Source organism: Saccopteryx leptura, chromosome 3 (genome assembly GCF_036850995.1).
Source record: "Saccopteryx leptura isolate mSacLep1 chromosome 3, mSacLep1_pri_phased_curated, whole genome shotgun sequence".
Classification (NCBI taxonomy): domain Eukaryota; kingdom Metazoa; phylum Chordata; class Mammalia; order Chiroptera; family Emballonuridae; genus Saccopteryx; species Saccopteryx leptura.
In genome coordinates this window covers 344,799,650-345,088,007 of record NC_089505.1, presented here as the reverse complement: position 1 = coordinate 345,088,007, position 288,358 = coordinate 344,799,650, and the positions used below count along the sequence as shown (strand labels likewise).

Below are 288,358 nucleotides of genomic sequence, written 5' to 3'. Positions count from 1 at the left end.
TAATGGTGGAAATAAAAATAGGAGCAAATACACTAATGATTTCAGATGTTTTTCTTTTTACTTCCAGTGGTCAGTAAAACAGCTGGACAGCATACAAAATTACTGACTTCCAAATTCACAATGTTCTGAACTTGTGTTGTTTGCCAGCCTACTGTTGATCCCCACATATGAGCACTGTTTTCCAGCTGGTCAGTGTGTAGACAAAGGAAGGGATACTGATAAAATCAAATATGCTCAAGCATTTTGAAGAGGTCAGTTGAGAAGTAAACCCTTTTGGTTCTAGAAATACTGCTAACACAGGAGCAATTGAAATCCTATATCAGACTTGCTTCAGCAATAAAGGTCAGTAAAATACTGAGCAGTGAAGACCATCAGTAAGAAAAGTAATCAAGGTCAGGGCCAAACTGTTAGAATGAAATGTTTAAAACTTGTATTGAGTCATTAATTAGACTTTGAAAATAGCCTGCTGTTAAACTACTTTGTATATTTTTCATGAATAATTTATTCCCTGCATTTTTAATTCAGAGATCAAGCCATTCTCTAGAAAAGTGTTAACTTCCTGGAGTGATAGCACAAACACTGTTATGTTTTGTTAATTTTTCATCTCATGGATTTAATAAACTGTTTGTTAGAATCTATAAGAAATAACTAATCTAAGGCCATTTCCTATTTTGGTTCTAAAACTGTGACTCTTGTGCTGACTTCCATTTAGTTTGATGAGATTGGGAGAACAATACCAGACTGATTAATTTTGTTTTTAAGTGTTGTAAAGACAATTGAGCTGTGAGGAGAAGTTGACATTTTGAACTGGCAAACAGCTTGGGTACTTAGGCACAATTCCAGGTAAATACGTATAGTTAGGTTTGTATATGTTAGTCTGATTGCTTAAAGGTATACATCTAAGGTCAGTGTTAGCAGCTGTTTGAGGACCAGGGGCATGGCTTATGTGCAGAATGGCATGGGGGAAAAATTGGAGCCCAGAAAGGCACTCCTACTTAGGACCTGAAATCTGGCAGCTTTCTTGTGGAAATAGAATGCCGTTGGGTTGCATTTACTTGTGGACTTTTTTTTCTTCTCCATTGCCCTCAGCACAGTAACCATGATTTCATTTTTGTCCTTCCCAAACAGGCATTAATAGTACATATTCAGATACCCACTCTCATTACCCATTTGCTTATTCAGATCCACAGGTGATGTTTGGGAAATATTAAAAGCAGCAGTCTAGCAGAGGGCATTGCTATCATTTGCTCTGGCTTCTGCTAGGGGGTATATAGCTTTTCACTTCATTTTAAGACAAATGGTCTGCATAGAGAGGAGCAGACCTCTCTATGTCTTTATTCAGTTGTCTAATCAGGTCAGAGCTGTCGGTCCATCTGTGAATCAACCACTTAGTGTTTCTCCACTCCTAGCCTCAGATTTGCACCTTGAACCTTTGCCAACTGTTTCCTAAGTGCATGCCATTGGATGTGAGGGAGACCAGAAAAGAGTGCACATAGATCAGCTTAAAATCATCACAACTTTTCAAAACAAAACAAACAGCTTAAAGCATGAATCCCATAATGACAGATCAGAAGCTTTATCTTTGTATATTCAAGGTCAGCACATTGGTGCTGTATGTGCTGCTGTCAGTATAAACACTACACTGATATAGGGAAAGAACTTAAGATGCTGTGACAAATGAGTATTGGAACTTTTTGTTACTTTTACTTAAAAAATCAAATTTCTTCTGCTAAGTTAGTATAAGCAGTCCCAGAAAACACTGGGCAGAAGTGGATGGTTTTGTTGATTGAGAAATGGTCCAGAGCTCTACATGATCAGCATGTCTCTTGTTTTAATAGAATCTATTAAATAGATGACATAATTGGAGAACATTCTTGGTTATCTGGCTGTAACTCTTGCCTTGGGACTTGGGGTCTTGTTCTTTTAAGACTTGTAGGACTCAAATGAGGTTTCACTAACAATCAGTAACATGTCTCTTATTTGCTTTATATTTCCTCTTAACATTCACCTGGAATCATTTAGATTATTTCAAATAAGTCTCAAAACAACCTTGTAATGGAAGTTGGACATTATTCTTCAGGCTTACTATATGATCATATGGCAATTTTTCTTGTCTGACCATTGGTGTGACTTAAGGAACTCTGGGAGGAACAGTTGACTTTAAAAGTACATATATATTATATATAGTGTCCCATATTGACAGAATAATTTCTTTCAGAAGCTACTATGTTCTCTTAGAAAACAATGAACATTTGGGTGAAACAGCATTCGTCAAGTTAAAAAAAACAAACAGATTGCTCCCTTCTAGAGCTTCTGAGGAAAAGTGGAAAAACTCCCTTTGGCATATCTCTGGATATTTGAATAGACAGCAAGGAAGAACTGGAGCTTGCTTTTCTTTCTTTTTTTTTTTCTCAGCTAAATTATCCTAAGAACACTCTTCTCCAACATAGGAATGCCAGTGGAATAAGAGATGGTAACACAAGATGCATCAGGAGACTCGAGGTTTTGTGTGTTTGAAACTTATATTCTACTATAATGACTAAATTGTAGAGAAGCAAAACTAATGTATGTTTTTTTTAATTTACCCAATGTTTTTTTGGTTCTGTCTTCTAGGAGCAGACAAACTTCTTTTGTTACTTGTTTATTTGTTTGTTTGTAAGAGTTCACTCTTAAATTTTTATAAAACAATATATAAGACAAGGAAAATTAAAGTTATACTATATTGGAACAATAAATATATTTCCTCAAAATAGAAATGCCAAAGGCATATAAAGGTATAAAATGGTATGCAGCATTTTTTTCCACGTAATTTAAGTTGGTAAGACTTTTTTTGTCTTTCAACTTTTAATTTCACTATCAACAAAAGTGAAGTAAATATACTGATTATCAACTGAATACTAGATGAGGTCTCAGTATTTAAAAGAACATAGGTCTCTTATAAACTTGCTTTTGATTTTAATTCAAGAATAATTATACTGGGTTCTTAAGTCTGACTGGACAAAAAACATGTGGTTGTGTGTTTTGGCTTATGTTCTTCCAGATTTTTCAGTGATGGTCAGGAAACCAGCAAAGGAAATTTAGATTGAAAGGCCTTTCTGTAGGAGAGTCTAATCACTAAGAATAATTCCAACACCTATTGGTTACTTTAACTTTCTGAAGACTGATGTATATATACATGCCAATGAGTTTAAAGTGCTGCAGAATAGGGATTTGGAATTCTAAAGAATAAACTTGGAACAGATACCTGAACAATACTGTGCCTCTTTCCAGCTCCACTGCTGTTACCAGAAAAAGATTTGGGTAAGTAAAAATGAAATTAGTAAAAATATAATGTATAACATGGTATTTTTTTCAAATGTTTGTGTTTATAGCTTTCCCCTGAGAGCAGAGTTAACATTGTAAACCATAGCTTTAATGTATATTATTACCATAAAGGAAAAGAATATGTATATGTGCACACACAGGCACACACTCACACTTGTAGAGAAGTCTAGATTTTAGTATCAAACAGAGATGTGGGTATTGTGCAATCAACAAAACACTGTTGTGCAATAATTAAAGAATTTTTAAACTGAAGATTAAATTGGAATGTTGTTATAAACATAAGGGAAATGGACAACATTTTTTTCTTGTATCAAAAGAAAAGTCATTTCTAAAAATAAGCACCCTCTTTGTGATGACCCTTTAAAATACTTTTAAGTAGTCCCATTCACAGATGAGCTTTTGGGTCTCAGCACTCTGCTGTAAGTGGTTTGTGCTTTGAGCCTGCAGCCTTTAATCAGGTGTGTATCCAGAAGAAAGCATTGACTTGGCGATGTCACCGGCCAGACTCTGCATCTGTCTGAAAGTGGCCTGAATGTGGCATGACTAAAACTTGCTGCTGGGTCCTGAAAAGGTTCCTCTGGTGTGTGAATTTACAGAAATATTGATTGGTTAAAGCTGTTTTCCGTTGCTAAACTATTTTATAAAATCGAGGCAAAGTCAGAAAGAACTTCCTAAAGTTACCAAATTTAAAAATCACCTTGATTTTTTTAAAATGGAAAGTAATATTTTTCTTCCATGTTTTATTTTACTTTCCCAGAAATGAGAATGGAGTACAAGGAAGTATTGAGAAAGTTACCTCTAAGTGTTATAGACCATCAGTCAATTCTTTTGTAATGTGGAATTGATTTAGTGTAATCTGAATGTCCCAATTTTCTTTACTCAGAGTGTCTTGGATAGTACTTTCACAAATGCAGAAACCAAAGTTATGTTACTCTATTTTTCCACTTTCCACTCCCCCTCCAAACCATATTTTTTGTCACTATTGATTCTGTCACTTAGACACGAAACCACCATTTTCTTCCCTTTTGCTCCTACTGTCTAAAAAGTGTCTCCTGCCCTGGCCAGATACCTTGGTTGGTTAGAGCAGTGGTCCCCAGCCTTTTCGGGCCATGGACCGGTTTAATGACAGAAAATATTTTCACGGACAGGCCTTTAGGGTGGGATGGAAAAATGTATCACGTGACCAAGACAAGCGTCAAGAGTGAGTCTTAGATGGATGTAACAGAGGGAATCTGGTCATTTTTAAAAAATAAAACATCGTTCAGACAAATATAAATGAAATGGAAATAATGTAAGTTATTTATTCTTTCTCTGCGAACCGGTACCAAAGGGCCCATGGACCAGTACCAGTCCGCGGCCCGGGGGTTGGGGACCACTGGATTAGAGCATCATCCTGAAGCAAAGGGGTTGCTGGTTCAACCCCTAGTCAGGGCTCACACAGGAACAAATGTTCCTCTCCTGGCTCTCTCTCACTTCCTCTCTTTAAAATCAATAAAATAAACATTAAACAATATCTCCTAATTAATAACTTGATGGTTAAGAACTAGATTTGAATTCTTTGCCAGTTATCAATTTTGTGTTCTTGGGCAGGTTACTTTAACCTATGTAAAGATTGTTTTCAATACCTATTTTGTAGGTTAATATGACTAAATGAAAATGCACGTGAAGCGATTAATACAGGGCCTGCACTCAATACATACTAGCTACCACTCTTCCCTTCCTCCTTCCCCTTCGTGCCTACCTGGAATCCTCTGCCCACCCTCCTTTCCCTCCCTTCTCCCCTGCCTTTCTTCCTTTTCCTCCTCTTTGAGTGAGGTAAGCCATACAATGGTCCTTTTCATTGTTATAAAACTGCCTCCTCTCCATGAATCAAAAACACTCATTTTCTCCCTGGAAAACTGAATTTAGTTCATGGCTTGCCATGTCTCATATCTGTCCTTCACACTAAAAAGTTTGTATCCATCGACTCGAATTTGTTAGAGTACTTTTTTAAAATCAAATCATGCATTTGGCATTGGGAAATGAAATATGGCAAAAGCCACTGTTAACAATGATTATGCTTTTGCTTTCTGATCATATCCTGTCTTCATATAGTTAGTTGGCTGCCTTCATGTATAGACTTATTTTGAAGATATTTAAATGACTTTGAGAATGTATAAGAACTGTTTTACTTAAAAAGACTACCATGGCCTTGGCCGGTTGGCTCAGCAGTAGAGCGTCGGCCTAGCGTGCAGAGGACCCGGGTTCGATTCCTGGCCAGGGCACACAGGAGAAGCGCCCATTTGCTTCTCCACCCCTCCGCCGCACCTTCCTCTCTGTCTCTCTCTTCCCCTCTCGCAGCCAAGGCTCCATTGGAGCAAAGATGGCCCGGGCGCTGGGGATGGCTCCTTGGCCTCTGCCCCAGGTGCTAGAGTGGCTCTGGTCGCAACATGGCGACCCCCAGGATGGGCAGAGCATCGCCCCCTGGTGGACAGAGCGTCGCCCCATGGTGGGCGTGCCGGGTGGATCCCGGTCAGGCGCATGTGGAAGTCTGTCTGACTGTCTCTCCCTGTTTCCAGCTTCAGAAAAAAAATGAAAAAAAAAAAAGACTACCATGTACACTGTAACTTAAGTGCTGTAACATACATTATCCTATTTAATTCTTAGTAACCTATGAAATGTGTCCTGTTATTACCATCCATTTTACAGAGAAGGGAACAGAGTTATGCTTATGGTCATATATCTGTAAATAGTAGAGAAGGATTTGAACTCAGATGGTCTAATTCCAAAGCCTGTGCTTCTAAACACTAGTCTATACTATGTACCCTCTAACCAACCCCCCGCCCCATCTTCCCACCCCTGCTTCCAGGAATAATTAATTTAGTCAAGTGCATGCTCACCCTAGATTTTTCTGGGTACTTAGTTAAAATGAATAATTCCTGGAAATTCAATGTTTAAAATAAAAATAAATTTTTAATAAATAGTACTGAAAAATAAGTCCAAAAACAGATTTTACCATTGACTTTTCATCTTTTATCATGGCTAGTCAGTAAGGTTTTGTTATTCATTAATATTCTGAAAAAGGAAATGTATCTGAAGGATGGCACCTGAGTTGAAGAAACAAAATTATGCCCTATGAGAAATACATAGTTGAAGACCGGAGATAGTTAGCATTGAGAAGACTGGTGTGGAACGAAAACTTAATCAAGTATCTGAAGGGTTTGCATTGTAAGGATTAGATATGCTCTATGTGGCCTAAGAGGATAGCATTAGAACCATTTGCTGAAAGCAATTAGATGAGAGCTTTCTAACAATTAGAACTGGAAAGACCTTCCACAATGGCAGTTGAACTGTTTATATTCATCTAGCTCAGAGAGCTCACACTTGTAGGGAAAGGACAGGTAGCTTAGTTTTCTCAAGAATATCAGAGACCTTCAGCTGTGCTCACTGGGCCTCTAAAATGAGGCTGTAATAGGAAAAGAATGCCTTTTTTTAATAAAAAGATTATTAACACAGTATACACAAAAAAAATAGGATTTTATATGAGCAGAAATCTGCCCCTAATTCCACCATCCAGGGACAATAATTTGGTGTATTAATAGCATGTATCTTTTGATTATACAAATAATATCAGAAAATTTCAATACAGAAAAGCATAAAGGAAAAATATCAAAAGTAAAAGAGAAAAGTAAGAAACTAATTCCATAATCCCCTACATATTCACCACTTAATTTTGTTCTATTTTTCTTGAGCCTTTATTTTATTTAATTTATAATTTTTATTTTTTAATTTTTTTAATTCATTTTTTAGAGAGGAGAGAGAGAGACAGAATGGGAGAGAGAGAGGAGAGAGAAACAGAGGGAGAAGGTGGGGAGGAGCTGGAAGCATCAACTCCCATATGTGCCTTGACCAGGCAAGCCCAGGGTTTCGAACCGGCGACCTCAGCATTTCCAGGTCGACGCTTTATCCACTGCGCCACCACAGGTCAGGCCTAATTTATAATTTTTAATGGAACATACTTTACAGTTTTATAGGCCGTTTTTTCACAGTATTATATTATGGACATTACCCTATTAACATTTCAAATATGTAATTTTTAATGGAGATTTAAAGGCTCTATCTTATGAAGCCTATTTCCTATTCACAAATATTGAATAATTATGCAGTCTTGTTAGCATAGTGAAGACTGCAGTGAACATTTATATATTATTAACTATCTAAATGCTAATTGTGTTAGCAGGTAGGTTGGTTTCCTAGAAGTGGAATTAATTTCTAGGAGTGAAATTAATGTGTTCTGAGGTTAGATTTCTAGAAGTGGAGTTAATTTGTCTGATATGTCTGGCCAGATGGGCCTCTGAAAACCATATATTAATTTTCTTACCATCAGAGACTGACTTTTAACAGTTTAGTAAATTAAACTTGGTAGATTATATAGGCATTTTTATTTTAATTTGTATTTAAATAAAATCAATATTGACTTCATATGACTAATGGCCAATTATAATTTTTTAATACATTTTATATTTTTATCTATTTTCATTCATAGAAATATTTATATATCAAAGACATTAAAACTTTATGTCTGATGATTGTCTTTAAATGTATTTACATTTTTTTAACACTTAAAAGTTTTAATTTGTATATAACGCTAGGGAACAATTTTTTCTTTCATTTTCTGTTGCATGAGGTTTTAGAACTGTTTCTATATATTTCTACATCGCTGATTCCAAATCTGAAATCCGTTTTTTGGTGCATGCTCCAGTTTTTATGCAACTTTAATTTCTTTTTGTTACACTTAATGGAATGCATTGGTTTTTAAATTGGAGTTAAAGGGCAATGACTCTTGGATTGAACATAACCACAAGGCAATTAATGTTTTACAAACATCACTTTTTCATAATTGTAGTTGTTTTTTTTGTTTTTTTTTCCATTTTTCCAAAGCTGGAAACGGGAGGCAGTCAGACAGACTCCCGCATGCTCCCGACCGGGATCCACCCTGCATGCCCACCAGGGGGCGATGCTCTGCCCCTCTGGGGCATCTCTCTGTTGCATCCAGAGCCATTCTAGCACCTGAGGCAGAGGCCACAGAGCCATCCTCAGTGCCTGGGCCATCTTTGCTCCAATGGAGCCTCACTGCGGGTGGGGAAGAGAGAGACAGAGAGGAAGGAGAGGGGAGGAGTGGAGAAGCAGATGGGCGCTTCTCCTGTGTGCCCTGGCCGGGAATCGAACCCGGGACTCCCACACGCCAGGCCGACGCTCTACCGCTGAGCCAACCGGCCAGGGCCAGTTGTTTTTCAATGTAAAAAATTATCTGATAAAAACACCCTCTTATTTTGTTTTAAGATTGAATCATGGCTTCTTCGAGTAGGCATAAATGTAAGAATAGTCCTGACACCTTCTGGTTATATATGTGGCTGTTACACTTCAATGTCAAAGGCACAATATTTCATCATTTGTGACATGTGCATATATTGCCTATTTTCAAGTTCTCTTTGGCGATCAAGACAAGAATTGAGTTCCTCATATTGTGTGTCATAATTGTGAGGAAATGCTTCATGACTGGACAAAAGGAAAACAAAAGAATGCTTTTTGGTATCCCCATGGTTTGGCGTGGACCTAAGGACCATGGCCGTGACTGTTATTTCTGTCTGATTTAAACAAAGGGCACTGGCAAGAAAAAACGGCATATGATCGCATATCCTAATATTCCTTCAGCAATACGACCGATCCCACACTCTGAGACACTTCTGAGAAATTCCAGTTTTCAATGGTTTTATTTCTTCTAAGGACGAAGAAAGTGAACATGGTGATCAAGTGTATTTTGATAAGATGTATGAGGAAATGGTTGTAGAATCTGAAAGGTCTTCTAATGCCAAGCAGTCATTAACCTCTCAGCAGTTTAGCCAACCCAAATTGAATGACTTAGTAAGAATGACATAAAAAATTGTCCTCAACTTTCTGAAGTATGAGGAGCATAACTGGATCATTTATATGGATCTTAAAAAGGTAAATTTCCTGCTAGGACAACAGAGAGGTTTCATGAAGTATCCTTGCTTTCTGTGTTTGTGGGTCAGCCGAGCTCGGGAGAAACACTGGACACAGAAGGAGTGGCCGAAACGTGAAGCTCTGGAAGTAGGGATGCAAAATATTGTGAATGAACCTGTAGTTAATCGAGACAGGATCATTTTTCCCTCACTTCACATCAAACTTGGCTTAATGAAGCAGTTTGTTCAGGCTTTAAATAGAGAAAGTGAATGCTTTCAACATATTATTTCTGCTTTTCCTGCTTTGTCTTTCGAGAAGATAAAAGCAGGTGTATTCGATGGACCTCAAATTCGAACCCTCTAATGTGATGAAGAATTTGCCAGGAAGATGATTAAGGAGGAGAAAGCAGCATGGTAGTCTTTTGTGGCAGTTACAAAGAACTTCCTTGGCAACAAAACAGAAAACTATGAACTTCTGGTTCAAAGGATGCTATTGGCTTTCTGCGACATTAGATATAACATGAGCGTTAAGATTCACTTCCTGAACAGTCACCTTGATAAGTTTCCCGAAATAATTGGAGCTGTTAGTGATGAGCAGACTACTACTGGAGCATCAAATGAGATTGTCCTCAACAAGTACACAAACGCAAGAGCTACAAACACAAATTTTAGCCGGAATAGAATTTAAATAAGTTTTGCACATATTTTATGATTAAAATAAGTGTTTTAATATGTTCTATTTTGAAATTATAGACAAATTCTGATGCAATTATATTTTTAGTGTATTAGTGTATTTACTACATTATATAAATTATTATATTTTCACAAAGATGATGCCCAAGAAACATTCTACTTCATTATGCTAAACTAAATGTTGAAAATTTTACAATAAGATAAAAACCTAAAATCTTGAATTGCAAAAAAACTGTAGCTTACAGAGCAAAACTAATGTCAGATTTGAGATCAGCATGCTCGACTTAGGTAAGAACAAGTGTTTTTGTGAATGCAACAAAAATTTTGTTCCCCAGTATAATAAGACTTCTCAGATTTTGTGATTTTTTCCATTGCTATTTTTATGTCTTTACATCAATCCTTTTTCTGTTAGAAACTTTAATATCAGCTACAGTTAAATCCAAGAAGCAGAACCACTAGGAGATACACACGTGCGAGTGCACGCGCGCTCCCTTGCGCGCACACACACACTTGATGCTCTGCTATTGTAAGAGCTGGCTAAGCAGTGTCCACAAGCCTGCATTCTTTGTGTCTGATGCTGGAGCTAGAAGTCTAGCAGGCAAGCGGTTGGAAAGGAAAGATGGAGGTAAAGTGGGAAGAGTAAGGACGTGGTGGAAACAGAAGCTCAAACTGAGTCTCACAGTAATAGAGTGAACTGAGTTCCTGTGTTGTTGCTTCTGCTCTTTGTCATGTGTGTGTCTGCCTTTGGTCATGGTATCAAAGACACTCTGGCCCAAGAGTCAAAGCAACGGAAGGAAGACCCATGGGAAGCCAGAGCATTGAAGGCCTGGACACTGCATTATACCAGGAGACGAAACTAAGGTCAGTGATATGTGCATAGCCAAAAATGGCTGCTGCTTCACTTACTCTTCAACTCGCGCATAAGAATCTCTTTTGTCCACTGTTACGTGAAACAGAAAGTAATGTTGAGACATTACACAGCCACCCCACACCTACGTTTTTTCTAGTTTTGAGTTAAGTTGGGAAGAAATGTTTGCTTTGCAAAATTTGCCTATTTGTTCAGGAACATGATATGTTTTACATTTAAATCTGATTTTATATAAGAAAAAGTGCTATAATTTTGGCAAATGAGCTCTACAAAATTTCTATTAGAATTATTTTACATTTCTTGTTTCTAGAGCTGATGGAGTCATTCTTCCCATTTTTTTTTTTTTGTTGTTGTTTTTTTTACCTGATTGAAAAGAAAACTATTACTTTCAGGATATTTATCTTTTATTCTGCTACTTAGCTAAAAATTATTAATTTTAGAACTTTGTAAAGTTGATTTTCACTAGTTTTCTAAGTATATAATTGTGTTATCTACACAACTGTTATGCTATACAATCGCATTAATTTTATCACTTCATATTTATTTTGAAATATCCCCTAATCTTTGTGAGCAGTATACTTCTTTCCAACTATTTTTATTTCATCGCATTGTTCTGGAATTCCTGATTGATGTACTTTTAACCAATGGTGATGATAATGGACAACCTGCCAGTTTCTTGATTCTACCATATATATTTTTAATCTTGAACAGCTACTTGCATTTTTGCTTGTTCCTTGATTTCTAAAGTCAGGATCTGTATGGGAATGCCATTTGACATCTACTGACATCTATGGTATAATACATTAATACATTTTTCAAAAGTAAACTATCTGAATTTTTTTGGAATAAATCCTTCCTTGTCTTGGTGAAAGATTTATTTTTAATGTACTTTTGAAATGTGTTGCTTATACTTTATTATTTTAAAAATATTTTAAGTGAAAGAGGTTCATTTTTTTATCTGGTCTCAGTTTCATAGTTATGCCAATTTCATAAAATTCAATAGCTTTCCTATGGCAGTTTGTATAGCCTAAGAAATATCTAGTCTTTGAAAATATGAAAAACCTTGCCAGTAAAACTGGTGCCAAACATTTTCAGTTTTTTTAATTAACTTATTTGAGATAAAACATACATATGGTAAATTGCACAGACCTAAGGTATATACTTAATGAAATTTTAGACAAATGGCCTCACATATACACACATCTTCATAAACACTACCCAAATCAAAATATAAATCATTTCCAGTACCAGTCAAAACTGAAGCTAATCATTCTGATTTGAAAATAATTTTATTTCCATTTTTTTCTCTTGCGGGCCCTGTCAGTAGCTACTTGATCTTTGGCCACTGTATTAGTTTGATAGCACTGCCATGACAAATACAACAGACTGGGTGGCTTCAACAACATCTATTTATTTCTCACCACTCTGAAGTCTACAAACAAGGTGTCAGCTGATTTGGTTTCTTCTAAGGCCCTTTTCTTGACAGGCAGATAGCCTCCTTACTGTGTCTTCACATGGCCTTTCCATTGTAGGTGCGTCCCTGCTGTATCCCTGGGGCCAAATTTCTTCCTTGCGTCAGATCAAATCGGTGCCCACCCTAAGTGCCTTATTTTAATTTAACCACTTCTTACAGGCTTTATCTCTAAATGAAGTCCCATTCTGAGGTACTGGGGGTTGGGGCTTCAACATACATATTAGGAAAGAGCAGGGACACAACTCAGCCCATATCCGCCACACAGCCATTTCTAACACCTTTCCTTTATTTGGGGAGTTTCTCACTTCAGGAGTCCACACTTTTAGAAACTAGAATACAGAGCCTCATTTTTCAAGCATGTGCCAGTGCTTCTGCAAACTCCTACGATTATACTGCATAACTTTGGAAGATGACATAAACTCCAATGACTGATTCCGCACAGAGTTTTGCTGTCTTCCAACTTCTCCAATACTGTATATGACACAGGACCATTATTTCCCATGATTATGAAACTACTATCACAAATAAGCAGTCCAGAAATCCATTCCAATGCAGATGGGAGAAGGGCCATGCAACTTTCAGAGACAATCTGGTGACAAAGTCCACTGCCCAGTGTGTGCACGGCTGTGTGCCCTGTGACTGCTGAAGGGGCAGTTCTACAGGAACCATCTGGCAGAGTAACGGGCATCATTTCTGTCTGCCTATTCTCCAGGATGGGATAGCTGGTCCCAACAAGTTCCGTGACTACGTAATAATACTTTACAAAATTATTTTTTTTGCCTGAACTTTTTAGAATGGATTCTTTTGCTTGCAGCTAAGAACCCTACTGGATACATTAGTTTACTCGGGATTTCTGCTTCTTAGAAAAGAAAAATTGAAGGATTTCTTGGTGTACATTGGTAAAACATAGTACATATCCAAACAAGAGGATATGAAAACGAATATGTGCAGCTTTAAAGCAGTAATAAAACAGGTTTTTATGTTCTTAACACCTAGGCTGAGAAATAGACCAGTGTCAGCCCAGATGTCTGTGTTCCTGTCATTTGTACATCTGATGTTTGCATTAACCATGCCCTGGCTCTTCTTTAAAGTGTTTACTACCAACATGTACATCAGTGAAGATACACTGTTAGCCTGTGACTATTTGTGAGATTTATATACAATAATTGTGAAAATTATACAGTACGAGTGAATCATACTGTATGTATTTTTCTATGGCTGGTTTCCTTTGCTAGAGATTATTTTTGAGATTTGTCCACATGGAAGCACTTAGCAAAAGCTTACTCATTACACTCTGTATTATGACCCGTTGTGTAAATGTCCCACAATTTATCCATTTCACCAATGATGGGCATTTAAATTATTTTTAAGTTTTTACTATTTGCAATTCCATATAACAATTTTTAGCCTGACCAGGCGGTGGTGCAATGGATAGAGTGTCAGACTGGGATGCAGAGGACCCAGGTTCAAAACCCCGAGGTCGCCAGCTTGACTGCAGGCTCATCTGGTTTGAGCAAGGCTCACCAGCTTGAGCCCAAGGTCACTCACTGGCTTGAGCAAGGGGGTCACTCTGTCTGCTGTAGCCCTCCCCCTCCCCGTCAAAGCACATATGAAAAAGCAGTCAATGAACAACTAAGGTGCCGCAGCGAAGAATTGATGCTTCTCATTTCTCTCCCTTCCTGTCTGTCTGTCCCTCTCTCAATTTCTGTCACACACACAAAAAAATTATACATATCTTCTGGGCCATATATACAAGAAGTACCCTTAGGGTTTACCTAGTAGAGATTATAATGGTTATTGTCTTTTTCTATATTCACATTGACTTGGTAATACCAAAATTTTTCTTAAGCTATTTTACTAGTTTTTAATTCTAACAACAGTGGATGAAAGTTCTTTTGTTCTGCATTCTAATTAGCACTTAGTACTGTTAGACATTTAAATATATAACAGTCTAGTGGATATAAAGGTTATCTGACTTTGACTTTAATTTGCATTTTCCTGATTTATCAGTTAGGTTGAATATATTGTATGTGTATTTTTGTTTCTGCTCCTGTAAAAGTCATTTATTTCTCCATTTTTCTATTGGGTTATCTTTTTAAATTGAAGGATAATATTTTTTATTTTTGGTTGATATATGATATTTTTGTTATACATCTTGCAGATACCTTTTTCTTCTGCATGGAATCTTTCAATAAATACAAGGTCTTAATTTTAGCTGAGTCATATTTAATAATCAATTCCTTTGATTTGTGCTTTTTGCATTTTGTTTAAGAAATTCTTTTGTACCATGAAGTCATACAAATATTCTCCTATATTGTTTTCTAAAAATTTTATAGTTTTGCCTATTATATGTGGCTTTGGTGTTCATCTGAAATGAGTTTTGTGTATGGTGTGAGGTATGGGTGCTCTCACTCTACCTCTGTCACATAGCAAATGACTGATAGAAAGGTGTTTGTTTCTAACGTCTTTATTCTATTGTCATTCTTGTATTGATATCTGACTTAATCACATCATAGTCAAAAGAATAAGGGTTGTGATTCCAAAATTTAAAACATTTTTAATTGAACTTACTGGGGTGGCATTGGTTAATAAAAGTATATAAGTTTCAGATGTACAATTCTATTATACATCCTCTGTACATTGTATTGTGTGTTCACTACCACAAGTAAAGTCCCTTACATCACCATTTTTTGGTTATTTTTAATAAATGCTTAATATGTGTATGATTTAAAAAAAGTGCATTTTACCACTGCTGGGTGCATTCTCTAAACCAAGATTAAGTAAATATTATTAATTGTGTTATTCAAATTGTCTAAATCCTTAATATTTTTTCTAAATCTGCCAATTATTGAAAGAGGTATGTTAAAATCTTCCACTATTAGGGAAGAATTGCTTTTCTTCTTTTCGAAGTCTGTTAATTGTTGCTTTATATGTTTTGAAGCCATATTAGAAGTATACAAGTCTAGAAGTATTAGCATCCTCGTCAGTATGCAGTGAACCTCTTCATTTTATTTCTTTAACATTTTTATTTTAATTATGCCTTTTGTCACACAACCTATCATGTCTGATATTAATACAATGACCCAGTTTTCTGTTGGTCACTCTTTCCTGCTATTCTTTTTCAGTTTTTTTCCTTTTAAACTTTTTATAGTCATGCTTTGTTTTGTTTTGTTTTTTAAATTACTAAGTGAGAAGTGGGTAAGCAGAGAGACAGACTATGTATGGCATGTGCCCTGACTGGGATCCTTCCGGCCAGCCCACTACATTGGGATGCTCTGCCCTTATGGGGTGTTTCTCTGTTGCTCAGCAACCAAACTATTTTAGCACCTGAGGTAAGGCCAGGGAGCCCTCCTCAGCACTAGGGGCCAACTTGCTCAGACTGAGCCATGGTTGCGGGAGGAGAAGAGATAGAGAAAGGAGGGGTGAATGGGGAGAAAGAGATGGTCTCTTCTCCTGTGTGCCCTGACTGGGAATCAAACCAACAACATCCATATACTGGGCTGATGCTCTACCACTGAGCCTACTGACCAGGGCCATAGTTATGTTTTAAATGTAGTTTTTTTTTTCTTAAATATATTCTGATTATTTTTGCCTTTCACTTGACTCATTTAGTTCATTAAGGTTATTTTAATTACTATGTAGATATAATTACTATAAATATATATATATATGTTTTAATATATAAATGCCTTTTTATAGAAATAATATATATTTTAATTATAATACATATATTTGTTTTTTACTAACATTTTGTGCTTTCTTTTTGGTCTATCTTTTCTATGTTTCTATCTGCTTTCTTGACTGCTTTCTATAGGTGCTATTTTTCTCTACTATTTTGGACCATATATATCAAATAATAATTTGCCATATATAAGAAATGTTATCCCAAGGATTTTCCTAGAAATGTTATTATATATGTTACATTTTCAAGATCTAGATTTAATAGAAATATGTATTATCCTTCTGAACAATACACAATCCTTAGCACAGTTGATGCCAGTCATCTGCTCCTCATTTATACCTTATTGTCATGTATTTTAATTCTAACTTATTTTTTTATTTCAATCAAAAAAGACATTGTTCTATACCATTAATATTTCATTGAATTTATCCATGTGGCCCATTCCTTGTACTTTTACCTTTCCATCACAGATTCTATTCCGTGTGCCAAAAAGGATATATTTTGGAATTTCATTGTGGTATTTTATTGGTAGCAGACTTCACTGTTTTTCCTTCTCTAAAGGCATTTTTGTTTCACCTTGATTGATAATGAGTTTTTGGTTATGCTCTTTCTGGCTGCAGAATTCCGATAGTTTCTTTCTCTTAGCAAAATTGAACATATAATATCATAGGCTTATGGCTTCCAAGGTTACTATTAAAAAGTCTGTTGTTAATCTAACTTTTGATACTTTGAAGATCACTTTTTTCTCTTGGGCTTCCTTGAAGAGCTTTGTCTTTGGTGTTCTGTAGTTTCATTATGGTGTTTAGGTATGATATTTTCTTATTTGGGGTCACTCATGAGATTGCAGTCCTATGTTTGCTGGAGCTGTCGTTATCTGAAGGCTTCAGGGGTGCTTGAAGATCCCTTACCAAGGTGGCAAATGGGTGCTGGCTGTCAGCGAACACCTTAGTTCCTCTCTACATGGATTACTGCACAGGGTTCTTAAGTGTCCTCATGACATAACGGTCATGTTCAACTCTTTTTTTATTATGAACGTAGGACAGATGACTGTTAATCTCTTCTCATGTCAGAGCCAAACTGGAAGTGCTGGCTTTGTCTTTTGATCTTTAATTTGAAATTTTACTGACCTGTGGTGGTGCAGTGGATAAAGCGTCGACCTGGAAATGCTGAGGTCACCGGTTCGAAACCCTGGGCTTGCCTGGTCAAGGCACAAATGGGAGTTGATGCTTCCAGCTCCTCCCCACCTTCTCTCTCTCTGTCTCTTTCTCCTCTCTCTCTCTCCCTTTCTCTCTCCTCTCTAAAATGAATGAATAAAAAAGAAAAAAAGCAAAATGTCATTTTGCCTGACCTATGGTGGTGCAGTGGATAAAGTGTCAACCCGGAAATGCTGAGGTCGCCGGTTTGAAACCCTGGGCTTGCCTGGTCAAGGCACATATGGGAGTTGATGCTTCCAGCTCCTCCCCCCTGTCTCTCTCTCCTTTCTCTTTCTCTCTCTCTCTCCTCTCTAGAATGAATAAATAAAAAAAATTGTTTAAAAAAAAAAGAAATTTTATCTATTCTGTTTTGGATTTTTTAAAGATTTTACTTATTGATTTAGAAAAAGGAGAAAGAGAGAGAGAAAGGGGGTGAGGAGCAGGAAGCATCAACTTGTAGTTGCTTCTCGTATGTACCTTGATGAGGCAAGCCTGGGGTTTCAAACTGTTGACCTCAGCATTCCAGAGCCTGACACTTTATCCACTGTGCCACCACAGGTGAGGCTCTGTTTTGGATTTTAAGATCCTTATTTTTATTTGTGTGAGAAAAAGGGACAGACAGACAGGAAGGGAGAGAGAGATGAGAAGTTATCAACTCATAGTTACGGCACCTTAGTTGTTCATTGGTAGCTTTCTGATATGTGCCTTGACTGGGGGGCTCCAGCTGAGCCAGTGACCTCTTTCTCAAGCCAATGACCTTGGGCTCAAGCCAGCCACCTTTTGGCTCAAGCCAGCAACCGTGGGATCATGTCTATGACCCCACACTCAAGCCGGAGACCCTGTGCTCAAGTTGCAAGCCTGCACTCAAGCCAGATGAGCCTGCACTCAAGCCAGCAACCTCAGAGTTTTGAACCTGGGTCCTCAGTATCAGAGGCTGATGTTCTATCCACTGCGCCACTGCCTGGTCATGCAAGATCTTATTTTTCTTTATCATGTTTAGCAGCACACTATGGTGTTTTTATAATGCAATAACTTTCTATCATCTGAGCAAGTTAAGTTCTTTTTATTTTTAAAGTTTTCTTCTCTTTGCTTTGTCTCTATGTTTCTGAGGGGTGATTTTCATTCCTTTTTAAAATGTTATTTGCCATATAAATGCCAAGTGAAACTGGGAATGTGTAAAATTTCCTTAGCAAAAAGAGAAGGTATTCTAGCCCTGGAAAGTCCAATATTTAATAGGTAGAAAAGGAAACATGTTGTTTTTATAACTGTTATGAACTTTGACTATATTCCACAAACTATGATTCACTAGGAGTAACACTTTTAATTTGGAAAGAGCTGAGTTTCTTTTGTTTAAATTTTTATTATTAATTTATAAATATATTGTTCTGCAATTTAAAAATTAGCCTGTTGCAATTTCTTTTTGTGTAACGTATTTATATGTTTTTTGGCCCAGTGGAGGTTAGTATATTAATTTTATGTAGATGTTTTAAGAATTATGTGAAATGTTTGCCAAATGGATCATTAATTCGTTAATTAATTTTTCAGATCTTTATGTTCTTATTTTTTTCTATTTGATATGACAGAATTTAGAGTGGAATGTTGAAATTTTTTATCAAAATGTATTTCTAAATATTTCACATATATTTTAATGGTTCTTTTTACATTTTAGTGCTGTGTAATTTGATACTGACTTTTATACAGTTGTACTGGTTTCTACAATGTATTATTATATATATACATGACTATATCTTTTTTCCACTTACATGTTTTCCTCCTCAAATTCTCTTTTTATAATATTAATCCTTGGACACCTGTTTGGGCTTACCTAATACATTAAAGGTATTTGTTAATTTTAAACTAATCTGTTATTTTTAAGTTTGTCTTATCTGAAAAATTTGGCTTTTATTTATACCTCATCTAATAGTCGTTATCTTCAAATTAAGACAGTTCAGTCCTAGTTCTATGTATGTTTTTGTTATTTTTATGTATATTTTTATATAGTTGAATACATACTGCATACATAATTTTTTTTAATTTTATTTATTTATTTATTTTTTACAGAGACAGAGAGTAAGTCAGAGAGAGGGATAGACAGGGATGGAGAGAGATGAGAAGCATCAATCATTAGTTTTTCATTGCACGTTGCAACACCTTAGTTGTTCATTGATTGCTTTCTCATATGTGCCTTGACCGCGGGCCTTCAGCAGACCGAGTAACCCCTTGCTGGAGCCAGCGACCTTGGGTTCAAGCTGGTGGGCTTTTGCTCAAACCAGATGAGCTCGCGCTCAAGCTGGAGACCTTGGGGTCTCGAACCTGGGTCCTCCGCATCCCAGTCTGACGCTCTATCCACTGCACCACCACCTGGTCAGGCTGCATACATAAATTTTATTGCATACTTCTGATTTTGCAGTGTGACACAACAGTTTTCCTTGTCAAAAATCTTTTCATAATTATGGTGAAGGATGTTACTGTACTGTAATTTTGCCATAATTTTCCTATTGTGTATTATGTTGTAATTGTTTCAAGTAATGTTTCAGTGAACTCTGTGTTTTGATTTAGAGTGAATTCTCAGAAGTGGAATTAATGAGTCAAAGTATATGAACATTTACAATATGGCTTTTGATATATAATTTCACTTTTTATGAAATTTATTCTATCAGTGACTGAGACTGAATTTAAACAAGTATACTAAAGCTTATAAACCCCAAATTATCATTCCCCCTTAAAGTAGATATTCTGCATAGACAAGTGCCTATGTAACATACTACAAGTACTGAAATGACTCTTTATGGATTCCTTCAAAGTCTAAACCATAACTTTTTAGTGATTTTCATGTAGTTATCTTAATTTTTTAGAGTAGACTTCAATTTTAGAAATAGAAATCATTCAAATTTATGTCTTACAAGTTAGAAGGAAGAATAAACTAGATAACATTGCCTTTAATGAAAGTCTTAGTATATATCTAACTGACTAATGCGGGATTTTGATCCACGCAGGTCTGATCGCTAGCCCTGTTTTGATATTTTTGCTTCCTTATCTTTCAAATCTCTTTCAAATGAATCCACTGCCTCATCTACCTCACCGCTGATTGTTTAGTCTCTTTTTCATTTTTGTTAATATAGTTTTCACTTTTTGACTGGTTCTTTTTTACGTTTTCTATCTCTTTGTTGAAGTTCTCACTAAGTTTCTCTACTCTTTCCCTAGGTTCATTGAGTATCCTTATAACCAGTATTTGTCTCCATTGGATTGTCTCCATTTTGTTTAGTTATTTTTCTAGAGATTTGATCTGTTCTTTCATTTGGGACATGTTTCTTTGCCTTATCATTTTGGCTGCCTCTCTGTGTTTGTTTCTCTGTACTAGGTAGAGCTGCCATATCTCCCAGGTTGGGTAGAGTGGCCTTCTATAGTAGGTGTCCTGTAGGGTCCAGTGACACAGCCTCCCCATCGCCTGAGCTGATTAGTCCAGGTGTGCCCCCCATGTGGGCTGTGTACACCATCCTACTGTAGTGGGGCCTTGATTGCTCGGCATGTCAGTGTAAGGAATATACCCCAGGCCAATGGACTGTGAGAACAGGCTGTGACCACTGTGGAGAATCAGCTACATAGAGGTTGGTCCCATCAAGCAGACCAGAAGGGCTCTGGTGTCTGCAGAGACTACCTGTTGATTGTGTCACTTGTGGAGGTGAGTGAGTGGTGCTCCAGTGTAGTCTGAGGCTGGCCGCCCAGTGCCCTGGCTCTATGGCCTCCTAGGAGGTAGAGGCCAGGGTCAGTCACCATTTGTGCTCTACTGAGGGTTACTCAACATGAACTACAAAGCAATCTGCAGATGGCTGCTCTTTGGACTGGACATAGCCAGGGAGAGGCCAAGCTGCAAACCAAAGCCAGTTGTTGCAAGTACCAGGACTAGGCCACTTAGCAAGAGGTGCAGGGCATGCCAAGGTTAGATGATGCTTGTTTGAGAGATTTTAGGAAAGTCTGAAGCATGGGTCAAAACAGGCCATTTATATGGGGAAAAACCACAGTTTGGGTGGGCTCACAAGTTGGTGAGGGGTGGGGTGTCAGGGAATCACCAGGGCAGGGTAAACAGTATGAGCCAGGTTGATGGAGACTCAGACATGGTGCCCACCATTTAAAGGGGGAGAGTTCAGAAAAGAAGCAATGGCCTCTGCCAGCACTTCTGTCTGGCAGAAAGCTGCCCCTCCAATTCTGCAGTCCTAATGCCAGACAATTCACGTCCTGTATGTTTCTGGTGCCTTTTACCTTGCTGCCCCAGCGCTGGAGCTCAGACCAGCTGAGTTCAGGGAAGTCTGTGCGCAGGCCACAGCAGCCCTTCATCTCACTCAGCCTCTATCTCTGCCGGTTTTTACCGCCTGAAGTTAGGGAGACTGCCCTTCCTGGAACTGAAACCTGGGGATGGGGGCATGCTTGCGGCTGGGTCCTCAGGTTACCTCTGCCTCTGAGATGTGCCTCCCAATTTTTAACCACCACATGTGGGGATGGGACTAGCCAGCTCTGCATCGCGTTCTTCCTACCACCAGTCTTGGTGTGGGTTATTTTCTATATCCTTAGTTGTAAGACTACTTTTCAGCTACATTTAAGGTAATTGTGAATGATAGTTATTTTTTAGTTTAGTTGTTATTTAGATGTAGTTATGGGAGGATTTGAGTACCACATTTACCTATGTAGCCATCTCAATGACCGGAACCCCCCTCCCCCCCGCCACTGCGTTTGATTATTATGCTGCTAAGAGTCTAGCTTTCTTCTTTCACTTACTCCTTTAAGCATATAAGTAATGGTACTTTTAGAAACTCCATGTTGTTACTTGATAGTGCTTGTGTGCACCACCTTTTGACAGTGCCATTACTTTAAAAGCAGAAGGCATTGATTGCTTTTATCTCTCAACTGCTATGCATTTAGTGTTGGTCTCATTTAGTACTCGCTCTAATGAATGTTTGATTTTATATTGATAGCTTTGACTCAAACTCATTTTAGGTAGGTGACACTATAATATATCATCTAAACTGGAATATATGATTGCCCTAACTTCATGTAGTGTTTTAGAGAGGGGTTTTACAGGGAAGCATACAGGTACTTTGGGGATTTTTAAAATGTGATAAGAGAATAGGAAAGTGAATCTGATTTTAGAAGACTTCAAGGTAGATTTCAATTTGTGAAAAAAACTTTATTAAAGTAGAAAGTGAACATTTGATACATATATATTTCTTAGGGCCTCTTTTATTTTACCATCTTTATTAAGTCAGGTTTTGATCATTATAGCCATAGCATAAAATACAGATTAATCCTCTTGATACAGATGATGTAGTATAGAGTTTTACACCTGAAACCTGTATAATTGTATTAACCAATGTCATCCAATAAAGTTAATAAATTCTTTTTAAAAATCCTTTTGCGTCTAATTTAGTGGCAGAATTGCTTTAAAAATTATGGAAATAGCAGTAATTCGTCCTAGACTTACAGAAATAACTTAGTCATAAATTTTGAAACCTCCAGAAAGAAGATGTGCATTGGGCATTTTCCAACTCATTTCTCTTGGCATTTAGCATACTGGGGTAAAAAGCATCTGAATTTTAATAGCTTAGAGTGTTGAGTAATTTCTTGAGCCCTATTTTGTTTTTCTCAAGTCAGCGTGAGTGTGTGAATCAATCATCAGTTTTAAAGGACATCTGGAAAACAGTTAATATCATCTCAAAATTTTCATAATTTTATTTTAAATTCAGGATCACATGAACTATGTATAGTAACTTCTTTTGATTAGGAAAATTAATAATTAAGATGCTTAATATATTACTTTGAAAACGGTCAATAACCATTTGAAATATAAACATTTACAAAGATGTCTTTTTTTTTTTTTTTTTACAGAGACAGAGAGAGAGTCAGAGAGAGGGATAGATAGGGACAGACAGACAAGAATGGGGAAAGATGAGATGCATCAATCATTCATTTTTTGTTGTGACACCTTAGTTCAGGGGTCCCCAAACTTTTTACACAGGGGGCCAGTTCACTGTCCCTCAAACCGTTGGAGGGCCGGACTATAAAAAAAACTATGAACAGGCCCTGGCCGGTTGGCTCAGCGGTAGAGCGTCGGCCTGGCGTGCGGGGGACCTGGGTTCAATTCCCGGCCAGGGCACATAGGAGAAGCGCCCATTTGCTTCTCCACCCCCCCCCTCCTTCCTCTCTGTCTCTCTCTTCCCCTCCCGCAGCCAAGGCTCCATTGGAGCAAAGATGGCCCGGGTGCTGGGGATGGCTCCTTGGCCTCTGCCCCAGGCACTAGAGTGGCTCTGGTCGCCCTGGTGGGCAGAGTGTTGCCCCTGGTGGGCGTGCCGGGTGGATCCCGGTCGGGCGCATGCGGGAGTCTGTCTGACTGTCTCTCCCCGTTTCCAGCTTCAGAAAAATACAAACAAACAAACAAACAAACAAAAAAAAAAAACAAAAAACTATGAACAAATCCCTATGCACACTGCACATATCTTATTTTAAAGTAAAAAACAAAACGGGAACAAATACAATATTTAAAATAAAGAACAAGTAAATTGAAATCAACAAACTGACCAGTATTTCAATGGGAACTATGGGCCTGCTTTTGGCTAATGTGATGGTCACTGTCCGGTTCCATATTTGTCACTGCTAGCCGTAACAAGTGATGTGACATGCTTCCGGAGCTGTTACATGTGCGTCCTGCGTCACTGGAAGTAGTACTGTACGTGAGCGATGCTGCGCTTTGTGGCGCCACCACATACAGTACTCCACATACAGTACTCACTGACCACCAATGAAAGAGGTGCCCTTTCCGGAAGTGCAGCAGGGGCCGAATAAATGGCCTCAGGGGGCCACATGCGGCTTGCGGGCTGTAGTTTGGGGACCTCTGCCTTAGTTGTTCATTGATTGCTTTCTCATATGTGCCTTGACCGCGGGGCCTTCACCAGACCGAGAAACCCCTTGCTCGAGCCAGTGACCTTGGGTCCAAGCTGGTGAGCTTTGCTCAAGCCAGATGAGCACGCGCTCAAGCTGGTGGCCTTGGGGTCTCAAACCTGGGTCCTCCCCAGCCCAGTCCGATGCTCTATTCACTGCGCCACCACCTGGTCAGGCACAATGATGTCTTTAGAAAGGATGAAAACGCATCATTTATGTTGGGCAAATGAGTGTAAAATTTGTGTTTTTTGAGTTTGCTCACTTTTATTGTTAGAAAATGGCGCTGGGCAGAGCCAGGTATGTGATCTGTGAAATTGCAAATTACCTTCCTGCTTAGGAAGGGCCGTTGTCTTGCTAATGTTTGCTAGAGGAGAGGTTTTCGAACCAGAAAGTTAGGAGAGAAGAAGAGGGATGCCAAGTTTGCAGAATTTGTGCAGAGAGAAGGGGAAGGTACGCAGATGAGGAACCAGAGTGATGGCCTTTGTGAGCTCTGCTGAGACTGCTGGGGCCTTTGATTCTAGGAAAAACTGGAGAAAATTCTCCTGGTTGTGGAACCAGAGAATGTGTCAATGACTTTGGGAGCCCTGTGTGTTTGCTCGTCGGCCAGTACAAGTCTTGAATAAAGGAACGGCCCATTTTTTGGCTCCACTGTTTCTTTACCGTCTGCCCGAATCCAATGGGAACCTACATGTGAATGGCCTTGATGGCCAGGACTACTGGCTCTACCATTTACTAACTTAAAGTGACTATTGAGTTTTCCAGAGAAAGTTTGTTCTTATGATTAAATGACTTTTAAGTTAACATAGTAAAATGATGCCATAGGTGATGAGAGTGGCAAATCATGAAAGCTCTATTTAAACGTAAATCTGTCTTTAATTTGCTGCTTCTTAGTAATAATGAGTACCTTTTTTTTTCTGAGAGAAAGGGAGACAGACAGGAAAGGAGAACATCAACAGGAAGTTGAGAAACATCAACTCATAGTTGCATCGCTTTAGTTATTCATTGATTGCTTTTTCATATGTGCCCTGACCAGGGTGTGGAGGGGTGCTCCAGTGACCCTTTGCTCAAGCCAGTGACCTTGGGCTTCAACCCAGTGACTGTGGGAACATTTTGATGATCCCATGCTCAAGCCAGCGACCCCACGGTCAAGCCAGATGAGTCCACGCTCAAGCCAGTGACCTCAGGATTTTAAACCTTGGGCCTCAGTGTCCCAGGTCGATGCTCTATCCACTGCACCACCACTGATCAGGCAGTAGTGATTACCTTCTACGACGTAGATTGGGATTTCTTCAAGACTCAACAACAACTATTAATATCAATATATTTGGGGATTTGCATTTAAAATGTATCCAGTTTGTATACATCATTCTAATGATTTAGTAATCATTAAAGAAATTGAATTTATATGTTAAATGCCTTCCAACATAGAAAATTAGTACCAGTGGCAAGTGATACAAAACATTAAGGAAGAAGTAAAATGAATTCCACACAAACTGTTTTCAGAAGATAGGAAAGGAAGACACTTCCCAACTCTTTTTATGAGGACAGCATTATTCTGATACCAACACTAGACAAAGATATTATAATAAAAGAACCCAATAGACTAAAATTCCTCATAGACACGATGACAATAATTCTCAACAGTACATGATCAAATACAGCAACATAGAAAAAAAATAATACGTTGTGACCAAATGGGGCTTAACCCAGGAAAGTAAGGCCGGTTTGGCAGTCAATATAATTCACAATATTAACAGATTAAAGAAAAGCCCATGATTCTCTTAATAAGTACAGAAAAAGGACTTGAAAACACTCAGCAATCATTCATGGTAAAAATTCACAGCAAATGAGGAATGGAAGAAAACTTCTTTAACTTGATAAAGGGCATTAAAAAACAAAACAAAACTACAGCTAACATCATAAATGGAAAAGACTGAATGTTTTTACCCTAAGGATAACTGCTCTCATCAGTCCTATTTAACATTGTTCTGGACTCGTTGCCAGTGCTATAAAATAAGGAAAAGAAACAGAATGCATGCAGGTTAGAAAGGAAAATGTAGTCTGACCTGTGGTGATGCAATGGATAAAGTGTTGACCTGCAACGCTGAGGTAATCGGTTCGAAACCCTGGCTTGCCTGGTCAAGGCACATATAGGAGTTGATGCTTCCTGTTCCTTCCCATCTTCTCTCTCTCTCTCTCTTTCTCTCTCTCTCTTTTTCCTCTCTAAAATGTGTAAATAAATTCTTTAATAAAGAAAAAAGACTAAGTGACCTCAGAAATTACCTTTCTTGAAAAAAAGAAAGGAAAAAACTTTTCCTTTAGATGAGTTTATTAGGGTTGTGGGATACATGGTCAAGACACACAAAAATATTTATTTATTTATTTATTTATTTATTTATTTATTTATTTCAGAGACAGAGTGAGAGTCAGAGAGAGGGATAGATAGGGACAGACAGGAACGAAGAGAGATTAGAAGCATTAATCATCGGTTTTTCACTGCAACACCTTAGTTGTTCATTGATTGCTTTCTCATATGTGCCTTGACCGTGGGTCTTCAGCCGACCGAGTAACCCCTTGCTCGAGCCAGAGACCTTGGGTCCAAGTTGGTGAGCTTTTGCTCAAACCAGATGAGTCTGCGCTCAAGCTGGCGAACTCGGGGTCTTGAACCTGGGTCCTTCCGCATCCTAGTCCGATGCTCTATCCACTGTGCCACCACCTGGTCAGGCGGAAATGGAAATAATTTAAAACAATTCATAACACTAAAAACAGAAACATTAGGTTTAAATCTAGCAAAATATATGTAGTATCTTTATGCTGCAAACTATAACATTTTACTGAAAGAAGTCAAAGATGATTAAACTAAATTAAGATATATACTGTGTATGGGTTGGAAAATTTAATATTACTAAGACATTAATTTTTTCCAAATTGATTTATTAATCTAAATTTGAGTAGGATATTTTATAAATATTGACATCCTGATTATAAAATGTATATGGAAAGGCAAAGGAGCTAGATCACCAAACATATGGAAAAAAAGAACAAAATTGGAGAATTAACATTACCTGATTTCCAGGCTTATTTTAAAGGTATAGTAATCAAAGGAGTGTGGTATTCATGAAAGGACTGGTACACAGATCAATGGAAGAGAATAGAGAGCCCAGAAATAGACCCACATATATATAGAGAGAGAGTAAATTGAGTTTGCCAATGCTGTGAAGACAACTCAATGGAAAAAAAAGAGTTTTTTCAACAAATCTTGCTGTAACAATTGAAATATGCAAAAATAATGAACTTGACCCATAACATCTGCTTTATATCAAGTTTACCTTAATATATATCACAGACATAAATTTAAATGGTAAAACTATGCACATTTTGGAAGGAAACAATAGAAAATCTTTATTACCTTAAATTAGGACAAGAATTTTTAGACACTACACTAAAACCATAATTTATAAAAGAAAAATGACACTGTTAAGAAATGAAAACACAAACCATAGACTAGAGAAAATATTTGGAACTCCTGTATCTGACAGAGACCTTGAATCCTGATATACAATGAAAACTCAAAAATAAGAAAACAATCTAATTTGATAGACAAAAGATTTGCCAAGTGTAGGGCCAGTAGCTGCGGCCTCCATCACAGCCGCCTGGCTCTTGCAGGTTCCCATTTAATTCGAGCAGATCATAGTAAGTCAACAGAGCCAAGAACTGGTGGGTCATCCTTTATTCATGCTCGCAACCAGCAGGTGAGAAAATACACACAGCGGGAAAACACTTCTCTTTCCATTCAGGGCTCCCAAAGCCACTGACTTTCTCTGCTTTTTTTCCTTGAATCAAAGGCCTCACTCAGTCCCCTCTGCATGCCTCTATCTTGCTCCCTGCCTCCTCTGCAACCACATGGCCTCTCTCCCCCAAAATGGCCTCCTAGTTCCTCCTTTTAAAACTTTCTGGAGCAAAAGCCCTCCCCCAGCACACATTAGCATAACCAAGCCCCTTCCCAAGCATGAAGGCAATCAGCTGCCCCATGTGGGCAGCGCCATTTCTAATAAAAGTGAGCAAAACCTAACAACACAAATTTCACAAACTTATTTGCCCAACACAAAGATACTATAGATTTCGCCAGAGAAGGTATAGGGATAGTAAAAATGCACATGAAAATATGCTCAACATCACTCATCAGAGTTATGCAAATTAAATCTACAATGTGATACCAGTAATAGATTATAATGGCTAAAATCAAACATTGTTCCATGTGTGTAGGAAGATGTGGAACAACCAAAACTGTTCTATTAAGCTGGTGATAATGCAGATTGTTACTTTGGAAACAGTTTTGCAGTTTGTTTTTTAAAATAAAAACACTTAAATTACAACCCTGCAATCCCACTCATAGACATTTAACTAAGTGAAATAAAAACCTAGGTCACAACCTGACTGGTAGTGGTGCAGTGGATAGAGCATCGACCTGGGATATTGAAGTCCCAGGTTTGAAACCCTGAGGTCACTGGCTTGAGTGTGGGCTCATTGGCTTGAGTTCACCAGTTTGAGTGCTGAGTCGCTGGCTTTAATGTAGGATTATGGATATGATCTCATGGTCTCTGGCTTGAAGCCCAAGGTCACTGCCTTGAGCAAGGGGTCACTGGGTCAGCATGAGCCACCAGGTCAAGGCACATATGAGATGCAATCAATGAACAACAAAAGAGATGTAACTACAAATTGATGCTTATCGTCATCTCTCTCCCTTCCTGTCTGTCTATCTCTCAAAACAAACAAACAAACAACAACAACAAAAAACTATGTTATATAAAAACCTTTATGTGAATATTATAACAGTTTTATTTCTAAGTGCCAAAACCTATAAATAATCTAAATGTCCATCAATTGGGGTTGTAGATAAACAAGCATTCATACAATGGAATATTGTTCATCAATAAAAAAGAATGAACTACTGATCCTTGCAACAACGTGAATTAATCTCAAATGCATTATGCTAAGTGAAAGAAGCTGGATTCAAAGTTCATATACCATGTGATTCCATTTATATGATGTCCTGTAAAAGATAAAACTAAATATAGAATGCCAGTCAGTGGAGGCAGGCTGAAGCTAGGGGGCTGCAGAGATTCCTCTCCATAACTGTGGAACTGGTTGTTCCAGTCCTGAGGGCACCTCGTCTGACTATTCCAGGAATGTTAGTTGCAAGATGGGCTGTTCCAGGAATGGTTTCTCCAAGTTAGGTTACTGCAGGTCTGGTTGTTCCACATTGAAAGGTCTCCAGCAGTGTTCACGAGGCATCCCTCATAGGAAGAGAGGCCCAGGTCCTCTGCGGTGGCTGAGCTCATCTGACTCACTCGGTTGCTATTCTTTCACCCATTGTATTTCTGCCACCTCTTACATTTCATCCTCTGGTTCTGGAACCAGGTCTTATTCTGTTTGTAGCTAAATTTGAGGATGTTGGAAAGTCCTTGCATCTGCTGTAGGCTTAGATATTTCTGTCTCTTAAATGTTTCATTGAGTACACGGAGCTGGGTCTGTGAGAAGATGGTTCTGATCTTTTGTTTCTTGACCTGGACTCTCTCCTCCTTTTTCACTGTACCGTTCTCTACAGAAGTCGGTTATCACGCTGGTACCGGTGGAAGAATCAGGGCTGTTCTGAATAAAGAGATTCATGGAGGAAGGAAGAGGAGAGAGAGTCTCTGTGTGGAGTGTCTCAGGTGACATTTGCAAGGATGCATACTTTTCCTCAGGCTCTGGTGAAGGTTCCTTAGAATTGAATGCTTTGGGGCAGGGCAGGCTTAGGGGTCAAGCTGAATCCACACTTATATTGTTGAGTTGAATGAGAGAGAGAAAAACCAAAGATCTTCTAGATTGTAAAAAAAGACCATGCTTAAGTATCTAGATAGAAGAGCTTAGAGAAATAGGAAGATCTCCAGATGTAAAAGTATCAGAGACGAGATGCAGTGAGTCACTTTTGCAATAACAGGAGCCAACTAGCCCAACTAGCAAAAGGTGAAAAATTTGGAGGCTCTCCCCTAGCTTTTAAATTAGAAATATAGTACTCATCATAATGAATCGCTGTGAGAGAATTAATGAGATCATGTAGGTGGCTGAATTCAATATTTGGCAGAATGAAGATACTCAACAAGTAATAGCTGTTACTATTAATGTTATTACTGTGATTATAACTTTGTAAATCAGCATGGAATAGCTAAACTGAATATGTTTAATTTTCTGCTACCCCTTTTATTCTAACACTCCCTATATAACTTTGGGCATATCACCTCATTTCCCTGGTCTTAGTTATCTCATCCATAAGAGGATAAGCACATATTATAGTATTGTTGTGAGGATTAATTAATATTTCTAAGCTCTTAGAACTCTGGTTTGCACATAGTAAATACACAATAGATATTAGCAAGTACTGCTACTACTACTACTACAATTATTGTTCTAACTCAACCAAGGATTAGTACATACTGAGCCCTAGTATGAGCCAGACATTGTTGGTTAAAAAAAAAAATTTGTGAGTCAGACTGAATATTAAACTGAATAGTATTGAGTCTAATTTCTCACTAGCAAGTACTCAAAGTATTAGATTAATTAATGAAGATATGCATTAGTAATTCAGAGAATGAACAGTAAACTCATAAGGAAAAACCAGCGAGAACAATATTGATTTTTTTTTGTTGTATTTTTCTGAAGTTGGAAACGGGGAGGCAGTCAGACAGACTCCCATATGTGCCCGACCGGGATCCACCTGGCATGCCCACCAGGGGGCGATACTCTGCCTATCTGGGGTGTTGCTCTGTTGCAACCAGAGCCATTCTAGCGCCTGAGGCAGAGGCCATGGAGCCCTCAGTGCCCGGGCCAACTTTGCTCCAATGGAGCCTTGGCTGTGGGAGGGGAAGAGAGAGACAGAGAGGAAGGAGAGGGGGAGGGGTGGAGAAGCAGATGGACGCTTCTCCTGTGTACCCTGGCCAAGAATCGAACCTGGGACTCCTGCATGCCAGGCCGACGCTCTACCACTGAGCCAATCGGCCAGGGCTAATATTGATATTTTGAGAGAATTAAATACATGAGAAGAAAAAAGAGTCTTCAAGACTGGGACAAAAGTGTGAAGGCAGAAGTGGAGCAAAGTGCTTATGGACAGTATAGTAATACAATAGATTACTATACAAAGAATCAAGTAATTACTGTATACCTATAGATCAATGAGGGTGAAACTCACAAACAACATGGGATGAAATAAGGAAGTCACAAAGATAAAAGCCATTGTTCCATTTATAGAAAATTCTAAGACAGGCAAAACAAAATCACATTGTTAAGTGATAAAACTATTAATAATGATTATCACAAATGTTAGAATTGTGGTTACAAGTTGGAAAGGAAAGTGAAGGTCTTCTGCGATGTGAATGTTCTTTCATTGCATAATGAGGTTTGTGTAAGAACTTGGGTGTTTGCTTTGCAATTGTTTTTTAATGTGAATACACATGATCTATACATTCTTTCTTATGGATGACATGTTTTACAATAAAAAGTAAAATCACTTAAAAATAAGAATGAATGAGCCTGACCAGGCAGTGGTGCAGTGGACAAAGCGTTGGCCTGAGATGCTGAGGACCCAGGTTTGAAACCCTGTGGTCACCACTTGAGTGCAGGCTTCTCTGGATTGAGCATGGGGTCGCTGGTTTGGGTGTAGGATCATAGACATAACCCCGTGGTCGTTGGCTTGAGCCCAAAGTTTGTTGGCGTGAAGCCCAAGATTGCTGGCTTGAGCCCATGGTTGCTGGCTTGAGCAAGCAATCACTGGCTCGGTTTGAGCCCCCGGGTCAAGGCAGGTTGAGAAGCAATCAATGAACAACTAAAGTGACACAACTATGAGTTGATGCTTCTCATCTCTCTCCATTCCTCTCTCTTTAAAAAAGGGGGGAAAAAAGTAAATGGGGTCCAGGAAGTCAGCAAGCCCAACCCTAGGATATTGTATATTGTGGAATAGCAGGAATTAAAGCAAATAAGGTGATATTTAATCCCTTTCTTTTTGAGTTCTAGGCAGCATCCTATTGGTTGTTTTTTTGCCTCCTGGATGCTTAAAAAAATCTCACTTTCCTCAGTATATAGAAACAAATAATGGAAGTCATCAAGCAGAGTCAAGAGGTCATGAGGGAGGGTATTGAAACCTGCAGCAGGAATGTTACCTCTGACACCTAGCTCGCTGTGCTCGGGTGTCAGGCACGAGCCAAGAGGGAGGTGTTGATAGACAGTTTCAATATTCAGGGCTTCCTCATTACAATCGAGTCCCTTATTCTAGTTGACAAATGACACCCCTCCGAAAGGGACGATAGAATTCATTCTGCTATCGAGGGTATGGTTAAAGTCGAGTCTGGTCAGTCCTCAGTGGGAAAATGGAAGAGATCAAGTGAGGATAAACCAGAGGAATGTACTTCTACTAGGAAGATCAGAAAGAGATATAGGCTGATATATGTGCAAGTTTAGACACTTGGAGTTTATCTCCTGTGTCCAAAATCTGCCCCAGACATTCCATTACTCATTACTCTTCCAAAAAAAAAATCCTGCTGTCAAGGAAACAAGATGCAAGTTGAATACATGGGAACTAAAATCAATGTTTAATATTCTATTTGGATGGCTCTAGAATTTATGCAGCAAAGAAAAGTTTCCTTCTGAGCCCTTTATTATAATGGCCAGCCAGCTAAGAGCTGTAGAGCTGGATGTTTGGAAGTATTTCTGTGTTATTTGGGTTCAATCAAAATCTCTCTCCCTCTCTCTCTCTCTCTCAGAAATTATTCTGGGAAGAAGGTAAATGACCAAGATTAAATAAGAGAAATTCTAAAATACTATAGCAGGTAAGTCTTTCCTTGTTATAATAATTACTTTATTGTTATTGTATATAAAGTGGTAGACACTTCACATGATCCCTCAACCACCTTGCAAAATTAGTATTTGTCTAGATAAGAAACCTGAGGCTCTATTAGTGTTAAATAACTTGACCAGGAACATATAGTGAAGTTAGGATGCCAGCTCAGTTCTATCTGAACACAAAGCAAAAGTGATAGGCAATAACTTGTTTCTTAAAAGCAGGAGGGGACTTTAAAAGGAACCTTATCAGAGCTGGTCAGAGAGGCAGAAGGATAGTTTCCAGAGGGTTTGCTATATCTAGGGGAAATCTTTCTAAACTAATGAAAGATGGGGAGGTGAGGCTATTTACTAGCATGTAAAAGGGAACTTCCTAAGGGAAAGGGGAGGGATGGAACCACTGAAAACCCTGGGAGAAAGTGAGAATGGGTCTCCAAATTGGAAAGATCGGAAAGACTCAACATAGTATATTTAAACATAGTCATCTAAGTCATCAATTATGTTTCTGCTTTTGCCTTTCTATTGCCTTTCTATTTACTGCTTGGGCAATCACTTCACCAAAGTGACAAATGCAAATTACGACGTGTCACAAGTGAATTGAAGTTAAAAAAATGTGTGAGACAACCTGGACCCATGATAGCCAAACCCATGGAAGGAGTGAAGATACCAGTGTCGAGCTATAGGTTTAATGTTTAGACATGTTCATTTCTTTCTTTTATAAGATAAAACTGTAAGTAGAAGTGCTAACATTTTCTTACTGCACCTCCCTGGACTATCTTGGCATCCTAGGGCACATATTCAAGGCACCTGGAGTCCTCTGGCCAGGAGATGCACCTTGAACGAAAGCTGAGTAATTCTAAGCCCAGTTCCAGGGACATATGCTGAATGGAGCACAGGAGTAGGCTGGCAGAATGGCAGCGCCAGCTGGAGACCTCTACCTCGGCAAAAAAGGTCAGCCAGGTTAAATACATCAAGAAAGGAATTCGGTTTAGAAATACTTCGGGGAGGGGGTGTGGTTAGGTGAGGGAGCTGCCTTATAGGTTCTGAACTACAGCTCTTGTGCAAAAATGCTCTCTAATTTTTAAACATAAAGAGACCTTTGTTTATCTGAGAGTGGCTTATGATGCACATCACACACTCAGATGCCTAAAGTGACCTCAAGTAAAGTAAGCTGGATATGTACGGACACTCAATCCTTTGGTTTTCTCATTTGGAAAAGAAATAGGCTTCTACTGCAAGGAACAGCTTGCATGTAGATACACAGCACGTGTGCCACTCGGTCTCCGTGGAGGGCAGCTCTCGGGAAGGACAGGGACGATGTGAACTGGGAAGGCCTCTGTCGTTTAAAGCACACAGTGGCTACTCTTTTCCAGCTGATTGTTGTAAGGTGGGATTTAAACCCAGTGTTTTAAAATTTCTTATTTTTCAAAAGAGACTAGAAATTCAACTTTTAAGTAAAAATCTCCTGATTAAAAAAAAAAAGACCATGTTAGGCTTGACTTTATAAGACATTATAATGGCCGAAGTATGCATTCAGCTGGACTCTGTCTCGCAGGCAACTGGTTTGCAACTGCGGACTTACTTTGGTGCAGGCCACTCGGGCTTGCAGATGGTTTTGTTCCCTAGCCACCAGGGATTCACAGGCTGTTCCTTCCTCGGGGAAGCCTTTCCTGGCCGGACTGGCTCTCCCTGCTCTACTTTCTTTAGGCCTCTGCCCTTTCTCTTGCACACTTTTTTTGGAATGTGACATGTTCGCTGTTTTTCTTTCCTGATAGACCAGGAGTAGTCAACCTTTTTATACCTACCGCCCACTTTTGTATCTCTGTTAGTAAAATTTTCTAACTGCCCACCGGTTCCACAGTAATGGTGATTTATAAAGTAGGGAAGTAACTTTACTTTATAAAATTTATAATGCAGAGTTACAGCAAGTTAAAGCATATAATAATAATTATCATACTTACCAAGTACCTTATGTGGGATTTTCGCTGTTTGGCAGAATAAATCTTTATAAAACAACTTATTATAGTTAAATCTATCTTTTTATTTATACAGTGTGTCCATAAAGTTATGATGCACTTTTGACCAGTCACAGGAAATCAACAAAAGATGACAGAAATGTGAAATCTGCACCAAATTAAAAAAAAAACTCTCCCAGTTTCATACCTATTCAGTGCAGTTCGATGTGGGCTCACACACAGATTTTTTAGGGCTCCTTAGGTAGCTATCCCGTATAGCCTCTACAGACTCGTCACTGACTGATGGCCTACCAGAACAGGGTTTCTCCACCAAACTGCCAGTTTCCTTCAACTGCTTATCCCACCGAGTAATGTTATTTCTATGTGGAGGCACTTCGTTATGAACGCACCAATATTCACGTTGTACTTTGGTCACGGATTCGAATTTAGCGAGCCACAGAACACACTGAACTTTCCTCTGTACCGTCCGCATCTCGACTGGCATGGCCGTGGGCTGCTTCGCTGTATACACGGTGTTACGTCATCACCTGCACATGCGCACATGCTGCCACATCATCCTACAGAAACTGGGTTGCTCCGCTACCGCCCACCATGAAAGCTGGAACGCCCACTAGTGGGCGGTAGGGAACAGGTTGACTACCACTGCTCTAGACTGTACATTCATAAAGAGGAGCCACTCCTATGTTGGTCATTGTCATTGGGTTCCCTAGAATTGGACTCTGGCTGATGGGGAGTTGTATGAAGGTGCACTGGAGAGTTCTCCTGGGAGCACTGGGTTCGTGAGGGCATGGGATTGGCCTGGGAGTGAGCAAGGGTGGACGGTTAGAGTGCTAACCTGGGACGTAGCTTATATGTAGTGTATAATAAATAATTTATGTATTAATGCTTTAACCTAAAGATATAGAAAATGGATGTTTATTTCAAGTTATAATAACTTCTGTATTCTTTTCTTTATATAAATGCTATTATTTAAACCAAAGCAATAAAGCTAGTCAGCAGGACAATTAGCAGCAATTAAGAGTAGGACTAATTTAAAAAATCATGTATGAGGAAGATTTAACAATATTTTGATAATATTCTTTTCCTCAGATGGAACAACTTATTTTAATTCCTGTAATCTCTTGATTTGATATTAAACAATTTTAACATCTTTTTTATGTCTGGGAACAAAGATATTCATCTTGTAGGCATATGTCTAAGGAGGCAATCTTCTTCTATTTCTATAAAGTCAATAATCTCATTAAGTGCTCTATATATTTTAAGGAACTTGAAAAGTGACCAATGTTTACATTTGGAAAGTTGTCTCAATATTATAGGTAAGCAAATCACATGCCCCTCTTTTTAATAGTGTTATGTACAAGTTGTGTAGCACATATAGCAAGTAACATCTTTTCATTTTCTTTGATAAGAAGTTTATGGACTGAAATTTTCTAAAACTTATATTTGCACAGTATATCTACTGAATACACAGGTAGATGAGCAAAGTCTAGTTCTATTTGGGCAAGTTATTAATGATCTGTATTTTTTGTACTTTCATTAAAATCTTCATAGGAATGATTTGAAGATCATTTTTTTAAATTAAAATACCTTAGAGACAGAGGAACATTCTTTTTTTTTTTTGCCATAATTTATCTCTTATACTATAGAAAGTATGATCATTGGTAAGATCTGACATAATCAGTTCCACGAAGGGACCAACACATCTGTTATTAAAATTCTCCCTTTTGTGTGGCCACAGGACAGTTAGATATAACCTGACTCAGCAACATAGAGCAAATGAGAGAGTGATATGATAATGTGTTTTATTTGGAATATCTGAACAATTCAATGGCCACAGCTTTCAACTGAGCACTGGTGTCATTTGGGAAGATGAGAAAAACTGTTGATTGATGTAGAAGCACTAACCGGTTTTATCCCTAACCGGTGAGAGTTGGTCTTCATACCTCCTTTCACCTGCCCTTGTCCTCCATGCCCTGCACCCATTTTCTTTTCGTGTTACATCAATATTGTACCAACAGCGTTTTGGTTTGGCCATGTGTCCAGTGTTTAACAAAGTGGTTCTAACAGTATGAAGGACTGAGCCTGGAGTTATAGCTTTTTCTTGGAGATGTTAACATTTTATCTCCAACTGCTTGAATGGGGTTTATTCTAATTCAAATTATTTTTATTGATTGATTTTTTATTTTAGAGAGAGGGAGGAATGGGGAGACCGACAGACAGACATTGATTTGTTGTTCCACTTATTTATGCATTCATTAGTTGATTCTTATATGTGCCCTCACCTGGGATTGAACTCGCAACCTTGACGTATGGGTACAACGCTCTAACCAGTTGAGCCACCCTGCCAGGGATGAATTCATTCTAATTTTTAGAAACCTGTTCAGTTTTCCTACATGTTGCATGAACAGGAAGCTGTACTAAAAGCAAAGCCCTGACAGGAAATTGCAGTGAGTCCTGTAGTTACTTAGAACAGCACAATGGAAATGAAAGCCACCTCCCTTCTGTTGCTCCATTTCTCCTTTTGGATGAGCAAATGGGAATCATCTTTAGGTCATTATGTATTCATTAAGGGGCTGTGACCTTAATCCATAAAGCCCTATAAACTTTATGCCTTGATTACCTTAAAGCCCTATAGTGTTCCAGACAATGAAAACTGCCTGACAGTGTGCCTGCTAACAGTTCACAATTTCAGTGGACCCACGACTGAGCCATCTGGTAAATAGGGCTTGCCACAGAAATTTCCCTTAAGGTGATCTGACCACGCCACACAGTTTGCCTGGAAATCTCTTCCAGAAATGCCATAGTTAGGCCAGTTTTTAGAAGTCTCCTTGAATTACTAGAAAATATAATAATTAACAACAACAGACTATAATTATTGATCCACTACAACAAAGTCTCCATGACAAAGTTACACATGTTTCTAAATAATGGTATTTAGGGATTTCCTGTTATTAAAAAGGAATGAATAAAGTTTAACTTCAATCAGGGGTATAAGGGAAAGAACAAATATATTTGGAGGATCTACTATGTGACAAAAATTGAGATGTTTTCTTATTTGACTCTCCCAACTCTATGATTAGATAGCATCATTCCTATTTTTAAAATGAGGAAACTAGCTTAGAGATGTTAAGTAGCATTTCCAAAGGCACATGGATAATAAGGGACAGACTTGGAGTTCAGACCCAAGTGTTCAGGCTCCAGATTCCAGGTCTCTCCACTCCGTTACCCTCTCTTCTGACCTGCCTACTCCCCACCGCAACTTGAGCTCCTTTATTCTTCATCCTCTTTACTTTTACTATAGTGTCTACCAGATTGTCATATTTTTTATCATTTCTTTTGATAACCTCTTCATTTCTTCTTTTAAGGACTATGTATTCATCCTATCTGGCTTCGTATTTATTCTCTTTTTTTCCTCATAGTCTTTTGTCTACATGTGACAAAAGAACAGGAAATAATTACATCAAGCTTCTCCCTTGCTCACAGTCCTTTAATGGGCTTACATCATAATTTAGAATATAATTCTCTCTTCTGATGGACGAGAGTGCCCTGTATGGTCTGGCCTCCACTTTCCTCTCTCATTGTCTCTCTCTCTCTTTTTCTGCTGCAGGTTTTCAGTATTTAATTTATTTATTTTAACTGGCAACAATTATTTATTATCATTATTCAATTTTATTACCATACATAATTGTATGTGATACATTTTTTAATAGAATTTATTGGGATGACATGGGTCCACAAAACCATTCAGTTTCAAGTGTATGACTCAACAAACCACCATCTCCCCGCTACATCGTGTGCTCCCCACCCCTAGCAGTGTCTCCTTCTGCCCCTATTTCCCCCACTGCCCACCTCCCCCTAGCTCCTTGTGCCTCTCGCTACTGCTCCCTAAGTTTCCCTCACTCTAGCCATGCTGGCTTTCTTGCAGGACCTTGCACTCCCAGCTGGTTCCTGCTTTTGTCCTTGCTGTTCCTTCACCTTTCCTCCAATTTTTTCTCACTCACTCCCTTAGTTCACTTAGATCTCTGATGAAATGTTTCATCTTGAGAAAGGTCTTCCTTGACTCTCATTTCCTAAAATAACTGCCAGCTTCCTACTTCCACAAATGCCTCAGGAATAACCAAGGTAATCTCAGCAAATTGTTTTTCTGGTCTCTGAGTTATTTCACATCTCTTATTTATTGCATGTTTTAGTTAAACTATTACTCTAGTAGTCGATCACATACTGCCTTTTATACTGCCTTATGATGTATTTTGTATTACTTAAATAAATTTTATACAAGTAGTTTGTGTGTTTCAGTTTCTATCTTGTTGATAAGCACCATAGTAGCAGCTTAAGCGTGATTGGTCCACTCTTGGTGTTTCCCCTAGCAACACAGTTTATTGATAACATGTATCAAGAAATTATAGATTTTTTTATATGATGATTGAGTTAATAACATTCTATTAAATACCTCCTACACACAAGACAACATTCCAAGTGCTTTTTTAGTATTATTTCTGTTATCCTTATGACTACAATCTGAAACTGGTAATTCTTATTCTCATCTTGCCAATAAAGAAACTTGGTTAGAAAGGAGAAGTGACTCACTTCATTGAGGTTATATACCTAAGAAAAGATGAATTGGGTCTTAAACATCAATAACTGACTTGAAAATAAATGTTCTTCCCACTAGAGACTATAAATTTGCAGTAAATCTTGTTAATATAATATATAGATTCATTCATAAAGCACAGTGACTCCCAAATCATGTGGAGCTGACTTGTTACTGTGGGGGAAGAGGAATGTACTGAGCAGAATATATCACTTTTGATCAGGGATCCCCAAACTACGGCCCGCGGGCCGCATGCGGCCCCCTGAGGCCAGTTATCCAGCCCCCACTGCACTTCCGGAAGGGGCACCTCTTTCATTGGTGGTTGGTGAGAGGAGCATAGTTCCCATTGAAAAACTGGTCAGTTTGTTGATTTAAATTTACTTGTTCTTTATTTTAAATATTGTATTTGTTCTCATTTTGTTTTTTTATTTTAAAATAAGATATGTGTAGTGTGCATAGGGATTTGTTCATAGTTTTTTTTATAGTCTGGCCCTCCAACGGTCTGAGGGACAGTGAACTGGCCCCCTGTGTAAAAAGTTTGGGGACCCCTGCTTTTGATCATTACCTTTATGGCATGTGCTTACAGGGTTATGTGAAGAAGAACTGGAAAGGCAATAGTATCTACTCAGAAGGAAGGCTTTTCAAAATGCAGAATAAATGGGCATGAACAGTAAAGTAACAATTTGGATCCAATTCTCATTATTTGGTTTCCACATTACTCGAGACCAAAGACTAACCAAGTTGCTTTTCCCTTTCCCTTCCCATGACCACTATTTCTAATCAGGCTTGAGGTGCAGGAAATGGGAACACTAATTAGAACTTACTGTGGTGCCTCAGAGAAAGAGACTCAGTCACTAGGTAACCACATTTTACTTCTCCACTGTTGTCCAAACCTTGCTTTATCCTCAACATCTTTGCAAGTGTGACATCGTGTAAGGTGCCTAGCAAAACCCAAATCTGGAATTCCTGCCTAAAAAGCACAAAGGATGGAAGAAGCACACAGCAGGCATTTGGTGATTTGGTGAAGCTTGACGTTTCATGAGATCTTGACGTTTGCTGTATTTTCTCATTCAAGCTGAATGTCCTGAATGCTATCATAAATCAGTGGCTCTCAAGTTTAATATACTGAAGGATCACAAAAGCATCCCCTACAGAGAAGAGCAGATTCTAGGGTCCTCATTGCCAGAGATTCTAGATGAGGAGGCCTTGGATAGAGTCTTAAGCAAGTATCTCCAGAGAATTCTGATAACACATTATCCACAGAGATGTGTCAGTGTGAAAAAAAAACACAAAAATCCTTTCCCTCTCAGATATTTTAACTCTGGAATTGTGCTTTATATCTTTGAATAATATATTATTTCCCACATGAGCAGAGAGGACAATTGAATATGCGATTGTGTTAATATTAGAGACCCAAATCCAAAATGATAACCAGCCAAGAGATTCCTCTTTTAATGATTTATTCAAGTCCTTTTTTTTTTTTTTTTGGTCTTCTAGGGCTTTTAATGCACAGTCCATCTTTTAAATTAGACATTAGCCAAGCGTTAGCTCACAATCTATATTACTAAGTACTAAAAGCTGGCCCAGCGTTCTGGCAAGAAGGATGAGCAGTGAACAGGCGGCCTGACAGCCAAAATGGTGTGAAGTGCTTAGATCACCTTTGGAGGAAGCTTGGCACAAATGCTAATCTCTATTTCCCAGAAGGTCCCTCCAGAGTCACGTGGTGAGGGCACCATCAGCAGACACACTGCGGGGGATTCCGATTGCTGTGATACACACAGGTTGCATCTTCTGGGGATTTTGTATTGCTTTCGTTACACTTAATTTCTCTAAATATTTATTGAAAAACTACATTAGACTCTATAGAGTTGTGTATGTCACAGTCTTTGCTTCTTTACCCCAGAGGCATAGAGAGAAGCAGACCTGCATGCTTTTAATCCCAACAGGACATGCAAAGCACTGCACAAGGACATGGACAAAGTGCTCAAGGCTTGAAGGTGGTGAAGACAGGGAGGACGAGATTTGAGTTAGGCCAGAGAGTCTAAGTAGCCTCTCACCAGTCATAGAATGGAGCCAAGGCCTTTCCATAGGGAAGAACTGCTTTAGGATAAAACAAAATAATTGAAACTCACATTTATTGAGAAGTTATTATTTGCTAGACACTATTATAAGCACTTGTGTTGGATCTCATTTAATTCTCAAAAGAGTCTATGTATTGGGTGCTGTTATTATCTTCAGTATATAGGTGAGGAGACCCAGCTGTGTGCATATGGGGAACACTCTGGGGGCAGGAGCAGATCAAGCAGTGGCAAATGGCATGGTGTGACCTGAGTCAACAGAGGAGGCATCAAGGTAGTTTGGGATCAGGCAAGGCAGTGCTTTCATTAGATGGTGATAAAGTGCCTTCATTACAGAAAGGGTTTGGTTTTGCTTTTTAAAAGTTGTTTCTTATTATAAAAGTGATGTCTATGCCTGATTTTAAAATCTACAAAAGTATATAATAAAAGGAATCGTTGGCATCCCACATCCTCAGTTGCACAGCCTCCCTCCCAGGAAGCAACCATGATCGTTAACTTCTTGTGTATCACTGCAGAAGTAGTCTGTGTATAAACATCTCCTTTCTTTGTCCTTTGTTGCACACACAGGAACGTACTGTACAAACCTTGCTTTGTAGCTTGAGATAGTTCCCTATCAGCACATTTGGCACATTTAGATCTACCTCGTTCTTTTCCAGGGCTCTATGTTTTCTAATTATGTGGTTGGACCATGGTTTATTTAACCAGTCCCCTAATGATAGACATTAAATGTGTTGCCAGTAAATGCACAATGATGATTTGAATATTCTTGTCATTGAAAATGTGCAAGCATTACTTACAGGAAGTACTCTTCAGGGTGGAATTTCTGTGCCTCTAGGAAGGAGTTGAGACAGGGAAACAGCATGGACAAGCTGGCTTCCTAGAGCCATCAGTCTGGCAGCTGTGAGGAGGGTGGAGTGAGGCAGGAACAACCAGGAGCAGGAGGACTGGTCAAGAGTCTCTTATCTTTCTCCAGGAGACAGAGAGCTGCTGAAACCCCACAGCAAGCAGGCTGAAGAAACAGTTTCTGAACAGAATCAGCTGAGAGAGAATCTGCTCTTTCCCCCTGTGCCTTTCTGGTTTCTACCAAATTCTCTCCAACAGACACCCAGAACCTGTGGTCAGAATGTCTCTGTCAACATAACCATCTTTATCTTGTAGGGTAAAGCTATATGTCTGTAGTTTTTGGAAATTAGTAACCACAGATAATTTTTTTTTTAATAATTTTATTTTTAATGGGGCGACATCAATAAATCAGGATACATATATTCAAAGATAACAAGTCCAGGTTATCTTGTCATTCACTTATGTTGCATACCAATTACCCAAAGTCAGATTGTCCTCTGTCACCTTCTATCTAGTTTTCTTTGTGCCCCTCCCCCTCCCCCTTTCCCTCTCCCTCTCCCCCCTCCCCCCTGTAACCACCACACTTTTATCAATGTCTCTTAGTTTCACTTTTATGTCCCACCTACGTATGGAATAATGCAGTTCCTGGTTTTTTCTGATTTACTTATTTCACTTTGTATAATGTTATCAAGATCCCACCATTTTGCTGTAAATGATCCGATGTCATCATTTCTTATGGCTGAGTAGTATTCCATAGTGTATATGTGCCACATCTTCTTTATCCAGTCATCTATTGAGGGGCTTTTTGGTTGTTTCCATGTCCTGGCCACTGTGAACAATGCTGCAATGAACATGGGGCTGCATGTGTCTTTACGTATCAATGTTTCTGAGTTTTTGGGTTTTAAAGAGCATTTTATGAATTTGACTCCAAAGGCAAGAGAAGTGAAGGCAAAAATTAATGAATGGGACTACATCAGACTAAGAAGTTTTTGCTCAGCAAGAGAAACTGATAACAAAATAAACAGACAGCCAACTAAGTGGGAAATGATATTTTCAAACAACAGCTCAGATAAGGGCCTAATATCCAAAATATACAAAGAACTCATAAAACTCAACAACAAACAAACAAACAATCCAATAAAAAATGGGAAGAGGGCATGAACAGACACTTCTCCCAGGAAGAAATACAAATGGCCAACAGATATATGAAAAGATGCTCATCTTCTTTAGTTATTAGAGAAATGCAAATCAAAACTTCAATGAGATACCACCTCACACCTGTTCGATTAGCTATTATCAACAAGACAGGTAATAGCAAATGTTGGAGAGGCTGTGGAGAAAAAGGAACCCTCATCCACTGTTGGTGGGACTGTAAAGTAGTACAACCATTATGGAAGAAAGTATGGTGGTTCCTCAAAAAAATGAAAATAGAATTACCTTATGACCCAGCAATCCCACAGATAATTTAATAAGCAGAGAGGAGGAAGTCCTTTCTAAAAGCAGGTTCCCAAAATGATGGTCGTGTTATCAGCGGTCAGGTGCGCTCCCAGTTCTATCAGAGGATGGTGGATAGAGCTGCGTACTGTCTCCTTTATTGCCATATTTCCCTCTTCTTTTCTCAAAGCAAGCTTGTTATCCTTTCCATTTGGGAGGTGGCTATGGTATCCTCATTAAGCCCTGTCATTTTTTGTCTAATTGTAATCTTAATTACCCCTGCCTTAAAAAGCTTAACCTACTTAAGGGAGACATAAACTAATCCTAGTTTGACAACACATACACTGCAGCTGGCATTAGGACCAACAGGATTTCCCTGGCATCTCTCACTGAGCAGCTTCGAGGGGAAAATGCAGAGAAGTGTAGGCTCACGGCAGCCAGCCTCTTCTCTGTCCGGTGCGTGGAGTTGGCTTAGGGAATGGACCCACTCACTCCAAGCCTGAGTGCCACACTCCACAGCACCTGTAGGCTTGGGCCGTCCAGCTTCATATGACACAGAAATGAAGAACTCTTTCTGCTGTGGGTGCAAGTCAATTAGAATTTGAGAAACATAAAACGAAAAGCCGGAAAGGACTGGTTGCCAGTCACACAGTGTGCCCTTTTGCCAAGCACGCCTGTCCCCGCTGACATGCGCGCTAATGTTTATTCGGTCTGGGAAGAAATGGCCCAGGTGGTGCGGCTCACACTGCTGTGGTTCAGGCGCAGCCGGCGCTGCACACCGCGCAGCCACGCAGGGTTTGGTCACAGGTAGTAAGACCGCTGATGATTTGGGGAAAATGTGGAATCCACATCTTGTTTGTCTTCTAGGCACATGATTTTCACAATAGCTCTGTGCCTTCCAACGCTTTCCTGGAGGAAAAAGAAAGATAAAGGAGATTTGTAACCGGCATCTTTTAGATCCCAGTACAGCAAGTGAACGAGCAGAGAAAGTGAATTCACTTCCTGCTTACATCCTAGAACAGTTCTCCAAGGCAGAACTTCTCAAACAGAGTAGATTCCAGTTTTGATAAAATATCCATCCCTTTAGCTCATAGGTAGCAGGACAGCGTCAAAGGTGCACGATGTGGAATAGATGGTGTCAGCGTGTACACTTGAAACCAGATGGTGTGGTGAACCTTGTCATCCCAATAAATAATGCATACATACTACATACATACATACATACATACATACATACATACATACATACATACATATGAGGGGTCTCATGCTGCCATATATATATTTTTTTTTTTGTATTTTTTCCGAAGCTAGAAACGGGGAGAGACAGTCAGACAGACTCTCGCATGAGCCCGACCGGGATCCACCAGGCATACCCACCAGGGGGCGATGCTCTGCCCCTCCGGGGCATCGCTCTGCCACAACCAGAGCCACTCTAGCGCCTGGGGCAGAGGCCAAGGAGCCATCCCCAGTGCCCGGGCCATCTTTGCTCCAATGGAGCCTCAGCTGCAGGAGGGGAAGAGAGAGACAGAGAGGAAGGAGAGGGGGAGGGGTGGAGAAGTAGATGGGCGCTTCTCCTGTGTGCCCTAGCCGGGAATCGAACCCGGGACCTCTGCACGCCAGGCCGACGCTCTACCACTGAGCCAACCGGCCATGGCCTCATGCTGCCATTTTTATGTAGCCCAACTCACTTTCAAATACAATCCTTATCTATGTATACCGAGATGTGAAATTTTGGGAGGCACTAAGAAATGCTGTCTTAGAGCCTAAGAGTTCCGAATTCTTGTATAGAAACACAAGATGGATGTCTACCTTTCTAAGCTGTGTGGGTGTATGTGTATATTTACACGGATAGGCACAGATGTATATTTGTGTCTGTGTCTATAGCTATCTCTATATCAGAGACGGTTGGGGAACTAAGCACTGTGGCTAGCAGCACAGCCTTTGGTTTGAAACTCAACTTCACCATTTTCTCACTGTATGACCTCGAGTAGGTCCTAACCCTCCCTGAACCTTAGTTTCCTGGGGGATAAATGCCCACCTCTGAGGATTATGACCTTGAGTGAGTTCCACTTCCTCATCTGTAAAATGGCTAATAATAGTACCTACCTCATAGGTTTGCTGTCAAGATGAATTGTTAATTCATGTGTTAATACATGTGTTCATGTAGCTAAATCACTTAGAACATTGTATGATACAGGGCAAAGTAGGAAACTGTGTTCTTGTATTAAATACTCATCATTATTATCATTCTTACCGAAGTATTTAGCACAAGGTCTTGTATACATGGTGGCTATCGGCATCAGCTTCTTGCTTTGGGTAAGAAAAATGTCTTTTTGTTCCCACCACAGAAACCCAAAATGTATGGAGTTCTGACACCATGGTAGCAACTTCTGAGAACGCGGGAGATTAGACTACTGTCTGGGTGTCTCTAACGTGCACAGTATAAGTCACCCTCATAACCTGGGAGATGAGCTCCAGTGTGGGGTTCTTGTCTAGTCAGAAGTTTTTCCTTTTTATCCCTTTCTCCCAGCCTCTTTTCATCACATTCCTGTTCTCATTAAAGCATTTATTCGTGAATTCTGCCAAAAAGGAAAGTGGGAATATTTGTGTTCCTTGGAGCCCCGGCCTGCCCCTCGCCGGATCACAGAGCCACTGCCAAGGCAGCGTTGCCTGGGGCGCCCTGGCTTCGTCTGAGCATTCCCGTCCGGCGGGCGAGGAGTCGCCAAACGCTGAGCCGGGCTCCAGTGCTTTACAAACAGAAGATTATGGAAAAATTGGGCTTTCCTATTGGAAGACAAAGAAGCAATCAAGACCAAGTCCAGCTCGGCACCCTTCAGGCCCAGCAGTCATGGGGGGTATATATATCGTGTACTGGCTGTGGCATGGCGAACGACCGTCTGTGGATCTCTCCTTGCTACCTGTCATCCCATCACAGGGGCCAGGAGGAAATGGGCAGAGAGCTGCCCCTAGGAGAGGAATAAAGTGGGAATCACCTCGGTTTACCTCTTTTCCCTCTGTGCATACTTGACAGGCAGGTACCTGGAAGAATGAGGGAACAAGTCAGAACTTGAACGTTCCATTCAGAGTCCAGTCAAAGCTCCCAGGACAGCAGCCTCCTCAAGGCACTGGGAGAGCTACACGGGATTAGAAGACCTTGAGCTGAAACCCTAGCTCTTCTTTGCAACTGAATGACCATGCTCACGTCATTATTTTTTCTAAGCCTTGGGACCACATCTGAAAGGTGGAATTAAAGACAGTTGCACACATAACATTGTGTCTGAATGAGTTAACATATGGGAAGAACTTGCAACAGTGGGGTATCACAGTTGCTTAATAAATAAATGGTAGCTGTTCTTATTCTATCATTGTAATCATTAACATTAAAGGCACTTATATACCGCTCTTCAGGGGGTCTGCCCACTGCCATTCCTGAGACAATTTTTTTTTCGTTTTTCATTCAGTTCTGCTGTATGCTCCCTGCTGGCCTTTCTTGACTCCATTTCCCCTTTGAATACCATGACTGATTTTGCTTTTGACCTGGATTTTACTTGTATCTACGAGTTCACTCTTTGTGGAAATCCCTGATCCCTGAGCTCTCCTCGGGCCACCCTTGTTAGGAGTGAGGTTGGGAGAAAACTCATAGTCTCAGATCTCTTCTCCTGCTCTGATCCCTCCCAAGCCTTTTCCTGCCACATCCAATCTCCCTGAAGAGTCTTACAATCTACAGATGCATTCATGGGGCTCTTGCTTGGGTCTGGAAGAGGAAAGCGATCTCTCCCCATAGAACGGTCCCTGGGAGGGAAGGTGAAAGGGAGGCTGTGTTACACAATGGGGTAGAATGCCGTGAAATCTTGCTGTCAGTAGGTGCTTATTGGCAGTTATTGTGGTTTCTGGTTTTGAAACTTCTGTGCAAAGTCAGCTATTGACAGTTTGGGTTGCTGTTTGTTGCAGGGGGATCATAATCCCAACCAAGTTCCCCCAAACCTCCTCCCTGGGATTGTTTCAAAGAAAAATGGAGAGAAGAGGGAATTTAGTATCTTCTCCCTCCAAAGCTTTAGTAGCTTCTCCAATTATCATTCTAGAAGGAGCTGTGACCTAGCATTTCATAAAATATCCCAAACAAAGCGTGTAAAAATAATTCTTTCTGGGCCAGAAAGAGGGATGACATCGGTGCTACAGGTAGAAATGCTGGCTTAGAGGAAATAAGTTTCAGTAGGAACAGTACCATCTTATTGACTGTGGATACAGGGACTCCGCAGGTCAAAATGCAGAAAGTGCGGTTCATCCTCTTAATTAGCGTGTGAAGAAGGCACCAGGATACTTAAAGAATGACTTTGCCATTCCAGGAGCCTAAGCCTTACAAATCTAGCAGACATCTTTGGTAGAAAATTTGGTTAGCTTTACAAATAAATAAAAAGGTCGAGTTTTCACTGAGGATGAGGACTCAATCGTTGAAGGCTGATGAATGAATACCTGGGCAGTACTCTTGAGTCTGTGTTCCAGACACCTCTCTTCCTTTGCTCCTGACACAGTTTCAAGTGATGTTATCCGTAAGTGCACTGAAATGGTTCAAGATATAATTATACCTGTCGTCTTGGTCCCACTGGAGTGACTCATTCTCTCCTACCCCTGTGTCTACTGAGTTCTTGACAAACTAAGGTCAATTCCTAGAATTAATTACCTAATAAGAGTCTATAAAAGTCAGTGTGTGCTAGGCATATTTGGGTGAAGAATTATAACTAAATTAATATTTGCTGTGTTGCTGAGTAGCAGTGAGGTCTATGACCCTGGACTGGAGGACATAGACTAATGCAATGAAAGAGATAAAAAGATTCTATCCTTCCAAAAACAATTTCCTATTCAACTTAAGTACCTGGACCTTGATGGCTAAGCTGAGGATGATATATAATTTTTTTCTGTCTTCCTCTTACTGAGGGATTTATTTATTTATTTATTTATTTATGGATTCGTTTATTTAACAAATGTTTATTGAGCACCTACCACGGTTCGAGGAACTCTTCCAGCTGGGAATGTAGCAGTGAACAAAACCAATTTTATGCTCTCGGGGACTTATATTCTGTTAGTGGGCAATAGACCAATAACCCAATGAATATATTATATAACGCCAGTGGTCATCCATCCCATGAAGAAAAATAAAGCAGGATACCTCGCAGACTTCTTTGGAAAGAAAACTCCTTGGGCAGAGAGAAAAATAAAGCATTAACGCTTGAGATATCACTTGTTCTTACAGTTTTTCCCACTTGCATGCCTTAAGACTCTCAAATGAGGTCAGTGGGTGCTCAGAAAAAATAACCACCTTTGTGCAGACATGGAGACATATGGACTGAAGGATCCCTGGCTAGAGGCTGGTTTCTCCTCCTGCCGACAGCACTCGCCCGAGAGGGGGCGCCAGGCAGAAATGGGCTTGTAGTGCTCAGCTTGATACACCCGATTTAGCTGTGCTTCTTTTTTTACTTTAAATCTGCATTATTTATTGCAGTGAAAAAACACATAACACAAATGGACTTTCTTAACAATTTTTAAGTGTACAGTACAATATTGTTAACTATAATACAATTGACCCTTGAACCATGAAGGGATTGGGGCACTAACCCCCCCCCCCAACACAGTAAAAAAAATCTGTGTACAATATTTGACTCTCTCAAAACTTTAGTTGTTCCTCGTATCTGTGGGAAATTGGTTCTAGGACCCCTTGTCCCCAGCAGACACCCAAATCTACGGATTCTCAAGTCCCCGGTATAAAATGGCATAAATCAATGCATGCAGTCAGCAACTGCATCCACAGCCTCCCAGCTGGGATCAGAAACCATACAGGTATTTATTTTTAAAAATCTGCAAATAAGTGGGCCTGCACTGTGCAAACCTGTGTTGTTCAGGATCAACTGAATATGCACATTGTTGGATGGCAGATCTCCAGAACTTTCCCATCTTGCATAACTGAAACTTTATACCTACTGAACAGCAACTCCCCTTTTCCCTCTCCCTCCAACCCTGGGCAACCACTCTATTTTCTGTTTCTATGAGTTTTGTTACATTAAGTACCTCATATAAGTGGAATCATACAGTATTTGTCCTTTTGTGACTGGCTTATTTCACTGAGCATAATGTCCTCAAGGCTCATTCATGTTGTAGGATATGACAAAAGTTCCTTCTTTTTAAAGGCTGAATAATATTTTATTGTAAGTATATTCACTTTCTTTATCCACTCATCCATTGAAGAACATTTGGTTGCTCAACATTTTTTACCTTTGTGGGTAGAGCTACCAGAACATGTGTGAGCAGCTATCTCTTCAAGATCCTGTTTTCAATTCTCTTGGAACCAATTTCATCCTTCTTGAACCACTATATAAAATGTGTAGACCCTTATGATTTTCAGAGGTTCTCTTCTTCCTCCAACTCCCATGACTTAGGCACCTGCTATCTCCCAGGGCACTGTGAGATAATAATAATGAAAGCTGCCCTGGCTGGTGGCACAGTGGATAGAGCATCATCCTGGAGCACTGAGGTTGCTGGCTTCATCCCCAAGATCTGACTCAAACCCTGGTCAGGACATGTATAAGAAGCAATCAATGAGTAAACAACTAAATGGAACAAGTTGATGCTTCTCTCTCTTACTCTCTCTCCCTTCCACCCCAATTCCCCCCTCTCTCTCAAAATCTATGGGGAAAAAATAATAAAAGCTAACACTTCTATGTGCTGGGCACTCTTTTATGCTAACCCTGGGACGTAGGTACTATCATTGTCATTCCCGGTTTTATCGAGGCAGGCAGATAACTAGCAAAAAGAGAATGAGATCTGGTACCAGGCAGTCTGATCCCAGAGGCTTGGCTTGTAACCATCACACTGAACTGTCTCTTCTTTGCCTTCCAAGTGTTCAGGGGATGGCAGGACAGGGCTGACAGACACGGAAATGACCACGTTCAAATAGTGCTGTAGTGTGGATGCTCAAACAATTTGCTTTGGAAACACGGAGCAAGAAGCACTGAACTCCACAAAGTTGGGCAAGATTTTTCCAGAGGTGGAGAGGTTTGGGTTGACCCTGACACATCAGTGGGAGGAAGCATGGAAGGCCTTTCCCAGGTAAAATAAATTCCATGTGTTTGCACACCTGTTATGTGCATACTTGTATTCAGTACCTGCTTGTTTAAGTGCTTCTCATGTGCTAGAACCTATTGTATTTTGTGTGTTATCTCTAACAAGGCACTGAAAGGCAGGTACAGTATAACAATCCTCATTTCTCAGATGATGAAACTGAGTTTCAGAGAGCCAAAGTACATTGCCTAAGACACACAGCCAAAGTCCAAATTCAGTGCGTTAGATTCCCAAGCCAGTGCCCTCACACTGCAAAGTATGAAGGGAAGACAGATGAAGTAGAAGTCAAACTCTTCACCCTAGGACTCCCTCCGCCCCCCCACCCCCGCCCCCCAGCTATTGCCCAGCAAAGGTGTGGCATGAACTGGTCCACTTTGGCCCACTGACTGATAAAACTGACTGGAGTACACAGCAGAAAAGGAAAGTTAAGAAAAAAGGGCAAAGTAGCAAGATCTTTCTTTATAGAGAAGAAAGCCGGCCCCCGCCTCCCCCGGCCCGGCGGTGCGGCACTGTGGTGCAGCGGGTGTTCGGTTGCCGCGAAGCCGCTGTTCTCCCGTTCTAAGGTTGCAGCGCTGGGCTCCGTTCACCTGACACTATTGAAAAGCGGAGCGAGTGAAACAGTGGCTTATCACAAAGCACCGGAGGTCTCTGTTTCTGGCTGGGTTCTACCGTGCACTTGGCATTCAGAAAGCACTTGTAGATGGACTGCCAAAATACCAACTTTTTTTTTTCTCTCTCTCTGTTTTTTTAAATCCAAGGTAGGGTCAGATTTTCTCTGCCTCCACCCCCTCGCCTTCCCCCAAGGTAGTAAGTAATCGCATCACAGGGAAACCTGAGCTCACTAGTTTTTTGCTGCCTGCTCCTATTTGCTGGAAACTACATTTGTTGGAGAAGACTCCGGAAGGAACTCGGTCCTGATTTATTGTCTCTTCCCTGAGTTTTGTTTTTGAGAATTCTATTGTGTTAGATCCCGGGTGGGATTTAGCTCTTGCTCTAAAGGGACTGAGATTAATAAAGGGCATGTTCTCACCCCTCCAAGCATTGTGATGTGGCAACTCCCAGAGGAGAATAGAGCAAGAACGGTTTGTTAAGTTGTTTGTGTTGTCCTCGTGGACCTTTAAATACTACCCTGACGCACCATGATGGGCGAACTCAGAGGTTCTGGGCTGTCTCTCCTCCCCTGAGCGTACAGCCCACCTCTGTCTCCTAACCCCTCACAATACAGTGCAAGATGCCCTTGACCCAAGAGAACAGAAAAGGAATCAGTGTGTTTTTCCTTCTATGACAGACACCCTTAGTGATGTGGGTGCCCTGTAAGTATGTTCCATGGAGGAGCTGGGATGTGGGAAAGGGCAGGTGATGGTGGAGATAGGGGCACAGGGCTGGGAAGAGTGAGAAAGAGAGTGCCTGGTCCACAGAGGGAAGACAAAGTTGGAGACATAACCAATAAAATCTTTTACAATTCTGGCTTGAGAAATCTGAATATGTTCAATATGTCCACACAGAGGAGGACCTTTCTCTGAACTAAAATGGCTGGGGAGCCTGACCTGTGGTGGCGCAGTGGATAAAGCATTGACCTGGAAACGCTGAGGTAGCCAGTTCGAAACCCTGGACTTGCCTGGTAAGGCACATATGGGAGTTGATGTTTCCTGCTCCTCCCCCCTTCTCTCTCTCTTTCTCTCTCCTCTCTAAAATGAATAAATAAAAAGAAATTAAAAAAAAAAAAAGAACTTAAAATGGCTGGGGAGCATTTTTGGTAGAACTTAAATCTGTTTTTACTTTGGTGTTGTAAGAGGAACCCAAACCTAGTGACATTTTCTCTTTTGTGAGACAATCACATAGCTGGGCACTTGTCAGCAGTGGTCCTAGGATGAGTTTCTTTTTGAACCACTCTGAGGGTTTGAGGAGAAAAACTTTTGTCCTTTCTCAAGTCCAGACACTGAATTTTGGCAGACATGAAGGAAAGAATATTTTTGACAAATATATGGAGAGATGAAACAGGATTTTAATTAGGAAAATAATTTAATTGCTTTTAAATAGCAAAATGCAAAGTTATAAGCAGTCGGGATTATATCATAATTTCTGAATGAATGGGGTATTTATGTCTATTCTTAGCAAGGGTGGACTTACTTCCTGAATTCTAATTTACCTGTTGTAGAGTACCTGTCATTCTTCAAACTTCTACTAATTTGGGGGTTAGAATAATCTGATACACGGTTATATCTAAATACTTCCAGAGAGGAGGAAAAATTGATGAAAATGCTGCCATATGTTTGTTTTTTGTTTTTTTAAGGAGAATCTGGAAAAGACCAAATAAATGATGAGAACTTGCCCCTCATGAACGCTGCTCATCATGATGCTTGAGCTAGAGAAGACAGCTTCCGTTTGAATAGGTTGAGACCTAGAGGAACATAAAGTGGAATCAATCCCTATGGACTTCGTTGATTTCCTGGTGAGATCCTGAGACACTGTAAGATCTCTGAGTTCAAGGGCAATGTCTCTCCTTCATAACTCTATCTAGGACACCTGATGAAGATTTGTTACCCACTAAGTACTCAATATGTAATTTTTGTGTAGACTGAATGTAAATAAAATGTAAAAGGAAATCTGTGACCTCTACTCTGTTACGTCCTGATGATTTAGCAGTGCATACAACAAAGTCCCTACCCCTGTGGAGCCTCCGTTCTCATACCATGCATGGTGCTAGTGTAAACAATTTTGTCAGATTATTTTGGTTGAGAAACTATTTTTTTTGGAGTGAATTGTACCAAATCAAATTAATTCCTTGATCAATTTTCTATAGAGTACAGTTAAATATTTCTAAAACTTCCATTTTTATTCTTATTTTATTTCTTTATTTTACTACTTTCATTGAGATATTTTGACTGTGAAAAATTTGCAACAAAATTTGATTAGCTGGCTACTCTTCTCTCTCTCTTTCTCTCTCTCTCTCTCTCTCTCTCTCTCTCTCTTTCTTTCTTTTTTTGGTCCATATCTAATATAGCGATTATAGCTTCTTCTAATTGTATTTTTTTTTGTATTTTCCAAAGCGAGAAGTGGGGAGCAGCAGACAGATTCCCGCATGTGCCCAACGGGGATCCACCCAGCATGCCCACGAGGGGGCGATGCTTGGCCTATCTGGGGCGTTGCTCTGCTGCAACTGGAATCATTCTAGCACCTGAAGTGGAGACCCTGGAGCCATCCTCATCACCTGGGGCCAACTTTGCTTGATGGAGCCTTGACTGCAGGAGGGGAAGAGAGAGATAGAGAGAAAGGAGAGGGGGAAAGGTGAAGAAGCAGATGGGTGCTTCTCCTGTGTGCTCTGATGGGGAATCAAACCCAGGGCATCCATACGCCAGACCAACGCTCTACCACTGAGCCAACTGGCCAAGGCCTAGTGTAATTTTTAATCTCCCTTTTGATTCCTGTATATACTAAGCCTAACTTTTCCAGGTCAGATTGAAAAGCTCACAATTTGGCTGTCACTAGTTTTATTTTATGTTGATTGATTCTATTATTTATTATAAATGTAATAAAAGATCACTCGTTTTTATATATGTCTTAACAAATTCTTGACATAGTGCAGGATGGCTCTACTGTCTGGAATTGGTTTCCCCATTGTTAACACACTTACTCTGATCACTTTGCACCCTCTGCTCTTTCTGTTGCAGAACAGAGCATTCTGTCCTGTTTCATGTCTAACTTTATCATGCCCACGACACTTTTGATACCTTAAGTTCTAGCCAAATGGACTTCCACTGAATATTGCTTAGCTTCTTGTTCTTTTCCATCTGGAGTGTTTTGACTTATGTAAGTTATACCAATCTCGCCTGACCTGTGGTGGCGCAGTGGGTAAAGCGTCGACCTGAGGTCGCCAGTTCAAAACCCTGGGCTTGCCCGATCAAGGCACATATGGGAGTTGATGCTTCCTGCTCCTCCCCCCTTTCTTTCTCTCTCTCTCTCCTCTAAAAAGAATAAATTTTTAAATAATAATAATAATTAAAAAAATTATACCAATCTCTTTAAGTCTCCACAAAGATGGTTCAGAATCTTTCAATCAGAGGTAATGTTTTAAACATCTTCAATGTCGCAGATATTGTTATATTATGTCATACTACATATTATATATCTACTATATATATTATAATATAATATACTTATGACCTTGTTTTTTCCCCATATTTATCTTGAAATTTTTTGAAGACAGTTATTGACAATTTATAGTTATTGACAATTATTAAAAAAATAAAGTTGCATTCCTCTTTGAATCACTATGACAGAAGGCTGAAGGGCTGATCAGTCTCATTCCTGTTGCTCCCCTCCTCTCACCAGTTCACCCACTGCTTGTTCCTGAGACAGCTTCATCCCAGCTGGAAGGGTCCTTTCCCTTCCTGCAGCTGTGCCCCATCTGTACCACACTGGGCTGTGGGAAACTAGGCACCAGATGTCCCTGGACCTAGATTTCTTGGTAACTCATACAACCAGCCTTCAGAGGCTTTGTCAGCTCCTAGTTGACTTGTGCTCCCTTGGGATTGGTCTGAGTCTCCACTGCCACTTTCCACAGAATACACACTTCTCTGTTCCACCCATTCAGGATGTTTAAAATAAACTCTTTAGTAAGTTTTTCCAAGAGACGTAAAAACCATCTTCTTCAAGCTGCTTCTGCCTTCTTCTCAGCAAAATTCACTTGTGTCAAGAAAATACTAAGGGCCTGGCTACCTTCTTGGAATGTTAGGGGAAAGGAAAAACATAAAGAATAAATATGTATTATTATTCTTGGGGGAAAAAAATCTACAAACAAAAGGCTGAAAGATTGGTCCTGAGATGTGAACATACATAAAAATGAAAGACAAGTCTGAACCTGTAATGAGCTTTTTAACAGTCTTGGCTCAAGAGATCAGACAACTCTAGAATAGGAAATAGGAGGAAATGCACACTGGCTAGTGAGGTACTCGGGATGTGACAGCTAGCAACAGCTAGAAATGTCAACAAGGAGAGAAAAAGCATCAGGAAGGCTTGGCAGAGAGGAGAGAGTAGAAGGCTTGGGACCCAGGGTTCGAACTGGCCTTTAGGAGACAGATGGGACCCAGGTAGGACTTCAGCTCTAGAGGAATGGGTTTTGGGTTGGGCTCACAACGGATGTTCAACAACAAAAAAAAAACACTATGAGAAGCTAGTTACTAGAGAGGAATTCAAATGTTAACTATGTTCAGAAGCAAAGCTGACTTCATTCTGGGTTGCTGAGTCACTGAGCTCTTTGCTTAGGGTTCTAGAATTGCAGGCTAATAGGAGGGAGGAAGATTGGTCCCCAAGCTGGGGGTGGGGTTAAGCTTCAGTCTGAAGCAGAAATCTGAGTTGCCCCAGGGATGGGGAGTGGAGGGAGGGAGAAGGAAAGGAAAGTGAGTCAGGCAGATCATTAAATCAGGCTTTTGGTACACAGTATTTGAAAAGGACACTGGCATAAAAATTAGTCTTCACACACTTCTCTACACATGGATGCCGTCAACACTTAACTTTAAAGATACTGACCAAAATAAAAATGGCCTGCTTTTTAAAAATCACCTTGTATATTTCCTTTTCAAAAGCTCAATTGCCACAATCCAAAGTAAAGAATGTCTCATATGTTGAAAATATAGGGACAATGTTATTTTAATAATGACTGTTAGTGAAGCCTGAAGAATGAGCAGCACGTTTTCTGGGGGTATTAGTGAGCATGTCATGGATGATTGCCAGTTGGTGAACCATTAGTCAGGAAACACTTGTGTTAGGGTAACTCTAAGACCTTCGGTTGTGCAACAACCATAATTGTTGCAGAGAAAGCACTTGAATGTTTTTCAGTGACTTCATAAGCAAATAGATCCAATCTCTTTCCACTTTAATCTATACCACATTCTGCAACCACAGAAAGCTTTCTCTTTTTTTTTAGCAAGTGAGAGAGGGAAAAAGAGAAAGAGAGCATGAGAGAGGGAAAGGGACAGACAGGCTGGAAGGGAGAGAGATGAGAAGCATCAATTGTGGTATCTTAGTTGATCATTGATTGCTTTCTCATATGTGCCTTAACCAGAGGGCCCCAGCAGAGCTAGTGACCCCTTGCTCAAGACAGTGACCTTGAGCTTGGACTCAAGCCAGTGACCTTGGATTCAAGCCAGTGATCACGAGTTCATATCTATGATTTCATGCTCAAGCCAGCAACCATGTGCTCAAGCAGGTGAGCCCACACTCAAGCCAGATGAACCCTCACTCAAGCTGGCCACCTCGGGGTTTCAAACCTGGGTCTTCAGCATCCCAGGCCAACTCTTTATCCACTGCACCACCTCCTGGTCAGGCCATAGAAAGCTTTCTTAAACTATTACTTAAATATGTTCTTTCTCTTACTTCAAAACTTCCAGTATATCCTTAATATGCGCCATGTCAAATCCAAAGCCTTCCTGTCAAATATGTCCACAACTTGAACTCACTCTGCCAATTCAGTTTTCTCTTCTCTTCTTGCCCCCAGGCAGTCTCAACCTTAATCTGTTCTCTGCATATGTCAGGCTTATCATTCAAATCCGCATTCCACTCCGGTGATGCTGTTTACGCCACTGCAGTCAACCCCTTCTGCCTGTTTTGGATATCCAACTTCTGCCATCTTTCAAGATCTAGCTCTTATTTCACTTCCTTCATGAAACCCTTTCCAAGAATTTTCTCCCTTCGTTCAATTCTCATATTGCAGAGACAAATGGTCATCTACCAGTCTCCCTTTCTTCTTTTTAGAATCCCAGCTCTTTTGGAGCATGAAGTGATACTATTCTGGCCAGTAAGATAGAAATACATTTCTAGGATAATTGCTTTCCCAATATAGACCTGGAACCCTCTTTTTCTCCTGGGTGCTTGTTTCTTCCTTCCCTCCCCCCAGCTTTATTGGTATATAATTGATATATAACATTTTTAAAGTTTAAGGTATACAATCTGAGGATTTATATATTCATATAGAAATAATTACCACAATAAGGTTACTAAACACATCTCTTACTTCACCTAGTTACCACTATTTTTTGTAGTGAGAACAGTTAAGATCTACTGTCTTAGCAATTTTCAAGTATAAAAATATGATGCACTCAACTACAATCCTCATGCTGTACCTTAAATCCCCAAAACTTATTCATTTTATAACTGGAAGTTTATTTCTTTGACCAACATCCCCCCATTTCCCCAGCCTCCCACCCCTGGTAACCACCAGAGTTTACTCTTTTTCTATGAGTTTTGTTCTTTTACATTCCACATGCAAGTGAGGTCATACAGTATTTGTCTTTCTGTGTCTGACCTATTTCACTGAGCATAATGCTCTCAATGTTTATCCATGTTGTTGCAAATGGCAGGAGTTCCTTCTTTCTCATGGCTGAGTAATATCCATTGTGTGTATGTATATACATACGTTTTCTTTATCCATTCATCTGTTGATAGACACTTTGGTTGTTTTCATGTCTTGGCTTGTGAATAATGCTGCGATGTGCAGGGAGTGCAGATTTCTCTTCTAGATAGTGGTTTATTTTCTTTGGTATATTCCCAGAAGTGGGTAGTTCTCTGCTTTTTTGTTCGTTTTACTTTATAATCCTGTTGCCTTTAATTTTTTTTAAATTAAAGTGTAGTTGGCATACAATAGTATATTAGTTTCAACATCGTGATTCAACATTACGATGTGATCACCACACTGAGTCTAGTGCACATCCGTCACCATGCCAACTTACTACAATATTATTGACTATAGTCCCTGCGCTATTCACTGCATCTCTGTAGCTTATTTATTTTATAACTAGAAGTTTGTGCCTCTTGTTCCCCTTTACCCTTTTCACATCCCCTTACACCCGGGGTCCCCAGACATTTTACACAGAGGGCCAGTTCACTGTCCCGCAGACCGTTGGAGGGCCGGACTATAAAAAAATACTATGAACAAATCCCTATGCACACTGCACATATCTTATTTTAAAGTAAAAAAAAAAACAAAAACAAAACGGGAACAAATACAATATTTAAAATAAAGAACAAGTAAATTTAAATCAACAAACTGACCAGTATTTCTTTTTTGTTGTTGTTGTTGTTGTTGTTGTTTTTTACAGAGACAGAGAGTGAGTCAGAGAGAGGGATAGACAGGGACAGACAGACAGGAACAAAGAGAGATGAGAAGCATCAATCATTAGTTTTTCATTGCGTGTTGCAACACCTTAGTTGTTCATTGATTGCTTTCTCATATGTGCCTTGACCGCGGGCCTTTAGCGGACTGAGTAACCCCTTGCTGGAGCCAGTGACCTTGGGTTCAAGCTGGTGGGCTTTTGCTCAAACCAGATGAGCTCAAGCTGGCGACCTCGGGGTCTTGAACCCAGGTTCTCTGCATCCCAGTCCGACGTTCTATCCACTGCGCCACCGCCTGGTCAGGAGTGACCAGTATTTCAATGGGAACTATGGGCCTGCTTTTGGCTAATGAGATGGTCAATGTGCTCTTCTCACTGACCACCAATGAAAGAGGTGCCCCTTCCGGAAGTGCGGAGGGGCGGATAAATGGCCTCAGGGGGCTGCATGCAGCCTGCAGGGTGGGCAGTAGTTTGGGGACCCCTTGCCTTACACTTTCCCTCTGGCAACCATCAGTTTGTTCCCTCTCACTGAGTCTGTTTTGTTATTTAATTGTTTGAGAAACCTCTATATTACTTCCCATAGTGGCAGCAACAATTTACATTCCTACCCCAGCGTCCCCTTTCCTCCACATTCTCACTAGCCCTGTCATCGCTTGTCTTTTCGATCATAGCCATTCTAAGGGGTATGACGTGATGTCTCATTGTGGTTTGGATTTGCATTTCCCTGATGCTTGTTACCTTTTCTTGTACCTGTAGGCCATTTGTATGTCTCCTTAGGAGAAATGTCTATTCAGGTCATTTGCCTAAGTTTTAATCAAATTATTATTACTATTTGCTATTGAGTTGTATAATTTTCTCATATATTTGGGATATTAACACCTTAGATACATGGTTTACAATATTTTCTCCCATTCCATAGGTTGTCCTTTTTATTTTTGTTTATTGTTTTATTTGCTGTGCAGAGTATTTTTTCCATTTGACGTAGTCCACTTTTTTTCTGTCTTTTTTTTTTTTTTTGCTTTTATTGTTTCTGCTTTAAATGTTATATCAAAAAAAATTGTAACTAAGACCAACATTTAGGAGCTTTTTTCTATATTTTCTTCTAGGAGTATTATGGTTTTACATATTACATTTAAATTTTAAATTTTTGTGAGTAGTGTAAGATAGGAGTCCAATTTTATTCATTTACATGTGAATATCTAGTTTTCCCAACATCATTTATTGAAGAGACAATTCTTTCCCCACTGAGTAATCTTAGCTGCCTTGTAAATTTTAGTTGGCTTAATATGCATGAGTTGATTTATTGGTTCTCCATTCTGTTTCACTGATCTATGTGTCTGTTTTTTCTGCCAACTGCCATACTATTTAATTAGTATAGCTTTGTATTATAGTTTCAAATCAAAAAGTGTGATGACTTTGTTCTTTCTTTTCAAGATTGCTTTGTTAGACTTTGCACTGATTCTATAGATAGTTTTGGGTAGTATAGACTTTTTAACAGTATTAAGTCTTCTAATCCATAAACAAGGCAATCTTTTAATCTATTTGTGTCTTTGCCAACTTCTTTCATCAATGTATTATAGTTTTCAGTGTGTAGATATTTCACCTCCTTGGTTAATTTATTTTTAAGTAATTTATTGTTTTGGATGCTATCAAATTAGATTATTTTTTCTTTTTTTCAGATAGTTTAATGATAGTGTATAAAAATACAACTGATTTTGGCACTGATTTTATATTCTACAACTTTACTGAATTCATTTATTAGTTCTAATAGTTTTTCAGCTTTAAGTATAACTGACAGAGTTGTAAGATAATTAAAGTGTACATTGTGATGTTTTGATGTGTTGTGAAAGGATTCTGCTAATATAGTTTATTAATACATCCATCACCTCAAATATTTATCTTTTCTGTGTGCATGAGATATCTTTTAAGTTCTGCTTTGTTAACAAATTTCAATTATACAATACAGTGTTATCAACTATAGTCACTATGTTATATATAGTAGATCCTGATACCTTGGTCATCTTATAGCTGAAAACTTGTAGTCTTTTACCAACCTTTTTCTATTTTCTTTATCCTCCAGCCCCTGGCAATTACTTTTCTATGCTAACAGTTTTACTTTATTTTATTTTTTGTAAATTCTTTAGTATTTTCTTTATATAAGGTCATGCCATCTGCAAACAGAAAATTTGAATGCCTTTTATTTCTTGCCTAATTGCTTTGGCTAGGACTTCTAGTATTACGTTGAATAAACGTGATGAGAGGGGCCACCCTTGTCTTGTTCCTGATCTTAGAGAAAAAGCTTTCATCCTTTCATGGGATTCTTATATGTGGCCTTATTATGTTTTTTTTCTTCAAACCAGATAAGCCCGTGCTCAAGCTGGCGACCTAGGGATCTCGAGCCTGGGTCCTCTGCATCCCAGTCTGACGCTCTATCCACTGCGCCACCACTTGGTCTATTATGTTGAGATACATTCCTTCTATACTCAGTATGTTGAGAATTTTTATTGTGAAAGGATGTCGAATTTTGTCAAATGCTTTTTTTGATTCTTTTGATATAATCATATAATTTAAAACTCCCACCCAGTTCTAGAAACAGTACTAGAGGTTTCAGGTAGAGCAGGTATCTTGTGTTTATGAGATGACCAAAGGAATGATGGAGAAGTAGATTGGGATATTGGTAACATCATAGTGCTACTGTACCAACCCTACAGTAGCCTGTCTGTAGCCAGATTTTTTTTTTCTTGTGTGAGAAAAATAACCTCCTCTTTAGGTAACTCACAGTAGATTAGTGGATGATATCTGCAGCTTAGTATAACCCCTATCTATATTACCCCTATATATTCAGAGTCAATATCATACCATAAATCAGTTATTTATTTTCTTATCTTTTTGTCTTTGCTAATTTCCTCTCTCCAATTAGATAGTTATCTTCTTGTGGATGGGTATGACCTTATATGTCTTTATCAATATTTTATCTCTATTCTTGGATACTGTTATAGGCATATAGTAAATGCAACTAACATTGATTGCATCAATGCTAACAGCATCAATTAGACAATTAGTATATAATAATGTATGTAAACCATGCATTCGACATAATAGACATAGTACAAGCTGGGGGAGTTTTACAGTAGTTTTATTGTGATACTAGAAATTAGATATTTGCATATGGGATTTTGATGTATTTGTTTAAAAATGTCATTAAGAGTCTTTTAATTACATTTCAGTGTTTAATTTTACTATATATCACTAATAAAAAAAATAGTTGTACTTTCAGCAGCCAGTGTTAAAATAAAATAATTAGATAATAGAGTCAGGCAACCTTACAAGACCTACTTAAACTATATCTTAGTATAGTACTTATTATAGGAAAATGATATAATACTATGAAAATACTCTTATAAGGCATTTCCAGTATAAATTAGAAAGGAATATTCTTTTATGAACTGTAGAATAAGCCATCCTTGCAATTGAGGAAGTCAAGAAACTGAAATACCTGGGTATTGGATGAATTATTTATATAATATTAAATTCACCAAGAGTGATGGAATAAGCGATGGTTAGGAAGCAGTATTGTCAGATGATTATGTGTTGTTATCAGATATTGCCATTGAAAATATTATTTTATTACAGTCTTGATTTCTCTTACCCAATAATTATTTAAAAATGTATTTTTAAATTTATTTATCATTTGAATTTTTAAAAAATTTAAGTACAGTTAGCATACAATATTATATTAGTTTCAGGTACAAAATAGTGATTTAACATTTATATACCTTATAAGGCAATTGCCACACTAAGTCTAGTAATTATCTGTCACTGTGTAAACATCATAATATTATTGATTATATTCCCAAATCCTTTTTCATCCAACCCCCAACTTCCTCTGCTCTGACATATAGCAATTTGATCTGTTTCTATGAGTCTGTATTTGTTTTGTTTTGCCTGTTAGTTTTTTAAAAATTTATTTTATTGATTTTAGAGAGATATAGAGAGAAAGAGAGAAAGGGAAGTAAGGAGAGAAAGAGGGAATGAGGGAGGGAAGATGGGAGGGAGAGAAAAATGATGATTTGTTGTTCCAATTATTTATATGTTTATTAGTTTATTCTTGTTGTGTACCGTGACAGGGGATTGAACCTGCAACTTTGGTGTATGGGGATGACACTCTAACCACCTGAGTTACCCAAACAGAGCTTTAAACTTTTGTCTCCTTTTCTTTTCTTTTTAATTTTTATTCATTTATGTATGTATGTATGTATGTATGTATGTATGTATGTATGTATTCAGTTTAGATAGGAGAAAGAGAGAGAGAGAGAAAGAGAGAGAGAGAGAGATTGAAGGGAGGAGGAGCAGGAAGCTTCAAATCCTATATGTGCCTTGACTAGGCAAGCCCAGGGTTTCAAACCGGCAACCTCAGTGTTCCAGGTCGACGCTTTATCTACTGTGCCACCCCAGGTCAGGTTTTTCTTCAGGTAAATTCCCAGAAGTGAATTTCTGGGTAGTATGGTAGATCTCTTTTTAGTTTTTAAGGGAACTCCAGATTGTTTTCATAATGGCTGTGCATTTTAGCAGTCCCACTGACAGGATGCAAGGGTTTTCTTTTCTCTGCATACTCACCAACACATGTTATTTTTAACTTTTTTTTTAAGCAAGAGAGAGAGACAGAGAGAGGGACAGGTAGGGACAGACAGGCATAAAGGGAGAGATGAAAATCATCAACTCTTCATTGCGGCATCTTAGTTGTTTGTTGATTGCTTTCTTAAATGTGCCTTGACCAGAGGGTTCCAGCTGAGTCAGTGACCCCTTGCTCCAGCCAGCAACCTTGGGTTTAAGCCAGCGACTTTGGGCTTCACAGCAGCAACCTTTGGACTCAAGCCAGCGACCAGAGGGTCATGTCTATGATCCCACACTCAAACCAATGACTCCATGCTCAAGCTGGTGAGCCCACACTTAAGCTGGGTACCTCGGGGTTTCGAACCTGGGTTCTCAGCATCCAAGGCTGATACTCTACCCACTGTACCACCACCTGGTCAAGCTGTTAATTTTTTGAGAGTAGCCATTCTGTTTGATGTGCAGTGATATCTCATTGTGGTTTTGATTTGCATTTCCCTGATGATTAATGATGTTGAGCATCTTTTCATGTTTAAACCATCAGTTTGTCTTCTTTATAGAAATATCTTTTCATGTCCTTTGCCCATTTTTTGACCTGATTGTTTATTTTTTGCTATTAGGTTGTATGTGTTCCTTATACATTTTGAATATCAACTCCATTATCAGATACATCTTTTGCAAATATATTCTTCCACTCAGTGGGTTGTCTTTTGTTTTGTTGATGGTTTTCCTTCTTCTGTGAAGAAGCTTTTTAGTTTGATGAAGCCCCATTTCTTATTTCTAACTCAATGATTTTATTTATTCTTTATTTTTTATTTTGAATTTTATTATATTTTCAGTATATAACATGTTCTGTTTGATTCCATTTTGTAGAACTTATCAAGTATTTGTGGCTTACTATTTGGTCAGTTTTTATCAGTGTTTTTGATTGCTGTTTGAAAAGACTTCATTTTTGACTTGGCGTTCTGGAGTTTCATATGTAGCTCAATACTTTGCTTTATTAATTATATTATTCAATGATGAGGACATCAAACCCATAGCTTACCTCATTTTGTGTTAAACTCAGAATAATCTGTGCATGCAATTATATAAGTAGCTTATTGTATTTGAATAAAATTTTGAATTTTAGCTAATTTGGAAGAGTAACCCTGTGATTCGAAGTTTAAAAGATTGAATCTAGGTTTATTAATTTAAGCTGAAAGTTGTTGAAAGAAGTTGCCTTAATTTTAAGACAACTGAAATACTTATAAGAATTTGAGATCTTCTCTCTCTTTCTAGATATTTACACAGATACACACACACAATTTATTAGACAAAAGAGTTGTATAAGCTCTGGAAAGGATTTGCGTAGTAGTACTGTATACCTGCCTGATTATACATTTGAAGTGCTTTAAAATAAAATATATTAATCTAAAATGAAGTTTTAAGTGCTTAGAAAAATTAATTAAGCCATAAATTAAATAGTTTAAGTGGAATTTAGTCTAGTCTACATTAGTTGACTGAACATCAATTGAAGAGTCTCCTGAAAATTATTGTGTGATTTTACATAAAATTTACTGGATTTATAGCTAAGATAAAATAATTTTTTATGTGGATTTAAAACCTTAAGGAAAACTTGAGTTTTAAATTGGGCAATTCATTATATTGAACATTTAAATCCTTTGTAATTTTTTTAAAAATTGCTTTTGGCGAGAGAAAAAGGGAGAGAGAGAGAGACAGGAACATCGAGCTGTTCCTGTATGTGCCCTGACCCAGAATCTATGTTCTCCAGTGTAGAACTGAGAACCTAAGGTGATGTATGATTGGCTTTTCTGCATGTACAATATGGTAGAGTGTAATATAGTAATTGCACTATAAAATGGATATATGTCAAATTCATTCATTCTGTTTTAGTGATGCCAGTTTATTCATGCAATAAGTTAGAAGAGAAAAATCATTTACTATCTTATGATTGTACTTACTACCAGGGAAAGCAATTCATAAGCATTTTATCTTGTTTTTGACATGACCATGGCTAAAAATCATGTAGTTTTGTTAAGAAAAATTGGTAAAATACAACTGTATTTGAAGTTGTTAGTTGTTCTCTGTCATTTTTTTACTTCTTTGGCTTAAAGAACAACAGGTGGAAGTTAAGGGATCTGTAAATGTAATGTCATAACTAAGTGAGCAAGGATCTCCTTAGGGTCTGCTTTAAAGCAAGTGTGGTTTAGTGGGAAGAGCAAGGACCCAGGGTCAGACAGATTTGCATTCACAATCTGGTTCAGCCACTGACTAGTGTGTAATTTTACGTAGGTTATTCAATCTTCCCAAGGCTGTTTCCTCATTTGGAAATGTGGTAATACTACCTACTAATTGTAAGAATTGAATTATTAAATTAGATAGCCAACCCCCACGAACATAGTGCCTACAACGTAAAACATGCTCAGTAAGCACCAACCGTCCCTTAAATATAGCTTATAATCTAGAGGATGTGATAGTTTCTGTCCTATGAATATGAACTCTTGACTTGATGATTTTCAACTATACAAAGAGCCTCCCCCCCAAATTGGCTGTAAATTATACACAGAATAATTCCCAAACATCTGAAAACCCTTCTATTCTGATGCCATCCCTCAGTCCTGGTCCATTTGGATACCTTATTTACATTTTAGGGTTTAAGGTGGGATGTCTCAAAGGGCAAATGACATACTTTTTTTTTTAAAGAGAAATTGAAATTCATCCCATCATTTTCTAGTGCCTACCAATCATGCCAGGTATTTTACCTTCTTGTACTGACATGTGAGAGACGAATACTCAAGTGAGGAGATAAGGGAGTAAAGGATAAGGGAGAAATCAGGATGATAGCAGTGAGAGCAACAAGGAGCACGATTTCTCCCCAACTTACGTTACGTTTGCCCACTCATGTATGCCACGTGTCCGAGAAGGTGGCCTGTGGAATTCACTTCTTGCCAGGTACAATTTGGTAGAATAATGGATTTAGTGACGTGAAGCAGCCAGCAAACACATCCAAGTCCTTCAACATGTGCAGTAATTAGCATACGTGATCAAAAGAGTGGGTCAGGGAGGGAGGAGCTGGCCATGGGAGATTAGAGGGAGGCCTGGACAGCAAGGTAGTTTTGACAATTGATTTTAAAAGCAACCCAATGACAGCCTGTCTGTTTACATTCAGCAAATTCCTACTCCCATATTAACTTAACATACGTTAGACTCCCTGGGTAGCTTGCAGGCTCCTAGAAGGCAGGAGCCATCTCTATTCCTCTCTGTACACCCATCTGCTAGCATAGGCTCTCCAGGAATACGTAAGGGAATTCACAAAAGTAAGTAGTCTGAGATTACTGAGCTGAAGGTGTCCTACAATCCTAAAAAGCTGAGACTGTGACTTCAATAAAATATTTTAAAAGGCTAACTCTGTTTACATGTCTAGAGAAATGTCACTCACTGTCACAAAGTCAAGGCCTACAGTCTTAATTTGGTGAACAAGGTGTATATGTATGTATGTATTTAAACATTTTAAGGTAGCTACACATGGAAATTGGGCCATGTCATAAAAATTTGGATTTGTATAGTTTTGTTGATAAGATTTTGACGGATACATCATTTCTTTTGAAAAAAAAAAAAAAAGATTTTGCTTTAGTCAATCAAATGCTAGAAAACATTTGGCCAGAACTAAGTAGTGACTGGCTTCACTGGATAGAACATGTAATCTGTAATTCACCATAGTCTCCATAAGAATCTATTCTCTTTATGATAAGACACATAAAAGCAGTATCCAATGGTGGTTTTATTTCCAACATTTTGACTAGAATGTCTTGTCTGACAGATACAAGCCTGGGCTCTGGAGGTCACCAGAAAGTCTTACGGAATTGAGATTGGCCTCTGAAGCTGATAAGAAGCCAGTGAAGAAAGAGCCTGTTACCTTGCTTGTTCACGGTTCATGTAAGTCTTCCAGGTAAGAAACGAAAGCTGCTCTCCTGAGAGATGGCAAGGAAGGGACCTCGAGACATTTTTCAGGACCTCAAGGACTTGGGAACCTCTAGGTACTGCAGGCAAAGCCCGATGGTAACCGCGGGGCTTGGCCTGGTCACCCGGAGGGGCTAGTTAAACCTCAGTCTAAAGATTCTCTTATGAGATTCCAGCAAAGCAGATTTAAAAAGCTTATATGATCAATTACTATCCTTGTTGTATTCATGCAAATAATCAGACCAAATTGAAACTGTACTTAATATAGTAAATAGTATCTTTGATATAAATGAGGGTGATCTCAGGGGGAAAATTATGTTAGAATAGAATCTCTAACACACGGTTGTACATATTCGAGTCTAGACCGAATCTTGAATTTTTCTAGTTTTCTTAAATATTTTGGCTACAATCCCTCTGTTTTATTTTTCTCTCATCCTATGACTTGAAATTAGTAAAAACAAAAATCTTTTTTTCCCTGAGCTTTTGCAATTGCAAACTACAGCCAAAGAATGTGCCGTAAACTTGAAAAATTGCCAACTTGACCAATCTGGGTGACTGGTGCTGTGTAAGCCATACAGAATATACCCGAACACCTGATGACATCACTGGAGACATTTAAACTACAGATAAGAAGGATCTATCGGATTTCCACTGCTTGCTTTCATTCCAGCAAAAGAAACACAAGGCCTCTACACCCTTTCCAACCAGTAAGTAAGGTTCTACTAAAGACCTGGAGAACACCAGGACCGGAGACTGCTTTACGAGTTTATTCTCACGAATACCACAGGTATTCTGGTCCATACTTGGAAGAATCTTTAATTAGGGCTACCTTTCCTGTGTTTAATTTTACTTTTCTTGCTCTACCTAAAGCTTTTAATTACCTGTTTTTCTTATATAGGTAAATGCATTTCTGCCCAACATATGCCTTTGAAAGATAAGCTTACTTTTAACTCACAAAATTTTGTTTACATCAGGCCTAAGTTTTTCACTCCCCTAGAAGATTTAAAGAAACTTCAATAGCTCCATAGAAATGGAGCCAGAATTGACAGTGGGGAATTGTAACTGGGAATAAATATGTTGTATTACCAATTAACTGATATGAATCTGATTATTTAAAAAATAGAGCTAAACAAGAATGTACTAACAAAGTAGGCTTATAAAAGAATTTCTGTTAAATGTCAAATTCAGTTTGTTGCTCTTATAACAATTCGACATCACCAGTTTAGTAATCAAAGTTATGTATTCTACAACAAACCAAAAGTATATCATCAATCCTACGCTGTCTCCTCTGGCCAAGATCTTGTTACAATTGAAAGGCCTGTTTCCTCTGGCTGAAGCACATCCAGAGTTAACATTAGAGCAAGAAGAATGAATATAAGCAGGAGCTACACGACTTCACCTCTCCCTGCTTCTCCTCACTCCTACACTCTGAGGTTTAAGTTCTGATTCTCACTTAAGGCCCAGAGAATAACTTCACTGCAGGGATATGTGGGCACCTGTTTCAGAAAACAGTAATTCTAGTTTATAAATTACTTGCTAGTTTCAGTTCCTCTAACAACCAAAGAAGCAGACTCCAACCTTCAGATATGTCAGCTCTGAGAGATTTCCTAGCCTTCAGTCAGTTATCTGAACAGACTGCGATGGCTTACAGTTAGTCTCCTCAGCAAAGAACTCTCAACTCCCTCCTTCTCCCTTGTTACAAAAATGCCTGTCTGCAATGACATATTAAGATGGGGTTTTTGTTTGTTTGTTTGTTTGTTTTGAGGACAGGAGTCCCTTCATTTCTTCAGGCTTATTGGCTCTTGAATAAACCTCTTTCCTCTACACCAGCTGCTGTTCCATGAATATTGATTGTTTGTTGGTAGGCAAACTTGTACTCAGTAACATACAACTCATTTATGTCACCTACTTGATCCCAATTAGCTGGTTGAGTTTGTGACCTCTGCACCGTGTGATGGTCTGGTTAAAAACAAAAAAGGCACACAAGGAAGAAAGGGATACTCCCTCCTCCTCCAAAACATTCTGTGAGAAGTTTGATTGGAGTTGATGGGATTGGAGGGAACACATACCTGCAAAACAGCTGCATTTAGGGCAAAGCTGATACGACTGTCTGTGCATGGAGAGATGGAGGAAAAGCAATGAAATATTCCAAATTCCATTTCATTAGGCTGCATAATGGTCTTTCGTGGTCAACAAAGACTAGTCTCTTGGCAGTCAGAGCTTTGCAATTAACTTGGTTTCTGAAAGGAGGAAGAGCAAACTGGAGGTGGGCTGAGATTGTCCCCAGTCCAAACTACCTCATAGAGCTCTCTGGTTCTTAGAAATCAGCCAAGTCAATTTACTTACATTTTGGCTTCCACTTTCAAAAACACATACATTGGATGGCACAATTTGTTATATTAGATTTACTATTTTATAGTGATGCAGCAAAGTGCAGGCCAAGTACCTTAGATACATGAGATTTATGGCCAGTGATTAATCTTGTAAAAATAATTAATTGCCACCAAAAAGATGGAAAAAACAGAGTTTTTCCCAAACAGGAAAGGAAATCTAACCCACTTATTTGATGGATGAGTATTTTCTTAAAAAGCAAACAAACAAAAACAAACAAACAGAAAACATTTGAAATCTAAAAAAAGAAAAGAAAAAAAAATCTCTTTCTGAACACCCAACAGTAAATATCTTCCAAAACCAAGTTGGTGGATATAGCTGACAAACTGAATTTGCCCTCTTACCTTAAGAATATTAGCAAATTGCAATGGGTGCTCTCCAGAAGAAATATGATACTCTCTCCCTAGGACTTTCTAGCAGGAATACAGCTTCGACACTTGGCAGGCTCTAACTGACACTCAAACTGGTCCAGTTTGAAAGATGAGGACTCAGGATGCAGTGGACAGCATATTTTTCTTATTATTTTTATGTGTATCTAGATTTTTGGGAAAAAAAATAGAAAAATGTTTCTGAAACTAAAACTCAAATGACTTATAAAAGCCATCCCTTGATTCCTTTCTCTCTAGCACTTACCTTCTTTTTTTTCCCCCCTGTGATTGGAAGAGAAAGGGGGAAAATGAAATTTTCTTCTTTAGGTATAGAGGAAAAGTAATTTACATGTTTTTGAGAGGGAGGACTGTGTAGCAGGTTGGCTACATCTATACATACTCACATACATCCTGGGTTGCTGCTAGTACTCCTGCTCATTATTCTCACCTTTTAAAGTGAAAACCCCACCTTGCTTATGGTCCATTGCTTTTTTTGTGGGGCGAGCTTTATATAAAAATTCTGGGGAGTCTTGCTTCACTGGTTTTTCGTGAAAGAAAACATTTCCTTTGCAGCTTGGAATTTAAAAATGCAACTATTGGAGTTGTTTTCCTTTTCCTTCCTCTAAAACCAAGAAACATATTTTTCTTTCTACACTGAGACTATTACTGAACTATCAGATGACCAGTTAGGTCCTGGAACCAAGATATTTATAGTCAGTAAATATTTTTATGGTGGTAGTGGTGAGAAAAGGGGTGGTCTTCACTATACACACAGACAGCCTTATAATTTTTTTTTAACATTTCAAAGTAAAGTCTATTTTTTTTCTGCAATTAGAGCAAAGCAATGTAAGTCTCTGCTGGAAGAATTTGGGGAGAGTCTCACTTATTACATTCTCAGACATTGTGAAGCTGCGACTTACATGAGTTATACAGGTCATGGACTGATTTTTGTGGTTCTCCTTCAGGTCCTACATAGCTATTGAGAAATAAAAAAGAAAAATTATGAACATAGATTAAATTATATTTCATACATGGTATTTTTTTCTGAGTCAGTTATATTTCAGAGCATGTAACCCTGGAAAAAAAGTAACTCAGGAGTTTGCTTTTAAAAAATAATTGGTGTTTTGTGCATCAAAGACAATGAAATGATGTATAAGTCAGCTCTGCTTCAGTAACAAATGATCTTTCCATGTCAATAACTTAGAACAACTAAAGTATCTGAGGGTCAGCTGTGGCTCTGCTGCATGTCTCCTCTTATTCTAGGACCCAGAATAAAGGAGTAGCTCTTATTAGAAACATGTCATTTTTGCACCTAAAGAAAAAAGAGCTAGATAAACTCACCGTGGCTCTTAAAGCTTCTGCTTAGAAGTGTTATGGTTCAGACATGCTATTGACCAAAGCAAACTGCATGGCCAAGACTGATGTCAATGGGGTAGGGAATTGTGTTTCTCCCACAGAAATCTCTGCAGGTTCCATGGCCATGGGTAAGATGAATATTTACTTCCCTTGTCCTTTCAAGTAGTTAATTGAAAACCACATACAATCTACCAGGATGATCAAGAAAAGTTTTCCATAAACCCATCACCAGTCTGTCCAGGCTGTTTCTAGTAGTCTCCATCTACCCCTGGAAATCGTGACTCTCTCTGCCATCAAGAACACACCCCAGTGCCTTCCTCCTGTTGTTTGATATGCACTCAGGATACTAAAAAATAAATTTGATTATTTTCACAAGCAGAGAAAATTTAGAAGGGTCAAAGTTCTAAAAGAAAATTGTAAAGTAGCCCACAACCAGAGATACACACAAGTATCATATTATGCGCTACTTCTAATGTTTTCTACTGGCTCTTATTCTTTGTCTTTCTCCTTCTGTCTTTCAACTTCACCCTTCCCCAAAATATATCATTTTTATTTATTATATCTGTCACTTTTCTTCCCTTTTTTTTAATTTCCAATTCCCTTTTCTCTTTTCACTTCATTAACTCATTCCTTTAATTAATCAGTATTGCTCCCTGAGTATCTAAGATACCAAGATAAAACAGATATGGTCCCTACCTCAACTTATGAAATAAGGAAGTCCTACTAAATCTGTCCAAAGCACTTTAAGACTCTGAAGTCCTTTGATTATTTGCTCCTCAGGGTATAGAGATTTGTAGGAAGATAAAGATATACAATGTTAGCTACAATACAAAGTAAATGTTTTAAGTGCCAGGAAAGAGTAATTGATAAGGTGTTATGGAAATTCAGTAGGAGGAGTTTATTTTTAGAATGGACAGGCAATAGATCAGTATTATATTTGGATTTTCTAGTCATTTCCTCCTTTAAAATTTTTGTTCCCCTTCCTTGACTGATCCTTTCTCCCTCTTTCAGACATTTTATCCTTGGTGACCAGCCCAGGGCTCTCACTACAGTTCCTATACACCAGGACTCTTCTGTTGGCAAGTTACAGAAACCTAGTTCAAAATGGTTTAAGTAATAAAGGGAATGTACTGCCTCATAAAATGGACAAATGTCAGGCTCAGGATCAAGGTATTTAAAGGATGTCATCAAGAATCTATTTCTATTTTTTGGCTTTGCCTTTCCTGGTGTTGGCTTTACACACAGGCAGTCTCCCTCCTCCTGTCACGATAGCCACCCGACTGACGGTTGACCTGTTTAGCAACCTCAGCAATCTCAGTTCTCTCAGGAGTTCCAGCAAAAGTTTGACTTTCTTTGGTCTGTGTTGGGAAACAGTCCCATTGCTGAGTCAATTACAGTAACTAGGGGAATGGAATGCTTCAATTGGTCAGGCTGGGGTCACCTTATCACTCTTGGAGCCTGGAGGAAGGTGAGACTTCCTTGTAAATGGACATAGTGTGTGTGTGTTTCCTTATTAAGAAAAAAATTAAATTGCTGTTTGAGTGGGAGAATGGAAAATAGACATGCAAAAATAACAGATATCTGCTACATAGTAAGCTCTTAATAATGCATTTTGATAGAAATAAAGCTGTTATTGATTTTATTCATTTTATAGGCATGCATGGATGCAGAGAATCCTTTTTCTTCCCCAAACTTTATTGATCTTAGCCTTTCCTCCCTATCTCACTAAATATCAATACTACTCCCCTGAAGATATTGTTAAGCTTGATTTTTTAAAAAGTTTTTATTTATTGATTTTTAGAGAGAGAGGAAGAGAGAGAGAGAGATATATCTGGTCAGGTTTTGTTTATTTCTTTAAATGCATTACAGCATAGTCATTTTGTAGTTTGTCTGGTTATACCAATATATGGAACCTTAGTGAGCCTGTTTAGGTTGTCCATTGTTTCTTGTCCACAGTGACTGTTTTGTGAATATGTGTGTAGTTATCTTTTATGTTGTGATGGCTATTGTATTTTAGCCCTGTAAGTAGTACGAATGTTTATGTATGCCCTCATGCCTCCTGACCATCCAGAGTACAATTGTACATGTATAAGGCAACATTTAAAAATGACAAATGTATGCTCCTCTTGTTTCCATAAATTGGTTATCAAACAAACATGATTTTAAGTCAATAAAACTATAACTGGTACTAATTTTATTTTTTGAAAAAACAAAAACAAAAACAACTCACTCCCAGGGGAGAGCGAGCATGAAAAAAAACTTACTACTCAAAAGGTTAAAAGCTATTTATAGAAATAATGTGAGTTCTGGATGAAGGTACTTTATTTGCAGGCAGGTTTTGAATTTGCTTCTGCCAGCACCTGTGGGCACTGTCAGTCCAGGATCACCTTAATTCCAATGTAGTGTCTCTAGAGCACCCAGGTGATATAACTCTGGTATGCATTCTGTAGAGAGGGCTGGTTTACAACTGAGCCACCTTGACTCGGGGGGTATTATAGCTGGTATACCAGCCAGCTTATTATAAGGAGGATCTCCTATTTAACTGAAAAAAAATTCAAATTCTTATGGCTTTTGTGCTCACATATTATCTTGGGTTCTTGTTTGGCCTGTTTTTCTTTACTATCTATCTTACTAGCTCTTTGTGGCCATAGGAAGAATGCTATTATAATCAGCATTTTTAATTGTTCTGAGTAGCAGACCTGGTTCAAATAATCTAGCGTGCCATTTCTGGGAACTGAAAGTGTTCTCTGAAAACCCTGGTCTATGCTCCACCATTCCTGACCCCTTTTCTTCTGCTATCCCTTCTCCCAGTTTTCTGCTTGTATTCTTTCATTGTACTCTGCTTGTGGGTAGGCTTCACCAAACTTGTGTTTCTCGATGTGACTTTATGGATCAACTTCTCAAAATCTTTGTTTACACATCTTTCTTTGTCTCTTGAGATAGATGAAGTGCGGTGCTTCTGATTTCTCGAAAATGCTGTCATCTTGCTCCCTTTGGACTATGGTATGTTTTCAGGATATCTTTCCAATCTTAACTTATTTCTACTACTATTTCTACTGTAATTTCTACTGGGAAATTACAGTATGACACAGGCAAGGGGTACCAAATATACAAGCAACGTTGTATGTTTAGAATTGTATTACATAACTGTTATTGATGTTTATAACTTACTTCTCCCTTAGAACTGAAATAGATAGGCTGCCTCCCAAAACCTTACTTGGTTTGTATAACAGTTAAAAACTTTTAAGTCTGACTTATGCAACTATTACTCGAGTCACCACAACAGAGAGTGATAGCCCTTTAACCAATCTCATACGGGAGCCAGTTCACATCTCCAGAGCTCCTTGAATAAAGAGGATCAGGTCTGTTTAGCAAGGACCCTCACTGTAAATCTTTCTCCTGGCCTCACTCAATAGGACCTGGGGCCATTGACTCAGATGACCGTGTTTTGGGGAAGAGGAAATAACCAGACTTTTGAAAACTACTATTAATTTCTTGACATCCAGAGTGTCAAAAGAATGGACTTGTGAAGATTAGTTAATTAATAGACTTTTGGCTTGGGCCTGTTTCCCAGTGTGTCCAGTGGATCACCAAATTCACACCATGGTTATTCCCTTGGTTCTGTAATGAATAGAGTAGATGTACTCAGCAACAAGAAGAGCCCTTAGACTGGTTTTCTGTTTATATTTTTGTATCCTTATGTATTATAATGTATGTATTGTTATTTTTGAATGTGTATATTGTATCAAAGTTAAAGCGGCTTACAAAGACTCATATAATATTGCCAAGTGGAATACCTTAGAAATGGGTGAGCCTGACTGATCAGGGCGCAGTGGACAAAGCCTTGACCCCGAACGCTGAGGTCACTGGTTGGAAACCCTGATGTTGCTGGCTCTGAGCACAGGCTCATCAGTTTAGGATTGCTGGCTTGAGCAGAGGAATCGTTCACATGATCCCAAAGGTCGCCAGCTTGAGCCCGAAGGTCACTGGCATGAAAAGCCCAAGGTTGCTGGCTTGAGCAAGGGCACAGCACCAGTCAAGGCACATAGGAGAAGCTAAATGTACAACTAAAATGAAAGCAAATGTGACTTGATGCTTCTTATCCTCTCTTTCCCTTCCTGTCTCTGTTTCACTCACTCTCTCTCTCTCAAAAAAACAATTTTTTAAAAAATCTATTATTTAAAAAAAAGAAATAGGTGAGTAAAATACAGCAAAAGGAAAAGAAGAGTGGAAGCATAAAATGCAACAAGAAATGAGGCTAGTAAAAAACCCTCCCTGTCTTGTATACTTGCTAATAACAAGTCACAAATTTGCTTTTGTGCAGTAACACAATTCTTACAATCATAAGTTAAAGACAAACCAACTGCTTGGCATACCTAATTTGGATACTAGCATTGAAAAAAGTGCTGGGGAGGGCATTTCCTGCTCTTGTGTCATTGTTCATCTCAATTAGCATCATGGTGAAAAAAAAATAGTCTCTCTTCACTTTAATGAAAGTTGAGGCTAATTCTTAAAATAGCTGAAGATCTTTATGTATCTCTTGTTATTAACTGGGTATAGTAATACTTCATTCCAGAAATCATATTCACACACAAAAAAGAATGGAAATGACACACATTACTTAGTGCTAAAGAGTTCAGAACACAGAAGATTAAATAAAGGAAGTAATTTTAAAACTTCACGTCAAATCTTGAGTTTTCTCTTATGAGCTGGTCTGAGGGGGACTTCCTTTAAACAGCCTCCTGGACCTCTTCCATGCAGATGCGGAGAGAAATGAGAAAGAGCCCTTATCACATCAGTCTACACAGGGGTCTCAAGTGTCAGAACACTGTATTAACATTTAGAGGAGTCAAATATTTACACATTTTTCAAATATTAAATAAGTGATTGTGATGAGGCTTTTAAAAACAACAAATTAGCCTGGATAAGAACTGGTCAGTGACCTTGTTGAAGATCTTTTATATTAATTAATTTAATTCTTTCATACAAAATATAACAAATGAACATAAGCTATCACATGCAACTAGCAAAATGAGCATTCAGCTTATATTTAACTGGAGAAAATTATATTACCAATATGACACAGTGGTAAAAATGCCATAATCTATTGCAAAGTAATTAATGGATAAATTCTAGACTAGGAAAGTGAGCACAACATCAACAAATTTCAACAATGAATAAGATTGTGGGAAACTTTAAATGAGAAAAAGTGAATGTCTGATAACAGAAAAGATGAGATTTCTAAATCAATTAGCTAATGAAAATGGGAGAGTCAAAGTCAAACAAATCTGTGAAGAAAAATATATAGGAAAGATTCAGAAAAATTAAAATCTATTCCAGGGTAGCTATGTTGTGCAGCCATAAAATCACTTATATCTAATGGGTTTTAACATTAAAAAAGTATGCAGAAACTGCCAAATGAAAATTTAAGAATACTGGCACGGGGAAGAGCTTTTATAAGTATGACACAAACACAGACACTATACAAAATAAGACTGACAAATTTAACTACATAAATATATTAAATTTTTTAACAGAGTAATATACATCAAAAACAAAGAGACAAGTGATAAACTTGGAAAAATATATAAAACTTAAACCACAAAAGCTGATATATATTTACATATGTATATTTTATAAAACATAAATGACAAAGAACATATAAAAATAAGTAACCAAAGTTTGTGCAAAAGGAAATATAACTTGCTCAAGTATATTAAAGACACACCATTTAAAAGAAATAAAAATGAAAACTACTGAGATACCATTTTTTTGCCTAGGTGTTTCAAGGATCAAAACATGCTGGTTGGTGTGTAGGGAGAAGGACACTTTCATACATAGTAATTTTAAAAAAAATTTTTTTATTTTTATTTATTTATTTTAGAGAGGAGAGGGAGAGACAGAGAGAGAGACAGAGACAGAGAGAGAAGGGGGGGAGGAGCTGGAAGCATCAACTCCCATATGTGCCCTGACCAGGCAAGCCCAGGGTTTTGAACCGGCAACCTCAGCATTTCCAGGTCGACGCTTCATCCACTGCACCACCACAGGTCAGGCTCATACATAGTAATTTGATAGAGCCTCTGTGCAAGGTAATTTTAAGAATAGACATGTGTGCACACACATACACCCAAGTGTTTGATCCAATTTTTCCACTTTCAGGAATTTCTAATGAAAATGGAAAATGACCCATGAAAAGGTTAATTGAAGCCTTGCTCATAACAGAAAATGAATACCATCTAAATATCTATAAGTAGGGAGCTGGATAAATAGAACCACACAATAAAATAATATGTGGAACAGGAAAGTTCTATATGAATTGATGCTGAATGAACTCTAAGATGCATTAAAAAAATTTGAGCTGCAGGTAAGTGAATACAGTGTTCTAGTTGATGTTTGCAAGACAACAAAATCACCTAAGGACTCACTTCTCAGAAGGTATCCCTGTCATCAAGCAACGCATAACTGTGTATATACACAAACATGCACATACACACACACACATTTTCTTGATAAACACAACATATCTCTGGAAGTATACTCAAAACCTGGAAGGTAATCAGGAATAACTGGTTGTCTCTGAGGAGAACTGGCTGGCTGGGGCAGAACCTTTTCCCTATATGTCCTTCATTAAAGATTGAATTTTAGCTGTATGCATGCACAAATTACAAGTCCAAAAAGTAAAGTACACAAGTTGCCTTCCATCTATATAACATCATCCCCCATCCCTGCCCTCAGTTAACCTTCTCTGTTACCCATGAGTGTTACGAAGTCTACCTCATCAGTATGCTTCTCTATAAACACACACCAGGCTCATATCTATTTACAAAGCCAGTTTAATGAAACCACTATCTAAACTCCATTTGAAGGAAAAAGTCCATTGAGCCTTCAAGATGGAGAAACTGTGAGCTCTGAGCCTCAACAACACATTCAGAGTTGAGAAATGAAAGGAGGCAGAAATACAGAATTAAAGTGAATAATTTAAAATCCACTAGGGTTGTATTTTTTTAGTCATGAGAACATTCCCGGCTTCTTGAAATCAGGAAGATTATTGAGTGAATGGCAAAATAAATAAATAAATAAATAAATCTGCATTATCAACAAATTAGCTCCAAAGAGATTAAGAACCTCAAGAATGAAGTGTGACAGATATTCGAGGATCAGTGATGGCCTTTAGAAAGCAGAGACAGACCAGGAGGAAGCACAAGAAAGGAATCAGGAATCCTCTTTCCTCCCAGAGCCCATCCTTATCTCATTAAGAACATTAACCAGTCTTCAACAGAAATGGTGCTGTTAAAATTCTTTTTTTTATTTTTTTATAAAATGATCTGGGAGTTCACTAAACCAAAAAGTATCTCTGGTTTTAAAAATGTCATCTGTAAAACCCAAATGATTAAAATTATTATGGAAGTAATCTTTGAAGACAGAAGGTTGAAAGTGGTTTGTAAATTTAATTTAAGGAGGACAGTAGCTAACACATTTTTCCTCATTGAAAATCCATCAGTGATGAGTTTGTCCTCACACTGGTTAGACTCCATAGCAAACTTCTTATTTTTTTAAAAGGGGTTTAACATGGCCTTCCTTGGACACAGACACAGATTTTTTTTTAAAGATTATATTTATTGATTTTACAGAGAGAAAGTGGTGGGAAATGAGAAGTATCAACTGATAATTGCTTTATTTTACTTAAGTTGTTCATTGCTTGTTTGTCGTATATGACTTAACTGGCCAAGCTTAGGGTTTCGAACCCACGACCTCAGCATTCCAGGTTGCTGCTTTGTCCACTGAGCCACCACAGGCGAGGTGCAAACTTCTTGATAGAAATAGAAAACTGATTGTCAACCAGAACATACTAGAGGTAAAAGAGATTTTGGTCTAATTTCCTAAAAATATTGTCAAGGAGCTGAGATCCAGAGAAATGCCCAAAGTGACCCAGCTTGGTTAATGATAGAGCTAGAACTACTTGGTCTTGTGTTTATTTTTACTTTTAAATATTTTTTAAAGACACTGATAACCACTGATATTGAATGGGTATTAAAGCTGTATGAAAAGACAGAGGGCTTATCTAGAGAATATTCTCCCATAGATTTCACTCCTTTAGAAGGGCATGTGTGAGAGTTGGGGGAAGTAGTGTTTATGATGATGGAAGGATATTCACTGGAAATTCAAGTCATCATGCTTGGGCCCCTGATTCCCTAAGCTGAAATGTTTTCAATGGCTTCCAACTTCTGTGATAAAAATCAGACTCTGAAGGCAGAGAAACATCCACTGTTTCTACAATATGTTTTGTCAACTCTGTGCCCTGTGGGCGTCTCAGGGCTGATTTTTCTTATCTAGGAAATGGGACCAGTGACCTCAACTTAGCTTTAATTGATTTTCAGGCATGCATAAAGGGAACAACTCTGAAATTGTTAGCACATAAATATCACTGTGTAATAGTGAGATTGGTAAAAAATAGTTATGAATAGGCAATAATGCAATCATTAATACACATGGCTATTCTAATATTCTTATTGTTACTGGATGATTGTCTCAAGTCACCAATTTCTGAACATCTTCTGAAACTGAAACATAGGAAAGAAAATGCTACCGTAATAACATAGTGTCTGTGGTTAGTCATATCTACAAACATTTGTACTTCTATGGTTAGCAGTATAAATTCTTATCTTTTGCCTAAGGAGTAAACACACTCATTCTTTTAGTGTGTTCTTACAGTGTGTTCTTACAGTGCAGGACAGCAGACTTCTCTTGGATGTAAGTAGGTAACATCAAGTGTATTTAATGTAACACTTTGTTAGAGTATCCCCCAAACCTAGGAGACTTTGAGGGTGGGGGTAAGGAGAAGGATTATGAATGAGAAATACTTCAAGGGAAGTGAACTTTTCTGTAAAGAAGCAAGGTCTCAGTTTCTTGAGTATTGCAAGCAAGGGATCACAGGTTTTTCTAAGTTTTCTGGAGGAGAAACTAAGTTAAGAAATATCACTTGTGGGGATAAGCAAAAGCTATTGGAAATATCCTTACTGAGGGCGCATTTTAATTTCAGCTGTGCTAACAGCTCTTCCTGTAAAACAAAGCTAAGGCGTAAATTAAAAAGTGGCCCGGGTGTGACAAGTTTCGGGATGAGGTTCAAGTTTAAACTCCGCTTGTCAGAAGCAGCGGCCCGGTCCGGGAGGTCGGGGAGGGAGGTCTGGGTCCCGGAGAAGCCATCAGTCAGTCAGATCCTCCTGTAGGAAGACTGGCGCTGAAGTTGGAAGCGACCCCAGAGCGCACGAGAGGACTCCTTAGGGGTGAAGTCAGCTGGGCTCCCGGGCCTCGCACGGTCAGGGGGCGTCCCATCCCGGCCACGTTTCAGTTTAGGCACCCACTCCAGGAAAGCCCGGAGAGGACGCGCTTGGGGTTAGGCTAGCAGGATTCTGTGAGTGCTCTTTAGGACCTCAGGGAAACCGAGAGTTTCTGGCTTTAGGACCCAGGAACTCCGAGGCAGCTTTGACCGAGATGCCGTGGACCACAGCACCACCTACTTATAGAAGCATCCCGAGCCTCAGCCCTGCTGCATCTCCGTCGGAAAGTGCGCTCGCCTCATCCCCTCGGCCTCCCGTGAGCGTTTTGTCTCCCTCAGCTTAGCTGTGAAGTAGCTGCGGAGAGAGCTCGGGAAACCGCCCAACTGGACAGGGACGCAGAGAGTGAGAGCGGGCGTGCCCCTCGCCAGAGGATCCCAGTTACCGGCGGGGACGCAGCATCCACCGCGCTCCTGCCAGGCGCCGCCAGCCCAGAGGACCCTCCAGGCACTTCGAACCCGCGGTGGCTGCCGGAATCCGGAGTTGCCAGGCGCTCCTGGCGGCGCTCGGCAAACTTTCCCCGAGCCCACGTGCTGGCGAGGCGCCTGGATTCCGGGACCCGGGATGGAGCGCCGCGCCTAGGCTCGCCGCACCGGCGGAGACGTAAGTGCTCACGGCTGGCGACCGCCGCGACCGCGGCGCTGGGGTGTCCCACCTTGGGACCAACGGGCGGAAGAGCGCTCCTTGCACTCCGCGCCCTGGGTGCCTCTGGAGCTCTCTCCTTTCCCTGCAGCGCCGCACACGCCCTTTCCCCCGGGTCGGAACTGGCAGCACCGCGAAGGTTGCTAGTTCACCGATTGTAATCACCTCCCTCTCCAGGTCGCCGACAGCTGAGCTCTCGGGGTTAGGCAGAGCCGTGGCTTCTGCCAGGCATGAGTTCGCTCCCCCACACCCTCCCCTTCATAAGTGGGGACGCACGGAGAGGCAGCTGCCTCCCCGGGGCTCTCTCCAACTCGCACCGATCCTGTTTCTCCTTCTGGTCTCTCAGGTTCAAGGCGGGGAGATGCTGACCGCGCGTAACTGACCAGTGCAGGCCCCCGGCTACGGGCGACTTTCCCCCTGCGTCTTCCCAGCAGCGGTCAGCGCCGGCTCCTCGGATGAGCCCTCCAGTTCCCTGACTTTGAGAGGCTGCTCTCCCCCGCCCGACCGCCCAGATGCAGTTTCGCCTCTTCTCCTTTGCCCTCATCATCCTGAACTGTATGGATTACAGCCACTGCCAAGGCAACCGATGGAGACGCAGTAAGCGAGGTGGGTCCTACTCCGCCGGAGGTGCGTGACGCGGGGGGCTGGTCGCGGCGCTCACTCACTCCCTGGCTCAGAGGGGGCAGGACAGTGCCCGCCAGCCCGCACTCGCTCCCCACTTTCCGGGCGCGGAACCCTGCAGATAGCTCTGTCTTTGCTGTCCTCAGAAGGTGCGGCGAACCGGAGCGAGACGCGCGGAGAGCCGGGTGAGCCCGGCGTTCGATGGGCGCCTGGGGCTAAGTGGTGTGGTCCGCGCCCTCGTTCGCTGCCGCCCTTCCACTCTGAATTCTTCTTTCAGTCTCATTTCTTACATCACCTGGCACTCAGTTTTCTTGTTCTGTTTTCTTTGTCTTTCTTTTTATTTTTTTGGCCGTCACCCCTTTAGCTAATCGGCATCTACCTTCCCCACGCACGTGCGCCCCAAACCGTGAGCCCAGAGCGCTTTGAACCCGGCCCTGCTAGCAGCCTGTGCGCGCGTGTGTAACCGAGAGGGCGCGGGAGAGCGTCTCGGAGGAGTACCAAGCTGAGACGGAGAACCCGCATTTCCAGGAAAGGGGCATCATTGATCTCTTTTTCTGGAACCTGCGACTAGATGAGTCACTGAACTTTCTGCATTGAGCAGTAACTCCGGAGCAGCTTCTCTGGGGAGCGCTCGCCTGCAGAGTGATGCTTTGGGGACAGGCCGGACTTTGTCCTCTCCATTTACTTCCCTCAGCAAAGCAGCTATTTCTGTGAGACGTTTCTGTTCGCAATGAAATTCACTTGAGGCTTTTTAACCGCTCCCTCCCTTTCCATCACTTGTGTGCGCTGCGGAAAAGGCGAGTGGAAGCCTCCAGAAAGGTTTCAGAGAGCAACCTTTCCTGCAGATTTCGTGCGCCAAGTTCTGACTCTGAGCCCTGCTGTGGCTGTAGCTAATCCAACTACGTTTTTCGGGAAGAGCCGCTAAACACAATTAAGTCTTCTGCGGGATTTAAACAACCCCCCGCGCCACCTCCTTTACACCTTGCATTACCCACTCAGGGAAGGTGCACAGCAGCCCCTCAGAACTATCTAGCAATTTGGGCATTTGCGCAGTTAGCGTTTGTGTTGAGGTGAACAGATCTTGAGTTTTCTGGGCTATAAACTTCTCACTCGACCTGTGATGTGATTTGTTTATAACTCGTTTTATGAAACCTCCAGCCCTGCATCCAGATTTTGGAGAGAGCTCTTCGCGCCCTAATTTTTCAGTTTTTTAGGAAGTCGTGGAGCTGTTCTTACCTCCCCACAGGGCTGGAATTTGGCCTGCCCAAGGGCAGAGCTCGAGGTAACGAGATAAATGAAGGTGGTGAGCAACTTCAGCAGCCTCTGTTCAATTGACACTGCAGGTCTGTGGTTTGTAAGGATATTCCCCCCCCACCCCACCCCTTTCTCTCTCGCTCTCTTTCTCTCTCATGTCTGACATTTGGAAAAATGCTTATTTTCAGAAATTATTTTGCATAAAAATACTAGGGAGAAATTTCTCCTAGAGGCCACAAAAGTTTGATATTGATATTAGTCTTGGAAACGTCCCTTTCTGTCTCCCTCCTCTCTACTCCTCCCAACTGGTTCCTTCCTCCACCCCAGTGTTTTCTTTCGAGGTATTATTTGGTTGAGTTGGCAATTTTTGATTACACTGTGGTCAACAGTGTTTAAAGAGGCTTTTCCTCCTCTTATAAGCAGAAGCTGCAGTCTAGTTGGTTGAAAAAACTCAAGTGCTTAGAGTTTGAGCAATATATCAAAAACCCATTGCCAAGTTCTTGTTAGCAGACTGTTTAATTCAGGGATGTCTTTCTGCCTGTCCGGTTGTGGTTAAGCAGGGGAGAATCAAGCATAATGTTTCAGCAGAACTTAATGTGGAGATGCTGTCTGGTTGAGAATGACATTACAGCACTCCTGCGGCCAGAAGCGATACTGCATGCTTTTCTCCCTGGTGCCATCTCTAACGCTCTGCCTATGCCTTCTTAGGTATCTGAGGCAAACCTATTTATTTCAAAGCTGCTTTAGCAAAATCTCATACTCTCTTCATCCCCTCTGTGCTCACATTTAGAAGCCAGTTCTAAAGCGTGCAATAGTAACTTTTGCTAAATCAACTTTTCAATTTAATAAAATTCAAATGCCTTCAAGGACATGTGAATTGGTAAAGTTGTAAAGAAAAAAAAAATTCTATCAGTGTTACCCTCCCCCCCTTTCTTAACAGATGTCCCCTCCCAAATCCCAAGTTTCTGGCTAAAATAACTGCGGTCCTTAAAAGTGACCACACTATCTGTGCCAACAAAGGGTGTACTGTGTTTTTAATTAAAAGTGGAACTACTTAAAGGGCTGGCCAGGCAGTGTAGGGTGATAGTAGCTATTCTGCTTTGCAAGGAAGCTTAAGAATTGCATTGTGAGAGTATTGAAATGAATAGAGATCTAACTCAGGTTGTGTGAATTGTTCCTCTTCACAAGCTTAAGCTGGTTTTAATTGATCTCATGTCCACTGATTGATCCTACATCAATTGTTGCGCATACCAAACAATTGGCTTTCCCAAAGGAGATTGATTTGAATTAGTTCCTTGGTGAATGCTTGACTACTAGCCAAGTCATGTCAGCAGTGACAGTTGACATTCTAGAGCCTATTGTGGTACAAACATTTCCCCCCTTTTCCCTTTGTTTTTGATAGCGGCAGTTAAATATTACTTTCCAGGAAGAAAAGTGATTAGTACCTTAAAAAAAAAAAAGGTGTCATGGCTCAGAAGATCAGTTCTATTCTTGGCTTTGTGCTATGATGTAGGCAGCAGCGATACCAGGATTGGTTAGGTTAATGCCTGGGATCTGATACTTTTTTATTTTTTTTTTTCATATTCCATCTGCAAATAATCAAACCTTCACTGTGGAGCATTCTCAGAACTTCTTTGGCATTATGTTTAGTCTGCTTTATGATCTCAGATGCGCTATAATATCATTTTCTTAATGAAATAAAATTCTTGGCAGAGATCAGATAATTTAGTCAGTTAAAATCATTGCATCCAGTCTGGAGTAGAGACCAAATATATCATTTAACTCTGTGTTTTATTTCAAAATAGAGCTAGAGGATTTAGAGAATAGAATGCTGACCTTCCTACTTTTGGACAGACCTTTGTATGGGGGCAGACCCTCATAAGCGACACCGACTAACCTTTCTTCCCCTTAGTTAGAAACAAATTCATAAAAAAGTGCATTTGATAAACACTGATAGAGTCTGGCAACAATACTTTTTAAAGTTAATTAGGCACAAACGCAATACTGAGAAGGAATATCTTGTTGAGGAGAGACACATGTCAGCATTTTGAAAAGCTGATTGACAACTCTTATGTTATCTACATATTAACCATCGTAATTCATTGGTCCCCTAACCCACCTCCCATTTCATGCATAGTCATTAGTAGCTACTGTTAACCCTACTGCCTGGATCTGCCTTGGGACCTCTCATGACTTATTTGTATGGTAAACTGGGATACTTGATTCATTTTATTTTATTTTTTTGGAATGGTTGTAAGCCACATTTTAGGCTGATTTACTAAAGAGTGGATAGACAAATCACAACTTTATTATAGTCACCTGGGGTTTCTTGAGCTTGGTACATAGTGACTTATTTTTTCTAAAAACATCTCTTTCATTCTATTTATATTCTCAGTCACATTTTAATCAGGGCTTTCTGAAAATTTCTTGATAAAACTTTTAGAAGTAGCCATGCCCCCAAACCTATAATTGGTGTTTCTGGTGGTCTGATGGTAGGGGGGACATGGTGTGACAAGTGCTTCCTTCTGTAGTCTTCTTACTGAAGTGTGGAACATCTCATTTTCCTGAGATTAGATTTGGCTTCTTCTGTGAAACTGAAGTATTTATCACAAACAGTGTGGTGTGTTTCTGGCAATTGAGGTTGGTAAAAAAAAACAAAACTCCAAAACAAAAAACAAAAGAACTTTTTCTCTTAAACTTTATAGGGCTAAATTAATTTGTATCTTTAAAACTTGAATGAGATTTGAAGATATTTGGTTTTATGAGTACTTTGAATGACGCTTATTCCTCACAGTATTCTTTCAAAATACAAAATGGCACATGGAACATATTAACCTGCACTTAAATGTAAAAGCTTCAAAATACATTTTGTATGCTTACTTTCTTTAAGTTCCAGAGTATTTCAGAAAAGCTGATGCGATGTTTAATTTTGCAACATAAACATGTTCTTTCTTTTATTTTGTTCTCTTTTGTTAATGGGCTGCTTTTTCTTCCAGCATAATTTTGACCTTTTCTGGCCAGTATTTTACCAGTGTACACAGGTCAGAAAGTTGCTGTCCCCCAACCAACATCTTACTTAGCTACTGGAATTTGGAAGTGATTCAGACTAGGTGACACTCCCCCAGCCCTCCATTTAATCCTGGCTTTCTTTAGCTGCTCTTAAAACCCAGCTTGGGTAGAATCCAATATTTGCTGAAATCACAAGTTGGAAGTGACACGTCTAACTCCTTGATGCAAAACTACCTCTTGATTTAGTCAGAGACTAACTGGACGGTTTATGGTTTGTCTAGTCTACTTTTTACTTCTTTCCTTCCAACCGACTGCCTTTTAATCCTTTTTTCCTTCCTGGAAATAAGTACTCTTTTCTTTCCTGAGGCCAGGAAATAGATGATAAACATCATTTGATACATCACTTGATAACCACTCTGCTGAAAGGAGGTGGTAAGCTCTGGGGTGAAGATGAAGTTGTAAACTTCCTATATTTTCCCCAGACTCTCACGATGTTCATTATTTTTTCCTATGATCTGCAGCAGTCAAGGACTGACCCTAGGTCAATACAGTGATCCATATCCATATTTATAAGTTTTCATTGTTTTAGCTGGATTAGAGATGGAGGGTGCTAATTAATACTAAAGTACACATGTTACAGATGGAACTATATATGTGATAGGGAATGTAGCTATACATGCATGTAGATATGTGTGAATTTTTAGGTGTGGGGTGTGTGTCGAGAAGAGGGGGTGGGGATGATACGACTATAAGGGATTGGGTTTTTGAAACTAAAAGGATTTTCACTGATCTTTCTCAGTTCTTGTTTTCTTTCCGTCTTTCTCTCAGGATGACAGACAGGACTGGACGGGGCAGGGGCAGGAAGAAGAGGAGAGGCAACGAGGAAGGAAAGACAGGACATTTCCAGTTTTTCCAAGGCCAACCCTCTTCTTCCTTCCTCTAGGACCTTTCTTTATCAGTCACCTGCTTTTCAAGCATGTTGCTGTCCCCAGTCCTAAAATTCTTAATTTTCTTCTTTCCCATGTTTTCCAGTCTCTTCCCACGAGGCGCCTCCCCCTCCTTCCCTTACTTAATAATTCTCTTTCATTCACATTTCGATCTGTCAGTCTGGCTTCTGCCTCCATCATTTTACTGAAAGTGTTGTCTTTATGGTCATCCATACCCCAAACTCACCTCCCGCTAACTCCATCGGCATCGGTCCAGCATCCGTTACTCCCTGCTCAGGAGATAAAAGAGAAAGGGGGTCTCTTTCCTTGGCTGGCGACTCCACTCTGTTGTTTTGCGTCCCCCATTCTGCCCGCTTCTCTCCATAGGTCCCCTCATTCGGAATAGGCATAGGCTAGTATTTCTTTATTTTCGCCCTTGGAATTTTACCCAGCCCCATACGCTGAGCTGTTCTTTCCATGTAGAGTCCTTCAACTCAAGCTCCAACTTTTTTTTTTTTTTTTTAATGAATGATTTTCTTTGAGCTTCAGAATATATTAACCTCTGACTTCCCAGCTACTGTCACATGGACTGATATTCTCTGCATCTTCATAAATGTATAGATATCCCATGTCATGCACACTCAACCTTGACAACTCATTTCCTCTTGAATACCCTCTCCCAAATACGTCTCTCTGCCTGTGTTCTTATTTTCTAGCTCCGACCCTCACTGAGTTCTCACCTCCCAGAATCCACTTCTTCCTCACTCCATTCTTGACAATGCTGCCACATTGACATTTTCTCACGCGCAGATCTGATCATGTTCCTTCTCTGCTGATAAACCCAAACTTCCCAGGCCTCCATATTGACTGCACAGGAGAGGCCAGCCTTTTTGCCCTGTATTCAGGGGTTCCCCACCATCTGACCACAGGTGTTTCTCGCTGCCTACCACCTCTGAAAGCACTGTATGCATAAGCTATACCCAATTACTTCATTTGCGACCGCACCATGTGTTCTCATGTTGATGAAGAGGTGGTAGTCCACACCTAAAATGTCACTGCCTCATGAAGCCTTTCTGGAATATTCTGCCATTTTTCTGAAGTCAAAATTAATTATTCCCTCAGTTTTTTCTTAGCTTTATTGCTACTCTGAAAGAATTCTTATTTTTGCTTTTATCCTGGTTATTTTTCCTTATTGTCTTATTATTATTAATATGTCTTATTATTGCTGTATTTTAAGATCCTGTATGGTAAAATATTTGGCATATCCATTTTAATACTCCCCAAACCAGGCCTAAAGAGGGGTTTCTCCACACATTGTGGCTGAACAAAAAGTCATTGACAGTGAGATTTTGTTGTTTGCCCTTAAAGTAATTTTGGTGACTTAATGAAAACATTTTTTTTTTTAAATTGAATGTCTTTGCACATAGTTGCACTTTGAGTGAGTGGTTAGATAATAGGATAAACTCATAGTTTAGTATTCTTCTTTAGAGGTTAAAGACAATAACAAAAATCCACTGAGGTATAAAAGCATCCCAGCCCAGTCTTTATTTTGAAGTCTCTCCTCATAACCTTTAGAATTTCATAGTATTAGTGCCTTTTTGTGTATCCATATGTGTGTTACATGCCGTTGAGTCGCTCCCACTCCTGACATCCCTGTGAATAAGTGGTGTCCCCAATGCCCTACCCTGCACAGCCCCACTCAGCTCCTATAGATGCATGCCTACAGCTTCTGTTATGTAGTCTTTTATCTACATGTTTATTATTTGAATGATAAAGTATCTCGAATGACAGGTGCGTTTGGGGCAAGGTAGGGTAAACTCTGTGGGGGTAACCTATATTTTAAAAACACTTCTGTTGGAGAAAGAATCAATAAGAGATTTTTTGTAGTCCCCAAATATTTTGCCCTTATAAATATTAGGGGAAAATAAAAGAGGTATTTATCTTCTTAAAAGGCAATCATATTAATACCAGATAAATTAGTGCAGAAAAATATTTAATCTGCATTTTTCTGAGAGAGAGAGAGAGAGAGAGAGAGAGAGAGAGAGGAGGGGAGAGAGATGAGAAGCATCAATTCTTTGTTGCAGTTCCTTAGTTGTTCATTGATTGCTTTCTCATATGTGCCTTGACCGGGGGGCCTCAGCTGAGCCAATGACTCCTTGCTCAAGCTAGAGACCTCGGGCTCAAGCCAGCGAGCATGAGGTCCTGTCTATGATCCTATACTTAAGCCAGCAACCCCATGCTCAAGCCAGCAACCTTCAGGTTTTGAGTCCTCAGCATCCCGGGTGTATTCTCTATCCACTGTATCACCTCCTGGTCAGGTTCAATCTGTATTTTTATGTTTATGAATTTAGTAGAAATTAGCTATGTAGAGATATCTGTGAAAGGCACAGTTGTGTGTGTGTAAGTGTGTGCATGTGTATTTTAGAACACGTTCTTCTGTAGGTGTGAGTAGACTACATAGTTTTCTGTGTTGCGCCTTCCAGGAGAGCACTGACATTTAATTATGCTTTGAAAGAACTGAGATGTATAAGAAAGATGAGCTGCTTACTGAAATTAATAATTTTAAAAATGAACAGTTAATTTGAAGAGACGTAGAACTAGAATTCTATCTTCCTAAATTTTGGGGGTTTTCTTGCACAGTTTCAACACAAATATTATTTTTTTAAAAAAGGAAAGAGCCTGACCTGTGGTGGTGCAATAGATAAAGTGTCGACCTGGAAACACTGAGGTCACTGGTTCGAAACCCTGGACTTGCCTGGTTAAGGCACATATGGGAGTTGATGCTTCCTGCACCTCCACCTTCTCTCTCTCTTTCTCTCTCTCCCCTCTCTAAAATGAATAAATAAAATCTTTTAAAAAAAAAAAGGAAAGAAATCACCTTTGTATCCATTCAAAAGTTCTTTGGTCCAGACTTTTTTATTCAGCCTTGGAACTAAGTACAATTTACAATTATACTAATAAAATAACTGATATTTAGTAACTGAAGGCTGGGAGGGTGGTGTAATTGAGGTGTATGACCATAAGTATGATCTGGTAAAATTTGCATATCAATATCGCTAAATTTTTTTAAAAATTATTTTTTATATAAATTCAAGGAACCTCTTTTATTCTGGTATTCCAGTAGCCAGAGCAAAATGTGTGTGTGTCTGTGGATGCATGCTCATGCAGGTTGTGTGTGTGTATATATATATTTATATATCTATCTATCTATCTATCTAGATAGTATTTTATGTAAACATACCCATGTTTATTTTAACCATCAGAATATGATGAAAATAACCAATCAAGATTAGAAGAAAGCTATTAAATATTTCACTTATGTTTTGTTTTCTGTATTTTTCTGAAGTGAGAAACGGGGAGGCAGAGAGACAGACTCCCTCATGTGCCTAACTGGATGCAGCCGACATGCCCACTAGGGGGCGATGCTCTGTTGCAACTGGAGCCATTCTAGCACCTGAGGCAGAGGCCATGGAGCCATCCTCAGTACCCGGGCCAACTTTGCTCCAATAGAGCCTTGGCTGTGGGAGGGGAAGAGAGAGAGAGAGAGAAAGAAGGAGGGGAGAGGTGGAGAAGCAGATGGGTGCTTCTCCTTTGTGCCCTGGCTGGGAATCGAACCAGAGACTTCCACATGCCGGGCCTACACTCAACCACTGAGTCAGCTGGCCAGAGCTAAATATTTATTATTATTTACTCTAGCATAGAGAAACTAATTATAGGTATCTTTCCCCCCTATGTAGTTGTTTTGGGAGAGCCTTTGCAATTTACTTAAAACCTTTCCATTTTCATCACCTGCTTGAGGATATTCAGTGCCCTTATAAAACAAGGTTAGGTTTGCTCAGCACAGCTCTTGCGAGGAAGCTTTCCTAACTTGGGGTCCAGAGGTGCAGGCAGGGTTTTGTGTCTCCTGAAATTAGAAGTAAAACCCTTTCTGCTGTTTTCTTTAGGGGGGTAGGGGAATAGAGAAAGGATCTAGAACTTTTACTGAATTATCAAAGTGGCCCATGGTTCGTTTCATTCCTTCAACAGGTTAAGAAGCATTGGTTTTAAAGAAATAGGAGGTAACCTTAATTTGCATGACGGCCAATGGCTGCTTCATGTTGACACAGAAGTTCTCTAAATTTATTTTCTGAGTGTGGTTTTCTAGCCATTTGCCATGTGTATACTTCGCAATCTAAGGACACATTGAAAGCACTATCCTGAGATTTATTTTAGTAAATACTTCCTTGGCTAATACTCCTTCCTCAAAGACAATAGTTGTTAAACTCTCCATTTCCCTAAAAAGTTTATAAAAGTACAAAATAAATAGACAGAATAAGGGGTCTGTTAAAACTTCTCATATGGTCTAATTTATATCTCATTAACAAAATTATAATATAGAGTTTTAGAAATCTCTGTTGCAACCTTCCAGCTGATGCCATATGGTGCTGGCATTGGTGTGACTTGTGTGTTTCACAATGCCAGTTCATAGACTGCTCAGAACCAGGCTGAGCACTATTCAGTTCTGGCCAAGTGGGCTTCCACTAGGTCCAAACTGCTGGGTCAGCCCAGTGAGTTTTTTCGGTAGTGAGGGCCTTGCCTCTTACCTGTTGCTCGAGGCGGCTTGCCACGCAGCCGCTCCGCAGTTGAAATGCTCAGACCGATAGAGGGCGCACTCTGCATTCTTTTCCTTGTGCTTTGTTCTCTGGAGCTCTGTAGGATCTGTGCTTACTTTGCTTTGCCCTGTAGGTCCAGGTGGCAAATCTGCTCTGCTTTCTCTGGTAAGAATGATGTCACCATCATCTTGATATCCTCACTGACAGTGAAAGAAAATAAACCAGTAAAGAGAGCTTTCAGTCTGACTGTGCATTTCAGGTGTTGGTCCCTAATCTTTTTTTAATAAGACTCTCTCATCAGAAGGCAAATTTGACCAATCTCTCAGTTTTAATATCTGGAAGGCAGATAGTAAAGCTAGAAATTGCATTAACTTGGAGATGGAGTCCAGCTTCTGTAGCCAATTAGAAAACATTAGTTTTTTTTAAAAAAGATTTTTTTCCCCCATAAAATGCATGCCTAAAAAATTAAGCAACTGATAAAATTTGGAGTTGCCCAACAATTTCAAATTCCTACTTCCCAATTGTTTGCCAAATTCTTTAATCTTTATGGAAAAATATTTTTTTCCACAAATCACTGTTTAGCTTTTTGAGAATGGGGAAAATTGTCTGACTTTATTTTAAAAAATCCAGAGTTTAATTAAAAAAAATTTTTTTTTACAGAGACAGCGAGAGTCAGAGAGAGGGATAGCTAGGGATAGACAGGAATGGAGAGAGATGAGAAGCATCAATCATTAGTTTTTCATTGCGACTCCTTAGTTGTTCATTGATTGCTTTCTCATATGTGTGCCTTGACCGTGGGCCTTCAGCAGACCGAGTAACCCCTTGCTTGAGCCAGCGACCTTGGGTCCAAGCTGGTGAACTTTTGCTCAAACCAAATGAGCCTGCACTCAAGCTGGTGACCTCGGGGTCTCGAACCTGGGTCCTCTGCATCCCAGTCAGACGCTCAATCCACTGTGCCACCGCCTGGTCAGGCAATATTTTTTTTTTTAAAAAGGTTTTCTCCCCACTCATGTAATAAATCTGACATTTAAAAATTCTCTGGTCCTGTGTATGCTGTTTTTGAATGCCTCTTCTTGTCAAAGCTGGTTTTTAGTATTGGGGGATCTGCCCATATCATCTTTAACTTGCATCTGTAGTGTATCATACTGCTTTATTTTCAAGACCAGGTTTCAGTGTGGTTGAATCATAGTTGGGTTAGTGTTCCTATGACCATGTGACATATCCTATGTCCATCACCCCCATAAATATAGACCTTTGGGTGGGTAACTGTGGTATTTGTGGTGTTTGTTTTCTCAGCTCTCCCACTGTCATAATTGGTCTTTGAAGACTCTCCACTGAATGAGAAAACTTGGCAGCCTAGAGGATCAGGAAGGGCTGTACTGGGGCTCCCAGGTGACCATCCTTAAATATGAATTAAATTAAGGCAGTTCTGGTCTTTAACTCATCATGTCCTCTGGGTGGTTCTTGTAGGTGGGAGATTACTTTGTGAAAATTAATGCTAATTTGACACATTGCTTCTTGATATTTTAGAGGTTCACTTTGTTTGGAAAGAAAAGTATGTGTGTGTTTAAGGGTCAGGCTTATAGAGGAATTTTAAGGGACCCTTGGGTGCTAGTTCTAGGCTCCTCTAAGTATTTATAAGGAAGTAGCAAAACAGCTGTAGGTTGTATGATTGGAATGAGCAAACTAGCTTAAACATTTTTTTTTTATTTATCCAAAGATCTGGACATCTGTTTAATGCTTTGAGGGAAATCAGGTCTATCTATAGCATTCCTTCTATTGGTGAAAGATACTTTGTGGTCACCCTCCTTCCACCAACTTAGTGTAGTGGAGAAACTTTGTTAGGGTCAAGAGACTAAGTAATTAGAAAAACCAAATGTTGTTTGATAGTGGACAGTGGTGGTTCCCAGAAGCACCATTAGTGGGTTGAGGTTAGTTTGTTCTAGAGTTAGGGAAGCCAGTCATACCACTCTGGGTGGCCAATAAGTCATGCAGTCAGTGGCTGGTGTGATTCTTGACTGAATGCTGTCAATTATGAAGTAGTTCTTTGTCCTTCCTTTAAATAATACTATCCTGAAAATTGATCTAGGGTTTGGAAATTGTCCCTTGAAAACGGATTGCCCCAAATTATGAATTTGTTGCAGTAATTTGTTCCCTTATGCAGAAGTAAAAATAGTTATTTGTAGCCACTATGGGTGATCTCAATATGATTTTGATTTGAAAGTGGCTCAAGTGAATAATAACCGTTCTAAAGGCTTTGGCAAGCTTCAAGTAGTCATCTTCGTGTTGAATTCCAGAGAAAGATTTGAAGAAATGGTGCAGGCTTGGACCTTGAAGGGGGAAGAAAGAGAAGCAGCAAGGTCATTCCTTTTCAGACTAGAGTCCTGTCATATAGGAAAAGGATATGATTTATTCTACCTTTTGGAATTAAGGCAAAATGAAGGAAGCTCATAGAAAATTAGAGTTTATGTTTAGGAAACTAGCCATTAATGGAATAGACCTGTTCTTGATGCCCTGAACCTTTGGAAATTGTCTTTGCCCACAGGAGAGGATATCAACTAAGAAATTTGTAAAGCCAGTGACTATTGAACGTAGAGGGACCTCTAATGACCATTCACACTGTAAGAGCCACAGTGAGCACATCTGTAATACATCTGGCATCTCATAGGTATTTAAATAGCAATTCTTGTTGACAACTATTCAGTCTCAAATTATATGAGTCTTGCCTTCCTCAATAAAAAAAAACTAAACAAAATTGCTTGGATTCTATATCATGCCTGAGAGTCGTTATTTTAAACTTCAGTAATAAGTAATATTTATAGATATTGATGCTTAATCTGAAATTTTATGAAGAAAAGAAGCCTTTAAAAATTCTTCCATGATCATGATGTCAAATTCTAGAATGTTTCATTGTAATAAAGCCTGAGATTTCAGTGCAATAAACACCACGGGTTATGTCAAACAAATATTTTACTTTTTAAAAGGGGTTACAAGGCTAGAAGATAAAGAAGCGTTTTATAAAAATCCGTTAATAATAATACCTAGCACTCATGAAAAACCTGTTTTGACAAGGTAGAGAAATGCAGGTATATTACTGCATGCTATTTACTTGAGTTACGTTTGTCAGAGAGGGGTGAGTAATGGACTGATGTCAATTTTGAGGTTAGCTTCTGGTGCAGTGAAGGACTCTCTCTTCAACCTTGTTTGGAACACTATTTTCTTAATGATTTGGTTGAAGACAGATGGCCTGCCAACCACACTTTTGCATATTATGAAGTTGAACAGGACATTTAAAATATTGTTTGACTGGTGACAAAAAGATCTTGATGGCTGGGAACAACAGGATGAATTTATAAATGAAAAATGCAAAGTTTAGCCCTTAGGATCAAGGAACCAATTATGGGCCCTGGCCAGTTTGATCAGGACACACAGAGAAGTGACCATCTGCTTCTCTCTCTCACCCTTTCCCCCTTCTCTCCCTCCTCTTCTCCTATAGCCAGTGGCTTGATTGGTTTGAGTATCAGCCCCAGGTGCTGAGGATAGCTTGTTTGGTCTGAGTGTGTCAGCCTCAGGTGCTAAAAATAGCTCAGTGATTTAAGCATCAGTCCTAGACAGGGGTTGCCCTGTGAATCCCGGTTGGGGTGCATGCAGGAGTCTGTCTGTCTCCCCTCCTCTCATTTAAAAAATGAAAAAAAAAAAAGGAACCAATTTTGGAAGAATAGGATGTTTGAGACGAGGGATTTTCACTGATTTTTGACACATCCTGAGGGTTACGATGTGATGTTGTGGCAAAAAGAAATTGGAGCGTTAAGAGAAGTATTTACCATGACTCAAGAATGAGGCATAGGAAGATCCCCAGCCCACACTAGTGTTCTGTTCCAGGTGTCATTACTTTCAGATTGCATACGCAGCACACGTGCTAATGTTGGGTTGGTTTCCTAAGGCTGCTGTAAGAAACTACCACACGCTGGGTGGCTGAAAGCACAAGTTAATTTTCTCACAGTTCTGGAGGCTGAAAGTCCAAAATCAAGGTGTCGGCAGGTCTATGTTCCCTCTGAGACTGGAGTGGAGGGTCTTTCCTTGTCTCTTCCAGCTTTGGTGGCCCCAGGTGTCCTTAGCATATGGCAGCCTAACTCTAATCTCTGCCTTCATTTTCATTTGCTATCTTCTCTTTGTGTTGGTCTCTTTCCTTATCATGATACCGGTTAGATTCAGTTAAGGCCCACTGTAATGACTTCATGCTAACTTGATTACATTTGCAAAGGGCTTATTTTCAAATAAGGTCACCTTCCCGGGGGCTAGAGGTTTGGACTTGAGTATGTATTTTCAGGGAACATGGTACAACCCTAGCAAGTCCCAACCTGCATTAGACCCTGTAGTTTCTTTAAATTCTCATTTTATTTTCACAGCAACCCTGTGAATAAGTATTATTATTTTTATTATTTATTATACTATAATAATAATTAGGAGAAGTAGTGAAAGAAGTAGTAGTGAAGGTAATAGAAGTAAAATAATTAGAAGGACCATTGCATAGAGCCACACAGACTGTACTGGATGCAAAGTATGGCGCTAATGCTGCCCCCTGGGCTTGTGTACACAGTGGCTCTGTGGGTGGGGATGCTTTGGATATGGTTTATAAGTGAGTAGGGATTGGACGAAGAAGACTTCAAGCTATTCTGTGTTCCCAAAGTTCTACGACATTGTGTGAATCCGAAGAATCACTGGAGTATGTTTATTACCACTTTAATTAAAACCACGAATCAACAGGGCTTCTTGTTCAGCTGAAGCTGAGTGGTCTGTTTCCTGTTGAAACTTAGTGTTCTCCCATGGCTGTCAGCACCCTTTATGGGACATCACTGCGATGGTAATACTGTCTCCTGCACATTGCTTCTGGTGTCAGAGTTGTCTTACATTAGCTTTCTCTGATTTTGAATATCATATACTATTGGCATTGCCTAGGAGCTTGATCTAGTCATACTTGTGTGCTATCTATAAAGGGCTAGTAAGAACATTCTTTTTAAATGTTCTCACATTTTAAATGTGAAAAGTGTCAAACATACAAAAAAGCAGAGAGGAATAGTATGGTGACTTCTCTACATCCATCCCCCAGATTGATCAACTATTGAGACTTTGCAGCATGGGCCTCATTTGTCCTTTATCTTCTCTTCTACGTTGTATTGTTTTGTTATAAAGCAAATCCCAGGTGCTTTTACCTGATTTATTTCTGAATGTATTTCTTGCAAATATGATGATTCCTTGGTAACACATCTTAATCAGTATATACTCAAACTTTATCAATTGCCTCAAAAATGTCTTCACACAGCTGGGAAGTGTGAATCAGTCTTCATGTAGCAGGCACTCCTGGCACTTGGTTGATGCGCCCTTCAAGATCCTTTGATTCAGAAGCAGGCCTTTCCCACCCGTCTTCCCGGGCCATTGACTTACTGAAAACAACCCAGTCAGTTTTCTGCAGAATGTCAAACATTCTGTGTAGGGAGCCTCTGCGTCTGAATGAGCCCAGCCCACGTGCATCTGAGAGCAGAGGAAGGGCCTGCCTCAGCCTTGAGTGACCTGGCAGGGCAAGGCGCTCACTGAAACAACCTGAAGGCTATTCATGGCACTGACGCCAAAAGCAGGGCCAGTGGTGACAATGGATAGAGTGTCGGACTGGGATAACAAAGGACCCAGGTTTGAAGCCCTGAGAAATCGCCAGCTTAAAAACAGGCTTGGGGTCATTGTGTCTCCATCAGAGCACAGTGTCCCACCTGGCCCACACTTGAGCTATGTCTCTGTGTTTGCCTTCATCCCCCGTCGCACCCACTCAGGTCTTCACATCCCTGTGCTGGTCGTGGCAATTCTGGGGTTTTCCATTTGCTTCCTCAAGGAGGTCATTGTCTTTTTTTTTCTTTTTCTTTTTAATATGACCTTTGTATTTTCTGTAAACTAGAAACTCTCCCTGAAGATTAAATTAGATTCGGGCTCAGCTTTTTGGGCTGGAACACCTCACAGGTGGGGCTGTGTGCTTCATTTTACACCAGGAAGCACCCCACCCATTGCCATTCTTAGTGATGCTAAGATTAACCAGGGGGTGTATGTGGTAACAGCTTGATCCTTCCACTTGAAGGTTCCTGTTAACCTTCTACCTAATGGTTTCTTTTGTTGATGATCTTTTTCGGAATCGTCAGTTTTCATTAGGATTTGCAAACTAGTGATTTTTTCCCCTAATTTTATTCCTTTTATATTTATTAGCTGAAATTGTATTAAAACTCATTTCAGCCATAGAAGTTTTGTTACTATGAAACATAGTTATTATAGGAAAACTAGGCAGTGCACTTAATTCGTCCCCTTTAATTGCCAGTTTTAGAATATGAAGTTGATCTGTGTCCGGTTGGCCAGAGGATCAACTTCACTACAAGTGAATAAATGCTTTGATTTGTGTCAAACCATAGCCTGTCAGATGGAGGAGGCGAAGTCTTCCAACAGTGAGTTCCTGCTTACTGAAACAGTAGTGGGAGGATGACATCCAAAAAATCTTTTTGGCTTCTGCTAACCAGAATGAAATGCAAACCTTCTGAAAACCTGATTTCTATTAGACATCTTCTGATAATGTTTTCTGTTAACAGCTTTCAGAGAAGCTACTGAGTGAACATACAGTAGCTTCAGTCCGGTGTAATCTGAGGCTCATTGGGTAGAAAAACAGTACTTTGTGCTACTGAAACACTCTCTGGAAGGCTTAGAGAGGAAAGGAAGGAAAATATTTGAGGAGATCAACTGGATGTTGTAGAGTACAAGCAACGTCACCTGAGAAGGATTACAGTTCCCCACAGCTTGACCTGAATGGCAGCTGGCCACTGAGAATGTGCTCTCCAAACACACTGGTGGTTCGTTTTATTGCACAACAATCTTTAACTTGCAGGCGTATGAAGGAAGGGTCTAGACTCTAGATAATATATGTTTTTAGTGGGTAAGTTGATATTAGAGGATAGAGAGAGAAAGGTGGGTGGGGGGAATGGGAAGCATCAACTTGTAGTAATTGCTTTTTGTACGTGCTTTGATCGGGCAAGGCCAGGGTTTCGAACTAGCTACCTCACCATTCCAGATTGAAGCTTTAGCCATTGTACCACCACAGGTCAGATGATGGTAAAATTATATATATATAAAAAAATTAGCATTTCTCCTACTTTTTAGCTGTAACTAGCTCTTTCAATTACAGAAATCTTTCCTTTATTCATTTAAAAATTTAGCTTATTGCTACTTATAAAGCTACTATCAGTGTAGTTTTTGTATTATCCATTGAAAGATACCATAATATATGCATTTAATAATTCCATTATTTCATGAAATTAAACATTTAATTTACACACATGTCCATAGAGAAGATTAAATTGAAGAGCATATTAGAAATTTTGAATATAAACATATTTAATATATGAGTCCAACAAACCTTTTCTTAGAGAAATACAACATTTATGAGTAAAATGCCTTCCCAGTATTTTTGAGCAAAAAGTATTGAACAGAAGAAACTGGTTAGAGTGTAAGCCAGGGAGACAGAGCTGGGAATGCACATAGCTTCTTTTCCCAATGGAAGGTTCTGGAGAATTAATTTTTCCCTTCAATATTTAAGAAACCAGATGAGCTACATCCATTAGGGGCTAGTAGTTCATGTCCTTCATACTCCATTTTTCTTTCATTTGATTTTGAAAATTATTTGGTAATAAACACCCATATCATTGAGACATTCAGGTGTTTTGTCTTGGAAGCAGGTGCTAAAGACTTTACATCATGTTTATAGAAGTAGTTGGTTAAAAAAAGCCTCTAGCTGAGGAGTTGTTTTTTAAATGACTATAAACCAAAATTATTCATTGTTGGAAATTTGGCAATCAGAACACAGTGAAGAAAACAAAACTAGCGATCATCTTTCCACTCAGTGATAACCACTTGACATTTTCGTTTTTATCTTTCCAGAGGTTTCCTTTTCTTCTACATAAACATGAATTTAAAACAATATATCAAGCCCTGGCTGGTTGGCTCAGTGGTAGAGCGTGGGCCTGGCGTGCGGAAGTCCCGGGTTTGATTCCTGGCCAGGGCACACAGGAGGAGTGCCCATCTGCTTCTCCACCCCTCCCCCTTTCCTCCCTCTCTGTCTCTCTCTTCCCCTCCCGCAGCCAAGGCTCCATTGGAGCAAAGATGGCCTGGGCGCTGGGGATGGCTCCATGGCTTCTGCCTCCGGTGCGATACTGGCTCTGGTCACAACAGAGCAACACCCTGGATGGGCAAAGCATCGCCCCCTGGTGGGCGTGCCAGGTGGATCTGGTCGGGTGCATGTGGGAGTCTGTCTGACTGCCTCCCCGTTTCCAACTTCAGAAAAATACAAAAAAACCCCAAAAAACAAAAACAACAAAACAAAACAAAAACAATATATCATAAGCACATAGTCTTAACTATGTTAATGATATTTATAATGCCCAGATCATAAGTTATTGTTAACCATGTAATTATCAATCCATTTCCTTGTTGTTGGACAGTTACACATCTCGGTATTAATTTTAGTATTATTGCTAAAGCTCCTATGAACATCCTTGTGTATCTTTTTCCTTAGGAGTCATTGGCAGCACTGATATCACAATTATTACACTTAATCAGTACATTACTATGTGCCAAGCATAGTTCTTCAGGCTATGTATGATGTTGTTTAATCCCCAAATAACCTTGTGAGTTGGGCTCTAGTTCTCCTCTCCTTTTATAGATGAAGCTTAGGGCACAGGAGAGAGTAAAGCATTTGCCAGAGGTCACAGAACTAGCAAGAGCTAGAATTTCAGTCTAGGCATTTTGACTCAGCCATGGTCTCAGCCACCAAGAAGGAAAGGTAAGACTTTTGATCTTTTTGCCCATTTTCCTTGAGAATATTATACTGATTTATTCTGTAGATGAGAGATGGTGTGTGTATTGTCTTGAGCCTTTGAATATATATATATATATAGATATTAAAAATGATGTATATATATTAAAATATATATACTGAATATATATATTAAAAAATCTGGTTGAATTATTTTTGTTATGACTACAAGCATCTCCCTTGTCCCCAAGAAGCTCACTATTTAAGTAGAGAGACAAAACATTCTCTCCCACTTTTCCTGGCTCCAGGTAACATTAATATCCACTTAGTTGCTCAACCCTTTATTCCTTGTTTTCTCAGCAGTGCTTGTTATTTCTGTACCGCCTCTCCATATATCTTGAGTGACCCTTCTCAGTCTGTTGCCATTTTGCAGAACAGGTTCTCACCATTTCCCTCCTGAACCGCCTTGGTAGCCTTCCAGCTGATCGTCCTGTGACCCATTCTCCACAACCAGAGCAGTTGTTTATAAAACAGAAGTTGGAGCATTTGATGTCACTACTTCAGTGCTATATTGGACTTCCTTTAGACCTGAAATCAAGCCCATGCTCCTTGCTCAGTCTGGAAGATTCTGTGTGACCTGGTCACTGTTTATTTCCTATTGACCTCTTTCTGTTTCTCAAGCACTAAACTTGTTGCTGCCTCAGGACCTTTGCATTTGCTGCTTGCTCTGTATCTAGGGCAGCAGAGTTCTCTTCCTTCATTTTCTGCAGTTAAATGGTCTGGGGCAGGGTGAGGAAAGGGCTGGGGCAGCGATGGCATCTACCTCTTTGCCTCAACCTGTGAGTGAGCGACTTTTTGCATTTTGTACCACAGGAGCCTTTTTCAGGTCATTCTAGTCCCAACCTTGGTCTGTCAGAGCAACTGTTTATTTCTTGAACATGCTGGAATTTTCTCTTTGTTCCTGTGGCAGAGGTCACTATGTTCATCACAACCCATTTCTTTTGCCTCTTGGTCATGTAGCTGGACTGTTTCCTAGCCTCTCTCGGAGCTAGGTGTGGCCACGGGCCTGACTTTTGTAGTGGAAAGTCTGCGGTATTCACTGCCTTCAGACTTGGCCCCAGTGAGCCTCCGCTGGAAGCGCTGCTCTCTTCCTGAGTCAGTCAGCTTGGGTCAGAGGACCTAGCCCCTGTTTGTGAGGCCCTGGGGACAACAGGACCTCCAGGTGAGCGTGTGTGCCTGAATGACCCTGTGGAAGTCCCACTGCTGTCTGCCTGGATCCTGTGTAAGCAAGAAACAGACTTTTTATGTTTAAGCCACTGAGACTTTGATATTTGCAACAACATGGATGAAGCTGGATGGCGTTATGATAAGTGAAATAAGCCAGACAAGGGAGAGACAAATACTGCACCGTATTACTTACGTGTGGGATTAAAAAAAAAAAACCACATCAAACTCATAAGAACAGGGTAGAAAAGTGGTTGCCAAGGGCTGGAGCTGGGGAAATAGGGAGAGGCTGGTAAAAAGGTACAAGCTTTCAGTTGTCAGATGTACAAGGCCTGAAGATCTAATGTAGAACATGGTGACTATAGTTGATAACACTGTATTGAATAATTGAAATTTGCTAAGAGAGAAAAACTTAAATGATTTTACCCCTGCCCTCCAGGGGAAAGAAACAAAACAAAACAAAGGTAATATGTGAAGTGATGGAGGTGTTAATGAGAGAATCCTTTCACAATGTATAAATGTATCAAATTATCACATTGTATACTTTAAATATATTATGAGCCTATTTGTCAAGTATACCTCAGTAAAGCTTGGAAGAAAAAAAAACAATAGCATTGCTTGCCCTAGCCATTACAAGCTCTCTTATCCCACCAGAGGTTTTAGAACAAATTCTCCAAGAGGGTAGGGACCTTGTTCACATTGTATCAAAGAAATACTTATTGGAACGGATAAATGTAGAATATTAATAGCAGTATATAAACAATTCAAGAGGAAATGCTGAAGAATGGAAATGTTTTATGGGGTTAGAGGGGAAAGAGCAACGGTGCTCTAGGAAAAGCTAGCGTGAAAATGCAGACTTAACTTTTAAATATAAGCTAGTCACTATTTATGAAGTGGTCTGTATAAATTTCTTAGTCACAGATGTTTTGAAAATCTATACCAAAGCATAGTGATTTCACACTAAAAGTATAAAATTTAGTAACAGTTTACATATTAGACTATATCCAATTATTTTTATAGTTACATGTCTATAACTAGAAAATACTGAAAATGTTTTGCCTTTATTTCTTATTGATTATGGCGAATATGTATTTGAACATTTAAGAATTTCTTTTTTCTTTTTCTTTTCCAAGTGAGAGGAACGGAGATAGAAAGACAGACTCCCACATGTGCCCTGACTGGCAAGCCCCTCTAATCCCCCTGCAAACCTCATCTGGGGCCGATGATGGCTGCGGGAGGGGAAGAGGGAGAGAAGGGGGACAGGGAGGGGGCAAGAAGCAGATGGTCACTTTTTTTGTGTGCCCTGACCAGAGATGAAACCCAGCCATTCATATGCAGAACTGATGCTCTATCCACTGAGCCAACCAGCCAGGGCCTCATGTCCAAGATTCAAAGATTATTTTGCTTACCTTGTGATTAAAACATTAGTTTGGGGCTAGGATCTGTTGACATTCTAGAAATATCTCTAGACTGTAAGAAGAGGGCATTGTTAATGATGGGAAGGACTAAAGTTTTTTAACCCTTATAAGAAGAGAACCTGTTTTTACTGTCTTGGGAATCTTGAGATTTTGGGCATGAATTTCTGCCGCTAATAAACGTTCCAGGCAGGTTGGGGGAGGGGTGGGGGCATGTGCTTCTGCTGACCCTGAGTACCTTTGTTCCAAGAGGACCACCCTGCAGGCCATTTCAGAACAGGATGGATTGGTGGCAGCTGCTGACCAGGTTTTACAGTCTATGAGAGAATCTAGATATATAGGTTCAGACGCAGTGAAGACCTAGAATATGTAAACTCTGAGGCTTTGTTTCTCTTTGTATTCTAAACCCCCAGGCAAGGTTCGTGACTCTCTGTGCTTCCTACATTAGCCCTGGTAAAGAACTCCCCACTAGCTCTGCTACAGACTGTGTGTGTATGTGAGAGAGAGAGAGAGAGAGAACTTAAGTTCGCCTTACTGACTAGACATCTACTTACTTAAAATAAAGGTTTTGTACTAACTGGTCCCAAGAGTCCTATCAACAATAAAATTTATATTTCTATTCCTTATCAGTTCAAAAATTTTACACCCCCAATTCTTCCAACTCTTTAAATTACTCTGCAGCATTGATCAGATGATTTCACTGTGTCTCAATTTTACTAGTTGTTAAGAGGCATTAATAATATTACTGGCCCTGGCCGGTTGGCTCAGCGGTAGAGCGTCCGCCTGGCGTGCGGGGGACCCGGGTTCGATTCCCGGCCAGGGTGCATAGGAGAAGCGCCCATTTGCTTCTCCACCCCCCCCCCCCCTTCCTCTCTGTCTCTCTCTTCCCCTCCCGCAGCCAAGGCTCCATTGGAGCAAAGATGGTCCGGGCGCTGGGGATGGCTCCTTGGCCTCTGCCCCAGGTGCTAGAGTGGCTCTGGTCGCGGCAGAGCGACGCCCCGGAGGGGCAGAGCATCGCCCCCTGGTGGGCAGAGCGTCACCCCTGGTGGGCGTGCCGGGTGGATCCCGGTCGGGTGCATGCGGGAGTCTGTCTGACTGTCTCTCCCCGTTTTCAGCTTCAGAAAAAAAAAAATAATATTACTAACTTCTGATTTTGTTATGAGAATTACGTAGAGGGTTCATGTCAAAGTTTTGGAAGAGCATTTGGCACTGAGTGGATGTGCCATGACTATTTGCTGCTAATTAAATTTTCCACTTGCTTACGCTGTGGACGTCGTCTTACTCATATTTGCTCCCACACCAGGTTTCTAATAAACTGTCCACACATGGTTTTAAAAAATTCTCTGAAATGGTGAATTTAAAATATTTATTCTAATTCTAACAAACCACTAAAGTACTTCTAAACTACATAGAAATTAGAGAAAGAAAAGGTACAGATTTATTAATCTGTCATTGTTGAGTATGGTGCTGAGGAATACATCCCTGTCCAAAATTTGTTCAAAATCATAGATTAAGTTCAGATTTCTCAAAAGAGGGATCCTTTTCACTTAAACTGGCTGCTTTTGGTGAAAAACAGAAAAATATTTATGCTTAGAGATAACCAAACATTGCTAGCTAAGGTCCAACATAAACCTTACAAAAAGTGATGAGTTTATATAATAATTTAGAAATCTAAGTGGCTTATGTTCAGGTTTGGGGCATTCTGTGTGGTCTAGTGCCAGCATGATCCACTTTTATATAAATAGGTTTATCTCACTGTTAGGATGAGTCACAAAAGAATTACTCTACCAGTTGGAAAAGCTAAAGTTTTTCTTTTTATACTTCTTGAAAAGTATACATGCAAACCAATATGTCAACATGTACATTTGCTTAGTTTGGTATAAGTTACAAAGGAACTTAAGAAGGAATGCCCAAAGAAAACACTTTGAGGAAAACAAACTTAAATTTACTTAACCCTGTTTGCTTATGTAACTAAAAATATATTTTATGGAGATAATAACTGATATATCAAAATCTGTACATATTTCATATATGTAATTTGATGAGTGTGGGGATAAGTATAGACTCATGAAACCACCATCACCCTCAAAGCCAGAGACAGATCTGACACTTCCCAAAGTACCCTCCTTCTCTTTAGTATAATTATTTATTTATTGTGGTAAAAACTCGACACAAGATTGACCCCCTTAGCAAATTTTAAGGATGCGATGCAGTATTGTTAACCTTGGCACGAGGCTAACAATAGTAGAATTCTAGAACTTATTTATGTGCATGTGATTTGAGTTCTTCGTTTTGGAGAAAATGCTGATGACATCAGAGGCAGGCAGCCTGGGCTGGAGTTCCTTCTGGAAATGGCCACCGCTCCCTTGTGACCATGGTCCTCCAGTGTTCCTGAGCCTCTGTTAAAAGAATGAACTTGATTATAATTCTTACTCCCCCCTCTGTCTATAGAGACTAACTTGTAAACTTGGATGATAACTCCAAATCATTTTGTCCACCTGCTCCCCCTGTCCTTCCAAATCCTGGTGAGACCCAGACCTGTCCTCTTCTCCTGCGTCTTCCCTATGCGTCATTTTTATGGATGTGACTTTTATTATTATTATTATTATTATTATTTTTCTGAAGCTGGAAACGGGGAGAGACAGTCAGACAGACTCCCGCATGCACCCGACCGGGATCCACCCGGCACGCCCACCAGGGGCGATGCTCTGCCCACCAGGGGGCGATGCTCTGCCCCTCCGGGGCGTCGCTCTGATGCGACCAGAGCCACTCTAGCGCCTGGGGCAGAGGCCAAGGAGCCATCCCCAGCGCCCGGGCCATCTTTGCTCCAATGGAGCCTTGGCTGCGGGAGGGGAAGAGAGAGACAGAGAGGAAGGAGGAGGTGGGGGTGGAGAAGCAAATGGGCGCTTCTCCTATGTGCCCTGGCCGGGAATCGAACCCGGGTCCCCCGCACGCCAGGCCGACACTCTACCGCTGAGCCAACCAGCCAGGGCCGGATGTGACTTTTAAAGCCATAAGCAGTATTCTTAAAATGTCTTTTTAAGTCATCTGACATTTCTTAGTACCCAGATTTTCTGGACGGTGCAAGAATAAGACAGTTCCACAGAAAAATGAAGTTTCTTCGCCACCTTTTTTCTCTGCTGATGGAGCTCCAGCCCCAAACTTCGTGCTAAGTTCGGAGTCTGATTACGGTCCCTGCCCAAAGCTGCTTCTGCAGCCATCGCTCTCAGCTTGGGGCCTGCCAGTGACACCTGCCTACATTTCTTTATAGTCCTAGGCATCCTATTTTAATATTTAGGTGAGCTTGAAAACAACTGGCTGCCGGTTTTTATTCTCTCCCTTCACATTGGAGTGAGTTTTTCACTTTCTCCAGCAGACGAGTCGCCGGCGGGTGGAGGTGTGAGGCGGGGCAGAGAAGCTGTGCTCCCCGTTGAAAGCGCGCAGCTCCTTCAGCACACGGCCTCTTGTACACATCCTTCCATGTGGTTTTGATTTTATTGTGAAAGAGGGTTCTTCACTTCTGGATTCCTTTGCGGTATGGTGCTGTAGCCCTCACTGTAATTAGTCTCCCAGGAAGACATCTGAAGGTTCAAGTCAGAAAAAGGGAAGCCAGGAAAAAGCCGTTCAGCGTTGTACCCCCCCCCACCCCCACCCCCCAGGTGATTCTTCTGTCCTTCGAGATGTAGTGAACTTAGGTCCTGATCTCACTGAGCATATTGTGCTGTTTTGTTTGTTTGTTTTTGTTTAGTGCAGAGGGTGGTGAGACGGGAGCAGGCGGCCCAGCTGCCAGGTTTCAGGGCCCGTTGACCATTTCCCAAGGAGTGGCTGCAGTCACTCATTCAGGCTTACAATTTACTTTTTGGCTTTGTTCTTTCTCAAACGGGACTTGATTAATGCCACCTCACCTCCTATTGTCTTTTTAAAAAAATGCTTTCACTTCTCATTTTGATAAACTGGAAATAATTGGAAGCATAAAAGGATGGTAAAAGAAATATCCACAGACCCAGAGGATAGAATAAAAGTTAGCACTTTGCCCTGTTCGCTCCATCAATCTATATACACATTTTGTCACTCTTTTTTTTTTTTTTTTTTTTTACATTAAGTAAGAAGTGGGGAGGCAGAGACAGACTCCCGCGTGCGCCCCGGCCAGGGTCTACCTGGCAAGCCCCCTAGAGTGATGCGCTGCTCCTTGGGCCGCTGCTCTGTTGCTCAGCAGCTGGACTATTTTAGTGCCTGAGGTAATGCCATTGAGCCATCGTCAGTGCCTGGGGCCAACTTTGCTGGAAAGAAAAAGAGAGAGAGAGATAGAGTGGTAGGGGATGGGGGGAGGGAGTGTGGAGAAGCAGATGGTTGCTTCTCCTGTGTGCCCTGACTGGGAATCAAACCCGGGACTTCCACATGCCGGGCACACGCTGTCCTGCTGAGCCAACTAGCCTGGGTCTGTTACTCATTTTAAACAGATAAACTATAGTTATTTAGTAGGGATAGTCCTATGAGAGAAGTGAGAAATTTTCCAGAAAGATAAGTTTTACTCTTGAATAAGCTTTTTAAAAAATTATGTTAATTACTATAATCAACTGATCCGTACCTCAAGTCCAGAATCTTCTGAAAGCAAACATTCTAGCCCTTAAATACATATAAGTAAAAAGTAATTTGCTTCCATTGCAAGGCTTTTTCTGAGCTGTGGAAATTTTGTTTGAAAACTCAGTAAATATAAAACAAATAGATCCTGGAAACTCACGTGGTTTGGAAGGTAATGAAGATTTTCCAGTGTTGACTAACTGTAGTGGAAAAAGTAGAGCAGTGAGTAGTTTAGTGTTTTGTTTTTTTCCTCTGAGACTATTAAAATATGTACAAGATAGAATTCGGGGAGGGGGTAAAAAGAAAGATAAATGGGATATTTTTTTTCTTTCTAAATACTATGGTTTTTAAAGTACAGTAGTAAAGTATAGGCTATTTATAACTGTAGAGAATGAGTCATTTTGGAAATCCAAGACTCCAGGTAAATGACAATGATTATTTTAAGTGTTGGAACTTAGAAAAATGGAAGTTTTTTCTTAAATATATATGTTTTCCCAGTTTCAGTAGAGTTTCTGTAACTTCACTGTTTTTTGCAGCTTTGTTATCTCTAATTTTAACTATCGCATTATCGCGCAGCCTAATGTGGGGTGTAAAGGCCAACAGATGACAGATTAGCGCCACTCCCCTTCCAGTGACCCTGGAATTCACTTTTTTAAAGTCCCTCAGGGAATTTACTTTCTCAAGTGTTTCTTTTTCAGAGGTTTACATGAAGCATATAGACAGAGGTAGGTACTTAATGGATGGTACCGTCAGTCTAAGCTGTGTGTTTTCAGCAAGCTGCTCAACTGCTCTTGGCCTCAGGTTTTCCATCTCTCTCACTCTCTATTTTTATTTATTATTTATTTATTTAAGCATGTCCATGAGAGAGAGACAGACAGGAAGGAAGAGAGATGAGAAGCATCAACTCATAGTTGTGGCACTTGAGTTGTTCATTGATTTCTTATATGCGCCTTGACCACGGAGCTCCAGCTAAGCCAGTGACCCCTTGCTCAAACCAGCGACCTTGGGCTCAAACAAGAGACCATGGGGTCATGTCTATGATCCCATGCTCAAGCTGGATGAGCCCATGCTCAAGCAGCAACCTTGGGGTTTTTTTTATTTATTTATTTATTTATTTATTTATTTATTTATTTATTTATTTATTTATTATTTATTTTTAAGTAAGAGGAAGGGAGGCAGAAAGACAGACTCCTGCATGTGCTCTGACTGGGATCCACCTGGCATGCCGGGGGTAATGCTCTGCCCATCCGGTGCCTTGGCTCAGCAGCCGAGCCATTTTTTTAGTGTCTGAGGTGGAAGCCACAGAGCCATTCTCAGCTCCTGAGGCCAACTCACTCGAGCCAATGGAGCTATGGCTGTGGGAAGACAAAAAGAGAGAGAGAGAGAAAGAGAGACAAAGAGAGAAGGGAAGGGGAGAGATGAAGAAGCAGATGGTCACTTCTTCTATGTGCCCTGACTGGGGATCAAGCAGGGAACTTCCACATGCCGGGCTGATGCTCTACCACTGAACAAACCGGCCAGGGCAACCTCAGGGTTTTGAACCCGGGTCCTTGGAGTCCCAGGGAGATGTTCTAACCATGCCACTACCTGGCCAGGCAGTTTTCCCGTCTCTTAAATGGATGCTAGTAGTACCTGCCTCCTGAGGGTAATTGTGAGGATTAAATAGCAATACCTAAAAAATGCTTAACATTGTACCTGGCACATTAGTAAGGACAAAAGAATTTAAGCTGCTCTTTTCTACAGAATTATTTAGCAAATATACAAACATGGATCCCTTATATAAATTATTTTCTCTTTATAATAAAGAAAAATCTTGGTAGTGTCAATCCCTTAACTTGTTCCATTCTTTGGGTGAGTATTATAAACAGTGGACTACAAGCTTCCTCTTTCACTAAATTTGTTTTTTATTTTACCAAGTTATTTACTGAGTGAGAGGAAGCACATTGTCCAGCAACCTTTCAGGAACTTTCCCGAGGTGTTCGGAAGAGTATGTATGATGAAGTATGCAAATTCTTCACCACTATCAGAAGATAGCACTTTTCTGATGAGACATGAGGTCACAGATTCCCCAAAGTTCCCCTTCATATGCCTGACATGACCTCTGATCTAAGCAGTATTGAAGACTACAGTTTAAATATTTATACTGATTGAAAGCTTTAAATAAAACATTATTTCTGGTACATGATTAAATTTCATATGCATTAATGATATTTCATTTTCTCGATCAGTGTTTTTCAACAACTAGTCTGTAGACCAGCCTGCCAGAAATTTCATGCCAGTCCACAAAAGAGTTAACCACCCTGATGTGTGAAGATTATAGAGGCAATGATCCATTTACTTATGTTCAGGGTGATTTCTGCCTTAGCGGTTCTTGAAATAATTATCCTACATATTTTCACCAGGTTGAAAACTACTGTTCTAGATAATGCCCATAGGCTATATTAAGTGATACTGAAGAGCAGGAAGGTGATAAAAATCTTACCAATCACTACCCTACGTCCATGGGGTGACCTCTGACGAGAAATGACATTCTGGTGCTGAGTTCTGCTAAACACTCCTGTCTCTAGGTGCTATGTTCTGATTCTGACTCATGTGGTTTCCAGTGTCCATCTTTGCTCTTTTTGCCTTTCCCTCTTGTCTTTTTTTTTTTTTTTTAACCTTTATTGATTTGTTTCTGTCCAAACACTTGGAATCAACCTTGGACCTAGGGAGTGCTTAGGATATGCTGTGGATTGCCCTTTGACAGTTTGTATAGGGAGAGAGATCATAGGATGAATACTGAAATTCTTGTCTATTTCATGTATACTTTTTATATTTATACTGGCAGAATTGCATCAATGCACTGGGCCAGACTGAGTTATGGACTGGAAGCATGCAGTTTTAGACCACTGATGTGTCACACAGTTAAGAGAGGAGGAGATTACAAATGATGCTTTGTCTCAAGGTGTCAATTTTAACCCAAGAGAACAGTTACATGGCTAGATATGATGTAAGATTGTTCCTTCCCTAAGCTAATGATTTACAAAAGTGACCAATGACCATTTTCATTGCTAGTCTTAGTTCTTTTTATTTTTCCCTCTCTCTACATAGCATATCATATTCATGTCTTAATGGTTCTATCTACCACTGAATAGACAATTTTCTTCCTTTCTAATCATTTGAATAGTCTAAAAGACGTACTTGTTAAATGTTTCCTGGTGTATATGGTGTGAGAAAAATCTATAATTGTTCTTGATTGGGACATTTCACAAGACATTCAAACCCTAGATATTATACTCCACGATAAATGATAACACATTTTATTTTTGTGTTTGTGAAATCTTATTATACTGTTCTGCAAATGTATAAACGTTTTCTTTTCAAAAGGCCCTAGGCCAAAATTATGGCTGCTCATTAACAAATGGTTTCCATGTTCTGTGAAACGTGTGCGGGCGAGCCTTCTCCCAGCAGAGGCGACCGTGGCTGGCACTGTCGGAATAGGAGTCAGTTAGTGTTGAACTCTATCTGTCTTGGCTTGTTGCCTCTCCAAGGTAGGAAGTATTTCATGTTTCACTGAATATTTACCTATGTGAACCTGAGACGCAGGGATTCTCCACATCAGTGAACAAAGATGGCAAGGCAGGAAGGAGAGATTTCAAATGTAGTTGTGTTTTATATTACACAGTTTAATTCCAACCATATATGTATTTAACCTGGAGTGCTGACTCTATGGTAGTCTGAATGGAGTAAATAGCGAGCAAATTGTTCACATGTTTTGCCCTGTAACTCACTTAGGTCAATGTAGGAAAGAGTCTCTTACTGTTAAAGATGTATAGATCAGTGTAACATATACAGACAAGATGGCTATCTCTTAATGTGTAGAAAAGGTAAATCAGCCAAGCTTGTGTTGTAGCTACACATGGAACAGCCATTTCTTTCCCCACAGGCTTTAATACTTGTGATTATCGGTATTTGTGAATAGTGAGTGAAATGTACTTCTTTATGATCTTGAATGTATCGTGTTAGATACCTAAAAGGAGAAAGCAGTAAATGTTCTGAGAGCATTTGGATTTGAATCCAGATTTTTAAAACATGGACTTTGTGCCCCGGCTGGTGACTCAGTGTATAAAACATTGACCTGGTGCACCAGAGGTTGCAGGTTCGACCCCCAGTCAGGACACATATGAGAAGCAATCACGAGTGCACAACTAAATAGAACAACTAGGCGGAACAAATGCATGTTTCCTTTTCTTCCTCCCGCCAAACGTCTCTTAAATCAATGGACAAATAAAAAAAAAAATTAAAACATGGGTTTAATAATAAAGAAAGAAACTTTTATGTTTAAAATTAAATTTAGCTTTTTGAAATTTTTTTTTAGAGAAACAGAAGGAAGAGAGAGAGAGGCAGAAGGGGGGAGAGAGAGTGGGAAGGATAGAGATAAGAAGCATCAACTCGTAGTAGTTGCATCACTTTAGTTGTTCATTGATGGCTTCTCGTGCATGCTTTGACCAGGGTCTCAAGCCAAGCCAGTGACCCCTTGCTCAAGCCAGTGGCCTTGGGCTCAAGCCAGTGACCTTGGGCTCACACCCATGATCCCATGTTCAAGCTGGTGTGTCTAAGTTGAATCGGAACGATCCTGTGCCAGCGACCTCAGGGCCTTGAACCTGGAACCTCAGTGTCCCAGGTCAATGCCGTCTATTCACTGAGCTACCACCAGTCAGGTAAATTTAAATTTTAATAATGCTGCAATGAACATCTATCTTTTCAAAGTACTCTCTTTTGATTTCTTGGGTTAAATTCTAGGAGAGGAATTACTGGATCATAATATATTCATCAGATTGACAAAAATCTTAAAAATTCTTAATAGTTTTATTGAGCAAGTATAGATACTAGTTTTTTTTAAAAGAGGTTTTAGGAGCTTTTCTAAGACACATAGATATATTAGTGTTACTTCTTGACCTCTAAAACCAGAACTTGCCCCTTTTTGATAACTTCCTGAATATTCATAGCTTGCTTTCTGGTCCACAGAATCAGTGACATCTGATGACTACAATGAAGAATTGTGGTATAATCATTGGGACATATCAGCTACTTGTGGGACATGGATTCATTGAGCAAAGGTTTCTTGACGGCCTACTGGGTGTCAGGCATTGTGCTAGAAGTGATTATTATTTGTAAGACAGTAAAAGCTTTTTTTTTAGTGGAAAACAGCACTTCTTTCTCTAAAGTTGCTATTGCTAAGTCAAATGCAATTTTATCCATGTGATGTCCCTTCAGAATCCTGGTTATTGAGATAACGCCTTTGCACAGGTGGCTCATTATTACACGGCTCTTTGGAGTCTCCTCACCCTCCTCATCCCTCCTCGTCCCCACCTGGAGAGCCCGGCGAGTTCACACACTCTCTCGCTTATTGATGGGTCGTCACAATCACAAAGTTCAGCCAAGTTGTTATGGGTATCTCTTCAGTTTTCTTTCAGATTAAACACTGAGCGAGAGAATGTTGGCATGCTTCAGGGAAAGAGGTACTAAGACTTTTGTTTTTTTTTCCAAGGCACTTTTTTTCAAAGTATATTTGTTAAAAGTATAACTGTTCTTTATAAATTTTGGTTATTAACCCCTTATCAGACGTATTGTCAAATATGTTCTCCCATTGTGTAGTTTGTCTTTTTATTCTGTTCTTGTTGTCTTTAGCTGTGCAAAAGCTTTTTAGTTTGATATAGTCCCATTTGTTTATCCTGTCTTTTATTTCACTTCCCCGTGGAGATAAATCAGCAAATATATTGCTCCGAGAGATGTCGGAGAGCTTACTGCCTATGTTTTCTTCTAAGATGCTTATGGTTTCACAGCCTACATTTAAGTCTTTTATCCATTTTGAGTTTATTTTTGTGAGTGGTGTAAGCTGGTGATCTAGTTTCATTTTTTTGCAGGTAGCTGTCCAATTTTCCCAACACCATTTGTTAAAGAGGCTGTCTTTACTCCATTGTATTTCCTTACCTCCTTTGTCAAATATCAGTTGTCCATAGAACTGTGGGTTTATTTCTGGGTTCTCTGTTCTGTTCCATTGATCTATATGCCTGTTCTTATGCCAGTACCAGGCTGTTTTGAGTACAACGGCCTTGTAGTATAACTTGATATCAGGAAGTGTGATACCTCCCACTTTATTCTTCTTTTTTAAGATTGCTGAGGCTATTCGTGTCCTCTTTTGGTTCCATATAAATTTTTGGAATATGTGTTTTATATCTTTGAAGTATGTCATTGGTATTTTAATTGGCATTGCATTGAATTTATAGATTGCTTTGGGTAATATAGACATAACCAAAATTTATAAAGAACTTGTAAAACTCAACACCAGGAAGACAAACAACCCAATCCAAAAATGGGCAAAAGAGATGAATAGACACTTCTCCAAAGAGGACATACAGATGGCCAACAGGAAAAAAATGCTCAACATCACTAATCATTAGAGAAATGCAAATTAAAACCACAATGAGATATCACCTCACACCAGTCAGAATGGCGCTTATCAACAAAACAACACAGAATAAGTGCTGGCGAGGATGTGGAGAAAAGGGAACCCTCCTGCACTGCTGGGGGGAATGCAGACTGGTGCAGCCATTGTGGAAAACAGTATGGAGATTCCTCAAAAATCTGAAAATCAAACTGCCTTTTGACCCAGCTATCCCACTTTTAGGAATATACCCCAAGGACACCATAGAACGGCTCGAAAAGGAGAAATGCACCCGCATGTTTGTGGCAGCATTGTTCACAATAGCGAAGATCTGGAAACAGCCCAAGTGTCCGTCAGAGGACGAGTGGATTAAAAAGCTTTGGTACATATATACTATGGAATACTACTCAGCCATAAGAAATGATGACATCAGATCATTTACAATAACATGGATGGACCTTGACAACATTATACGGAGTGAAATAAGTAAATCAGAAAAAAAAAAACTAAGATGAATCCATACATAGAAAGGACATAAAAATGAGACTCAGAGACATGAACAAGAATGTGATGGCAACAGGGGCGGGAGGTTGGGGGAGGGGGGAGGGGGTGAAGAAGGAGAGAGGGGTTAGGGGAGGGGAGGGGCACAAAGAAAACCAGATAGAAGGTGACAGAAGACAATTTAACTTTGGGGGAGGGGTATACAGCACAATCAAATGTCAAAATAATCTAGAGATATTTTCTCTCAACATATGTACCCTGATTTCTCAATGTCACTGCATTAAATTTAATAAAAAAAAAAGGAAAAAAAAAAGTATAACTGAATGAAAACAACCATTCTCCTGTAGCAATGTAGCAAGTCCAGTCATAGAATGTTTTAGACAGAACTTTAGACATACTTTGTTTTCCTTTGTTCCTTACTAAGGAACCAAATACCACTTCTTTGGTACTATTAGTGAAACAAATCAGATCAAAGAAAGCCTGACCTTGTTAAAGAGAGAGCAACCGTGGTGCAGGCCTCTCTAGGGGCCGGCCAGTGCTTCCCAATATACCCCCTGCCTCCATCTTTATGGTTTTAAAGTACGGGTTTGCAAATGACAAAGCGTTAACATAATGCATAAATGGAGCAAGCGTTTTAATCAAAACAGACTTCCCACTACAAGTGTGCACACTTACCCTTAAGGTTTCACAGTCCCATTGATCAGGACACTTGCTGCTCTACCCTTGGCCTTCGCTTCCCGTGTCCTTCACCCACACGCTGCCCAAGGCTGCCTCCACTTTTCATAACCTCTGTCTGAGACTGGTCAGTACCTCCTCCCTTCTAGGAACAATAGCTCTCACTTATTTTTGGTGGCGTTTTGTATACGTAGGATGTTTCAACCACATGCTCTGTAAGTATTCATTATTTAATTTATTCACTGCAGCAGCCATATCTGGTTGGGATGGATTTGGGAAGCTCACAGGTGAGGAGTTTAAGAGAACAAAGAGACCTGACTAGGCAGTGGTGCAGTGGATAGAGTGTCATACTGGGACACAGAGGATCTGGTCACTGGCTTGATCGCAGGCTCACCAGCTTGATCACAGGGTTGCTGGCTTGAGCGTGGGATCATAGACAAGATCACACGGTCACTGGCTTGAAGCCCAAGGTCACTGGATTAAAGCCCAAGGTCGCTGGCTTGAACCCAAGGTTTCTGGCTTGAGCAAGGGGTCACTTGCTCTACTGGACCCCCCTGGTCAAGGCACATATGAGAAAGCAATCAATGAGAAACTAAGGTGCCGCAACAAAGAATTGATACTTCTCATCTCTCCCCTTCCTGCCTGCCCATCCCTATCTGTCCCTCTCTCTTGTCTGTCATAAAAACAAAACAAAACAAAAGAGCAAGGAGGCGAGGCGAGTTCTTAAAGCTAGCATGGGATGGGACGAGGATTTAGAGCTGGGCCTGACCCCAAGCACAGCCTTGGCCCCTCAGAACTGCTCCCCAGCCCTCCAGTCTCACGCTTTCTCCATCACCATCCATCATGTTGCCCCAGACACAGAGACTGTCCTGCACCTACCGCCAGTCTGTAACCATCTTTAAAAACTCAGCCTACTGCTTGCCCATGCTCCCCCCTTGGTCACTTAGGTTCCGTGGGTGACCGGAAAAAGCATGTTAATGACAAAATTGCTTCTTCTTCTTTATGATCACTCCTTCCATCTTCTTGCCATTTATTAACTCAGCATTTAATGAGCAGCAGTATTGAGCTGTAATAAAATCTGGGTTATGGCCCAGAAGGCCTCTTTTCTGGAACCTTCCTCTTGTAAGGAGACATGCTCCCCTCATGTTTCCAGATTTCCTTGGAAGAGGAAGGACTCCTGATTTCTCTGTACCCATCTTAGCCATTATTGCCCACTATTGTTATTTAACAATTTCCTTTTTGTTTGTATTCTGCATTCGTTTCTGCTGTTTTCCCCATGTTATCACACACCCATGGACTCAGGACCTCCCTTCACCATCCTACATTAGCTTTGTCATGCTTGGGTCCTAAGGTTTCTCTGAACTCATAGCCGATAGGTGCCATGTGGTAACTCATGAGTTGTCCTCGGTCTCATTATGTTGCTCAACCTTTCTTTGCCATCACTTCAACTTAGTTTTTGACTTTTTGGAAAGCACAGATCTCTACATTTCATTTCATTTATTTTTTACTTTCAGCCTATTGTTAGACTCTGGATTTTGACTGGACCTGTGGTCATTGTCTCGGGTTGATGTATCACAGCGGCATCGACTGCGTGGCGCGGAAACGGCAGAATTTTATTTCTCACAGTTCTGGAGGATGACAGTCTGAGATCAGGGTGCAGCGTGGCTGAGTCTAGCAAGGATCTTCCATGTCACAGGCAGCTGTTTTCTTGTATCCGCACACGGTGGAGAGAGGGCTAGCTAGACTTCTGGACTCTTCAAAGGCACTAGTTATATTCATGAGAGTTCCACCTCACCACCTAATTACTGCTCAGAGGCCCCGGCTCCAAATAGTGCCACTCTGGGAATAGAGTTTCCACATAGGAGTTCTGGGGGGACAAAAACATTCAGTCCAGTCTTCCAGGCTGCTGGCTTTTTATCCAAGTGCTTTCCCCTAGGACCTTCTGTGATGCAGAGCTCAAGCTGCTGAGGGGTACTCGGTGTGTTCTTGGTCCACAGGTGGGATTTATTACTCCGTGAAAAACCTTGTCGTCTTTGGTTTTGGAATCTTTTTTGCAGTGGCTCTTCCAGATGGTGATCTGTAGTCTCAGTCTCTGTTCCATACTGTCTCTTATCACTTCGACAACAATCTTGCCACATAATTTACTGAAGGAGAAAGCTATCTACAGAGGGCTCACTAAGCTTTCTTCTTACTCTCACCACACTTGTACTTCCCTGTTTCCATACCCTACTTTTCTTAAAACCTTCTTTATTCAGTCACCCATTCCCTGAAGTTTAGTTTTTCCTCCTGTTTCAAAAGAAGTGGGGTCTATTGCTTCTGTGTGTACTTTGGGCCCGTCTCCTATACTGGGGCTTGTTCAGGTATGATCTGTTCTGATTGCATCTTCTTCCTCTCATTCCTAGCACTGTGCCCTTTGACTTTGAACAGTTTTTAGGTTATCTGCAGTGTTACCTATAAAATAAAAGTGTCCTTTGACTCTGCAACCCTAAAGAGATAATATTTTTGCTCTTGCCATCCCTGTCATTATCCAACTTCTTGGGGGGAAAATCATTTGCAATCTCCATAGAATTCTTTTTTCTTGGCATGCACAGTTCATTTAACTTCTTCCAAAATGTTGCAAGGAGAAGAAACCTGATTTTAGTCCATGTTTTTGGGCTCTCCTAAATTGTTTACTTTCAAAGCTCTCTGTAGGTAGGCCCTGCATTTCCATTCCCATGCAGGAGAGCTCCACTTTCTTGGCCAAGTGAACTCATCCTCAAAGCAGATTCTCTGTAGGCTCCCCCACCCCCACCCCCAGCTATAATTAAACAAATGAAACCCATAACTTCACGCTGGCATCTTGTTCAACATTGACATTGCTGTTGATTTTAGTGATACCCCAGTTCTCTCCCCCAGGTTGGGAAATTTTCACTATGTCTCCAAATAGTCTCCATTCTTCAGATCCCTACATTCTATTGTCAACACTCGGTAGTTTTTGGGTTCATGATTCCTCTTGCCAATGCTTTGGCCCAGATCAATATTCCAGTCACGATTATTGTAAAAGTCTCTTAACTGATTTTTCTATTTAATCATCTTTCTCCCTCCATTAGTCATATACATCACATTGGATTAGTCTTCCTATTATTACTTTTTGGTCATGTCATTCTCTGCTTAGATTTTAGGAACTTGGCAGTACCTGGCAGAAGCTAATTTTGTTACTCCATATGATAGTCCATGTTCTGTTTGGCCTGGATCCACCACACCTTTCTGCTGTCTTCTGAGACCATCAAGCTTTTGCTCTGTGCCCCAGCTGAACTGCAACCTGTATTGTTCTCAAGCATTTGCTCACATGGGTTTTATTCCTGTCTAAAATGCCTGTACTTCCCCTAAGCCAGGGTAGTCAACCTTTTTATACCTACAGCCCACTTTTGTATCTCTGTTAGTAGTAAAATTTTCTAACTGCCCATCGGTTCCACAGTAATGGTGATTTATAAAGTAGGGAAGTAACTTTACTTTATAAAATTTATAAAGCAGAATTACAGCAAGTTAAAGCATATAATAATAATTACTTACCAAGTACTTTATGTTGGATTTTCGCTAAGTTTGGCAGAATAAATCTTTATAAAACAACTTACTATAGTTAAATCTATCTTTTTATTTATGCTTTGGTTGCTCTGCTACCACACACCATGAAAGCTGGAACGCCCACTAGTGGGCATTAGGGACCAGGTTTACTACAACTACCCTAAGCCTTCTTTCTGTTTGAATTCTAGCCCATCATACCCAGTTCAACTGCATTCAGTGATCACCCAGTTGAGAAGTTAGTGGATTAAAGCAGGAAATTTTAACACTTACCCTGCCTGTTAGTGTAGGTGTTTAATGCCTGTTCATATAGCCCTCCTGACTGAATCTTCTTAAAGGACTTTATCTTTTATTTTTAAAATTTTTATTGAATAGAGGAGACTTGACTTGGACGGTGAACATATGAACATACAATGCAGTGTACAGGTGATGTATTGTAGAATTGTGCACCTGAAAACTATATAATTTTTAATGGACTTTGTCTTTTATTTCTGTTTTCTCAGAGCTTTCTACCAAGAGGTGCTTATTATTATTATTATTATTATTATTATTATTATTTTATTTATATAGCTAGAGAGACAGAGAGAGACAGAGAGACAGATAGGGACAGACAGAGAGGAAGGGAGAAAGATAAGATGCATCAATTCTTTGTTGTGACACTTTAGTTGTTCATTGATTGCTTTTTCACATGTGCCTTGACCAAAGGGGCTCCAACTGAGCCAGTGACCCCTTGCTCAAACCAGCAACCTTGGACTTCAAGCCAGTGACCTTTGGGCTCAAACCAGCGACCATGGGGTCATGTCTATGATCCCATGCTCAAGCTGGCGAGCCTGTGCTCAAGCAGGTAACCTTGGAATTTTGAACTTGGGTCCTCTGAGTTCCAGGCTGATGCTCTATCTCAGGGGTCGGGAAACTTTTTGGCTGAGAGAGCCATGAACGCCCCATATTTTAAAATGTAATTCCATGAGAGCCATACAACGACCCGCGTACGTTACGCATTATCCAGTAAAAATTTGGTGTTGTCCCAGAGGACAACTGTGATTGGCTCCAGCCACCCGCAACCATGAACATAAGCAGTAGGAAATGAATGGATTGTAATACATGAGAATGTTTTATATTTTTAACGTTATTATTTTTTTTTTATTAAAGATTTGTTTGCAAGCCAGATACAGCCATCAAAAGAGCCACATCTGGCTCGCGAGCCATAGGTTTCCAACCCCTGCTCTATCCACTGTGCCACCGCCTAGTCAGGTCCTTATTATTATTATTTTAATTAATCCTTTGTTTATACTATTTATTATCTGGCCAACAGTGAGAAAGGGTGAGTTGCATGGCAGCTCATCTCAGTAGACACTGGGACTCTCCTAAGATGGGGGTGGGTTGTAGAGGCTGGATGGTGAGCTCATGCCTCTTGATTACCCAGCTCTTTTTTCCCTTTTGAAAGGAACTTTGTAATAAACCATCTTTCAAATGGCCTTTTTCTGCCTCCCTCCCTCCCTCCCTCCCTCCCTCCCTCCCTCCCTCTCTCCCTCTGTTACTCCCTCCCTCCCTCCTTCCCTCTGTTCCTCCCTCTCTCCCTCTGTTACTCCCTCCCTTCCTCCCTCCCTCCCTCCCTCCCTCTGTTCCTCCCTCCCTCCTTTCCTTTCTCCCTCCTTTCCTTCCTTCCTTCCTTCCTTCCTTCCTTCCTTCCTTCCTTCCTTCCTTCCTTCCTTTGCTTTGAACATATAGGAAAACACACTTGATGCTATCTTGCTCTAAGCACTAAAGCCAGACTGCCTGGGTTTCAATTCTGGCTTTGTCACTTAGTAAGTAGCTGGGTGACCGGATGACCTTGGGCAAAATCCATTATCTCTCTGTGCTTCATTTTGCCCTTTGTATAATTCCAATTAATAATGGTACCTATAAGGTTTTTATAAATATGAGCTGGGTTAATACATGTATAGCCTATTAAACAGTATGGCATATCGTGCATCCCCAAATGCTGGCAATTATATTACTGTTACTAAATATAAGGAATTACTACAAGAAAAAGGGCAGGTAGTAGAACTTGAGTTTCTAATTGACTTTCCAGATTATTAAAGTACTATGATTTTAATACGTGAGGACAAGAAGCAGTAAGATCTAGAAACACTTACCATGGAGCATAATGAAAATAATTAATGGAAATGTCAGGAAAATTTTGGAATCGATCTTCATATTTGTTTTCTCATATACCTTGACTTAATTACTAAGCCATTTAAGAATATGGTTGATTTCTGGTGTGATACCTAATAGATACTGAACAAAGCACTTATCAAATGATTCCTAGATACTGCTTCATATGAAGATGAGTAATGAATGCATGGTGTGTGTTTGGGGGGTGCTCAGAGTCCTGGGATAACTGGCAGAGACTTGCAGCCCAACACTGGGAAGTGCTGTCACCACAGGTAACGTGATGCACCACACACAGGCTTCCATGCCGAGACCAGAGAAAGTGTCACAGGAGCTGAATCTTTAAAGATGGCCAGGCTTTTACAAAGGGGACAGAGTATGCATTTGCTATAGACTTTAGTACAGTGGTTCCCAACCCCCGAGCCGCCACTGGTACCGGTCCGTGGGCCATTTGGTACCGGTCTGCAGAGAAAGAATAAATAACTTACATTATTTCCGTTTTATTTATGTTTAAGTCTGAACAATGTTTTATTTTTAAAAAATGACCAGATTCCCTCTGTTACATCTGTCTAAGACTCATTCTTGACGCTTGTCTCGGTCACGTGATACATTTATTTGTCCCACCCTAAAGGCCAGTCTGTGAAAATATTTTCTGACATTAAACCGGTCTGTGACCCAAAAAAGGTTGGGGACCACTGCTCTAGTACATTTTAATAATGTGAAGTGGGTTTTGTTTTGTTTGCTTTACTAACGTCTATGAGAACAGCAAAGTGCCAGTGATGGTTTACTTGGTATGACAGAGTGCTATTGTACCAAGTGTTTTATTTTCTTATTTTTAAAATTTTTTTCGTTTTTAGATTTTATTTATTCATTTTTAGAGAGACAGGAGAGAGAGAGAGAGAGAGAGAGAGAGAGAGAGAGAGAGAGAAAGAAAGAGAAAGAAAGAGAAAGAAAGAGAAAGAAAGAAAGAAAGAAAAGAAAGGAAGAAAGAAAGGAAGAAAGAAAGGAAGAAAGGAAGAAAGAAAGAAGAAAGAAAGAAAGAAAGAAAGAAAGAAAGAAAGGAAGAAAGAAAGGAAAGAAAGAAAGGAAAGAAAGAAAGGAAAGAAAGAAAGGAAGAAAGAAAGGGAAAGGAAGGGAGGAAGGGAGGGAGGAAGCATCAACTCCCATATGTGCCTTGATCAGGTGAGCCCAGGGTTTTGAACCAGCGACCTCAGCGTTCCAGGTTGACGCTTTATCCACTGTGCCACCACAGGCCAGGCTGTTTTGTTATTTTTCATAAAGTACTTTAGATTTTAAAACTTCTCCGAAAGTTGCCCTTTAATCCTTGGGGGACAGTAGACACAGATTCACAGGATGCCTCTGTGTCTCTTATCTTTGTAATGTATCTAATAAAGTCGAGAGAATGCTCACATTAGCCAGGATGTAGCTAGACTGTGGTTCCTGAGCATGCTAACAGTGGGAATAACCTGGGGGAGCATTAAATGACGTGGGAGCTGGGCCCCACTCCAGATAAACTGAAACAGACGGTCTGAAAGGAAGCTCGGATGCTATGTCCAGGAACCACAGATGTTTAAGGACTGCGGAAGAAACTGCTGCTCACTGGAAGCTTGTACTGTTGATATAGAAACCACTGGCTGTGTCTGTGATACTAATTCATGCTTTTATGAAACACTGTAACACACACACACACACACACACACACACACACACACACACACACACACGTAAGTTGAAAGTCCGTAGGAAGTGTCATCAAATTTTGACTTGGACTTATCTGCTAAATTATATTAAGAAGTAGCTATGAGAGGCAGTAATTTGAAGATAATATAATTCAGAAAACATTTAGATTTCTCCAGTTCTGATGCTACTGCTAGAAATTCGGGTAATCATTTGATCTTTTGTCTCTGTTATATTGTTTTCTTGGAACAGGCTGCCATCTTCTTGTTCCCAGCTCCTTGTAAATAGTTTTTCCTCTCTCTATCGAATAACAGTCAAGACTTGCAAGGTGTGTTTACCTGGAGGGAGTTTTCAGTAAGTTTTAATTATTTAATATAAAACACGTGTGATGGTGGTGGTGCGTGTGTGCATGGGGGAGAAAAACCACCTTTAGGGGAAAAGTTGGTAACTTTAGTCAAAACAGAAATAAAACATAGGAGTGTGCTTGGTCATGTGAGGTTATCACAAGATTTTTGCGTGTTCTTAACAAGGTGTACTTATGCACATTTTTCTAGATCTTATATTTCGGATGCTTCCCGGGCTGATCTTCAAAAGCTTTGACCATAGCCTGGTCACAGCAAGTCTTTCTCTACTTTGATATTACTGTGGCCTCAGACCTCAGCTTGGCCACTGCAATCATTATTCTGAATCCTATTTAAAGGTGACAAAGTAGACATTATAAATATCTTTATTATGAAAAATGTTAATCAAACTACAAATAGAGGAAACCCCCCTAAATGCATTACTCAGTTTCAACATTTTAAAATGGAATCTATTTCTGCTTCATTTGTCTTTTTCATTTGTCCCTGCTAAAGTATTTTAAAGCAAATTTCAGATATCCTGGATTTTACTGTGACATACTTCATTATCTATCTATAAAATGTCATTTTTTATAACCACCATACCACTACCACATTTAACCAAGTTAACAATAATTTCTCAGCATCATTTAATACCTGCCACAACCAAATTTCTCAAATTGTCTCAAAAATGGCTTTTTATGCTTTGTTTATTTGACTTGGGATCCTAGTTTTGGAAAAGGACATTATTAAAGACACACTTAAAGAACACTTTATTTCTGATGTAATTAGAAAAAATGGGGCTGGGGGGGGGGAACCCCAGAAGCTCATGGGGTTTCATAAGTATTTTATGGAAGGAACTAATACTTTTTCTCAATTTTCTGTCTTTAAGGAGCACTATGATCTATCCCTTGAGAATGAACGATCCGATGCACTTTTTAAACAATGTAAACCACAGTTTCTGGTTTAATGAGAGATTATTTTTCACATTGCATTCCATGCCAGTGCAGATACGGTGATTTCATGTTCTAAAGTTAGTCCTGCAATTACCGTTTTGATTGCTCTTAGAAAAATGCACACAAAGAATACAGTGACTCAGCAAAGGGTGATGCCAGTGAGCTGTAGTTTTTAACTATGATGGAATTACATAAAGAATGTACAGCTTGATGTTGCACTTTTTTGCCCCCCTCCCCACTGCGAGGCTTTTTTTCTGCACACCACCATCAGCACCAAGCTCACGGGACTCCTTTTATCTCACTACGTACTTTTTCAAAAAAAGATGAACAGGGTCTGGGAAGCACAGTTCACAGGTGAATTGTGAAACTTCCTATAGCAAGCTCTTTCTCTTAAGAAGAAGCAAGCTATCCATTCTCTTGTGATTACAAAGATTCATGGGTTATATTTAAAGAAAATAATCCAGAGAGTACAAAGAAGTCTAATTTGAACATAAGTTGAGGTTCATGTGGCACCTCAGTCTGTGAGGTAGTTGAATGGTTTTATTGCAAACATGTGAATGGACACTTTGAATTGAATAAGACAGGGCACTTGCCTTCCAGGCATGCCTATCTTGTGAAGGGGATAACAGAGGGGCATGGGGAAGATTAGTGGTTTGGAGAGGAAGAAGCTGGAATCAGGGTAGCTACTTAGAAGTTCTTGCAGTAACCTGGACACAAGTTCATTAGCTGGCGGACTAGGATCCCAAGATTAGACGACAAGAAGAGATGCTAGAAAAGTTTGGAAATAGCCTCTTAACTTGGTGACTTAAGGTGCTGACCGCCTGGGCCGGTTGGCTCAGCGGTAGAGCGTCGGCCTAGCGTGCGGAGGACCCGGGTTCGATTCCCGGCCAGGGCACACAGGAGAAGCGCCCATTTGCTTCTCCACCCCTCCGCTGCGCTTTCCTCTCTGTCTCTCTCTTCCCCTCCCGCAACCAAGGCTCCATTGGAGCAAAGATGGCCCGGGCGCTGGGAATGGCTCTGTGGCCTCTGCCTCAGGCGCTAGAGTAGCTCTGGTCGCAACATGGCAACGCCCAGGATGGGCAGAGCACCACCCCCTGGTGGGCAGAGCGTCGCCCCATGGTGGGCGTGCCGGGTGGATCCCGGTCGGGCGCATGCGGGAGTCTGTCTGACTGTCTCTCCCTGTTTCCAGCTTCAGAAAAATGAAAAAGAAAAAAAAAAAAAAAAAAAAAAGAAGGTGCTGACCAAATATTTGTGTTGCAATACAAAATAAGAGATACTTATTATTATTATTTTTAAAGAGACATTAGTAGAGGGAGGTTTATTTTGAAATTTCAATATCTTCACTTTGAAATCATGGGCAACTAAGAGGGAAATGTTCACTAAATATCTCGTTTATGTAGCCAGGATACAGAAGAGAAATGAATATTGTTGATTTAGAATATAACAAAACCATTTATTCATCTATATAAAATACATTGGCCCTCATGTACTAGTGATAAAATCTTAAGAGCATCCGTCCTCTAGGAGCTCATTATTTAGTGGGAAAGAAGGTAAAGCAGTAGGTTCTCAGAAGGATGGACTGTATGTGAACTATGCATATTATTAAATGCCTATAATTATGTATAATTAATACAATATTATGCAAATTTGGTAGAACCAATGGATTTTTGGGGGGTATCTTTCTGTCTTCTTTCTGTTCCTATTCTTGTTTTCCTTTTTTTAAAAGAATATAATTTTAGGTTTTCTTCATATGAATTTCCAGAAGTGGAGTCACTGGGTCATAAGGCAGTTTCACTTTTAATTTTTTGACATCAATTCTATACTACTTCTCACAGTGGCTGCACCAATCTGCATTTTCCCCAATGAGTGTTCCCTTTTCTTCACACCCTTGCCAACACTTGTTTGTTGATTTATTAATGATATCCATTCTGGCAGATGTGAGGTAAGATCTCAGTGGTTTTAATTTTCATTTCTCTGATGACTAGTGACATTGGAACATCTTTTCATGTCTATTGGCCATCTGTCTGTCTTTTTTGGAGAAATGTCTATTCACTTCCTTTGCCCATTTTTAAATTGAATTGTTTGTTTCTTTGGTGTTGAATTTTGTAAGTTCTTTATAAATTTTGAATATTAATTCCTTATCAGATGAATCAGTGACTATGTTCTCCCATTCAGTGGATTGTCTTTTCATTTTGTGGGTGGTTTCTTTTGCTGTGAAAAAAATCTTTTTAGTTTGACATAGTCCCATTTGTTTGTTTATTCTTTTGTGTGTGTGCCTTTTTTTGCCAAAGGAGATAATATCAGAAAAATATTGCTATAAGAAATATTTGAGACTTTACTGCTTATGTTTTCTTCTAGAATTTTTATGGTTTTGAGTCTAATATTTATGTCTTTAATAAATTTTGAATTTATTCTTGTGTATGGTGTAAGAAGATGGTCTAGTTTCATTTTTTTGCATATAATCTGTCTAATTTTTCTAACAGCATTTATTGGGTAGATAGACTGTCTTTACCCCATTTTATGCTTTTGCCTCCTTGTCAAATATTAATTGACCATATTGGTGTGGGTTGATTTTTTGGCTTTCTATTCTGATCCCATAATCTATGTCTGTTTTTATGCCAGTACCATGCTGTTTTGATTCCTATGGCCTTGTAGTATAGTTTGATATCAGGTAGCATGATTCTTCCAACTTTGTTTTTCTTTCTCAAGCTTGCTTTGGCTATTTCGGGGTATTTCATGATTCCATGTAAATTTTTAGAATATTTGTTCTAGTTCTGTGAAGTATGCCATTTGTATCTTGATAGGAATTGCACTGAATCCATAGATTGGTTTAGGTAGTATGGACATTTTAATGATGTTAATTTTTTTCTATCCATGAACATAGTATATACTTCCACTTACTTGTATCCTCTTCAATTTCTTTCTTCAGTGTCATATAAATGTCCAAATATAAGTCTCAAAACTCTAAATCAAAAGAATATATACACCCCTATGTCTATTGCAGCATTATGTACAATAGCCAAGATTTGGAAGCAGCTCAAGTACCCATCAGTAGATGAGTAGATAAAAAAGCTGTGGTGCATTTATACAATAAAATACTACACAGCCATAAAAAAGAAGGATATCTTACCTTTTATGACTGCATTGATGGACCTGGAGAGCATTATGCTAAGTAAAATAAGCCAGTCAAAGAAAGACAAGTACCATATGATTTTACTTATATGTGGAATCTAATAAACACAATGACCTAACAAGCAATATAGAGACAGACTCATAAATAAATAGCAGGCTGATAGCTGTTATGAGGGAGTTAAATGAAGGAAGAGGAGGAATTGAGCAAAAAAAAAAAAAAAAAAAAAGAGAAAACTCATGGATATAGACAACAGTGTGGTTATTGCTGGGTTGGGGGGATATGGAGGTGGATATGGGGGAATAAATGGTGTGGACAAAGACTTGACTTGGAGGGTGGACACACAATATGGTGTACAGAGATGTGTTTTAGGATTGGGTACCTGAAACCTGTATAGTTTTTTTAAACAGTATCACCCCCAATAAATTCAATTAAAGAAAAGATAAATCTGTGAGGTGATGGATATGTCAATTAACCATTGTGGGAAAGACTTTCACAATGTATACGTATATCAAATCATGACAATGTGCACTTTAAATATCTTACATTTTCATATGTCAGTAAAGCTGAAGTTAATTAATACAAGTAGATAAAATAAAAATATATAATTTTTGAAATAGGACAAGAATATGCAAGGTGATTTAAAAGTTTATTTAATTTAGTGAGAGAGGGAGGGGAGAGGGAAGGAGAGAGAGAGAGAGACAGAGATGGGAACATGGACCAGTTCTTGTAGAAACCAGTAACATCTGTGCTTAGGGACGATGCTCTAACCAGCTAAGATATCCAGCCAGGGCGAGAGTGTGAAGGTGATTTGCTGAAGTTGCTGAGCTGAAGAAGCAGGATCTGGGTCAGAACTTGTATTTTTTCTATATGCCTGTGGTCTAGTCATAATTCCTGGTCAAAGGCTAACACCCAAATAAGCTATGTGTTGCTATATGGGATGACAGCCCATTTGTCCTCTCCCTCATTGCTTTCTGCCAATCTAAGCCACCATTGTAGCTACTGGGCCAGTTGTGTTATGAGCAAGGTGTAGGGCACCAATCCTGTTCTATTTTATCACTTTTTTACCTTCTCTTCCATCACCTATTTTCTTTTTTTCTACTGTGCTAGAGATGGAGGAAGCTAGTCACTGTCTCCAAAGGATCCAGATAACCTCAGCCACTTTGTATATCACCTGGTTCAAAGTCCCTTTTTTCTCTCCTCCTCTTCCATGAACAGAGAGAAAGAAAGAAAGGAAGAAAAATATTTTTATTTTATTTTTTTTAATTTATTTATTTTAGAAAGGAGATAGAGAGGGAGAGGAGAGAGAGACAGAGAGAGAGAAGGGGGGAGGAGCAGGAAGCATCAACTCCCATATGTGCCTTGACCAGGCAAGCCCAGGGTTTCGAACCAGCGACCTCAGCATTTCCAGGTCGACGCTTTATCCACTGAGCCACCACAGGTCAGGCGAAAGGAAGAAAAATAAAAGAAACCTGAAAGTCCAGTAACCAAAGCATCAATCTGGCATTCCAGTGTCAGTAAATATTGTTTTTACATTTTTATTCATGGTTCATCTTGAATTTTCAATGTACAAAATTATGGTGGCTTTGTTGTTGTTATTCTGATTTTTATGTCATTTCTTATTCTCACCAGGTGACACTTAATACTTGTAGTCTTCTTGTTCTGAAAGGGCTTCTGCAAATATAAAAGGTTTGGTCTCTTTAAAAAAAATATAGATTCACAGTCTAATCTGTATTTTTCAAAGTGCACGAGATGCATAGTGTTTTTAATAATCGGTAATAAACATTGCAATTTATTTTTTGTAAAGTTGGTAGCATAATAAGGCAATTTAGTTATACCACAAGAAAGGAAAGCTTATAATGGACTTCATCTGTTTACTCTTACAACTTCCTGAGTCAAGTTTTCTGCACTATGTAATGGTGATCCATTAGTGATGCAAGATCTTTGGGATCTTTAAAGTAGCCTCTTTATAGCCATTATTTGGAGAAATATGAATCTGGTGGTCGGTTCAATACCATGACTTTTAAATAGGCTGGTTCAAGTTATGTCTGTTTCAGTTTGAAAATGTAACTTAGATGCATGTTCTGTGAGATACAAGAATAATTTAACAATGAAATTGGTTGAGCCTGAAAAAACTCACTAAATGGGAGACACTACTCTCTGGCAGCATAAAAAAAATCACCTTGATCCTTCAGGACTATTAACACGGGAGTGTAATCATCAGGAGCAAAACACCTACCAGATCTTCAGCTACCCCATACAGTGATTTCAGTGAATGTTAGAAACATCTGATGAAGTTTATCCTGTTATTATACTGCACCTTCAGAAAGAGGAAAGCTGAAGAGTTGAAAGCAATGTGAAAGAGAAATTCCATAACAAGGAATGGCTTTCCTTGATACATTCCTAAAAACAAACATAACTGGTCTTCCTCAGAGTTCTTTCTGACTTGCTTGAGCTGGCTGGATTTGGGGCCCCTTCTCTGGATCCCATAGGAGCTTGTCTGTACCTCTACCTATAGTAGAGCACTTACTATATTGTACTGGTTTGATTTTCATATGTATCCTAAATGAGTAGAGCATAGTAAAGCCAGCAGAGGAATGATTAAAGGACTGTGGGTTCCACTCCCAGTCAATTTCTCCAGTTATTTCTGGGCATCACATGCAGTCACCATATGGCATCCATCGTGGCCTTCCTCCCTCACTTAGATGGCCACTACTCAATATCTGTGGCTCAGGAGGTCATTTGGGGGAGCCTCTCCATGACCACTGCTCATGAGAGAGCAGGTACCAGGCAGGAACAGACTCTTGCTTCTGAAACTTCTCAAGTTGCCAATCTGTAGGGCAGGGGTCCCCAAACTATGGCCTGCGGGCCACATGCGGCCCCCTGAGGCCATTTATCCAGCCCCCGCTGCACCTCCGATAGGGGCACCTCTTTCATTGGTGGTCAGTGAGAGGAGCACAGGATCCATCCTCATCCTGTGCTCTGGGAGTACTGTATGTGGCGGTGCCACAAAGCACAGCATGGCTCACATACAGTACTACTTCCGGTGACGTGGGATGCACGCATCATGGCTCCGGAAGCACGTCATATCACCTATTATGGCTAGCAGTGACAAATATGGAACCGGACATTGACCATCTCATTAGCCAAAAGCAGGCCCATAGTTCCCATTGAAATACTGGTCAGTTTGTTGATTTAAATTTACTTGTTCTTTATTTTAAATATTGTATTTGTTCCCATTTTTTTTTTTTTACTTTAAAATAAGATATGTGCAGTGTGCGTAGGGATTTGTTCATAGTTTTTTTTATAGTCTGGCCCTCCAACGGTCTGAGGGACAGTGAACTGGCCCCCTGTGTAAAAAATTTGGGGACCCCTGCTGTAGGGTTTGGGTCATGCTGGCTTACATGCAGAGATAGAGACCCTCCTGAATTTTAAGGTGTATTTTAGTTCTATGAATGGATACTGCTTGGGTCTCCACAGTCTCCTCAACCAGTTGGCCAAGGAGCTGGCCAACCTCACAAGACTAGCTGTTTTGACTCTCCCCTCCATCTCTGGCTGAACAGAAATGACATGGAGCTGAGAGAAGGGTCATTTCTCCTAAAAAGTGCTTGAACTCCAGTTAGAAGAATTCAGATGATTCTGTTAAATGCATGTTTGTGTTCCTTACTGGACTCTGACCTCTGCAAGGACAAGGGACTGTCTTTATCTTGGATCCTTGACACTGAACACAATGTTAAAAGAGTCAAAGTTAATTGGAGGAAGAATTATTATACTGTCTCAGACTTAATAGTTTTCACAACTCTTTTCAAGTTGAAATAACTCCCACTGGTACTCTCTGTTTCTCATCCATTAAAGAATATTAAGGATGTAAATATACTTGCTGCTCAAGTTCTATTTCAAGATTCCTTTTAGTGGAAAAAAAAAGATGTATTTTTTATTTCCCTTGAGTCATCACTGTTCTTGGGATGCTTTGCAGTGTAAGAGGTTTGTGGTAGGTAATGCTTCCTGAGCCTCCAAATTTGTGGCAAATTAAAAATGATGATTCTTGTGGGCTTTCCTCCTCTGTTTTAGGTGTGGAGTATTTGAGAAGAGGGTGTTTTGGCTGTTAATTTTGTATGCTCATAGGAAATTTCTATTAAAATATTACTGTGGTATTTAAATTGGTAACAGCCACTAATATGCTAGGCCCTAGCAATAAATAACATCTGATCTGTAATCTTCACAATTATCCTTAGAGGAGGGATCAGCAAAATTTATCTGCAAAGGGCCAGAGAGTAAATATTTGAGGTTATGTGGATCATAAGTCTCTATAGCAACTCCTCAACTGGGAAAAAATTTGGATTCAGAGGTTGGGACTTGTGCAAGATCACCTTGCTTAAGGACCAACCCCAGGGTTTGAACTGGCTCCACTCTGTCATGATTCAAAAAGAGTCTCAGTAGGAAGATATTTGTATCTGCTCACTCAGACAGGAGTGTCTGCTACCCGCAGGGCACTGTACTGTGTGCTGTGGAGGTGATACAGGTTTAGTTATAGGACCCTCCAGTATGGACTGGGAGGTAGTTGATAAATAGCATCCCTGTTACATGCCCAGGTCAAGCTGTTAATGATAACAAATCAAGGTTTTCAGATGAAAACATAAATATTCTTGTTACTGATAAAGCCGACACTAGAGAACATGGCTCTGATGTACAGCAAAAATGAGCCTCCTGACCACATACCTTGGATTCAGGCCGAGCCATGCAGCTAGGCAGGCACAGACGGTGTGGACAACTGCAGGACTCCACGTTGGAGGCCTGCTTCTGAAATAACTTGGGGAGGCAAGCACAGAGGACAAGGAGGAGGGCACTTGTCTGCAATGCATAGTACCTTGTCCCAAATTCTCCATACAGAGAACTCCTTTCCCCTTTATTGGGAGTCAGTGAAAGGGAGGAGAATGTGCATAGGATGGAAATAGAGATGTCCCCACCACCCCCACACATATGAAGAAGGAAATGTCAGGAATAGGGGGTAAAGGTCCCCCTATTTCTGCCCATCAGGGAAGGACTGACTCAGTTGAATTGCTTTGGAATTTACAGGTAAAGAGAAATTCCAGGAATGGACAAAAGGAAACATTTGACAGAGAACATGCCATTTAGACAAGGCCTTGAAGAGTTTTCACATGGATATGTGGAGATAACAGGGGCAGGATGAGGCAGAGAAAGTGAATATCAGAAGGGAAGGTGTGTTCAGGAGGTCAAGAAGTCAGTTGCTAGGTCACAGTGCCAGGGTGACCAAATGTTTTGATTTGTCTGGGGCTCTGGGTGTCAGCCCTGAAAGCCTTGCATTCCAGGACAACCCTCTGTCCTGGACAAGCTGGATGATTGGTCTCTTGAGTGTCAGGCTAGGAACTCAAAACCTGACTTTGTTGGACAGTCGAATATATGTATAGAATGGCTACCTATATGGCAGGTCATTGCACTCGTGGTATATGTAATTACTTCCACTAGGCTGGAAATAAAGGAGGACAGGCCAAAGGTTGTCAGGAGCCACTGGGAGCCACTTAAGAATTTTTGAAGGTTGTGAGGTTTCCATTGAATTGCAGAGTAACTAAAGGTGTAGAAAGGACTTGGGGACTGTTGAATATAGAACTACAGATGAGAACATATCAGGGAGTAAATGAAAACAACAAGGAGGGCTTATGTTTGAGAATGATGAAATCCTAAAAGAAAGAAATGTAGTCCCTTTTTATTGTTCCTATTAGGCTCTGCAGAGAGCTACTTAGAATTCACTTTCCAAAACTATTATATCCATTCTGATCTGTCCATTTTAATGAAGAGTGTTTTATGTGATGTAATGGAGGTGTTAGCTAACACTCTGGTGGTAATCATAATGCAATATATAAAAATATGATGTCAACATGTTGTCCATCTTAAACTTTAACAACATTAAATGTCATTTCTATCTCCATAAAAAAGACTCTACTGAATAATGGTCATTTGGAATGAATTGTTATAATTGAAGCCACATATTGGATTGCTATATTGTTTAAATTTTGAAGTTTATAACTTTATATTTTGAAGTAATTTCAGACTTAAGAAAAGTTTTGGAAGACAAGGTAGAAACACCCAATGAAAGCAGCAGAATGAAAAAAGAATTGCCACTCTTCATAGCTGCTCTATCCCATTGTCTGTCTGTCTCTATTTTCCTGAAATTTTATAAGTAATTTGGAGACATAATTCTCCTTAAGGACATCAGTATATATTTCCTAAAATAAAAATTTTAATTTATAACCACAATTAAAATAAGGAAACTAACATTGATATAAAACTGTTATTTCTAGCACTTAAATTTTCTCAATTGTCCTACTACTGTGTTTTGATGTGAAAAAAAAATTGTTTCGGATCTAATCCAAGTTTTTAACTTTTTTCTAACAATGAGAAACCTCTTATCTACAATATTTGCACAATTCTAAAATATGCATAAATACTTTTAGAAATACTAATCCATACCACTGAGTAAAACCTGTGAATCAGTGTTTACAGTGCTCATTTTCTTTAGCTTAAGAGTACATAGTCAAAACATTGAACCCAATATTCATATGATGTATTATAGAATTGTACACCTGGCCTGGCCTGTGGTGGTGCAGTGGATAAAACATCAACCTGGAATGCTGAGGTCACTGGTTCAAAACCTGGGCTTGCCTGGTGAAGATATATAGTATATGGCAGTTGATGCTTCCTGCTCCTCCCCTCCTCTCTCTCTCTCTCTAAAAATGAATTAATCTAAAAAAAACCCCTGAACACCTGAAACCTATATAATTTTATTAACCAATGTCACCTCAATAAATTCAATAAAAAAGAAATAAAAAAATTTTAGGTAAGCTTTCCTCCCACTTCAGTGTAGTTCTGTTACTCATTTGAAATTCAGTTGGTTGGATTTGTTCCTTTTATTGTCTATTCTAGTTTTCCTCTTCCCATCCTTGTTGTTTTCACTTATTTATTTTTAAGGATGTTGAATATTACCATGATTTTGAAGGTCAGAACAGGACAAAAGAGGTATGCGTACTTTCTACATGCTATTCCTTGTATCCTGTTCACCTTTCCCTGCCTTTCCTACTTCATTTCACCTGCCTACTGCAGGCAGCTCATCTCACTAACTTCGGGTTATGTATCTTGTTAAACAAATGAGCAGACATTTGTATTTTCTTACCCCCACCTTTTTTATATCAAAGGTAACATACATTAGATATTCTTTTACACTTTGTCTTTTTTTATGGCTGCATTGTAACCTGTTGTGTGGTGGTTCGTTATCCACTTACTTTCCTGTGTATGGACGTTTAGGTTGCTCCCAGTATTTTGGAGGGACAAACAGTGCAAATGTATTTTCAGATTAATATAAGTCTTATTCCATTAAAGCAACATAATCCAAGTTTTCTCCAAGTTGTCTTTGATGAAGAGTATTTTAGAGTTTTGTGTCAACTTGTTTTTCTTCCTTCGGAAGTATCCTCAGTGTATAAAATTGTTAAATTCTTTTACTTTAAAAAAAAAACACACACACAAACGCACCACATTGGGACTACACACCATGAAATTTCAGTAATTTAATTCATGTTTAATGTGTGGTCAAAAGAGCCCTTATGCTTCCTGGCTTTTTATTATCTTAGGTAATCTGAGCAGCTTCTAACGAGAGGTTCTAAAAGAATTTGGGTAACTGGTTTTATAGCCGTAATTGAGACACAGCTCCGCATAACCCTTTCCATCCACCACTTCCTCCTCCCTGTGCAGAGTACAGGCTCAACAGACCACAAGGAGGGCCATGTGCTCTTCTGAATTAATAGTTGTTCTTTTATTATCAGTAGCCTCCTAACCAGTGTATTTTCTAAACACTTGTTTATCTAATATCTGTTATCGCTGACCATAACACGGTCTTATTAAATAGAACCATATGTATTGTGGATTTATGAATAATGATGTGTATAGGGCTGCTCGGTAACACCTTTACTGTAACCATTTTTCTGTTTAACTGTCACCACCTAGGAGGAAGCCAATCTTAATTTTATTTGTACATCCTTTCTCTTAAGTGTTTGCATTCTGCTTGTTTCTTAACTTCTAATCTAAAAATCAAAGCATATCATTTGAGTACAGATGCCATGTGTTGTGTTTTATCTGATTCTCATGCACTTGAACTCGAGTTGTCTTGACAAAGGCTCTGTTGTTTCTGGGGTGATTGACTTTAGCCAGAAGCTGGTGCTTGCTAAGAAGCTTCATTTTCGAATGGTCTCTGGGGGCAATGTGGCATGCTTCTTGGGGACGCTTAAGTCCTATGACATTTTTCTCAATTCTGAATTTATTGCCTTTGGTTTAAGAGATGTAACTTTATTCCTTTGTCGTACCCTTGAAAAGAGGTTGTTCTCACTGTATCTGAAGAGTAAATTATGATAGCAATATGAATACCAAGGGAGTTCAATTTAAAGACTTGATGATTGAATCATTTAATTATAAAAAAATCAGTTAGTCTACCATCTCCATTTCCTCTTTCCCTCCATTTCTCCTTTTGTTCTTATTTTAGTCACACACATTATACACAAATATCATTGTAAAAAAAATTAAAAAGCATGTTTTGCATTTCCCCTTTAATTAACCTTCTCTATATACAACTAAACTACTGTTATATCAATTTTGAATACTGTCTGTGTGTTTAGACCAGTGGTAGTCAACCTGGTCCCTACCGCCCACTAGTGGGCGTTCCAGCTTTCATGGTAGGCGGTAGTGGAGCAACCAAAGTATAAGTAAAAAGATAGATTTAACTATAGTAATTTGTTTTATAAAGATTTATTCTCCCAAATTTAGCAAAAATCTGACGTAAAGTACTTCGTAAATAATTATTATTATATGCTTTAACTTGCTGTAACTCTACTTTATAAATTTTATAAAATAAATTTACTTTCCTACTTTATAAATCACCATTATTGTGGAACCAGTGGGCGGTTAGAAAATTTTACTACTAACAGAGATACAAAAGTGGGCGGTAGGTATAAAAAGGTTGACTGCCCCTGGTTTAGACTCTCACATACATAAACTCTCATACATGTTTGAAAGCTTTGGGATGAAGGGCAAGTCTTTCTCCTCCCTAAAGATAAGGGTGGGGACTTAAACAAAGTCACTTCTCAATTTGGTTACTGTTGACAGGATGGGGAGGTGGCCGTTCCTTCCATTGTTGGAAATCTGCCCAGGCAGTAGACTGCTCTAGCTGTGCTATTTGAAGAGAAAGGGGATCATGACATCTAACTGGCTCTAGAAGGCATTAAAGACAGAGCCCGAATGTTTGTCTACAGGGTGAATGAGATCAGGGATTATGCTCTTGATGGGACCTTCGTAGCATCACGGGGAGGGGACTAACTAAAGCTTGTATCTGGGGATACAGTGCAAATGTGGTATTTGCTGGAGGATGGGGTGAGATTTTTAAAGTAACTCCCAAAGCCTGGGCAAGTTGGGATGGATGTCAGCCTCCCCAACAACTTTTCCTTTTGATGATAAAGGTATTGAAGTCATCATTTTTCCTTTCTGGGCCCACTGGCCAGGAGACCATTATGGTCAACTAAAAAAAGGGATGAAACCTCATCTTTTAAGTGGAAGACATGGTCTTTTCCCCTCTGTAGCATACTAGAAAGTTAATATATCCAGCTCCTATCTACTCCAAGCTGTTGCAAAATTAGACTTTTCCTGCCAGTGTGTGGGAAGGGGAAAAATTCAATTTAAATAGGTGATTTAAAATAAAAAGAAACGTGCCTTAAATATACAAGGAGAGCTACTGTCATAAAGTTTAACTTGCTTTCGTTCATGGAATCTGCTCAGTATGTATGTCTGAGGAGCTGACATCCAAGCGGAAAGTGGGTGCAGCATAGCGGGAAAGGAGGCAGGCTTTGGTTGGGGAATCAGTCTATGTACGCATCTTAGTGAGTCAGACTCTCTTAGCAAATGGTTAATGGTTTGGCAAAGAAATAAAATTGCTTTGTCTTTCAAACAAAATGATTGAGATCAAACCTTAGAGATGTTTCTCTTTATTATTTAATGTTGCATAAATTTGTCATATCTTGTAAAGTTAGACTTTATGTTTTTGAAGGCTAGAAGCCTTATTTTATTTTCTAACTAGCCAAGTAAAAGATGTGTGCATTAGAACTTGTTAATAGAAACACACTGCATTTTAGCAATTTATTTTATTAATAGCAAACATCTGTACTAGGTGTGAAGCACTGAGGTGGATTCTGGGTGCATCAGAATGTATACGTAAGTGGTGACACCTGCCATTGAGGAGCTCATTGTCTACTGGGTAATTTTATCATTATGTGACAAATACAGTATGAGAAGACAGTCCAGCCTGTCTCAGAAGCATACTGTCCTGGCCTGTAAGCCCTTAAAAGTGATTAGCATATTATAGAAGGCTTCCTGGAGGGGATTGCATATTCCTTTAAAAAAATTTTTTTTAGTTAATTTATTGGGGTGACATTCACTAATAAATTATGTAGGTTTCAGGTGTACAATTCTATACATCATCTGTGCATGTTCCTCTCTATTTTTTTTTTAAGTGAGAGAAGGGGAGATAGAGAGACAGACTCCTGCATGCACCCCAACCGGGATCCACCTGGCAGCCCTGTCTGGGGATGATACTCAGGCCAACTTGAGCTATCCTCAGCACCTGAGGCAGACGCTCAAACCAGTTGAGCCAATGGCTATGGGAGGGGAAAAGGGAGAAGGAGGGGGAGAGAAGCAGATGGTCACTTCTCTTGTGTGCCCAGGATGTCCATATAGCCAGGCCAATGATCTATCCATTGAGCCAACTGTCCAGGGCTGCATGTTGCTTCTTAAGACATTATGTCATTTTGCTTATTCTTTGGCCCCTAGTGTGTAGGACATAAAAAATAAATGTTGGAATGAACGAATGAAATAGAATCTGATATGAGCCTTAAATTACAAAGTAACTGGAAAAGTAAGGGCTGTTGGGGGTGGATAGTGAAGAGCAGAAGCAGAAACTTAAGAGTTTGGGGTTGGTGTTTTGTGTAGGGATGAAACAGCTTGGAAATGAGACTGCACTTATTTCTTCAGGTAGGGAGACTATCATGGATTTTTCAGTGGAGGATGATACGATTTTTATTTAACTTTTAAATTCATCTGAAAGTTTAGTGGAGAAAGGATTAGACAGAGTTGAGAGTTGGACACTTGAAAGTGTGTAGGCTGGTGGAATAGCCGAAGTTCTGCAGTGAGAAATGTGGTTATAGAAATGCAGAGAAGTTCTTGTAGCAAAAGATTCCTTTGAGAGGGAAGATTGGTAGGAATTGGTAACTGACTGTGCTGAGGTCTAGGATGGAGGGAAGGATTTGGTCTCTCAAATATAAGCAGAAGTCTTCTGGACAGGGCATCTGGAAAAGCTTTTGGATTCTTATAAAAAACAAGAGAGCCTCTTGTCCTTAACTAGAGTGCATGCACTGAATGCCTCCTAAATTTCCCAGAGGGACTGGGAAACAAATTGTTTAGCCAAACAGATGGCATCCCTGAAGAGAACTGGGATCCTGAAAGAAGGGTGGGCAACTAGTGATGTCTGCTACATGGTAAGTTGCCATTAGTCTTCCTACGCTAGTATTAAACAAAGAGCACAAAGTCTATTCTTTTTAAGAACATTCTGACGCAAGCATATTTGCAAGAATTTGGGTGATTATTCTATTTGCGAAAACAATGTAGCTGTCATATCTTTCCCATGCACTCCATCAGCAAGGGCTTTAGACTAATTATTGTTCTAATCACACATAATAACAAAAAAAGATAAAAGAAACAAAAAAGAAAGGAGGAAATTTTGTTCTTTCTCACTCCACTTGATTTGAATGAAAAGTAAAAAAAAAGGAAAAGAAACCATCAAAAGAAAGTTGAGGAGCAGCATGTAAACATGCAACTATAATGTGGTTCAGACCAAAAGGCTGAGGGAAACGCATAAATGGAAACGGCTACCATACAGTGGGGTCAGCTTCGCAGCCCATGTGATAAAGAGAGAAGAGAGAAAGAGTGAAACGGGTTGTATTTTTTTTTTTAAATAAGAATCAACATTGGGTAGTTCACTGTACCATTTTGTATTAAATTCAATTTGTTGGGTTTGAAAACAGTAGAGACTATGATGTCTACAGAACAGAAATAAAATAATAAATCTACCAGGTTTGCTTTTATATACATCTCTTTTGTATTTATATTTTAAATCTATATTGTATTGGTTACCTAAATATACCACCATATGTCAGTTTTCAAAATTATTTAAACATATATATGGTAACTTATGTGTATTTCTTGGGCTGGCATGAAATCTGTTTTCTTAAAGTATGAATTGTTAAATATAAAAGCCAAATTCACTAAAAGGCCATGAAGGCATGAGATTTAGAGTACTGGCATTTTCAGATTCTGCATGTTTTATGGGGGGAAAAAATCTTCACGTTTGGTGATACATGATTCATTTTTAATGCTTTATCTGGACTTTCTATCATGTCCCTACGCCCTTTCCATTCCTATTTAAGAATTTGAGACATCTTGGCAAAGAGGAACAAAGAGTTTTAATTCTTACTGAATATGAAACTCCTTAGGTCTGGATAATGTCTGTATTTTTGCTAAGTCTGGAAAGATGTAAGTTGTAGCCAACACTGGAACAGCTTAAGAAACTATTGAAATCTTCCATGTATTGTTTTGTCTCTTATGTAGGAAAGTACTTCTGTGTGGCCTGGTTTTACTTGATGTGGTCCGATTTAATCTGGTTGGCTGCTTGAAGACTCTTATGTTGACCTAAGGGAGGTTTGGGAAATACTGGTTAATATAGTACAGTGTGAGAAGGATTTATTAAAAATGCCATGTATCATTAAAATAGGCATTCTTTCCTTGTAAACACAATATTTTATATAAGAATACATGATGATAACTTCTATTAATTCTCTCATTTTACCCAAGTAAGAGATCCCCCTAAAAGGGTTCATCAGAGACTGAGGTGAGCCATGTGTCTATCTTGAAACTCTTGCTTTCTGCCAAGATTTGAGTGAAGTTCCCTTTTAGTAAGGAAATATAAATATGAATTAAGGGTATAGTTTATTCAGAATTAAGTAAATAAAAACATTATAGCAAATAATGTTTCATTTTTCTCTACATCAAGGAAGTTTTAATTGATGAATAAAGCAAAATACTTAGAATGAGATCAGATTCTAAAGGTTTTTTTAATTACTTTTCTGATGGATAAAACAAGAAAAAAATCTGGGAATTTGGATATTCTAATATGTGTTACTTATATTCAGCTATGCATTTCTGTCATTTGACTTTGTAAGTGCTATTTTACTGAATCCTTTAGTTTGGAATTTCTTCTAATTTAATTCCATAAAATTGAAACTTTCCTGAGTATAGATAAAGCATACATACTAATATTACAAGAAAACAATACATCCTTTAGAGGATGTCAGAGTAATGGCGGTGTGAGAGATACTCCTGATCTCTCCCCTTGAAATTTCAACAAATTGAACAACCATAATGCAGCAAAGGAATCCCAGCTGGGCTTGCAGGTGTGCACCTGAAAGATCCATGCACCCAATGAACTAAAGGTGGGATGGGGTGAAAAGCGGGGCAGAAGATAAAACAAATTTGTGGTGGGCTTTGGAGAAGAGACAAACTTGGAGTGACTGAGGTTTTTTTTCTCTGTTTAACTATGGGGATGAGGGAAGCTTGAGTTCTCTGTATTTTGTCAGATGGGTACAGAGAGGGAAATTCAGAGTGACTGGGTCTCCTTATGCCTGGAAGAGTGGTGACATAGATGGGCAGAGAGGGAGATAAACAAAGCGGCCAGAGCATGGGGTCACAGCCAGTGTTCCTGCAGTCTGCCTGCAGCCCGAACTCAACAGAGACAGAGAAAGCTAAAGTGCAGCCCCACTCTCCCAGATTCTGCCTCCCTCACCTCGCAGTATGGAGAGTGCAGAGACAAACCCCACACCTAGCTCTCAAGAGCCGCTCTCTCCTTTGAAGACCAGAGGTGCTTCACTTCCGGTCCCCAGGTCTGTTGAGACATAGGAAGGGGCACCTGGAAGCCGGAGATCTCCGTTGCTAAAGGTAAGGTGACCAGTTGTCCTCCTTTAGTAAGTTCCGTTCTCCCTGGAAAAGTGTCCTCCTACATGTCCTCCTTTTTGATATTGGAAGACTAATCTGTAAATGTCCATATGCGATCAATGCAGAGTCAATCCATTGTGTATGATATGACATATTTATATCTAAATGAGTACTTTTTTCTCACAATTCTTATTAAAAATTAATAGGCATGTAAGCATAATTACAATATAAAATATTACAAATATTTTATTATGAATTTATATTATAGTGTATTTATTGTTGCAATGAATAAAATGTTTCTTTTACTTATGATAATGTTTTCTCCAATTTATTTTTGTCCTCCTTTTCATTGCAAAAACATTTGTCACTTTACTAAAGCCATAAAGCAGGAAAGTAGATGCAGTAAAACTGAAGCCTTATGGCCAAAGCCATAAAGCCCTTACTATATGCCCGCCCACCAATGTGACTGCAGCCTCGCCTACATCTTGCCACAGCAACATCTCAGTGGACAGCCCTGGAGCTTCACAGAACTAAAAGTTGTAATACAGTGACATCTACTGGAAGAAACCTCTCAAAATCAGAATTTATATTTCCTTTTTTTCCATTTTTTTCTTCTTATTCTGTTTTTCTCTTTTCCATATTTGAATTTCATTTTCTTTATTTTTATATATTTTATTTTTATTGTTTTGTGGTTGTTTTGTTTTTGATATTTTTGTTTACTTTTGATTTTTTTTCCTGTGGTTTTTCTTTTTTACTTGTCATAATTTTTTTTAAAAAATTGTTTTTTCAATTTTTTAAGTTTTTTTGTTTTGTTTTTAGAGTTCTTAATAAGGTCACTCTCAAATGCCATCAAGAAAGAAGAAATCGAATACCATGACTACACAAGACAGAGACGTAGTTTAGAGAGAAAATAAAAATAATCTCAAAAAAAAAAAAATCTCAATCACATGGAAACCTTAGAGGTAAATGATAGAAAATTCAAAATTGAAGTTCTGAAAACACTCAGTGAGATGTGAGAAGACACCAATAGGCAACTTAATGAGCTCAGAAAACAAACTAATGAACAAAATAAAATTAATGAACAAAAAAAGATAGTAATTTTAAAAATAGAAGAATTCAATACATAAATTAAAAAATGAGGTAGCAAGTTTAGCTAATACAACAGGCCAGATAGAGGAAAGTATCAATGACACTGAAGACAGGCAACTAGAGATACTACAGAGAGAAGAGAGACTCACAAATTAAAAAAAACTGGAAGAGCTCTATAACAATTGTCTGACTCCATCAGAAAGAGCTATATAAGAGTAATAATAGCCCTGGCCGGTTGGCTCAGTGGTAGAGCGTCAGCCTGGCGTGCGGAAGTCCCGGGTTCGATTCCCGGCCAGGGCACACAGGAGAAGTGCCCATCTGCTTCTCTACCCCTCCCCTTCTCCTTCCCCTCTGTCTCTCTCTTCCCCTCCCGCAGCCAAGGCTCCATTGGAGCAAAGATGGCCCGGGTGCTGGGGATGGCTCCATGGCCTCTGCCTCAGGCGCTAGAGTGGCTCTGGCCACAACAGAGCAACACCCTGGATGGGCGGAGCATTGCCCCCTGGTGGGCGTGCCGGGTGGATCCCGGTCGGGCACATGCGGGAGTCTGTCTGACTGCCTCCCCATTTCCAGCTTTAGAAAAATACAAAAAAATAATAATAAAATAAAATTTATAAAAATAAAAAAAAGTAATAAGTACATCAAAGAAAAAGAGAGGGAGAAGGGAATGAAGAGCCTATTTAAACAAATAATTGACAAGAATTTCTCAAGCCTATGGAAAGGGAGCCTTGAATCCAAGAAGCAAACAGAATGCCAAGTTACCTCAAACCAAACAGACCTATTCCAAGGCATATCATAATAAAATTGTCAAAAATCAGTGACAAAGAATCTTCAAGGCAGTCAGGGACAAGAAGAACATAATATATAAAGGAAAGCCCATTAGGTTATCATCTGACTTCTCAGCAGAAACTCTACAAGCCAGAAAAGAGTGAACCCAAACACTCAAAGTATTAAAAGAGAGGAATTACCAGCCAAGAATACTATATTCATCAAAGTTATCCTTCAAATATGAAAGAGAAATAAAAGCTTTTACAGACATACACAAGCTGAGGGAGTTTATTAACAGAAAACCCCCACAACAGGAAATACTCAAGGGGGTTATTCTACCAGACACAAAGAACAAAACAAATCAAAACTACAAGTAAGCTACAACCAGGTCACAATAAAAACAGTGATAATCCATGACAACAATAACATAAAAGGAGAGAGGATAAAGATTTGCAGTAGCAAAAAAGAATGAAGTGCAAAAGTACTCATAAAACAAAGAACTCATGTACATATGAACATTTTGTTCTTAACTTAATGGTAACCACCTATGAAAAAGCCACTACTGAAGAAACACAACTTAAGAAAGAAGACACAAGAGACAGAAGTATGAAATACCACCAAAAAAACCCCCAACACTGACAGAAACACAAAAGAGAAGAACCAAACAAGACACAAAGCTATCTGAAAACAAAACATAAAATGGCTACAGGAAATCCTCAAATGTCAATAATTATCCAAAATGTAAATGGGCTGATCTCACCAATAAAGAGGCACAGAGTAGCAGATTGGATCAAAAAGCAAAACCCAACTATATGCTGCCTTCAAGAGACACATCCAAGCTGCAAGGACAAAAATAGATTCAAAGTGAAAGGTTGGAAAATGATTCTCCAAGTAAATAATATCCAAAGAAAAGCAGGTGTAGCTGTACTCATATCTGACAGTGCTGTCTTCAAGACAACAAAAGTGGTTCTGGTAGATCAGCCGAGTGGTAAAGCATCAACCTGGAATGTGGATGTCCCAGGTTCGATTTCTGGTCAGGGCACACAGGAGAAGTGCTTCTCCACTCTTCCCCCTCTTGCTTCTCTCTCTCTCTCTCTTTCTCTCTTTCTCTCTATCTCTCTCTCTCTCTCTCTCTCTTTCTTCCCCTCCTGCAACCATGGCTCAATTGGAGCTAGTTGATCCTGGATGCAAAGGATGGCTCCAAGGCCTCCACCTCTAGTACTAAGAAGACCTTGGTTGCTGAGCAATGGAGCAATGCCCCAGATGGGCAGAGCATCACCCCCTAGTGGGTTTCCTGGGAGGATCCCAGTTGGGGTACATGCAGGAGTCTATCTCGGCCTCCCCTCCTCTCACTGAATAAAAAATAAAAAAGACAAAAAACGTAACCAGAGACAAAGATGGACATTTCATAATGATAAAGAGGACATTGTATCAAGAAGACATAACACTTCTTAATATATATGCACCAAAATATTTAATATATAAAATATCTACTGACTGATCTAAAATAGAGGCAGACAAAAACACAATCATATTTGGAGATTTCAAAACACCATTGATGGCTTTAGATGGATCATCCAGACAGAAAATCAATAAAGAAATATCAGTCTTAAATGACATTCTGGACCAAATAGACATAATAGACATTTATAGCACATCTCATCCCAAAACATCAGATTATACATTCTTCTCCAGTGTGCATGGAATATTCTTAAGATAAGACCATATGTTGGGCCATAAAACTAGCATCAAATTTGGGAAGATTGAAATTATACCAAGCATATTTTCTGATCATAAGAAATACTTGAAATTAGAATTCAACTGTAAAATGAAAGTAAAGAAATGCCCCCAAAATGTGGAAATTAACATATTTCTAAAAAATGACTGGGTCAAAGAAGAAATAAAAAAAGATATCTAAAAGATATATACAGACAAATGAAAATGACAACATGACATATCAAAATGTCTGGGTTGCAGTGAAAGCAGTAATAAGAGGGAAGTTTATATCATTGCAGGCTTACAACAAGAAATGAGAGATCCCAAGTAAACAACCTAACATCACACCTTAAGGAACTAGAAAAGGAAGAACTAAGGCAACCCAAAGTCAACAGAAGAAAGGAAATAGTAAATATTAGAGCAGAACTAAATGAAATAGAGAACAAAACTATAGAAAAAATTACTGTAACAAAGAGCTAGTCCTTTGAAAGATCAATAAAATTGACACACCATTGGGTAGACTCACTAAGGAAAAAAGAAGAGAACTCATACAAACAAAATCTAAAAAGAAAGTGGAAAAATTACCACAGATATCACAGATATACAAAAGATCATAGTAGAATATTATGAAAGATTAAATGCTTCCAAGTTCAACAACCTAACGGAAATGGATAAATTCCTAGAACTACACAATTTTCGTAGACTGAGTCATAAAGTGGAAAACCTAAATAGACTTATAAGCAGGGAGAAAATAAACAACTATTAAAAACCTCCCCCAAAACAAATGTCCAAGACCAGATGGCTACCCTAGTGAATCCTATCAAATATTCAAAGAAGATTTGGTACTTATTCTTCTCAAAGTCTTCCAAAAAATAGAAGCAATACTCCCAAACACATTTATGAAGTCAACATAACCCTCATACCAAAACCTGGCAAGGACAATACAAAAAGGAAAACCGCAGACCAATATCTCTAATAAATACAGATGCAAAAATCCTAAACAAAATACAAGCAAGTGGAATACAACACATTAAAAAGATAACACATCACAATCAAGTGAGATTCATTCCAGGAGCACAAGGATGGTTCAACATAAGGAAATTGATCAATGTATACAGCACATCAATAAAACAAAGAATAAAAATTAAATGATCCTATCAGTAGATGCAGAAAAGGCATTTGATAAGATACAGCATCCCTTTATGTTTAAAACACTCAATATAAATAAAATTTGAAAAGAAGGAAAGTACCTCAACATCATAAACATCATATAAGACAAACCATCAGCTAAAATCATACTAAATGGTGAAAAAATTAAGGCTTTTCCTCTAAAATCAGGAACAAGACAAGGCTGCCCACACCTCAACTTATATTCATCATAGGTCTGGAAGTTTTAGCCAGAGCAATCAGGCAAGAGAAAGAAGTAAAAGGCATCCATATCAGGAAAGAAGTAGAGGTATCATTTTTTTGCAAATGATATGATCCTGTATATAGAAAACCCCAAAGACTTCACCAAAGAACTACTAGAAATAATAAATCAATACAGTAAAATCCAAGATACAAAATCAATATACAAAAGTCTACTGATTTTCTATATGCCAAAAATGAAACTTCTGAAAATGAAATAAAAACAACAACTCCTTTTACAATTACAACAACAACAAGAATAAAGTACATGGAGATAAACTTAACAAATGATGTGAAGGACCTATATACTGAAAACTACAATGCATTATTGTAAGAAATTGAAAGATACAATGAAATGGAAAAAATATTCCATGTTCATGGATTAGAAGAATCAAGATAGTTAAAATGGCCATTTTACCCAATGCAATATACAAATTTAAAGCAATCCCCATCAAAATCCCAATGTCATTTTTTAAAGAAATAAAACCAAATATTACAAAGTTTGTATGGAACCATAAAAAACCCTGAATAGGAAGAGAAATCCTGAGGAAAAAAATGAAGCCAGAGGTTTCTTACTACCTGACTTCAAATTATACTATAGAGTCATGATAATAAAACAGCATGGTATTGGTGGAAAAGCAGATGTGTAGACCAATGGAGTAGAATTGAGATGCAGAAATAAAACCACATATATATGGGCAAATCATCTTTAACAAAGGAGCCAAAAATATGTATGGAGAAAAGAAAGCCTCTTCAATAAATGATGCTGGGAAAATTGGAAAGTCACATGCAAAAGAATGAAACGTGACTACAGTTAGTCCCCCTATACAAAAATTAATTCAAAATGGATCAAAGACCTAAATATAAGACCAGAAACTGTAAATTACATAGAAGAAAACATAGGTACTATACTAAACTCATGGACCTTGGCTGTAGAGAACAATTTATGAATTTGACCCCAAAGGCAAGGAAAGGAAAGGCAAAAATAAATGCATGGGACTATATCAAACTAAAAAAGCTCTGCATAGCAAAAGAAACTGACAACAAAACAAATAGGCAGCCAACTAAAATGGGAGCTGATTATTGCAAACAACAGTTCCAATAAGGGGTTAATAGCCAAAATATATAAAGAACTCATAAAGCTCAGCAACAAACAAGCAAACTATCCAATTAAAAAATGGGGAGAGGACCTAAACAGACACTTCTCCCAAGAGGACGTACAATTGGCCATCAGAGATTTGAAAAGATGCTCATCTTCATTAGCTATTTGAGAAATGCAAATCAAAACTACAATGAGATACCACCTCATACCTGTTAGATTGGCTATTATCAGCAAGACTGGTAATAACAAGTGTTGGAGAAGCTGTGGAGAAAACAGAACCCTCATTCACTGCTGGTGGGAATGCAAATTAGTACAACCATTATGGAAGAAAGTATAGTGGTTCCTCAAAAAATTAAGAATAGAATTAACATATGACCCATCAATTTCTCTACTGGGTATCTACCCCCCAAACTTGAAAACATTGGTACGTAAAGACACATGTACCCCCATGTTCATTGCAGCATTATTCACAGTGGCCAAGACATGGAAACAACCAAAGTATCCCTCGATAGAGGATTGGATAAAGATGTGGTACACATATACAATGGCATACTACTCGGTCATAAGAACTGATGACATAATGACATTTATGACAACATGGATGGACCTTGAGAACATTATACTGAGTGAAATAAATAAATCAGAAAAAGCTAAGAACTGTATAATTTCACACACAGGTTGGATATAAAACTGAGACTTATGGACATAGATAAAAGTGAGGTGGTTACCAGTGGGAAGGTAATATAGGGGAGGGGGAGGGGAATGTGGGGGAATGGAGAGTGGGTGGAGGTGGGAGGAATGGTGTAAAGTGGGACAAATATAAGATGATGGAAAGTGACTTCACTTCAGGTGATGGGTATACTACATAATCAACAGTTCAAATGCCATAGAAAGGTTCACCTGAAACCTATGTACTCTTATTGATCAATGTCACCCTGTCAAAGTTAATTTTCTAAATAAAATTTAAAAATTAAAAAAAGTACATCCTTTGTTTTAAAACTTTGTTTTTAATGGAGTTTTATACTCACATAGTTTAAATCAAAAGTTTACCAGGGTTGTTGTGAAAAATTTCTGTCCTTGTCCCAATGCCCTCCTGCTATCTTTTCCGTGACTACTTTCAACTTTTTTAGAATCTTGGGTATTTATCTTTGTTCCTCTTCATAACGTGCTTTTATCGCTTTTGTTCTACCTTTTTTTTGGAAGGCAGACATTATTTGTTGAATTTCACTATGGAAAATAAGGATTTAGCCCACTTTCACTGGTTCCCTTTGTCATTATACGTAAGTGTGCTTCTCTTCCCCATCCTTCTAGTATATTTATGGGTCTAATTTGGAAGGGTGAATACTTGGTGTCTATACTCTTACAACTATGCAAACACAGTTGAGCCACATTGTGTGTATATGTATTTATTACATTTCCTCTCCTGCTTAACCTGTTGTTTTTTTGAGACGGCTTTTCTTTTATAGATGCATACCTAATTCAACTCTAAATCTTCTTCAGGTTGCCTACATCTCTTCCCGGTATGTTAGAATGTATTAACTAATTTATTAATTTTTCCCTTTTGAAGAAACTTCTTTGAGAGTCTCTGATCTGCTGCAACCTAGATTGAGTGCTTTATAACTGCTTCACAGATTGTACAGTATCTTGGGATTTTCCTTCACTGCTATCTTTGGATTCCTTCTTCCTTTAACTAGGGTTTGATATTCTGTTTCCTGGATTCCATTTTTATTTTTATTTTTGTTTGTTTATTCCCCTGCTTTTGTGAAGCATATACTTTGGTAACTTATACTGAAAGGGTATACAGCAGTGTTTTTCAACCAGTGTGCCGCGGCACACTAGTGTGCTGTGAGACATGGTCAGGTGTGCCATGGGGAAATTAAATATGGGTCCCCAAACTATGGCCCGCATGCCAGATAAGGCCCGCGGAGGCTATTTATCCAGCCTGCCACCAGCCGCCTCCATCCGAACATAAACATTCCCCTCACAATCCCTCCAGCTATCAGCAACAGGAAGAGTGGAGGCACAGGGAACGCTCACTGACCAATCACCTTCTAGGATTCATCCTGACCACTAGCGATGAACCAATAGTAGGCCGCCTCTCATCCACACCCAGGAAGGTCCCCGCTCAGGCTGCCGTGCACTTGTCATTGTGTGGCTGTGGTGAGTAGTTGAAGCTGCTACTCCTCCCCATGGTCCCAATTTCTAATCCTGGTCAGGACTGGAGGTAAGTGTTGCCACCACTAGATGAAGCCTCAGCCTCAGCTGGTTATGTCTATCCTGATGGTGTATATAGATATTTGACCTTTTTCTTTTTAAAAGAGGCCCCCGCAGAGGGTGATATACAATGCATCACAATGTTATCTATATTGTATATGGCCTCCTGAAGGGTCATCTTCTTAAAGAGCTCAAATCTCTATATACACCATCAAAACAGACAGAACCAAGGCCCCTACACCCAGCTGACCATGGGATTTGAACCCACAACCTCAGGGAGAACTCTAGTATTTATCAGAATCCTTACCTAGAAAGCAAACTTCTCAATCTGACAGTAGAGATGCTCTGAGGACTTATGATGTTACACAAGGACCCAATATTTTTTAAAGTTGATTTTATCCAGTCTCTATATAGAGAGAGTATTTGCCAAATTGATTTGAACCCACAACCTTGATGAAAGCTCCAGTATCTACTAGCGGGACTGTATATATGAGGGGACACATGGGACTGTATATACGAGGGGTTACATGGGACTGTATATGAGGGGATGTTATGTGGGACTGTATATATGAGGTTACATGGGACTGTATTTATAAGGGGATGTTATGTGGGGCTGTATATATGAGGGGGTTATCCTTTTTTATTTAACTTTTTTTAATAAATGTAATTTATTTAAACTTTAAATAAACTCTAACAGAGTGTCATTTTGGTAGATGGTGTGCCCCAGGATTTTGTAAATGTAAAAAATGTGCCGCAGCTCAAAAAATGTTGAAAATCACTGGTATACAGGATATATATATATTTAAGACTCTACATGTCAGAAAACATCTTTATTCTGCTTCATAATTGACTATTTTGGGTGGTTCTGGATACTTTCTGGAGATTTTCTGTAGCCATCTTCTTACTCCCAGGTTTCAACCTCAGGATGAGCCCACATCTAACTCTCTTAATCTCATCCCCAGTTCTTCTTCAGCACCCAAGGGGGTGGTGGAAGTTAGGAGCATGTGTGCTTTACCTTTCTGCATCCTCACTTTCAAAAGTCATCATAGGAGCTGATAGTTGGTATTGTATTTTACTTTGGAGTTATCAAGGAGAACTAGAGCTGGACCATAAAGTGGTAAAAGAAGATTTTATTCAGGAGCTATTGCAATGGCAGAAAAGAAATCTAGGAATAGAGCTAGGCTCAATTCCAAATATAGCAAGAAAAAGTGGGGATTTACAGTGAGGGATTAGGGTCAGGGAGGAGTTGGTGGATGCAATATAAGTAGGGGAATTGTTGCTAAACTGACTTGGAGGATTCTTGCAGAAGGCAGGCATGGTGACCAGATATCAAGGGTGGGGACGAGGAGTGTGATTGGATATTGAGGGTGATCCGATATCTGAACTGATTTAGCAGTATATTTGCTACCACTGGGCTATGTAGGCCCAGTCAAAGCTAGTAGAGAAGAGGGCTTAGAGAAGCCTACTAGAGGTTGGCCCACAAGAGAACCTTTGTCATGGTTGAAGTTCCTGTGACTTTACCACATGCATTAAATATTAGAGAATAAACAATTTCTTGCCTGACTGGACACTGGTGCAGTAGATAGAGCATTGGCCTGGGATGCTGAGGACCCATATTCAAAACCTGGAGGTCTCTGGCTTGAGCGTGGGCTCATCAGGCTTAAGTGTGGGCTCACCAGCTTGAGTGAGGAATTGCCTGCTTGAGCATGGATTGTAGACACGACCTCATGGTCACTAGCTTAAGCCCAAGGTCACTGGTTTAAGCAAGGGGACACTGGCTCTCCTGGAGCACCCCTGGTCAAGACACATATGAGAAAGCAATCATTGAACAACTAAGGTGCTGCAACTCTGAGTTGATGCTTCTCGTTTCTCTACTTTCCTATCTGCCTCTTTCTCTAAAAAACAAACAAAAAACATTTCTCAACATAATTCTTGTAACACCTCTCATGAGTGGTGTCACTTTATTTATTTATTTATTTATTTATTTATTTATTTTTTACAGAGACAGAGAGAGAGTCAGAGAGAGGGATAGATAGAGGCAGACAGGAACAGAGAGAGATGAGAAGCATCAATCATCAGGTTTTTTTTTGTGACACCTTAGTTGTTCATTGATTGTTCTCTCATATGTGCCTTGATCGCAGGCCTTCAGCAGACCGAGTAACCCCTTGCTTGAGCCAGTGACCTTGGGTCCAAGCTGGTGAGCTTTGCTCAAACCAGATGAGCCTGCACTCAAGCTGGCGACCTTGGGGTCTCGAACCTGAGTCCTCCACCTCCCAATTCGACGCTCTATCCACTGCGCCACCGCCTGCTCAGGTTCACTTATTTTTTTGTGACAAATTATTAGAACGTGAAATAAAGGGCAGTATCACAGCCATCAAATTACCTGCTGGGGATAATAATAAGTTTTTTCTTAGGCTAATTAATCATGCTCGGTTATTAGCCACATTGAAGAATTTAATCCAAATATGTATGTATATCAGAAAAATGTGACATAACTTTTTCTAAAAAGCTTTGTCACCATATACTTGGCGAGTGTACTTTTGCTGTTTCACTATGGTTAACAAACTAACGTAGGCCTAGAAATCACAGTAATGTGGGACATTTTTCTACAAAAGCAATATGTAGCAAGCTGGGCATTTTAGAGATTAATGATCGATGTAGTTTTAAATTAATTGTTATCTTGAAAGAGTATACTACAGTACTTTTGGCTGCCAATACTAATCTCTACTGGGTAGTAGAAGGCCAAGCCAAAGTACAGGAATTTTAGGGCAAGCTCTTAAGCTTACTTGAGTGTGCAGAAATAGAAATATGCAGTTGAATTTCTTTACAACAATGAACAAATATAATGGTGAAGGCAAAACAAGACAAAAAAACAAACAGAAAAAGGCACAAGGGAGGTGAATTTTAAGTGTGGGAAGGTAAGCATATAGTTTATGTTACAGTTACTAGTATTGATGAGGAGTTTTGGACCCCCCCAAAATTTTGATTAAGGTCTTAAATCATCAGGAAGTAAATTTTGATATCAAGAGTACATTTTCTTACCTTTGAACAAATTAATAGTATACCCACTCCTTGTGTGGACAAGGCCTGCCGGGGGTGAGGACAATGGAGATGCAAAGACCCAGCTACGGAGACCAGGATCAGTGACGCAGATCTGATTTATTCAGAAAGTAAGCTAGTTTATATACACAGGTTCAGCCTGTAGGGCAGGAGTCCCCAAACTACGGCCCGCGGGCCACATATGCCCCCCTGAGGCCATTTATCTGGCCCCTGCCGCACTTCTGGAAGGGGCACCTCTTTCATAGGTGGTCAGTGGAGGAGCATAGTTCCCATTGAAATACTGGTCAGTTTGTTGATTTAAATTTACTTGTTTGTTATTTTAAATATTGTATTTCTTCCCGTTTTGTTTTTTTACTTTAAAATAAGATATGTGCAGTGTGCATAGGGATTTGTTCATAGTTCTTTTTGTAGTCTGGCCCTCCAACGGTCTGAGGGACAGTGAACTGGCCCCCTGTGTAAAAAGTTTGGAGACCCCTGCTGTAGGGTGTTACAGCATGTTCTTCAAAGCCAATGGCTGAAAAAGTCAGGGAGTTGACTGGTTGGCAGTTAGTCACTTCCTTATAGCGGGCAAGCTCCCTCCTGGGTGTGCCTAGGAGGGTTTCAGGTGCTGGAGTGTTCTCATAGCATTGCATCAGCCACAGCTGCTAGGAATGAGCTCTGCACTCTACCTACACCTTGTGATAGATTGATAATTCTCCCGGAAGATGTACAGTAAAATTGGAGAGGATACAAGAATTATACTAAAATGGTCAAGATAGGAGGTTCATGTCCATGAGGAATAAAGAAAACCAGTAAGTACCTATAGACACAAATGTGAGGAGATATGGGCATTTTTTTTAAGGTCATGGATGATATAAATGGTATTGCCGTAACAACTGCCTTATTCCAAGATTTGGTGATCATTGGGATTAAAAAATATCACCTTGCCCAACTATTTATAAACTTATGGAACTGATTACTCTAAGAGAAAGTAGGGGTGGAAAGTATAAATAACCTCAGAAATGATTTATGTAAGTTGTAGATGACAGATTCATAATAAGTTATTACAGTGAAGTAGGATGTTTTGGGTACACTCCTAACCTTTGAGGTTGACATCAAAGTACAGTCTATTCTTCCCACAGCATGACCATTGGTGCCATCATTAGAATCCTGGACTAGAAGAATCATGAGTCTGACCCAAAATGGCAAGACCCATTAGACTTTGATCTGTGCCAGATTTATGTGGGTTGCCGATTTGGGTAAATTTTAGTATGAGAGTTGTTGTAAATCTCATGAATGAAAACCTTAACTTTTATATTTCCTAATCTTTGTTAATTCTTCTTTATATAGTGTACTCATTTTCAACTTTTGGGATGATCTCGTTATCATATAGCCTGCACTTGACTATAATGGTGCTTTGTGACCCTTACTGTAGGTTGAATAGAGTCAAGCCATAACCCTGGGAAATTAATCTTCTAACCTTGGCATTTCTTTTGCATATCAACCTATTTCAATTTACAGTTTAGAAGATAGAGAATAAAATAGAAAGAATATAGTTCAATTAGGTCTTTTTAAAAATAGAAAAATGTATAAATTTCCCCTTTGAATTGATCTTAAGCTATGTATAGGAAGGCATAAAAGGCATTTTAGTCTTTTTAAATACAGAGATTTATTTTCCAATTTTTTGAGGAGTGGATGGCACTAGATTTAAAACTTTGATCTACATGCCCTTAACCGATGTGTAGGAATTGGCTGCAGATCGTGTTATACTACGGATTCGGATTCAATAGGTGTAGGGCGAGGCCGCAGATTGCGCCAGGGAGGCTGCTGCTGCGGGCTGCGGGCTGCGGGCTGCGGGCTGCGGGCTGCGGGCTGCGGGCTGCGGGCTGCGGGCTGCGGGCTGTGTTTTCCGTATTGCGCATGTGCGCACTTTGCTAATGCAGTCCTTCAGTTTGAAAAACTCATCTTGGTTTCAGCTTTCAGACTAATACGTTTTTGGAAAGTTTAAGAAACAGTTAAAACAAATAATGTATATAAACAGGATTCAAATGCTATATTAATTTAGATGTTGAGCTAATCTAGAAATTCCTTCTTTCTATCTATTCTAAATTCTTCCATCTCTTTCCCTTTTCTTTCTTAAATATTCCGATTCCGTATTGCCATGGAAGAAGTGACACAAATATTTCCTGTTTTATATTAACGTGAAACACACACGTACACATGCACACACCCTCTTTCAGTTCTGTGTACTTTGTCTAATAACTGGCAATAAAACTCAGTAAAGGGATTTAAGGCTTATGAATGCTCTACTTGGAGGAAATTGTAATTAAGGTTATTAAGGCCTTTGGGTTCCTGTGTGTATTTTAAGCAAATTAAGATTTTATGTGTTTTTTAAAGAGACAGTAACTCTTCCCTGCCCAGTGATTTCCTCTGCATGGAGAAACACATGCATTAGTGCATATGGTTTAAGCTGCACATGTCCTACCTTGTTCTTACAGATGAATCATTGATTTAACTTAAGGACCCTCCCACCCCCCAATTTTATATGTTAAACTCTGGATAACTTAAAGTAAAAAGTGAGAAATGGTCCGCTGTACAATGTTACCAAAATTATTTTAAAAATAAAATTATTTTTTACTTTCTTTAAAACATTTTAAGGCATTGCCTGACCTGTTTATGGTGGCACAGTGGATACAGTGTTGACCTGGAACGTTGAGGTTGCTGGTTGGAAACCCTGGGCTTGCCTGGTCAAGGCACACATGGGAGTTGATACTTCCTGCTCCTCCTCACCTTCTCTTTCTAAAATGAATAAATAGGAAAAATATCTTTAAAAATATTTAAAAAAACCATTTTAAGGCAGAATAATTGTCATTTACCTTTTATATCCAAAACAGCCTTGTTTTCTATATAAAAAAAGAAGTAGTATGAGCTCATTGCAAGACATTAATGAAGTGCTGAACTGTATAAAGAAAAAGATCAACTCAGTTTATATTCTTACATTAACCACTGTTAACATTTCTTTGTTTCTTTTTCTAAGGTACTTTTCTGTGTATATGTAGGAGGTAGAAATTTTCTAAAACACATATTCAGGGGTGCAACAAAGCCACTTTATTTTCTAAACTTGAATTTAGTGTCTATCTTGAGGCCTTGTTCCTCTGAGTAGTGGAAAATTAATCCTGGTAAATTCATGTACTCTGCAAATTAAGTGTTTTTCCATTTTCATCCCAGATGAGCTCTGCCCTCCTTTTCTCCTCCCAGTCCCTTCTCAGTGAGGTTTGCCTCAGGTTTGTCCAGGGAGGAAAGGGGGGAGGCCCTCTGTCCCACCAGTGCCCTTGTCACTTCTGCACTCTGTCGCTGACCTTTACTCTTCCACATCTAGCCCTGCACACCCCCTGCCGTGGCAGGAATTCACGGAGGCTCTGTCTATGTGCTCTGTGTCTTCTGTCCTGAGTTGGAGGCCATCCCTGCTCTGGGATCGCTCTCAGCCTCTTCTGAGCTCTTTGGAACGTGGGGTTCTTCTGGCAGGTCTGCTCTGGCCCTGTGGGGACTGGTCAGGCCCTCTCGGCCCCCATGTCTCCCCTCCTGCTGTGGGTGTCCTGGTCAGAGGAGCTCACCTGGATGCTCCTACTTCCTTAGGTTTTGCAGAGATCTTCTGGTCTGAACCCGAACTTTCTGAGGACAGAATATGAATATCTTTTGTCCTACATTCCCCTAAGCTTAGGGCACAGGTCCTTTTGTAGAGACTCACTCAACATAATTGAGGTCTCGGCTCCCTCCCTCCCAAATCATGGGGGCTTTATCTTGTCTAACCAGATAACTGTCTTGGATAGATTGCACAGTCCTTTATGATTATTTAGGACAAATATTTTTTGTTCTGTGTCTTTGTGTCACTGGTTTTTGATACTTAAAAGGAAAAACACATCTCAGTGTCTTCTAAAGCAGTAAACTTAAGGATAGGGAAGGTTTTTTGTCTCTTTCAAAAGTTATAAAATATTATTTGGAAACTCAAAATTTGAGCATTAGTACTTCTTTGAGAACCCTTTCCTCAGTATATTTGAATGAAGAAAAAGCTAAGGGCTAAAAATGCATATAAAAGGAAACATTAGTTATTACTTCAGAATATCATGTCATTACACATAATCTGTATGTGTTTTTAAAATAAATAGAAATAGAGTACTACATTGATTTTTATAATCTGCCTTCCTTCCTACATTGTTCTATAAGAGCCTTATTTACATGTTAACTAACATTGCAATGTATAATTAATGACCTATAAAGTCAATATTTTAGTTCTAACATAAATTATTCAGTATTCTACAGATGGACATTGGCTTTTTAGTATCTTTTTACTATTAAAACTAATTCTTTGATGTAAGTTATATATCTTCATGTATTTGTCCAGTTCTTTCTTCAGGACTACTAAGAGTGACATTACTGGGTCAAAGGAGATGGTTCTACTACTTTACATTAGCATCAGCAGTCTATGAGATGACCATTTCCTAAATGCTTACCAATAGTTTTTAATTGTCAATGTCTTAAACTTTAATATATGATGATGTTGATTATATATTTTAACTTATTGAGTTTATTGAGGTGGCATTTGTTAATAAAAGGATACAGGTTTTAGGTGCACAGTTCTATAATACAACCTCTGTATATTGAATTGTGTGTTCAACACCCCAAGTTGAGTGTCCTCCCTCAGCATCTAATCCCTCTCTATCCTCCTCATTGCTCTCCACCCCCTTTCTTTCCTACAATCCCCACAGTCGTCTGTGTCTGTACCTTTTCTTTCTTTGCTTAATCCCTTCACCTGTTTCATCCAGTCCCCCAACCCTTATCATTTTTACTTTAATTTGCATTTTTGTCACTAGTAAGGTTGAACATTTTTATGTATATCTTTTCTATTTATTTGTTGATCATTTCTATTTTTAATAGTTTATTTATATTCCCTACTTTCTTTTCTAGAAGGACTTTTCTCTATGTTGATTTTCAAGTATTCATTATATAAAAGTATCTATTCTTTCTTTTATGTTGCTATAAATTTTTTCCAGTTTGTTTTTTTGTTTAATAAAATTTTTTAGGGAGTGGAGGGAAGGGTGGAAAGAGGGACAAATATAATGTGATGGAAAATGATTTGACTTTGCATGATGGGTACATAACATAATCAACAGTTCAAATGCTATAGAAATGTTTACTTGAAACTTATGTACTCTTATGGATCAATGTTGCTCTGTTAAATGTAATTTTCTAAGTAAAATAAAAAAAAAATAAAGTTTTTTTTTGGAGTTTCTCACTGTCACAAAGCCTTTCAGAAGGTTCTTTTTAATTGTTCCATAAAGATAGACTTTAAAATGGGCAAACCATTTTACAAAGTGATTTTTGTATTATATATGCATGAAATTGGAGTACATTTAAATATGTTTATAATCATTGAACACTTGAATCTAATTTTGTTTTTCATTTATATTACTTATATGATAACATCTGATTCTCTTTATGCCAATTGGTCTCTATTAGGCTATAGTGCAAAAGAGATTGTCCCGTAATTATTCATAGGGAGAAAGATTGCATTGGTTTGTAGGATGATGTAAACCTCTCAGTTAATAAGTGACCTGGATGTTCAGAAAATGTTCATGACAGCATGGACTCTAGTGTCTTGTCTCCTTTGTAGAAGGTGATCCTCAAAGGTCGGGTGGCTGCTTCTGTGAGTGACGTAGTTCATGGCTTGAGCATGGAGAGTGATGAGCTGAAATAGAGACGGTATTCCTGTTTACTAGGGGCAGCTGCTGTACAGCTCAGGTCAGTGGTTGTTACACAGAAATGTGGTCATACCATATGACTCTTCAAGAAAAAGCGAGAAGTCTGATTTCTGTTAAAATTTAGAAGAGAAATATGGTGTGGAGAAAACAAAATGCTCCTACAGACTGCATTAGGGTTCATGATCATTGATTGGAAAACTCTGGCCTATATTCTTTCTAGGCAGAGGTACTCTACCTAAGAGAACAATGCCCCTTCGGGCTGTATACTGCATAACCATATGTTGTGGCCCTAGAAATGCTTATATAGCACAATGATGAACTTCGTTGCAAAATATATCTAATTTCTCCTTCACTCTCTTGGGGAATATGTGTGTACACACATGAAAGTCTGAGCCTAGTGATTGGTTCTTATATTGAGCAAATACAAAACACCTTGCAATCTCTGTGTACTAGCTTTGTCTATTGACAAGAATTATGTACAAGTATGTGCTCCTCTTTCATCACATCAGGAGGCTCATGATGCAGTTGGACCCATTCTCGTGATGTTCAGTTTGATCACTCAGTTAATGTGAATTTGGCCCACACTCCTAATCATATAAAGGCAACTGCCCCTTTTGGAATTAATAGGTAATATTTTGGGTGAAATTTTGCCTAATACACTTTCACATAATGGTGTTAGGATAATGATAATATTTATACTTGCCTGAATTAAAATTATATATATTAATTTAGTGAGAGGAAGGGAGGCAGAGGCAGACTCTCACATGCACCCCAACCAAGATCCACCTGGCAAACCCACCAGGGGGCAACACTCTGCCCATCTGAGGTGTTGCTCCAATTGCTCAGCAACTGAGCTCTTCTTAGCATCTGAGACAGAGGCCATGGAGCCATCCTCAATGTCCAGGACAAACTCACTCAAACCAATCAAGCAATGGCTGCAGGAGGGGAAAAGAAAGAGAGAGAGAGAGAGGTGAGAGGGAGAAAGAGGAGAAGCAGATGGGTGCCTCTCCTGTGTGCCCTGACTAGTAATGAAATCCAGAACATTAATATGCTGGGCTGATACTCTACAACTGAGCAAACCAGCGAGGCCCTAAATTATCATATTAAACCAGCCAGGGCCTAAATTATCATATTAATGATGGCAAAATGTGACTAAAGTCACTTAAGTGCACATTGTATGATATTCTATAAGACAACTGGCTGGACTCTAAAGGTCTCCATGCATAGACCAAAAAAAGTGGGTGAGGTATTCCAAATTAAAAGGGCTGAAGAAACAAACCAATTACAATGCACAATCCTTGGTTGGTTTCTGGATAGATGAAAAATAGAACATTTTTAGGATAGCTGAGCAAGTAAGAATATGGACATAATATTAGTAATATTATCTTACTCATGTCAATTTTTGAGGTCTGGCAGTGGCATTGTAATTATGTAGGAAAATGTCCTTATTCTCAGAAGGTGTATGCTGAAGCATAGAGTGTGAAGTATTGCGATGTCTATGATTTTCTTTCAAATAATGTACTTAAAATGTATGCATGTGTATTTCCATATCTTTTTATCTATAGATCTAAGTGTATATAGATAGAGACAATGATATAGAAATTGATTTATACAGAGAAAAAGCAGGGGAAATTATCCTTTTAACAATAATGAGATTTTTATATGACTTATTCTTGTATTTTAATTTAGAAACATTAGCTATGAACCCAAACCTGTTTTCTTTCAAACTTTTGAAAATACACAGTTTTAAAGTTTTCAATTGTATTTCTAGGGTCACAGTCTCTGTAGTCCACTGTTAAAAGCCCCATGGTTAACGGCATATTGTCACATTTTCAACAAATTCTTTCTGTATCCAACTTAAGTCTTGAGTGGCTCCTTCTGTCATTTCTGCAGTTGTCTGGAAGATACATTGTCGATAAGCTCGGCCAAGCTTTATCAGCATACTGAACATTTTGTCTGTATATTCCCTGATACTATGCATACATCAATGCACATACTGTACTAGTTTTTCTCCTTGTGATATTCTTCTCCAACTGGCAAACTGCTGCTTTCTCTTTAAGATCCAACTCATATTACCACCTATTCTCTGCTCTCCCAGGATAAATTAGATCTCTAGCCTCCCTGCCCCAAGCACTTGGTGCCATGTACATAAAATACAATTTCAAAACCACAGCCCCTTGAAGGATTCTCACTAGACAAATATAGCAGAAGTTGAGTGTTAATACAGTAACAGATTATAGTCCACTGAATAAAATCCATGATTCCCTACGGATATAAACAGTTAAGTAAACAAGTAATTGAGGGTGAAGGGGAGCTCTAAAGCTAGAATCCCCCCTAATGAATGGAAAAGAAATGATGGTGTTAGAGAACCACCTTTGATAATCATCGGAATAATGGTTGATTTAGGCAAGAATCATCAGTGGATGCCAAAACAAGTGTGGAAGTTTGATGAAGAACAGGATACATGTACAGTCTTCCTGTATGTCCTCAAAAATTACTGATTATAGAGAGAAATAGTGCCTTTAAAATATAGAAACCCGACAGACACTATCTTAACCAAGAGATCAAAAGTTAACATCACAAGTAATGTAACCAAATTCATCTTGTGCCACCTGACACGCATAAGGAAAGGATTTAACATCATTTTATACACTTTACCCAAAGTGCATGACTAATCATGAGGGAACATTAGACAAACTCAATGGACATTCTCCAAATCACTGACCTGTTCTCTTCCAAAATGTCAAGCTCACGAAAGAGGAATTGTCCCAGACTAAAAGGACAGGACAACCTAATGCAATATGTAATCTTGGATGCGATTCTAGTCTTGGAGAAAAAGAGATGTAAAGAATGTTATTGTAAGAATTGAACATGGACCATGGATTAGAAAATAGTGTTATATCAATATGCTTGATATAAGACAAACGTCTTTGATTTTCAGAGATACAGAGTGAACACGAATGAATTTAAAGGCAACAGGGCATAGTGTCTGTGACTTAACACTCAAACAATTCAGAAAAATAGTGTATGCCTATATTTGTATCCACACATAATGTCTATACACAGATCTATGTATACACACATAACTATGTTTATATACACATCTATGTTTTTTTGAAAGTGACCAAATACTATTTAGTGTTTCATTAACATTTATGTAGTTTGCCTGTGGCTTCCAAGGCTCGGAGGGAGTTGGGGAGAACCAGTACAGAGGTATCTCTTCTTTGTGTCAGTCTGTCCTCCCTCCCTCCCTCCCTCCCTCCCTCTTTTTTGCGCATCTTTAAAGTCTAGTGCTGATCATTTGTAGGACTTGCCCAGTCTTTCTAATTATATAGGTATGCTTGCTGTGCTACTTCAAAGGCCCCTTGGCCAGGACAGGATCTGTCTTCAAAGACAGTGAGGAGAGTGGCCCATTTGCAGGAAATTGCATGGTTTGGGGGTGATTTTTTTTTTCTACTTTGAACTTGTCAAGTGGAGATCCTTATTTAATAAGTGCTGACTTTTTGCTGTATGCCCCAATAGTTAGACTTTTCATGTTTAATTCTGAAGCCTTTTTTTTTTTTAACTTCTAGCAGAAGAAACCTGTAACTCAGTTTCCCCTGTTACCTTTTTTTTTTTTTTTAATTATTTAACAGTTTTTATTTTGAAGTTTGCTTTTGTGGACGACATCTTAATTTTGTTGGTTTATGAGACCTAATGTAGTCCTAGTTATGTTAGGAGAGAGTTAGTATAGTGCTCTTAGTGAGTTATAGGATCACAAAAGTAACTGATTATTTTGCTGTAGCTCAACACAGAACAAAGGGGCAGTGAGTAAATTATGAGGGTATAGCCTAATGAAAGAAAGTTCTCACAGTTTTACTCACGTTATAGGGCCTCCCCCCCCTTCCCCCGCCGGTGCTTCTAATGGAGAAATAGCATGGCTTTTGAAATCGGGTTGGAGCTAGGTTCAACTTGGTCACTAACAATTAACTGTAGGACTTTGGGAGGTTTTCTTAAACTCTCTGATCTGTTTATTTATTTTGATAAACAGAAATTGTGATAATAAGCATTACTTTAAAAAAGTATGAGAGCATGTAGCCTGCAATTTGTCATGTAATCTGTTCCCCAAGTGTGTTTTCATTTCTTTTCCTCCTCCTGTTTACCCTCCTCTTCTTTTCTGCTTCTGAATGGGTGGAATTTTCTTAGAATAAGAATGATTAAGAAGCGAGATGTCAAACTGGGTCTTAGGTAGGGAGGATATGAAGTTAGCAAATCAACAAAAACATGTTAAAACAAACTGTTTATTAATGTTAGATGCAAACAATTAATTAAAAAATTATTGAGAACTAAATCCTGTGTTGGTCTCAAGATTTAGGAGTGAATCATTCTGATTTTGTTAACATATGTGATATTTTTTACCAACAGTGACTTATATAAATATAATAAAGCTTTCACTTTTTTATTTTTTTGCACCAGAGTCTATTCCTGAATAATTCTTGCATAATAATGTTTGTCAACCCTAAGGGTTTGTTAATTGTGTTTTTCATTAAGGCAACTTAAAAAAAATTTATTATCTTTGTTTGAAGAACCATTTCTCTAGAAAGTAGTGAACAGAGTGCTGATTCTCAATTTTAAAACACAGTGGTCTAACCCATGGAAGTTTCCACATCTAAAACACATGGAGTCTTTCATCTGGTTAGTTATGACACTGATTCTTCTCCAGGGCTGTGTTTATGACACCAAATAAGCCATCCAGTTTCCTTTCCATTTATTGTTTTAAATGAAAATGGAGTAATAAGCAGGGGTTGGCAAACTAATTTCTACTCTAGGAAGCAGGTGGTACACGAGGAGCAGTCGAACAACGTGCACATGAGGGGAATACATGTTAGATAGACTCCATCCTGTCCCTCTTTCATTAAACAAATTAATCTTTGGGTAGGCAAGAGGGAGAGATTTTTTCCTGCAGGCAGTTGGATAGGTCAGATACTATGGCACTTATGGTATAGTATTTAGGAAGTATGCAAAACTATTTTGAAACAGTGTTAGTATAGGAAGTATTTAAGTACTTTATGGGATAAAAATCTAGCTCTGAGAATAGTTGGTTCTTTATATTAAAATAATTGGATTATCTCCTTATGTAAACATGGAGCCTTTTGAATGTGGTAGTTTTACAGTCTTCATGAATATAGATATTTCGGTCGGCCCATGTTGGAGTTACCATTAGCACCAACAGTCTGTCAGCATTTCCACGAGGTCCTTTAAGTATGTTAGGAAAGCCCAAGCCAACCCTTGGCATGAGCGGTCTATGCGACACAGCAATTTCCAGCTATGGCTTATAGGATGAGACACATGCTAACTGTAAAGTTTACTTTTCTTTTGGCATTAGAATAATTTTATGGAGTAAATTTTTTTTTCTCTTTCACCGATTTAAACAGGTGGCTTATTTCATACAAAATAAGATATAATTTTCCCCTTGTTTCAAAGCATCATATGTATATCTTTGGGAAAATGAGCAGTCTTCAATCATCTTATATTTTTTTCTCACTTTGTCAACTAATCGACGTTATTTGTGGTCGAGTTGTAGAAGCTGAAGAGCTCGTGATTCTGGTGCCATATTTTGTCTGCTTTAATAGCTTAGTTTTGTGAGGAGAGTGTTCTGATTCTTCATTGTACCCCCCTCACCCCCCTCTTATTACTTGTGAGAATTAACATCTAGTGTAGAGAAATGCACTAAGAATGATTTTTGTGTTAAAGAGTTTGTAGGAGGTGGGGAAGGGAATAATTCTTATAGCACTTGGCCTCCAAAATGAGTGCTAATTAGGAAAAATTCATCATTTAGGAAATTGTATATGCTAAACTGAGAGCCCATGATTTTAATTTTTTTTAATCAAGATCTAGACAGCTACTTTTTTTTTTTTTTTTTTTTGTATATGTGTCTTTCTACTTGAATTTGGGTATTAATGGCTGTTTTGGAAACATGTTTCTGAAATCCCATTTAATTCATTGAAATTCTTCTGTTCTCCGTGAGCTCCTGCCATGGCCCAGGCTGGGATGTGACTGATTTGATCCGTGCGGAGAGGTGGCAGGCCGCAGTGCCAGTTCCAGCATTCCTGGAGCTTCTCTCTGGCCCTGAGCCCTGAGGATCAGGACCTGATGGATGCTGATACAAAGCACCAAAGTACCTTGCATTGCAATTGATGTGTGTTCAGAAGCTCTTTTGGGAAATTGTGGCTTTCCCCACCAGATGTGCAGCCCACATCTGCTTTAGCTGCTTACGTTTTGGGTGAAATATGTTGAAGGAGTACTGCTTTGTCTCAAGGTAAAATGTGTTGAACCAAAGTTATTTTTCCTCTGATGACTGTAGCGATTGTTTGCTTTGGTATATGCTTTCAATCTCTTTCAACTTTTTGGGTTTTTTTTAGGTTTTTACCTTGAATTTTTATTTTATCTTATTTTTCTATTGCAGTTTGCATTCAGTATTATATTGTATTATATTCAGGTGTACACAACATAGTGGCTAGACAATCATGTACTTTACAGAGTGTTCTCTCGATAGCTCCAGTGCCCACCTGGCAACATACACGCAATCTCCTATAGTTTTGCAGACTGTTTTTGGTTGTTTTTTTAAAAAACTTTTTTGATTGATTGATTTTAGAGGGAGAGGAAGGGTGGAGAGAGAGAGAGAGAGAGAGAGAGAGAGAGAGAGAGGGGAACATAGATCTGTTCCTGTATGTGCTTTGACCAGGGATCAAACTGGCAACCTCTGTGCTTCGGGATTATTCTCTAACGCAGTGGTCCCCAACCTTTTTTGGGCCACGGACCAGTTTAATGTCAGAAAATATTTTCACGGACTGGCCTTTAGGGTGGGACGGATAAATGTATCACGTGACCGAGATAAGCGTCAAGAGTGAGTCTTGGATGTAACAGAGGGAATCTGGTCATTTAAAAAAAATAAAACATCGTTCAGACTTAAATATAAATAAAACGGAAATAATGTAAGTTATTTACTTTTTCTCTGTGGACCAGTACCGGTCCGCGGCCTGGGAGTTGGGGACCACTGCTCTAACCAACTGAGCTATCAAGCCAAGGCTGTCTTGAATGTTCTTTTTATTATTAAATTTATTGGGGTGACACTGGTTAAAAAAATTATTCAAGTTTTAGGTGCAGAGTGCTCCAACACATCATCTGTACATTGCATTGTGTTCACCACCACAAGTCGAGTCACTATCCATCACCATTTATCCCCCTTTACCCTCCTCTACCTTCCTCCACCTCCCTCCACCTCTCAGACTGTCTTGAGTTAATGATGTCTGTGACTTGTTAAATGAAAAGCAGAATGTGTCTATCATGTTCCGGATAGTTCTGTTGTGCTTTCAAACAGTCTCATGTAAAACATTTCTATTGCAACTATACCTGGGTTCATCCTTTTTTTCTTGACCTATAGTTATTGAGCATTCTGGGCCTCTCTGTGACATTTTAGTTAAAACAAACTTGAAGCTTTCTGCTCTCCAGTGCAGTGTAAAAAACATCCTGTCCAGTGAATCACACTGTGGCCATTGTTAATTGTAATTCTAAATGTACTTCTGAAGCGCCAGCCTATGAGGATTACGGCTCAAACGGTGCTGGTGCTGAAGGGTAAGTAGAAGCTTATAATTGTGAAAATTTTCTTTATGTTTTGTTTTTAAAAATAGCACTTCATGTGGTAAAAAAAATAAACCTGTGGCTCTGTTAGCTCTTTTTCTTCACATTTTAAAATCTCCTCGTAGCTTTGAGTTTTGGTAGAAAAAGCAAAATCATCTGATAAAAGACCTTTAATCCTGTTGTCATTAAAAGTATTCATCACTAGAGATGATTTTCATATTTTTTTTGGGGGGGGGGCTTATAAATTTTTAGAAATAGTATTTTCCCAAGAAATACATCTATAAATAAGGATATATCTGATCTTTCATTTCTAATTAACATGTTTAGGTTGATAAAATGGTACTATTAACTATCAAATAACATTTTCGTCTGGCCTGTGGTGGCGCAGGGGGTAAAGCGTCAACCTGCAATGCTGAGGTTGCCAGATGGAAGCTCTGGGCTTGCCTGGTCAAGCACATATGGGAGGTGATGCTTCCTGCTCCTCCCTGCCTCTCTCTCTTTCTCCTCTCTAAAATGAATAAATAAATAAGAAAAAAACACTAAAAAATAAGAATAACATTTTCAAGCAGCCAATTAATATGGATTTCTCAAAGCTAATACTTTGAGAAGTTAATTTTGTAAGGCTTTTATGTCAAAATATTATCTATTGAAGAACTTATGACAAAAGATAAAAAGAGATTGAGAAAATAATGGTTTAATTATTAGAGGCTCTTATATTTTGGAATATTTTGGCCCTTTTGCTCTTTATTATGATGCTTGAAATTTTCTCTAGATTAAATTCATGTTAATTTAGCCTTCTAATACTTTAATGGATGTGTGCAAATGTATCTCTAAGCTTTATTAACATTATTAATTTTAACATTCTCTGTCTAGGGCACGATGATTATAATGGTGAACATCTAGATTGTTAAAATTCTTTGTCTTTGTATCAAAGATCAGATTACATATTTTATGTGATATTTTCTAAAAATACTTACAGTTTAATATGAAACTAAGCAAAGTGTCCCAAAATAGGCATTTCTCATTTCAGTCAAATCTTTTGTGGGTCAATTCATGACCTTGATTGCTTAGTTGAGTAGGAGCAAAGTAGTGCACATGATTACAGGATTTTTTTTTTTAACCTAGTGTTACCAAGCTCTAGTGGGAGGATCTATGCCCAACATGATTTGTATAAGATCCAACATGGAAGTTCCTGTTTTTGGTGCCTGACATAGGGTTTTTGTTTTTAAATATATGTCTTGAATTTGGAGTTGGACAGAGATAAATTAGCAATTTTATGATAAGCTTGATCAGTTAAGTTTAGACTAATTATTCATTTCTTACAAATCTGTTGAACTTGTAACATTATTTAATCAGAAAATATGGAGTGAGGCTAAGATGCCAACAGCCCATTGTTCAGTCCCATTATTTTCAAAATTAGAAATCTGTACCATTTGTCAGGAATGGATGCCTTCACTTAGAAGGAATTTAGATTTCCTCTTGCTTGGCAAGGACTAACTCCAGAAACAGGGGAGCACTTTAAAAAAGTGTTAGGAGTGTATTGGAAACAGATGGGCATTCAACACCTACACAAAATGCTCTATGGGATAAAATGTGAAGAACTAAATTTGATTTAACAAAGGATCAAATTTAAAATACCAAGATTCATTAAAAACAAAACTTAAGTTGCAAAAAAAATTGAAAAGGAACACAAATCAAATAATTAGAACCAAAAGTAAAGAGTTCTACTTATGCTGTTTTTCTTTCTTGATATATTGTACTTGTTAGTGACATCGGTATTGTTGCCTGGTTTCTGCCTCATGGTTTGTCTTCTTGTTTTTTTGCTTTTTTTTTGTTTTTTAATATCCACATATTCTTTTTGAGATATGTGTGGATTTGTGTTAATACCATTAACACTTTGTTTTGAGGATTTTTCATGTTCTAAGTGATATATTTCATCTTTAGAGTTTGAGGTGGGTCTAGTTTTAGGAAAGTGTTTTAGTTGGAGTGATAAGGCTCTGGGTCTCAGCAGGCTTTAGGGTAGGAAAAGTTGGAGCTTACAGAGAGAGCAAATAAACATGGTCCTCAGCACTGGGAATTAAGATCTGTTTATTCACCTGCATACTTGAATTAAATCTCAAAGCAATAGGCAGAGCCATTTGACTTATTAAGATCCTGACAAAATAAATTACTTTAGTCATGTTTAAAGGTTTCTTTTTGCCTGATGTTAGATACAGAGATTGGTGAAATCATCATATAACAGATGGAGAAGTTTTGGTTAAATTGTTAAGCTATTGATTTATAAGGTAGAGGCTACTAGGCTAGTAGACACTGGAAACTGGCTAATTAAACTAAAAGTCTGTTTGAGGTTTGGGGCACGAAGCTTCAAATTGCAAACACTATATGTGCCCTTGCCCTTCAGCATTAAGAAGTACTATTAATGACTAAAGAAGGTTGGAGGAAAGGAAGAACGAACACTTAGGTTAGGTGTGGCTCACATCACTTTTGTTTAAGAGAATTCCTCATGTGCAGGGTGATAAAGATATCTAAGATATAGACTCTGGTAAGCATTCCCTAATTTGTTTTCATTAAGCCAATCAAGATTCAAGTAAATAGAACAATGAGTTCAAGGGTTTTAATAATACCTTTAAAAATACATGGAGAATAATTTGTTGACTCTGAAATCTTTGTGGCCAAGATGAAAGTTGGTATCTGATACATAAAAACAGAACAAAAACAAAAAGCCTTTAATTTATGTTGATTCTCTTAGTTCTGTAATTCTCTTTTTTCCCTACTTTTTACAACAGAGTGTGATTTAGGGTGATAAAGAACACTTGGTTTAACTTTTGAACTGAAAGTAAGTATAGCTTCAGCTTCAGTTTGTGATGACTGGTACAGAGAGCCTTCTTAAACCATACTGCTCTGTATGTAAACCTTCCAGATTCTCTTTTTACTTAGGAACTAAGTTGGGGTATTACCTTTTCAAATCTTTAGTTAAATTGAAGATCAGAAGGCAGCCAGCAAACTCCCCTTAGACATGCTCCTATTTAAAGGCTTGTTCTTTCACAAGAGTCATAAATTGCTTCTCTAAATATCATGCCATGGGGTCTTCGTGCTTAAGGTGGGATCTGTTCATAGACAACCTAAAAATTAAAATGAGCTGGGTTCCCAGGGACCACCTCTTCTGCCAAAGCCATTTCACCCAGCATACAGCCACTGCATAGTCCCAATTCTGTTCCTCCCACTCAGCTTTCTGTACCCTCCCCACCCCTTTCCCTAACGCCCCCCCCCCCCCTTACACAGAGAAGTTAAGCTGTATCCCAGTCTCTCAAACTTACATGCTCACTCCTTGCATCCTTCTCAAAACACCAATAGCAATATCAGAATAAAACCTCTTGAGGTGGCTGGGGAAATTGTAAATAGTGTATATTACAGGCTTATTTGCAGTCATCTATGTGAAAATACTCTGTAAGTCATAATTATCAAAGTAAGGTATAACAGAATCCTACAATCAGTATAAAAGCAGGGAAATTGACTCAACAATAAGTGGTAGAATGAAGTAGAGAGATGTGGGTGAGAGCTGAGTTGCCATAAATAGGTCTGAGCGAGAAAAGCACTCATATTTTATACAGTTACTACAGTATATCTGTTTTAGATGTCACTGGTTTAGAAGTTACGTATTACTCTTTTTGTAGTTGCTATCGAGAGTTTTAGCAGGTGCATTTAATCTTCCTCACTCATAATACAGGAACTTTAAATACTTTAACTTTGGCTTTCCTCAAGCCTCATGTTTTTGCTGTTGGATATAAAATATGAACTATTTTAAAATCCTGAGACTTAATCATTTTTAAATTACTATTTTTATATTTTTATAGGTATAACAACATATTTCTCAAGTGGTTTAATCACTATTCTTTATTGCATTCTGCTTCCTTCTGGGTTTCATTCTATTTTCTCCAATACACACATACACACATACATACATACATACGTCTATTAGTTCTTTAAGTAAGTGTTTCTGATTAATAAGTTCTTTGCCTTTATTTTGTCTAAAAATATATTTTGCCTTCATTTTCCAACTATCATTTAATTGGTTATAGAACTACGGTTTGATAACTTTTCCCCAGCTACTTAACATGGTTTCTGATGAGAAATCTGCTGAAAGTCAGATTTGTGTTCTTTTCTAGGTCATCTGCTGTGCCCCTCTAGTTTGACTTCCTTCTTTAGTTATAATTATGCTGTGTTCAGATGCTAACATTTTACTGATCTATTCAGGTCTCTAAATTTTTCATTTAGGAGCTGATGTCTTTCTTTAATTCTGGAAATGAATTAACCATGTTCACTTCGAATATTACAATATGTCTTACTCATTGTCTTTATTTGGTTCTGCAACACCTAATAATCATGTACTGGAACTTCTTCAATTTTTTATTTCATGCTTCTTACCCTTTTTACATTTTCATCTTTATATTGTTTTGTGCTATAGTTCTGTAAAACTAGTTTCCAGTTAACTCCCTCTCTCCTAGTTTACCTTTTAACTTGTCAGGTTTAGAGTGTTCATTTCTTTTTCACTTTTTGCACATTATTTTTATAATATTGTTCTTATGTGATTTCTAGTCCTTATTTTATTTCTTCAGACATTCTAAAGATACTCATTTAAACCGCTTTTTTAGATTCTTCTGTTATTATTCTTTTTTAAAAAAGATCTTATTTATTGATTTCAGAGAGAGAGAGAGAGAAAGGCAAGGGGGAGGAGCGGGAAGCATCAACTTGTTGCTTTTTGCATGTACCTTGACTGGGCAAGCCCAGGGATTTGAACTGGCAGCCTCAGCATTCCAACCTGTGGCTTTATCCACGGCACCACCACAGGTCAGGCCATTTCTGATTCTTTAGATGAGACTGATGATGACTCTTCCTCACAGTGGTTTGCCTGTACATGTGACTTGTTCATTTTGATGTTAAGGTAGTTTTTCATGAAAGTTTGAGCTCTCAAAATTATGAAAAATTTAGAGTAGTTTCAGATTTTTTTTCCTTGTTAGATTTTGCTGGATTTGGACAAGCTTCTATGCTAATCTCTTGACCTAAGGACTCCATATTACATTGATAATTTAGGCTTGGATCCTACTCTTGGATGTCTGGCAGATGTGGCATTCTTATTTCTCATGGGTTATATTTTGTCTCTCCTCCACTCACCTCCTTAATACCCCTAATCCAGGGTTGGAATCATCTTCTCTGGCCAGTTGGAGTGGGTTTCTAATGCTTATTTCATGGACAAACAGCCCTCACAACTCCAGTGAATGTAAAGAGAACCAAGTGTCAGCTCTTTATGTAACTATTTCTTTACTTTTTAAAAAAAATATATTTATTCATTTTTTTAGAGGGGGAGAGAGAGAGAGACAGAAAGAAGGGGGAGAGGAGCAGGAAGCATCAACTCCCATATGTGCCTTGACCAGGCTTTCGAACCGGCAACCTCAGCATTCCTGGACACTGCTTAATCCACTGCGCCACTGCCAGTCAGGCTACACAGCTATTTCTTGATCTAGATTCAGGACCCTGCCATGAGGTCTACCTATGCCTGATATGCCATCTTCACGAGCCCTTCAGTTTGAGATTCTGGCCTCAACTCTGACTCTAAATTTCCTCTTTGTTTCTAAATTTGGCTGTGTAACGATCATTTTTCTCAAAGGTTGCAGAGGATATTTTGTTTAGATTTTCTATGTGATTAAAATAAAAGAACAAGAGATAGTTGTCTTCACAGCATGTCGTATTGACCAGAAGTCTAATCACATACATATTTAAACATACTTTTTTTTTTCTTTTACAGCTAGTTATGTATCAAATCCCATTTGCAAGGGTTGCTTGTCTTGTTCAAAGGACAATGGGTGCAGCCGATGTCAACAGAAGTTGTTCTTCTTTCTTCGAAGAGAAGGCATGCGCCAGTACGGAGAGTGTCTGCACTCCTGCCCATCAGGCTACTACGGACACCGGGCTCCAGACATGAACAGATGTGCACGTGAGCAGTTCACTTTTGTCTCTCCTTTTTACTGTTCATGCAACTTAGGAGGAGCTAAGTTGAAATTTTTGACTAAATAAATAAATAGATAGATAGATCAAAGGAACATCGTTAATATACTACAGAAATAGTCAAAACTGAAACTTAAAAAAATTGAGTGGGGTGGAATAAGAACACTAATCTTTTGTGTAGAAATATATTGCACACACATGCTCTTTTTTTGGTTACTGTTTTTTAGATCAAAATATTTTATTCTTAACAAGTTCTTTTATTTATTTTTTATTTTTATTTATGATTTTAATTTGTGTTTACATCGATTCAAGTGTCTCACCAAATATATCTCCCCCACCCCCTTATTCCCCTTGACCCCCCCATGCCCCTCCCCCCAATTCCTTCCCCCCTCCCCTCCAGGATTTGCTATCCTGTTCTCTGTAATGCTGTGTTATGTATATATAATTTCATTAATCTATTTCCTTTCTCTGATCCCATTTTCTCTTCTACTTTCCCTCTGACTGCTTTGCCTCTGGTCCCTTTGATCCTGCCTCTGCCTCTGTTCCATTGCTCAGTTCACATTGTTCATTAGATTCCTCAAATGATGAGGTCATATGATATTTTTCTTTCTCTGCCTGGCTTATTTCACTTAGCATGATAGTTTCCAGGTCCATCCATGTTGTCTCGAAAGGTAAGATTTCCTTCTTCCTCATGGCTGCATAGTATTCCATTGTGTATATGTACCACAGTTTTTAATACACTCGTCCACTGACGGACACTTGGGCTGTTTCCAGATCTTGGCTATTGTAAACAATGCTGCAATAAATATGGGGGTGCATATCTTTTTTTGAATCAGTGATTTGGTATTCATAGGATATATTCCTCAAAGTGGGATGGCTGGGTCAAAGAGCAGTTCCATTTTTAGTTCTTTGAGGAATCTTCATACTGTTTTCTACAGTGGCTGCACCAGTCTGCATTCCCACCAGCAGTGCAGGAGAGTTCCCTTTTCTCCACATCCTCTCCAGCACTTACTATGTGTTGTTTTGTTAATAAACACCATTGTGACAGGTGTGAGGTGGTATCTCATTGTGGTTTTAATTTGCATTTCTCTAATGATTAATGATGTTGAACATTTTTTCATCTGCCTATTGGCCATCTGTATGTCCTCTTTGGAGAAGTGTCTATTCATTTCTTTACCCATTTTTTGATTGGATTGTTTACCTTCCTGGTGTTGAGTTTTACAGGTTCTTTATAAATTTTGCTTATTAACCATTATCAGACGTATTGGAAATATGTTCTCCCATTGTGTGGTTTGTCTTTTTATATTGTTAATGGTGTCTTTTGCTGTGCAAAACCTTTTTAGTTTCATCTAGTCCAATTTGTTTATCCTGTCCTTTATTTCACTTGCCCATGGAGATAAATCAGCAAAAATATTGTTATGAGAGATATTGGAGAGTTTACTGCCTATGTTTTCTTCCAACATGTTTATAGTTTCATGACTTATATTTAAGTCTTTCATCCATTTTGAGTTTATTTTTGTGAATTTTATAAGTTGGTGATCCAGTTTCATTTTTTGCAAGTACCTGTGCAATTTTCCCAACATCATTTGTTAAAGAGATTGTCTTTACTCCATTGTATGCTCTTACCTCCTTTGTCAAATATCAATTGTCCATATAGGTGTGGGTTTATTTCTGGGTTCTCTCTTCTGTTCCATTGATCTGAATGCCTATTCTTATGCCAGTACCAAGCTGTTTTGAGTACGATGGCCTTGTAGTATAACTTGATATCAGGAAGTGCGATACCTCCCATTTTATTCTTCTTTTTCAGGATTGTTGAGGCTATTCGTGTTCTTTTTGGTTCCATTTAGATTTTTGGAATATTTGTTCTATATTTTTGAAGTATGCCATTGGTATTTTAATAGAAACTGCATTGAATTTATAGATTGCTTTGGGTAGTATAGACATTTTAATGATGTTTATTCTTTCTATCCATGAACACGGTATATACTTCCACTTCTTTGTATCTTCCTTGATTTCCTTTATCAATGTTTTATAATTTTCTGAGTACAAGTCTTTAACCTCTTTGTTTAAATATACTCCTAGGTACTTTATTTTTTTTTGTTGTTGCAATAGTGAAGGGGATTGTTTTCCTAATTTCTCTTTCAGACAGTTCATTGTTGGTATATAAAAATGCCACTGATTTCTGAATATTGATTTTATATCTTGCCACCTTGCTGAATTCATTTATCAGGTTCAGTTGTTTTTTGACTGAGACTTTAGGGTTTTCTATGTACAGGACCATATCATCAGCAAATAATGATAGTTTAACTTCTTTTTCAATTTGGATGCCTTTTATCTCTTGTCTGATTGCTGTGGCTAGGACTTCCAGAGCTATGTTGAATAGGAGTGGTGAAAGGGGGCACCCCTACTTTGTTCCTGATCTTAAGGGGATTTCTTTTAATTTTTGCCCATTGATTATGATGTTGGCTTTGGGTTTGTCATAGATGGCCTTTATCATGTTGAGGTATGATTCCTGGATCCCCACTTTGCTGAGAGTATTGATCATAAATGGGTGCTGGATTTTATCAAATGCTTTTTCTGTATCTATTGATATTATCATGTGATTTTTATCCTTTCTTTTGTTTATGTGTTGAATCACATTGACTGATTTGTGGATATTGTACCAGCCCTGTCTCCCTAGAGTAAATCCCATTGATCATGATTTATGATTTTTTTCATGTATTGCTGGATCTGGTTTGCTAATATTTTGTTGAGAATTTTAGTATCTAAGTTCATCAGGGATATTGGTCTATAGTTTTCTTTCTTTGTAGTGTCTTTGCCTGTTTTTGGAATCAGTATTATGCTCACCTCATAAAAGGAGTTTGGAAGTCTTCCCTCCTCTTGAATTTTTGAAATAGCTTGATAAGGATAGGAATTAGTTCTTTGAATATTTGGTAAAATTTGCTGGTGAAGCCATCTGGCCCAGTACTTTTGTTTGTTGGGAGTTTTTTGATAACTGTTTTAATTTCATTTGATGAAATTGGTCTGTTTAGGTTTTCTGATTCTTCTATATTGATTTTTGAAAGATTATATGTTAAGGGGAATTGTCTATTTTGCCTAGGTTGTCTAATTTTTTGGCATACAGTTCTTCATAGTATTTTACAATGTTTTGTATTTCTGCTATGTCAGTTGTTACTTCTCCTCTCTCATTTCTAATTTTATTTATTTGAGTCCTCTCTCTTTTTTTCTTGGTGAGTCTGATTAAAGGTTCATGGATCTTGTTTACTTTTTCAAAGAACCAGCTCTTGGTTTCATTGATCCTCTGTATTGTTATTTTAGCCTCTATGTCATTTATTTCCACTCTGATCTTTATTATTTCCTTCCTTCTACTTCCTCTGGGTTTTAGTTGCTGTTCTTTTTCCAGTTCTTTTAGATGCAGGATTAAATTGTTTATTTGAGTTTTTTCTAGCTTCTTAAGGTATGCCTGAAGTGCTATGAACTTCCCTCTCAAGACTGTTTTTGCTGTGTCTCATAAATTTTGAGTTGTTGTATATTTGTTTTCATTTGTTTCAAGGAAATTTTTCATTTTTTCCTTGATCTCATTGTTAACTCATTCATTAATTAATAACATGCTATTTAGTTTCCAAGTATTTGAGTGTTTTTCAGTTTTTTTATTGTAGTTGATTTCTAGTTTCATGCCATTCTGATCTGAGAAGATGCTTGATATGATTTCAATTTTCTTAAATTTGTTGAGACTTGTTTTGTGTCCTAGTATGTGGTCTATCCTAGAGAATGTACCATGAGTTCTGGAAAGGAATGTATATTCTGCTGCTTTAGGGTGAAAGGTTCTGAAGTTATCTATTAAATCCAGTTGATCTAGTGTGTCCTTTAAGTCTGCTGTTTCTTTGTTAATTTTCTTCCTTGAGGATTTATCTAGTGATGTTAGTGGGGTATTAAAATCCCCTACTATTATAGTATTGCTGTTGATCAAAATCTGCTTTATATATTTAGTTACTCCTATATTGGGTGCATAGATATTTATAATGGTTATATCTTGCTGTTGGATTGCTCCCTTTATCATTATGTGGTGACCTTCTTTTTCCCTTACTATAGCCTTTGTTTTAAAGTCTATTTTGTCTGATATAAATGTTGATGTCCCAGCTTTTTTTTCATTTCTATTTGCATGAAATATTTTTTTTATCCCTTTACTTTCAGTCTATGTGTATCTTTTGTTTTGAGGTGTGTCTCTTATAGACAGCATATGTATGGGTCCTGTTTTCTTATCCATGCAGCTACTCTATGTCTTTTGATTGGAGCATTTAATCCATTTACACATAAAGTTATTATTGATATGTAGTTGTTTATTGCCATTTTATTCTTTAAATCTACATTCCTCTTTTACTAGATATTTCCCCCCTTTGTTTTGTTTACAGCAGGCCCCTTAACATTTCTTGTAGCATTGGTTTGGTTGTAATGAATTCCTTGAGTTTCTTTTTGTTTGGGAAGCTTTTTATTTCTCCTTCAATTTTAAATGATAGCCTTGCTGGATAGAGAAGTCTTGGCTGTAGGCTCTTGTTTTGTATTACTTTAAATATTTCTTTCCATTCCTTTCTGGCCTCTAATGTTTCTGTTGAGAAGTCAAATGTCATCCTTATGGGGACTCCTCTGTAGGTAATAGACTGCTTTTCTCTTACACCTTTTAGTATTTTTTTAAAATCTCTTAATTTTTGTATTTTAATTATGATGTGTCTTGGTGTTGGCCTTTTTGGGTTCATCCTCTGTGCTTCTTGAACTTGTGTGACTTTTCCTTCATCAATTTAGGGAAGTTTTCAGCTATGATTTCTTAATCAGATTCTCTATCCCTTGTTCTTTCTCTTCTTTTTCAGGAACCCCTATGATGTAGTTGATATTTCTCTTCATGTTGTCACAGAGCCCTCTTAGAGTTTCCTCAGAATTTTGGAGCCTCCTTTCTTTTTTGCTGCTCTGCTTCTGTGCTTTTGTTTATCTTGTCCTCTAACTTGCTGATTCAATCCTCAGCTTCATCTGTCCTGCTTTTAATTCCTTCTAGTGTGGTCTTCATTTCTGATATTGTATTTGTCATTTCTGACTGATTCTTTTTTATTTCAATGTCCTTTTTTATACTTGCTATATCTTTATTTAGGTGCTCATTATGTCCACCCATTGTTGCTCTAAGATCTTTGAGCATCCTAACAATCATTATTTTAAACTCTATATCCGGTAATTTGGTTATTTCTATCTCATTCAAATCTTTTTCTGGGGATTTCTCTTGTTGATTCATTTGAGTTGCATTTCTCTGCCTTCCCATTTTGTCTGTGTATAAGAAGGGTGTGGCCACAGGAGTGCGATGGGTGTAGCCTCTGTATTTTCTAGGTGTAGTCTGTCTGCAGGCCTGCCACCCCCTCTGCCGCTGCCTCGGGCATTTGGGCAGGGACGTTGCTGGTGCTGGCCCACTGTGGTGGTTGCTGCAGCTTCTGCCTCGTCTCCGTGAGCGAGACTGTGTTCATGTGCCTGTGCTGCAAGCCATGGCCAGCCTGGCCTCCGCACCACCCGAGAGCAGGACTGCACTCATGTGCTTGGGCTGCAGCCCTGGCCAGCCCCCAGCCTTCACCCTGCCCCCACAGGTGCACTGGGGCTGCAAGCCTTGACCCTGTAGGTGGGGTTGTGCTCCTGCACCCAGCCGCAAGTCTCAGCCAGTTCCCTAGCATTTACCTTACCCTTGCTGGTATTACTGCAGGCAGGACTGCTCTCATGTGCCTGGCCTGCAGCTGCAGGTCAGACTGCTTTTGTGTGCCTCTTCCGCCACTGCAGCCACCCCTGGCCTTCCTGCCACGGGCAGGACTGCTCTCACGCTGAGCCTCAGTTGCAGCCAGCCCCAAGCTTCTGCCCCTTCAGATGGTACCGCACTTCTGCATTCTGCTGCTGCCGAGCACTCAGCAGTGTGGGGTTGGCAATGCAGCTCAGACCTTAGCAGTCAATACTGTATCCCTGATGGCTCCCTGCTTCTAAGAGATTTTTTGCTCTGACTGCAGCAGGAAAGCTTCTGTTTGGCTGGTGACCTGTTTCCCTTTGCTGGTATTGCTCCCACCACACGAGTCCCTTTAGGCTGCCACTCGCTCCTGGGAGCTGGCCAGCCCTCTCCGCATTTCCGCTTTTTCTGTCAGTCTCAGTGTGGCTTCTTCAGTGATCCTTGGTTAAAGAGTCCTCTTAGTTTAGTCCAAAGTTGTTTTTTTCAGATGATTGTTCTTAAAATTAGGTTGTAATCCACTTTGGTTCTGGGAGGTGGAAGTTGGTATGTCTGCCTACTCCATCACCATCTTGCCGCCACACACATGCTCTTTTTAAAGATTTACTATTATTTTTTATAACAAGTATCTCAACAGACAAGCTTATTAGGTGGGTCTTTGTAAGGTGTACTCAGCACTTACAGAAAAAAAAAAGGAATTGAAATACATTTTTACTGGGAACATTTTCTGCAGTTTACCACAGTATCCATAGCTTATTTTTCCTTTTCTTAACATCTGAGTTTGTAATATATTATTTAGTCTAGTAATTTATTTATTTTTATTTTAGAGGAGGGGAGGCAGAGACATCCTGCATATGCCACGACCAGGATCCACTGGGCAAGCCCACTAAGGGTGATGCTTTGCCCATCTGGGGTCCTTGCTCCGTTGCAATGGGAGCTATTTTTTTTTTTTAGCACCTGAAGCTGAGGCCATGGAGCCATTCTCAGCACCCTGGGGCCAACTTGCTCCAATCGAGCCATGGCTGCAGGAGGGGAAGAGAAGAGAGAAAGAGAGAAGTGGGAGGGGAGGGGTGGAGAAGCAGATGGTTGCTTCTCCTATGTGTCCTGACTGGGAATCAAACCTGGGACATCCACACACCCAGTGAGGCTCTATTACTGAGCCAACTGGACAGGGCCTAGTCTAGTATATTATTTAATACATTTATTTTAGAATTCTGTAAAGCCCTGTTACTGATAAGAGGTTTAACTAAATATTTAGTTTACTTGAAAATATGCTGATTTCTAAGTTTAACAACTATAAAAATGTTTATTAAGGACCACATGCATACATACATATATACATACATAGGAATGAAGGTACAACATTTCATTTTTAATTAAAAAATAATTCATATAATACTATAAAAACAGAAGAAATTAGAGTTTTACAAAATCAGTGAGATACCAAGGTTCATCTATTTCTTTAAGGAGTTCAAATTTTAGGGAATAGAGGGGGTAAGGAAAAGGGAATCATGAGTGAAATGACAAGTGAGTAAGAAGTTTAGTCACAATTTAAACACTAGGTACTGATCAGCAGGCCACTAGTGTGTAATGGGAATGATTTAATTATCTTCCACTAACACACTGTGCATATGACTATTAAATCAGTTGAGAGATCTTTGGATAAGAAGAGAGTTTGAATTGTATCATCCAACTACAATATTATTTTGGAAGGAGGCAGAACTACTGGAGGGAGGTTAAATAGATTCTAGAAAGGAGGAATCAAACGTAAAAATGTTGTGTTTGGGGAAAAAGTCTCATCTAGGGTGCTCTTGGCATTTTGGCGGGACATATTGTCCTACATTGCTAGACCTTTATTGTCCTTAGTCCCTATTCATTAAATGTCCTTTGTGCCTTTAAATCACTGTGACATGCAAAAATCACCCCAAACATTTCCAGACACCTCCTAGGAGAGCAGTACCATGTCTGGATGAGAACCATTGAGTAGTATGTGATTAATGGGAAGTGTGGTTGGAACTGGGAATGGAAAGGAAGGCTTGAATGCAGTCGATAAGGGTCTTGAGTATTATGCAAAGAAATCTGCGTATTATCTGAGGGTTTTGAACAGGCCATGTACTAAAGGATTTGCTTTAAGATAATTCTGGCAGAAGTGAGGGAGGTGAATTGGAGAAGACTAGAAAGTAGAGGAAGGCTATGTAACAACTGAGAATTAGAAAGTGTTCTGATGAAGGATTTGTGGGTAATGAATTCCAGAGACTCTAAAAATAGTGGGACTTAGTAACTAATTCGACATAGTGAAGAGAGAATCAAATTTGATCCTATGGTTTCTAGCTACGGTGCCCGAGTGAAGAGTTTGCCATCAGCACAGATAGAAATACATAGGCTTAGAAGAAATTTGGATCTATTCCATTTTATGGAATTTTTTTAGATTAATATCTAGAGGGGCACAACTTCCAACAATTACTAACAGACTGGCTAATTTTTATAAACATATTATATATCCTTATGGTACATAATTTGGCCTACCTAATAATTTGTCTTTTATAGTTTTTGAACTTCCTAAGAGGATGGATCCATCTTAAAATAAATCCTTACTCAGACTACTTTAGACCATCTATGAGGGGATTTGAGTCCATGGATAGTCTATGTAGTCTTCCATTCCAGACTGTCAGTGCACAAGGAAGATAAGGCATACTGCAGATGGCTTCAGGAATTTATCTCAAAATCTAGGCCTAGGATTATACATACTGCATATGGATAATAGGGTGAGCATCTAATGTGTCACTCAACCTGGGACAGTGGAGGATGCAAGGGGCTGCTGTTAATGAGAATGCAGGGACATAAGGGACAAACCAGAACTATCTGGGAAAACTGGATATGGATGGTCACTCAGTGATACCTCCTAGTGTATCAGGGAATCTTCCTTAGAGAGAGATGCTCCCAGGTAGAGGTTAACATGCACATTTTGGCTAAGTAGATCTCTATTCTCAGAAATGGAGAGGGAACAGTGACTTTAAGTCAGCCTTGAAAAGAGAATCTGTATGTGAGAATGGGTTTGCTGTGGTTACACTTATTGTAAGTGAATGCAATTAATGTGGTAGTTTGCTGACCTATAGGAAATCGTTACTTACTGGTACAAGCAGGAAGTGTTATTAACTAAACTCCTGGGAAGCCAGGTGGAAGTGGAAAATGATTCTTTAGTTCTCAGTATATGACTTGAGATGACCTGACCATTGTTCTTTCATACTAAGAATTATGTTTCATAGATACTTTGCGTGTACTGCAATTATTATTTGTATTCTATTCAGAGCATGAGGCAGATTTAAATTGGAAATGCTGTCACAGTGTGAGAATCTGAAATCATATCCACTTTTGTTTTCTTAAGAGATTATTTCTTAACAGTAGAGAAGAAAATTATACTTCCAGCAACAATAACTTTAAAAATATCCTGAGTGAAACTTGCTTATCTATTTCCTAATCACTAGAGTAAAGATACCAATTGTAAAGCAGTGTGTTTCTTCAAAAGGAAGACTTGTTCTTTGAAATGTTGCCTGAGGTTGGTGTCTTGATTCATACTGTGTGGAACTTATGAAATTCAAACATGCTTATAAAAACCAATTTAGTGGCCCTGGCCGGTTGGCTCAGCGGTAGAGCGTCGGCCTGGCGTGCAGGAGTCCTGGGTTCGATTCCTGGCCAGGGCACACAGGAGAGGCGCCCATTTGCTTCTCCACCCCTTCCCCTCTCCTTCCTCTCTGTCTCTCTCTTCCCCTCCCGCAGCGAGGCTCCATTGGAGCAAAGATGGCCCGGGCGCTGGGGATGGCTCTGTGGCCTCTGCCTCAGGCGCTAGAATGGCCCTGGATGCACCAGAGCGACGCCCCAGATGGGCAAAGCATCGCCCCCTGGTGGGCATGCCGGGTGGATCCCGGTAGGGCGCATGCGGGAGTCTGACTGCCTCCCCGTTTCCAGCTTCGGAAAAATGAAAAAAAAAAAAAAATATATATATATATATATATATATATATATATATATATATATATATATATAAAACAATTTAGTAATCATTTTGAGGCATATTGTGAAAAAATATATACACACTAATGGATGCTAAGAGTGGCCATTGTCTCCGATACTATTAGGTGATTTTTATCTAATATTTTTAAAATTTCTCATTCATTGATAAACTCATTTGCATGAAAAATTCTGAAAATTATTATACATATTCTGTGTAGAAAGCTTAGAATGTAGTAGACCTTAAAAAAAAAGGCAAAAGCAAAAATAAAAAACCACTGCTCAAATATAATAAAAGTTAACATTTTGGCTTCTATGCTTGACATTCTGTTTCTGTGCATATATATTTCTCTTCATACAAATGTGTCATTTTCTGTTAAAAACTTGTTTAAACTTAATGAATTAGGAATACTTTTCTCATACCTTTAAATATAGCTGCATACATTCTCCTCAATGGATATACCCTAAAATATTTAGCTAATTACCTATGAAACTTTGCTTTAGTTTTTCACCATTATAAGCAGTTATATAAAGAACATCCTTATATATAGATTGTTTCTCTCATAAACATACATAATTTTATACATTTGTCTAATTTATTTTTATAAACTTTGAGATATAATACATTTTTCCAGTTTTGTTAAGATATAATTGACATGTAGCTATAATACATATCTTAGAGACTTTTGCTATATATTGCCAAATGGACTTCCAGAAAGTTGTACCTATTCACATCTTCACTGATAGCAGACATTTTCCGTTGCATCTAACCAACACTGGGCATTATTGAAAAAAATTATAAAAATGCATTTTTTGTTTTAATATGCTTTTTCTTGATAAAAATAAATATAAACATAGCTTTGACATAGATATTGCCATTTTAGGGTGTTTACCAGAATCTCTGGCCTTTTTTTTCTCTATTTGCACAACTGTTTTATTCTTAGCAATATAAAAACTTTAAATGAAGTACACAGAATTCTATGTTAACAGATCATAAATGGAGAGTTTAATGAATTATCAAAAAGTGGACACACATATGTAATCACCATGCAGGTCGAGGGGGAATGTTAGCAGCACCCGTAGAATCCTAACTGTATATCTTCCTAATTGCCCCCCTCTACCCCCCACCCTTTTTAAACAAAACTATTATCTTGAGTTGTAACTAAAATGCATATACAAGATTTTTCATGACAATACTAGTCATATTAGCTACAATTTGGAAACAACCCAAATGTCCAAACAGTAGAGTATCTTTAAAAGTATAGTACATTATAAAATGAATATATAGAAGCAGAAATGAACAAAATCCTGCAATATGCAGCAAAATAAATGAATCTTACAAAATAATATTAAATGTAATGAGCCATAAAAATAAGATATACATTACCTACAAAAAATAGAGAAAATTAACCTGTGTTGCTAGAAGGCAAAATTTGGTCATTACTGGTATGTATTTATTAAATACCTACTGTGTGCTGACTTTGGTACTAAATGCCTAGAGATACAATAACGAGTAATAATTTGTTAGTGCCCTTGAGTTGCTTATGGTACAAAGCAGTGGTTCTCACCCAGGGGTAATTTTGCTCCTTAAGGGACATTTAGTAAGGTTTGGAGACATTTTTGGTTATTACAACAGGAAGGGTGGTAATGGATAGAGGATACTGCTAAACATTCTACAAGGTGCAGGACAACCTCCTTCAGTAAAGAATTATCTGACCTAAAATGCAGCAGTGTTGAGGTTGAGAAAGCTTGATCTAGGGGAAAAGATGAGACAATTCAGTATATTATATGGTAAAGGCTGCTAATTATTTGCTTCCATTCTGTGCCAATTCTATTAGAAGTACTTTTTCTCATTTTATTTTTTAAACAAGTGTGCAAAGTAGGTTATTGTATTTCTATTTTATGGATGAAGTTACTTAAATCAAGTAAAATACACTTTCTAAAGGCTGGAAAGACTCGGGCATTTTTCAGAATTACCAGGAGAAAGTGTTACAGGTAGAAAAAAAAGGAAAAATACATGTGAAGGCACAGGGACACAGACACAGAAGTCATCCATTTTGAAGTAAACTGTAGATGGCTGAGTACAGCTCCATTGTATAACCAGAAATGATGCTAATTGGCTGGTGGGGGACTAGATGATAAAAGGCCCTCTGTGTGGAATTCAGGCAGTATAAGCATGTATTTGAAAGCCACAAATAGTCAATGAAGCATTTTAAGTAAGAGAATGATAAGGTTATGGTTTTTGGTAATATTCTTCTTTTGGCAGCATGAAAAGTGAGCTCTAGGGAGTCAACAGTGAAGGCAGCAAGGTCAATAATCTAGGTTAAAAAAATAAAATGAGAACAATCGTCTCCTCATTAGATTTTCCCCGGCCAGTCTACCTAAAATTTTAACCTTCCCCATCCCAATATTTCCTTTTTTCCTTCTCTTCTTTAGTTCTCCTTTCCCCCCCTCCTTTCTTCCCTCTTTCATTCACTTCTTTCCTCCCTTCTTCCCCTAGTACTTATGAGCAATTTATATGCTATGTATTTTATTTATCTGTTTCTCTACCATTCACAGTAGAATGTAAATTATGGAGGGAAGGGACTTTGATCTCTTTTGTTCAGGCCTGGATTATGCAGAATAGTGTCTGACACACAGTGGGTGCTCAATAGTGTTTGTTGAATGAATAAAGGTAGTTACAGTGAAGATGGAGAAATGCAGAGAGATATTGAGGAATAATTAGTAGAACTTGATAATGAGTTGGGAGATGTGGATAAAGGTGAAATTGAGATTAATCTTATGATTCTGGTTTGGGGAGTGGACTTGATCAAGGTACAGAATACAGGAGGAGCATATTTTCTGGAGAGAAGGATCATGGTGTAGTGACTGGTTGGTTTGAGGCAGGTTGAGCTAGACGTGGTATGAGACATCCTAGGGAGGGTGCCCAATGAGCAGTTAGATATATGGGCCCAGAGACCTGGAGGGAGGTCTGACTGGAATTATTGGCAGGAAGAAGAGAATATCAGCTGAGTGGGGGAAAAAAAGAATTCTGAGGATGAAAGCCTGAAAAATGTTGACATTTAACAGCAAGCACAGAAAAGCCTGTGGAAGAGGCTGTGACTGAGTTCCTAGGAAAATAGAAAGAAATTCAGAGAATGATGCCCCAGAAGCAGAAGCAAGCAGGAGGGCTTGAGACGTAGCAGGTGGTTATGTCAGAGTCTCACTCTGTAAATAATGGGTGTTAACCTTAATGAGAGTTGTGTTATTGTGATTATTGGAGCACTATCCAGATGGCTGTGGCTTTTGGGAGCACATGGAGTCTTAGAGAAGTAGCCACCATGATTGTAGACACTCTGTCCCTTCTGTCCCTTCACTGCTAAGCTTGTTGAACAGGAGTTGATGGTAGTTAGGCAGCATCTGGATTAGGAAGTAGCAGTGTGTGCATGTCACGTGGAAGGAGACTTGAGTGGGAAAGAGACAGTTGAAGTGGAGAAAGGGGGTAATTAAGGAAACAATCACTAAATAGAGAACACAGGATGCAAAACCTAAGTGGGGAATTAGCCTTGGACAGAACACTTGTTTAATAAGCTATCTATCTCATGTAAGAATATGCTGAAGTGAAGGAAAACGCACTAGTAAATAAATTTGTCATGTAAAAGAAAATAATACACATACTTTTCTTATAGAAAGGAGTGTATCTTCAAAAATCATTTTAAAGCAAATTAATATAGAAATGAGGTATTTTGTAATTCTATATCCAGTCAATTGACTACTTTTGTTTTAACTCTTCTGTATTTTATGGCTTTACCTTTGTTATGGAATTTTGTGAATGATGTGTTTTAGGCTAGAATGCTATGGTTAACGTTTTTTGAAATGAAATGATATAGGTTTAAAAACTTGTAATTTTAAACTTATAAGAAAATTCAGGCCCTGGCTGGGTAGCCCAGTTGGTTAGAGCATCATTCCAATACACCAAGGTTGCAGGTTTGATTCATGGTCAGGGCACATACAAGAATCAACCAATGAATGTGTAAATAAGTGGAACAACAAATCTCTCCCTCTCCCCCCTTTCCCCTCCCCCTTCTCTCCCCCTCTCTCCCCCTCCCCCTCTCCCCCTCTCTCTCATTCCCTCCTTTCCTCCTTCTCTGTTTCTTTCCCTCCCCCTTCTTCTCTATCTAAAATAAATAAATTAAAAGAAAATCCACAGTTAAGTATAACTATCCATTAATTTGTAGACTTCAAGGCCAGTGTATAGGTGTTTTTAAAAAATATCTACATGTCAAGTCTGAGTGCTTTTAGAAATACCTGCCATTCTTAAACCGTGCCATTTAATGATGCATTTGAAAAATAAAAGACCTAGCTATTTAAAGTTAACAGAAATATGATTTAAATATTTTAAATCAAATCTAGACAACTGTGGACTAATCAATAAATTGGTGCCTAATCTGGAAATAGAGCTATTTATAATCTAAAGTATTTTTGTTTGTAACAAAATCATGCAATTTGCATTAAAATATACAAAGTAGATGGTTTCAGTCTTTTTTCTAAACTGATAGGAATTTAAGTATTAAATCTGTTAGTCATTCTGCAGCTAGATCATCATCTGGGTGAAGAACTTAAGGTATGTCCTGTGGATACAGAATAGAAGACATGCTCTGTTTTCCTCATGGGGCCCCCACTTAATGGGGGGACTATGATGAATGTAGTAACAACGAGAGAAGAATTGTTACAGCATCTTGGTGCTGGAGGTCATGAGAAGGTTAGAGGGAACTTGAGCGTGGGTAGGATGCAAGGTATACAGGTAGATGAAGCTAAGGAAGTTGATGGGTGTGTCTAAGAAGAAGGATCTTCTGTTTTAAAATCAAGGGTTTGAACTGAATTAGGAAGTGAAGGAGAGCCACTGAAGGATTTTAAAGCAGGGAAATGACAAGACTAATCTGTGCTTTTGAAAGATGGAATGGTCCTCATGTAGGAGCAGCAGAGCTATCTTAGTTTGATCAACTGGGATCCATAGTGCCATTATGGCTAACCCATCTGGGATGTAGGAAGTAGGCCAGATGGGAGGTGCTATGAACAACTTCAGTAATGGTTATTTACCTGCACCCTGCAGGTTTCAATGTGCTGGCCCACAGTAAGAGTATAGTAACTGCTTATTGCAAGATAGAGCCTGCTTTCATTGTACTACATAAACCTCCATAGAAAACTCAAAGGGCACTCTTTCTACTCTTTGATATGGAAGACAAATGATATCAAATAGATATCCTAAGAGCTAGACCAAATATTTAATCTATGACAAACATTACTACATAGTTTTCAACATTCTTTTTTTTTTTCTTTCTTTTTTTGTGTGACAGAGACAGAGAGAAGGACAGATATGGGCAGATAGACAGGAAGGGAGAGAGATGAAAAGCATCAATTCTTTGTTTTGGCTCCTTAGCCTCCTTAGTTGTTCGTTGATTGGTTTCTCATATGTGCCTTGACCAAGGGGCTCCAGCAGAGCGAGGGACCCCTTGCTCAAGCCAGCGACCTTGGGCTTCAAGCCAGCAACCTTTGGGCCCAAGCTAGCGACCATGGGGTCATATCTATGATCCCATGCTCAAGCCAGAGACCCTGCGCTGGGTAAGCCTGTGCTCAAGCCAGATGAGCCTGTGCTCAAGCCAGCAACCTCAAGGTTTAGAAACTGGATCCTCTGTGTCCCAGTCTGACATTCTATCCACCAAGCCACCCCCTAGTCGGGCTCAATAATCTTTATAAAAGGCTTTATTTTTAATTATAACACCACTGGTTGGAAAGTAAAAAGCCTATCCTGATAGTTAATAAAGGAAATCTTATATCTCAAGCTTAAGTGTAATTTTTTTATGGGCTTAGTAGTTCTCTTGAAGAAGCTTATTATTACAGAGTAGACCCACATTGGACAGCATCATTCTGTTTCAAAGGCAGATGCTACCTTGTACTCTGTTTCCCTTTGTGCAAGTAGACATCTAATTTGCACTTTTTTTATTTTAGCTTATTTTATTTTTAGAAAGAGAGAGAGGAAAAAAGAGAGAGGGACAGATAGGGATGGACAGACAGGAGGGGAGAGAGATGAGAAGCATCAGTTCTTTATTGTAGCACCTTAGTTGTTCACTGATTACTTTCTCATATGTGCCTTGACCAGGGGGATACAGCTGAGCCATTGACCCCTTGCTCAAGCCAGTGACTTTGGGTTTCAAGTCAGTGACTTTTGGGCTTAAGCCAGTGACCCCATGGTCAAGCTGGTGAGCCTGCGCTCAAGCCGGCGACCTCAGGGATTTGAACCTAGGACCTCTGTGTCCCAGGCTGACTCTCCATCCACTGTGCCACCTCCTGGTCAGGCCTAATTTGCATTTTAGTTTTTAAAAGTACTTTCATTTTAAAGTACATCCTTTCATTGGCTCCTGCCAATCCTATAGTATTATCTCCACTTACAGAGCAGATACCACATGTTCTGAAAAGTCTACTGACAAGCCTGAGGGTTGGCTGCCCGCATGGCACAGGTGAAACTGCATCTACTTTATTATCCAACTAGGTGGGCAGACATGACAAAGTTGCCTTCACAAATAGAGCTGGGAAGGACATCAGACCATTGGACTAGGCATCAATGTTGTGCAGATTTCAGCTCAAACGCATTGTTTTGTAAAACTACTCTCTTCCTTCTTTCTCTGCATCCACAACCTTCATTGACAAGTCAATACCATATATAATAGAGAAATGAAAAGCTTAAAAGATAGGATAGAATATTGACCTACTGAGAGCTGATGAGTCCATGTTGAGATAACCTTATGTTCATTTGATATTTGTTTTATGCCCACAGCTAGGTGGTATGTATAAATAAAACATTACCAAGCCTCCCTAAGCTGAAATGCTACCATTTTATGTTTTTTAAAAAAAAAACCTTTTTTTTCCCCTTTCCATTCAAAATGCCTCATTGGTTTTAATCATTCTCTAGTCTCGGGGTCAGCAAACCAAGACCAGTGTGGCATAGCTGGCTTGCCACCTTTATGTAGGGCCTTGGAGCTAAGAATAGATTTTAGGTTTTAAGTTGTTGGGGGAAAAAAATCAAAAGAACAATACTTTGTAATGCATAAAAATGATATTGACTTTAAAATTCAGTGTTCATAAATAAAGTTTTATTGGAAATAGCCACATGTAACCATCTTTACGTTGTCTGTTGCTGCTTTCTTTCTACAACAGAGCTGAGTAGTTTAGATGGAGATTATGTGGTCTACAAAGTCTAGAAGATTTACTCCCTGGTCTTTTATGGGAAAAGTTTGCTGATTTCTGCTTTAGCCTGTTTGGAGTGTGAAGGGTTTAAGAGGCTCTTCTTGTTTTCCTTGGATGGAGGTTTCATGGAAGGCAAGACATATATTAGCTTACGTATGCTTTTCCGTGTAGTTGGGTGGAGAGATCTGCCTTTTTCAATGTTTGAAAAAATTCAACTAAGACTTGGGTTTGAAGTTTATTAAACTGCTCTGGCTCCACCTAATATGCAAGGGTGACAGTCACCAAAGAAGGAAAAGCAAAAGGAGTAACCAAGATGAAAGAGCAGCTACTGGCAGGAATCAAAACTCTGATAAGTGATATTAATTTGGTTTATAATATTTTGAGGTGACGGTGGTTAATATAATTATACAGCTTTCAGGTGCCCAATTCTATAACACATCTCTGTCCACCATGTTGTGTGTTCACTCCCCGCAAGCCAAGTCTTTGCCCCTCACCATTAATCTCCCCACTCCCCCCCAGCCAAGTCTTTGTCCCTCACCATTTATCCCCCCACTCCCCCCAGCCAAGTCTTTGTCCCTCACCATTTATCCCCCCCACTCCCCCCAGCCAAGTCTTTGTCCCTCACCATTTATCCCCCCACTCCCCCCCAGCCAAGTCTTTGTCCCTCACCATTTATCCCCCCACTCCCCCCAGCCAAGTCTTTGTCCCTCACCATTATCCCCCCACTCCCCCCAGCCAAGTCTTTGTCCCTCGCCATTTATCCCCCCACTCCCCCCAGCCAAGTCTTTGTCCCTCACCATTATCCCCCCACTCCCCCCAGCCAAGTCTTTGTCCCTCGCCATTTATCCCCCCACTCCCCCCAGCCAAGTCTTTGTCCCTCACCATTTATCCCCCCACCACCCACAAGCCAAGTCTTTGTCCCTCACCATTTATCCCCCCACGCCCCCCAGCCAAGTCTTTGTCCCTCACCATTTATCCCCTCACTCCCCCCCAGCCAAGTCTTTGTCCCTCACCATTTATCCCCCCCACTCCCCCCCAGCCAAGTCTTTGTCCCTCACCATTTATCCCCCCCACTCCCCCCCAGCCAAGTCTTTGTCCCTCACCATTTATCCCCCCCACTCCCCCCCAGCCAAGTCTTTGTCCATCACCATTTATCCCCCCCCCACTCCCTCCCAGCCAAGTCTTTGTCCCTCACCATTTACTGCCCCACCCTCCTCTTCGCCCCTCCTTCTCTCTCCCCAGCAAAAACCGCACTGCTATGTCCATCAGTTTCTTTCTTCCCCCTTTCTTTGGTGTATAATTTTTAAAACATTTTTCATTGCTATCACATTCCTTTCCTACTTTATTTTGAGGGACTTGCCCTCCTTTTACCTCCATTAAATGGAAAAATATCCCTTTAAAACACCTACCTTCATATTCCCAGAAAAATGTGTCCAAGTTTTAATTTCTGTTGTTTTGAGAATAATTTCAAATATGTATCACTTGAATATACGAGAAATGAAGCCAACATTTTTATAGCTTCTCATTATTTGACCACATGATTTTACACAAGCCTCAATATTTCTTCAGATGTCTTTGGTGTGGGTGGGCAAGCTGTAATTTTTAAAGATTCAGATATTACAGTGAGGCTACCATATTTCACAAATTTAATTTTTGGGTTTTTATTTTAATGAACTGTTGTAACACTAAGTTAAAATGAGTCAAGAGGAAAAAATTAGTTTTGACAGCATATATATCCTCAGAGGTTGGAATAAAGGGCACTTTTGGCATATAAGATAGAACTTTATAGCTATCTGGAAAACAATATATAAATTTCTGGATGGACTCCAGTCATCTTGCCTAATTGCAATTTGGAGATTAAAATTACTGCCAAGGCCAGGATTTTACTATCCATGTGGTCACTGCCCTAATGGCTATGATAGACCATCTTTAGAGCACTTCATAAATTGAACAGCCTCTTCGGGCTCAGAAAGGGGCACTGCACATTTCAAATGGTATCAGTTGAGGGTAGGCTTATTTGGCTCTAAGGAGTGATACACATTGTATGTGGTACCTTTTACCTATCCTTCTGTTCTCATCTTTAACTTGATACTCTCAACATTCATCTGATTTCGGTATGTCAGGTGTTTCACCCTCCTCTGACAGTGAAGGGACTAGGAAACAAAGAGGATATAATTCCTCTACTTCCACCCTCTCCCCAAGGTCAAAATTGCATTTAGATCTCATTTTTCCTAAATCCTGACTCCTAATGTTTGAAGTAGATGATTTTCCGTGATTGTATTCAGTTTGTTTAGCTATATGACCTAAACAGAGGTAGAGATAATTGACTATAGCTAGTGCTTTTTATTTGAGAGAGCTATATATGTATATATTTAATACAATGAAATGTTTTATTATTGTGCTAATTATATTAATATGTATATAATTAAAATTTATTTATTAAAATTATAACATATATGGTACACAGGCATATGTCCTTCACATGGAGTATCCTGCATCTTGTTTGAGCTTCCTTCCGTCTGCCATCTTGGGCTGTCCTATTGGTAAATTTTTACTCTCATAGTAGTTCACATTCTTTTATCATTAATTATACAGCAGATACTGTGCCAACATCTTTATTAAGCTTCTGAATCTGCTCAACAGCTCTAGGATATGCAGACTGGTATTACTTCTTTTTCATAGATGAGGAAACTTGAGACAAAGCCAACTAAGATTTTACCTATCAGCTAACCACTGTGCTGTTTGAGAGGCCACTATTTTCTCAACACAGTTTTTATTTTCTGCCTTTGGTTCTTGTTCTGAGTATAATATACTGCACTTGAAATAGTTAAGCTTCATCCTGTGCTAATAATGTTCCTAACTAATAAATCAATTTATTTATTTATTATTAAATTTAATGGGGTGACACTGGTTAATTGGATAAAGATGTGGTACATATATACAATGGAATATTGCTCAGCCGTGAGGAAAATAAAATAGTATCGTTTGTGACAACATGGATAGACCTTGAGAATATTATGCTAAGCAAAATAAGTCAGTCAGAAAAATCTAAATTATATGATTTGACACCATATGTGGGATATAGAACTGAGATTTATAGGCATAGACAATAGTGTGGTAGTTACCAGAGGGGAAGGGGTTTGGATATGGTAGGGAGTAAAGGCGGCAGTTATGGAGAAAAAGAAATCCTCATTCACTGCTGGTGGAAATGTAAACTGGTACAGCCACTGTGGAAATCAGTTTGATGGTTCCTCAGAGGAACTAAGAATGGAGTTACTATATGACCCAACAATCCGTCTACTGGGCATCTACCTGAAAAACTCAAAAAGATTTGTATGCAAAGACATATGCATCCCTGTGTTTATTGCAGGATTATTCATGGAGGCCAGGCATGGAGATAAAGTGTCCTTCAATAGAGAATAGGCAATTTTGACTTAAACCATTCCAAAGAGTTTTACAGAGACTTCTACATTGGATCTTCTATTAACATAGTTATGCTGGTTTTCTGCCTCATAACTCAAATAGTTTAGTTGTAAATATGAAGCATTGAGTTCCAATAATTGAATCTGTCCTTTTTTTCTTTAGTTGAAATATAACAAAGCTACTAATGAGCTGTGTATAACTAGATCATACTACAAAGAATATAATTTTAGATTTTAGGTCCTAGTTTTCAATAGTCCCTATTCTAATGGGATCACTGTAATAAGGAATACCTGATTTTGTTAATATAAAACTTAAAAAACTTTATTTCAGGGTGTTTATAAACCATTGCAAGTTTTGAGAAGGAATGTTAAACAGCATTATTTGAAGTTGTTAGAGAAACCTAAAAATATTTAAACAGTTTTACAAAATCTCATATTAAGTTGTAGAGTCTAGTACTTTCCATGTGAAAAAAATTGCTAATTTCAAATGTCTTTTGGAACAACCTGTCACCTTAATTTCTGTTAAAATTTTAGTAAACACCAAGCAGAGAAACATGTAGAGTTTTCCAGAGATGGTCTTGATTTTTTTGGATTCTTGTAACTGCAGTCTGAAGACCAAATGCCCCTAGTGGGTGTCAGCATCTGCCTCATTCTAAATGGAGATGCGCTGGTTGTCTGGCGGTAAAGGGCAGCTGAGGATCAATAAGCAGTCAGACTTTCATGCTGTGCTAATGCCGCCTGAGCCCCCAACCCTGATGGTCAGTGTGCATCCCAGGTCCTCTCCCCCCCATGAGTTCTTCCCTTTCTCCAATAAATGACTGTTATATATAGAATTGAATCCCCCCCCCCAGCCCCTTCCACAATTGAGTTTAACAAAGGTTGATTTTTCTCTGCTTTCAGTTCAAGGTTTTGATTTTTTTGTTTGTATGATTGGCCATGCTGGGATATTTCATTAAGAGATGGCGCTTGTCATCTAGATTTTGCTGGTAAGATAAACAAAACTAACCACCATTGTGCCAAGATGCACAGAGAGGGCAGAAGGGGTGACGGTGGGTCTTTGGCTTTTCCCAGTTTCCATCTTCTCAACTCAGTTTGTCAGCTCTGTTGATTCATGTAACAACTTTTCCCATGACTGTTATTCTTAGAGTGTTGAGGCTCTTCGGGTTTTTTTCTTACCTCCACTCTTGTCCTGCTTCCAGGAAGCTTAATTTCTTGAAAAATATAGACTCCTCAGCTCACTATGCACATAATTCCATGCACTGACATTATTACCTCACGACCTGCCTGGGTAGCTTTCCTTGTAGCAGACCGAAGATCCCGGAGAACTTTTTCACCGATGCCTTTAGGCAGCCACCACGATGCCTGGCTCCTCGTGACTTCTACCTGTCTAAGTGAGGGAACAAACCAGGTACCATCTTTGTCATGTTGCTCTCAGGTTCAAGAATCTTATCACAGTCAGAGGAAGCCTTCCTCTTGAAACTAACTTTGTTTTAATTAACTTTAATTATTACTTAGATACTTAAAACCATACAAAGTACAAATAATTTATCGTTTTCACTCCTTTTTCAAAACCAAGTAACATACAAAGTAAAATTTCCAGCCCAGAACAATCTAAACCTAAGTAACCATCCCCTCCAGCTAACCTCTGGTTCATTCAAGACACTCTGCTTGGGGTCCATCACATGCCCTGTGAATTTTCTTTGTTGCCTTATTATGAATGGAGTTGTTATGGCCAGAACTCTATTCTTCCTTCTGTCTTTCTAAAACCTGCTCAGCTGAGGTTTCAACTTCGATAGTACATATTACCTGCCACTCTTCAATATTTATGTTCTCTGTTGTAATTGTTCTCTATTTAGGTGTTTTCTCTTTTTAAATAGGTGTTTTAACTATTTGTCTCTCCAATAAAATTTACAGTAACCAACCAACTTTTTATAATAGAGATATTTATAGTGTACGAATAAGCAGTCTCAAGCTAAGCAGTCATATGAGTTTTTTAATATAAAGGAATTGATTTTTTAAGTGGCATTCATGTGAGTTCACTTGGCAAGCATTAAAACTACACCACATGTCCAGCTCTGTGTTAGCAATAAGGAATTCACAGATGGAAACAAAATAAAACTATAATGATAGAAGAGAAATGAATCTGTCTTGTCTGCCTCTAAGGTACCCAGTACATAACTACTGTGCTGTGTTGCAATGCCGTGTAAATGCACGTGGGCCCTCTCTTTGGCGTTCGCACCTCCGGCACAGGGAAAGGGTATTATAATTTTATGTTCTCAGGGTCTGGCACAATACTACATTTTTGGGGAACGTTTGGAATGAACTGTTGAACTGCACTACAGTATAATTTGGAAATGTTATAATGGAGCCTGCATGGGTACTGTGGGAGGGCAGGAGAAGAGGTACCCAGTCTATTTTTTTCCTCTTGGCCAGAGTAAACCCCTCTTGCCAAATGACAGCCCCGGCAAACTGCATTTGGAGGTAGTTTTACTTGGACAGTAATTTTACTTAAACCGATATTGGCAGTCCTCGTTTCTGGATTGTGTTTTTGAGGAGGCACGTAATTTAGAAGCATGTAAGTTGGCTAAACCAGGGTCTTGTATTTCTGAGCGAGGACTTAAAAGTCCAGATTTTTATAGAAAAGACTTATGTTTAGTAAATTTTGATATACCTGTTTTCTTACACAATATAAAGCTTTCTAAGGTTTATCAGTCTAGTAAATGATCCCATTTATATTTTAACATTCATTTATTTATAAAATTGAAATAGAGATTTTCCTGAACTGTAATACAGTGACTATTTCTGAGAAGTAGAAATAGTCATACCTGACATACCATTAAAGTAAGGAACGGTATTTCTGTATTTTCTTTTAAAACTTCTGCCTGATTTCGAATTTTTATTTATAATGAGACTATTTTTTTTTATTAATTTTACTAGGGTGACATCAATAAATCAGTACATATGTTCAAAGAAAACATGTCTAGGTTATCTTGTCGATCAATTATGTTGCATACCCATCACCCAAAGTCAGATTGTCCTCCGTCACCTTCTATCTAGTTTTCTTTGTGCCCCTCCCCCTCCCCCTTCCCCTCTCCCTCCCCCCCTAACCACCACACTCTTGTCAATATCTGTTAGTCATAATGAGACTATTTTACTTTTGTATTAAAATGAATCAAGATGATGTAAATCACAATTATTTAAGGGTAATGTGCTTAAGAAGTTTTGGGCTATAGGCTGGGAAGCATAGGATGATGAGGACTCACCAATAGTGGTTTTCTCCAAAGCAACAGAGGTAGTTTCAGGAGAAATGGCAGCAGAGGGCAGGGGTTGTGGAAGGACCTGGAGCCAGCGAGGACAGGATTCCAGGTGTGGGAGCATGTCCAGATGTAGATTTCTGGGGTAGGTGGTTCGTGAAGTTGCTAAGTTTAAAAAGCTTTCAGTTCATAGGTGTCTGTGAAAAGATGAGTCGTGTCAGTTCAGGCAGGTGAATGTATGGCTGTGGACATTGGTTTTATGTTGTAGCAAAAAGTGACTGAGACCAGGAAGGTCAGCGGAGCCTCTGGTGATGTTGGGACAGGCACCAATCAAAGCTTCTGCTTAAATGCTTTATTGAATAAAAAATAATTTAGTTTTCCCCCTTATGATCTGAGTGAAAGAAAAGTGCTACTGAACATATGAAAGCAAAGGATCCTGTTAAGAGATGGTCAAATGACTGTGTAAGGTGAAGGCAGAAACACCTTCGACATTGTGAAGTAAGGGGAATACAGTGTGTCCGTAAAGTCATGGTGCACTTTTGACGGTCACAGGAAAGCAACAAAAGATGATAGAAATGTGAAATCTGCACCAAATAAAAGGAAAACCCTCCCAGTTTCTGTAGGATGATGTGGCAGCATGTGCGCATGCGCAGATGATGACGTAACACCATGTATACAGCGGAGCAGCCCACGGCCATGCCAGTCGAGATGTGGACGGTACAGAGGAAAGTTCAGTGTGTTCTGTGGCTCACTAAATTCGAATCCGTGACTAAAGTGCAACATGAATATCGGCGTGTTTATAACGAAGCGCCACCACATAGGAATAACATTACTCGGTTGGATAAGCAGTTGATGGAAACCGACAATTTGGTGGAGAAACCCCGTTCTGGTAGGCCATCAGTCAGTGACGAGTCTGTAGAGGCTATACTGGATAGCTACCTAAGGAGCCCTAAAAAATCTGTGCGTGAGCCCACATCAAACTGCACTGAATAGGTATGAAACTGGGAGAGTTTTCCTTTTATTTGGTGCAGATTTCACATTTTAAGCATCTTTTGTTGCTTTCCTGTGACCGGTCAAAAGTGCACCGTGACTTTACGGACACACTGTATCTTCATGCACCCAAATTTAGAGATATTTGGAATAGGATAATATTCCTTTATTCTTTAATGCCTTAAAAATCAAAATAATTTATTTTAGAATGTTAATCAAGTTTTATTTTCTGTAAATTCAAGTAAGTCACAAATGTATACTGCAATAACTTTGTGTTACTTTAATACTGAATGCATTATAATGATAAAATATTTCATATAATTCAGAAATAGATATTTTTTAACATCTCTCTCAAATTTACTTCCCCGAGCTACTTCATGTACACATATACACGTGCAAATGTGGTTTTATTGTGTCCTCTCCTAGCTACCCTGCAACTGCCTTCTTTCACTTACCTGTGGTGTTCATGCTTATTTTCAGTCATTGTTTATAATTCACCTCATGGTTTTTCATGGGGATAGTATTCTGTAATTTGAATGCATCAGATTTTTATTCTACTTAGCTTTGAAGACAGATAAGTTTTTTTCTAGCAGGATTTATGCCTAAAGAAGTCCTATGGGACTTTACAGAGAATGACAAGCATTTCAGAAGTTCCGTACTCTGTGAACTGGTATTAGGAGCATGGTGCCCAATGAGGAGAGGGGGTTATGGGTAACAATAAAGATCAGCAAAGGACCTTGTCAAATTAATTCCAAATGCTGATTGCTATAACTTTTTGGCTGCAAAGCTTGTTGGTGCGGGTCATGTTTTAAAGAAAAGTCAGACTTTCTAGATAACAATTGATTTATGAAGTGTATAGTCCTATTTTTAAAAAAATATACTTTGTTCTTTTCATCCTTTAGTTCTGTTTTATCTTTGGAATTTTTATCATTATTTCTTTGGAAATAATTTTGCAAACAGGAAGCGCTGCTTGCTTTTAAAAAAGAAGTAGCAAGAAAACCAACAGTTTGTGGACTTGATGGTCATATATTTTCACCATGATTAAGAAGGTTCTGACCAGCTATAGACCACTGTTTTGTTAAAATACACGTTCTAGCATTTAAGACTACAAATAAATCTTTTAAAGGGGTTGATAAAGTGTCCTGTGCCCACCATTCTCCCTAAAAGGAGCAATACTATAATTTGACTATGGGCTTTCACCCACACATGGCTGGTTTTCCCATTGTAAATATGGTAACATTTTAGAAGTTGAATTAACTGCTTCATGGTGGTCATTTCATACATGAAGACCCGTTTAGACTCAATATTCAATTGTAAAGAGTTGCCATTTTCTTTTTATAGGTCCAGAAACTGTCATTATTTGTAATACAATTTATTTTAGTAAAATGTATATTTTTTTAGCCTTTAATTCTACTTTCTGGTTTTATATTTCATAATTTTCAAAATTTTAATATTCAGTGATTTCATGTTTTGGTTACTATGTTCTATCCGTTATTTCTTTGATTGCAGGAACTATATATTTTAAAGCTTTTCTGAATCATTAAAGCTCCAAATATAGTACTGGCACTCAGAGGCTTGTTAAATGAACAAAAGCAATGCCATGGAGCTTTCATAGAGCGTTATATGCTGCTAATTACCATCAATTAAATCTGCTGCAAGTAATAATATACTATAATCTGTTGAAAACATGACCTTTCGATTAACCAATCCTCTAACCTTCTCTCCTTTCCTCTCTTTGAAGAGTGGTTTAGAGCTGTGTTTTTCAACTGCCGGTCCACAGATCAGGTCTGGCAGATATTTCGTGCTGGTCCACGAAAGAGTTAACCACTCTGATGTTGTGTGAAGATTACAGACCCAGTGATCTTAGTTGAATTCACTTACGCTCAATGTGATTTCTGCCTCAGCTGTCTCCAAAATTATTCTCCTGTTTTTACCAGTCCACAAAAGTGTAAAAAAGTTGAAAACCACTGGTTTAGAGTATATTTATTTTCACTGTGCAATCAGTTATCTCTGACCTATCAGGAAATATGACCTAGAAGCCAAAAGAAATTATTGCTTTTCTTTCCACCTTGTTGTAATATGTGTTGTTTAGTTGAAAAATACATGCTTCTAATTCATTATTGCTTCTCTGTGGGAACTACCGATTATGAGCCAGTCAATTTATGTATGTGTGTGTGTGTGTGTATACACACTTTTTTTGTGTGTGTGACAGAGAAAGAGAGAGACAGATAGGGACAGACAGACAGAAAGGGAGAGAGATGAGAAGCATAAATTCTTTGTTGTGGCACCTTAGTTGTTCATTGATTGCTTTCTCTATGTGCCTTGACCCGGGGGGGCTACAGCAGACCGAATGACCCCTTGTTCAAGCCAGCGACCTTGGGATCAAGCTGGTGAGCCTTGCTCAAACCAGACGAGCCCACGCTCAAGTCGGCAACCTTGAGGTTTTTGAACCTGGGTCCTCCAGGTCCCAGTCCGACGCTCTATCCACTGAGCCACCTCCTGGTCAGGCCAATTTATGTATATTATTAGAAGTTCTTATAACAGCCTTGTAATGTCAGTGACATCTTTGCTTTACACAGAAGGAAATAGAGGCTCAGAGAGGCACGCAGTTGTCCAGAGTCACAGAGCTGGTAAGGGCATATCTGGTGTTCCAACCCAGATGCAGGAGGCCTGAAAGTCCTGTTTCACAACCTGCTCCTAGTGAAATTCAGTTAGCAGATTAGAGAAAAAAAAAAACAGATGTAGGAGGCAATCTGTTTGGGGGCTTTCAGAACCCACTCAGCCACTACTGCCTGTATGACTTAATCTCTCTTAGCCTCAGGTTCCTTATTTGCAAAATAGGGATAGCACTGTCTGCATTGTAGGTTTATTATGAAGAGTAAATGAAGATGCATGTAAAGTCAAGTCAAGTCAAGTAAAGTAAAGTAAAGCCTTTGGCACATTGTGTTTTTTTTTAAAGATCTAAACCTCCCCTCCAAATTAAGAAACCGTCTGATGAAAGTAAATGCCAGCACTGACCAACATAAACAGAATTTTAATTTACTGTCCTGAAACAGAAGATACTGATTAGAGAATTCCCTTTGTATTTTCCACTGTAGGTCTTTTGATGAACAGAACAGATTTCAATCCCAGCAGCAATGTAATTTGTAGTGGGGGTGTTTTCTTTTTCTTTTAAATCATTTTTAATCCCATTTGGAGTTGCAAACATTTCTGAAGGGTCCCATGCTGCCGAGGGCTCAGGGCTGGAATTGTGTCTGGGTTTATTGATGTGGTAAGCTGTAGGAGTGATTTAGAATGAGAGGCCATCAGGGAACAAATGAGTTGAACACATATTTCTCTGACCACTAGAATTTCTATTGAGCTGACCGATGAGTTTGTGAAAGTTTTATTTGCAAAACAAGTGCAATGTCTCTGACTGAACTTTTCTCTTTTTCTCTTTAAAATTGTTTTTAGGATGCAGAATAGAAAACTGTGATTCTTGCTTTAGCAAAGACTTTTGTACCAAGTGCAAAGTAGGCTTTTATTTGCATAGAGGCCGTTGCTTTGATGAATGTCCAGATGGTTTTGCACCATTAGATGAAACCATGGAATGTGTGGGTGAGTAGTTTTTCGTGTAACTTTCAAACTACAACTTTTAACACCTGTTTCTTTAAAAAAAATGGCTGGATATATTTCACTTAAAAAAATTGGGTCTCTCGTTAATTAGAACTGAAAATTAAATTTTTTGCTGACTTTGAATTCTTTGGGCATAATGACATTGGGTAGTCTCATATATTACATCTTGTTGCAAATTTTACTAGTTGAACATTTGCTAGATTCAACTATTTAAAGGCTGATAGTACTTTTATCATATGAGTAATACAACTATTTCTTAATTATCTTAATAAATTATATTAGTATCTGTTAAGGAAAAACGAATTGTTTAAAACAAAAACAGTTTTCAAGCAGCACCCTGTACTTAATGATTCTTTCACTTTTGTTATGTATATTATCTTCTTAGCCATTTGTGTTTTAAAAATCAGTGGAAAGAAAGTGTTGTGCAAAACATATCTAGATTATTGACTGCATATTGCAAAGTGCGCTAAAATAATTTTATTAAATTTAGGTAGCAAGAATGCATAATTTAATATAACTGTAGATACCATTTGTAAGTAATAATGAATATACATTTTATAAATTTCACATTTTTGAGTGTTTGAAAAACACTTGCTTATACTACCTTTTCACTGTTTTTTTTTATTTTATTTTTCTGAAGCTGGAAACGGGGAGAGACAGTCAGACAGACTCCCGCATGCGCCCGACCGGGATCCACCCGGCACGCCCACCAGGGGCGAAGCTCTGCCCACCAGGGGGCGATGCTCTGCCCCTCCGGGGGGTCGCTCTGCCACCAGAGCCACTCTAGCGCCTGAGGCAGAGGCCAAGGAGCCATCCCCAGCGCCCGGGCCATCTTTGCTCCAATGGAGCCTTGGCTGCGGGAGGGGAAGAGAGAGACAGAGAGGAAGGAGGGGGGGTGGAGAAGCAAATGGGCGCTTCTCCTATGTGCCCTGGCCGGGAATCGAACCCGGGTCCCCCGCACGCCAGGCCGACGCTCTACCGCTGAGCCAACCGGCCAGGGCTCACTGTTTTTATATGGTTTTGTTTTTTATACTACTGATTAAAAGGTAAAGATCTGTCAGTACATACATTTTGATATGCCTGAATGTATTCTTAGATGTTAGGCGTTTTCACTGCTCCCATTCCTCTACCCCTACCCCTGACTTTTATTTGACATGTTATACATTGATATGATGTACAACAGAGCTTTGTAGTATAAGTGAGACTTTCCATTTCCTTGAAATGGAAACTTAAAAGAAAATTGAGAACATTTTCCTGCAGAAATATTGCTAAAAAGGTTTATAATTATATATTTGAAAGCTTGCAGAGAACACACATTTCAATAAGAGGCTTATGAAAAAATGTGTACTTATGTTCCTATTTATATGTGAGTGAATACATTCATACGGGCAACACCCTATTAAAAATAAGAAAGTCACTAGAAGAGCATATTGAGAATGTTGAGTTTGCTTTTGAGAGGCACGACCCACGCCCATTTCAAACGGTCAGTGGAAACTCTTATGAAACCCTTAAATATAAACAAATTACAAATCAAGTCCTATGCATTTCCCTGAATACAAATCTTTTTTTTTTTTCACCTGAATACAAATCTGGAATAGCTCTGAAAAATCTAAGAGTAACCATACATAATGCCTGCTAAGAGCTGAAATGCTGAAACATTGTGTGTGGACCCTGGGCCTGAGTCTTGACCTGGTTGTGTGAAGGGGGTTTTTAATGGTGAATTTGATGAGGAAGTTTAACTTTTCCTATTTTTTATCATTTATTTTTCATCCTCACTCCATGAGTTTGAGGATAGTGTAAACTCGCTGTATGAATTTTCTAAAAGGGGATGCTAAGAGTTGATATATAATCTAGGAAAATCATACATTTTTCAAATATCTGATCATACTTGTTTACTTTTCAAATTATAATAATGTATAGCACCATTTTAGGGAATTGTAAATACATATTGTGGTTCCCAGACAACTATAGAAATAAGTGAGATAATCTGAAAATGCAAAACAACCACCTTATCTTTTTTACCAAGTACTTACTTTCAAAAAAAAACTAATACACTCGTGAATTTCAGTGGGAGCATTTGAAATGAACCTGTAAAATTTTGTCTTCTGTCATGTATGAAAATACTATCTTCTGTGGTAGGTTTTAGTTGTTGAATCTTTTAGAGATTATATAATCTGGTGTTTTGAAGAATGGACCAGTAGCATCTCTTCAAAAAACAAAGACAAATAAAAAGTAATAGTTTTTAAATTACTTATGGGACAATTGTTGTAAATAAAATTAACCCTATGCATCAAAGAATTAAAGGTCCTGAAAGGTGAATATAGGTTTTTGAGGGTTGTACAAATTAATTTTTGGTATCTGGAGGTGGAGAGAGTGGGTGAAACACTGCTATATAAATTTAATGACAGTGGAGCAAGTGGATACCAAATTATTATCTGTGTTTGTATTTTTTTTAATCTTTATTAGAAGGATGTGAAGTTGGCCATTGGAGTGAATGGGGAACTTGTAGCAGAAATAATCGCACATGTGGATTTAAATGGGGTCTGGAAACCAGAACGCGGCAAATTGTTAAAAAACCAGCAAAAGACACAATACCATGTCCAACCATTGCTGAATCCAGGAGATGTAAGATGGCCATGAGGCACTGTCCTGGAGGTGAGTTTGAATCATCACTACCGCAGGCTATGGACTTTCTGCATTAGCCTCTTCCCTAACCACCTCCCTCCCAACACAGAGTCACGATCTTCGAAGGCAGCCTGCTAATGAAATGGGTCAGAGGGCAAAGTTCCACGTTGTACTGATTTAGAGATGGATGCCTAAATTGTGAAGAATATAAAGTGGATATTTTGTTTGCTTTCATGATATCTTTACAATCAGATGAGCTTTCGAAATTGAGATTTCTAAGTGTGTGTGTGTGTGTGTGTGTGTGTGTGTGTGTGTGTGTGTGTGTGTGAATGTGCCGTTAAAGTGGGTCTTATGAAATCAGGCTTTTGCAGATGCTGCTCTGAGGGAAGCAGCCAGCTTTCAGTTGAGAAGAGTTTAGATTAGAAAGGTTTATGGAATCTGTAAAATCCTCTGCATCATTACTAGTTGGAGATGACAACTTAAAATAAACTTGCCCAAAAATTGGGAGGAATAAACGCTGTCTTAATGTTACCACAATTAGCCGGTTCTCTTTGTTTTGATAATAATTTGTAGCAAACAGCTACTGGTATGTGTGTGTTTATTCATGTCTTTGTAGTAATTGTGCTGATTTGCAGTAATTATTCTGTAATAACAGGATTAGGCCCATTTACAAATTAGGGGACGCGTCCAGAGCTCAGGTGCTGGCTGAAGCAGAGTCAGTCTGTTTGAAATGTAGTTCTCAGCGCCGTCCCCGTGGCTCTTAAAGCACAGTCGCTTGTTACGGTTTATTTTCTCGCTGACGGATGCCGCGTTACCAGAGATGAAGCTGGAGTGTTTCTAGTCCACAACATAGAAAAGCAAAAAAGAAAGCTGCATTTGGAAAATTGCCCCAGAAAATAATCAGAACTTTTGTATGCCTTTATTTTTGCTGTGGTGGTGCATAGTTTTTCAGCTTTGTGGTTATAGGCCAGAGAGAGAATATATCTCTGCTTAAAATGGATTTATATCCGTATTATGCTGCCTCATAGAGAATGTCTATGATCCGTGGAGGAAGACAAACGTTTAAGACTCAAAGACTCCAGTCGGCCTTTGAGAACTATTAGATCCAGATTCAGAAGCTACTATTAGGAAAGCAGCTTTTCCTCTTGAATTAGTTTTGCTTTGCTTTGCTGGGTCTTTGAAACAAAGTTTTTTGGATTCGCTTTTCACTAACAAGGATGGTTTTGTTCACTTAAACTGGGTATTTTTCAGTCAAAATATGAGAAAATATTTTCTTACAAAACTAATAAGCCACTTCTTGGATAGCTGAAAGCATTTAACCTGCAACCTTGTACCTAAAAACAAACCTGATGTATTCAGGTATTGGAAATAAAGACTTCCTTTGTTGTATATTGTTTATATAACTCCCCTCCCCCCATTTCTCTTCCAGCAATATGGTCCCCCAATTGTGGTTTACGTTAATAGCAAAAAATTAACCTGAAAATGCTCCTATAACAAACATGCTTATGTGTAACAAAAGCCAGAATATTCCTCTCTCCTCCCAAATGATTTTGACCTAGCCCTAGTCTTGCTTGAGAATTTTGTAGATAACAGCTAGATTGTTAGCCTGGAATGTTTATTGCACTCATAGTCTTTGTGCTACCAACAACAGTATGCTGTCTTATAGAGTTCAGCCTGACACTATCAGCAATTCAAATTATGCCAAAGCAAATGCTTATGTGTCATCTGTTAATATTCTCTTTTTGATAACCAGGAATGAACTCTAATTTAATTCATATCTAGGTTTAATCAAATATTATTTACTAGGAGAAACTGGCTATTGTTCTAATCCCCAAATTTACATTTTCAGTTCAATAAATTCAATTTTTAGATTGCCTTTAAAGTTAGTAAGTCTAAAAAGTTAGACGGAAATTTGTTTTATGTTTTATGTAAAGAAAGCTACAATAGAATTGTTGATTAGAGATGGAAAATTACTCTGCAATAAAATAACTTCTATTTAAAAATGTAAGAAATTAAAACTAGAAAATTAATTTTGGAACTTGAGCACCAATTGACAAAAATTGGCATAACTTCCAGTGGAGTATCTCACCTTGCCTCAGGTGAGAGAGCAAAACGTTCCTTTCTTCAGTAGGTCACGGTGATTAATGGGAGAATGGAGAAGAAAACCACTTCATCCCATTTTACATCTTGATTTGATTTTAGTGATCTGCTTTGACAAGCCATGCAAAAATGTAAGTCGTAATCAGGTTGGGAATACAGGCATTTTTCAGATCTTTCCAACATATGTATGGATTTTTCTCCTGTTGGAGCCAGTCTTAACCTGATTGCACACACACGCAGCCTTAACCTCCTTCACACTAAAGCACCAGCACATGAAAATCAGCTGCTTTTAATTACTGGAAGGCAGGAGTTAGAGGTCAGCAGAATGGAATAGTCACAAAGTGTAGAAGATATTACATGAAAAACTATTAGAAATAAGAAAATAAATGAATGCAATATTAAAAAAAAATAATAAAACACAGTGTAATGCTTCATCCTATTTTCCCCTTAATGGTCACATGCTTTTTTGCTTTTTGAAAAAAGAAAGATTATCTGAAAATAGTCTAAGTCGTAGATTGATTTACACTTGAAGTGACTTGGTGTTTCTTCCCAAATTTTTCTTTTTAGTTAGTTATCTTTTCTTTCATTTCTGATGACAATAACCTGTAGAGTTTCTTGGGTTTTTCTGACAGTCATTTTCAGGATTCTGTTCTGGTGATCAGGAGAGTTGAGTCTCTGTACCCTGTCAAGTCATTCATTCTGTGACCCTTGGCAAGTCACTTAACCTCTTTTGGCTGCTATTTCCTCATTTGTAAATTGGATGGTATTAGGGTAGATGAGCTCTAAGATCCAGTCCACTTCCAAAATCCAGTGAGCCTGAAATTAATTGTCAGAAGATATGAATAAGTTCTGTGGTTGTCACAGGAAGGGTGAAGAAGAGACACATAAGCCCGAACACAATTTTAGAACCAAAGAACTGAACACTTTTTCAGTAGCTGCACTGGGCCTTTGCTAAGCCTTTCACATCTGGCAGCTCCCACCCTTTCTCTTCCTTCTCTTCCCTTCTCACAGGTAGTCAGCCTTCAAAGGCTATGCAAGACTCTTTAAATCCACATATGACCTGTGGTTTACCTACCAAGAGAGCAGGGAGACAAAGAAAGAGGAAAAAGAGAAGAGCTTAAATGACCATGAAAAAAAAGAAAAAGAAAGATGGATAGTGAGTGAGAGAAAAATTATATCAAACAGTGAATATAGGAAACAAGGGGGAAAAGAATGGACTACTTAAAAATGAAGGCTGTACTCACTGCAGATATAATGTCTTCCCTTCCATCCACCCTGAGCACATCAAGTACTAGAACTCACAATGTTGGGACTAATTTATTCTATTAATATATAATCTGCATCTTTAAATGAAAGGAATTTCAAGTCTGAATGAGGGTGTATATTAGGCAATATAGTAACAGGAAAATACAGACATGCTACTATTATATATTTAAATGACATTAGAAGAACAAAATCATATTTGTGGAGGTGCAAAGTTGGAAGACACTCATTGTACAGGGGAAAATGTTGACCTTTGAAGTGGTTGTAATCTTTCACTCTTTCACAGGATTGGCCAACACAACCTTGACCTGAAATAGTCTGTCTTGTCCACATGGGACTCATTACTTTGTAAGGTCTCATGACAACTACTTTTAATTTATTCATTAGATATTCCTTGAGTATGGCTGTGTACCAATCATTTGGTCTAGGCATAATATTGAGTCCTTATAGAGGTTTTTAAATTTATTTTATTAAATGAGAGGCAGGGAGGCAGGGAGACAGACTCCTGCATGCACTGCAACCAGGATCCACCTGGGCAAGCTCCCTACAGGGTGATGCTCTGTGCATCTGGGCTGCTGTTCCATTGCTTGGCAACCAAGCTACTTCAGCGCCTGAAGCAAGGCCATAGAGCCATCCTCAGCGCCTGGTGCCAATTTGCTCAAACCATTTGAGCCATGGGTGTGGGAAGGGAAAAGAAAGAGAAAGAGAGAGAAGTGGGGCAGGGGTGGAGAAGCAGATGGTTGCTTCTCCTGTGTGCCCTGACCGAGAATTGAACCTAGGACTTCCACATGCTACGCTGATGCTCTACCGTTGAGCCAACTGGCCAGGGCATATAGAGGTTTTTTTCTAATGGCAATAATGAAGTATATGAGTGCAGAGTTTCATGTGGAGATAGAGGCTATGAAGAAAAATAAAGCAGGGTAAGGAGCCAGTGAAAAAGTTGGTTGGGAGTGTTTGTTTTATGTAAGGTATTCAGGGGAGTTGAGGGAGTAACATTTGATAAGAGATCTGAATGAAGGAGATATTTTGATAGGCCTGAAAGGAAACTGTTTAGGTACTGACTCAATGGCTATGTTTTGTGACTCTCTCCATCTTCCCACTGTACATTAGAGAGGAAGAAGGAGCTGAGGTTTAGGAAGGCTCTGACTGATCCAAGGTGATACATAGCAAGTTTCTAGTGGAAGAGCCAAGAGTAGGACCAATGTTTTGCTACCTAGGAAACACAGCTTTTCCTGTGCCTTTTCCTTGTTCCTTATAATAAAAATCAAAGATAAAGCCATGGTGTCTATCATTGAAGTAGCCAACTTTAAACTGTTTCTCCTTCCAAAAGACACATCATTTTACTTTTGCTCTACAAAAACTTTTAGAAAACGTGGCACCCTGTCATCACCACCCCCTCCCAACTTCTTCTAACTTGAAAGAGCTAGTGGAACACACCCCAAAGGTCATTTCAGAAATGCCGAAGTGTTGAGCCACCCACTGGCTTTGCTTTGGTTCAGTTGCCCCTTCTAAGACCCTTCTTCTATAATTTAATGTCATTGGTCCTTAGTTTTTTTTTGGAAAAATAAGAGTGACTTCAAATTGTTCTTTCCATCCTTAGTCTTTCAAATTCCCCCTCTAGCTGAGGCTGCCTGGTGTTGAGTCACATCCAGCATTCATCTCTATTCCCTGCCTCCCTGGTCTGCAAGAGAACGCTGGGATCCGAGCCCACCCCCACATCTAGTAGCTCTGTGCCCAGCATGGTTTTCCTCTTTCTGACACATTGAAGCACTCAGACTGTTGAAGTAATTTAGGTGATGCTTTGGCATATGCTCAGATAGCTTTTCGTCCCTTTGGCTCATGGCTGCCTAAATTCATCGTACCGCAGTTGTTAGTAATAATATAGCGCAATTCCTTAAGCCTTAATCGTATTTTCTCAGGAGTGTGCTAAAATTTAAATATGTAATCTCCTACCACACACTGTTTTAATGGGGAAATATGAGACCTTGTTTAACCATTATCTATTTTTTTAAAGTGGCTTTTAATTGGATAAGAAACAAAAGAAAATATATATTATTTAGCAACTTAGACCCTATATTTCTGCAAACATCTGCTTTTTAATAGACAATAGTAACAAGACCTCTGTAATCTTTGTTTTCTGTGTATAAATTGACAGCAACATGTGGACTAGGTATTAGATAATGTAAGATGGTTGTAGATTGTGATGGATTAAACAGAGTAGGAAATAAGCACATTTCCAGTAGGATAAGGGTCAAGAAAATATGCTTTAGACATATGTTCTTTATTTCTGTACATTTTGTTTACATTTGAGTTGCAATTTATGAGGCCTGTTTTATACATGCCAACCTCAAGAATAGTTTAGACAGGATAAGAGTAAAAGCTCTTTTCTTTTGAAATTTTCAGAGTTGTCAGGAATGTAAATATTGAAATTCTTCTTCATTTTTTTTAGCGAGCGAGAGAGAGACAGATAGACAGACAGGAAGGGAGAAAGATGAGAAGCATCAACTTGTTGGGGCACCTTAGTTGTTCATTGATAGCTTTCTCATATGTGCCTTGACTAGGGGGCTACAGTTAGAGACCTTGAGCTTCAAGCCAGTGACCTCTGGTTTCAAGCCAGCAACCCTATGCTCAAGCCGGATACCTTGGGGCTTTGAACCTGGATCCTTAGTGTCCCAGGTTGATGCTCTGTCCACAGCACTACTGCCTGGTCAGGCACTACTAAAATTTTTATATGAAGAAGACAACATCTAAAAAAAGGAAATTTGTGTAGCCCTTCTGTTTGCTATGCTAAACATTTCATTATTTTTAAAATCAGTGATTTGTGTTAGTCACTTTAAGCAAATTGTACTATTTCTCAGGTACTCTGGCTACATGGCAACTAATAGTAACGTTTATTTTATAATGATTATAAACTGAGAGTCACCCATAAGCAGCCACATTTTAAATGCTAATGTAAAGTTAGTATATTAAATTGATGTTTAGCAAAGATCTACCTGCCTGTAAACATTTCTTTCGGTGGCTAAAGTGTCCAAAATTCCTTCTTCAATGATCTTAACCCAACTTTAGACAGCGTCTGGGAAAGTATGCCCACCCTCTCTGTGCCCCCTACCCACCACATTTAATTTTTTTCACTTGTTTGCTGGAAAGAGGATAGGTGATAACTACTCATACTTGGCAGTGGTGATGTTTTGCTGTTTTGTTTTTCTGGGTTTTTATTTTAGCAGTGATTTCTTTCAGATCTACCAGTTGTCACATTTCCGAGGGTCAGGGTCTGAGGAAGTGGAGGAGCAGAAAAGTGGGCTCCGATGTGGCGCGCATGGGAGGTCATGAAATGTGCAGGGAGGGCAAAGCTAAGTGCAGCCTTGGGCTTAGACGTGGAAATCCTGGGGCGTGCGAAGCACCCATCACAGGGAGGCCGAGGGCGGGCTGAAGGACCACCGCTTCCCTGTTTCATTTTGAGCCTGTCCTGGTGCCAGCCCAGCTTGCCCGAGGGGCCAGAGAGCAAGCAAGTGAAAGATGCCACACCTTTGTGCCATTCTCTACCACTCCATCTGGAGTCTCTGCGAGGCCCGTTTAATTACAGTCTGGGGCAGCATGTCCTCGTCTCTTTTATGGGTACTTGTAAAAGGATTTCTCAACTGCATATGCCACTGAAGGCCTGTCATTCTGCATGCAACAAGGCAAGGACAGGAAAATTCCAGAGGGCCCTTTCTTTTATGAATTTTACACAGCAGTAAGCTACTCTGATCTTAATGTAAAATATATAAAACAATTTTTACAATACTCTAAAATAAAAACAACTTTAATAGGACACACATGGTTTCAGGGGTGGATTTTACCCCCTCATTTACAGGGGACTTTTTTTTTTTCTTATGAGATAAGAGAGTTTCAAATAGAAATTCCCTAATGATTTCTTAGAACAACTTATTTTTCTCGTCAGACACATCTTTGGGACTTTCACTGGTGTTGATAAAAGGCGCAGCAGTTTGCTCATTGAGATTTCCTGTAAATTTTTCTCCAGCTACTGGAATGACCTAGAGCAGTACGTGTGGATGGCCTCCAGGACCAGGAGGCAGGAAAAGACCATTTTCATGGAAATAATGACCAACTTTTACTAAAATCCCAGTGTGATTTATGTTGTCATCATACAGAAGTGCTTAGGATGATAAAGTTATTTGTGCATTAGAGAGGGCCAAAAAGGTTCAGATGGCAAAAGTTATTACAATTAATTTAAACTAAGAATAAAAAGGCAAGAGATTTCGCTTTGCCACTGACCTGTTTATATATATAATACTTGGACCTAATGTATCTGTGTGTCTGTATTATTTCACAGATATTTAATAATTGTTGTTATGCCCTTATATTCTGCCTAATACTCAGATTTAATAACTGAATATAAAAGGATATTTAATAACATGTGAAAAAAAACCAAATTTAAAAGATTAGAACTAGGAAAACTTAGACTCAGAAATGACAAAATAGAGCATACGAATATGTATTGGTTGAAATAATTGGGCTAAAAATTTGGACTTGGGCTCCTTACCAGGCAAAGGGGAGAGTAGATATGGTTCTTTCTCTTCTTACTTATAATAAGTGATTAATTATGAAATAGAATAACAGTTTTATAACAGCTTTTAAAGGAATAAAGCACCATATGCATATGTACCTATATACACACAGCACATATATACGTATAAACAAATATGTGACTATATACACACGTAAATGCATAACACACATATACACAGGACATATATTAATACTCATTCCAATTTCAGACACATTCAAGTGTTTGAATGTGTGTGGGAGTGATGGGTTCTACATCGTAGAACTGAGGAAATTCATGATAATTCTCAGAGAAAAGAAAACATTCTAATTCCTTAGGGAGACACATTCTAAACATATTTCTCAGATGGGGAGCTATGAGAAATATGGGGGGACAGTATCTTCAGCAACATCTGTATAATAAATGCATGTTTCCAGCGGCAGAAGGCAGCTTGGGAGGGCTTATCCCTCAATGAAAGCTGAAGGTATAATTGTGAACATGGCTTGATTGATAGAGGGTTGGGCAACATGGAATCAGGACTTTTCGACTTACCTCTGACTTACTTTTCGATTCTCTTAGTGAATATAGAACTCCTGCTCTCTAGCGAATCTAGAAAATGTACATTTGTACTGAGGGTCAGTTACCCTTTGAACTTGTGCTGTCTTTTCTACATACTACTATTCTTAAGTATGATCAGAAGTCGCATGTTTAGATGCAGAGTTATTTCTGGTGATTATTTCAAGTCCAGCAGTAATCTTTTAAATAACCTTTTGTGATTTTTGTTTCTGCTCCAAGACTGGCCTTTAAGTATTTAATCTGGAAAAACTATTCAATATGAGAACCACATGATTTTGAGTAAATACTGAGTTGAATTGACTTTACTAAAATATATTACAAGGTGTTAATTCCTTTTTTGAACCTACCTGTCCAATACAATTCAGGTAGTAAATATTAGAGCTGAATTTCCAATGCAATCTATAATTTTCCCACTGCCATGTCTGTAGGTTTATCAAACCAATTATTTAACATCTATTAATTCTTGTGTTCTAAAGGCATAGGCTAATTGGGAGCGGAGAAGATATAGACAAAAGAGTTTGTAGTCTAATAGGGAAGGAGAAAATGGGCATTACAGAATTAAAGAAGCAGAATTGTATTTGTAAATGTGAATAAGTATTGTTACAGGTACTGAGATTATAGGGGAAAGTATTGTTTTTTAGTTGTTGTGGCTGAGGAAAACTTCCTGAAGAGCAAAACTTATAGGAGCAAAACATGTTTAAGAAATGGAGAAGATTTGCCTGACCAAGTAGTGGTGCAGTGGATAGAGTGTCAAACTGAGACACAGAGGACACAGGTTCGAAACCCCGAGGTCGCCAGCTTGAGCATAGGCTCATCTGGTTTGAGCAAGGCTCACCAGCTTGAGCCCAACGTCGCTGGCTTGAGCAAGGGGTCACTTTGTCTGCTATAGCCCCCAGGTCAAGGTACATATGAGGAAGCAATCAATGAGAAACTAAGATGCTGCAGCGAAGAACTGATGCTTCTCATCTCTCTCCGTTCCTGTCTGTCTCTATCTGACTCTTTCTCTGTCTCTCTCTGACCCTGTCACACACACATATACACACACACACATACAAAAAAAAATGGAGAAGATTTTTTTAGAAAGAATATTGTGGGGAAAGGTGTAGATGTCAAAACATGCTCTTCGTGTCCCAGACGGGTGAGTAGAGAGCCTGTTGGAAGCTCAGAGTTTGTGAATGACTGTCGAAGGAGCTCACAGCAAAAATAGAAGTTGCACACTGATTGTGAAGTGCTTCTGTGGAGAGGATTTTGTTTAATTTTTATTTATTTATTTTTTACAGAGACAGAGAGTGAGTCAGAGAGAGGGATAGACAGGGACAGACAGACAGGAATGGAGAGAGATGAGAAGCATCAATCATTAGTTTTTCATTGCGCGTTGCAATATCTTAGTTGTTCATTGATTGCTTTCTCATATGTGCCTTGACCGCGGGCTTTCAGCAGACTGAGTAACCCCTTGCTGGAGCCAGTGACCTTGGGTTCAAGCTGGTGGGCTTTTTCCTGAAACCAGATGAGCCCTCACACAAGCTGGCGACCTCAGGGTCTTGAACCTGGGTCCTCTGCATCCCAGTCCGACGCTCTATCCACTGCGCCACCGCCTGGTCAGGCTGAAGAGGATTTTGAATTTTACCTGTACACTGTGGACAGCAGCAACAGTAAACTCACCTCTTCCGCCACCATTAACCTGGCTCAGTCATTCTACAACCTTCCTGCCTTTCAACAATTGAGCTTGCTCCGTACGAGGCCCTATGTTAATCAGGATACTTAACCATCCCAGTCATTTTTAGAACTTACTGTGTCAGATTTACCACCTAGATTACACTGTGAATGAGGTGAAATGAATTCAACTTTGAATATGCTGACATCTGTTAGGGGACTTCTGAGCATGGCGATATTTTAGTAGAATGCTGATTGAAGATAGAAGTGACTGGGGTAGTGGTGGTAAGGTATACGAAGGTGTAGGGGCAGCTCTTTAAGCAGAGTCTGAGTTTGGGAGAATTACCAAAGAATACTGACACATTCTGATGTTTATGCATTTTTCTGTTATGCTTGCTTGTCTGAAGAGTACAAAATTTTGCCTTGACTTGCAGTCCACTACGACCCTTGTATCTTTTTTTCTGCCAACTTTCTAAGCCAAGCCAAACCCCAGTTTTATTTGTGCAGTTCATTTATTTATTTTTTATATTGAGGCACATTTTGCATTTATCCTAACAACTATATTTGCTTCCTAACAACTATTTCCATACGCCATTTACCAAGACTCAGAGATGTATTATTTCCTATTTTCTAGCTTACAATATTAACTTTTAAAATGGTTGATTTTTTTTTTATCAGTCAGCTTGGAGTACTGTGAAAATTTAAAGCACACAAATCTTATTCAGATCAACAATGAAATGTTTCTACAGGGTCCAATTTTAATCGTATACCTCAGGTGGGTTTGTTTATAGCATGTTGTTTAATAGTAGCTGCCTGGCATATTGGGTTGAGAAGGATTCTGTGTTAAATGCTGTCTTCCAAAAAAAGTGTATAGTTATCAATTTGTATTGTTGGCAGCATTGGGTGAAAGCAATGTTTATCATGTATTTGTTCCCCATTAATTCTAATCCTTCCACCTACTCTGTTCATGTGACTCTTTCTCCCACCTTCCCTCCAAGCCACCCCCTCCACCTCCCAATACACACTTGAATGTATTTGGAAAACAGTCATTGGCTTCTATTTTATACCTTCAGTGATGTTGGATGATTGTATATTGGAAAAATAGTGTAAAAAGTTGTAAATTTGTTGCATACATGTCTTGGTCAATTGTTGGTTGAAAACATTGGGAAAATTACTTCATTTCCAAAGGTTTATGAAAGGCAGATATGTCACAAGATTGTTATGAGGAGTAAATAAGCAATTTGCATGTATGCAAATAGGTACGATTACATTATTGTGCTGCATTGTCTTGTAATTTTGTTGTTAATTCTGCTATATCATCCATTCTTTCCATGGCAGGCTTACTCTTGTCTCCTTGCTTTTTTTTTTTTTTTTTTTGCCCACTTTATGGCTTCATTCAGATGTAAATCATCTTCCATGTGAGCCCCAGTCTCACAGGTCTGGCTCTTGGTGGGCAGCCTCATCTCTCTAAGCTTCAGTGTCAGTGTCTGTATGAGGGGGATACCTGATACCTGTTTCATAGGATTGTTACGTGGATTAAATAAACATCATTCATACTTTGCCTTGCACAGCATCAAGGATCAGAACATGTGGGCTGTTGTTGTTACTTTTTTTTTTTTAGAAACCACTCACCCAGTCTAGTTTCCCCACTATCCATTCATCTTCATTTCTATTGCCTTACTTGACTTGAAATCTTTTTAATTCCCTTCACCTAGAAGATTGCACTAAGCTTTGATAGGCTGAAGGAGTGTGGGTTAATTTGCCACGCAGCTAACAGATGTCAGCATATTCAAAGTTCAATTCATTTCACCTCACTCACAGTGTAATGTAGGTGGTAAGTCTGACACAGTAAGTTCTAAAAATGCCTGAGATGGTTAAGTATCCTGATTAACATAGGGCCTAGTGTAGAGCAAACTCAATTATTGAAAGGCAGGAAGGTTGCTGAATGACTGGGACAAGTTATTGGTGGCTGAAAAGGTGAGCCTTCAGAATATAGACCTGGAATCATGTATTTTGAATAAGTGAAAATTATGAGAGGGTGAGGGAAAAGATCAAATGAGCAAAAGTATGAAAAATTAACAGGATTAGGTGTATAGGTAAGCACGGAGAATCTGTTTGAAACAACATAGGAAGTAAAATGGGGAAACTCTGGGTGAGAAGAGTTGAAATAAGAAGAAGGAATGAACTCAGCAAATGCTGAAGTCAATAAGAGTTGATTACCAAACTGAACCCCATGGATTGACCAGTGTAGAAAAATTTGAGATTGACTGAAGAATTAACCCAGGGAAGAGGCAGTCTCTGTCCATTTGGGGTGATTCATTTACAAACCTCAAGGTTGGGTGTGTGAATATTTAAATAAAAATTAAAGCATGGATATGACAGTGATACATAGTTTGTAACAAGCAAAATAGCCAACTACATCGTAAGTGATGAGCCCAAAGTAAGGAATATGGGTACAGATATATAACAAATTCAGTAATGGTTGTTGCCTTACTGTACCTAAAGAGATTTTTGCTATGCAAATTAAATCTTTTTTTTTTTTTTTTGTATTTTTCTGAAGCTGGAAACGGGAGAGACAGTCAGACAGACTCCCGCATGCGCCCGACCGGATCCACCCGGCACGCCCACCAGGGGCGATGCTCTGCCCACCAGGGGGCGTCGCTCTGCTGCGACCAGAGCCACTCTAGTGCCTGGGGCAGAGGCCAAGGAGCCATCCCCAGCGCCCGGCCATCTTTGCTCCAATGGAGCCTTGGCTGCGGGAGGGGAAGAGAGAGACAGAGAGGAAGGAGGGGGGGGGTGGAGAAGCAAATGGGCGCTTCTCCTATGTGCCCTGGCCGGGAATCGAACCAGGGTCCCCCGTACACCAGGCCGACGCTCTACCGCTGAGCCAACCGGCCAGGGCTAAATTAAATTTCTTATACGCTTCACTTATCAGTAATTTAAACTTGAGAAAAAAGACTAGGATTCATAGAAGAAAGCTCCAGTCTGAGATTTAGGAGTGGTCAAATGAAGTTCTAGGCAGGATGCCTTGGAGATGGGTTTTCTCACAGCTCACTGGGGGGGCCAGCAGGTGAGGGTCTGGCCTCTCGCCCTGATCGAATAAGAATGGTTTTACTCTTTTCTAGTTTACATTTTGGGGATTCTGCCTTTGTTTGGCTTTAAATAAAAAAGTTTAAGTTGTACTCATTTGCTTTCCTTCTTTCACACGTTGGAAGCTAAGGGACAAAGAGGCCGAGTGCATTCCCCAGGGTGATGTTAGATGCTCAAGGCAAAGCTTGGGGTTTAGACATCAAATCTAAGAGCTTTCCCCCAGATAGTCTGTTTATCTTCCAATCCCTCGGAATTCCTCAGAGGTAATGCAATGACGATTGTTCATGATACTGTATGCATATCTTATGGCGACTGACCTTTTATTTTTGTATTGTTTTCTCTTCAAATAGTTGTATGAAACTTAGCATAGACTGAATTCAGTAATGTATCTACTTTTTATGGTGGACCCTGCAAGATTCTATGATGGACCAACTTTAAAAAAATCCTCCCTTTAACTAATTTTACTGGTTTTTATTTGGATATACAGATTATTAACAGTTAAGTACGGTATAAGGTAGAAAAGCACATTGTATGCTCCAAACACAACTTTATTTTACCTTAAGTTGCCTCTTTAGCATTTTATTCAGTCGGTGTTATCTTCCCGTGTTCCTAGGAAAAAATTCTGGCAGGTCAGACATCTTTTCTGCTCTCTTTTCTGTTTCATAGATTTGTTAACCTATGGTCACTTTTAGTCATCGACACAGTCTTAATTTAAATTATGAGAATGTTTAGTTCAAGATAACAAAAAGCTAGAAACTTGAGTTAGTAATAAGTCTTTGGTTATTATCTTGAACTTATAAACAGAACATATATAGTAGGCTTTGGCTGACATGAAGAGTCTGTCTTCTAAAATACCTGTATGGAGAAGAATCTGTTTTCCAAACTACCTGTTTCTTGATAATTCTGAAGCAAATGAACCTTTGCTGGGATGAAATGATGAAAAGAATGTGAAGGCTACTCCCTGGAAGAGGAATATTGTGTAGGCTTCCATCCCTTTCCCCCTTGTAAGGCCAGGAGCCACCATCGTGGCCATTCACATGCAGGTTTGCATTAGATTCAGACAGATAGTAATGAAACAATGGAGCCAATAATTGGTGGGCCATTACCTTTAATCCTAGCTTGCACCCGGTGGGCAAGCAATACACACAGTGGGAAAATACTTTCCTTTTCATTCAGGGCTCCCAAAGCCACTGACTTATCCGAGTTTCATAGAATCAAAGGTGTCTACCTCACCAGCCTCATTCTCCTTTGTTCCCATCTCCTTCTCTCTGCACAAACTCTGCCCTAACTAACTGGCTTTTCTTTCAGCATTCCACCATCATGGCTACTTCTCCTGGCCTCCTCCACGTGGCCTTTCTCTGCTCTCCTCTCTAATGCTAATCTTGGGAACCGAAAGAGCAAGCTCTTGGTCTGCCCCACTTTATAGTGCAGAAATCAAAACCTTTAATCCAATATACAAAATAGGGAAGTCTCTGATACAAAGTCACTTATCTTAGGCATGATGGGATTGTACCACCCCACATCAAAAAGGGTGGGAAAGGCTTAGTCCTAAAACCAAGCCCCAGGCTACAAGGATCCTGCCTGCCCACAGCCTGCCCCCAACACACATTAATATCACCTGGGCGATGGGCTTCCACATGGGCAGCACCATCTTTAACAAAGTGAGCACAATATATTTTACCTGCCCAACACCCCTCTTCTCTTTTCATCTTATGTCAAAGTCTATAGAAGGAAACCACATGCATGTCTTGCATGTGAGCAACGATTTCTTGTAGTATTCTTATTCTCATGTTGAGAGTGGTCTTGCTAACTTGAGTAATTTAAAGTAATTTCTGCCTCAAATGTCAAGTGTCTGCTGCATTTCAGGTCTTCCTCTCTTTGGTATAATTGTCAAATCCAAGTGCACAGATTGACCTAATACCGTCATCAAACATGCTTTGAATTAAGAGTTATTTGGCTAGCTTCTGCAGCTCTGTTTGAAGCAGTGCACTCTGCATTGCTGGGCCCATTCTGCTTCGGCTTTATCAGAAACATAAGTCCTGTATATCCCGAGAACCACTATGGGAAGTTTTCCACCAGGTGGATGACATGTGAGCATATCTAGTTGCAAAACTAGAACATCGGTAGTAGCCTAATTTGAACCATTCCTTTTATAATAGCTTACATTTATTAAGAACTTGCTTAAAGGAGTTCAAACAAGGGTGGTGACCTCTTAAGCACCCATATTTGAAAACTTTTTAAAAAACCATACAGCTCTCAAAAATTGTTCACCTTTTATTTATCTTTAAGTACTTAGTAACAAATGATTCCACAATCAATATTATGCAATGAATGCACAATTAAAGATGATTGAAATTTCAAACTATGTGGCCATTGATCCTTGTACATGTGTGTGTGTGCGTGTATAGAAGATGAGAATTAGTGGTTTCAGCGCTGAGTTTAGGGAAATGTTCAATGTTGTGCTCGGCATTTTGTTTGACAGTTGTCACATTGTTTTCATTGTCTCCCCACTTTGTTTATTCCCCTGCTTCTTAAGCAGCCTGATGAAATCTCATCAACTAACTGGGATTGAATTTTGATGACTGCCAAGTTGCTTTGATGAAATCTAGTGTAATTATCTTAACCCCAACATTATTTGGCTTTAATGCCGGCTTTTTCCATATTGAGAAAATTAGTGCATTTGTCCGCTCCTGGAGATGGAAACCCACTAAGAAACAAAGATAGCTCAAATGCAGAAGGCAACCACAGTTTAAGTTCATTTTAGAGCTTTGTTTCAAAACTAACGTCCACGAATCTATACTTTTTTGGGGGGAGGGGTATGTTTTAGCATCTGTTCCTTTTAACAACAAATTTCGGAATTAGCTTTTAGCCAAAACTACCTTCCCGTCCAAACTGGAGGAAAAAAATATATAATTCCTGTTGTCCAGCATAAATACTTCGGTGTTTTTGCCTGGATTTTCCTAAGTTGGGGGCCAAAAATATTTATTATTACAAGTACAAGAATCTCATTTTATCAACAGAGGAAGTGTTGACTTTTTAAATCGCACGGGTGTTTTAGGCTACAAAGCCAGTGCTGTAAAAGGGGTCAGAGAATTTTGAAGTCAAAAGACTCCCAATTTTAGATCTTAATTTCTGATGCTGATGAAGTAGAGGAAATTAAACTTGCTGAAATCATACATAATTAAATTATGTAAGGACCTTGTTGTATCTCTTAGATCATTATGATGCCTGAATTCCAGGAGGTTTGGGCGTTAGGTCACCGCACTGCAGGAAGATTTTCAGAATGTTCATCAGTATGGTTTTTCCTCTTAAGGTAAGAGGCCAGCAGCCTCTGGCTGCCCCCAGGGTCTCGAAATCAGACGTGCACTGGGTTTGAGATGGAAGAGCCAGGCTGCTTTTCATTCAGTCACTGTGGCCAGGTCAGCCACCCTCAGAAGTTCTCGGGGAGACCAGGACTTTTCTCTGGACCCTTAGAAATGATCCTCTACTTCTCTCTTGTTTTCTCATTTCAGACAATTCCTTTAAGTTCCTACAGAAGTTTGATCTCCAAAGGATGGCACAGAGCATCTCTGCTCTAACACTTGTGCACGTGGTGGCCGTTAAATTGAAGGCAGATAATGATGGCAGATCATGGGAGGCAGTTGCGTGACCCTAGTAGAAAGTTCTATATGTTACATTTCTTCAAAGTCATGTGCTTTTATAACTTTATATAACCCAGTTTAAATACATTTTCTTTTTTCCTTGGTCAGTTTCTAGTGACTGTACCCTACCTGACTTATTAATCACTAACTATAAAGAGTTCACTTCTTAGTTTTACTACATTGTTTATAGAGTGTTCAGTTAAATACTACTTTAGAATCCTAGCATTACTGGGTTCTCCTCACAATGAAACAGAGCAGCTTTCTGCCTGCGAACAGCCGACTCCTCACTGGTTAAGTTTATTCGTGGTCTGACTGACGCCCATATCCAGTTGAAATGAACATTTATCAGAGTGGTATCTTGTGGTGATGTAAATTTCATTGCATTTTCTATTTTAAGTGATCCATGAAATATCTGGCAAGGGCTCTTAATACATTTTACAGACGAAGCCCAAAACACAAAAAATTTTAAAAATGGTACACATTTATTATGTTGAGTGTTCAGAAATTACCTCTACATAAATAACTTCAGTATCTACTCGTTATAGTAATTATTCTTCTGCTTATTAGGCTGTTGTAGCTGTTATTATCATTGTCTAGACCAAGGATCTTGTGAGGGCTTTATATAGCCAAGTTCCTAGAATTTCATGCACTTGGATTTAGAGTAAGGCTACCACAGAAGGTAATCTCTAGATGAAGACTATAAGAGAGAGACGTCTAATGGTTCTGTTCCTGGCCTGTTTGTTTTTGGGTTCTGACTGCAATCTATGTCACAGACTCAGATGAATTGCAAATGGTTATTCCAGGGTCTGGGTATAATTGTCGTCTTGGTAATCGATATCCCTTACACCAGGAATATCAATCCTTGACCCACAGGTTTGAAAGAAATGGATAAAATATGCACTTTTCAGGTGAGGTGTATGGCTTTTCATATAATAGGTGTTTTCCCAACCACGGGCTGTGGTGATGAAGTGATTCAAGATTTGAAAAGTTTAAAAGCTGCCACAAGTGAAATTAAAGCAAGAAGCAAATACTGACAGCAGGGAACGCAGACACCATAGAACAGGGGTCGGGAACCTATGGCTCGGGAGCCAGACGTGGCTCTTTTGATGGCTGCATCTGGCTCGCAGACAAATCTTTAATAAAAAAATAATAACGTTAAAAATATAAAACATTCTCATGTATTACAATCCATTCATTTCCTACCACTCATGTTCATGGTTGTGGGTGGCTGGAACCAATCACAGCTGTCCTCTGGGACAACACCAAATTTTTATTGGATAATACATAATGTACACAGGTCATTGTATGGCTCTCATGAAATTACATTTTAAAATATGTGACTTTCATGGCTCTCTCAGCCAAAAAGGTTTCTGACCCCTGCCATAGAAAAATGTTGGTGCCAACTGCTTGAGAAGTTCATAACGGAGCTATACCGAGCCTCAATATTGAATAAAGCTTTATCAGAAAGGAGCTGTGACTAGCGTTTCATCCATGGCCAAACAGTTCCATGTATTTGGGTCTTCCTCATTTATCAATTTGTTGAAAAAAAATTTTTTTTTTTTGGTATTTTTCTGAAGCTGGAAACGGGGAGAGACAGTCAGACAGACTCCTGCATGCGCCCAATCGGGATCCACCCAGCACGCCCACCAGGGGGCGATGCTCTGCCCACCAGGGGGTGATGCTCTGCCCCTCCGGGGCATCACTCTGTTGCGACCAGAGCCACTCTAGCGCCTGGAGCAGAGGCCAAGGAGCCATCCCCAGCGCCCGGGCCATCTTTGCTCCAATGGAGCCTCGGCTGCGGGAGGGGAAGAGAGAGACAGAGAGGAAGGAGAGGGGGAGGGGTGAAGAAGCAGATGGGCGCCTCTCCTGTGTGCCCTGGCCGGGAATCGAACCCGGGACTTCTGCACGCCAGGCCGACGCTCTACCACTGAGCCAACCAGCCAGGGCCAATTTGTTGAAAATTTTGAAATTGCTTTTCTATATACTGATTTTTCTTTTGAAATTGTGCTTGCGTCCTTCAGATTTAAAAGTCCTTTGAAAACTTATTTTTTAGTAAAATGCAACATATTGAAGATGCATGAGTCCTTGCTTCTCTGATATCAACTTTCCATTGCTTTCTAGACTATTTCAGAAAGGGGTTTCCCAGACAGCTCCCGAATGACCTCAGGCCGAGAAACTGTGAGCAAGGCATCTGCTCAGCAGACACTGGGAGTTTCTTAAGAGAAACAGACTATCTGACTTTTTAATTAGAAAACTGCTCAAGCCCACACCTCAGTGTCACCTCTTGGGACTCCTAAACCAAAATCTGGGGTGTCTTTACTAGTGTTTTTCTTTTTGAAAACATGCAATAAAAATGTAGAGCCGTAGCCAGGGGAGAGCTGAAGGGTAAGGGGTGTGTCTCCAGGGATTGATAACGGGATTAGAAGTTTGTAGAAATCATTTGCATTTCTGGCTTGCATCTGTTATAAAACACACATAACTTAACTTGGCTTGAGCTGGGAAACCTGGTGTTTCACATTTCAAGTTCCTTTTAGGCAAAATCCAACACTGTATCTGCTGAGCAGAAATGACCACCTCTGTGAAAATTTCAGAATGAGCTTTGAGTGTAGGAAGGAGTAGACTAGCAGGAGAGGAAATCCACTCAGGACAAAGCTCTTGCTTTTTTTGCCTGTTCAGAGGCAAAAGGCAAAACCCCTTTTAAATTGTTTGTAGGTGAAGTCAAAGATGGTGTTAAGATAGCACAACCACAAGGTGCTAGTGTGGCTACAAGTTATAACTATGTGTTGATGTCCCAGAGGTCAGTTTGGATCTCTTGGTGTTAGAGATTTCCTTAGGCTATCTTTGGGTCAAAGACCATATTAAGCAACTGTAGTTTGTTTGTTTGTTTTTCTTTTAGCAGACGTACCATTTAGAGAAAAAACACTTACTTGAAATAGGCATTTTATTTGTAAAACAGCCACAGAAAAGTCAGGAATTTATTGACTACCAAGCTTGTAGCACACACCAGACTTTAGATTCTAGACAGTTTTTTTTTTGTTCTTTTTATGTTGATATAACGTGAGCAACATACTTGACAGTTAATTTGGCATCTTTTACCTTGAGTTCCTGTACAGCTGAGCAGGTGCCTCACGGGGGTCAGTTACACAAAGAAGATTACAGCAGGTTTTTGAAATCTTACTTCTTTAGTTGCAAGCATTTCCGGCGTTACCCTTGCCAGTGTTCTCTGTATTGAGTGATTAAACAGCAAACAGAGGCAAAGGCTCAATAGAGACGGCTTCAGTGCTAATGCCCACTTAACTGAAATTGCTATTCTGTGTAGCTGTCCTATGATGATAACTTTTTAATCATTGAACCCTTTGGTTTAGTATCTTTTTTTAGTTTTCTCCCCAACTCTCTCTGCTAAACAGTTTGTGATGGATCAGCCTTACTACTAAGCCATCAAATGTATTCAATTTTGGAAACAAACACTTCATGGTTGTTTAAAAATCCAGAGTATTCACATGGGGAAAGTGTGGGAGGTTTCAAGTTTCTGAAACATTCTGCAGAAAATGAAGTGATAACAGTTCCTGCCAGTGGCCATATGACTCAATAATAACTGGGAGAAGAAAAATGTTTGTTTAGGCTTGGCCAGAGTTAATAACAGCACGCCTTATAATCTTGTTTCTGCTCACAAACATGTTTCCTTTCTCCACGATCCCTGTCCTCCTCTTGTAGACACGTTGGGCTGCCCTGGGACCGACCTGGCTTCATTCTTGGAGAGATGTTCTAATATGGATTTTGTGCTGATTCAAAGCTTTTGTTTTGATTCTTAGCATTAATTAAAAACATAATAACAAGAGAATCGCAAATCCATTGCCAAAGCACAGCGCGAGCCTGCGCTGTGGAGTGCGGGGAGCGTTTGTGGCGGCCGGTCAGAGAGCAGTGGTTGGAAAGCTTCCATTTCAGCTCCGCCGTGTCCTGCCTCAAGTCCCTCAGAATGCCTTCCTCCCACAGATCGCAGGATACATTTGGCACCAACATGTGCTAACATGAGGTTTTGTTGTGTTTAAATTCCTTCCCGGCTTGGTTGGCCAGATCTTTATTTTATTTCAGCCCATAGGCACGTCTGTCACCTGTCTCCTCAAAGGTTATCTGTCTCTTGGGAGGGACTCCTTTTTCCTGAGTCTCTGCTTTGTGTTTAGCTTCCAAATACTTGTCACATTTCTGTAGCCACTATCAGGTGAGGCGTTTGGTTTTTAATTTATTTCATTGACGGGCTGGGGAGATGCGGTCTGCTTTATTGTATTTGTTTATTTTCATTAAGTGAGTAGGATGTTATTGTTTTAGTAAATGACCTTTTGTGCTGATAGTGTTGTAGGCAGAGAGACTGTACATTTTGAAAAGAAATCCTTTCCTTTTGATATGCTTAGTAATTTTGTGGGAATTCTTAAAGGAAAGGTTTAAGATAATGTATATTATATTTTAAGGAGGGGCCCTGCAGTATTTGCCTAGGAAGATGGTAGGCAATTGTAAATTGTCCCGGGGATGAAATGATTTGAATATTTCTGATTTAATTTTAATTTCTTCTGAATATTTTTCAAGCTCAGAATTTATAAAGGCTTTACTGTAAACAGAAGCAAAAGCTTTGATATAATAAACATGCCGAGAGATGTAGCAAAGCTAAAATTTTTATGAGTGGCAATAAAATTCCTGAGTATTATGAAATGTTTTATTTCTTCTAACTTGAAATTTAAACATTGAAGGACACTCTATTTTTGTTATGAAAATGTTTTCTGATATATCACTTTCATTTCAAGTGTCTTGTGTGCAGCTTCGGGATTTTATGTAGACATACAAGAAATACCAGTCTTACATACCTCGTTTATTCATATTCTCTCTGTATGTGTGTGTATGACCAAAGTGTATATTTTCTTCATCGGTCTGCTGAAAATGCGGAGGAGAAGCTCTCCCTATGACACGGAGCAAATCCATTTGTCGAAATACTCAGTTACTAAACAGCTTCACAGGAATAACCTTACGGAAAAGTCATGATGCAGACTTGCAAGGTTAGACACCTCGGGATAAACATTTGGGTCTCACCTGTGAGTTGCCTTCAGTTCCTTCCTGACCTGGCATCTCCCCTTGATGTCAACCAATTCCAACGTCTATGCTGCCAGCTCCCGGGATTCCACTGCCAGCTCTTTTCTCTTCTCTTCTCTTCTCTTCTCTTCTCTTCTCTTCTCTTCTCTTCTCTTCTCTTCTCTTCTCTTCTCTTCTCTTCTCTTCTCTTCTCTTCTCTTCTCTTCTCTTCTCTCTCTTCTCCTCTCCCCTCCCCTCCCCTCCCCTCCCCTCCCCTCCCCTCCCCTCCCCTCCCCTCCCCTCCCCTCCCCTCCTCTTCTCTTCCCTTCCTTTCCCTTCCCTTTTTATTTTTCTTCAGCCTTCATCTGATGGAAGGCAGAATAGGAAAGTAAGGAGAGCAAAGGTTTTGCAGTGAACAGACCTGAAATAGTCTCCCCCAGGGCTGCTGCCCATTAACTATTTGTCCTTGTCACATCTCTGATACTGTTTTCCTTTTCTGAAAAGTGGGGACAAATGCTGGCTTGTGAGGCTTAAAGAAGAACACAGAGAGTCTGCACACAGCGAACATTTCCTGGCTTCTTCTGGCTATTTGTAAGTGTGGGTGTACTGACTCCTTCCTGGATGGCACTAAAGCTCTTCAAGTTCCAGAAGGCAGCAGTATTGTTCCAGATTTCTAGCTCCTTTTAAATACTAGGACCTTTATTCATGAGGGTCAAAGGGCACCATTCTGTCATTTAGTAGAGCACTGTTTTGTGGCCCTGGAATATTAGTCCTACACCTTTGTGTCTTTTGATTCCACCCACCTGCTTGGCTAATTGTCTCTAATTTCTGTATCTGGAGATCTGGTCATGGTGTCCCTAAATCTTGACAATCCTCCCAGGAGGATAAGGATTTCTCATAAATATAGGACCCAGTAGAAAGTCTTTTTTTTTTTCCTTTCTTTTCCAAATGAGACGAGGGGAGATAGACTCCTGCATGCGCCCCGACCAGATCCCCGTGACAACCCTCATATGGGGCCAATGCTCTGCCCATTTTGGGCCATGCTCGCAACTGAACTATTTTTAGTGCCTGAGGTGGAGGCTCCACAGAGCCATCTTCAGTGCCCAGGGCGCTGCGCTCGAACCAGTCGAGCCATGGCTACAGTAGGGGGAGAGGAAGAGAGACAGGGGAGTGGGAGGGGAAGAGAAGCAGATGGTCACTTCTGTGTGCCCTGACCAGAATTGAACCCAGGACATCCACATGCTAGACTGACATTCTACCACTGAGCCAACTGCCCAGGGCCAGTAGGAAGCCTTGATATTGCAAAACTCAAAGGTGAATATTTAGATTGTATCCATTTTGAGCCTTATCTCATAATGAGTATCTTTTGTATTATTAATATATATTTTCTGAAACAACTTTTAAAATGATTATCTGAAAGATTTACAGTAGCCCATAATTTTTGCATATCTGGACCTTTTTTATACATATTCAAGTCTGAGTAATATGTGAAATATGTTAAATTTATATATATAATCCTCATATATTACATGCTACTACTAAATATATAATACATATCATATATAATCATTTTATAGAAATTGGAAGATTCTTTGCATACAATAAGTCTATGATTTTTTTTTTCACCATTCCTAAGTTATGAAGTTGAACACTTAAGATTTTTTTTTTGCATTTGCGGGGTGTTTTTTCCTTTTGTCAGCAAGATTTCTGAACAAATAAAAAAATGGTCAGGATGAAAGATATCAATAGCATATCTAGTCATTGGTATCAGCCAATTAAAATATGTCATAAATGTATTTGAGCAGAAAAATAAACTGGATGTCACCAAGATATTAACTATGGCCGTTTCTTGGTGGTAGAATTACGGTTTTGATGGAAAGGACTACCACATCCACCACTCGACTTCAGTGTTTAATAGTTCCTTGCGTACAGGGAGGTAATCAGTAGATATGTGAATAAATATGGATGTGTGAAAATGTTCTTCCTTTATACTTCTTGCAGTTTTAAATTTTTTCACAATTAATATGGTATTACAATCATGAAAAAGCCCTGAAGTTATTTTACAAGAAAATATTTTTTGTGACTATTATTTGAATATAATTCTCTGTATTTTATTTTCTTAGAATAGATTGGGTAGTAGAATTACCGCATAAAAGAAAATAATTTTTTTGCCAACTTTTATATTGCCAGATGGTTTTCCAAAAGACTTGTATCATTGTGCTACCAGCAAAGTATGAGTATCAGCCTTACCACATCTTGCCAGAACTATGTTTTATATTTTAAAAAACATAATATTATTATGTTTTAAAAAAATGTCATCTGTTTTCAATTGTACTTGTTTGTTAATGAGGGGGATCCCTCTTCCGTTTCTTTGTTTACCAGTCACATTTTCTCTTTTGTGAGTTGCCTTTGTAACATTTGCCTATGGTAGGCAAAGAATATGTGCAACCTTTAAAAACTTAGAGAAATGGAATATAAAAATTATGTGGTAGTTTTATTTTTTAAGATGAGGGTCCAAGACTTACACAATGGCAAAGAGTTTTGAAATTATCACAGTTGGATACTTATGACTAGATTATCATGTCCAAGTACAAGGTCTTTAATTTTTAGATGGATTGAAATGAGTTCAAAGTTGTAGTAAAAATGCTGAATTTATAACCTGTATTATGATAGTTTTAGCTTCTGTTCTTGCTTTCTAAGTATCGAATGATGCCAACTAAGATGAATAGAATTAGGGCATTAGCAGGACAAATAGGATTAGCTTCTTTTTGAAAAATTGTCTTATGAAAAGAAATTTTAAAATCTTCCTTTAAGGTAGAACTTGGCATATGTGCTCACCCAGATATCATATGTATCTATATATCTATAAAATATTCCCTAATTTTTGTGAGCAGTATATATATATATGGATATAGATATTTTTATATAGGTGACAAATTCAAGACTAGCATTTAAATTTTTTTTTCTTAAGTGAAAAGCAGGGAGGTAGAGAGACAGATTCTCACATGCACCCCAAATGGGACTCACCTGGCAAGCCCCCTATGGGGTTTTATGCTCTGCTCATTTGGGGCCGTTGCTCAGCAACCGAGCTATTTTAGTGCCTGAAGTGAGGCCATGGAGCCATCCTCAGTGCCCAGGGCCAACTTGCTCCAATCGAACCATAGCTGTGAGAGAGGAAGAAGGGAGAGGGGGAGGGGTGGAGAAAGAAATGGTTGCTTTTCCTGTGTGTCCTGACCAGGAATCAAACCTGGGACATCCACATTCTAGGCTGACGCTCTACCGCTGAGCCAACTGGCCAGGGCCAAGACCAGCATTTTTATAAGCATAGAAGTAAATGAAAGAGAATGGATAATTTAAATACATGTGTATATCATATGAATATATGCAATTTCTTTGGCCAATTTCTTGTCAAAAGTTGACTGTTTTGTGTGAACTTATATTTACTTTCATAGCAAGCCCAACAAGTACATGAACTAGGTTATAAGATGGAAATTTATGCCATCTGATTTTTGATGTTGATAGTGTGATATTGTTCATTTAAAGTCAGCATCAGCTCAGAGAGGTGTGTGTACATGTAAGTGACTTCCTTAGGAAGTGTTCACGAGGAGGTTGCATCATGGCTGTTAATATTTTTGTGATTTAACAACATACAGATGCTCAGGTAGACAGGCTGGAACTTCAGCTAATCTTCTAGTACTTCAAAATACCCCAAACTTGATTCAGTCTAAGGTTGAAGAAAGCACAGACTCGGTGGACAGATGTCCTCAGAATCCTAGCTAATTCCTCAGTCCAGCTTGAAAATCCTGTTATCGCTTTCTCCGCATCTTCTTCTGTGTCCTTTCCCCCTTCCTTTCTTCCCCTTTCCCCTTCCTTTTTTCCCCTTTCCCCCTTCTTCTCTTCTTCCTCCCCCTTCCTCTCTTTCCTTTTCCCCCTTCCTCTCTTTCCCCCTCCCCCTTCCTCTCTTTCTCTCTCCCCCTTCCTCTCTTTCCCTCTCCCCCTTCCTCTCTTTCCCTCTCCCCCTTCCTCTCTTTCCCCCTCCCCCTTCCTCTCTTTCCCCCTCCCCCTTCCTCTCTTTCCCCCTCCCCCTTCCTGTCTTCCCCTCTCCCCCTTCCTCTCTTCCCTTTTCCCCTTTCCTCTCTTCCTCTCTCCCCCTTCCTCTCTTCCCCTTTCCCCTTTCCTCTCTTCCCCTTTCCCTTCTTCCTCTTTCCCCTTCCTCTCTTTCCTTTTCCCCCTCCCTCTCTTTCTCCTCCTCTCCTCTCCCCCACCCTGTTCTTTTCTTCCTCTCCCTCCTTTCTCCCTCAGCTCTCTTTCTCATTTGGCACAGTAGTTGTTCTAACCTTGCTTGTTCTCAGAGATGTTGCCATCTCCATAGGGTGGACAATTGAAATAAACTCCCTCCCCTTTCTTCCCATCTCCCTTCAAACACTGTACCTACTTGTATTTTCTCATGAAAGAGACAGGCCTTTCTCTTTCAAGGCTACCTTGGTATTCCTGAGTCTTAGCTATTCTCCAAGAGGACTTTATTCATCATTTATGACCTTTACTTTATTATATTTTCCTCCTCTTCTCTACTAGCTCCATCTAATGCCTTCATTACCCCAGCCCCTGACCATCACATTTCACCTGGTTATCTCACATGTAAGACGAATGAAAAATTTCTGAAATGACTTCAAATTCTCCTTTTAAACAAGCTCTTTTACTACTATGCCCTGTTTCAGAGGATGGCATCTCCTACCTACTCATTTTGGCCATAATTTGGCAATGTTCCAAACTCCTCTATTTTTATTTTCTGTATCCATTTGGTCACCAATTCCACTTGATTCTACCGTGATATCACTTCCGGATGACCCATGTACTGTGGCCGGTGCCCTGTCCTGACTCAGCCCTGCTCTGGCTTCGTTTTGCCACCCTGATGACTTTAGTGGTCTGACTGGTCTTTTCCTCTCTTGACTTTTTCAAGACCAACTCTGGAAGAGTACCCATTTAGTATGTAAGACTACAATCTTTTATTTCATCTAGGTATTACTTTGATAGAAACAAATATACATCTTCATGAAATGAACTGAAATTTCTAGGTTAATTGTTATTAAATGATATAGTTCTTTGTTTGTTTTTTAACAGTGTTGCATTTATTAACCTGATTACCTTACTTTAAATTATCAGCCAAATGTTTGTTTCATATTAGTTGTTAGCTCCCACTTTTGTGTAACTGGGCTTCTGCAAAAAAGTTTTTTTTTTTCTATTTTACTTTTCTATATTTAGTACAATATTTGTCTCTGTGATTTGATACAAACAAATCATTCGGTTAATTTGGTGAGAGCCAAGCATCTGAATTAGAGTTATGCAGAGTGATAGTATTCATGTGTTTTGATAGCATTTAAAGGGAAAATAAAGGAGGCTTGTGTCAAAAGTATACTGCAGATCTCAAATTACCAAGGGCATTACTGGACTTTGGCTATCTTGGAGCCATAAGTACTGCAAAGCTATGATTTGGAGGATATGTGAAGAATAAAGACCCACTTTATAGGAACATTTCTTTTTACTATAAAGGAAATAACATTAATTTGAAGAGAGTTAGTTACACAAAGTAACTCTTGTCCATTGTTGGTTTCAGTTTTTAGTGCAAGATTAATAAGAATTATTAAGTAGTTTAAACTTTAAGTTTGTGTCTTGTAATTAGCTTAATTTCATGTCACAGGTTTTTATGGGAGCCATCTAGACTGTTTTATTCACTGGCAAAGTGCTATTATGTTTCCAGCCTGGGTAGAGGAATGCTGGGTTTTATGTATGTCCTGAAACAAATTACCACAGTTTGGTTAAAACAGCTGCCTACATGATGAGAAACAAATTGGATTATAAAATCCTACTGGGTAGTTTAGCTTGTCAATTAGTTAAGTTAGGATTTGAGCCATATCATACAGTCATGGGTAGAAAAATGACACATGGTGGTCAAGCCAAGTGTCTGGTAGTAGGACCAACCTCAGTGCCTGGCTCTACTATTACCTAGGGAATGGTGTATGTGCCCTTCTGACAACAATCCCGTTTTCTCCACATGTGAGAGCAGAGTTGTATATTTAATAAGGTTCTGTTGAGTATCCGTCATGAGTTAGAGAATTTATTTAGGGATGAAGCAACATACTTTGAAATCACTACAAAACTAAGGCTGTATAAATTTAGTGCACTGGTGGGTCTGTTATTCAACTTTGTGGTTCAGACTGCATCGGCATATCATAAGAAATCCTGGTGGCAAGATGGTGTAATGCAGGACGTTTACTAGGTCAAATGAATGAGGGACACCACCATTCATCAACTGTAACTTAGGTGTTGAAGGATCCATGCTACGTCAGAACCGGGGAGGGGGGGGGGGGTGGCATGGGAAAGTATTGCAGTGAGCGTGCCGGAGCTCTGGCTGACAGAACCCACAAAGTTTAAATTTTCTTTTATCTTCATTCTCCTTTCAAAGCCAGGTTCCTATATTCCACTCCTACTGTGTTTCTAACACTCAAAGCTCTTCCATAACCAGGCAATACAACATACTGCTTAAGAGTAACAGCTTTGGCATTTGCAGCTTGGCTCCTTTCCTTAGTAGCTTTGTGATATTTACAGTTACTTAACTTCACCCACCCTCATTTGTGAAATGATAACAAATACTTACCTCAAAAGTAATGAGTACTAAATGAGTCACAACATGTGCAAAGCCTGGTATAGTAATATTAAATTGTAACTAATAATAATGTTGATAGTGTTAGTTGACTTGAAGAATATAGATAAAGCACTCATCATAGTACTGAGCCAAACCAAAATCATCAGAATCACCCAAAAGACTTAATATAGGTAGAAGAACGGATAGCTCTATAGCTACCTTTTATGACCACTATAGCTGAGCTGGGGCCTTGTAATCCCTGTTGGCAACATTTTTCCTCTCCAGCAGATACATTGTCTTAAAGCTCTTAAAAAAAAAAATCAGAGTTAATAGTTCTTGACAGAATGGCTTTGCATTAATCTTCGTAACGGGACATCTATTTGGGTAGACAGGAAAATATAGGGAGAAAAGAAACTATTGAAAAGATAAAATTTGTGTCTCAGTTTCCTACAACTCATCCTACATAGCTATAATATGAGAGAATGGGGGTGAGGGAAGAAGAGAGGGGGAAAGAGAGAGACTGATTGATTTAAAGTGTCCTTCAGAGATTTTGAAAACTTAACTGAGTGTTCTCAACTTAAGAAGGGCTGAATCCATTTATCTGTATAATCTCTTCAAACTTGTAGTTACTGAAAACCTTGTCTCCTCTCCCCCCATTCTTACTGAGAGCAGTTTGCAGTTACTTGCTTACTTGGGTGCTGTTCTGCAAGTTCATGTATTTCAAGCCTGTGAGGGAGCCAAGCCACAGGGTCTGGCTGATGTTCAACTGCTACACAGGGGGCATGTAGCTGCCATTGGTCCCCAGCTGAGAGAACTGTGGATGTAATTACTTTCTGGTAAACATCCATCCCGAAATGAATTTATCTCCTCTACACATTTATTCTCCTTTTGTTGTGTGATCCTCATTCTGTTGGACACGAGTCCTTCTGTAATGTTACTCATCCTTTGAGAAAAATGAAAAATTACTCTTGTGAAGCTTTTCAAGTCAGAGGATAGAAAGTCAATCCCATCCAAACCAACATTTACCCTTCATCTGAGCTGGAAAGAGCCATTTCTAAAACAAGTCAGAAAACTAGCAGTCTGCATCGCAACTGAGCTGGGCCGGCACAGCCGTACTTGGGCTTACAACAGTGTCAGGGCATGCGCTCCAGCCTGCCCTGGGGTTCTGAGTTAGACTGTTTCATGTGGTTGGTCTGAGGAAGGCAGAGAAGATCTATTCTTGCTCGCTTGGTCTCATTGATAGTCTCTTTTGTTATCATTATCATTATCACCACCACCACCATTACCACCATTTCTAACACCATGACTGACATATATCATTGCTTACTAGGTGACATGAACTAGGCTAAAAGTTTACTTGATTTTTCTTGTTTAATCATAACACCAACTTTATCTGGTAGGAACATTTTATAGATGAGAACTTGAGGCTACAAGGCCTTGGAAGAGGTAGAGAGGAAGAGCTAAGATTTCCACCAAGGCTGTCCGTCCCCAAAGAGATGTTCTTACCTTCGATGCTGTGTTGCTCTCCTGAGCCAAGATGATTACTGAAAAGTATTCACTTTAGGAACTCACCACTTTTAAACGTTCCATACATAAAAATTTGGAATGGCATTTCTCCCGGTTCCTTTACTTGTATATAATATAAGTACCTTCAGTAAAGGGAGTCAAAAGGTTAGGCTAGAAGCAGCGTTGGAGAAATCTTTACATGATTTGGCAAGATTAAATTTTTAGTTTTTGTTTAAAATAAATATGACATTTCAAAAGAAGAATAGGCAGTGTGTGTTTATGTAAAGCTTATTATTGATGCAAACTTAGATAGGCGGTACATCTGTTAACTATATATACTTTTAAAGCGTAGTAAAGGGTGATATAATAAGGTTTAAAGAACATAAAGATTACATAGTACCTGGTGGCCAACTATTTTTCTCTCCCCAAGAAACTGTACTTAAATAACCACAGAAGAAGGTTTGGAGTTCAAAGAATAAAGAGCTCCTTCATACTTAAGATTACTAAGAATACTAAAGTAATCTCTTGGGTCTGTCAGATACTTTTTCTAGGATAAATGGACATAGACACATGTTAAGGTAGGTGGATGGAGTTGATGAGCCCTCCAAGTCATGCCCAACATTGTGATTTTCTTTCTTGGCCCACATTTAATAATTCTGATTAGTCAGGAGATTTTTAGAATCTGCCATTTTCCATTGGTGTAAAGAAAACAGAACCAGACTTGGGAACTGTCTTTAGTCATATAAACATTAGTTGCGTTTCTTCTTTCTAATACAAACATTTTTAACATACTTAGGATTAATGACCGTTAGTTTTAGAATGGTATCTAGATGGACTTGCCCTTGCCACCAACTCTCCTGACTTCTCCCTAACATATGTGTAAGGACAAGGTGGATAACGCTGTCAACTGAAACCAACAGGCAAGCTGTCATCAGAATCCACAAGGAAGTCCCAACAACTAAAAATCAAAAGCACTGAGTTGAAAAAAGTAAGTGGAGAATCATTAACATTAAGCCCCTGATAACTATCTACCTGAAAGGTAGAACTGACTTCCCCTGATCCCAGCCAGCTGGCTCCTTATTCAGAAATGAAAGTTTTGTGTCTATTAGAAACCTGGGTAGATGTCCTTTTGTTGTATGGCCTATACTTTATAACAAAATAGAATGATAAATATAACTGACAGTGAATACTTAGATTTCAGATATTGTATTCAGTATATTAATTCATTTAATTATTATAATTATTATCTTGGGCAGGTACTGTTATTATGTCCAATTTTCAGATGAGGAAATAAAGCCATAGAGATAATATTTTCTGTGTGGTTTGAACAAGTTAAGTAATGGAGCCAGGATTTGAATTCAGACTGGCCTCAGGACTTGTGCTCTTAATGACAAGGATAAAATGTCTATTTAGTCAGATTTCTCTTTCTTAAATCTCTCTCCAAAGCCTATTCATATGGCTCTTTCTATAAATATTCACCAACAACACCCAGAAAACAAACACATCAGAAAAAGGTGGTACATTGTGTCCCGGAAAATGTAGTTTCCATAAGAGGAGGGGAAGCAGAGACAGACTCCTGCATGCACCCTGACTGGGATCGACCTGGAAAGTCCACTAGGCGGTGATGCTCTGCCCATCTGTGGCATTGCTCCATTGCTCAGCAACTGAGCTCTTCTTAGCATCTGAGGCAGAGGCCATGGAGCCATCCTCAGCTCCTGGGGCCAACTCACTTCAAGCGAGAGGGAGAGGAGTGGAGAAGCAGATGGGTACTTCTCCTGTGTGCCCTGATGACTGGGAATTGAACCTGGGACATCCATACACCAGGCTGATGGTCTACCACTCAGCAAACCAGCCAGAGCTGGGAATGACTGTTAAAGATTATAATTGAATATTTTCCCCTTCACTGTCTTAGAAATCCAGACAGTAGCTAAGAGAAGGCTCCATTTTAGTTCAGTATCATCATAGCAGAGTTACCTAAGCATTGGATTAGGTTGGGGGCGGTGAGCAAATCAAGTCCTATTCATGTGTAGGAATGAAAATAGAATTTAGTCACACCCAGGTGGCCAGAGAGGGGTTCCAAAGGCAGTCCCTACAATTCATCTGTTTGATCTGAGTAAATTTCTTTTATTGAGGAAAAAAAATGAATTTATAGAATAATTATTGTTGAATAAGAGAGAAATCATCTAAAACTTAGCAAAGTTCAGAGCTGACTCCTGATATTGTTGGATTTTAAGAACAGAAGAAAAATTCAGGAAAAATTTTTATCCTCCATAGGATGCAGGGAAGACATATTATTGAAAGTATAGGTTAAAATGCAATAATGCATAGGCTCAGATAAAGGGACATCGTCACCAGGTTAAGAGAGTTCAGTTGAGAGACAGAATTGAAGGCAACCTAAACACAGTGAAAACTTTCCCCAGAGACTGTCAAGTACAGAATTCATTATTTGGAAACTAGAATAATGCTACTGAGGAAAAACTTGGGAAACTAGTAGAATTTTAGAAGATCAGGAAAATTGCAACTGATGATAGAAAAGGAGATAAATATTAACAATAAAAAAAAACAACACTTGAATTCAAAAGATGGTCTGGGTTTATAGAGCCAAACAAGTCAACATGTGAGAGATCAGCATAGAGTCACAGCCTGGTAAAAACATTAGAAAAAAAAAGGGATAAGGACAATTCTAGATGCATCCATAGAATCATAGCCTGGCAAAAACATTAGGAAAAAAAGGGATAAGGACAATTCTAGATGCATCCATAAGAAAAGCACTTTATATTCAAAAAACAAAAAATCAAAATCAAGCTGTCCTCAGACTTCTAGTTTTGAGGTTCAAAAAAGGGGGGTAGTGGAATAGCAACGAAGTTTTGGGAGATGACGAATGTAACTGTATAATGTACAATGCCACCTGACTTGTCACTATCTGCGGTAACAGTTTCAAACAATTTTACTCCAAATTTAGAAATCCAGCCCACTAGAATGGGTTTACACGCACTTGCCAGCAAACACATTTAACTAGGACGTGAGTCTAAGCAAGAAGGACACGCAGTGCATTTCAGTCCTTCTTCAGTAGTCCTCCCAGTAGGATAGCGTATGTTCTGGTTATCTGCTGTTCATGACAAACATTCCAAAATGAAGTAGTTCAAAATCAAGAATTTTATTATCGTTCCACATGGATGTGAGAGTTGACAGGATGCAGCTGGGAGGCTGTATCTTGGGGGCACGCATTCTTTTGTCAGTTAACTGCTGAAGGATAGATTCATCGGCAGACTTCCCATTCCTGTGTTTGGCTCCTGGGCTGGCATGGCAGGAACGCTCAGTGCTGGTTGAGCATGTCTCTATTCACAGAGTCTCTCTCCGTGGGGTTAGCATGGGTTTTCTCACAGCCTGGGAGACTCAGATGAAGCTGCAAGGCTTCTTATGGAAGAAGTCCTGGAAGATGATTGCTGTCATGCAGGTTGGTGAGGCCAGCCCAGATGCAGGGAGCCGAGGAATGAGGTGAGGGATTGGCCTCTGGGTGAGAGTACGGCATACAGGGACAGGGAGGGACGACAGTGATGGCAGCTGTCACGCTTCCTCAGTGTCCTGCGCTGCTTACTTCACTTCCGAAGGTAGGTTTCCAATCCTGTAAGCTACCATTGCTTGGTTAACGCAAACACACTGATCAAAGTGTTTATTAAGTCAGAAACCCTTGGTTGGGTCATCACATAGATGTTTTCAAGTATTTTAGAGACATTCTGGGAAATAAGTTGGGGTATTTTCATAAACTAGAAATAAGTTACCTTTTCCATTTCAAAAATGGAAGACAAGGCATGACTATTCAAAAATTTGTGACCCAGCATGTTTCCAGGAACAAATTAAATTCAGATAATGAGGGTTCCTGTAATGAAAGGACAAAAAGATACTTAAATATACAACAATTTCAGTGTAATGCCAATGTAGTCATTCCTTGAAAAACACTTTGCAAAATATCTTAATGAAGAAACCAAGTAATTTATTAGCATTTATGATTTAGTAACATTTTTGTTTCAAAGATTATCCATCCATCTATCTATCTATCTGTCTATCATCTATCTGGTTAAAAATGGTTATTTCCAGGGATAGTTTTTCTGTATTTTTTTCTTAAGTATTTTACAGTAATTTTATGTTAACTTTTTAAAGAAAAATCATACCTACCAAAAAGTACATATAATTTAAATGTATAATTTAAAGAACAATAATAAAAAAAAATGTGTCTATTCCTACCATTCAGTTTATAAAGTAGATCGTTATTGGTCATGTCACCAACACAGCAGAGTTGGAGAGCCCAGCCACCATCTTGACACAAAGGTCAATAATTAGCTATCTACAAACAAAAACAGCTCTGGGAGTGCTTCGGAGTCTACTTAAGAAATCTCAGCAATCCAGTGGAACAAAAAACTGGACGGTAACCGCACAAAAGGAAGCGAAGAACAACTTCATTGTGCCTGCGTCAACCCATCCTCCGAGTCAGCCTTGCTCAGAGCCGAGAACGAGCTCTCAGTGGGAAGGACTTCCTCTCCCAGGGACAGAGGCACTGCACGAAGGACCCACCTTGGTCACCCATCCAGAGACCAGCAAAGCTGAAACATCAAGACGGCTAGGAAGAAAAGCAGGGGCTACCAGTATCTGCCACACAGCGGGAGCAGCCTCAGTTGCTAGTGACGTTCTCTGCAGATGACACCAGTAGCTTTCACCACTGAAGAAGCCAAGGGCCAGCGCAGACCCCTGCAGATTTTACCGGTGTGGCCCCCCAACTATTCATGTTTTCTGATGCCAGCTGCCTGAATTCCTCCCCACTCCAGCCTCCCCCCCCCCACCTTGCCAAAGCCCAGGACCCACACTAGCAGCCAGTCCAGGCCTCTGTGGCTGTGTGAGTGTACAAGATGTCAGTCTAGACACCTGCCGCCTTGGTGACCCTCCCTGCTGCGTATGGTTTTGGGGCTAGCCCCTCCAGCTGCACACTTGCGTGCCTCGAGCCCGACCTCTGTCACTGGGCTCCGTGCAGCCACAGGAAGGCGCACCAATAGCCAGGATCCCCAAAGCTGCTTGTGGACCTGGACACGGCCCTGTCTCCTGTCACCGGCCTGTACCCACGTGCTCACTAGCTGCTGACCCCTCCAGCTGTATATCTGCATGCCCCTGGCCTGGCTCCTGACACTGACCTTCACTGCTGTGCTCCTGTGACAAGAACACCAGAAGACAGCACAGTGCACCCCGGCAGCTGGGGCCCCTGGTGCTGCCGCTGCACCTGTAGTTGGCTCTAGCTCTTGCTGCTTGCCCTGGTTCCACTACCACATGTGTGCTTGGAACTGGCCCAACACCTAGGCACCCGCCGCTGGCTCCCTGCAGCCCAGTGTGTGCACACAACAGGCCTATCGGCAGAGAAATAAAGAAAATAATTCCACCTATAAAAGCATCGAAAACAATAAAATACTTAAGAATAAATTTAACCAAGGAAGTGAGCAACCTACATACACTAACTATAAGATATTGATGAAAGAAATTGGACGTAAAGGAATGGAAAGATATCTCATGCTCAGGGATTGAAGAGTTTATATTGCTGAAATGTCCGTTCTACCCGAAGACACCTGAAGATCCAGTGCACTCTCTATCAAAATTCCAATTGCACTTTCCACATAAATAGATAAAACAATTCTAAAATTGTGTGGAATCACAAAAGACCTCAAATAGCCGAAGCAGTTTTGAGAAAGAACAAAGCTGGAGGCATGACACTTTTTGATTTTAAACTATACTACAAGGGTACAGTAATCAAAATAGTATGGTACTGGGATAAAAACAGACCCATAGACCAATTAAATAGAATTCAGAGCCCAAAATAAACTCACTCCTATATGATCAACTAATATTTGACAAGAGATGCAAAAATACTCAATAGGGAAAGGCTAGTCTCCTCAATAAATGGTGTCAGGAGAACGGAATATCCACATGCAAAGGAACAAATTGGGACCCCTATCCAAAGACGAACTCAAAATACATTAAAGACTGAAATGAAAAAACTAGAAACTATCAATAGAAAATTCCAGGAAGGAAATTTAGGGAAAAAACTCCTTTCAGAAAGGTTGCACTGCTTTGCACTTAAACCAGACAGATATGTAAGTAATTCATTATTTTTTCATCTACTTCATGTTGTAACTTATCACACTTAGTTTTGAATGTTTCCGCGCACAGGTGTATAACAGTTGTAGTAGACAGTGTATAAAATTCACATGCAGTAGCACTTGGGGAAAGAACTCTATTCCCACGTAACAGAGTGCACTCAGATACCCTTAATGGGGACTGATCTAATTTCTACACTAAAACGATCTTACTGGCACTGGGGAACATTCATTACTCAGAAGGAAAGACTGAATATTTCAGGAAACCGGTGCACTCAATTTGTGGAATGAATTTGGAAAGGATTTATACCCATACTTTTCATTTTAACTATTTATTTTATTATCAAAGTTTGGCACAGTGAATAAATGCATTTATCTAATTTTTCCTGCTGGAAAGAGCATTAATTTTTTTGTCTTTTCCATGTGAAGAGCTCCAGGAAAGATAGTACGAGAAAGGAATAAGGAATCAAGGAAGTTTATTGAACACGTCTGTGGCTTCTGATGTCCATGCACTTTGGATGCAGAATGAGTCCAACAAGAACTAACTAGTTTAGATTGCCCGAATCTAGTGTTACCAGATAAGCTGCTAATATACATATTCTTGCCTTAAGAAAATCCCTTCTCTTTGTTTTTTCTCTTGATTCCTTTGGTTGTGTGAATGTGGCCAGACACAGTTTAGTTCCAGTACAAGTCATCTCTCATCTTCTGTTTGGTTCTCCTCCTCCACCTTCCTAACCTCGGATCTCCCGTCCCCAGTCAGACCTTTCTCTTCCCCCTGTGGTCTCTAGGAGCAGCTGGCTCTGCCGGAGCCTTCACTCTGCCCGCCGGCTCGTTCCTGTCGTCTCTGCATTACTGAGCTTTTCTCTTCAAAGTCATTGATGATGTCCTGCCCACTCAATTAAATGGCCCTTTCATTTCAGTTTTTAAGTAAAAATCGTGTGCATTTAAGGTGTATAGCATGCCGATTTGATGTACATATACATAGTGAAACAATCACTAGTCAAACTAATTAAGACATCTCATATAACTACCTGTGTTGTGTGTGTGATGAGAGCACCTGGAATCCGTTCTTTTAGCAAATTCCCAGTATTGAATACAAAATTATTGACTGTAGTCACCATACTGTCTTTTTTACCTTAACTTTTAATGTTTATGTCAAAATGGCTTATGATCCAAACGTTCCTATTTTGTTTTTGTAACATCTCTATGGCGGACTTCCCTAGAGGATCATGTTTTTAGAACTTGATGACTTACTTTGGTGTTTCTATAATGCAAACTCTTAGGATGTGGTCTGTGGCCGAGATCTTTATATTAGTTTATAATATCTAACAAGTAGTGTTATTAGCAAGACTTTGAAAATCAAATCCTAGCATGAATAAAATGTTTACCTGTATTTGGGTGACCTCAGTGATTGAGTTCTAAATAAGCAGATATCTATAAAATAGTCCCCTAGACCAACTTGCAGTTGAGCTGAGTGGTAACCATAATAATTAATCATTTCTTTTTCCATCCCTCCCTTTCCTTCCTCCTTCTTAATCACCACACAGCTTACCCTCAACCAGATTTTTTGTTATTTTCAACTTTTATTTATAAAGACAGTAAATAGGAGAGAGATATTAATTCATGTTCTTCTCTTAGTTAATAGGAATTATTTTCCTGTATTTTATGATGTAAAAACTGGACTCTTATTAAAGTACTCTGTTTAGTGCAAAATGTTTTTGTCAGAACATAAAAATAGCATTGATTAGTAATGACTAAGTTATTTTTGTCATAGGTATTTTGCAACTTTATTTTTATTTTTTGACAGAGAGAGCGAGAGAGACAGATAGGGACAGACAAACAGAAAGGAAGAGAGATGAGAAGCATAAATTCTTCATTGCAGCACCTTAGTTGTTCATTGATTGCTTTCTCAGATGTGCCTTGACAGGAGGGCTACAGCAGAGTGAGTGGCCCCTTGCTCAAGCCAGTGATCATGGGGTCATGTCTATGATTCCATGCTCCAGTCAGCAACCCTGCACTCAAGCTGGTGAGCCTGCACTCAAGCCGGAGGTTTCTAACCTGGGTCCTGTGCGTCCCAGTCCGACGCTCTATCCACTGTGCCCCTGCCTGGTCAGGCATAACTCTTCTTAAATTTACAATTTTTAATTCCCCAGAATTTTTAGTCTTATTTATAAAGAAACTTGTAATTTTTTGGTCATAATCCTTGGTTATAGTCCTAAAAATATAATGCTATAAGATAAACACATATATTTTTGTGAAAGTAAACTGTCCTCTCAATCAGTATGACCTGAGGTAGTCTATGGAGCCACCCATGCTCTTGCAAATACACATTTCAGACAAATTGTGCACAGCCATTTGTCGGATGGCCTGTTTCAATGTTACTGAAAATGTCAGTGACCCAGAATTTAAGATTAAATGAATGACCATTACAATTTAAAACTGTAGTTGTCCTTCAAAGAAAGACTTGATTTATATTATAATCAATTAACTTTTAATAAAGCATTTAGATCATGATCCCTGGGCATTTATTTTGGTCGCATTTAAAATTTTTTTATAGGAAGACTTGGAAAACACATTAATTTAAGGTAGTTTGAAAATATATTTATCACTTCTAAAAAAGTACTAAAATATAAGAACCTTCTTTAACATCACCCACACATTCTATCTGTTTTGTACTGTAATTAAACTGATTAGAAGCAATTTCCAGAAGTTTCTTAGTATATTCCTTGTCTTCTGAGTTCTACTTCAAGCTACTGTCAGAAAAGTGGTTATCTAATTTTTGAAAATGGTAAAGCAGGAAAGCTTTATCATGTCTGTTCTCAGTAGCTCAGATTATAACTTTCCTCTAGATCAAAGAATTATTAGGGCTGTGTTACAGAGCTTTGTAGCTTAAATTTTGTTTTTAATTAGCAACATAACAAAAGGTCGAAAGCAGGTTTTGTTTGGTTTTTGTTTTGTTTAGAGAGAGAGAGAGAGAGAGACAGGAGGGAGAGAGATGAGAAGTATCAACTAGTAAGTTGTGGCACCTTAGTTATTCATTGATTGCTTTCCCATACATGCCTTGACTGGGGGCTCCAGCTGAGCCAGTGAGCCCTTGCTCAAGCCAGTGACCTTGGGGTCATGTTTATGATCCCACGATCAAGCCAATAAGCCTGCACTCAAATCAGATGAGCTCGCGCTCAAACCAGCAACCTCAGGGTTTTGAACCTGTGTCTTCAGTGTCCCAGGTTGATGTTCTACCCACTGTGCCACCGCCTAGTCAGGCTCTATTCTTAAAGTATAACTTTTAACATATTCTGTGAGCATTGACATCTTTGTGTTGTTGTTGTTGCTTGGAAAAGCATTCTCGGTAGTTTTTCCTCAAAGGTGTTTTTCTTTTCTCTTTTGATTAACATTTTCATTTTTGGTAGCCTTGTATGTTCATGCTGGCCCAAATTGTTGAAAGCCAAGTAGGACGCGGTATTCAAGTACAGTAAACAGACAGTGCTTTCCACAGCTTACTTCCTCTGCCCTGTCCCTGACTTCCTGCTCATTCACTGTTAGCAGGCATTAAAAAAATATTAAACTTATGGGGGTGACATTGGTTAATAAGATTCTATAGATTTCAAATGCACAGTTCTGTACTATATCATCTGTCTATTGCATTGTGCCTACCACCCAAAGTCCAGTCTTCTCCATCACCATATTTTTCACCCTTTTTACCCTTTACTACTGCCCCCCCTTCCCTCGGGGAACCACCACACTTTTGCCTGTTTCTATGAGGTTATTTGTCTTGCTCTTTTGTTGCTTTCAGTTTTATATCTCACAGATGAGTGAAATCAGATGGTTCTTATTAGGCGTTTTTAATTTATAACTCGATTGCACAGTTCTGTTCAGTTTAAGCACAGATCCCTGAGCCTGCCTGGCTAAGATAGTGAGATTTGTCTTTCTATATCGTATAAACCTACAGCTCACTGACGTTCTTTGTGCAGTGTTCTCATCCAACACCAGGCGACGCCTTCGCTGAAATCACAGGAATTTAGAGCGAGACTCTTCTCTTAGATGCCTGATTCAGTGATGATTTATTTTACATCATTTTCATTACGTCTCAATTTTTTTTTATATTATTTGTAAAATTTTGGTTTCTCATCTTTTCCTTTAACACCTCAATTAAATAAAACTAATTAGAACATAGTGATACAAAATGGCAATCAGCAATGCTTGGGAAGGTCTATGTATATGTATTATATATATATATGTGTGTGCACACATGTGTAGTAGCTTCCTTTGATTTTAGTTTGTATGTTTAATATTCTGTATACTTATTTTGGAAAGTGAAATTATTATTTTTATTAATTTTAACTTATTGTGTTTACATACATTCAGATGTCCCACAGAATATATCTACCCCCACCCCTGTGTTCCCCTCGACATCCCCCTTGCTCCCTTCCCCCCGACACCTTCCCCCCTCTTCCCTCCAGGGTTTGCTCTCCTGCTCTCTTTAACGCTGTGTTATGTGTATATAATTCACCAAGCTCTTTCCCTTCTCTGATCACATCCTCTCATCCCCTTTCCCTCTGTCTGCTTTCCCTCTGGTCCCTCTGATCCCGCCTCTGCCTCTATTCCGTTCCTCAGTTCACAGTGTTCATTAGATTCCTCAAATGAGTGAGGTCATATATTTTTCTTTCTATTTTAATAGAATATTACTCTCCATAATTTAATGGGTTTAATAGGGAAAATAAATCCATATTATGAAACATTAGGATATTTTGTAAAAAAAAAAGAAGCCATGTTCTGCTTTGTGTGTGTGTGTGTGTGTGTGTGTGTGTGACAGAGAGAGGGACAGACAGACAGGAAGGGAGAGAAGCATAAATTCTTTGTTGCAGCACCTTAGTTGTTCATTGATTGCTTTCTCACATGTGCCTTGACTGGGGGACCACAGCAGATCAAGTGACCCCTTGCTCAAGCCAGCGACCTTGGGCTCAAGCTGGTGAGCCTTGCTCAAATGAGATGAGCCTGCTCTCAAGCTGGCGACCTTGGGGTTTCGAACCTGGATCCTCCGCGTCCCAGTCTGACGCTCTATCCACTGTGCCACCACCCAGTCAGGTTTGGTTCTGCCCTTTTAATATCTGGTGATCACAGACAAAGATTAGGTTTCAAGATGACTCAGCAAGGTTTTAGTCTTTTTGAAGCCTTAGAAATGTGAGATCTCTAGGAATCATTGGTGTGTTGAATGTGTTCTTTAGAGTCCCTTGTCAAATACTTTTCCTCTGATTGAAATCCATTGCTGCTATTTGGGTAGTTGATAGAAGGTTCTACACAGACCAAAATGTTCGTCTGCTCTTGTGGGTAGAGACTACTTTGGAAAATGTCTAGTTTCCTTGTTCTGCAAGAATAATAGAGAAAGTATGCCCTGGATCATCCTGGTCTCACATCACATCCAGCTTCCATTTGATGAACTTTATGGTCCAGCAGTTGAACCAAATGAGTGAGGTCTCATTTCTAGGGTTTGTGGGAGTCTGTGGTTAAAGGGAAGAGGGTAACACTGACCTCCTCCCTCTTCTCTCTCTAAGAGGATCACATGTAGGTTACAACACAGGTGGTGGGTAAGACGTTGAGTCACGGGACCAGACTACTGAGTTCAAATCTGAATTCTGCACACACTGGCCACATCATCTCAGGTTTCCTTCCTTCTCTGAGCTGTGTTCCTCTCCTGGGAAGTGGGGCTGACGATTCTATTTCATAGGGATATTTTTTAGTATGAAATTAGTTAACTTAGGGCCTGGCACACAGATGATTTCATAATTTAGAAGAAACTCCTAGCACCTTTTTGAGAGAAGGAAAAAGGCCCTGTAATATGCTCCCTCTGTTTGTAATACAACTAATACCACCTTAATGCTTCTGGTGTTTGTGTCATCTGGTCCGAGGGGTAGTTTTCTTGTCTTTCCAATTTTCGAAGAGCCAAACTCTATATCCTAGTTACAAAGAAACACCAAACTTGGTAATAATTTTCTTTTCAGCTGCAAATATATATATATTTTTTTGTCCAACGCTTTAGAATTTCTGCAAACCAACTAGATTGTCTGTCAAAACAGAACCTGTTAATTGAATGAACTGATAGGTTCTGAAGAGTAAACCTAGTTCTGGAATCCAAGCACAGGAGGAAGTGATGTGCTGTCACACGAGTGATCTACAACCCCCGCGCTTGCGCATGAGGAGAAGGGCCCTCTTCCTGGGGATGCATGTTCCTCCGGACCCGGGGCAACCTGGTCCCTGCTGCTTCCGTGGGGCATCACCACCACCAAGCTGGGGGAGGGGGCCCAGGCACAAAGAAGTTTGCCACATTTCACAATTTGGAAGCTACTTCTCAGCTCAACTGGGCAGGAGGTTACAATTCATTCTGAAGTGCTCTCACCCAGAACTTCCTCCCCTTCTCTCTCTTGCCTACACTTTTTTCAGAAGAGTGTTACGCTCTAGACTTCCATGTTGTCATCTTTTTTTTCTATTTATTTATTTTTGGGACAGTTGTTGGTGGCGTGAGGGGGTGGAGGGATTGAACAAAGAACAGACCCCCCACCCTCCCCAAATAAACCTCATGGCCAACAATGTGTTAATTGCTCAAGGAAGGTGGAGGACAGTACAGGGGGATAAATAGTGACAGAAGGAGACCTGATATGGGTGGTGAACACACAATACAGTTTATAGATGGTGTGCTGTAGAATTGTGCACGTGAAACCTGTATAATTTTGTTGTCCATTGTCACCTCAATAGAGGTCCATGTCCTCTTAACTTTGCACTGAATCATCTCTGAAGTTAAAAGAAAAAAAAAACTGGATTTTCCTACCTGAAAGTTTCATTCAGGAGTCAGTGTAGGGCTAGGGAACCTATGTTTGGATAAAGCTCCCTGGAAGCTTCTACTATTTCTGGTCCATGAACTGGCTTTCGGAATCGCAGTTCTAAACTTCTCGCAAGTCCCAGCTGAAAAGGAAGCATCTTCTGTTTTCTCCCCTTGGGTTTGGCTAAGGGCTCACCGTGGATACTGAGTTGGAAATGCTAAATGTATGGCTTGACCTCAGGATACTGAGGCTTTGAATGCCTTAACCCCAGCGAATAATTAATATGAAGAATATAGGTTGTAGGCCAGGCTCTTTGGGCAGCTAATGTGGCCCAAGGGAGCCCCGATATCACGGGGCAGTGGGTGAAGAGGTTGATGCCTTTCTTCAGCCTAGTATTATTTTGTTTGTTTAGCAGCCATTTAAATGATTATGAGATCAAAGAGGTTTTGCTGGGCACAAGGGATCCAAAAAGTACAGGTTTTAGAATCTTCCAGATGTTGGTTTGAATCTATGCCGAGCTATGTGATTTTGAGTTATTTACTTAACTTCTCTAAACTTATTTCCTCATTGGCAAAATGGAAATAATGCTTACCTTGCAGACCATCATAAGGATTAAAAATAATGCATGTGAGGTACCTCATTTGGTGCTAGAATTCATGTAGCATGTATGTGCCAGGTGTAGCATCTGGAACTTTAAGCACATTGTCTTTACCCCTCACAGAAATGCTGAGGTGTGCACTATTGATGTTATATATGTAGAAATAAGAAAACCAAACCTCAGAAAAAGTAAATAACTGGTCCAAGATCATTAGCTTCTAAGAGGCAGAGGTCTGCTTTGAATCTAGGGCTGTCTGATCCCCAAGCCCATGTTCTCAGCCATGTGTCCTAGAGGCCTACCAGCCAGTATCACGTGACTCTCCCATTCCTCCAGGATAGAGCTCGGAGTGACCTGTCCCTGGGCCAGCCAGGCCATCCACAACTGTGTGGGTTAACTCGTAAGGGGGGCAAGGCACGTGGAATTCCCTTCTTGGGAATATGCAATGAAGGCAAAAGAGAATGAGGCTCTGATGAAGGAGGGAGGTAAGATGAAAGGTCATGGCGTTTACTCAGAGCCCGGGTCACTTTCACTTCCATAGCCCGTTTGTAAGTTGAAGTTGAGGACAGAAAACATGTGGCACCCAGGAAGAACAAGAAAGTTCATTTTATGACGGGCGACAAGATATGGCTTTGGTTTCTGACCACATTCAGTGTCTCCAGCTAGCCCATATAGCTTTGCTCTGACTTCCCTTGTTAAGTCTCAGTGAATATCTGTAGCTTGATTTTTGGAAAGACTCTTTACAGGACTCTGTGGCATACATTGGCCTTAATTGTAACTAGGAGTAATTATTCACAAATATATTCATTGCATGATATGTCACCAAACATAACATTAGAACAGAGGATGGTACTTTTTTTTTTTTTTTTTAGTACGGGAGGTTTAAGCACTCCACAGGCAGAGAAGAGGGAATGAATTTGTGATCCTTCATGGAACATGCATCCCTTTATGCTATTCTGTGTTGACTCTCTTCATGCAAGGCCTGCCACTTAGGTGAGCTGTAGGCTTGGACTAAAGACCCATGCCCTGACATCAGTGTCTTGGAGAAACCATTTGTTTTTCTTTTCACTTGTGTGTCTTCAGGTTCCATCGAGATTGTGTTGAATCCAAATTAAATATGATTATAGCCCTAAATATAATTTCTTGGACTTTTTTTTTTATTTAGTTAATGGTTATTGATTGAAGACCAAGGAGAAGGTATTAAATCCTCTTATTCTAATGGAATTACCCTAAAAGGTATCTACTGTTATAGTATGAAGTCAGCTATGGAGAAATTTGAAGTTGTTCTCTGGTTATTCCATCAGCCCTAATCAAATGAACACAGTTGTATCATTTTCTCTGCTAAACCTGATGTTTTTCTGACTTAGTTTAGGAGTGCCAAATGAGCCTGATGGTTTTCTGCAAATTTTATTTATCTTGAGTAATTTTAGGATGCATAACTGCACGACATTCTGGCCGATGGTTGGAGTACTTAAGTTTTTTTCATTATATTCAATTACATGAGAATGTGTATAAGGCACTTACAGTGAGTGCATGGTCCATAGTGGGAATGCCCACCTTCTCAGTTACCCAACCTAGGAAACTTTATAGACTGCATCTTGCTAAAAGGTAAGAAAAAAGAATAAGCAATGAATCAATACAGTGTAAGGTTACAGAACGTCTAAGGTATAGATAAGTTATTTATGTTTTTTTAACAGTTATGATGAGGCTAGTGACTTTTCCTCTAGAATTTGGTCAGAGTACTAGTATGTCTTCTAATGTCTTTTTGCCTTTCTGAAAAAACCACTTTATAACTGTGCCTTTATCCAGGGACTTTTAAAACTATAAAAGTATCTAAGAAAGAGACATTGATACCTAATTCCGAGCCCAGGTCTGCCGCTGATTAGCTGTAGGAACTTGGGTAGGTTGCTCTAGTTTTCTGTGCATCACTGATTCATATCCAGATAGTTTAGCAGAGTGCACTAGAGCAGGGGTAGGACATGTCTGGCATATTCTCTGTCTCTCTACCTTCTTCAACACGCCAACTGATTTTGGTGCTGGGAAGCCTATTTGATTAGAACCCTTTGTCAGGAATCACTACCTAACAATCAGCTTTCACACTTGATATCAAATCTAACTGCCCTCCCTAGACTAGATAATAGTGAATATCATTACATCTCTATTCTTACAAATAAGAGACCCAAGGAAAGAACTTACAGATAGTTTGTTACCTTCCCCATAAGAAAATGCAACCTTGGTTTATAATAATGTGTTTTTCCTTAAATCACTGACTAGCAGATTCATCGTACTTTTTGTCTCTTCTCTCATTATTCCCTGCCTTTACTCTCAAACATCTTTAACAGCAGTTTGCAATTATGTTTTTCCCTGTGCTGCACTTAGGTCTTGCTACTATTCGTTAGTTTACTACAGAGCTTAACTTTGGCCAGAAAGAAAGAAAAATAAAAAATAAAAAGCCTCCAACTGAGGTTAAAGTATGTAAGAAGTTAGAGCCCCAAAGCTTCCCATGTATTAATACATTAAAAATAAATAAATAAATAAAAACCTCTTACAGTAAAAGCGAGTTATTGCCCCCTTGTGGTAGAGTTGTATATTTATTCTCACAAGTGAACCTGAGTAGTCTTCACTACTCTGAAACTCCTTGTCCTTTACAATGAACCTGAAGTGTTTATAAAAAGAACTTTGGATATTTTTTGAAACAACGTCTTTTAGTTCATTATTTTCACTTTATTTTAAACTCCATAGAATTTTGTCTTTGAAATGTTTTTCCCCTCTCAGGTACCAGATATCTAAGAGTTTATGTTACAATCAGGGGAGTGACCAACATTATATGGAACAAGCACAAATATCATTGAAATTACTTTTCTGTAGCCCTTACCAAGTCACCTGAGTTGGGAAGAGCTTGGGAATATCTTACTGCCTCTCTAGAAGTCTTGTTATATACCCAAAGAACAATAATTTTCTTGTACAGGAAATCTCAGTGGTGGTATAATTAACTTTACAAAGGTTCAGGTGATCTTCAGAATTAGCTTTTTCTCCAGCTTCATTGTTTTGAACATGAAACAAGATGTTAAAACCAAACTGACTTCCTTTCAACAAAATAGGTTACAGACCTCACGCCTAATAAAAATGTGTTATATAACTTGAGTGGTCTTAAAGACAAAGAGAGATTTAATGCTATTTTTTTTTACAATAAAAATATGGCAAACTTATACAGATAGAACAGTAAGACACAGAATTTTGGATTATTGAATTCATTTTTACAAATTAGTATAAATCTGAATAGTAGTAATTATCCTGAATTTTGGATGATTTTCATGTTTGTGTGTTTAGAAAAGTGCATCTTGTCAGTTATTTTTAATTTGAATGGTTGTTACCTTTCACCAATAGCCTTGTAAACAAACAACTACTTGTAAGTTATATCCAGAGTGTGTGTAGATTATTGAAGCCCATATGCACCTTTATAAAGATAAAATAACTAAGTGACCTCTTGGAAAAGCTTTTCAGGTTATGACTGGAAATTCAACATGCCCAGTAAAGTTGTCTTTGTAGTAGCTTGCTATTTTTCAGCCCTTTAAAATATATTATTTTGTCTCTAGATTATTTTTTTCCTGAAAGAAAACTTGATCACAGTTATAAAACCATTGAAGTATTTGCCAGTCCTTTCTAAAGACATCTACCTATGAAATGTTTTTAGCCAAAAGGTTGTTACTTATTTAAAAACAAAACAAAACACATTTTACTAAAAATGACAAGGAACTTTGTGCTTACTATAAATAGGGAGCCAAAAATGATTCATTTGCTTTACTCAGAGTTCTAGCTAAAGCTCTTCTCTGACTTTCAGCTAATGCAAATAAATAACCGTGAAGATCAGTGGGAAGATTTTATCTTAGTGTGTGGAATAGTCTGTGGCAGATGCCAGTCATGTTCTTCGTTCTTGCCTACTTCAACTCCATTCTAGAAACTTCCTAAACTAACATCTATTCTTTCTTTTTTTTAATTAAACTTTTTTTTTCTTTTACTGATTTCTTGAGGGAGGAAGGGCAGGAGATGGGGAGAGAAAAACATCAATTTGTTGCTCTACTTATTTATACTGTCATTGGTTGAATCACGTGTATCCACTGACCAGGGATTGAACCCACAACCTCAGCATGTCAGGATGATGCTCCAACCAGCTGACCTGCCTGGCCAGGACCTATTCTTTTTTAAAAACTTAAATACATTTGGTGTATAACATTATATTAGTTATATAGTTTCAGGTGTACACTATAGAGAGTTCACATTTTTACGCCTTACAGCAGTGGCTTGCACCCACCGGTCTGCGAAAGAGTTAACCACCCTGATGTTGTATGAAGATTGTAATGTTCACTCTTTTGCAGACTAGCAGGAAATTTCTGGCAGGCACCGGTCCGTGGACTCGTGGTGGCTGAGAACCACTGCCTTAGAGTGTGATCATCCCACTAATTCTAGTAACCATGTGTCACCGTGCAAACTTATCACAATAGTATTGACTATAGTCCCCTTCCCCTCCCCACCCCTCCCCCTCCCCCTCCGGCTTTCGTCTCTGTTTCTGTGAGACTGTTTTCGTCTTCTTCATGCCTGAGTGTTTAGGTCAGTAGTTTTTAAAATTTTATACCTTGGATTCATTTATGACTAGCTGCTCCATTAGAGAACCTGCTTACCAGTGCAGTAGGGATGCTTTTGTATCATGGGCTTTTCCTTTATACCTACTGATGATAAGTTTTACGGACATTCAGTTTTTCCTGGAAATAAATTGAATTGCTGTGTGGCCTTAGATTACAAAATGCTTTTTCATAGTGGAAAACACTTTATTGCTTCAGTAATCATAAAAAAGAAGAGGTCATAAAAATTGTGGAAGGGCATTTAAGTAATTTACAGGTTTTTCAGAGTTATGGTAAACCATCTTCATGCAAAAATCTCTGTCCAAATTCAGATTGTTTTCCTAGGATAGATTCCTAGGTCTGAGTCAAAAGTTATGAACATTTTTAATGCTCTTTCACACTTGCCAAATGGCTTTTCAGAAAGGCTGTCCGTGTCAGTTTTATATTCTCAAACTGTATCCTGATGCCTGTCCCCTCACATTCTCACTAGCTTGCGATCCTATCACTGTTAAGAATCTTGGCAGTGGCAACTCGTTTTATTTGGCAGTTTTAATTGTGAGATTTGATTGTCTAAATATATTTATTAGTTACTTTTATTTCTTTTCTGAATTGTATTTAGGTCCTTTGTCTATTTTTATATGAGCTTTTAAAATATTTTAGGAACTAGCTGGCATTTTTTTTCCCCCCAGAGAATCATCAATCACTCTTAAATAAATAAATTCCTGTTGCTACTCATTCTTGGGCAAACTCAAGTTGCCTATACAAGTGAAAGGGACAGCCCAATTGCTATTCATGGTCTACTGTGAGGTTAGATATGGAAGCAACCTTTTCCGTTCTGCCTACACTGTGTCCTCTGAAGTATGACAAGATTCACCGATTGGTGCTTACACAGGCTTCTTGTCTCTAAATTTTAGCTGCTTTGAAGGATGACAGTCTCTTTGAGGTGATCCCCAAGTCTCCATGGTGAATTTCACCAAATACTAGGAAGCCCAGGTTTCAGGTTAGCATCACAAACTTATTAAAATTTAATAGAAATTGGTCCTCATTTCCGGTGAAAGCCTTTGTCATCCTAGTTGTGGCTCTAACAGTGGTAATTACAGTTAACTGTATTTGTCATAGTTGTGGCTCACTGCCCCCTGTGTGTGTATATATATGGAAAGAGAAGCTTTTACCTTTATTGCTAGTCACAGCTACTGAGTTCTTTCTTCAGTTTTTTTCATTGTATTTACCATTAGAAAGTCTTCCTCAAAACACTTAGTAATCATTAGGGAAACTCTTCACAACTTTTGTGCTTCATTGATGGGTGCACAAGAACTATCTTTCCAATGAGGAGAAGACTTGTATCAAAACCTAATTAAGAGGAAAAGAAAACATCTGAAGACCTTCCTTGCATTTGGGAGCTTAAGAAAGAATGAAATTCATGTCTGACTGGCACAGGAGTCAGTATTTTCACAGCTTCATGTAATTTGGGAGGCTGCCTGATATCTTGGTTCAAAATAATCTATCCTCTTTCTGATTCTAATAGCAGTAATCTACAGCTGGACGTTAGGAGTATTTCCATAAGGCACTGTTCACCTTTCTCTGTAGAAGAGTTGATAGGTTATCCTGTTGGACCATTTCCACATGTGTGCAAATCAATGTAATTATGTTGGCTAGAGTGTGGCTTTGATAATACCTTTCTAACTCTGTTCACTTTGATGATCATCTTGTCTTGCCGGTGGTATTTCACACATCTTCCTTTCATCCTAGGAACACAGTCTGTGCACATAGTGTCTCATAACTTTCTAGGGAAAGATGACTATAGCATCTTCTTTCTATAAATATGGACACCGAGAGTTACAAATATAACATTGACAGACACCTCTGTTACAGGACAGTGCCACCTGCCAGGTTTCCTTCCTCCCAAAGGAGGCCTTTCTCTATGAAACCATATGCTTTCTTTCAAAGCTGCAATAGCTGGGCTGGCTGTCTTCTTGCGTTCATGCAACAGTGCTGAGAAGATCTGCTCTGAACCCCAGACTCTGCCTCATCCTGAAGAGGTTCACTCAGTAGTGATCTTTCAAGGCAACTGCAGTCTTCAAGCGCTCAGGACGAAGAGATACATAATCTGTCATTAATGTTGGACACACCTGCAGGCTGACAATATCCTCATAAAACTCAGTCATTTTCTGCTGGTCATGGGGAGTATTTTTTCCAAGTCCTCTTTTGTGAACTAAAAAGCAAGAAATTTAAACCCATAAGATGAATTACTCTTTGGGTGACTGACATCAAACTGGCCTTTAAATACTTTCTGTACAGAGTGAATAGCCTTAAAAATGTGAAACAATCTGAAAGTCTTAAAGTAATTCTCAGTCTAATCTCATAGCCACAGAGGTAAAGAAGTTACATTAAAACAAATTAGCATGCTTCTATGTTCAATATGTTATTTTCAAATATATAAATAAGAACAGAGATATATATTTTTGTTGAATTTAATCTTACCAATTTCTTTTGTTACATCTTAGAAGAGTTCAGAAGAAAATATGTGCAGGCCCTTTGATTCCTTAAGTTAGGATATGTTTTAATATTCTTTTGAGTTGAGCTTCAAGTCAAAACAACCACCTATGGACCACAAAATATTTTCAGTTAATTTGGGCTTATCCATGGTAAGATCCTGGCTAACCATCTTAATTCCTTGGTATTTGCAATATGTCTTATATGAGAAATGGGACTGACCAAGAACAAACCCAAGCAATGAAGCAACAGCGCAGACACGTCATTCAGAAGAGATTGTTGAGGAAAATTTTAGAATTGTAATTAGGTCTCCCAAAACATCTCTAGTTGAAACTGGTACCATGTGACTTATGGCCAGTAGAATAGTCGTACATTTTGAAAAATGATATGTTTTTAGAAGCATTGCTGAATTTTTGGCCACGATATGAAAGGTTTTATGCAAATATTGAATAACTTCCCTATCACACAATATTATATCAGCCAACAAACCCCAAAGACCATTTGATGTTGACAATTACATCAGAAGAATATATTAGGTAAATGACATGAAATTGACCCTCTCTTAAAATGAGTTTCCGGTAATTTAGCTTAGATTTGCTGTTAGTGAAAATAGTGCACATTTGATTTTCACTTAATCATTTATAAGCAGAATTAAAATGGTGACCATGAAAAGCTTTTTTTAAATAACATATATTCTTTATATTTTTATCTTAACAGAATACATTTTAAAATCAAGGAATGTTGGCATTATTTTCCATTCATGTAATTTTGATTTGCTTTTAAAGAAAACTCCAGCCTTTAAAGGAATGAAACATAAACTGAATTTTTACAATGTAGTCAGCAATGATTTTTAAAGGATTTTTGTTTGCTTAGATAAAATATAGAACTAAGAAGAACTTTCATAAAACTTGACAATTGAAGTTTCTTTTTAAACATGCTATCTTATGTTAAATATTTCATCTCTTTGCCCTCACTAGGTGAAAGTCTCATTATTAGATACATTGCTACTAAATAGTTGTAACTTTACAGTTTTTTTTTTGTTTTGTTTTTTTTTGATTAATGATGGCTTGGACTAAAGTTTCATTGGGTAGGATTAACTATGTTTTAAGATGGCAAAATGCCATTAGAACATTAGTGCCAGAATTTAATGAGAACCAGAAGTTAACTTCAAGGACCTTTATAATTTAATATGAGGGTATGATCATATTCTGATTATTTTACTGCAGTGTCCTATTAAAAGTAAGTTATTCTTTTTTTTAAATCTTTTTCCTGTGATAAGTTTTACTCAGAAAACACTTGTTGAATATTGAGTATGTGGCAACCACGTGCTAGTCTTACCAGTGAGACTGTTTTCCATTCTCAAATAAAATAGACCCTTTCTGAATAGAAAGAGCAGAAATGAGAAACCCTTCCCTCATGCAGAACTCTCATGGCCTCTCAGTCTTACATGATTCTGGCTGCCTAAGGCACATATCTGCCTCTCTAACCTCTGGTTTGTTTCTTCTTCGTTTCTTACATCAGCCACCTTCTCCACTGCCTACACTGAGAACTGGACACCTATATCCCTGTCATGAAAAGGTCTGGGATATTGAGTTTTTTAGGTGTGGGAAGTTGGAAAGCATGGATTTGAACCGGATGTTCTAGTTGCAATACTGATTGATGGTGTTTTACAGGAAGAGAAAAGTTTTGTAGCACAACACAACAGAAATGAACGTAGGGTGGGTAGGAGAACTGGCAAGGGATACTTTCCGTACTGAAGATGTATAGTGATGACTTATTTCTGTAAAATGCAGGTAACATTTAAAGCTATTTTCTACTCTTATAAATCCCACGATTACTAGGTGTTTAGAACCCAAAGAGAGCAGTGGACTTAACATGAATGTCTTATGTTCCTTACTCTTTTTTCTTGTGACCTTATGTATACATACTTGCAAAGAAATGCCGAGACCTTATAAAGACTGTGATGCATAGAACCACAAGGTGCAAGAAGTAAACTACAGCAGAGGCGAAGGGAAAACTGCATCCATTAACTCCTGATGGAGGAAAACCTCAACTAGTCAGCTTGTGGTCCGAGCTTCCTAGTGACTAAGGTAGAGAGGACAAATAGGATTACATGGTGTGATTTTTCTGCTTGTAGGATGCATATGACCAGTTCTTCAGAAAGAAGCAGTTTTCTTGCTCTCAGTGAATGAGAACAACTTGTCAATGGGATTTCTCTAAGAAGCCATAAGCCACATAATGAATGATGGCTTCATGAATTTTTATAGAAAGTAAAGAAGTATTCCACATATGTCACTTCAGATATTGGCCTTTGGAGAACATGGAGGGAATAATGTTAAAAGCAAGACATTTGTTTCTCCCATGGGGCAGGGTGAGGGGAGTTTGAAATTTCTGGTATATTTTCTGTAGATAGATGCTTATTTTGTTTTGACCCCCTGACACGAGTAGTAGAAAGATGTAAAGATGTCTAGTAAAGGGTAGCATTGTTAAAAGTAGGAGGGGATAAGTGGAATTTTTGTGGCAGGATGATATTTGCAAGACTGATCAGGCCGCTGGGAGGTGTTTAAATATGCCAGTTCCCTGTAACAGGAAGATCAGTCTCTGTTTTAGACAGCATATCCAATTTAGTAAATTATTATTATTCCGTCAAAATTAATGTGAACAATTTTCTCTTTGAGGCTGCTTTTTCCATAGGTGATGTTTTCCAGATGGGCTTTGTGTAAAACTCTTAATGCTTTACGTTTTCTTTCCTAGAGAAAGGGCCTTTTCTGACACGTCTTCCTTTCTTCCCCTCTGCCCCGTTGTAGGAAAGAGAGCGCCGAAGGCCAAGGAGAAGAAGAACAAGAAGAAGAAGAGGAAGCTGATAGAAAGAGCCCAAGAGCAACACAGTGTTTTCCTCGCTACAGACAGGGCTAACCAGTAAAATCAGAGACAACGTCGGGTGGATTTCTGAGGGTTTTTTGTTCTTTGCAAAAGTGCACAAAGCTCCTCTCCACTCCCTGACACTGGTGTGCGGTGTTTGTGCTGCTCCAGCCACTATCTGTTCCCAGTGACATTGTGCAAGGAGAAGCCACGGTGTGCTCTCCATGTTATTTATGCTTTGATCTGCAGCTGGAGATGGAAGGTGGGAGCTCCTGACCTGAATTGGAGGAAGCAGCGGTGAGCATCCAGGGTGGGACTTGGCTCGGTGCGCGCCCCGAGACCCTGGCAGCGCCCCGGAGAGGCGGGAGGTGTGAGGCTGCAGACCACCACCGGAGAACGGACTTGTGCATATTTATGGGAAGGAAGACCAGCAGGCAGAGTGCTGTTCCACTTGTGCATTTCATGTCTCACCTTGTGCGGTGTCAAGGATCAATGCATGTGGATATCTGCTTAGTGTTACCACATGTGGTTCTCAGCGTCTGTTCCCTTCAAACTGCTCAATTTCGCAGCAGCTCTAATATGTACATATTCTGCTGGGGCTTCGCATAAACCTCTCATTTACTGTATATTTATGCTCTCTTATGTGTAACAAGTCACACCTGATTAATAGATGTCACTTTGTCCTTAGTGGTTCCTAACCATTGTCTGGTTAAATGGCTGTTCTAGTTTTGCGAACTGACAAATGTTTTGTTGCCCCTTGGAACTTACCTTTTTTCTTTTTCTTTGTGGGCTTATTTCTCAGTGTAAGGATAGGATAAGCTAGTTTGTACATAGGGTCAAATGACCAGTGACGAAGAGTCTGAGTATCTCCTCACAGATAGAGCAGCATGTGGCAGTCGGAAGCCAGAACTCCCTTTGAGTCTAAGATGTGATGACTTTATGAAACAACTGAAAACATATGAGGGATTCCGTGCAGGCACTTGGCAGTATTCATCATGCCATGTCGCAGGCCAGCTAGAAAAGTCTCCCCAATGTGCTATATGTCCGTGGATCATTGAAAGCAGCGCCTGACTTACAGTGACAGGGCATCTACCAATATTCTCGGGCCACAGTTACCATCATGAGACTGTTCATATAATCTGAGGAGAAAACAGTATGAATTCCTACAAACACTGGTCAGATCTTAACAGGTCTCCTTGGAGCGGGAATCCTCCCCAAGACGGGGAGGAGCACCGTGGAAGCTTCCCAGGGGGGGACTTTCAGAGCAGCGGTTTCGAAAATGCTCTTGTCCTCTTGGGGAAATCAACTCTTGAAGGGTTTTGAATTGGCTACTTCTAAAAACATCATTATCTTCCTGGCTGATCCAGAAGAAAATTAGAACAAAAAAAGAAATGGTTGCAGATTTTTGAGGGGAAAACAAACAAACAAAAAAACAAAAACAAAGCAAGGTTAAAGCCTTTCTCTCGCCTTGCATTGGCAGAACTACCTCTTCAGCATTTTGGTTAACTTTTGAGTCAAAAGCAGCTTACCAATAAGTATAAATGTCATATACATCGTTATGAAAATATTATTGCTGTGAGATAAGCCATATATGAATGTTTGTATACAACTTTAGGATTTGCATTTCATCCTAAAGTGTTCACCTCCTTTCACACCTATTTACACTGTAGTCCTATTACTAAGCAGGGAGGGGGCTCTTATATAGTGCTTCAGCATTAATACGTCAATACCTGTTCTGTTTCTGGGATGTTCTTTTCATGCATTAAAAAACTTCAAAAGTATTTGTGGATATTTTTCTTTCTTTAGAGATATATTTAGGAAAAACATCCAACACTTTAAAACTCTATCCCCAAATGATGGTTTTTTTAAAAGAAAAGCAGATAAATAATTTTAAAGCCCGTTAGTAACTACATCCAAGATGTTAACCAGGTTAGCTATAAATTACACGACGGTAGAGTGGTTAAGAGTAGGGATTTCAATAAATTATATGATGATGGAGTGATTAAGAGTAGGGATTTTAGAGCCAGACTGCCCGAGTTCCAGTCTAGACTGGGAATAGCCTGGGGCAAATTATTTCATCTCTCCAGGTCTCCTGCCTCATCTGTGAAATGGAGGTAATATAACCTACCTGCAGGACTGTGTTTTAAAGGGATGGATTGTGTTTGGAGGATAAAATCAGGTAAAGTGTATAAGGTATGTCAGCACAGCATGATATATACTAAGTACTTCACAAATTGTTACTTGTTATTCTTTAATTACCCTTCTCCTTGGCTAGTTAAACTATTTCAAAAATATGCATTTCTCCTTATCAAAAAATCGAATGTGTATGAAAGCATCAATCAGTTCCCTTCAAATTACTTCTTGATGCCTGGATTTTATTTGCCCAAGCTTTTATTTGTATAGGAATTAATTTATAGCCATAACACATTAACTACAGTGTAATTTACAGCTTCAGAATATGAGTTTTCCACAAATAGATAATACTGTTCCTATACTGCATACAAAGTATGTAAGTAGAATATATGAAACTGCGTTTCTTCCCAATATTTTCAGGTGGATTAGCATCCGTGAAAGTCAAAGATGGGATTGCAGTTTTCTCAAGAAGTTTGAGCCAGGGATGAGTGAAAGGGAGAAGGTGATCAAAAGGTACAAAGCTTCAGTTATAAAATAAATGTCTAATGTACAGCATGGTGTCTATAGCTGATACATAGATAATTACATATATGAAAGTTGCTAAGGTTATATATTTTAAATATCCTCATCATGAGAAAAGAAAATTTGACAGTTCAGCACTTAAGAATAGCAAATTTTATAAATGTCTTTGTTCTTTTTCAAGATGCTAATTAATATGAGTCATTGTAAACATGGAATATTCATGTTTTGCTTGAGACTTTTGGAGAAGAGTTAATAGTCTCAAGTAAACATGTGGTTCATATACAGGTGATGTTTCCTTCTCCAACTTTTTTGTTTTGATATAAGCAAGAGATATAATACTTCTGTTCATATTAGAGAAGTTTGTGCACAGTGAATACTGCTTGATAATACCAGGTTGGAAAAGGCAGAGTTAGTAACTTTGTGAGTATATCTATGTCTTAACCAACCCCATCATCCTCCCTGTCCTTTCAGAAGGAATAACCATGCATTGCACTTTTACATTTGATCCCATTCCCTCTTACTTTTGTGGGGTTTTCAGTTTCCATGCCTTTCATTTCTTCAGCCCTTCCTCTCCCTTCAACTTCAGGTACTCTTTCTTTCAAGGTCTTCATTGTCCAATATCCTAAAAAAGTAGCTGGCATTTATTGATGTCTTCCACCTTCTCCCATTCTCACCTTAACTCTTCCTGATCTTGTTTCTTCCCCACAGCTGTATTGTAATTGTTCTGACAAAAGTAGCAGTGACATTCCCCTTGTAAAATTCAAGAAAAATGTTTGTCTAATTGCCTAGGTCCTTTTGTATGTGTCCCATCTGCTATTTCCACGAGTTTGACTCTACTGTTCCCTTTCTGTTAGGAATTTTTTCATTTGGCTTCTGTGACATTCCTACTCTGGATTTTCCACTTCTCCGGATGGATATTCCTTTTTCAGCTGTCAAGTTATTTCTGAGCCTAAATTCAAAATAGTGACATTTCAGGGGTTAGCTCTCTATTTAATCTTGGGTTAATCTTTTCAGTTCCTCATTCCACCTGGGAAGTCTAACCTTATGGTTTCAAATATCATCATCTGCATGTTGTTGACTTCTAAGCCGGGTCTTTGGTAGCTGTTTCTAAGCTGCTTCTAAATATCTTGCCCAGGAAACACCACACTTATCTCAACCTCGATGTATCTAAAACTGAATTTATTGCTGTATCAGTCAGGGTCTATTCAAGGAAATATACTAGTCTAGGTATTTCAAACAAGGAATTTAATACTTGGAGTTGATTATATAGGTGATAAACCAGACAGGAAGCTATCATGAGGATAAGACAATCCAGAGATTAGCAACAGCAGGAAGCCTATCACCCATAGGGCAAGAATAACAGGAAGATGTGAGGTTGTCCAGAATCCAGAGGGCAAGACCACTTGAGTACAGCTAGACCAATAGCTAGGGCTAGAGCTATGACCGCTGAAGAAACTGGAACCAAAGACATAAAGCTTGTCTGGTGGGAGCTGAAATTCTGGAAGCGATCTGGTCACCACGAGAAATGTTGCCCAAGGCAAAGTGAGAGAGAAAGAAATAGTATTATTTCTCTGTAGATTCCAACCTCCAGAGTCCCACCAGCACTTGACATTGCTCAAATCTGCCTGGAAACTAGGGAGCCTGGGTAATGTAGTTCTTTGTACTGCTGAGAAGCACAGGAGAAATGCAGATTTGATCCCAGAGCAAAGAAGCAAATGATCAGCATAATCACAGACATTTGCCCTCAAACAAGTTCTCTCCCTGCCTTCCCCACTTAGTTGGTTAAGCAAAGACCCTTAGATCATTATCTATTTTCATTGTTCCCTTCATCTAAACTATTACTAGATTCTAGTGTGTCTACCTCAGGCAACTGTTGAATTTCTCTCTACCTTTTACTTGCTTTGTCCTAAGCCTGCTGGGCCCTCTTTTTCTCTCTTCTGAACTGTTTCATTATTATCCTACATATTCTTTTCTCAGTTTTACTCACTCCAATTTTTCATTTTACTTTTCCATTAATTTTTTTATTAATATATTTGTTCTGCTACTCTCCTGTTTAAACACCATCCTATTCCTTGTGGAAGACAATATTAAACATTTTCACATGGAAAACAGTGCTCTTTTAGTTTCCTCTTTACCTATGTATCTTGTGAGTTCAAGTTGTGAATGAACTGGGATTATCATCATTATAAAATATCCAAGGGTTCCTTTGGTAAACATATTAGTTGAAATCCCTTGAATCATGAAAACAGAGATGTAATGGCAACTATGCCTTTGAAATTAGATGGTAAACATTAAATCTGATTAAGAGGTTCAATAGTCTGAAAAGGTATGGAATAGAGATTTAGATATTTTGAGTTAATTTTTGTATATGGTCTCAGAAAGTCTAGTTTCATTCTTTTGCATATGGCTTTCCAATTTTCCCAATACCATTTATTGACAATATATAGGAGAAAATATAGGTACTAAACTTTGTCTGAGAGCATTTTTTTTAATGAACTTGACCTCAAAGGCAAGGGATATAAAAGCAAAAATAAGAAAATGAGACTAATCAAACTAAAAAGCTTCTGCACGGCAAAAGAAAACAGCAGCAAAACAAAAAGGCAATTCACTGAATGGGAGAGAATTTGCAAGCAATACCTTGATAAAGGACTAACATCCAAAATACATAAAGACTCATACAATTCAACACCAACCACTCCCCCCCCCAATAACCCAATTAAAATGGCTGGAAAATCTGAACAGACACTTTCCCAAGATGACATAGCCCACAGATATGAAAAAGATGCTCAACTTTACTAGGTATAATGGAAATGCAAATAAAAACCATAATGAGATATCACCTCACACCTGTTAGAATGGCTATTATCAGTAAGATAGGAAATAACAATTGTTGGAGGGAAGGTGGAGGCAGAAACTCCATAGACTTCTGATGGGAATGTAAATTGGTACAGCCTCTGTGGAAACAGTATGGAGGTTGCTCAAAAAATTAAGAATCAAGCTACCATGTGTTCCAGCCATCCCTTCTGGGTATCTACCCAAAATTTTGAAGACACCTATTCATAAAGATATATGTACCCCTATGTTCACTGCAACATTATTCACAATAGCCAAGATGTAGAAACAGCCTAAGTGTTATTTGAGTGATGATTGGGTAAAGAAGAAGCGGTATATATACACAATGGAATACTACTCAGACATAAAGAGGTGAAATACTGCCATTTGTTACAACATGGATGCATCTTGAGAGTCTCATGCTGTCTACGGCCATACCACCATGAACGCACCCAATCTCGTCTGATCTCGGAAGCTAAGCAGGGTTGGGCCTGGTTAGCACTTGAATGGGAGAGGGTATCATGCTAAGTGAAATAAGTCAGAAAAGAACAAGAATCATATTTCACTCATATGTGGGATGTAAAACAGCAACAAATGAACAAAAAACAATCTCACTCATAGACATAGACAACATGATGGTTCCAAAGGGAAAGGTCAGTAGGAGAAAGAATGAAAAGGACAAAAGGGATCCAATATATGGTGACTGAAAGCAACTAGACTTTAGGAGGTAGGCACGTGATGGAACATGCAGATGATGTATTATAAAATTGTATACCTGAAACGCATCTATGTTATTAACAAATATTACCCAAATAAATTTATTTACATTAGGATATTACATTTATTTATGGCCTGAACCTAAAGGTGAAATAGTAAAAACTCTAAAAGCATAACTATTCTCGTGTGAGGCGAACGTGATAACCACTACACTACGGAAACAACTGCTATAACTATTCTCTATGTAAGTTCTTTTCTTTCTAACTTCTGTATAAGTAGCACCACTTTATTTTAGCATACCAAAACCCCTAAATCCTCAGAGAATCTGTTACTTCCCCCTTCTCATCTCTATCTTCAACATCAAGACCTCCACATCCTTTTTCTGTAATATGTGTTACTGTTATACTCTTCCATTGTCCTAATCTACATGAATTATTGCAATGACTCATTCTAAAAGTCAAGAAAATGTTTTAAAATGAGTATTTGATTACCCTTATTGAGTTTTTTACTTCTGGGATTCATAATTCTTTAGTTGGTCCCCATTATTTAGTCCATTTTCCTTCCATTAGAGTTTGGACTCCATTTTCTGTCTTAAACTATGAAAACTCAGTTTTCTCTGAATGCCTTATAAGAATAAAACCCTGTAGATGATTACTTCAGTGCCCTTGTTCTCTGAATTGTTCATTTTTGTTGCAAGAAAAATTTTAGGCCAATGTTTTATATCATTTTTCGCATGGAGATAGTAGAACAGGTTATGTGATGATGGCAGGAGTGTCGTGGAAGCCATTCCGAGGAGGTGGCCTTTGGCAGAAAGCCTGAATGATAGGTATATGAAGATTAGGGAGAGAAGTAGCCCAGACATTGGAAACAAGCAGTACAAAGGTCTTGAGTACAAACAGGGTCAATATGATCAAAGCATAGACAAAAGGGAAGAGTTGCTCATGTGTAGGCAGAAGGACCATGGAACCAATATGAGGTCAGAAGTATTCAAAGACAAAGTCATGAAGAACAATGAAGTTGAAAACTTGGATTTAATCTACTAAGTGCTTCAAAAGTCAATGGAGGATTTAAGCAGAGATTAGTGATGTGATCTGATTCTTGTTTTTTTTTTTTGTATTTTTCTGAAGCTGGAAACGGGGAGAGACAGTCAGACAGACTCCCGCATGCCCCTGACCCGGATCCACCTGGCATGCCCACCAGGGGCAACGCTCTGCCCACCAGGGGGCGATGCTCTGCCCCTCCGGGGCGTCGCTCTGCCGCGACCAGAGCCACTCTAGTGCCTGGGGCAGAGGCCAAGGAGCCATCTCCAGCGCCCGGGCCATCTTTGCTCCAATGGCACCTTGGCTGCGGGAGGGGAAGAGAGAGACAGAGAGGAAGGAGGGGGGAGTGGAGAAGCAAATGGGCGCTTCTCCTATGTGCCCTGGCTGGGAATCAAACCCAGGTCCCTCGCACGCCAGGCCGACGCTCTACTGCTAAGCCAACTGGCCAGGGCCGTGATCTGATTCTTTTGTCCTATTCACTTGGGCTGCTTTGTGGGAGGTGGATTTTCAGAATGAAGGCAGAGAGACCACATTATTGTTGTAATCAGATGAGAATTAATGTGACTTGGGCTGGTGCGTGGTAGTTCAGATTTGGGATATAGTTTGGCAGAAGAGCCTAAAGACTTGCAGATGAGTTGGATGTAGTGGGTGGTGGTGAAGGAAAAAAAAGGAAACCAGTATGTGTTCTAGGTTTCTTGCCCTAAGCAACAGAACATATAGGAATGATGGGGAAAGCTAGAGAATAAAAATAAGCCATTTTCCATATGCTAAGTTCAAGATGCTTGTATAGATTTATGTGGAAATACCAACTAGGCAACTGGATCTGGATGTTAGGAAAAAGGTGAGAGTTAGAGATATACTACTTGTGGGAGATCAACATATAGATGACACTTAGTATCAAGGATCTTGATGGCCTGACCCAGAGAGGGAATATACACAGGGGAGAAAAGAACCTTAGAGGCACTAATTTTTAGATGTTGGCCAGAGGAGGAGGCACTAGTATAGAGACTGACAAAGTGTCCAGGTAGCAAAACCAGGAGCAAGTAGTCACTAAGAGTGACCAAGAGCTGGGATTCGGGGTTTACATAGTTCTCTTGCCCCTTGTTTTAGAATAAAAATATCAGGATAATTGAAGAACAATTAAGAAAAATTTGCAATAATTAAGGAGTATAGACTTCTCAAATATTCTTCCTTATTGTACACTAAAAGAGTGAAACTTACCAATACTTTAAAAGCTCCTTTAAAATGGTTTTGATGTAAAAAGAACATTAAATAAGTCAATGCTTAAAAACTTTGGAAACTACTCTTCACATAAATATGATAATGATACTTAATTTCAGGTTACCATATCACCTACTATTTTTATCTACATTTATGATGAAATAATTATCTCAATGACCCTACAAGAATTTCCCTTGATTTCTTTCAAATTTAATAAAATATATCAAGTGAACAACAAAACTAGCATTCTGTGAATTATGGGTCCTTGGGTTTATAATTTACAACAATAATGATTTTTAAAACTTGTAATTATTGACATACTTTGGTAGCAGCCCTCTGATGTCAGAGCACACATGTTTGAACAGAGACAAATACAATCATGGTATTTAACTGACAAGCAAGGTAAGTGTTAAAAGTATTTTTTCAGAGTTTACTGTGTAAAATAGGATAACTAACATTTTAGGTACTTGTATTTAAGCTTTCAGTTAAGTAAATTATTTCCTTAATCTTTTTTGTTTTTCTTTTCAATCACACATGCTTCTCCCAAGTTCTGCTTCCTACATCTACCACCTGGAAACAAGAGTGTTTAGTTACATGTACTTCTTTCCTTTCTGACCACCAAACACCATCCCATTTCTAAATTTTCTTGTAGTTAGATGAAGCCTTGTGGTTTAACAAAAGAAATTGTGTGAAACTGCACGGCTGGGACACTTAAGAGCACGAGTATGTTCTAAACAATTTGTTTCTATTTGGCTGGGACCATAAAAGTAGAGTGACAAGTTGAAAGCAGCCTGGATCTGAGTCACTGCATGGAAAAGAGTCACCCTGGGTGGTTGTCCAACCTAAATTAGACTTTGCACAAGCAAGAAATAAACCTTCATTGTATTAAGCCACTGAGATTCCAGGGTTATTGTTACCCTAACATAGCCTGACATTACTCTGTAATATAGTTTATCAGTTTGCTTTTTATTGGGATTAAGAAAGTATATTACTTATTAGTTGAAACACGGGCAATAGATAAAGAAAAGCAGACAACTCAAAGTGATATTTAACCGGAATAATTAATTTGCATAGGTTTAGAATTAGAACAATGGCATCTACTCTTAATGAAGTACCTCTCACATCTGGATTAAAGAAATTGGCATTCTGATAATGGTGGTAAAATAATTTATTATCAAACTTTTTCAAAGATTTCTATAGTATTGTCAGATGGCCAAAGTACACATAATCTTCATAGGTTTTCTCCACACACTTACCCTATGCACAAGTGTAGGCAACCTATAGAATGCTATTAATGGGAAGTCAACCAAGATGAAGGTTCTTCCCCTTCCCTCCCCTCCACAGACACATGACTGTACAGTGACACAGGGAGCAATTACCACTGGGTGAGATCCAGAAACCTGCTGTGTAACTCCTACATATTGGGTGTATGAGCAAAATACCCACATTGAATGGGTAGCAAAGACAGACACACTCTCACCTAATCTCCACCCCCCCCTCCCCGGCACAGTGCCAATAGAGAGGAAACTCCTAACTCCCCGCTTCTCCCTGGGGAGGAAAAGATTATTGCTTCACATTTAGCACTCCAACTTTAAGACTCTCACCTGAGAGAAGGGACCTCCAAATACCTAGCTTTGACAGCCAATAAGGCTTGCATCCAGGAGACTCATAAGACTAACTTAAAAAAGAGAATAAGAACCAGTTAATGAATGGGAGCATTCCCATGGTTATGCCCCAAGGGTAAGTGGAGAGGGAACTGCAACCTGCCCATCTTCCAGTCTTTTCCTAAAGCCTCCAGCTGCATACTTTGAAATCTGCTGCCTGAGGTTCAGGCTTCTAATTTAGCACATTTAGGGGCTGTCTGTGATCTTCCCCAGAGACCAGGGAAACAGGCAGAACCCTCCCCCATCTTCTCCCTGTAGCCCACCACAAGTTACCAGTATCTCCCTGGAAGGAGTTTTTACCTATATCTCATGCCCCAGCTTTCATAACTGCTGTGGAGGGTTGGGCCTTCAATTGCCTGGCTCTGAGAGCCAAAGCAGCTAGCATTCACAAGTCCCACAGAACTGCATCAAACAAAGCAGTTCTTAATCACCTTAGAAGCAACCCCCACCAGCTGTATTCCCAGCAGCACAGAGAGAACAGGCAAAAATACCCTTCTTTCAATTTCTCCCTGGAAGGGGCTTAACTATATACTCTCTAAGCTGCCTCCTGAGGGTCTGGCTTCCAATCAGTTTGCATCAAGGAGCCAAATGTGACCCTTCCCTTAGGAACTCTCATAGGTCACACTCTCTACTACTGTGCACTACTAAGAATGAAGAAGTCAGCTTGGACAATCACAAAGTTTTGAGAGACAAACAAGAGCTCAGGCCAAACAGATTGATGGTGGCCATCTATAAAAGACCACTCTGTCAAACTGGGATAGGTGGCTGTTTTATCTGAATGTGCAGATGCCAACACAGAGAGTCAAGGAAAATAAAGAAACAAAGCAATATATTCTAAACAAAAGAACAAAATAAATCTCCAGAAAGACTTTAATAAAATAGAGCTGAACGATTTACCTGAGAGTTCTAAATAGCTATCATAAAAATGCTCACTGAGGTCAGAACAATGTGAGACAAAGTAAGAATTTCAACAAGGAGGTAGAAAATAAAAAAATGCCAAAAAGAAATCATATAGCTGAAGAATACAATCCTTCTCAAAAATACAAGGGCACACTTCCAAACTCATTATCTAAGGTCAGCATTACCCTGTGACCAAAGCCAGAAAAGGACACTATGAAACAAGAAAATTACAGGGCAATGTCCCTGAGGAGCATTGAGGCAAAAGTCCTCAATGCAATATTAGCAAACTGAATGCAATAATACACTAAAAGGATCATGCATCATGATCAAGTGGAATTTATTTCAGGATGCAAAATGGTTCAACATCCACAAATCAATCGATGTGATGCTTTATATTCACAAAATGAAGGCTAAAAATCATAATAATCTCAATAGATGAAAAAGAAAAGCATTTAACAAAATTCAACTTCACTTCCTGGTAAAAACTCTCAACAAAGTGGGTATAGAGGGAACATACCATAACATAAACAAGACCATCTATGACAAGTTCACAGTTAACATCCTACTCAATGATGGAAAACTGAAAGCTTTTCCTCTAAGATTAGGAACAAGACAAAGATGCCACTCTTACCAGTGCTACTCAACATAGTACTGAATGTTTTAGCCAGATCAATTAGTTAAGGGAAAGAAACAAAAGGCAAACATATTGCACAGGGAGAAGTAAAATTGTCTTTCTTTGCAGATGACATAATATTGCAGATAGAAAACCACAAAGACTCCACCAAAAACATGTTAGAACAAATAAATTCAGTAAAGTTGCAGAATTCAAAAATGCAAAAATCAGTCACATTTCTATACACTAACAAAGTATCAGAAAGAGAAATAAAGAAAACCTCATTTGTAATAGTAACAGAAAAGAATAAAATACTTAGGAATAAATTTAATCATACACTAAAACTCTAAGATATTGATGAAAATGGAAGATGCAAATAAATGGAAAAACACTCCATGCTCATGGACTGGAAGAATGAATATCATATGTAATTCTGGCCAAGGCCATCTATAGATGCAATACTATCCTTATCAAAATTTCTATGGCCTTTTTCACAGAAATAGAATAACAATTCTGAAGTTTTTGAGGAACCATAAAAGACCCTGAATAGCTAAGACATTCATGAGAAAAAAAGAAACAAAGTGGGAATCATCACTCTTTGATTCAAACTATACTATAAAGCTATAGTAATCAAAAGAGTATGGTACTAGCACAAAAATATACACACAAATCAACAAAACAAAGTAGAGCTCAGAAATACACCCATGCATATGTGGTCAATAAATTTACAACAAAGGAGCCAAGACAAGGGCATAAGATAGTCTCTTCAATAATGGTGGTGTGATAATGTGTTGCCACATGCAAAAAAATAAAACTAAACCCCATCTCATACCATACACAAAAATCAACTTCAAATAGATTCAGGACTTGAATGTAAGACCCCAAATCATAAAACTCCTAGAATAAAACATATAGAGTGACTTCTTAAGATGGCAAAGTAGGTAGGTGCTGAACTTGCCTCCTCCCATGACCATATCAGAATCACAACTAAATTACAGACCAACCACTGCAGAGAACTATCTGAAGACTAGATGAACAGAACTCCTATAATTAAGACTATAAAGGAAGAAGCCACATTGAAACTTGTAGGAGGGATGGAGACACAAAACAAGCTAGTCCCCTACCCACATGTATTAGTTGAGAAGGACATCTTGGCTGCAGAAGTACACCCTGAGTGGTTAGGAGTCCCAGACCCACACTGGGCAGCTTGGAAAGCAAGAGGGATATATGGGGAGGAAATGAATTGTCTGCCTTCAAGATGAGCACTGGAGGGTCAGCTCTCTACAGGATGGAAGTGCTGGCAAGCACCACTGTTCCTTTGTTGAGCCTTCATCACACACAGATAGCAAGGGTAGGCAAATGCCAAATCTGAGTGTCCATCAACCTGTCTAACAAGCAGTCACCTCACCTCACCCTGGTAATTCCATTAGACTCTGCCTCACCCAACTTGCATAGTGGGCAGGAACCTCTTTCAGTGGCTATTTCTCACAAGCAGCCTACCTTGGCCCAAACTGCAGACTGTCCTAAAATCTTTCAAAGGTCCACAAATCCCAAACAAGCAGCAGCAGACCTCAGCATGCCCTGTATCTCTTGTTAAGCAACCCCAAGACCAGCACTAATGGAGCCTGCCTAGATTGAAAGGATAGCCTCTTCCAGGTACCTCCAAACCCAGGACAGATCACGCTTTAGCTCCTACCATGTGGCCCCAGGCCAGTCACAGGCAGCAGCTGACCTTGGCCTGCACTGGAGCTCCTCCCAAGGGGTCCCAGAAGAAACAAACCTGGTGGCTGGCTTCAGATCACCTGAGAGCACTACTCAATTAGTGCCACAAATGACACACCTAAAGGGTGGACTCAGAAGGCACCAGAGGCCTGCTAAAGTAAATCCTGCTCCGTGGGGTCAGCCCTCACACAACAGTTCATCATTGGTTACCACAGCAAGTCCTCACAGTCAGTCATCCTGAGGGTCCAATGCCATCCACTGAAGTGCCAACTTCAATCAAGGCTCCGGGACATCAGAGGGCTTGCACAACCCACATAGGAGACAGCCCTGTGGTATCCAGCTCAGATGATCAGGGAGATTGCACCATTGAACCCTACAGGACACCTAATATATAAGGTTACTCTGCCAAGACTGGGAGACACAGCAGATCAACTTAATGCATAGAAAAAAAGAATACAAGGAGGCAGCCAAAATGAGAAGATGAAGAAACATATCCCAAATGAAACAACAGGATAAAACTCCAAAAAAAAGAACAAACAAAATGGAGGAGAGCAACATACTCAATATAGAGTTCAAAACACTGGTCAGAGCCACTATAAAGTTAGTGCAAAGGTTAAAAGGCAAAAGTAGGGCCTGACCTGTGGTGGCGCAGTGGACAAAGCATCGATTTGGAATGCTGAAGTCACTGATTTAAAACCCCAGGCTTGCCCAATCAGGCACATATGAGAAGCAACTACTACAATTTGATGCTTCCTGCTCCTCCCTCTGTTTCTTTCTCTATCTTCTCTTTAAAATCAATAAATAAAATCTTTAAAAAAAAAAAAAAGGTAAAAGTAGGAAGATCATAGTTAATTACAACAGTAACCTAAGGGATAAATACAAACTTACACAAAAGAAATAAAAAATAATGACAAGCACTTAAACATGAAGGGGTAAAAACAGTAATTTTAAAAAGTGTTCAAACTTGAGCAACCATCTACTTAAAACAGAGTGCCATAAACATAACTTGGTATATAGGAAGCACATGATAACAACAAATAAAAAAACCTACTAAAGATATAGAAGACATAAAGAGAAAAAAAATCTAAACACAACACTACAGAAAATCATGAACATACAAGCAAAGTGAGCAAGAGATTAAGAAATAAACAGTTAAGAACTACAAAAACAATCAGAAAATAATAAAATGGCAATAACTTCATACCAATCAATAATTATTTTAAATGTAAACAGATTAAATGATCCTATCAAAAGATGAAGGGTGGCTGAATGGATAAGAAAACAAGACTTGTCCTTCCTACAAGAGACCCATTTCAGATCAAAAGAAACACAGACTGAAAGTAAAGAGAAGAGAAAAGGTATTTCATGCAAGTGGGAACAACAATAAAAAGCTGCTGTAGCAATAGTCAAAGATGACAAAAAATAGACTTCAAACCAAGGCTGTAACAAGAGACAAAGAAGAACATGTCATAATAATAAAGGGATGGATCCAAAAAGAGGACACTACCCTTGTAAACATTTATGCACCTACTGTAGAAGCACCTAAATATATCAAACAAATATTGACTGACATAAAAGGAGAGATCAACAGTAATTCAGTCATAGTAGTTCATTTGTACACCCCACTGACATCAGTGGATAGATAGGTCATTTTTATATTCCACTGACATCAATGGATAGATGATTCAGACAGAAAATAAACAAGGAAACAGCAGCCTTAAATGGCACATAAGACCAAATGGACTTACCAGTAATTGATATTTTTAGAACATTTTACCTCAAAGCAGAATTCTTTTCAAGTGCACAAGAAACATTTTTCATTATAGACCGTATGCTACGCCACAAAATGAGTCTCAATAGAATTAGAAAGATTGAAATACAGTGTATCAAACATATTCTCTGTTCACAATGGTATAAAACTAGAAATTAATTATAAGAAGAAAACTGAAAAAACATACAAACACATAGAGGCCAAATAATACTAAACAATGAATGGGTTAACAGTGAGCTAAAGGAAGAAATTAAAAGATACCTTGAGACAAATGAGAACACTACACAGAATCTACAGGACATAGCCAAAGCAGTTCTAATATGGAAGTGCTTACCAATACATCTCTACCTCAAGAAACAAGAAAAATTCCAAATAAACCATCTAATCTGACTATGACAGGAACTAAAAAACAAACAAAAACAAAAAGCAAAGTTCAAAGTGTGAAGAAGGAAATAATAAAGATTAGAGTAGAAATAAATTAAATAGAATTAAAAAATTAAAGATTAATGAAACCAAGAGCTGGATTTTTTGAAAAGATAACCAAAATTGATAAACCTTTAACCAGACACATCAAGAAAAGAGAGTAGACTCAATTAATAAAATTAGAAATGAGCCTGACCAAGCAGTGGCGCAGTGGATAGAGTGTCCGACTAGGATGCAGAGGACCCAGGTTCAAAACCCTGATGTCACCAGCCTGAGTGTGGACTCACCAGCTGAGGATGGGGTCGCTGGCTTGAGTGTGGGGTCACAGACATGACCCCATGGTCACTAGCTTGAGCCCAAGGTTGCTGGCTTGAGCAAGGGGTCACTCTACTCTGCTGTAGCCCCTCAGTCAAGGAACGTATGAGAAAGCAATCAATGAACAATGAAGGAGCTGCAATAAAGAATTGATGCTTCTCATCTCTCTTCTTCCTGACTGTCTGTCTTATCTGTCCCTCTCTTTGTCTCTGTCACAAAAAAATAAATAAATAAAATAAATAAAATTAGAAATGAAAAAGGAGAAGTGAGAACTGATACCATAGAAACACAAAGGATAAGAAAATACAATGAATAATTATATGCCAACAAAACAGACAACTTAGAAGAAATGGGTAAATTCTTAGAAACACATAATTTTTCCAAGACTAAATGTAAAAGAAACAGAATATTTGAATGAAAAAATCAAATCAGGAGCCCTGGCCAGGTAGTTAAGTTGGTTGGAGCATTGTCCCAATATGCCAAGGTTGCAGGTTTGATCCCCACTCAGAACACATACAAGAATCAACCAATGAATGCTTAAGTGGAACAACAAATCACTCTCTCTCCCCCCCTCCTTCTTCTCTCTTTCAAATCAATAACTCTTAGAAAATAAAAAAATAAGATTAGTAATTAAAGAAAAACTTCATACCATGTCTTGTACCAGATGGCTACATAGGTGAAATTTTACCAAATATTCAAAGAATAATTAACACCTAAATATTCAAAAAACAACCTGAAAATTCAGGAGGGAGGGAGACTCTCAAACTCATATTATGGGCAGAAACTGAAAGCAATCCCCTTAAGATCAGGAATAAGACAGGGGTGTCCCCTTTCACCACTCTTATTCAACATAGTTCTGGAAGTCCTAGCCACAGCAATCCGACAAGAAGCATATATTGTGTTCACGGATAGGAGGAATAAATATCATTAAAATGTCTATACTACTCAAAGAAATCTATAAGTTCAATGCAATTCCTATTAAAATACCAATGGCATACTTCACAGATCTAGAACAAATATTCCAAAAATTTATATAGAACAAAAAAGAACCTGAATAGCCTCAGCAATCTTGAAAATGAAGAACAAAGTGGGAGGTATCATACTTTTTGATATCAAGTTATACTATAAGGCCATTATAATCAAAACAGCTTGGTATTGGCATAAGAACAGGCATATAGTTAATAAGACAGAACATAGAACCCAGGAATAAACCCACACTGTTTATTGATATGGTCAATTGATATTTGACAAAAGAAGAAAGAGTATACAATGGAGTAAAGACAGTCTCTTTAATAAATGGTGTTGGGAAAATTGGACAGGTGCATGCAAAAAAATGAAACTAGACCACAAAGTTATACCATTCACAAAAATTAACTCAAAATGGAAAAAAGATTTAAATGTAAGTTGCAAAACTATAAAAACATTGGAAGAAAACATAGGCAGTAAACTCTCTGATATCTTTCATAGCACTGTTTTTGCTGATATATCTTTATAGGCAAGTGAAATAAAGGACAAAATAAACAAATGGGACTATATCAAACTAAAAAGCTTTTGCACAGCAAAAGACACCATTAAAAAAATAAAAAGACAACCCACATAATGGAAGAACATATTTGCCAAAGCACCTGATAAGTGCTTTTTTGGTTATAAACCAAAATTTATAAAGAACTTCTAAAACTCAACACCAGGAAGGTAATCAATCCAATTAAAAAATAGGCAAAGGACCTGAATAGACATTTCTCCAAAGAGGACATACAGATGGCCAAAAGACCTATAAAAAAATGTTCAATGTCACTAATCATCAGAGAAATGCAAATTAAAACCACAATGAGATACCACCTCACACCAGTCAGAATGGTGCTCATTAACAAAACAACACACAATAAGTGCTGGTGAGGGTGTGAAGAAAAGGGAACCCTCCTGCACTGCTGGTGGGAATGCAGACTTGTGCAGCCACTGTGGAAGGAAGTATGGCATTTCCTCAAAAATTTAAAAATGGAACTGCCTTTTGACCCAGCTCTCCCATTTTTAGGAATATATCCTAAGAGTCCCAAAACACTGGTTCAAAAGAAGATATGCACCCCCCATGTTTATTGCAGCATTGTTTACAATAGCCAAGATCTGGAAACAGGCCAAGTGTCCGACAGTGGATGAATGAATAAAAAAGCTGTGATACATATACACAATGGAATACTATGCAGCTGTGAAAAAGAAAAAACTTACTTTTTGTGATGATGTAGATGGACCTGGAGATTATTAAGCTAAGTGAAATAAACCAGGCAGAGAAAGAAAAATATCATAGGATCTCACTTATATATGGAATCTAATGAACAACAGTAAACTGAGGAACAGAATAGAGGCAGAGGCGGGGTTACAGGGAGCAGAGGGACAGCTGTCAGAGGGAAGGGGATGAGGAGATGGGATCAGAGAAGGTGAAGGGATTAGTGAAATTATGTATACATAACAGATATAGATATCAGGATAGAAAATCTCAGAGGGAATGGGGGTTAGCTAGGGAGGGGGGCAAGGGGGTATAATGGGGGGTATGTTGTTGGGTGGTGAGGGTGTTATATTGAGTGGGACCCTTGAATCCAGGTTAACATAAGTTTAAAAATTTAATAAAAAATAATTTAAAAATAAAATTAAAACAACAAAAAACAAATTAGGAAAACAAATGGGGTAAACTAACTTGACACTGGTCTTTGCAATACTTTCTTGGATTTGATACCAAAAGCAAAAGCAACGGAAATAAAAATAAACAAATGGTACTAAATCAATCCAGAAATCTCTGCACATTAAAGGAAACTATCAAGAGAATAAAAAGGCAACCTATGGAATGAGATAAAATATTTGCAAATCACATATCTGATAAGGGGTTAATATCCATCATGTATAAAAAGCCACATAAACTTAATAGCAAAAAGAAAAATAATCTGATTTAAAAATGAACAAAGAACCTGAACATTTTCCCAGAAAATGAATATACAAACGGCCATCAAAAACTCTGAAACATGCTCCTCAAGAAATTAAAAATAGAGCTACCATATGATCCAGCAACCCCACTTCTAGATATATAGCTATAGGAAAGGAAATCATTATCTCAAAGAGATGTTAGTATTCCCATTTTCACTGCAGTACTATTCACAATAGCCAAGGTATGGAAACAACCTAAGTGTCCATCAATGGATAAATAGATCAGAGTGTGGTATACACAATGAAATATTTCTGATGTTTAAACCAGCAGATCTATTGTATTTTGCTATGGAAGCCGGAGAAGGCTAATATACCATTCTTCACAACAATCCCCTTTTTTTATTACCTCTCCAAGTAGTCTTACTTCTTTGAATATTTACAGTTAATATACTCTGAGACTTAATCAAGCTTTTAAATAAAATGCTTTAAATTTTACACAACAACTGAATAATTGTTTTTATCTCACCAACTGGATTGTAAATCCCTTGAGATGAGAGTTCATACTCTGTTTCATCTTTTTATTCCTTACAACTGCATATACAGTAGCTATTCGGCAGAGGATTCTATTAATGGTCCAATATTTCCTTTTTTATTATTAAAATCAGAATCAGCCCAGAATCTCAAGAAGAAAATTTATGAGTCCAGGGTGAGATTGTTAATATTATTTATAAGATTTTTCAAGTATAATTTTAAATTTCTACAAAATGGGATGATTCTATTATAAATTGCTTCAGGTAATATTTCTCAGATAAGTGTGTTTCTGTGCTTTTGCTCAATGTTTAGGGGTAGAAAAAAAATCAGGACAATTTAACTGTTTAATTGTCTTCATAATTTATCATTTTAGTTCTCAATTCAGTGTAGTTTGCAAAGTGATGGTTGGTTCAAGTTTTAATTAGTGAAGTAAAACATCTGTTTTAAATATGACAACTTTATTTTGTGATGAACTAAGTGATTTGAGATGAATGGCTCGGGGTTTCCTTCACAACAAAGAAAATGTGGGCTCACCCATTTTCAATCATGAGCCATACTCTGAATCGTATTAAAACATTCTGAGCTCTTCTATACATGGACATACTTATGGAAGTAAAAAAGGGGAAGGACCTTCTGTGCTCTTCTCTCTGTGTGTGTGTGTCTTTACATTTCTTTTCCTGCCTTCCTCTTCTCCTCTCTTCTCACTCTACCTCTGCCAGCTTGGTTCTGTCAGTTTGTGTCCATCCCTGAGAACACAAATCATTTTCTCCTGGATTTGCAGGCAAAATAGCCCTGAAAGTTCTTGGTGTTCTCCAGTTTTTTTTTCTTCTTCTAAAATTACATTATTAAGAGCTTACTGAGCAAAACTCAACATTGATCAAATGGAAAAAGGAAGCACCACGAAGTTACAGCTCCAAGCAAAACCACTTTATGAGTGTGTGGCTGGGTGCACGTTAATGACACTAGTGCCCAGGTGGCCATGTTTATGTCCACCCTCTTGATCTGATAATACAGCACAGGGCATGAATTGGTAATGAACCAGGCTAAAAACAGATGGTGCCTCCATATGTGTTTGCTGCTGAAAACCTACAAAGGGGAACATTAAATATGTGTCTTTAAATTTAAATTAGTGCATTTCAAAAACACAGACTGTTGAGCTTTGGAAAATAGGCTGGCTGAATGTGTTTCATCTTATAGTTTTGAACTCTGATGTGTTTTTGTGGAATAGCAACAAGCAAAGCGGATGGTATGTTAGTTACCCTTTCTTTAGCTCCTCAATATCAGTGGTGTTCCACTGTAATTAGCTGCTTGTGTGTAGTTCTTTGTCATTAAATTTGCTACACCCTAATTAGGAAATTTAGAAAATTCAAAAGACCACCATCTAAAAATTGGCACCAATTATTAAATATATATTCCCAGATTATATGATTTTTTTTAACTCCACAGTACAGAGTCTGAAATAGGATTTATTTTAAAACATTTTCTTGATGTACAAACAGTATTTTATAATGAACTAAAATATAAAACATTCTACTGCTGGATACATAGTTGGGCTATATTGGAGATATTTGGGTCTGAATCTACCCAGAAATAATTGTTTCTTTGACTTACACTCTGGGACAAATAAAACTGGTTGGTGTTCAAATGCCAATCCAAACACATCCCAGAATAATTTTGGGGAAAAGCTACCGCAAACTCACCCTATGATTCTGTGAGGGCCTTGGATGATTAAATATAAAACTACATAAAAATTGTATAGTTCCAAGATTGGGTAAAGTTTATAGCAAGTCCAAAATTTGACTTGGACTCCTTAGACAATGGAGTTATATGAAATCAGGGCCCAGATAAGAGGGACAGGATTGGTTTACTCCCATCCCATCCACATCTGCTTTGCATATACCACTGGGCTATTGTTACTTAAGCAATTTCTTCTGTGTTCTTCCACACTGTCCAAGTTAAAGGCAGATTTGATTCACATCTTGGCCATACCTGAGTTTATCCAAAGTGGCAGAAGTTCTTAAGGGTGCCAATTGTATATTACTGTATGGATTTAGTTCTTAAATATAATCTCTCTCTAGCTTATGATTGGTGGTGGTGATGATTTGGGGGAGAGTTTAATTTTTAAACCTTTTATACAAAGATATTAAAATCTTTAACATGTGTCCTCACCCAGGAACTATATTGAGTAGCAAATATTTTTACAAGCCTAGGAGACAAGGGAAGATGAGATGCTGATGGAACTTCCTGCAGGATCCTGACTCCATCCTCTGTCCATCCCAGCTTTCCTCCCTCCCTGATCTTCATATTCTTTCTCTGTCACTATCAGTACTTCTGTTTTTCTGCCTCCTTCCTGCTCTGTTTTTCCCCATAATCTGTCTCAACTTGAGAAATACAATTCAGGGAAAGTTATGTTCCATGATTTTTGTTGGAAATTATATGTTATTCAAAGCAGAACAAACACAAAAAGAACAATAAGAATCCTTGTCCCTTGTCGCTGTTTCAAATGTGAAAATTGACCAAAATTAAGGTTCCAAACTGTCTGAAAGTCTGAGCAGCAAAAAGTTCAGGTTCCTAAAGTCTACAATACGAATGGGAAGCTTGATGAATTCGTCATGGTGGTGCTTCTGCTCTGTGACCCAAACAACCATTGGTTACTCCTATTGCTAAATTGAACAATTCATTCTTGTAATTAGATTATAAATTCCCTGGAGACAAGGCTCTTGGGTTTAAACCACTGGTTTCCAGATCACTTTGCATACAATATCTAGGATTTCTACAGTGACTTAGTATATCTATGTATAAATAAATTAGGCCCCTACAAAAACTGTGAGGTATGGCAAGTAAGTAGTTATATTCTCATTTGAAAGAATATTAACATGAGTCTAAGTGAATTTACCCAAGCTCTACAGTTCTTTTGGTACCAGCTACCAAATGACACTTATTCAGTAATAATGGAATCTAAAATTGTCAGCCAAATGTTCTGTGAAAATATCTGACAAAGGTGTGTCCTCTCAGACTAAATGGCTGTCATAACCAAGTTGAAGGCATGTTTCCATCATCTCAAGGTTTTGATTCCAAACTTGGTTCTATTTAATTCAAATAATTTCATTGAAGCATTTATCAAACATATTTAACATTGAATGTCACACAATATGACCCATGTTAAGAGAAATAAGATCTGACTTTGCACCTTCTTCATTATTCTCAAAGCATTTATGTTGTCTAACTATATACTAGGTCCTGTACTACACACTGGGAGGGAGGACACACACAAAAAAATGCATGGTCTTTGCCTTCAGACAGCATGGCATTTAGTAATGGAAACAGCTGCAAAGAGACAATCAGGCACTTTGAATACAGGTGTTAAAGCTGAGCTATGAAAGTATTCTGCTCAAGCATGGAACGACTCTGCCACCATTTCTAATGAGACCTGTTCTTGTAAACTCAGTAGTGCCAGTCTTATGCATTTACTTTGGGACTTGCTACTCCAAATTCCTCCCCCAATTCCAGGAATGATTTGTTTGTATCCTGCACCCCAACGTGGTGCAGTATGATTTGTGAAGTTGGACGGTTGTGTGTCTGCCCATAAAGCTGATTCCCAAGTGATACTTTTTGAAACACTGGGCTAAGGGAACACTTTTCATGTTCAACATCATCACTTTTAAGGATTCACTGGAATTTACACATCTTCTTTGAAAATTTAAATACAATTTAATGGTTTTGATAGTCCATATCTAATCTTTAATATATATGTATGCAATTTTAGATTATTATCTTTAAGAAAGATGGTAGTATTCTCAAATATTCAAAACTTGGTATTTTAAAATTATTTTAAAATCATTTTAAGGTATAGAAATATAAAAAAGATGAAAATGATCTATAGTTTCTCCTTCCAAAGGAACATCACTTTAACATTTTGATGTTCATTTTTAGTTCTTAATGCATTTATATATTTTTAAAAATTGGAATCATACTGACTTAAATGTAATTATTTAAAAATATACTATATCAGTCTTTTTCTGTATAATTATAGTTATATAATAATATATCATTTTAAAACAATTGATTTATTAGACACTAATTCCACTGTTTTACTGTTATAGGTGCAAAATACTTCAGAAGATAACATTGGGTAAGTAGATCTGCATATTTTTAGGATTTTTTTTATTGTGAATCCAAATTACCTTATAAAAATTTATCATAATTTCTATTCTTATTAGTAGTTCCTGAAAATAGATTCTGAGATCTAATTGAAAGGGAAAAGAATGAACAAAAACAAGTATGATTACATAAGTAGAATACAGAGAATAGAGTGATGGTAGCTTATGGACACTGTTTACTAGAATTATTTGAATTGAATAACTATATGATATTTTAAAAAATTTAATAATATGATGTTTTGCCTGACAAAACACTGTGGTGGAGCAGTGGACTGAGCACCCTAAGGTCATCAGCTAGAGTGTGGGCCTATCGGCTTGAGCACAGGCTTGCCAACTTGAGTGCAGGATCAATAACATGATCCCAAGGATCCTGGCTTGAAGTTTAAGGTCACTGGTTTGAGCCCAAGGTTGCTGGCTCGGCTTGAGTCAAGGCACATGTGAGAAGCAATCAAATAAAAATAACTAAAGTAAAAGAGCTATGAGTTGATGCTTCTCATTTCTCTCCTCCCCTTTTCTCTCTTTCTGTTAGTCTCTCTTGCTCTAAAAACAAAATAAATAATAATAATATATTTTCTACTCTCATTATTATCACACTTAACTCTAAGCACCTTCTTGGAACAACTGTTTTGATACTTAATTTTTCATACTAAAGCATTCTAAGGACATTAACTTAAATACTTAAAATACACTGACCCATCTCCAATAAATTCAGTAAAAAAAAAAAAAAAAGAGAAACAAATGCACTGACTGAATTATGTAGACATAAACTCCAGCTTGAAAAAAGAAGTTTCTGGCCCTCTCTGTTCTGGTTATAACACTGGGTATATGAACATCCCAGGTTTGATTCCTGGTCATGGCACACAGGAGAAGCAACCATTTGCTTCTCTCCCTCTCCAACTCCCCCTTCTTTCCCTCTTCACCTCCCACAACCAGTGTGGGTCGATAGTTTGAGTGTTAGCTCCAGGCACTGAGAATAACTTGTTTGGTCCCAGTATTTCTGCCTCAGGTGCTAAAAATAGCTCCATTTAATGAGCATTGGCCCCAGACAAGGATGCTGGGTGGACCCCTGTCAGTGTGCATGTGGGAGTAGGTCTCACTATCTCCCCTCTTCTCACTTAAAAAAAAAAAAGAAAAAAAAAGTTTCTATCCAAAGGTTGAAACAAAATAATAATTATTTTAAGATTGTATTATGAGAAATCAAAACTTTAAACTTTCCATGGAACTTAATCCATGCAACATGCATTTAACTGGACCAGAAAATATAATCCTTGCCTTCAAGTAGCTATCTGCAGCAGATTAGATAGACATGGACATAGGATTAGCTACAAAATGTACAGATTCTAGAACAAAATAAAAATTCAGAGCCTCTTCTTCAAAAAGCAAGAATTTCAAGAGAGCCACAGGGCAGCATTAAACCATGAGTAGGGCCTGATAAATTTGGTCCATGCATGATTATACAGGTCACATACCTGCAAAGTCAGTCCTGCATATAAGCCTAAGTGTCTGGTATGGGATGGTCAGTGCGTAAATTCAAGTGTATGCAGAAGCAGAGCAGGAACACAATGGAGGTAGCGGTCTCATTCTAGACAGTTCTAGTAGCTCCATCAATGAGCATGCAGTAATAAAAATAAACATGACTGTTTTTAGCAAAAAAAAAAAAAAGAAAAAGAAAAATGCAGACAATGATTCAAATGTTCAGGGAAAAAAATAGACATATTTGGGCCGGCTGCACCACCTAATTCAGTATTAGACAGCATTGTTGTTTTAATACTGAATCTAACATTTGGAGGAGAGAAGCGATTCATTTTCATGTGTGAAAAATGTGAACACCAAATATGTTTGTGATTTTGTTCCTGATATAGGAGCCAAGAAAACGCACATTTTACTTTTTTTCCCCTAACCCAGTCAAGACAATATGATTCTAAGAAAGCAAATGAAAAATATTCCAGTTTAAGACATCAATCGTTTTTTTTACAATAAGGGTGAACACCAACAGACCTTTTGGCTTTTCTTATTTGGATTAACTTCGATGTCTAAAAGTTGCTAAGTAACACTTTTAATAATGAGATTTCAAGGCCAGGGAATTAATGATCCATGACCCTATTTAAGGGAAATATTAGTACATCGTAAGGCGAGATGGCTGAATACAGTAATGGGAACTTTGGGTAATACACTTAACCACTTTCATGTGCTACTTTTTCATTGCTGCTCATGGTCAATTTGACACGACACTAGTTTTTATTAGCCCATTTACCAAGAATATGTCTTCATTATCTCGTTAGCTAATAATTACCTGGGGAAATAATGATATGGAGAGAATAACCATTGTATAGTCATTACCAAAGTTATTTCTAGATCTGATAAATGTAAATGTATACACTTCACTTTTCAATATACATATCATGGGTTCATTTCAGCAAAACCTACCCACACCCACTCCACACCCAAACCCACTCCATACACGCTCCCCTGCACACACTCCTCACAGACCTCTCCCTGGGCTGGAAACATTTATCTGCTCTGCCTTGTACTTGAGCAACTTGGTCCTCTGCAGGAAATTGAAGCCAAGGACTCAACTACCATACAGAAAGGACACAACCTGGGCAGAGAACAACCTCTGCAGGTCTCCTGAAGCCAAGCTTGGCTAAAACCCTGTCAGTTCAGAGCGAGAGGAAACTTCAAAGAAGTACGCAGCTTCTGTGGATTAGTGGCCGTACTTTTAAGGCTGAATAAAACCCCCAAAATTGGCTTGGATGAACTGTGCTGAAAGCACAAAGAGTTTCAAGGGGAACATATCACCTTTTAAAATACATGTTTAATTTCTTTATAAAATACACTGAGTTTTTTCATCTGAGAAACATCTTCAAGTAACAACTTGCCTTGTAGCGCCAGCAGTTAGTCCCCTCAATCTCATATTGGACTACTGCTCACAGTCTCTGAAAATAGAGACCTCAGGAAAGTTGCAATTGTTTTAGGGAGCTCTGGAAGAAAATCCTGGAGGCGTCCATTTTGGCTAGTATATGAAAGCTTGGGATCCTAGAGCTCGTTTTTTTCCCCCTGCAGAAATGGCTCACAAATTGCCTAAATCTGAGCCTATATAATTTATTTTTTATTTTTTCGAGAAAGAGAGAGAGACAGAGAAAGACAGGAAGGGAGAGAGATAAAAATCATCAACTTGTAGTTGCGGCACCTTAGTTTTTCATTGATTGCTTCCTCATATGTGCCTTGACTGGGGGACTCCAGCTGAGCCAGTGATGTCTTGCTCAAGCTAGCGACCTCTGGGTTTCAAACACAGGACCTCAGCATCCCAGGTCAACACTCTATCTACTGCACCACCACTAATCAAGCTGAGGCTGTGTAATTTTTATGATAAACCCTGAGAGTTGCTACATAAGAGCGGCATATTCTCCCTACCAATATCTAGGGAAAGATAGTTGAGGATGACAGCAATAGGGAAGAGAAACTGCATATTTAGAAATGCCCAATTGCTTGTGTTTCCAGTCAGGTCTTTCTCAGGAGTGACCTGGCATATGCCTTTCAGAGATTTATATACTCAGAACACATGATAACTTCAATATAAAGAAATATCATGTGAAGGGAGGTATAAAATAACTTGGATATTTCCAAATAAATTGGCAATGCTCAACTCCAGGAGTACAATTATATAATTTGAACTTGCGTTTACATAAGAAAATTCTCCTTCCTATCAATTTCAAGTAAGTCTACAGACTTTATCACAAGGCATGCACTACCTATGACCTGTAACATATCAACTGTGACTATGGATCAATTATTCCCCAGTAGAAACCTCAGTTTCTTTATCTGTGAGATGGTTTAACAACTTGTTAGGAGTATGCAGAAATCTACTAAACTAGTGTGTAAAGTATTTCCTGTAAAACAAACAACAAATACAAACCGTAGGCATATTATTCATTAGAATGTCCGAGAACATTGAAGCAACATCCAGCATTACGTATGACTCAACAGGCTTCATAAAGACCCTTCCGTTAGCAGGTGCTGACTCCCTCATCTCCATACAACTCAGTGTTCACTACCCTGTATGGGCACAGACCGGTTTATACATAAGCCAGTGGTTCCTGGGACTGCTGTAGTGAAGGGCAGCCCTATCCTGAGCCTCTGCTGGTATGAGACTTCATCCTCGAGTTTCTGTGACCCTCAAACATCAGTGATTCTTAGCTTTTCTTCATTTAATCTCTCTGTGCAGGGGTAATAAAAGCCTCTTGACTGTTTTAGTCTCTCTAGTTCTTTAAGAATTGCCATAAGACCCTCTGTTTTACTCTACTTAATATACTTCACCTCAAGGCACAGACAGAGTTAAGAAAATACCACTCTCTGTACCCATGATGGCGAACCTATGACAAGTGTGTCAGCACTGACACACATAGCCATTTCTGATGACATGCAGCCACATGCAGCCACATACCAGAGAAGTATGGGGCCACATGCCAAGAAGGACGTTTCATCCTTGGCACCTGCATGGCCAGGTGCAGTAGCCGAGAATAAAACATTTGCTGTAGTGTAGACACTCTGTGCCAGAGGTCTGTAGGCCAAAACATCAGAACTAGACAGCACCGAGCATCTAGTTCTGGGACTTCCAGGTAGGCTGTTAGGGGATCTTTGACCTCACTTCCGGCCAGCGGAGCAGGGAGCAGCGGAATGCCCTGGGGGATGCATCTCTGGGGGCCCTGTGATCGCCATTACCAGAAACCACATAACCACAGCAACCATCATCCAATCTACTGTTCTGGGGTGTTGTGGATTTCTAATTGACCATCATTATTGAGATAAGTGAGGAGGAGGCTAGGAGAGGCGAGGGTCTGTGCTATGGGTGCCATTTCCCACCATTAGAAATAGCAGTGGCCATCTTAATTTAAATAAGATGCAACTTGCAGAATTTCAAGACTGAGCATCTGGGCTCAGGTGCTTGTCGACTTGAGGTCAAAGCTTGGGAATCTGGAAAGGTGCTGCTTGGAGAATCAAGAGGAGTGCCACTACAAACAGGAAATTTGGAGTACCTGGAACCGATTACCAGACACTTTTAGCACCCTGAAAAATATAGCAATGGCTTTACTCACAATTTTTCCCTCTATGTACTTTTGTGAGACCTTATTCTCAGCATTAAATAATATCAAAACCAACAAAAGAAACAGATTGACATGAAGTTAAGAGCGCTTGCTTGGCCTTGAAGTGTACAAAATACCAAACTTCAATTGAAGATTTAGCCAATGAAATTCAGCAACAAAAAAGTCACTAATAGGCATGTTAGTTAAAGAATTCCCCCTCCCCCTCACTTATCTTAGTTCACAGCACCCCACACAAGTTAAATAATATCAAGACCAACAAAAGAAACCAACTGACAGATGAACAAAGAAGTCACTAAGCAGGTAAGTTAAATAATTAGTTTTTGATTTATTAAATACAGTTATATTATATATTACAGTTATATATTTTTGTTATTTAAACTATAAATACTGCAAAATTATGGGTTTTTTCTCGAAGTGACAACCACCCAAGTTATGCTCGTTTTTTTGGCGAATTTTGACACACCAAGTTCAAAAGATTGCCCATCACTGCTCAATACACTGCTTCTAGACTTCAAATTTGAAGAAAACTTAATTACAAAGAGAAAAACTGGGTGACTAGGGACAAGGTTTGTAAGGAGAATCTTTATGTTTGTGTTTTTTATTTTCCAATAGGTTTAAATGCATTTTATTAAGACTTTAATGAATTTAAAGCTGGAGAAAATAACAAATGTGAGTTATCCTGCTATGGATATAGGAAATAAGCAAAAATTACTCATAGAAGAGAAATCCCAAATGACCACTAAGCACGTGAAAAGATGCTCAACTTCACTGGTAGAAAAGAAAACGTGAATTGAAACCACACTGAAGTACTATTTCATGCCCTTTCATTTGAAAACATTCTTATATATGGCTATGCCAGGATGTAATGAGAACGTGGAAAATTAGTAATTCATATACTGCTAGTGGAAATCTGCATTACTACAACATTTTGGGGGTGATTTGGTAACATCCATAACATGGAAATTTTGTGTATTCAATGACCAACAATTTTACTTGCATATATACCCCAAGAAACTCTCACACATTTGCAAATGGCACCTTGAATAGGAACGTTTGTGGCAGCTCTGTTGAAGCAGCATTTTTAAATGTCTGCCAAGTAGAGCATAAATAAGTCATGAAATATGTATATGGAAAAGTATGGCCAGAGAAGGAATTGAACTAGCTCTAAGCATATCAGTAAAGATGCACCTTATAAAACACATTTGCAGGAAAATCTGATTTTCAGAATAGCTAGACTATTATGCCATTTAAAAACAAACAGAACAACATCATATACACAGGTAATATATATGTGTACAAATGTATAAAAAATACAAAGAAATACATGGGATTGACAGCGAATTCAGGACAGAACTTACTTCTTTTGGTAAGGGCTACTGCTGGGAGAGAGATGAGAGAGTCAGGTATCTCAAAGTTAACTCTATTGAGAATGTCTTGTTTCTGAAGCTGTTTATTCATTTATTCCTTAAACCCCTTTGTATCTGAAATATTTCATAATAATTTTTTAGCCTTTGAAGTATAAAATCACACTTGATTTCTAGGGTGAGGAAGCATGAAGAAAAGGAACTAACATTAATTGGACATTTAATCTGTTAGATACCTTATATTTGTTCTACCCTTTAATCATCATTGCTATTTTTCCCATTTTATAGGTGAACAGATGGAAGAGGTTTTTTTTTTTGGTATTTTTCTGAAGTTGGAAACGGGGAGGCAGTCAGACAGACTCCCACATGTGCCCAACAGGGATCCACCCGGCATGCCCACCAGGGGGCGATGCTCTGCCCATCTGGGGTGTCGCTCTGTTGCAACCAGAGCCATTCTAGTGCCTGAGACAGAGGCCACAGAGCCATCCTCAGTACCTGGGCCAACTTTGCTCCAATGGAGCCTTGGCTGAGGGAGGGGAAGAGAGAGACAGAGAGGAAGGAGAGGGGGAGGGGTGGAGAAGCAGATGGGCACTTCTCCTGTGTGCCCTGGCCAGAAATCAAACCCGGGACTCCCACATGCCAGGCTGATACTTTACCATTGAGCCAACTGGCCAGGGCCCAGATGGAAGAATTTTAAGTACATGAAAGATATTTAAGAATATAAGAGATTTGAGTCTGACCAAAGGTGGTGCTGTGGATAGAGCATTGACCTGGGATGTTGAGGTCCCACGTTGAAAACCCCAAGGTCGCTGGCTAGAGCATAGGGTTGCTAACTTGAGTGTCAGATAATTGACATGATCCCATGGTCGCTGGCTTGAGCCCAAATGTCACTGACTTGAAGCCCAAGGTCACTGGCTTGAACAAGGGGTCACTGACTCAGTTGGAGCCCCTGGTCAATATGAGAACCAATCAATGAACAATTAAGGTGCTGCAACTACAAGTTGATGCTTCTCTGCTCTTTCTCTTCTTGCCTGTTTGTCTGTCTGTCTCCCTAAAAAGAGAGAGAAAATGAGATCTGACCACATCTAGTTGGCTTCAAAGCATTAGATATAGGACATGTTAGGAAGAGAGGAAAAGCTCCAGTTTACATACAGATGACTGAAGACACCCCATAAGAGTGAGACTGACAAGCCCCTTCCTCCTTCTGCTTTATAAGTCAACACCTCTGATAATTTCCTTTCTCATTTATTTACATGTATCTTTGAGTTGACAATGAGCTATTCAAGTGCCAAGTCTACGCCTCATTCATTGCCATACCTTCATGCTGTAGTCAGTGTACAGAGCATAGTAGGTACTTAGTGCACACCAGATGGGTGGGTGAATGATAGATAATACCATTGACAGGTCAGTGTGATCATACAGAGACAGTTTGTCATTTATTG

The 288,358-nt window shown here is 39.0% G+C and overlaps 1 protein-coding gene across 1 annotated transcript; it reads left to right on the top strand.

Moving 5' to 3' along the window:
- Positions 1-81,406: 81,406 nt before the first annotated feature.
- On the top strand, positions 81,407-258,751 carry RSPO2 (R-spondin 2). The gene is made up of 6 exons (XM_066372489.1): positions 81,407-81,768; positions 82,154-82,413; positions 172,293-172,481; positions 200,587-200,730; positions 203,215-203,403; positions 256,916-258,751. The coding sequence occupies exons 2-6, from the start codon at positions 82,320-82,322 to the stop codon at positions 257,029-257,031; spliced, it is 732 nt and encodes a 243-aa protein (XP_066228586.1). The 5' UTR covers positions 81,407-81,768; positions 82,154-82,319; the 3' UTR covers positions 257,032-258,751.
- The last annotated feature ends 29,607 nt before the right edge of the window (positions 258,752-288,358 follow it).

What these genes read in the sequence shown, in the direction of transcription:
- RSPO2 (XM_066372489.1), top strand. Translation starts at nt 82,320, where the DNA reads ATGCAGTTTCGCCTCTTCTCCTTTGCCCTCATCATCCTGAACTGTATG. An exon ending in AGACATGAACAGATGTGCAC is followed by an intron (nt 172,482 to 200,586) that starts GTGAGCAGTTCA and finishes AATTGTTTTTAG; the next exon opens with GATGCAGAATAGAAAACTGT. An exon ending in CATGAGGCACTGTCCTGGAG is followed by an intron (nt 203,404 to 256,915) that starts GTGAGTTTGAAT and finishes GCCCCGTTGTAG; the next exon opens with GAAAGAGAGCGCCGAAGGCC.